Genomic DNA, 237,515 nt, shown 5'->3' on the forward strand with positions numbered 1-237,515 from the left:
ATACCCAACTTTCTCAAAAATAATAGAAAAAGGTAGCACTCTCAAGAATGTTACAACATCTGGACAGATATAATCTAATAACAAAGAACCAACATGGCTATCTCAAAGGACGATCCACCACCAACAGCTGTCACTAATCTAATTGAATATGTCATAGATAAATTAGAAGACCACAAACACGTATCAGCTGTCTATTAGACTACAGTAAGGCTTTCGATTGTCTAGATCATGATCTTATCTTGAAAAAGATTCCAGCCCTAGGTTTTGAAGGCTTGGCGAAAGATTGGGTGACTAGCTACCTGAAAGGACGCAAGCAAATAGTTGAGATTCAACAAAATGTAAATGGGAGTAAATGCGTGTATAGATCAAGACAACTCACAGTAAGTAGAGGAGTGCCTCAAGGCTCAGTTTTAGGCCCCTTTTTGTTCATACTTTTTACAAACGATTTTTCAAGTTTTATCAATGACAATTCTGTAGAAACCATTATGTACGCAGACGACACAACTCTTTTGTTTACAAATAACACAGCACAAAATCTAATTTTGGATATTTCATCAGCAACAGAAAAAATCACTCCAATACTGCCTTCAAAACGATCTGGTCATAAATCAATCCAAAACCACCCAGATAAATTTTAGCAGAAGACAAGAGCAGATTCCAAAAATACTAATATTTTAGTTGAAAAAAAAGGCAAAAACTGCTTGGCCTAACAATTAATGCTGACCTCTCCATGGGACAGATCACATACGCGATTCTGACCAAAAAACTTTCATCTGGCACTTATGTGGTAAAGCGAATGAAGTGGATAGGAGGTTTGGAGACGGCCAAAAGACAGCATACTATGCTGTAGTGGAGTCCCACCTCCAGATTATGGCTTAATTTCATGGGGAGGAACATCTGATAACCAATCTCAACAAAATCCTGATACTCCAAAAAAAAGCTGTAAGGGCACACTCTATAGCCTCAGCCCTAGGGAAAGCTGCAGAGAAGCTTTCAAATCCCTGCAGCTTCTTACTGTCATAGCACTGTACATCCATGCAGTCGTCATCTACACCAGCCAGATGGACCTTCCTAGAAATGAAAATGTCACTCATACCACACCAGACGAGCAACGGACTACATTCTCCCTGTACACCACACATCGCAAATTCAGCAAAAAACCTTCTTACATTGGACGCAAAATCATTAATGCACTACCACCAAATCTCAAGAACATGAAAGGGAACGAAACTGAAAAGACATTTTCGAGACTGGCTGATGGAACGACCTGTATATTCATTGAAGGAGTTCTTCGATCTTCTATAAATACCACATCATATTTGTAAAGCAAGAAATATTAATCTAAGTTTTTGTTATTATCTACTATTGACGCAATTGTATTTCTTAAAGAAACAACAAATAAAGAATATTGTCTATTGTCTATTATGTGAGTGGAAACTGGATTATTTAGATATTTGTCACCATATATAATAAACTTGTTTATTAATAATGTTTATGTGAGTGGAACTGGATTATTTAGATATTTGTCACCATAATATAATAAACTTGTTTATTAATAATGTTATGTGAGTGGAACTGGATTATTTAGATATTTGTCACCATAATATAATAAACTTGTTTATTAATAATGTTATGTGAGTGGAACTGGATTATTTTAGATATTTGTCACCATAATATAATTAAAACTGTTTATTAATAATGTTATGTGAGTGGAACTGGATTATTTAGATATTTGTCACGACAATGTAAAATAAAACTTCTTTCTTAAATGATGTTATGTGTGTGCGACTGGAATGTTTAGATATTTGTGACTATAATGTAATAAAACTTCTTTCTTAATTGGTGTTATATGTGAGTGCGACTGGAATGTTTAGATATTTGTGACTATAATGTAATAAAACTTCTTTCTTAATTGGTGGTTATGTGTGTGCGACTGGAATGTTTAGATATTTGTGACTATAATGTAATAAAACTTCTTTCTTAAATGATGTTATGTGAGTGCGACTGGAATGTTTAGATATTTGTGACTATAATGTAATAAAAACTTCTTTCTTAAATGATGTTATGTGAGTGCGACTGGAATGTTTTAGATATTTGTGACTATAATATAATAAACTTGTTTATTAATAATGTTATGTTGAGTGTGACTGGATTATTTAGATATTTGTCACCACAATTGTAAATAAAACTTCTTTCTTAAATGATGTTATGTGAGTGGGAGACTGGAATGTTTAGATATTTGTCACCATAATATAATAAATTTGTTTATTAAATGTTATGTGAGTGGAACTGGATTATTTAGATATTTATCACCACAATGTAATAAAACTTCTTTCTTAACTGATGTTATGTGAGTGGGACTGGAATGTTTAGATATTTGTGACTATAATGTAATAAAACTTCTTTCTTAATTGGTGTTATGTGAGTGGGGACTGGATTGTTTGGATTTTGTCACCATAATATAATAAACTTGTTTATTAAATGTTATGTGAGTGGGACTGGATTGTTTGGATTTTGTCACCATAATGTAATAAAACTTGTTTATTAAATGTTATGTGAGTGGGGACTGGATTGTTTGGATTTTGTCACCATAATGTAATAAAACTTGTTTATTAAATGTTATGTGAGTGGGGACTGGATTGTTTGGATTTTGTCACCATAATATAATAAACTTGTTTATTAAATGTTATGTGAGTGGGACTGGAATGTTTAGATATTTGTCACCATAATGTAATAAAACTTGTTTATTAAATGATGTTAGGTGAATGGAACTGGATTGTTTGGATTTTGTCACCATAATGTAATAAAACTTGTTACTTATATTATGTTATGTGAGTGGAAATGAATTTCTTAGGTATTTGTTACCATAATGTAATAAAAAATACCACTACTTTTTAAGATTTTTAAATTAATGATTCTTCTTTAGGTTTATATCAAACCCAATGCAAAGGAACACTAAACATTTGATTAAACAACATTTTGGTATGTTTTGTTCTCCTTAACATAGTTTCTGATTGTGATAAGATAATATAGATGCACTACCAAAACAACATCCCCCATGGCCTTTTTCTTTGGTTGCAGTAGACAATTAATAAAGGGCAGATTACGGATCATGATGTGTATTGATATTGTTTTTTGTTTCATGTTACATTGATAAAAGTCTAAAAACATGTTGTTTCTTTTAAAAAGTCCCCGTTATCAAAGTAAATAGTAAGGATTGTAAAATTGCTTGTAATATCAATTGTAACTGTATGAAATATGTATGGACTTAAGTGCTCAGAAAATTCAAGATGCAATATATTTGAGAATTGCACTATTTGAGATGTTTTTACATGATTCTGGTTCATTCAATTTTAATATTTTTGCAAAGTAATTTTTGATGGGTGTACCATGAAATGTGGTCATTTCTATGGGTGTTGCACTATGCAATGTAATGTCATTTTTCAATGGTTGTACCATTCATGCAGTCATTTTAAATGGGTGTATCATGTAATGTAGTAATTTTCAATGAGTGTACTATGTAATGTAGTAATATTTGATGGGTTGTACCATGTAATGTAGTAATTTTTGATGGGTTGTACCATGTAATGTGGTCATTTATATGTATGTACTATGCAATGTAATGTAATTTTTCGATGGTTGTACCATTCATTCAGTCATTTTAAATGGGTTTATCAGGTAATGTAGTCATTTTCAATGAGTTGTACCATGTTAATGTAGTAATATTTGATGGGTGTACCATGTAATGTAGTAATTGTTGATGGGTGTACCATGTAATGTGGTCATTTCTATGGATGTACATTGTGCAATTTAATGTCATTTTTCGATGGTTGTACCATTCATGCAGTCATTTTTAAATAGGTGTATCATGTAATGTAGTCATTTTAAATGGGTTGTATCATGTAATGTAGTCATTTTAAATGGGTGTATCATGTAAGTAGTCATTTTAAATGGGTTGTATCATGTAATGCAGTCATTTCAATGAGTGTACCATGTTAATGTAGTAATATTTGATGGTTTGTACCATGTAATGTAGTAATTTTTGATGGGTGGGTGTACCATGTAATGTGGTCATTTCTATGGATGTACTATGCAGTGTAATGCCATTTTTCGATGGTTGTTGTACCATTCATTCAGTCATTTTTAAATGGGTTTATCATGTAATGTAGTTATTTTCATGAGTGTACCATGCAATGTAATAATATTTGATGGGTGTACCATGTAATGTAGTAATTTTCATGAGTGTACTATGTAATGTAGTAATATTTGATGGGTGTACCATGTAATGTAGTAATTTTTGATGGGTGTGTACCATGTAATGTGGTCATTTATATGTATGTACTATGCAATGTAATGTAATTTTTCGATGGTTGTACCATTCATTCAGTCATTTTAAATGGGTTTATATCAGGTAATGTAGTCATTTTCAATGAGTGTACCATGTAATGTAATAATATTTGATGGGTGTACCATGTAATGTAGTAATTGTTGATGGGTGTACCATGTAATGTGGTCATTTCTATGGATGTACATTGTTGCAATTTAATGTCATTTTTCGATGGTTGTACCATTCATGCAGTCATTTTTAAATAGTGTATCATGTAATGTAGTCATTTTAAATGGTGTGTATCATGTAATGTAGTCATTTTAATGGGTGTATCATGTAATGTAGTCATTTTAAATGGGTGTATCATGTAATGCAGTCATTTTCAATGAGTGTACCATGTAATGTAGTAATATTTGATGTTGTACCATGTAATGTAGTAATTTTTGATGGGGTGTACCATGTAATGTGGTCATTTCTATGGATGTACTGTGCAGTGTAATGCCATTTTTCGATGGTTGTACCATTCATTCAGTCATTTTAAATGGGTTTATCATGTAATGTAGTTATTTTCAATGAGTGTACCATGCAATGTAATAATATTTGATGGGATGTACCATGTAATGTAGTAATTTTTTATGTGTGTACCATGTAATGTGGTCCATATCTATGGATGTACTATGCAATGTAATGTCATTTTCGATGGTTTGTACCATTCATGCAGTCATTTTAAATGGGTGTATCTTGTAATGTAGTCATTTTCAATTAGTGTACCATGTAATGTAGTAATTTTTAAATGGGTGTATCATGTAATGTAGTCATTTTCAATTAGTGTACTATGTAATGTAGTAATTTTTGATCGGTGTACCATGTAATGTAGTAATTTTTGATCGGTTGTACCATGTAATGTAGTATTTTTTTGATCGGTGTACCATGTAATGTCAAGTAATTTTTTTATCGGTGTACCATGTAATGTAATTTCTTTCTTTTTTTTTTTTTTCAAAGTGTACTATGTAATGTAACTCCTCCATAATGTGAATACATACATGAGTTATAGTTAGAAGTGGGTGCATATTAAAATATCAATAAATATTATTTAGCTAATTCCAAATTGTCTTTCAAACTTATACAAATTATTTTTTATAAATAACTTTATATGTGTTTTTAGTGGTGATACAAAATATCCCGTTTATTTAACACGTTATCATAGAATAGTCTAATTTCATTATTTTAGATTTGGTCAATTATCATTATCTTAAGTAAGCTAACACTTTAATGTCAAGAATTCTGTACATATTTACCTCTGTCGCTTTAAATTAATTAAATTCATGCAAGCGAGCTAAAAACATTCAAACAAACAAAAGACTCAAAGTTGTCAAGGCTATATTTTTTTCTTGTCGGCAGTCGATATGAGTGCAATGGGTGGGGCTGTTTCTGGTTATAGGCGTTGGCTACCTTATTGACATAAACCAGTTCCTGCTCCAAATACGAAACTGTATTCGAGGTTAAACAGTAACAGTTAACTACAGCCATATGTCTGAGCCCAAAAACATTTAATAGGAAAAGATGTTCTTCTTTTACCAAACAAAGACATGTATAACATGTATTGTATTGCTCATATATATGGTTTTAAAACTTTAATGTAGTGTCAACAATTTTACTCTTGCCATTGTGTTTGTCTCTTCAAGGCATTTAAAACATAATGAACCTATTAATAACTTAAATTTGTTTTTTATATATTAACATATAAATTAACATTGTTACTGGGTATATTTTCACTGCTACAATTTTTACTTAATGTAGCTGATTAAAAGAAATTGTAAAATTAAAAACTGATCATATTAAATTATTGTTAAATAGGATATAAATAAACATAAGATTCAAGGTAACAATAATTATATCTAATTAACATTGTAATAACACACAAATGTATATACAGTGTCGCTAAAAAGTTTAGGGACAGGCTTAAAAAAAAACACAAATTTCTGACAAAAGTTTGTTTTTAATGGAAACAAATATTTAAATTATACAAAATAGTAAAATGGACATGAATACATACAAATCAGTAATCAATAGGTCCTCCATTAGCTTTATAACATTCTTTGATCCGTTTTGGCATCGAATCAATGAGTGTCAGACAGTCTTCCTTCTTGATACTCCGCCATATCTGTGCCAACATGAACTTCAGTTCAGCTTTGTTCTTGGGTTTGTTCTTCGCTAGACGACTGGCCATGGTATTCCATAAATTTTCTATCGGATTAAGATCCGGGCTTCGTGGTGGCCACTTCAGAACCTCAACATCATGATTACTGAACCATTCTTGTGTGTGTCTTGATTTGTGGCACGGTGCATTGTCTTGTTGAAAGATGTAATTTTCACCAAGCAATTTATTGGCAGATGGTAACATGAATTCTTCTAGAGTTTGACAATATTTAATACTGTTCATTGTGCCTTCAACGAACTGAAGCTCCCCAGGACCCTCACTTGAAATGCAACCCCATATCATTACTGCTTCGCCACCGGCCTGAACTGCAGGCGCTACACATGCTGGTAGAAATTGTTCAGTATTGGTACGTCGTACCCTAACTCTGCGCCTTGGAAATAGTTCAAAACGGCTTTCATCAGAAAACAAAACACGCTGCCAAGCTTCTTTTGTCCACCCTAATCGAGCCTTGCACCAAACTTGGCGTGTCTTTTTGGCCTTGTCATTTAACAAAGGTTTTGCGGATAGCGTAAAATGATTTCATACCTGCATCTCTAAGTCTGGAACTCACAGTTGCTACACTCACATTGTAACGATCATCATCTTGTTTCATGCTGCTTAGTAAATCAGGTGCACTTGCATTTCGGTCCTTTTTGCTCATCACGAGTAGCTTACGATCCTGCCGAGGCGTGGTTTTACGTGGCCTACCACTCCGCGGGGCATCAATCACGGTACCGGCTAGGTTAAAACGTCGCACTGTATTTTCAACACATGTTTTAGACACATGTAACTTGGATGCAATTGTTCGGTATGAACTACCGGTTTTATACATACCGATAACTTGCCATTTAATGTCCTCGGACACAGATGAGCGGCCCATAATCACAGCTTTAACTTTCACAAAACAGCGAAATAAACAAATCACAAAGAAGATTGCAGTACAACTGTCACAATGGCAGTGTGGAATGCGCGCGCAGGCTTGTTTCACAAAACAACCGCCAGAGGAACAATGACGTGCAGACCGCATGTCTGTAAATGAAGGCGTCTACTTGTAGAAGCGAAATTAAAACTCACATTTTTTGTTATAAAATGTTCGAAAATAAAATTTTATTTGTACCCTGACCAGTTGAGTACAAAATTTATTTGTAACATGACATATTTTTTTAAATGATCATCATATTATAATAAAAGTACTGTGCAAGTTTCATTACAATATGGCAAGCCGTTAAGAAGTTATAAAAATAAAATATCTAAAAAACAAGGTTTTTTTGGCAGTTCCTTAAAATACATTAATGCATGCTTCTTCCACATTTTTGGAGATAAAATATTGAAATTTTGAATAAAAACTTGAATTGATGTCCTTAAAACAGCCAACAATCAATAGCATTGAGAAATTAGTTAGTTTAGGGCCAACTGTAACATTTCTCTTTCAGACAGGTGTCCCTAAACTTTCTAGCGACACTGTACTGTCCATTGAATTAACGCCCTATAGAAGACGTAAATAAGTTTCTTTTAGAAATTGATTGTATAAGACTCTGGTAAACAGTTACTTTATAAATAATAAGGATTACTTCCAAATAACAAGGTGTGTTACAAATAGTAGAGGCATTTTCATTTTGACTTGGATTGTTGAGATCCCAATTCTTGGAACTGTTTTCTCACAGTTTTAAATATTATAACATTGATAATTACCAATTAATTACTTGAACCTTATTGCTAGCATGGATTGGAATACTTTTAAACCCATGACTTACGGATAAACACACACAACCGTAGTTGTCTCTGAAGTATTATAAATAATACTTTCTTAGAGATTAAATGCATCTTCAGCTTAGCAATACACTTTCTTAATGGCTCAGACCTTGTTCTGGCTGTATTTGATGTAAGACAACAACAACAGATCTTTTACCAGATTGTTGTGAATCAGATAAATAACCTGTCTCCATTCCCAACACAATAAAAAGATTTACTGTACACTTTATTTGAAGTTTGTTTTTGGCAATGGAAGGATTGTGAAGGAAACAGGATTTTTCCGGAAATTTGCCATCGTTCAGTGATACAAAAAATTTAAAAAATTGAACTCATGCGTGTCACAACGCTCTGGTATGATTTGTTTATTTTAACCTTGATTGTAATTATGTGATAGGTTAGTTATTTACATGAAGAAGAGATCAGATTGCAGATCTCGAAATGTAGTGTTACTGGATTTTTGTACTTAATGAATAGTTACATTTAAAGCTTGGTATACGCAGTTTACAACTAACAAAATTAGTTTGACAGAATCACATTCCTAATTTTTAAAATAAAAAATTTAAATGATAGAAATCCAGTTTTTACGGCTTAACGGTAAAATGTTTGTTTTAAACTCATGAATAATTGAAAATATTCAATTGTGTTTTAATTTTGAATTATTTTCCTATAAGAAAAATTTTTATATCAACCAATCATCATTTTTTTATTGCCATAAACAAAGATCGTTGACAAAATCTCATTACAGGTTTCATTATAAATACAGCCAAGTCAGTTATAAATCTTATATTATCTATATCTTACGTTACGCAAACATAAACTACAATACTCAAATGCAGCCAGTGGCATTGGGGTTAAAATAAAATGTTTTTTAATCTGAAGAACTTGTCCATTGCATAAAATTGGTTATTTAACAGCCATACGTAGTATTTATTCAAAAATATTTTTTATTGTACTTTAGCACTAAGGGTGACAAATGGTTGTACCTGTATGCCCTCAGTGCAATAACAGAATGGCTTCCAAGAGTTTGCTCAATCTATTAAAATTAATAGATGCAGCATTTTAATTCCTGGTATCGTAGGAGTGTTTTATACTGCTAGGCTTTACTAATTGAGGATTTTGAAAGATATACTCCTTGTGGAATTCTTTTTATAGAATCCTTTTTCTTGTTATATCCACACCAGCGTGACTATTGTGTTATGTACCGTGCAGCTGATCCAATTAATCAGTCACAGCTCAGATGCGGAGGTGGAGGTAATGGACCATGTTGTGTAATCTCCTCGGTAATGGAAAGTAACTTTCACTGGAGTCTGGCCTCGGGTTTGGACTCTCCTGCACCCTACACTTCCTCCATTCACCAACAAAACAATCTGTTATTCTTAGTCAGTCCCCAGAAATATCCCTTCTGATATTTCCAGTTCTAATATTTTCACTTTTATAGTTCAAAAAAGCCCTAAATAATTGTCCTACAGAATAAAGTTTTAGTCACGGAAAAATATTTTCATGGCGAGATGCTATCATTAATTAACTTATTCATTTGAGAAAATATAAGTGTTAGTAGCAAATTTAATATAATATTAAAAAAATATGTCATGTCAAAACCACATTAATTTTTTGATTAAAATTATTTAAAATTACACAAATAATTACATTATAAATTACTTTTGTAATGATTTGAGGGTTTTTAGGTATTTGTCTGTGTGTCTGTATGAATATTTTAGCATTTGAATGTATATTATTTAATTTTAACTGTTTGTACATTTTTAACTTTATATATTGTTAAACTTTGTATGTTGTGATGAAGTTTTTAATTAGGTAAAGTAAATTTAATACCGATGCCATTCTTTGTATGTATGTATGTACAACTCATTAGTACAGAAAATTTCATTTCATTTCAGATCTTGACAATTACATAAATCTATACAGCATAGATTGAAAGACTGTCATAATTCAGCCTAATAAGACATCTATTTTAAATTATCTTCCTGAATAAGAATTTGAATTACATTATAAACAGAAAGATCTTGCTGTGTTCAATTGAATTTATAAAATATATTGGTTTTTATTTTTCTGGACCAGGAAAAGTCTGGACAGCTTGTATGTAATGTATTGTAAAATATCCCACAGTACATTTAGATATTGATTGTAACATATATTAAAAAAGTTTTATTTTTTTGCTTAACATGAAACATAATTGACTAAGAGAGTGTCTTTGTCTGCAGGGAAGTATTTTTGGGTTTTGTATTCGACTGCATATTTTGGCAAGTCATTTTATATTTCGTTGAAGGGTGTTAAAATTTTATAACGGTTTTAAAAGCTCTTGCAAATTGTCCTTAATTGGTTTGCAATTAGTGTTATGAGGCGTATTACATAACTAGTGTATCATTCTGAATTGAATTTAAGATCATACTTGAAATTAACACAATTGCTTTAAGTTTAAAATTGCACATTACTAATTCCCTAACTATGTTTAGATCTTGTTTATTCCATGATGTTCATATTTATTTCACATTTGATCTGTTATTTCAAAGCTATGTCGTAATATCAATCCTCATGGCCATTACTTCTTAACCTAAATGTTATTTATTTTCGTGTTGTAATTTAATAAACAGTAATATGAAGTTTTGAAGTTTGAATACAACTATAAGTTTTAATGAGTTAAAGAAATATTTCTAGAGGGCAATGACAGTTTATACTTTATTGATTTGTTTACACTGTCAGCAACGTAAATAGAAACAAACAGAGGATAAAAGAGTCAAAAGGATATCTATCTGTCTAAACAACTGTTAAATATTTGGTAGGCATTCTGCAGTTTTCTAACTTACTTAGTTGTTTTGTACGTTATTATAGTACATATACTATATTACTTTGGAGCTAATACTTTATAAATGAAAACAACTTTTCGGAAATACTTGATTTATTCCGAATTAAAGTTCACCCAAATATTTAACAAAGTTTACAAACTTTAGATTTGATTTTCTCCAAAAACTTCTCACAATCGATCAAATCTAATTAAGAGTCTGATCAAAAAATGAATTACAATTAAAATGAAACTAAAAATTTATTCATCTTAACATCCAGAATAAATAAATAATTTGTTTTTTCATTTATTCATACCTCAATTTATATTAAAAAACACACATATTAAGATGTCTTCTTCCTAGTTCAGTTCACTATGTCTGTGTTGAACTTTTTGGTACAATACAACCAAACTAATTTTATTAATCTGAAAAAAAATTGATCACTAAAAATTGAAAATTACATAAAAAAATAAAAATGTGGTTTTATTTACATGCATTAAAATTAAATTGTGGTGGCATTTCATTAATAAATATTACAATACAGGACTGAATGATCAAAATATTTCCACAGTACAATGTGACTACATAATGAAATACACATTGTGTAGGATAGGTATGTGGATGTTATCCTATACAAATCTCTTAATATGTGAGGGAAACCTGAATAACTTCAACTGCTTTGAAGAAATCCATGATTATGTTACTAGACAACCTCACAATATAATTGTATCTTCTTTTAGATTAAGAGAAACCTTAGTAAGTCGTATTTCAATAAATTACCTTAAATGTTTAGAAGCTTATATCTAAAACCAGTTGCAGCCAAGTTGTCTAGCTGGCTTATAAGTATTTTACTCCCTTGATGAATTTTTTTCTACAAATATTAACTTTGTTGATACCATTCATCACCTAAGCAGTTGTTAAATGTTTTATAGTTGAATTATTTTTTATTATTTATAGTGATGTGTTTTTTAAGGAAACAGGATTTTTCCGGACATTTGCCATCGTTCAGTGAAACAAGAAATCAGTAACACTACGTTTCGAGATCTGCAATCTGATCTCTTCTTCAGGTAAAGAACTAATCTAATACATAATTACAAACTAGGTTAAAATAAACAAATCTTACCAAAGCGTTGTGGCACGCCTAAGTCGTAGGTGGTTAGTAGGCGAGTGAAGACGTATTGTGACCTGTATTCCGTATTTTAGTTTTAATGATTAGTGTTTTGTATAGTTTTTTATTAAGTGCATGTTTATAGAGTTAGTGAAGTTGACAAACAACATGTAGGTTGTGATTCCTGACTCAGGCATGCCACAACGCTTTGGTATGATTTGTTTATTTTAACCTAGTTTGTAATTATGTATTAGGTTAGTTCTTTACCTGAAGAAGAGATCAGATTGCAGATCTCGAAACGTAGTGTTACTGATTTCTTGTTTCACTGAACGATGGCAAATGTCCGGAAAAATCCTGTTTCCTTCACAATCCTTCCATCGTCAAAAATAACCTTCAAACAAAGGATGTGTTTTTATTTATTTATTCTATTGTGTTCTTAATTTATTCTGTTATATTGTTATTCATATTGTTAAATTTTAAAACTCTTACTGGTTTATGAAAATAAAATTATTGTGTAGCAATAATAATTAAACCCATATTAAATTTTTAAAATGACAAGTGTAGGTATTATCTGTAAATGAATTGCTAAATGGTGCATGATCTTATGAAATATTAGTTTTATTGATGTTGTCTATTTAATGTACATTGATAAAAGGCAATAAAGACATTCTATACCATAACCACTTTATACATGCTAATATGAAATCTGACAAAATGTACAAAGTGTTACATTTGTGTTAACATGTATTCCGACGTTTTTCTTGGTTTTTATCAGTTTAGGAATTTATGGAAGCTCTCTAATCTATAATTAATGAACCAACAATTATGCACAAGACAGTGTTGGCCATAAATTTAGGGTAGATACTTCAAATACTGTCATGAAGCATGCAAGATCAAAGGTTCACAAAGATAGCATTGTCTGATGAGGTTGTATAGTGACTCCATATACTGCCTTAAAGTGTATAAGACACAGTGTTATTTGTTAATGCTGGAAGTTTGCTATCAAAGGCAGTATAGTGTACTTAACATACTGACATGAAGCAGGCAAGATTAAAGGTTTGCAAAGATAGCATTGTCTGATGAGGTTGTATAGTGACTGAATATACTGCCTTAAAGTGTATAAGACACGGCATGAAGCAGGCAAGATCAAAGGTTTGCAAAGATAGCATTGTCTGATGAGGTTGTATAGTGACTCCATACTGCCTTAAAGTGTATAAGACACGGCATGAAGCAGGCAAGATCAAAGGTTTGCAAAGATAGCATTGTCTGATGAGGTTGTATAGTGACTCCATACTGCCTTAAAGTGTATAACACACAGTATGAAGCAGGCAAGATCAAAGGTTTGCAAAGATAGCATTGTCTGATGAGGTTGTATAGTGACTCCATACTGCCTCGAGACAAGACTTTGATTGACAACATATTGTCATGTTTTGTTTATTATTTATGTATAATATAATATTTTATTGCAACAGTTGATAGGTGCTATGTGTACACTTACAGCAGGGTGGCATGCACTGGGAACTACTTATTTACCATTCCTGTTCTATTTCTTTTTCATTTTTCCTATTTGTAAAAGTAATTTATTGTTGAATATTGTTTATTTAATTCAGCCTTTAACCCCTTAAGTGCCAGTTTTCAGAGGTGTTAAAGGCTACTGCCGGGTTTATTTGCAGAACGCAGTTGAACGCAAAAGTGGGATCACCCATGTTAACATGAGCATGACAGTCAAGGAGATAAAATAGCTTTTTAGAAATAATTTGATAAACTACTCATAGTTTCTTATATATTAAAAAATCCAGTAACTTGTAAAATAATATTTTGTGCATAATTCAATAATATTGGACTGTTGTTGATGAAAGTTGATCTAAGTTGGTGATAAAATTGTGTCCAGAACAACACTGTGTTTCTCTATCCTGACACGTGTTGGGTGGCCCACATGGTATCATGGAAAGAAATGAGTCGTAAATAAATAAACTCATATGACTGTGAGCTTTTTCCATTAAAATTCTGAATAATGAAAACCCCAAGTACGTCACTCAAAATATCTGAAACGAGTTACATAGTTTTAAATTTTATCATTTAAAAAATCACAAATTTCTGGAAGAAAAATGAAAAGAGAAAATGGTTAAAGGTATGTTATGGTTAACGTGTTTCTTATAAGGGCAAAAGTCACGTCTCATTCCAGCAAAGCTAGCATTTATTTGTCTCATTAAAGCTTGCTTTTTAATAGATTTCTCATTAAACTTAACTGGAAAAATGAACAATAAATCAAAGAAACACAGTTCAATAATTGTGAGTTGTTACATAACAAAACAATATTTCGCCTGATTTTATAAAAGAATTAAATAAATATATGTTTGGAGCTTGCGGACAGCATATATTACTGCTTATTTTTCATAAACAATGAATTAACATCATTTATAGCGATTTGTCAGTTTCATTAATGCAAACTAATTGCTTACTGGCCTGCTTGTTAAATGTATATAAGTGTAGATAGTTTAAAAACGCTCAGCAGTTTTATAAAGTTATCAAGGTCAATAACTAAGCAGATTTGGTCAACAAAAACTCATAAATTACAATCAACTATGGTTTAACACTTTAAAATTTCATTAATATTACATTAATTTCAAATCGTTAATCTGAATTGATTAATGAATCATTCACACTTTCCTTCAGTTTACTAACGTACTAATACAATGATATAAAGGTAAAAATAACCATATTAGTGTATTAGTAATCCTGTAATAGCGCAATCATTTCTTCCAATAAGTACAGCAGAATCTAATGATTGAGAAGTACTAGTATATAACCATCATGTCACAGAAAATGATTAATTATCTATGTCCTTGACTTATTTAGAAATTTTCCGTGCATGCTCATATGCCTATCTTCCAACACAACATTGAAACATTAAGTGAAGTACAAAGAAACAGTAATGTTAGGAGAATCTCAAAACTTATGGTGAAAAGACAAATAACATAAACTTCTGTATACGTGGGTTAAATACTTATGAAATCCCAACAGTAATGGTGGATAACATTGTTGTGGTGGAAACTGATTCTAATAAATTTCTAGGAATACACCTAGATAAAGTATAACGTGGAAAGTTCACATTGAAAGTGTATGTGCTAAATTGGCATCTGAAATTAATTGTTGTCCTTTGAGTTTTATCAAAGATTTGTACCTCTGATGTTTTAATGATGGCTTACTATGGATTAATATTTCCATACCTGTTGTATAGAATTTCTCTCTGGGACAGTTGTGCCATATCAAACTTGGAAAGAGTTTTCAGACTGCAAAAAAAAGCTGTTTGAACCATCGCAGAGTAGTGTAGAAAAGTCTGCAGGGAGCTGTACTTGCTAATTTTACCCAGCTTGTGTATTTTAAAGATTTAATTTTACTGTCTATTTAAGTGTATATTAACACAGGGCAGTGATATACACAGATACAAGACAAGAGCTTGGGAGCGCTTTCGAGCTTGACACATAGAAAAGTAGGATTCGAACGACTCCCTTCTCAGGCTGGGATCGAACTCATTAACAGTCTCCCTGAAACACTAAATTTAGAAACCAATAAAAAAATTAAAACACAACCTGGTGTCCTGTGCTCTTTACTCAGTTGGCGAGTTCATGGAGCACATTTGGGATTGATATTCTCAGCAGTATTGCAATCCTGGGGGTTGATCCCATGAATTTTGTATGTTTGCATGTGCATGAATGTGTGAAACTGTATAGAAAGTCGAGAGAATGGATTACGTTTGTAAGAGAGTACTGTGAAAAATTGATATTATTTTTAACTATTGTAATACATATTATCAACGCAAGAAACTTGAGTATATTCTAGTCTAATGTTGCAGCAAACACTTTTGTGGAGTTTTAATAGACCTTGGAGTCCTCAATTTGGATATTTTACTTTTATATATGTATTACTTCTTTGACTATTTTTAAAAACCATGATGATATTGATTTTAGCTTTTAAAGGAAGATGGACTACCTCTTACAGTATTTATTTGGTAATGTGCGAGTGTTATAATAATAGCCATAAAAACCTCTGTCTTGAATATCGTTGGTTATATGTTTCCGTAATTCATTCATAAATTGCAAACAGCTCATTTATTAGACTAAGAATTATTTTTCTGAGCTGCATGTTGTTACAAAATTTAAACAATGGATTCTTATGAAGAGAGTTTTCAATTCAAGTATTGAAAGCTTTCTGAATAATAAAAAAAATATAATGTTAAAAAAATCCAAATCCAGATTTTTGACTGAGATGAATAACTAGGATTAGTCAACAGAATCGACTAGTGATGCACAATCCTGCCAATGTTGTACCCATCTCTTACCATTAAACTGATAACCAAATAAAAAGAAAAATCATAAAAGCCAAAATACTACTGATTCATGATCCATCACAGATTAACATAAATGGTCATAGGCATAGGGTGGCTTAGATCCTGGCAAACAGAATTTATTATAAATTCATACAATCTATTTTGGGTAGTACAGGAAAAACCATGTCACTTAAATCTGGGCAACCCATTAGATATCAGAAGTGTCACATCATTAACTGCAAAAAAGGAACTTCTAGTTTACAGTGAAGGAAGGATGTTGAAAGTGTAAACAAGAGGAAGTATTGTCTCCTCTGCCCACTTTGATTGGAAGAGGTTAGAACATTACTAGCCACCGAACCTTCCAAGGTGGCACCACTAAACTCCATCTATTTTACAAAAATCACTAACCTCAAATTGATGCTTTGACAACTGATCAATCTGAATAAGTGTTGTATTACATGGAAACTAATAAAAAAATATCAAACAGTAGTATTGAAACAGACAAGGTCAAATTGAAACGTCCAATCTAATCTCTCCACTTACTTTACAAAATTTCTTCATGGATGCAATTAAAATTATATAATTCCAAATAATTCAATCCTCATTTGATTCAATACAGCTTCTTCAAAATTAGGAATTGGAGTACAGTAATTTTAAGTGAAAACTAATAATATCAAAAGAGATTATGTTTATTGTGAAAAATAGGACATATTGAATTGAACATCTCTTTATTTATGCAATATCCAAGATTGTGTACAATAAATAGTGTCAAAGGGATTAACAATGATAAAGTGATGATATTATATAATTTATTATTTACTTAATTGATTATTAGGTATGTATGGACAAGTCGCAAAGTTCAAAAATTAAAATTTTTATATCACAGAAAAATACTTATCAATACTGTATAAGGCTTACCTAGTAGATATAGTTTTAAATTTTTATTACATTTATTCATATTTTGCTCTTTTGTAAATTAGGAGGTAAGTGCTTATAAAATTTCAAGCCTATTAAGTTGGGATTTTTTTATGTAATTGGAATATTGGGATATCTTTTCCTCTTGTATTATAATTATGTATTTTGGTTTGTAAACAAAATCTAAGTTATTTTTAAAACTTAGAATAGTTTTATATAGGAACACAGAGTAAACAATTAAAAATCCCAGTTCAGTAAAATGTGTCTTACAAGAACCTCTTTGTCATGTTTTAAATTATTCTAATAGCACTTATTTGCAACTTTAAAATATAATCAAATTTTGATTTTGATATGATTTTTTATATTCTCCTAGCCTAGATATTTATGGTTCTTCTAATACATTTTTGAAGACAATTATTAGTCTTTACTTATAGCCACTTACCATTGAGTAGAAAAGGGATATTCTCTTACTAAATTTAAATTAACAAAAGTTTTCCCATTTTTCAAAAATTGTGTTTCAAAAGATCTGATTAAAATCATTATTGTCCAATATCTTATTCCCACATTTGCTAAAATATTAAAATACTACATACATTTTAGTTAGATTAATAATACTTTTGAAAATGAAAAGTTGTTAAATATTCCTCAATTTGGTTTATAAGGAGAAAAAGAATTTGAGTGCTGCCTGTCTGAAATAACTATAGATAAATTTTCTTTTGTATTGGCAGTTTTATATAGATCACCCCAACACTGTCTAGTAGACAAATTTTTAAATAATTTAGATATATTGTGTAGTGTACTATGTCATAAATTCAAAAATGTGATTTTGGCTGGAGATATAAACATAAATGTATTAAAAAAAGATATAATTTACACTAAATTTAGTAATATATTAAAAGTGTATAATATGAAATATTTGGTGGACTTCCCAACTAGAGTTACAGCTGATTCTCAGACAGCCATAGATAACTTTATTACGAATATAGATTGTACAAAATTAAATATATCAGGTATCATAACTCAAATATCCGATCATGATGGTCAACTTCTAGAATTTTTAGAATTAAATTGTGTTGATTCGAGTAAAATGAATATAAAAAAACTATGCAGAAGATTTACTTTGAATAACACTGAAACATTTTTGCGAGATATAGCAAAGGAGACATGGATAGAAGTTTATCAATCACAGGTAGATATGAAATATCAACTATTTCATAGTATTTTTAGTTATATTTTCGAAATACATTTTCCTAAAATTAGTCGAACTGTTAAACATTTCTTAGGACAAAAATGGATTACAGATGATATACAAATTTTAAAAAATGAATTAGTTGAACTTGAGAAACAATTTAGAATTTCCAAAAACACAAATTTGAAGTTAGTCATAAAAGAAAAGAAAAATGTACTGAAAGAGTGCATGAATAGAAATAAACAAAAATACTTCGATGATAAAATTCTATACTCTGACAACAAACCAAAAACAACTTGGAAAATAATTAAATATGAGGTAAATAAACAATCCAATATAAATCATAATAAAAGTATTATTGCAAATGGAAAATTAATAACTAATCCTGTTACTGTAGGAAACACTTTTAATGATTTTTTTGTGACAGCCGTTGACTTGCTAGTATTACCTAATATACCTCAGCTCAACTCTATTTATACCAATAGTGAGCATCTGACCTGTGCTCGGCCATGTTTCAGATTTCAACCGGTGTCTGAGTATCAGTTAAGAACAATTGTTTTGTCATTTAAAACTAAGTTTTCTGTGGGGCACGATGATATACCAATTGATATTGTGAAAAAATCTGTTAACTTTATTATAAAACCTCTTGTCCATGTAATCAATTCTTCTTTAATTTCAGGAATATTTCCTGATATTTTAAAAGTTGCCAAAGTGATTCCTCTCTTTAAAAAAGGTAATGTGACTGATCCAGCATGCTATAGGCCAGTGTCATTGCTCCCAATTTTTTCTAAAATATTCGAAAAAGTGGTTTATGATCAGCTTTTAAAACACCTAGAGTCTAATGAACTGTTGGACAAACAACAACATGGCTTTCGTCGTGGAAAATCAACAATAACGGCCGGTATAGAATTTATCCAGTCCATTATTGACTCAGTTGATAAAAGAGAAAAAGTAATTGGGATATTTTTAGATCTTACCAGAGCATTTGATAGTGTCAGTCATGTAAAGTTAATAAGGAAATTAAACAGCTTCGGTATATATGGAAAGGAGCAAACGTGGTTTGATTCCTATTTAACAAATAGAAAACAATATGTAGAAATAGAAGAAACCATTTTTCACAATAAAAATCATTATGTAAGGGCTCATAGATCACAGCTGCAGACACTACGGCATGGTGTACCCCAGGGGTCTATCCTGGGTCCTCTATTGTTTTTATGTTATATAGGAGGTTTGCCAGGGGTGATGGAGGGGTTGGATGGTGGCGTGTGTCTGTATGCTGATGATTCAAATGTTTTGTTTTCTGGTCAGAAGCTTGAGAATATTGAAATTTCATCATATATTGGTCTAACTAGGATTAAGGATTTTTTTGACAAAAATAATCTTTTATTAAATTCAGATAAATCTAATTATATTTCTTTTTCTACAAAGCAATCCAGATCAAATTTAAACTGTGACATTTTTCTAGACAATGACAGACTTAAACAAGTAGACCACACAAAGTTTTTAGGACTTATAATAGATAAAAATTTAGCTTGGGATAAACATGTAGATCATGTTACTAAGAAGATGTCTACTGGTCTATATGCATTGCGACAAATGGCAAAAATTAGTAATTTACATACACTTAAATTAATATATTTCTCTTTGATCCATTCACATTTAGCTTACGGAATAAGCATTTATGGAGCAACAACAATAAGTAATTTAGATAGGCTTTTGGTCCTACAAAAAAAATCTTTGAGAATCATGAAAAATTTAAGATATACAGATTCTGTTAAACATATTTTTTCTGAACTTGGAATTCTGACAGTATATGGTTTATACATATTTGAATCAATAATTTATGTAAAACAATTTTTTGATCCGATACTACAAACCAATAAACATACATATAATACCCGTTTTAATAGACATGTCGATCAACACAATCTTGAATTTTACAAAAAGAAAACATATTACAGAGGTGTTAGATATCTACATAATTTACCAACAAAATTTATAATGGAAACAAATCTGTTAAAATTTAAAAAAGAAGTCAAAGATTATTTAACTAATTTGTCTCTATATTCTTTTGAGGAATATTTCAATACAACAACCAATTAATTCATTTAAAGAAGAATCGAAGATAAATTGTTGAGATGTTACGATTGTATTTTTTTACTTATATTTTAAAATTATAATAATTATAATATTTTAAAATTAATATTAGTATTTAGTTTCATTGTAGTGACGCTATTCTTTGTACCTTGTACATATTACAGAATAAAGTAGTTTGACTATTGACTATTGACTAATGTTGTTACTCTACTATAAGTGCCATCAACTAAACTGTAAACAAAGTTTTATCAGGTTTTGAAGGTAATGCTTTTGTTTGGGACACATTTTATAATCTAACTATTAAATTTTTTAGTACATTTGTCTGTATTAATGTTAAAAAGCTTAAATACTACAAAATATGTGTCAGTTAGGTAACTTATTAGAAAGTTACATTATGAAAAAAAATCTATGAGTGTGTAAGGTGACTAGTCTTTAATTACTGTCACTTGTGGTGTACATCGAGGGTCAATCCTTGGTCCTCTGCTATTTATAATATTCATTAATGACTCCCTGCTAATATCAAATCTCTTTAGTACATGGACGCATATAACACTGGTTCAATTCAACACCAGTGAGCTAAAGAATCTAGTAACATCTTCTATAAGAGAGGCTTCAGAATGGCTTAATTCAAATAATCTCTTGCTTAATAAAGAAAAGACTCAGTCAATTACTTCTACCTTTAGAAAAGTCCCTGAAAATACGATTTTAGATTCAAAATCTATTAAATATTAAGGATAGTACTATATAGTAAGCTTATTTGGACACTACATCTTGATATGGTTGCCAGAAAAATATTAATAGTTGATTTTGTTGCAAAGAATATTGCACTTTTATCACTGGAATACGTTATTTTCTAGTACATTGCCTTTTTCAGCCTGTTATAAGACATGATTTAATATTGTGTGGCCATTGAAGCAAATTTCACGAAATTAATATTTTAATTGCTTATAACATTCTGTTATTGTTCACTCGTATTATATTTTTAAATTGTCACTCAGTTTAATAAACAATGTTCATTCATACTCCAGTTAAAATTTTATTATAGTATTTTAGATTTGCAAAAATGCAACATATTCACATATTTTATAATAATTTACCAAAATTTGTATTAGCTCTTTCATTAAAACCTTCTATTACAGGTTGATTTTGAATTCTTTTAATTCTGTCTTGAGATTAAAATATTGTATTTTGTTTTAGTGTATTATAAAAACATTAAACTTATATTTTCATTGTTCTGGTTTGTCACGGATCCGACAGGGCCTTCTTAAAATGGTGTTGTTATCCACTGATCCACTTGTGCTATAAATTTGGGTAGAAAGGTTTTATAGGCTTGAAAATTATAACACAGGTTCCTCTTGATCCAAAAAAAGGTGAAAGGGTAAAATCTTCTATTTGTCTGAAAACTCTAAATAAAACGAGACTTGAAACTTGGTACATAGGTAACTCATGATCCAAGAACATTATTGAATTTAAGGTCAAAGGGCAGTCCATCTGTATGATAACTCTTGTTAGAACAGTCCTGGAGACTGAAACTTGGATCATTGTTTCCTCTTGGTCCAAGGAAGAACCCTATTGGTTTTGTGCCAATAAGACCAAAGGGCAGTATGTCTGTCCGTTCGAATGTCCATCTGTGCAATGAATCTTGTTAGAACAGTCCTGGAGACTGAAACTTGGATCATTGTTTCCTCTTGGTCCAAGGAAGAACCCTATTGGTTTTGTGCCAATAAGACCAAAGGGCAGTATGTCTGTCCGTTCGAATGTCCATCTGTGTGATAACTCTTGTTAGAACAGTCCTGGAGACTGAAACTTGGATCATTGTTTCCTCTTGGTCCAAGGAAGAACCCTATTGGTTTTGTGCCAATAAGACCAAAGGGCAGTATGTTTGTCCGTTCGAATGTCCATCTGTGTGATAACTCTTGTTAGAACAGTCCTGGAGACTGAAACTTGGATCATTGTTTCCTCTTGGTCCAAGGAAGAAGCCTATTGGTTTTGTGCCAATAAGACCAAAGGGCAGTATGTCTGTCCGTTCGAATGTCCATCTGTGTGATAACTCTTGTTAGATCAGTCCTGGAGACTGAAACTTGGATCATTGTTTCCTCTTGGTCCAAGGAAGAACCCTATTGGTTTTGTGCCAATAAGACCAAAGGGCAGTATGTCTGTCCGTTCGAATGTCCATCTGTGCAATGAATCTTGTTAGAACAGTCCTGGAGACTGAAACTTGGATCATTGTTTCCTCTTGGTCCAAGGAAGAACCCTATTGGTTTTGTGCCAATAAGACCAAAGGGCAGTATGTCTGTCCGTTCGAATGTCCATCTGTGTGATAACTCTTGTTAGAACAGTCCTGGAGACTGAAACTTGGATCATTGTTTCCTCTTGGTCCAAGGAAGAACCCTATTGGTTTTGTGCCAATAAGACCAAAGGGCAGTATGTCTGTCCGTTCGAATGTCCATCTGTGCAATGATAATCTTGTTAGAACAGTCCTGGAGACTGAAACTGGAACTTGGTCATCTGTGTTTCCTCTTGGTCCAAGAAGGAACCCTATTGGTTTTGTGCCAATAAGACCAAAGGGCAGTATGTCTGTCCGTTTGAATGTCCATCTGTGCAATGAATCTTGTCAGAAAGGTCCTGGAGACTGAAACTTGGATCACAGTTTCCTTTTGGTCCAAGGAAGAACCCTATTGGTTTTCTGCTAAAAAGACAAAATGGCAGTATGTCTGTCTGTCTGTCCGTTTGAATGTCCATCTGTGCAATGAATCTTGTCAGAATGGTCCTGGAGACTGACATTTGTATCAGTTTGTTACATGTATTATTCAGATACACATCTAAATACTGTGTACTTGATTTCTGTTTATATTTTTACATACAGAGATTCGGTTTAACATCTGTTGTTTGAAGATGTCCGTAATATTTCAAGAATGTAATTTAGTAAGCAATGTTTTGATACAGTGTGAACCGGAAAACTTGTTAGTGAAGTCAAGTAAGAACATCCACATATACTGTTTCCAGCTACACACAAGTCTAACTACTATTTTGTCACATGCCATCATGAAAGTTTTGACAGTCTATACAGACTGGAGACAAAATAATACTTCTCCTTTACCTATGAAAATAAAGCAAGAATTCTAGGACATAACAGCTTATTGAAATTTGTCTTAGAGTGATGTATTCTGAATGGTGGAAAGGAAGAAAGTTTTTTTTGTAATAACCATCAAGAAAACTATACACCAAAAACAAAAATTATGATTATTTCCTAAATTAATCATTTTTACTCATATAATAACTTTATACAAAATTTGAAAAAACTTTTAACTTTTGGAATAAAATAATTCCTCATCTTAATACTATTAAAATATAGAGAACTAGCTGTTTCCCGCGGCTTCGCACGCGTCTCTTAAGCTTTGCCCGTATATTTCTTTGCCTTCAAATAGTGTGTGGCTATTTAATATACGTAACTGTGTCGTAATTGCAGTTTATAATGTGCAGGCGCTTTGATAACTTTTATATATTGCAGTACAGCCTGGTGGTGAGTTACATCAATGGGCATTGCATATAAACCTTCTACATAGAAAAATACAAATAAATACAAATTTTCATAGTGATCGGTCCAATAGTTTCTGAGTCTATAAAGGACAAACACACAAACATTCATTTTTATATATTATAGCTGTTACCCGCGGCTTCGCACGCAATCTTTGAACCGAAGTCCTTATATTACTTAGTAAAAGCAATTATGATGTAATATGATGGGAGTCCTATACAAAATTTAAAGCGTAAGTAGGCATACATCAGGTAGATATTATTTAAGTTCGTGGTTAATAGTATCAGAGTTTAACTTAATTATTATATCATGTTTGGCATGTGTAGGAGCATTTCTGGTTCTAATTAATTTTATACATAACGTCACAGCATAATCTGCCTTGTCATCCTGATCAAGAAAACACAAATATCTGATCACACAGGAAACTTACTTCGGTCAAAAAGCGTATATTTCCAGTCCTTGTCATATATTTCAGGTCTTAGGATATTTCAAGTACCATAGTAGAGTTTGCCTTGTTGTTCTGACGAAGAAAAAAAATATATATACTTACGCAGGACCGAGATGCCTACCGCGGTTAAAAAGTGCCTACTTAAGACCATTTAAATTCACTTACCTACTATGTCACAGTTTAGCTTGCCATATTGCCTTGATCAAATTACTGTATACGTTCAATTATCTAGTTCTCGAAAATCTATTTTGGTCAAAATTGTGTTGACGTAGTTTAGTTTGCCTTGTCCCGATGAAGAAAATACACACATAAGTAGGACTGAAAAGGCTATAATGACCTAGGGGGAAGTTCTACCTACTTCTTATGTACTTTCGGTATAAGAGGAAAACCTTTATTAAGATTATGCATTCCAAAATAATCGTTATTAAAGTTTTGCGTTACACTTGTTTTTTGAACTGTGGCCAGGGAAAGAATGAATCGTTGAGGCATGTTAGTATTCGTTTGTTGTTGTCTGTTTTTCCATAAGCCAATTGTTAAAATGTAATATCATAATGTCAAGGAAGCCCACCATTTTAAAGTAACTTATGTGAAAACATTGATAATTTTGTTCATTAAGGTTAGTTTTATAACAGTATTTAATGCATTAGATGATTTTGTCACTGGCACAATCTGGAGTAAAATTTATATATTAATGTTTTATTTACTATCTGCATTACACTACCGATGAAGCACTGTTTACTTGTTATTGATAAAATTTAAATGTAAACAGATGTTTTAGAAAGTTTGTCGAACTAAAGCTGTCAACAGCTGTTTAATGCCAGTTTAATTTGAATTATGAAACGTAAAAACTACAATTTTTTATGAATTCCAAAATATTCCAGGTAACTTTTCTTAACTTTTTCTTCATAAAAACCTTCCTTGGATTTCAATGGACATTTTACAAAAAGAATTAACCGAATCCGTCCACCCGTTATCGAGTTTAGCGCTTACCAACACATTTCGACATTCATTTTTATTTATAAGATATTTATTCTGATACTTCATTTTTACAGTTTGTTTTTTTTCTTTTTCTTTTCGTTTCTTTTCTTTCCAAACTGAGAGTGGACAACTTTTTGATATAACATCTCCCAATTTTTTTTTACAATCAAAGTGTAAAATCAAACATGACTCACATCTGTTTTATCTTGGAATAAACCGACTTAGAGTATTGATTGAGTATATTGTATTACTATGCCGAAGACACAACACTACTTTTAAAGAACCAAGATTTTGAAACTTTACAGGCGATTTTGAAGTCAGCTCTTATAGTGCAGTAAATTGGTTCTTGGCCAATCGCCTTCTTTGTAATCACGAAAAAACTCATTTATAAAAAAATATAGAAATTAGATGTTCAATTTGTGAGTTGTAACTCAACCAATGTTTAAAAATTTTCACCTCACCATTTCAATCAAGTAGAGTTTTTATTGCAGTTATCAAGATGTTCGTTTTTTGGAGGAGTAAAAATGGTTAAAGACACACACACACACACATCCATTCATCAGTATGAACTTTATTCCAGTATAAAAATTACTAACTAACTTATATTACTGTATATACATGGTTTAAAACTATGAGTATTACAAATTGGTAACATTAAACACATCTTATACAGATTTTTATTTAAAGCTTAATTTTAAAAGAAATCAAACACTTATTTTACACACAAAAATCATAGTAAAACCCCATTAAAAATTTATATCTTGTACCTTATTGGAAGTTTTGTAATATAATTTGAAAAGTGAGACAACTTTAGATAATTTGCTGCAGCTAATTGTTTTGAATGCCATTTACTAATCAGTACTCAACTAAACTATTTCTATACAGTAAATTCTGTCATATTTGGTCTAATGTGGCAAGAACGGCTTAGGCTGGCTATTATTAGAGCTGGATACGTACTTGTCATATGAAGAATGTAAGCAAGTGAACTACCTGTGTCGTGGTATACTTTATTGTGGCACTATGCAGTCACGAAGACGTTCATTACTGCGCTGGAACTGTATTAGCACCATGCTGTTACTGATGTTACTGAACTGACGTTAAAGTTGCAAGTAAACTGAGTCAGGGGATATTTAGACAGTATACGAAAATTGAACTAAGTTAGTAAAATGTAATTTTAGACTATTAGACTACTTTGAAACATACTAATAATAAACCGGTTATTCAAATTGTTCACTGCACAATACAATTATTGTTTAGTATTAAAAAAACTTAATTAACTCACTACAATGTAATATTTAGATTAGTAGACTACTTTTAAATAGACTACTTATAATTAATGATAATAAACAATTGAATGATGAATAAGTTGGGTTTGTTCACATTTTTGCCGAAACAAGTCTACGTTTCTATTGTGATAAATATATTCTTTTCATTATTATTGTCAATTATTGTTAATATGTCAATCTGATATTTTATTCCTTGTCCCTCCCCTACCATCCAGTTCACTCCATTACGTTACTGGTTTATCAGTAACGTAATACCAGAAAAGTGTTACCAGAACTGGTCCGTTCCTATCCTCATTGCTTGCACGATAATAAACTCGGCTGTTACTCCGTAACGGTTACTGGGTAACCTAATACCAGAAATACGTTATGAGAACGGTAAATCATTTAGCCCACCTATTACTGAAATAACAGGGTGTTACAGGTAACACGTTATCCTGATAACAGGTCACCACTGAATAATGATGTTACCGACACTAATACGTTGTATACCGCCTAACTCTAACCTGTGTAGTTTTCCGTACTCGCAAAGCTTACATACTTATGTTTTATCGTTTTGTTTTGTCACTAGGCCAGATAAGACAGGTTTTACTGTACTGTACTTTAAAAAATGGGGAAATATGTGTAATGTTTGAACACTATGTTGTTACTCAAATACAGCGTGATGATAAGAGTAATAAAATATAAATACGAATTCAACACGATCGATCTGTATACTTTGTAAATGTGTACAAGAACAACCTTTTAGAGTTGAAATGATAAAGAACACAATTAATTTTGCACACCTAACCTTTCAAATTATTTCTGACATATTTGTTGATTTACCAAAAAATCCTTTTACTAATTTTTAATATTCAAGAACAGTTTCCTCTATTTAATTTTAGCGCTGAAATTCGAAATATGGGCTATTACAGAAGGAGTTGCAAATAACCATGTATTGGGATACTATTAATATTATTATTTGTTTAAAGTTTGTTATTGACGATGGAAGGTTTGACAGGATAACAGGAATTCGGACATTTGCCATCGTTATATGTTACAAAAGGTATAACACAACGTTTCAAGGATTGGAATTATTAATTTGATAATTAGGCCTATTTTCAAAGTATAATCGGCTTAATTGCCAAGTACATAAAGCCTTGAAATATATTGCGTCAAATCATACACGTTTTCAGAATATGTAGTTTATTACTTAATCTGCTTACTAATATTACGGTAATGGAGCTTTAATATTCATCTTCCACCAAAAGCATACTAAATATATATAAAATTATTTAATGCATTACAAAATAAAGAAAGCAGTATATACACCAGGAATAAAACATCTTACAATTTAAAGGCCCCTGAAATACAACAACAATACGCAAAAGCTAAGAGCAATATTTATAAATAATGTCAAAATTCTTACACCATATATAATATTTCCTTACCCATTTCAAACACTTATAATACTAATGAACATATACAAAAAATGACATAAAACTATAATATTCACATCACAATTTAAGACCATAGTAACTGATTAAAACTACAGTATTTAATGTTGTGCCTTAATAATTTCATATCATCAACATAATCATATTGTTACAAAATATTATGTTATTTAATTTAATCCCAAATTATCAATACAATAAGAGTAAACTGGACTCACAAATAATCAGAACACAGATTTATTAAAATCTGCAGGTTTAATTTAATATACAGGTTCAGTAAAATGGAATAAAGTAAATTAAATAAAAAAGGAAATTTTTATGAACAAACTACAGTTTAATTTTATTAACAGATATCATGTACTTATTAATTTTTTTATCACATTTCTGTAGAAAATAAATACTAAAATAAAACAAAGATATTAAAAATGACTCTCCTAAAACTATAGAGAAATTCTTTGCTAAGGAGAGATTACAAAAAAAAAACAAAGTCGTAACTGTTTAATATTCTAAGAGGTTGTATAAAGAAGAATTTTCTTCAAGGTAAATCCTGAAATAATATAACTGTCCTCCTGTATTTTAATATCTAAAATGTCTGATCCTAGTCTAGAAAGAGTGTAACAAAATGAAATAATTATACATATATTGATTTTTAAATTGATTCAACAAGAATAAACACGTTTTATAGGATTGTTTATTAATAGAACATGTTATTGATTAAAAATTAATTAATGTATTTGTACTATGATTCTTTTATTTCTCTTGTATAATAATATGATAGTATCTTCAAAGGATCTGAGTATTTTCTATATTATGCCAAATTGCTGAAAAAATAAAATAATTTATTTGCACAACTACAAAAGATCTTCTAATTAATGTAAACTTGATTCAAAGTGTAATAATCTGTATTAGACTAAAGTAATTGTGTTAACAATAAAACTTATATTGAAAACAAGTGGCAAAAATATATTTTATAATAAAACACACATGCGAGCACACCAACATTCAAAATATCACAGTTCTAAAGCACAGTAAAGTGTTACATTATAAAATAATACAGAGTGCCTCAAATTATGTAAATACAATGTGATGTTTCTCCTTCAGTTAACATTCTAGATTTCCACCAAAATCCTAACTGGATTCTGCATCTGTATCAGTTAGTGGAACTGTTCTATGGGTGTATTACATTTTTTGAGACACTATCAAAATAAATTAGGATATTTATTGCACATTGTCAACATATGTATAACATTTATGAGAACTATACAGTTTGATCAATATTGCACAAGGGTGAAAATGTAAAATAATAATATTTAGTACACAGTAGGGTATTTTAATTATGTACAACATTTAAGTTCATGTTCATGATAAAAGTGATTTTTAAACTGAAAAATGTCGTTAATTTTAAAATATAAACATGGTTACAATGAAATATTTGTATAAAAGTTTACTTATCATACAAATTATAAAACATTTAAACAATTATATTTTGAAAAGAATTAAAATGCCTACAGTTTTTCTTAAAATATATTAATTAACTATAAAAAAGACTCTTTTTTCATTCTCTCCAAAAATATTTGAAGTAAAATTTTGGAAATTTTAAACACATTGGACACAAATGTTGAGCTTTAATTTTAGATAAGTAATGATTAATCTTATGATGCCTTAGCGTAAGTTTTGAGAATTTACTTCTCTCATTTGTCAAGTAAGTACATCTTTCGTGAGATCACTAGTGATAAATAGAATTGTATGATTTCTGATCTTTTAACATATTCAATCTTATATTTCATAATTTAATGATCGATAATTATTGTGCTTTGTATATCCACTAGTATTATTTTAATTAATTATTTTATAGTGTATCTCATTATGAAAATGTCTTCATGCAGATCAACAAGTCTAAGTTTGATAGAGAAGCTGAAATTTATGTCTAACTAAAAGGGAAAATTTATTCTGTGAAAGATAAAATGGACAGAGACTGCACTCCCCATTAACTTTTATGTTTTAATTTTACTTATAAATTGCTACGTAACAGATAGTTCTTGTCTTTTTCATTGTTAAAGAAGCTAATAAATTGAATATTAAAGCATTTGTACAGAATTTACAAACAAAAAATCAATAACAACTCTATTTCTACTCACTTGATGTGAAAAAATAATGTGGAATAAGAAAAAAAATATATACAGAATTTACCTAATCCAATACTGAATTTAAACCACATTACCAGTAATATATAAATTTTCACCAAGAAACACATTACATTTTTAAATAACAAAATGTAAACATTACTAAATATTAACAAATCAAATGCACTATTTTTATTTTGTGAATGTTTCATAAGTAATACTACCTTGTATGACAAAAGATATGATCAATTTTTTATTTATCATTCTGGAACTTTCCATTTGTTTGACTTTTTATGACAAAGTTTCAATACTAAAACACTAAACTTGGGGTCTCTGTTTTAATTATGAGCATCAAGAATGAATTTTAAGGATTTTGTCTAATAACAACCATTAACAGTTAAATTAAAAAGTAAAGTGACATTGAATTTCTCAATCCTGTGCAGAAATTTTAACTAAAATTAAAAGTGAAAAGTACTTCTTGAAATATTTTAAAGTAAATTGATAACCAAGCCTTGATAATACAGCCTGTATTATGTCTTTTTGCTAAAAAAGCATTTAAAGACATCTTGGTAATGGATATAATGGCATCTTTTACAAAGTGATTTATGACAACCATATATTATATTTAGATCAAACCTATGTTTTATTTACAATCATTAAAAAAAGTAAATACAGAATCAGTGAAATTTAGTATCTATAAAGTATGAGTAAATTAATTATTAAAACCATATCCACGGTATTAATTAAGTTAGTTGTGTTATTCAACCACATGTGTTAAGCATTCAAGCATGTTAATAATATTTTCAACATTAACAAACCATAATTGAATTTTCTATTAAACTGTCTTAGTTGAATGATAACCTATCTTAAAAGTTACAAACGCTAAAGCTTTTTCTTAAAGGATAAACCTTCATACATTTTGTGAGCAATACAGTATGTGACACTTAGCCTATATTTGTTATATTATAAATTTTTGTTATGAAGCACTTGTGACATTTTTTATTATAATCAGATAGTGGACAGATGTCACTACAGATCTATTAACAAATTAAAAATACAAATACAGTATATATGTAATCAATGATGAGAAAGAAAAATATAAATTTAAAATATACTATAATCATCTCTGGCAAACATGTACATATACTGTGTTAAAAAATATTACATACATCATTCCGTATAGGAAATTATTTTAAAAATTAATCTTTAATTACATTAAATTAAAAACAAATAATTATGGTCAGCCTACTTCAAGTAGGTAATAGTTATTGTCTTTTTAAGCAATACCTATTTATTTACATTGACTCATTCAATTAAGTCTTTGAGGTGCAATAATTAGTATGACATTCGATCAAGAAATTTCAAATTATTTTAATAGGAACTATAAAAAAATAAACATTTTATGAAAAATCAAATGGTATTTTGTGGACGGCTAGAATTTTAACACTTGATAATTTTAAACTAGTTCTTGACATTAGCTGATGTTACGTGTGAATTCCATTGGAACCATTTGTAATTTCTTCTTTTGAGCTCTTCAGTAATAATGGAGATTGAAATGTTTTACCTTCCACAACTGATTTCAATCCTTCTCCAGCATACGACAGTAATGGAGATATTTCACAAACGAGTGGATTCCCTATAATTTCACCACCTGCTTGCCGAATAAACCTGGCGTGCTGTGAGAACAGATCTCTTTTCGCTGTAGACGGATTGTCTTTCTCTGAGGAGTCTGAGTTTTTCAAAGCACTGAATTCGTCTTCTCGATTTACTTCCCACACAACCAAGTTTTCAGCAAATGGAAACACATCAAAAACAAATTTCTCCATTTTTATGCCATTAGGTTTCTCAGGGACACACTGAACTCCATTCTCATTGACAAAAGGGATCTTCTTTTTTGCAACATGAATTTTGAGTTGGTTTTCATATTTACCGATTATTTTCCTTAAAAATTTTGCTGTGAAGAAGTGGTTACAAATGCTACCGGCACTAAAAGTTAGCTTGCCATCGTTGTTTCTCATTTCAGCAGTTTTCAGAGTTATTTCACTGTACTCCACAACTTGAAATTTGTCATCTACATTGCAGATAACACCCAGAGCCTCTGTAGGGAATGCTTTTGGAACAACTTTGGCACCACAGTCAGCCCCACGTTTTACACAGTAACCTACAAACACAGGATCTGCTACTCTTACTAATATGTTGTCAACACTGTGACAGTGTAGGTATTCAACTCCACGTTTCTCAATTTCATCAAGTACCTTTTTGTCACGAAGTGCTCTGTAGATACCTCCATTACCATCAGGTGACTTTGATATTTTATTGGGTCTTTCAAGAATAATTTTGCCATCAAATGTAAAACAAGGCAACTGTCCTTGTTCAAAGAAAATCACATTGGTTTTAGACAATCCAAAATAATTGTTTTCTTCAAAGTACTCTTTTGTTGGTTCCATTGTTTTTTCACTTGTCATTATGATCCATGTAATACTTCCTTGTTTACCTGTGTGACTAAAGGCTAACTGTTGTAATTTCAGTATTCGTTCTGCCTGAATTTGGTATAGGGACTTATTAGATGGTAGGCCAATATTATACATACCTTTTGGTAAAGAAGATCCTAAGCGAGTTCCTTGACCACCTGCCATTAGCAGAACTCCAACCCTTCCTTCAGAAATTTGCACATATCCCTCTGTTTGAAAAGACTGTAAATGTTCAGGTGAAGTTCTAGAGACAGCTCCATATAAATGAGAAGGAATAGGTTTCATTCTGTCATCTAGTTTTTCCTGGTTTTCATTTAAAGTATCTGCTGTTCTCTTAAAATATGAAATCACTTCTTTTAAGTTTATCTCTTTTATATCACTTAAGAGTTCATCTTTATCAGACTGACTTAACCTATCCCAAAACTGAAGAAGATGTTCTTGGTCTAACTCTGATAAGACACCCTTGATTTCATTAATATCTGACATTATAACTAATTTAAAATTTATTGAATAGAAAACACCAAACTCACGAGCCCTCTTGATGAAATAAGTCCATTCAACAGCTGCCGATACACTAAACAGAAACAATATTGTTGACGTTTCACCTGGTCTACATTTGACAGTAGACTGTCGAAGACAGAAGCAGACGATGTGGTTTCGTAGCACTATCGATATAACATGAATCGAAAGTAAATTGTCGACTGGGGATTGGTACGACTACTCTATGCTAAGTGCATACAACAGTTTTACTGAAATAATTATGTATGAAAAATAGTTAATTTTAGCAACAACAAAAGTTAGTGCAGTTTTTTCTATGTTGTTAATTCGTCAACATTTCAATTTCAAGCACTCATTTGGCTTACCCAATAAAAGAAAATAGGTTATAAAATGTAAGATAAATGAATAAACATGTTATATTGTGTAAACGCTAACAAAATTTCCTCCTACTCAATAATTACATGAAGAGTCAACCAATAAAACGTCGACAAAATTTTCGTACGGCGAAAAGTAATTCGCTGTGTTTTAATTTACTACCACTAACACAGTATCGGCAATTTTAATGGAATTAAATATTAATTGTGATTAGCCTATTAGAAACATCTAACTCCTACCATAAGTTGCTCCACCAGGATTATATATCCTTATACGACCCGATGATGTGCTTATTGACAATTACAAAGCGTACAGACTAATCGGAAGAAACACCAATTACAATAATAAAACATATTTAACATTTTAAATTTAACTCATAAAGATGAGATCATACTAGAAGGTTTATATACTAGAATCGTTTTACACTAAGTAAAATATTAGCGGGGTACTTTGATAAAAACATGTTGAGCAGTTCCTAATACTATTATAGGGGAGTGGTACAACTTATAATATAAAAAATTGTTACATACTCACATGTTTAATAGTTAAATGTCTCAATTTTGGCTAAGATCAAAGTAGTAGTAGTAGTAGTAGTATAAATTTATTTGGAAGAAAACCAAAGTCATTTCACTTTGGTATTCTTCATGTTTTACCAAAGAAATGCTTTCCTCATAGACATTTCTTGTAAGGATCTGAGACGTACCGTTACCATTCAGTTTTCAATAAATTTCTCCGGTGTTAATAAACCTACATTCTTACTTCGTTTTTATTTAAGAAAAGGCTTTATTTTGAGCTACTGATCACTCAGATTGGTTGAGACTAAGGAGACGGGCGCTGACATTAGGCCTAAATTTTGTATTTTAAAGGATTTTTTATGTCGTGAATACATTGTCAGTTGTACATTAGGCATCTCCTCAAGAGAGACTTTTTTTTCTCTCTCTTCGTTTAATTAAACAGGCTCGGGTGAATTCCCATGAATTCCAAGAGAGACTTGTTTACGTTCAGTGTCAGCTGTAAGCTTGTTAACATTCAGGTTATTTTAACATGTTCATGTAAGTTTAATGTAGCTGTTGGTCTCGGCCTCACTTTATACATTTCTTTAGTTGATTTATAAGTTTTGTGAGTATTTTTTTGCATTGAATTATGGGTCTTGGAAGGCAAAAAAGACGCTCACAGGAATAATGAAAACGGAAATTGAAGAGTGACGGAACTAATTGAATAACATGTGATCCTTTAACAACAAGAAAAAGACAAGTCCCTGATGACACCGATTTGATGACATCTGATCCTTCTTCCTCTAAAAGAAGACAACTGGTACCTCCACCCGCTAATCCTAATTTAATATCGTGTGGTTCTTTAACCATCAACAATTTTAAAGTGATTCCCATTATGGGTGGATAGTAAATATTACGGGCAATCTCTCATTGTTTATTTGGGACTTAAGATAGAAAACATGAGATCCGTTTGACTGCTATTAACCACATTCTTAAAAAGTGGCGTGCATTCAAAGTGTTATTGTTGGGGATGAAAGATACGGACGAAGTGTTAAAAATGCTATTGATTGTAAACGTGTAATGAGCGCTAATTGCCAGTTGGCAGGGCAGTAGAGTTTATCAGGAAAATGATGACAGAATTGCTAATTATGGTTCTGGAGGGACTATTCATGACTTGCTTTTCTTTGGAGACCGAGATAATGGGCATTATAGTATCCTGAAAGATAGTTCTAACACCGATGAATGTGAATTTGTTAACTTCCTGCTCGAAATTAGTAATGGTCAATACCCTACCAATGATGACGGTTTAGTGGAGTTGCCTATGCTCTTAATTTCAGATTCAGATATTCTCATTGAAATATATATGGTCAAGATTTAAATTCTCTCTTGATGCTTCCAACCTTTCAAGCCATGCAATTCTGGTACCTAAGAATGAGCACTGCTGTGAGATCAATAAAAGGGTTTTAGATCTCCTTCCAGATTCATCCAGAACTTACTTGAGTGTAAATACTATAATAACTAATGAGAGTGAACTGCTACAATTTCCTACTGAATTCTTAAACAGCCTTGAATGACTGGCTTACCGTCCCCCCATTCCGTAGTCTGGCACAGCATACATATATTTAAATTACATTTTCAAAGCTGGATGTTGCAGGATGCAGTAAAATTAAATTTATTTAATTAAACCTTGATTTTATAACGTAATTAATGACAGGCAATTAATCTTGTGTACATAAAAATAAACCAATAAAACGGAGTATCAAAGGCCCAACAAGACGTAAGGAAGTGTAATGTAGCTAGAAAACATTCTAGGGTGAATTAAACATCCGGGAGGTTAAAAAGAGCCCTACTCGCAAAATTTAGAAATGTGTTTGTTTAGAAGTGAATTCTCAAGCTAATTGTACTTTTTTTATTTTCTTAGTCACTCGAATTTGATTTTAAGCATTGATGCATGCAAACATTTAAACTTTTTAAAACATTCGAGACTTGTGTTATTAGCATAGTAGTTAATTAATGATCTTCAGGGTCTCCAAAAGAAAAACCAACCATTAAGCTATGTTTTTAATTGAATCTTTTTCATTAAAATATATTGCTGACTATAAAATTATTACATTGGAAAATGAATGGCATTATGGCAAATGTTATCTTCTAAAGCACTAGAATTTTATTCAGTAAAACATTAAGAATGCAACTGTTGTGTACTTTTGTGCCTACATTGTAATTCCTGTTTTCATGAACACATATGTTCGTGTATGGACAATAGTATAAACTCTTTCTATCCGCAGCTTGCGATCACTCCATCCAGGTGACGCATGAGGAGATCGACGTCTTGTCTTACTTTTTTTTTAATCAGGTGTTCGTATTTCGTTCAGTTGAAGACAAGTCGGAAGCTGAAGAGCTGAAGGTTGTGTTAGGTTATCTGAGGAAACCTGATTTTATTTTAGTAGGCTCAAGTTAAAACAGTTGAGAATATGGTGTCTGAAGATAAACTTAAACAATTAATTGAATTAAAAACTAAACAAAGAGCAGCATTAAAAGCTGAGTTCGTGAAACATTACACTAATCCTCACAGATATGCAACCGGAGAAGGTGGATCCATAGTAAGTGCACTTCTTTACATTGTAGTCTACTTGAATGACTGTTTCTTTAGTTTATACATTCTATGTTTAGTGTAAGGTCAGATAACGTGCACAATATCGGGTAAATGTTTAATTTAGCCATTTATATTTGTTGTTTTTCAGAAGGAAAATGCTTAAAAATCAAATGTAACAAACAAGAGAACAATTAAATTCTAGAAAGACCAAACTCTTTTTTTTAATCTTGTAAAAGGCACTAGTAGTTGATTGGGCAACAGTAATGCTTCAGCATAGGGTAGCACTGAAGGTGCTCTCATAGCCTGTGCTGATGGCCAGGAATGAAAATTATCCCTCAAGATATTACAAATTCACCTAAACATATTAAATCCATCTAAAACAATGAAACAACTTGTGTATCATCAGCTAAGAGGACAATGACCACCACATCTGTTGCACAGAGTAGAGAATTGTAAAATTCCATGTCAAACAATAAACTACACAATATCAACACTCTTAATTTTACACTATTAAAAAACGATAGAGCACCCACTATATTTATTGTAGCGGCAGTATAATAAGAGCTACCACAACAATTGAATGAGCAAACCAAATTATCGATTATACATAGCTAACTGTTGAGTACAAAACTATTCTTGTTATAGTTTTTAAAATCAATTTAATGCAAAATACCTGTGGCATATACAATGCACGCTATGGGAGCTGACGGACAGAATGCACCATAATGTTTCGGAGCTAAGAGGAAAATGGTGCTAGCCTGCATTGTAGACCATAGGAGTGCTACGACAAACTTAAAAATAATCCTGAGGAGTGCTACAATACCTATCGAGGTTAGACTGCTTATGTGGTATGAATTTGTATTTTGGTACTAGGCTGTAGACTTCACTGATGGTTAGGGGCATTTGTGATCATTACTTTTGTACGCAGTATCATCAAATGTAATTCAAGCACGAGAAAGAACCGATCATGGGTAGGGTACGATTAGCGGACCCTGTTTTTTATATCGAAGAATGTAATCATCAATAACTATATTCACATCTCAAATCCTAGACTATCAATCAATCTCAATCCACTATCCTGCCAATGGCGCAGTGTAGTGGGTACGGCGGTTATCGCAAGATAACCAGATCAAGCAACGCCGAGCGTGGCTGCTGCTTGGACAGGTGACCGCTGAGCGATCCTGTCCTTGCAAGCGGCCCGCCTGCCCGGCCATTGGTGGTGGTTCGGAAGTCACCTTTAAGCCGTTGGTCCCCAGGTTAAGTGTTAGAGAGGGCTTCTTAGCCCTAACTTCGCCTGGTAAAATAAGACATTCTTTACTTTACTTTTTACTTTACTATCAATAGATATAACAGTATCTATAGTCCTCAATAACAATCATATGTTTTAAATTTAAATATGAATTTAATATTTACAGTGATGAAACAAATTTATTATAACCAAAATTAGAAAAACTGAAGACGACCATATTTGCTCCTGTCACAGTTACAGTTTTTCTTTCCCACAAATTTCCCGTATGGGTTTTTCGGTACGAGTCCAACATGTTGAATTCACGTAAAACATGTCTTATCATCTTTCAATGCAATGTCGTGTTGGTTTTGTAAAATTGACTGCCATTTTTAATAATCAAATGTTACTTATGTAAAATTGAAATATTACCAAACCTGTATTATTTTAAAGTGTTTACAGCTGTTAATATAGATTATTTAAGTTAATTGAGTACTTTGGGATTATACCGACCACACCCAGACATGAATCGTTATTTCACATTTTGTTTCTACTGATTACTAGATTAGCGTAGAACAATATTTCGTCCATATAAAACAGGAATTGTCTTATCGCAAACCCCTCCCCATCCTCAGACAGAGGTCAAAGTCGAGCGTCTAGTAGATAACGTGATTGCAGAGTCTCGCCGCCCGTTCAGCGGTTGCATCGCTTTGTTGTACTTCCGTGTTTTACCTCTACATTTCTCCAAACACAAAAATTCAACAAAAACAAACATTTACCAAACTAAACTCGGTATCAATTTACAAAATCGTGACCATGGAAAGGTATGTTCATTTTTTTTTCCTGAAAACTACAATTTTTCCTGAAAACAATAGTGAAGAAAAAATTCGTCGGCAACGAAAATCAAAGGAGTTACGATTTTTTTAAATCCTCTGAAAACTCTGTTTTTGACAGTACCTCTGGCAATTTTACTGAAATGATGACGTTAATCCTGTCAACGATGCCTGCCCGCTGCGCAGTGCTGCGCACTGCTTGCTCTTTTAGAAAAAAAATTAACTCGAGCTTGCAAAAGTCGAATCCCAGATCACGTGATGCCCCTGATCCTTAACCCTCCAAGTGTTGTTCGACAAAATTTTGTCGGTTATTTTCCATCTTTAATGCAATAATGCCCGAAAGGCATCAATATAATACAATGATATACTTTCCCCCCAGTTTATATGCACCTGTGATAATAACACTTGGCTATAAATGCCCAACCCATGAAAAAAAGTCCATTTTTCATGGTCACGGTATTGTAAATAAATACCCTAAACTCTTTATTACAAAAACACTAAAAACTTGTTTTTATTCTTGATCACATTCCGCCACCCAAAATGCGAGTGCCTCCGGCCGAGTACCGAAGGTGCTGCCAAAGCCCGCGCTGATGTCGACGAAAGAAAAACATCCCTCGAGATAGTACCTATCAGTAAAATATCAAATTCTAGAGGGGCTAATCAGAAATATAAATTGAATTGTAATGGAAAGGCAATTATGTACCGTGCAAATCACGTGATGCCGCGCGGCCTGCCGTAATCAGGATTCTCGAGAAAGATAAGATAACAGCGACAACAATACCGATCACAATACCTGGAAATGCTTGTAAGTTTGTAATTTTGTAATTGAAGAGTTGTTTTTTCGTTCTATCATGTTTGTTTCTATAAATTTCTATTTTTGTGTTCTTCATACTAGTGTGGTTGGTATAATCCCAAAGTACTGTTAATTGTTCAGAATAATTCAGCAAAATACCAACATATGCTGTAGCAAAGCTGTTCAATCAGCTTTCAGAAGAATTGAAGACCACAACATCTAAAGAAGCTGTGGTGGTAATTTATTTAATTTTACTATTGTGGGTGTATAATGTAGAAACCAGTGATAAATACATCGTACAGGGCTAGATGCGTTACCCGTGCACGTTGTAAGGCCTTGGAGCGACCATAATCCTTAATTACTCCTATTCTCCTGCCAGCTTTGATAAATTAAATAATATTATATTAAATAAAAGAACTAAAAGAATCTAAACCCTGAATTAAATTAAACCGGACAAAATAAGATTATAAACACATACCAACCCCACGCCGCTCGCCAATCATGTTAAAACCCATCCCTACATATTTTAATTTAGAAAGCCAATTCACCCCTCATAATTTTCTGGCATGTACTAATTAAATTATTTCATAATACTGCTTATATCTAATATACAAATAATTAAGGTGACTTGCGGTATCCTTGGCCTCTGAAATGATACACCCTAGTCGATCACTCACTCGCAACTCGCCGTTCTGATCCCTCCCCCAGAACTCCTTATCAGTCCTACGAACCGGTCAGTGATCCACAATTAGGCCAGCTACCTTAGCACCTGATAAGTCTGGTCCCATCTGTGGATCAGATCCTCTGATATAAGTGGTGATTGGTCACCACAAGCAATCGACTGATTGGTTGATGAATAGACCCTACTACTCAATGAATGAATTTATGTAAGAATTAACACTGGAAGAAGACTATGTTTCTTATTTCTCACCGACTACTAATGTTTTTTACGCATTGCCAATCTCCAAGATTGTGTCTATAGTTTTTACTAATGTACATACTCTTTGTTCAGTTTGACGCTGGTATTCAAAGATGGATGGCGATGGAAGCAACCAAGTACAATTTCTTCAAACCTACTACAAAAAATGCAGTTATCGGCTTTGCCGTATACTTGCTGCCTGTTGGGATAACTATGTACTTGGTGAAGACACAAAGAGTGAGTATTTGTCTCTTAATTCCTTATGTGTACTACCATTACAGTGTGAGTAAAATCAGTCCTTCACAATCCATTAACTGTTATATAAATTTAGTTTTATCTCCGTTGTGAAGTGCAGTATACGTATGTAATAATTAGTTTAGTAGGCATTTATTTTTTCTGTGTCAATTTTCTGTTTTATCACACCATAAAATCACATAAACACTCAATCCAGTGTGAATGTTAGAAGCTTCTTCTCACTTGTTGGTTACAACTATTAGGGAGTCATTTTACTCTAAAAATAGCAAACATGTTTAAATTAGTGAATGCAAGTGATTTATAGGGCATTTACTCATAAATTCACTTCACTTCCAAGGGACTAACGTAAAGTGTTTTCCTATTGGAATTATTTATTTTAACTTGATCCTAAATTCAAATAAGAAATTATAATATTACTTATAACGGTTTGAGGTGTTACATTTTCCAGTAATATTTTCATAATTAATGACGTTTTTATTTAAAATAAAATCTAAATTATTTAATTATGTGAATTTTCTTATTACATAATGTGAAGACCTATTGAAATATTAATGTGTTGCATATGAAAACAATTGGTGATCTTAGCACTTTTATCAGTTTTATTGACTTGTACTATGTCAACTCTCTACCTTTTTCTGTTCGGTAAGATCCCCGCACAGGCCAGTGGCCAATGAGGATGGACAGAATATGGCTTGAAATAGAATCGGCCCCTCCTTTTAATGAAAATAAAATTAACCACTAGCTTATATAATAATAATAACATTTTATTGTTATAAGACTTACAAATATTAACAGTGTCAGTAGTGCTGCACAACCCCAAGTCCAGATATACTTATAACTATAAATTGTTGCAGATAAATTATTATATTTTAATATCATACTTTTTTATAATTTGATATGTGTTGAGGTATAATAAGAGTTTTCTGCTTTGTATCCTTGGTGGAAGTAAGTTGGTTTTAATGGAAAAGACATTTTTTGTATACTTCCACATAAAATGTATTAAAATAACGCTTTTGCCGGTTAAGGCATCATCAGATTGACATTGTTTACAGAAAAAAAACATGTGTAAAATATAATAAACATATGATAAAATAGAATAAAATTTAAAACTAACTGTAAAGACCAAAAACTAATAAATTATAAAAGAATTATGTAGAAAAATATGGTTTGCAATTCATAATTTTGGAATGGATTTCTTTTTTCACTAATGGTATAAAAATATCACTGAAATTTACGGAAGGTTGGGAAATACAGTTATCTTTTAAAACTGTCATACACGCACTTAACCGGCAAAAGCGCTATTTTAATAAATTTTATATGGAAGTATACAAAAAATGTCTTTTCCATTGAAATAACAAGAGTTGTCAAAACAACACTATCAATTAGTTTAAACAAGTAATTAGAATTAAATGACATTCAAAAAATGGCATTAAATAAAAATATCCAAATTCAACAATTATTAAAATATTTATAAATGAAGTAATAATAATAACAATACATAAATAGCAGCTAAAGGTTATAGACATACTAGAAATAACAAAAAAAGGCAGCTATTGAAGATTTGAGACAAAACAATTAAAGGTTAAAACAATTTTCAAAAAGCAATGTGACCAACTGTAAATCTCTTGAGGGCTGTAAAAAGGATTAACCGCTAATCAGCTATAAAGTTTCTTCCTGAAAATTAATAGTCAGGATGTTTATCAATCAATGGCATTCATTTATTGAAAACTGTTAATGAAAGTACTTGGTAACTATTCAAGTACCGTACTAGATTATTTAGATTACTGGTATTGTAGTTATGAATTTAAGATCAACAAACTTCTCAATGCTACCAGAAGACTAATCTTTTATTTATACATCCGAATCATATCCCAGCACATCATCAATTATTCGGTACAACTATATCACTATTATCTTTTAAATCACTTATATCACTTTTGTATCCATTGTAACTGAATACAGCACAACGCAAAGCAATAACATGGCAGACACCATTACTGTAGGTCTATGACAACAGTAAAAATAACTAGTTAAAAAACATTGATATATCGACTACCAAAATATTCTGATAGATTCTGTAGAGGATACAAAACACTTTAGAATTTCGTGATTACGACTCTAAACGAAACATTAGATTTGGGCAAGAATTTGCCAAGGAATTGTGTTGCAAAAAGTGCTTAGATAATTGTCACACTCGTGACGCGGAGGATGTAATTGTTACGGCCGATACTATTGTCACTGTCAAGTATCTATACTCTAGTACAAAACTACTAATTACTTACTCTGTAATTCAAGCAGACTTTTTGCATGGTAAACATGTTAAAATATCATATGAAGCAATAAGTTATTTTGCCAAAATGCCTTAAAATATCCAATATGTTTTCTTTCTACATTATTAGCTTACATTAAATGTCAGCGTAATTTTGAACACATTGTTATTTATGCTCTAAAATTGGCATGTTGTTGTTTCATTTAATTCATTTCAATTGCAAAAGCACATTCATACAATTTTTACAGTTAAAATAAGGTATATAGTGATTGTAACAAATAATATGCTAACTGATGGCAACAATAACAAAAACTATTGAGGAGCATAACTATAAATAATGGTAATTAAAATTATAATATCAATAGATAAAACAATAATGATTAATACATTCTTATAGTTAAAGTAATAACAAAAATATAAAATCATGTGTGATGTAATTTTGGAAGTGGGTATATAACAGGTGGGTGAAGATGGGGTATCTAAGACACATGATGGCTGTTGTTAGTGTAGACTCAAAGTAGTGAGACATCGCTTGAATGTGGTTGATGAGAATTTTAAGTCCAGGCTAGAATAAAGCGTTTTCTTCATTCTGTAATATTGTCAAACTTTAGTTGGCAAAATATGTAATTAAAACTGAAGGTTTGGCGAATAAAGTAATAGACCTCGTGCTGGCAGGAAGTCTTAAGTCAAAATGTTTTAAAAGTTCAGAACAATCAGACTTGGAAATTGAACAGTAGAGGAATTTTAATCCCAGTGTAGTACCAGCTAATCAAAGGAAACTCTGTGCAATCCTCTCTTGTAATTTTGGCAAGTACACCAAATGAGGGAGCAGGACTCCAGGTGAGGACAAACAAAGGAACAGGAGAAGAATTTTAATCCCAGTCTAGTACCAGCTAATCAAAGGAAACTCTGTGGAATCCTCTCAATTTCAATCTTGTAATTACGGTAAGTACACCAAATGAGGGAGCAGGACTCCAGGTGAGGACAAACAAAGGAACAGGAGAAGAATTTTAATCCCAGTCTAGTACCAGCTAATCAAAGGAAACTCTGTGGAATCCTCTCAATTTCAATCTTGTAATTACGGTAAGTACACCAAATGAGGGAGCAGGACTCCAGGTGAGGACAAACAAAAGAACAGTAGAAGAATTTTAATCCCAGTGTAGTACCAGCTAATCAAAGGAAACTGTGTGGAATCCTCTCTTGTAATTTTGGTAAGTACACCAAATGAGGGAGCAGGACTCCAGGTGAGGACAAACAAAAGAACAGTAGAAGAATTTTAATCCCAGTGTAGTACCAGCTAATCAAAGGAAACTGTGTGGAATCCTCTCTTGTAATTTTGGTAAGTACACCAAATGAGGGAGCAGGACTCCAGGTGAGGACAAACAAAAGAACAGTAGAAGAATTTTAATCCCAGTCTAGTACCAGCTAATCAAAGGAAACTCTGTGGAACCCTCTCAATTTCAATCTTGTAATTATGGCAAGTACACCAAATGAGGGAGCAGGACTCCAGGTGAGGACAAACAAAGGAACAGTAGAAGATAATTTTAATCCCAGTCTAGTACCAGCTAATCATAGGAAACTCCGTGGAATCCTCTCAATTTCAATCTTGTAATTATGGCAAGTACACCAAATGAGGGAGCAGGACTCCAGGTGAGGACAAACAAAGGAACAGTAGAAGAATTTTAATCCCAGTCTAGTACCAGCTAATCAAAGGAAACTCCGTGGAATCCTCTCAATTTCAATCTTGTAATTATGGCAAGTACACCAAATGAGGGAGCAGGACTCCAGGTGAGGACAAACAAAGGAACAGTAGAAGAAAATTTTAATCCCAGTCTAGTACCAGCTAATCAAAGGAAACTCTGTGGAATTCTCTCGATTCAATCTTGTAATTTTAATCCCAGGAATTGGAGATACTGTATATCATTAAGAGAACGTGATTGTCTGTTATTGTGACTTAAACAGCCTTATTGCATATATTGTAGACATAAATATCCCAGTTAAGAGATGAGGTCAGTAAGTCACTTCCAAATCGTTGACAGAGAACTGTCAGGGGATTATCTTTAATCACACAAGGTGGAATGAGCCAACTGATTTAAGGTAATTATGACACATTTATTCAAGTTGAGAGGTATGTTATTCTTCATCCACCACTCGTTTAATGATTTAGGTCCTCCTGAAGAGCAAGCGTGTCTCGGATATAGTTTATTGTTCTGTAGAACTTCAGGTCGCTCAGAAAAATTTAAGATCTACTATTGAATTTAGTTCAAACATTATTAATGTACAATTTGAATAGGATAGGTTCCAGATGGGAGCCCTATGGAACTCTAAAGGTGGAGAAAGATTGATGAGAAAGAGCGGAACAGAAACGCATCTGGAGTCTCTTGCCACGGAGATAGCTAAAGAACCATCTTAGGTCACCAGCCACCAGCCAGAAACACCTTAGGTCAAGTAAGGCTATGTGCTTCAAGCTTGCACACAAGAAGCTAATGGTCCATTCAGTTAAAGGCCTTCTAGAAATCCAGCTCTAAAACATCCACCTTTGACCTCTTACCAAATGAACCCATAGTGTGACTCTGGAAAACAGCAAAATTTGTTAAAGCAGATCTTCCATTATTTCAAACATTTTAATTGTATCAACTGTTGCAAATGATATTGTTGATTTTAAAATTAATCTCATTGACACCAACTTTTCAAAGATTTTGACCAGAACAGATAATAATGCTGTAGTTCCTTAATTATGTCATGTGTAAACTCCTTACCACCATCACATGATAACGATGTATTAAACAATGAGTAAGGGGTAAGAATAGGTCAGCAAAATGTTTCCCAACAGCTAATATATCTCTGAATCAGGTCCAGGATCCTTATTGATGTAAAGAGTGAATTGATGTACCATCATGCTCTCAGTCAACCATGCATTCTGCATTCGGTAATCAAAGCAAGATAAATTATATGACAATTCTTACTTATTTTGATCATATCGTAAAAATTGATAGAGTAATTTATGGATATCTTTTTTATATTGATATTAATTAATCACTTTTTGGGGTACTATAACAATTAAATTTAAAAGGGTAGTTGTCCGGTTATTTCCATGTATTTATGGTATAAATCACTGAAGTGTGTGTCAGTTAATTTAAATTTGTAAAATATTTTTAGAAAATAGTTATTCTTTTATCTATATTTTCACTTCTACCTTTTCTTAATATTACGTTGCTTTTGAACTGTTTCAGGAAGCTAAAGAGCGGAAATTCCGGTCTGGAATGGTCTCTTACAGGGACAGAGAGTACAAATTTATTTAAATCTAAACTTCTTTGTTAATTGAAAATTAGAATATCTGCTTGTATGTAATTATTATAAATAAAAGTTACTTAAAACTAGTAATATGTGTGTTTTATTTTAAATACAAAATATGTATGTTTCTTTTTAGTGAAGTTTTAGTTATGAAATGCAAACTGTTTTGATTAATCAAGTACATTATATTTGTCCAAAAATAATGTACTTTTTGGATACTAGTTTGGTCTAATACACAATGTTTTCTGCCCAATTAAGCGTTGCAAACACCGTTATGTAAAAATCTTGAGGTTTAGGGACATCTTATTCGAAATTAAAGTATTTTCACCCTTTTACAAGTGCTTAAAGAAGTGTACAAAAAGTACACGTGGATGTTATATAACATTCAATAAGTTTTTTTTATTTTTACAAAAATATTGCCTGTAATTCTTTTTGGCAAGGTTAGTTTGTAGAACAGTTCTTTTGTACGGTCAACATTCTAAATACTTGTTTTGTACACTCTTGTTTTTGTCAGAATGGTCTGTACAATAGCCACAATGATTACATTCCATACGCATATGTATGCTATCAGAATTCAACATATTTTATTAGCTAATGAGTCATAGTTGTCTTGAAGGTGCATTTGTTTGTTGTCAGAATTTACCCCCTACAGTAGTCACTCTTTAACAGTACACCTTTTATTGCTCCGTAGACGGCTCTAAAAGAGTCAGTATGAATTAGTAAAAATCTATAAGTTTTCAGCATAATTAAAAATATTTTAATGCAATTTTAAACATATGTTTGATTTATTTTGGTAATTTTTTAGTTTTTATTAATTTCTCTTTTGAAATGGAGAGAAAAGGGACATAGTATGACATCCATACTCCTGAAAGAGTTAGATGGCTCTAAAAGAGTCAGTATGAATTAGTAAAAATCTAAGTTTTCAGCATAATTAAAAATATTTTAATGCAATTTTAAACATATGTTAGATTTATTTTGGTAATTTTTTAGTTTTTATTACTTTCTCTTTTGAAATGGAGAGAAAAGGGACATAGTATGACATCCATACTATGTAATCTTGATTGCATTATTCTTTTTAGGTTTTCCAGTTTCCTTCTGGCCACCATTTCAAAGATTTTCAGAACTCTATAATGACAAATGATGTGCGTATCTTGAAAGTAATAATACACCTTTTCAAAAGTTCTTGGGAGTCCTGGTCTATGCTCTTTAATATATATATATATGCATTGGTAACCGAGATAGTTGTAGTTGTAGCAGATTTAGCTGAGCTGCTTGGTGTAATGTATATTTTTTTTGTTCTCTTAGGAAGCTTATAAATTGCGCTTAGTCCTATAAGAACCATAGTGCTGCTCTCAGAGTGACAGGATGGGTAATGTTAGGGATTAGGAGCCACCTCCTATCAAGATCCATGAGGAAGAATTAGGACACTACATCTCAAAGTCATGTTCCCCCGGAAGAAGGGAAGGCCAGCTCTGAACCAGCCTCTCCAGTCAAAGCAGGCAGGGGTGACACACCCTTGTTGAGGCTATCAAGAACCTCTGATACTTAGAGAATGAACCCCACCAACTCCAACAGTCAACTCCCGAAGTAGACTAACCTATCAAATTACCCTTGCTCCCCATTTCGACATTTGCGGTTAGTGATGTCTCTCCTGGACATCGGTAAGATTGCACAGAGACATCGGTTTTTGCTGTGCCTAGTGGTAGATTCAACTGGAATGTATAAACCAACCAGAAGTGAACCCTGCGGGATAGTCCTTGGTGTGGTATTGGATGATTGCCTAGACTGAAGAGAACAGCTGGCTAAAATTGAAGGCAAGACAGTCGAAAACAGCTTTGTCCTTTGCAACCTTTCAAAATAAAAAAAATACACTGTTTTGACATATCTACCACTGCTCACTTGAGTTGCATGTAATATACTTTATTATCCTTGGGGTAAATCAGCTGCAGATTCCAAGAAATATTCACTTGCAAAAATCCATTCAAGCTATATTATGCTGACCATCCCGTTCTCTGACAGTGAACATTTCACAGAACTGTAAATCTCTCTCTCTCTCTCTCTCTCTCTCTCTCTCTCTCTCTCTCTCTCTTCTCGTTTGTATGCTTATAGAAGAAGGATTCCATATGCCACAGATTTGCTCTGGAGGTTACAGTTCTCTGACAGGTGAACCTACACACTAGCCTAGTAATCCACATCTTTGGGCCTTTTTCACATAAGTCGTTTGTAACAACTACTTAAAATACAAGTCTTCGGCCACAAGTAATGATATTTTGGAACATATCAATGATGTCTATCGATACATCGTTTTAAACCATCTGAAGTAAAGCATGTTATTCTTAAAGAAGTAAGCCCAAGTAAAGATCCAAGTTAGAACTTGATAACAAGTAAGATTCTTGTAGAATTTTCTAGAAAAGGTACATTTTAATGACAATAACTTTTAATTCAGTTTAGAGATTGAAATACTACTCTCCCCAACAGAAAGTGGCCAATTTATTTGTAATAACAACACCTGGTAAACCAGCTCATGAAGTCATATACTGACGAACTAGTCTTCTCGTTGTGTTAACAGACAAAACACACACACAGTGTTTACAGACTAAAGGCACAAAGTACTAGATCTATCACTAATTGATTGTTCTTGAGTGATTGCTAAAGACGGTTTACGTTAGCTGGGTAATTGAATCACTGCTAATCCACGCTTTTGTAATTAACCCTCATCTTACGACGTTCACTAACACTTGTATTGAATATATTATAAATATTAAATAAAGTTATGTATTATTTTGCTCCTGTGTACTCTTATTTTAGTAGTTAGATCACTAATGTCTAAAATCATCTGTGACTGATGTGTCAAGTAGGCCTAATCCACTCGAAAAACATGGTTTGATTGAATTATAAATACTTTACTTGCTTTGTGAATCTATTGTCAAGTATTTTGTTGCAACCGTTTCCACATCTTCAAAAACAATATTCATGACAAACTAATGCTAAGTGTACTCAGAAAGTGTGTTGGCGTCAATTTTTTATCTGATGAGCATTGTTTCTATCAGGAACTGGAACAAAATCATTTGATTGTGCGGATAAAGGCTATTTCCAGAAAATGTTTTACTATAAGGTTACACCACTACACAAAATGTGTCAATGAAGAAGGTTTGTACAATACAAAATTAAGAAATCATTTATCAAAAGTGGTCTTTTTAGGACAGTTAGGTTTTAAAACTTGAAATTATGTAGTCAGTTATGGAGTATTTATGTAGGGTGAAATTATGTAGTCTATTGTACTTTTTTCACTAAATTCTTTTGATCCAACAATGTATTTAAAAAACAAGTTAATATTGTTTTTATTTTATCAAGTAGTAATAAGATAAAATTTATATGCAGTAGTAATAAAATAAAATTTCTATGGGGATTACAAATTGTTTTGTGTGCTATATATGTATTGTTAGTACCAGATTTTGTGTATAGTTTCAAATAAATACTTAACGTTGACAAATTCGTATTATTTACTTTGCTGATATTCATTTCTCATGGAAATCAAACTTTACTGTACTTTATTATTACAAAAATATACTACAAAACTTAAGAAAGCTATCTAAACCTATTCAAAACTGTCGCAACCCGGTAGGCGGCAACGACGCTTGGAGCAGCGGGATCTAGCATTTATAGAACTGTATTTTCAACCTACTGTCAAATTCAAAGTAAAAGTAATTGAGCCTATTAAAAAAATAAAATATGATCTGTAAAATTCAACTCCTTAGTTCAAACTTTCTCGCTTATACTTCTTCTCTGCCCTAAAAATAAAAATCCTCACATAACTTTTTCATGTCACAATCCTACATTTGACTGAAAACGCAAACTTTGTTTAATTATTGTTTTTACACTTTAAAATGTTTAATAATTAATAAGAGACATACTGCCATCATTCTAAACTCATCCTCTTTCATTGAGTGAGATATGAAAGCAACCGATGGGTTAAGTATTTTAAATGACATTGTAATTGAAATACGCGCACTGACATTTCAGTGTAACTTTTGAGCTGTTCGGGCTTCTTATACCGATCAAAGATGGCGGATCCGACTTCGTCTCATAATGTATGAGGGCTCTGTTTATATTATTTTCTGGTCGCTGCTTCTGACACTGACAGTGGTAGTGGCTCGTAATATTTTCTTGTTGGATTGTTATTATTGTTCCTTTCACAAAAATGGCATTTTTGGCACAAAAATGTGTATGACATCAGTAAAATTGATAGCGAAACCAGTAGTTACAAGGAAAGTTGGGAAAAATGATTACTTGATTGTTAACAATAACGGAAAACTGCAATGTTTGGTGTGCATGCAAGTTGTTTCAGTCCCTAAGGAATGTTATGTGAGAAGACATTATTTAACAATCCACACAATTAATTATGGTACATATACAGATAAAAGTTGCACTTTAGTTGCAGATTTGAAGAAGAAATTTAAACAACAAACTTGCTTGTTTAGTAATGTAATTTCCAAACTCATTCTTTGTTTGCACCTTATGTCGTATCTGTTGAGCTGGCCAGAACAAAGAAACCCTTTACAGATGGCATGTTAATTTTAAAGAATAATATTGAAATGGCAAAAGCTTCTAAGGATTCCAAAATAGTTCAAAAATTTGATTCGGTGGCACTTTCTCATTAAACCAAATTATTTTCAAATTGCTTATGGATTATCTGGAACATCTGGATTAATAAAAGTAATCTGAAGATGAATTCATAGAATTTGGAATGTACATCGTACGAAATAAAAAAAAACATATCAAAAGTGTTCAAAGGTTTATTATTGTATATAATTTCATCAAACACTTTTGGAGGCTACATCTCTAATACAAATAATGTTATACTAATTTTAGTTTTATTTATAACTTTACATAATCTCTTATCGCTGTTTTAAGGTTTGAGTATATGGCCCGCAATCAAGGTTTCATTTTTGGTCTTCGAGCCTCTGAAAGCTGGCACCCCTGATCTAAACCATTCAGCTAAAATCATCTGTAGTGTTGTTGTTTACTTCAACTTGTTGCTTCTTTCTAAATGTCACTCACTGTCAAAAATCAAAATGCAAACTCAATATTTATTTAACATCTTAGGTTCAATTTATACGTGTATGTAACTAACATATGCAATCAATTTGAAAGTAATTACATCTCTTATATTCACTACTTCGACGAGTAAATAACAATCTATTTTCGAGTTTGTTTAATTTGAATAGTGATCTGCTGAGTCCTGTTGTAGCTTATCTTCGGTTACCACATAATTAAGGAAACTAGGCATTCCAATTTAAAGTATTAGTTTTATGTTTCGGTATTAAATAGGTATTTAATAACTTTTTATTGAATGTGTTGAACACTATTTATTTCGTTCTCTGAGCTCTGTACAGTTGGTTACCTTCAACGATGATTATATTATTGTTAGTTAGTTTACTATCTTTGCTCATACTTTATCATCTTGTTGAACAACAACGCACTAGTAGAATGAGGAAAATTATTTCAAAAGTACCTGGCCCGACGAAATATCCAATTATTGGATCATCTTTGGAATTTGGAAGAAACAGTGTTGGCAAGTATAAACATTAAATAGCCTAAATTATTAGTAACTGTTTAATTATTCACCTGCTAAAATTAACTTGTTGACCTTAGAAGACATATTATGTCTGACCTACACTTAACCAACTTGTTGAATTTTTGTAAGGTTTATGACTTATGGAAGTAGTTAAAAAATTAAAGTAATAGCAGTAGATTGTGGTAGAGTACGATAAGCGGACCCGGTTTTTATATCTATATCGACAAATGATATTATTAAATTATACTTAACTATCGATATAACCAACTGATACTGAACTGGACTGATAATTAAATTGTATAAATATTTATTCATATAATAAACGTATTATTTTTTATGGACAATAACCGACAGTCGAAATCTTGTGGAGGACCGTGAAACGAAGTTTAAAAAGTGACATGTCAACTGACCTGCTTGCAGATCATCTCTGTATTTGTACAGAAAAGAGAAGTGGTTTTCTAGACAGTATGCTTTCAATAACTTCTTGAAAGAGGTTAATCATTCCTACCCAAGAGAAAACATAAAAAATAGTTAGCATCTTTAGTATTTTCTGTTATACATATTTGTTTTATTGTATCATTTTGTTATTATTTATGACTTTTTCCTATTTCCAGTTCTAATTGTTTGTTTGATCATTAAAGCTCCTTTATTACTTATGAGATTGTCACTATGTGTATTGTATTAATTATTTTAATTTCAAATAAGATTATTATCATGAATATGAACATTTTGATATGATAGATTCGTATTTGTTATACGAATATTAAGTATAATTTCCTTATATGTGTTTCCGGTATCAATTTACAATATCGTGACCATGGAAAGGTATGTTCATTTTTTTTCCTGAAAACTACAATTTTTCCTGAAAACAATAGTGAAGAAAAAATTCGTCGGCAACGAAAATCAAAGGAGTTACGATTTTTTGAAATCCTCTGAAAACTCTGTTTTTGACAGTACCTCTGGCAATTTTACTGAAATGATGACGTTAATCCTGTCAACGATGCCTGCCCGCTGCGCAGTGCTGCGCACTGCTTGCTCTTTTAGAAAAAAAATTAACTCGAGCTTGCAAAAGTCGAATCCCAGATCACGTGATGCCCCTGATCCTTAACCCTCCAAGTGTTGTTCGACAAAATTTTGTCGGTTATTTTCCATCCTTAATGCAATAATGCCCGAAAGGCATCAATATAATACAATGATATACTTTCCCCCCAGTTTATATGCACCTGTGATAATAATACTTGGATATAAATGTCCAATCCATGAAAAAAAAGTCCATTTTTCATGGTCACGGTATTGTAAATAAATACCGTGTTTCCAATTATATTTATTTATTTCAACGGGAGAAACCCAATACATAAAAAAATATACAATGAAAAATTTACAAGTGGTAGCTAACATGCATAAACTGATGAATGACTAGGAGCTATGTATTACTTACAAACAAGCTCATAATTAATTTATATCAAAACAAACATCCGTAAGTTATCAGTCAAATAAAGTTATTATAGAAACTAATAACTTTAGTTGTTTGTTTATGTTCAGTTTCGTATCGGCTAGTTAAGTTATGTTATGTATAAATGTAAAGCCTAGCGGGTTCTAATTGATAAATAAAATTTATTTTATGTTTTGGTTGCTGTTTATTATACTGCAGCATTCCTTTTAAATAATACTTACAACAGGCCTATCTTTAAAGGAAGAGGGTAGGGTACGATAAGCGGACCCGGTTTTTTATATCGAAGAATATACCTAATGTTCTATACCTAATATTCGCATATCGAATCATAGACTATCAATCGATATCGTTTTAAATTAAAATGTGAATTTAATGATGTAACAAATAATAAATGAACATAACCAAAATCAGGGAAACTCATAACTTGAACTAAATTAATCAGAACGAGAACAATCAAACAGAAAAACCATAAATAATTAAGAAATGATAACAAACATTGGGAATAGAAAATAAATTAGAACATAACAATAATTAGAATAGGAAACCTAAATTTGTCGAACTATCTACATGTCTTCGCCTGGATAGCAATTTTTTACAGCTTTTAAGAAATGGTTGAACGCGTCCTCTTCAGAAAATCGTACCTCTCTTCTATATAAATATTCACAGAGGTGATCTGCGAGTAGGTCGGCTGGGATACCACTTCTTAGACTACGTTTTACGGCTCTCCACGAACTTTCAACTGTCTGAGTGTTGGCACCAGTTGCTGGGTTTAAAAAGTTTTCACTATGGTTGACAGTAAAATGGACAAAAACCACAATCACTTAATCCAAAATATGCTTTCCACATATCTGTAACTATGTTGTTCCAGGCTGCACGTGTTTTAGTACGATAGGAATGAGTTTTAGCATCTCGTTTGTTTTCAGGACAAATCTCTATCCTATATCTACCCCCACGTTTTTGTCTTTCCGGTATAGTTTCTATTAAACCTAGAATCCAGGTTCCTTCTACCAACCTCCCTTTGTTATTTTTACGTTTTCCAATTTTACACTCATCAATTTCCACCACCACTCCAGGACCTCCAAGCTTTTCTTCCCTATTAAACTGATTAAACTATCCAAACAAAACACACTTCCCTGCAAAACGACAGCCAGTCAGATATCGTACTTCTTGATGGACTGTGTAAATCCGAACTACACTCAAGAATTAAAAATTCGTAATTTGTCTGATTTCTGGAAAAGTCACAATATTGCGCAGTCCGAACTTTGACCCTTCAAAAAAACTATTCTTCAGTGCGTTTTTACTAATTGTGTCCACCATTACCTTCTTTTTTCTGAAGACGACCATGTTAGCTCCTCTGACAGTTACATTTGTTACCTTTCCACAAATATCACATAATGGATTCTTAGGTACTAACCCAACATGTTGAAGCCATAAAAGACATGGCGGTATGGCTTCAGGCAGGGGAAGTCAACCATTGTGCCACCAAAGAAGTGGTAAGTAAATTTCAGGTGGCACAGCAGAGGAATCACTACTCCAGGTAGATAGTAGGGCCTACTGATGGCCATTTTGGACATCAAGAATGCTTTTAATTCGGCTGATGGATTGACATGCTGAAGGCCTTGGAGAAACATTTCAGGATCCTGGAGTATCTGCTCAGGATGGTGCAAAACTACCTGACAAATTTCTTTAAAGGAACTAGATGAATGACATGAGCTAATCATCCACCTGTCTTATTAAACCCACCTCAGCTGCTGGTGAATCATAATTATGGTTTGTCGAGGCAGGTATTTGAAGTTTTCTTGGTATTCAAGAAAACGTTGAATATAAACAACTAAAAACCCTAAATATAAACAAGGAAACAAAGATGAAGACAACAAACTACCGTCCCATTTCACTACTACCAACTGTATCAAAAATAATAGAGAAGATCACTCTTTCTAGACTACTCACTCACCTACAAGACAATAACCTCCTATCCAATTAATCAACATGGCTTCAGAAAAGAAAGATCTACATCAACTGCAATAATAGACCTTGTTGAATATATTACAGACAACCTGGAAGAGGGCAACACCATCTCACTAGTATCTTTTTAGACTTGAGCAAAGCTTTCGACTGTCTTGGCCATAAGCTCATCCTAGCCAAACTACAAACTCTTGGCGTCCAACAGTCCAGCCTTTAAAATGGTTTGAGGAGTTATTTGAACGAAAGATACCAAGTTGTAGAGGTTAAACAGAGAAGAATGGGAGAGACCTGTACTGTTAAATCTGAAAAAACTACCTATGACTCGAGGGGTTTCCCCAAGGCTCCGTCTTAGGACCAGTGTTATATATTTTATTCACCAATGACCTGCCAATATTCTTGGAAAACTACACAAATTCCATCATGTACGCAGACGATACTGTACTACTCTCAGCCCAGAAGGATGTTGAACAGCTAGAAATAAACTCCTATATCTCATTTAATATGGCCCAACAATATTGCAAATACAATGATCTGGTCTTAAAACAGCTTGAAAACTAAACAACTCACTCTAGGAACTAACAAAAACTATGTGTCCGAAATCCCTGGTATTCAAGAAACAGAGGACATGAATTATTTAGGAATAAAACTAAATAATACATTGACATGGACAAATCACATTTGACAACTTATGCCTGAAGCTAAATTCATCACTCTATGCTTTGCGAAGGACCCATGCAACAAGCACTCTTGAATCTACCAAAATAGCGTTACTATGCCCTATTTGAAAGTCATCTCAGGTATGGGATAGCAGCATGGGGGGGCACAACTCAATTTAACCTACTAAAAGTCCTCAAAATTCAGAAGAAAGCAATCCGGTTAATGGGGAAGCTAGGACCTAGAGAAAGCTGCAGAGCTACTTTTAAAGAATTGAATATACTGACAGTGACTTCTCTATATATTCTGGAAACGATATTGTACTGCTTATCAAAAAGACTTTCCTCGAAATAGTAATCTTCATGAACATAAACACAAGACATGGTCAAGACTTTCCACTACCTCTTCACAGAACAGCTGTATTTGAGAAAAAACCAACCTATGCCGGGAAAAAACTTTTTTAATGCTCTGCCAGAAGAAATTAAGAAAAATGGAAAAACAATCACACTAACATGAAGACTGCATTAAAGAATTGGCTCTTGCAAAGAACCATCTACACAGTGCAAGAATTTTACTTATGGAGACTGAACAACTTGACAGAGACGAACATGAACTTCTATATTTTATAACTATGTAAACTTTTTGTTAATTGACGCTACTTGTAATCTTAAAGATTATCATTAAAGAATTTCTGATACTAGTATTCAAAACTTATGAGCTGTGTTAGGTAATATAATCATACACTTGTCTTATTAAACCCACCTCAGCTGCTGGTGAATCATAATTATGGTTTGTCGAGGCAGGTATTTGAAGTTTTCTTGGTATTCAAGAAATACTAGTATTCAACTTATGAGCTGTGTTAGGTAATATAATCATACACTTGTCTTATTAAACCCACCTCAGCTGCTGGTGAATCATAATTATGATTTGTCGAGGCAGGTATTTGAGAAGTTTTCTTGGTATTCAAGAAATACATGTATTCAAGATGAATGCTAGAACTTATGAGCTGTGTGAGGTAATATAATCATACACTTGTCTTATTAAACCCACCTCAGCTGCTGGTGAATCATAATTATGATTTGTCGAGGCAGGTATTTGAAGTTTTCTTGGTATTCAAGAAATACTAGTATTCAAGATGAATACTAGAACTTATGAGCTGTGTGAGGTAATATAATCATACACTTGTCTTATTAAACCCACCTCAGCTGCTGGTGAATCATAATTATGATTTGTCGAGGCAGGTATTTGAAGTTTTCTTGATATTCAAGAAATACTAGTATTCAAGATGAATGCTAGAACTTATGAGCTGTGTGAGGTAATATAATCATACACTTGTCTTATTAAACCCACCTCAGCTGCTGGTGAATCATAATTATGATTTGTCGAGGCAGGTATTTGAAGTTTTCTTGGTATTCAAGAAATACTAGTATTCAAGATGAATGCTAGAACTTATGAGCTGTGTGAGGTAATATAATCATACACTTGTCTTATTAAACCCACCTCAGCTGCTGGTGAATCATAATTATGATTTGTCGAGGCAGGTATTTGAAGTTTTCTTGGTATTCAAGAAATACTAGTATTCAAGATGAATACTAGAACTTATGAGCTGTGTGAGGTAATATAATCATACACTTGTCTTATTAAACCCACCTCAGCTGCTGGTGAATCATAATTATGATTTGTCGAGGCAGGTATTTGAAGTTTTCTTGGTATTCAAGAAATACTAGTATTCAAGATGAATACTAGAACTTATGAGCTGTGTGAGGTAATATAATCATACACTTGTCTTATTAAACCCACCTCAGCTGAGTCAAAAGGACCAATAATTAAAGTACAAGCATCATTAAGACCTTTTTTTATAATTTTCTGTTATTTCCCTACCATTAACTAAATTAGTCTCAGCTGGTATTGTGTCTTGATGCTTTTTAACGTACTACGAGATATCATATCATTAAGTTTTTCTCTAGAACTGATGACAAACCTGCAAAGAATGGCAGCCGACTATGGACCAGTATTCAAGGTGTGGATGGGGCCTACGCTGTACGTGGTGTTGTCAGACGCAAGAGATGTAGAGGTAATTTTGTAATATTTAAAGTAAATTATATCACTTGTTGTTTGCAATAAATATACAAATTCACAAATCATTCCTTAGATAGATCAAGATTCCAGATTGTTATTAGTCCTTAACGCGTTCAGTGCGGCGGGCCCACATCAGGGCCTAGCAGATTGCGCCCAGGCTTATGATGTCATTCTGAAACGGAAACATCCCCGGAATTGCATATATATATTTGCAATTCTCGGAGGGAGAGAGAGAGTGGGAGGGGGTGAGTGTGAGTGGGAGTTCAAGTTCAAAATCACTTTATTCAGGAAAATATAATACAATTTCATACATACACGTTCATCCCCCAAGGTGCAGGACTGCCCGTGCAGGGGCGCAGTTGGCACCTAGATCCTTATTTAAAGTAACTAATCATTACTACCGTTAAATTTATAGCGAAAGAACACATATTACATTTCATGCATAATCATCCAAATTCTTAATTTTACAAATAATTATATTAACAATGCAAACTTATTAATATATTAATAACTTTGATAAATAAATATAATAACAATTCATATAAGCAAAAACATATTAACAATTTAAATAAATAAATATATTAACAATCCATATAAATAAATAAATTCATACATTTACAGAGCAAACAAACAGTACATGACACAACAATAAATCAATAAAAACAAACTATAATACAGATACAGAGCGTCAAACAGGCCAGACTCAGTGATAATATGATTGTAATAAATAACTATATAACAAATAAATATATATATATATATATATATATATATATATACATACATTACAATAAGATAACATTCACAAATATATACTGTAGAGAGGAGTTTACCCAATTTCATCTTTCGCTTTGCATTTACAAGTACGCTATGAACTTATAAGTAGTTCCTGAACTTTTTGGTGAAATATCATGTAAAAGTGGAAGTTTTTTGGTTTACACCATATTTAATGTGTTAAGACTTAGCAAGAGTCATAAATTAAATTTTTCCCATCTCTGATTTTTTTATTCTACAATTTGTAAGCCATCGTTTTTCAAATAGGGTTAGGCTGGCGGATCTCGTAAAATCTTGGAGATTGACGTGGTCTCGTAAAAGACGTGAACTTCCAATTCTGTTTGCAGTGTGAGATCTCGCAAAATACGAGAACTGTCATATTTAAAATTTTCACTATTACAACGGCCTTTATTGAAAATCAAATTATGAAAACCAGAAGTGGTAATGGGATTGAAATACCTAGCAAGACGGGCATAAATGGCCAAGATAGTGATTTGTTATGTGATAAATGCAAATTAAGTATTGATGTGAGCCTTGCTCTGTGTTGTGATGGTTTTTGCTCATCCCAATACCATCCGTCCTGTGTGGATGTAGAAAATGATCTATGTCTGAATATTAATGACATTTCCGACCATATAAAGTGGTTTTGTGTCACATGTCGTAAGAGAGTAAACATGTTTTTTAGTAAAACAGATAAAATAGACGAAGCCAGTAACTGGCCAATTATTCTAAATATTGTTTTGGACCAACTTGATCAACTTAGTTTGAGTAATGTTGCTCTTTGTGAGAGAATGGACGCACTCTTCCAGCAATATGTTAGAGTGAAAGAAGACTTGGTCGCTATTAGAGCCAAATATGATAACTTGGTTTCTTTAGGTAATACAAGCGAATGCTTAGCAGTATCGGAAATGACAGGGCCTAAGGATCGTCAGTTAAGATATGAAGATAGGCCTAGTTGTGCTAAGTCTAACCTAAGTGATAACGGACAAGAACATCCTAAGAAGAACGTGATGGAACAACAGGATGGGCCTGGTAATAATCATGTTAAATCATCTTTATCGTACTCCAGGGTGGTAATGAATAGTTCGTTGCAACTAAAAGCCAATGTAGCGGACAATACCAGGGCTAACAAAGAAAACGAAAACCCTACCCCACCTAGAGACAAAAGTGATGAAACCATCAATGATGGTTTTGTGACCCACCAAGGAAGAAGAAGTAGGCCTAAGACTCGTCAGGTGAAATCTTTATCTTATGGGAAAGAACCTAATAGTTACAAGCCAATTGTAGGGACCAAATGCAATGGTGAAACTAAGCTAAAAGTGGCTTCTAAAAGATCTTGGGTTTTCGTATCCCGATTAGATGCACTAACTACCAAAGAAGATATGGAGGTGTTCCTAACCCAATCTAAAGTAGATGATTTTATTTGTATTGAACTCAAACCCAAATACGATGGGTACAAGTCCTTTAAGATTGGTGTTTGTGAGAATCTTGAACATGTTTTACTAAGCCCGGACTTCTGGGACGAAGGAATTCTTGTAAGTAAGTTTGTTACATCTCAGAGAAAACGTCCTGTAGATTTTTTAGGTGTACAACGGGGTTAGACAGGCCTAACATTAAATCGTCACCATCTGACCCCTATAAACGTAATGGATGTGCCTCCGAAAATCCGAAAATGACTGTTAAATCTAGTATTTTGTATCTAAATGCTCAATCATTAAATGACAAAGTAGAAATGCTCGATGTTAACTTGTCTGACTCTCGCTTTATAGCTTTATGTGTTTAGAAGATACTTGTGATTTGGTTACTATTCAGAACTTTACACAAGCTAGTATGTTCTGTCGAAGGCAGCATATTAGAGGTGGCTCGGGCATACTAGTTAGAAATGGTATTAATTTTACTGAAATTGACACTAGTGACTACTGTAGTGAAATGAACATTGAAATGTCTGCCATAATTATTGTAGACCTTAAGCTGGTGTTGATCTCCATATACAGACCTCCCTCAGGGGATATAAAAATTTTTATGGAGCTGTTTGAGAAGTTTTTCGTCTATCTGATCAATCTTAATTGCCCTATAATTATGTGCGGTGACTGGAACATCGAGGTGAGGGACAGTGGGCCTATAGTTTTTGCATTGAGGGACTTATTGAGATCAGTTGATTGCAGATGGCTGGTTAATGTACCGACAAGGGCTGATGCCTGCATAGATAATGTGGTGTCTAACCTTAACGACCATTCTATCCAAGCCGAGGTGCTTGATGAATGCTTATCTGACCATAACACTATTGAAGTTACTATTTATCTGGATGATGTGGTTAAAGGGAACCTCGGTGAGAAAATTGTAGGTAGAAGCCTATCACCTACTAATGTCGAGTCTCTGATTGCATCTCTGTCTGATGTAGACTGGCCTAATTTACTGTTTTCCGATTCTCGGCCTAATGTCACAATGTTTGATATATTTCTGGAAAGATTTCTAGGTTTTTTAAATATCTGTTGTCCTGTTAAACATAAGCAGATACGAGTATCAAAATCTGCTAAGAAATGTAGGCCGAAGTGGTTCTCGGATGAATTGAACGAACTTAAAAACCTTGTTATGGCATATAACACCATGTTTAAGGATACAAAGTCAGAGGCAGCCAGAAGAGCTTATGTTTTTATGCGGAACAACTACAAAAGTGAGCTGAAAAAGGCAAAGCTTAAAACTAATGAAGATTTTATAAACACCTCCTCCAACAAATGCAAAGCGGCCTGGTCCATCATAGCGGCTCAAAGAGGTGCGACTACCCGAGATGCCCCCAGCTTATCTCCGGAAGTATTTTCGGCCCATTTCGTCAACTGTATTGATGAGGTGAGAGAGGTCATCACTCCAAGCCAGATATCTGCGGGTGATCTTCTTGCCAAGGCTCCTGGTGCTGCAACTCAATTCAAGTGGTCTCCTGTGTCATGTGAGGAGGTGCTGTGTGTGGTGAAAAAAATGAAAGCATCCAAAAGTAAAGATGCGTATGGTGTATCTAGTGAGCTCTTAAAGAAAATTATTTTTTCAATTGTGCTACCTATTACAATTTGTATAAACCAATGTTTGTTTACTGGTATATTTCCTAAGTGTTTTAAAACGGCCAAGGTTGTGCCTATTTACAAGAAGGGTCCCAGGGACCACCCTGGTTCATTTAGGCCCATCTCTTTGTTACCCATTTTTTCAAAACTCCTTGAAATTGTCATGAACAACCAAGTGACTAATTTTTTCAAATGTAACAATATTCTTTCAAATTGTCAGTTTGGCTTTCGAGCAGGTAGAAACACAGTGAATGCAGTTGAAGTCCTGGTGAAAGCTGTAATAAATAATTTTGAAGCCAAGGCCTCCACCGTGGCTACTCTTTTTGATCTAACCAAGGCTTTTGAATGCGTTCCTAGGGACCTACCGCTCTCTAAATTGTCTCACTATGGTATAATTGGTACTGAATTGGCATTATTTGAGTCATACCTAACGGGACATGAACAAAGGGTAAGTGTTGGAGGTTCTCTCTCTACTTCGCGTTGTGTTGAGTATGGGGTACCACAGGGATCGGTCCTGGGTCCCTTGATGTTCTTAGTTGTAATGAATGATCTCCCTCACAATGTTCAAGCTAATGTGATAATGTTTGCAGATGATACCACTTTTTTTAGTTCTAACTCTAATATAAATAAATAGCTTAGCCACTTTTATGGATGAAAATGTTGTGTATGCTAAAAACTGGTTTAATGCCAATCAACTTGTTTTAAATGATCTCAAAACACAAAATATTTGCTTTACACTGAAAAACATGAGTTCCCCCAGTACTTTCTCTGATAGTGTTAAGCTATTGGGCATCTATCTAGATAATAAGCTATCATGGGTAGATCATATTAACTATGTATGTGGAAGGCTTAGTAGAGTGGTTTTTTTGTTGAGGCAACTAAAGAAAAATGTTCCTAAGCAATATCTAAGGAGTGCTTATTTTGCCTTTTTCAACAGTATTTTACTGTATGGGCTCCAACTTTGGGGTAATGGTTCAGAAATACATAGAGTTCTGTTAATCCAAAAGAAAGCTGTACGAGTGCTCACTGACTCAGACCAAAGAACTAGTTGTAAGCCGTTATTCATTAGAGAGTCTATACCCACTGTTGTTTGTTTATATATTTATTTACTTGTTGTCAATGTGAAATCTAATCTAGGTGATTATGTTATAAGAGGTAGACTTCATTCCTACAATATTAGAAATAGTTATAAAATAAATAAAGATTTTGCTAGACTTAGTAAAACACAGTCAAATGCCAATGCAATGTCAATTACACTTTTTAATAAATTAGGCCATAAAGCCCATACAGTTGATATAAAGAGTTTCAAGAGAAAGCTGATGGACTGGTTAGTAAACCACCCTTTTTATTCTTTAAATGAGTTCATGGACTGTGATATTGCTGACTCTATATTTTGACTTGTTATTGTTGTTTCTTTTATTGTTATTGTTCTGACTTGCTGTTAATCACATGGCTGTTATTATTTTTGAATTTATTTTGTCTTTTTTTGTTACTGTTTATATTCATTTTAGAATTGTTAAGTTTTGCTTTTTGACGCACCTTGCTGGTTTGATGACGTAAGCTCTTGCTTTATTGTTGTGTGACAAGGCTGTTGCTATATATTTGTTATTTTTGCTATTTTTAACTTGTTTTTATTGTTGTTGTTGTTAAAATATTTTTAAACTGTTAAGTTTGTCAATTTCCAGTGCCTGGGCAAACCGTATTTTTTTTAGTTTTAAGTAAATTAAACACCTGACGATGTCTATTGCTACTATGGCCGAATGGCAAATAAATATTCTTATTCTTATTCTTATATAACAGAGACAAGACATTTCGTTACACCAATTATTTTATCAACCAAGAGGCAGGTTCTAGACATATTCCAGAGCTTTTAATTTTATCTTAGGTTTCCTTTCAAAAATAATGCTCTGCTCAAAATGCAGCAAGAAATTGTTGTATATTTTAGGACCCATATAACAAAATTGAGACTCTCAAAACATGAAAGGTAAACATTTTTTAAATGGTTTTTAAGTGGTAGAGTACATAATTAACCTTTCTCAACTTTTTGGACAGAAAGTCTATGTGATGCTTCCATCTAAGGTGTTTATCTATGTACAGCCCTAAATATTTAACATAGTCTACTACCTCAATATTACTACAAGTACAATTATAAATACACTGATGCTTATGACAAACTAAATTAAACTCATGCCTATGTTGCTCATTGGTGAGTTGATAGTCAAGAAATACTATACATTTAGACTTAGAAGAATTAATTAAAAGTCTATTAGATGACAACCATTGTGAAACCTCATGCAGATCACTTCTAATTTTTATCTGTAGTGATTGCTTATTATAGGTAGAGCACACAAGTGCAGTGTCGTCAGCATAGGCATACATGGATGAATACATTTCCAAGTCTAATAGGTCATTTATATAAACTAAAAAAATAATCGGCCCTAAAACTCCACCCTGAGCTGTGCCAAAGTACAATTCTAAGGGATCACTCATAACATTATTAATCTTAACAACCTGCTTCCTCCCTTTACAAAAAGATTTCAACCATTTGAGAGCCAAACCACCAAAACCATAGTATCTGAATTTATTTAACAAAATGTCTATGTCTAGTACATCGAATGCTTTTTGAAAATCAAGGTAAACAGCCACTGTATATTTATATTTATCTGACGCATTGACAATCGAGCTAATATTATGTCTTTCAACAGCTAAATCGATTCCTCTTCCAGGAAGGAACCCATACTGGTTACAAGAAAAAAGCGACTTTTGGCAAAAATAATCTACAATTTTGTTTTTAATTAGTCTCAAAAATTTTAGCTATCACACTAATCACAGAAACTGGCCTATATGACGATACATCTGAGGGGACGCCTGATTTAAAAATAGGGACTACTGAGGCTATCTTGAACTCGTCAGGCACCCTTCCCTGTTCTAATGATCTTTTAAACATACAGTACAAAAGGGGTGCAAATATACCTAGGTTTTGCTTGATAGGCATTATATTGATACCATCAATACCAGTGCTACGCTTGTTTTTAATTGAATTAATAACATTTACGACATCTTCATATGTACGATCAAAACATTACATTCATTAAAATTCTGCAAAAACAGATCACTTCCAAAGGCTTCAGATTTTAATTTTGAAATTACAGATGTGTAGTATTTATTAAATTCATTAGCAACTTCAAATTCATTACCACTTACATCAACCAACCCATCCTGAACTTTAATAACACTCATAGACTTGTTTTTATTTTTTACAATTCCTATTATTACACTCCAATATTTTCTCGGGTCACCCTTACAGTCATTGATAAGACAAGAATAATAATTCATTTTAACCCTCCTAATTTGTCCAGTAACTTATTTTGAAAAATTATTATATTCATCCCTTAAAACTAAATTATATTTATTCTTACAGTGTACATTTTATACAAGTTATTCTTCCTATTAATTAATCTAATTAGTTGATCTGTAACCCACACATTTCTTTTCCTATTTATACTATTTAACTTTTTTAGTTTGCAGGAGGTAAAATAACAGTCATTATAAATTTTGTAAAAATTAGATACACATAAATCGACATCATTTACATCATAAACATCATTCCAGTTAGCCATCTGTAACTGCCTCCTTAACATTCTGTAATCCAATAAGCTACAGTATTTTGGGCGCGCTGCAATGTTTACAATCTCAGACATAGAAATATTTAGTGCATAATGGTCAGTAATATGAAACACGACAACATTAGACTCAATTTTGATTTTTAAAGAATTTCTTACAAGGACATGATCTATGCAAGACTGACTGTTATTTACAACTCTAGTAGGTGTGTTAATTAAACTCTCAAACCCGAATGACGAAATTAAATTTAAATACTCTTTAGATGAATTATTATTCTTCAGCAAACACAGATTCATATCACCTACAATAATGGTAGGATTAATTGTCTTACTCAAAATATAATCAAAATCAGTCTTGAATTGGTTAAATGTAAATTTACACTGTCTATAAATACCAAACACGGATATATGGAGGTTGTGATTGGTGTGGGTGACATTGAGCACCAGTTCAATTATCTCGGCCGTGGGGACAAGGGTCAGCTGATAAGCGTACCGCAGTGTAGACTCCGCCCGCCTGTCCGTCTCGTCTCGGTTGTAGCAACATGTCATAGCCCATCAACTGATACTGTCTTCCTCACCGCTCTTAATCCAGACTTCCGTGAGAACAATTAAATTATATGTTTCTGGTAAACTCTGAAAATAAATACATAGTTCATCGAAATGTTTCCTCAAACTTCTAATATTTGACACAAATATCTTTAAATCATTGAGTTTACCGATAACAGGATTGATCGACATAAAAAAATTGAGTGTGAGTGAGAGTGTGAGTGAGTGAGAGTGTGAGTGAGAGTGTGAGTGTGAGTGAGAGTGTGAGTGAGAGTGAGAGTTTACAGTACAAAAACTAAATTATAAAAGTAAAAGCAAAAAATTATAATACAGGGCATTTTACTTAAAAATAGCATATTTATTGATAAAAATGAAAAAGATCTATTTAAAAACCTGTTTATTTCAAATAAATTTCAATTTCATTGCGAAATGTTACTATACTGAAAAGTTTAATTACACACTACTATAAAACAAAATAATCACAACACTACCACCGAGAACAATAATAACGAGATACTTTGTAGATGCGCGTGCTTGCGCGTACTTATGACAACCAAGAAAGCAGTAATTCACACCACGGATATGTTTGGTTATGGCTCTGTAGGAGATGCAGAACTGACGAGCAGACGGTCGGAGTTAGACAAAGGGTGCTCCTGTCCCCCTTCTGCTGAGTGAAGGTTGTTTATAAATACATCCTTGGCAACCGCGATAAGCACGAAGCATGCACCGGGCATTTCAAAGGCCTTTTGTGAACTAAAAAACTCTCCAAAGAGACATAATCTATAATACCAGATATAACTGGATTTGGTATTTGGGTCACAGTATGCTATTCTGATATATCCATCTAAGGCGTGGGAAGGGTTAATAATTAATTTTAAAACATTAGCATTAAAACCTACCACAATATCATAAAGGACAAACGATTTTACAGTTCGAACTCAAAGTATGTGATTGGAAGAGAGCAGTATTCTTTAAAAAGTAACAGTAGCAAATTCATGTACTGGCAACAGATTAAAACATTTTGGGAGACCATGTGTTTGAAGAGTTTGTTTTAGTTTAGTTTAGTTTAGTTATTTCATTTGTTACCATTTATTTTAAGAATATTATTTTCATTTACAAATCAATGGTACATTTCTGTTGTGTATGTTGTGATATTAGTAAGAATAGTGTATTTATGAAGTTTATCTGCACGGTTTTACTCTAATAAAACATTGTCATTAACATTGCAGTTTTGTTTAGTTTGATTGAATGTAAATATAATTTCAATTCTATAATGTTAATAAGGCATGCAACTATCCAAAAAAGTTATATAATGTCAACTAAAGAAAACTAAATAATGTCATTAACATAATTTAAATGGCTTTTTCAGGTGGTTTTAAGCAGTTCAGTGCACCTGAACAAACCTCAAGTGTACGACTTCTTAAAGAAATGGTTGGGCACTGGACTTGTTTCAGCTCCGGGTAAGTTATATATTATTTTTGGAATGATATCTAGTGTAGTTTGATAAATTAAAGAAAACTCTGAACTAATTGTATTGCTAGTAAATAAACTGTATATAGTGAAGGTTTTGCTTATTCTAGATAATTTATGTTTTAAAAAAAGAAAAACAAGAACGTTAATTTATTTTAATTAATATCTTTTCTTTTTGATTTGTAGCAGTGAGATGGAAATCCCAAAGAAGAATTTTGACTCCTGCGTTCCATTTCAAAATTTTGGAGACGTACATTGATATTTTTAATGCAAACGCCAGAATCATGATGGGCCAGTTAGAAAAAGAAGTGGGAAATGAGAAGTTTGATATCGCACCTTATGTAGATAAGTGTACCCTGGATGTAATCTGTGGTAAGTTTTGCGGTTTTGATCACTTTTTTTAGTTCTACATGAGAATTTTATTGTTGACACTATTATTGCATCACAGATTTGAATTTGGTAATTCTATGTCAGAACGGACACCATTACAATAAATATCAGGGTTGTCATATTGATTGGCACTCTATGATACTAGCAATTGTCGACTGAAATTACATCCTTATAAAATACAATAAACAGAAACTAAATGCAACTATGAAAAAGCACAAATTTTCCAACAATACTTTTACAAAGATAGATAATTGAAAAATATGTGCTTACTAACAGCTAAATTTAGTTATAGATTCTTTTCAATTGCTCTTTGCATTTCCGACAATACACTTTTTTATGATGTATAGATCACAGGAGTTTTAGTAGATCTTGAAAGCTTCTTAGATTTTTAGATAGATTTCAAAGAAAATTCAACCCATTGTGGTTTGAAAGATGACTTTCAAAAATTGCTTCTTAATTATTTCTTGACACTCAGTGTAAAACCACTAAAAATATATATATATATATATATATATATATATATATATATATATATATATATATATTTATATCTTATCACTTATTTGATAAGCTAATATATGTTGTCTCAAAAAGACATTAAAATTAAATTTAAGTGATCATGTTTTTTGTAAGCCTAAATAGAACCTTGGATAAGGTTGTCAATAAGTAAAATTATACCTAGTAGATAATGTGATAACAAAAAAAATAATAAATAAAAACTATATAAAGATAATTGAAAATTATCCTTCTAATTATTGCCCAATTGCTTTACTACCAATATTTTTAGAAATATATGAAAGAGCTATATATAGGGCTGTCTGAATACCTATAGTTTAATAATTTTTATAGCAACATGATTATAGGGTAGGTAAATATGTTATCACTTGTGGCAATTTAATTAATTACAAAATTTAAAAGTTACAGAATATTTAAATTCGAAATGTCCTTATTATTTGGACATTAGTATTTTTCAACAGTTGCAGACACGTCTGTATAACTGGACATTAGTATTTGTCTGCATTTCTTCACACATATGAATATCCGGATGTTAGTACTCAAAGAGTTCAACTATGTACTATAAATTTTGCATGAAACTTCATTCCTAATACAGATTTAGATATAGATGCCATTAAACAGCATATGTCAAGAAAAAATTTAGGTATAGACTAAATTTTGCATGAAACTTCATTCCTAATATAGATTTAGATATAGATGCCATTAAACAGCACATGTCAAGAAAAAATATAGGTATAGACTAAATTTTGCATGAAACTTCATTCCTAATACAGATTTAGATATAGATGCCATTAAACAGCATATGTCAAGAAAAAATTTAGGTATAGACTAAATTTTGCATGAAACTTCATTCCTAATATAGATTTAGATATAGATGCCATTAAACAGCATATGTCAAGAACAAATTTAGGTATAGACTAAATTTTTCATGAAACTTCATTCCTAATATAGATTTAGATATAGATACCATTAAACAGCACATGTCAAGAACAAATTTAGGTATAGACTAAATTTTGCATGAAACTTCATTCCTAATATAGATTTAGATATAGATACCATTAAACAGCACATGTCAAGAACAAATTTAGGTATAGACTAAATTTTGCATGAAACTTCATTTATACTTAGGCAAAGTGGAATTTTATAATGGTGAATGCACTTCCACAGGATTTGGATGAAAATTAGCGAAGCTTAACCATCTGCTGGATATCTCACAAATTCAGGTATAGATTTGAAATTTTGCTTGAAACGTCAGTGGAGCCAGTCTCGCAAATCATGGTGTGGGTACTTTATCTTGAATAGTGGAGTTATACTACACATTGTGTGTTTATTTGAAAGTGGATTGATTTTAATTTTGTGTGTTTTGTTTACTTTGATTATACTATGTTAGACACTAATTTGATGATTTCAGAAACTGCCATGGCTACGAGTATAGATGCCCAGTTAAATGAGGAATCCCAGTTTACTAAATCTCTTAAAGTGTAAGTTCCGTTTCAAAGGATAGTGTCTATACTAACCTACTGAGAGGAAGGGTTACTGATCACAAAAAGCATCATAACTTAAATAGCATTTATGGCTTATCCATACAATATTTTGGCACGAGCATGTAAAATTACTAATTATGTGAACTAATTGTTTGAATACGAATCTTGTTAAAGTTAAAATATACTCTGCACTTACTTCTATTATTAGATTTTAGAAAATTAATGTGACTTGAATCTGTTGAAGGCTCTTGGAGTAATTGGACAAATTTATAAAATAGTACAAAATATTATAAACAATACTTTTCCAAATGGTTTATTTTTTGGACAAGGCCTTCGAAACCAAAGGCTCCATCATCAGGCGACTCCACAAATAAAAATGGAATCGCCTGATGATGAAACCTTTGGTTTCGTAATTAGATGAATTATTAACATTTGAAATTACACTTTTGGAAATTCAGATATTATTGATAGCAAGTTTGGCAAGGTTTTCAAGGATTATGAAAGTGGCATGAGAGCTGTGACATGCACCTCTAGGATAAGTGCATACTTGGGGGATTTGTTTTACTGTTCAGGTTGGCTTGTCTTTGTAGTGTTCATATTTTTGTTGGTGTTCCAATCAGTCGGTATGGGTTCTGCTGATTCTTGGAAAGGGATTCTTGAGTGTGAGCTTCCCCTTAACCCTTTGGGATCAGCATTAAATTCATATGATTGGCCTCTGATATCGCCTGGCCACAACGGTGGCCATGGCTGTTCTTTGCCTCAGGTCGGTCAGGTCATCGATTTATGTCCCTCAGCTCTCGGTGATACATCTGCAAGTGACTCTCGCTGTTCCAGCGTTCAGCTTGCCGGGCCACTAAGTGTGGCCCACTGTAATCCACAGTTATACAATTCAATCCTTATCCAGTTGTGGATAGAAAGTGTAATCTCTTGGCCAAATAAGTAACTAAATCAATATTTCTCTATTCGCAGCACATACCATAGTAAGCATCGTTCAAAATTATTTTTTATCTGACTGTCAGTGTCACTGTAGCTGTTATAGCGTATCAGATCTACTTGTTAAAATACTAGTGTATTCGGTGGAGAAGGAGCTCAAAGTGTGGAAAGAGTTTACATTCAGTTGATACTAGGAGACCTAATTGTGACTGATTCTGTATTTATTCTGCAAATAAAAATACTTTTAAAACGGGTAAACCTATAATTTAAATTACATCTTACTTGGTTCGTTTGAAAGCAAATAGTTAATAACCAATCGATAAAGTTTCATTCAAAATTGAAGCTTAATAAACTTTGTAAATTATTTGAGAATTTAATTTAAATCCAAGTCATTTAAAGATCGGAAGGTCAAATACAGCCATTTAAATTTGAGTAAAAGTGATGTACATGATTACGCAAGTGCTGAGTGGTGACGCAGAACGCAGCTGGTTACTAAGCGTGGCCCCGCGCGCTGAGAGGACAGACGAAACCTGAACTGAGTAAGAGATAAGGTTTGGCCACATCATCGACCTCCTGATCGCAAAATAATGTTCACGCTCGAGTAACAAAAACTAGTTTGGGAAAAAATATTTTGTGGTGTAGCTAAAATGTATTTGTGTGTTAAAATGTATTTTTAATATAATATAGTTAAAGGTCTTATTTTTACCTGTAAAATATTTTGGAAAGTGAGTAATAAAATATTTTACTTGTATATAACTAACTTTATTATTGCTGAAATTATATCTTTTGAATCATTTGTATTGGATTTAAAAGGGAATTAATAAGTGTATAGTCTGTAGTTATAAAGCCCATTTGAAAGGTTTAAACTTAATATTTTATTTTAATAACTTCAATTTGTTTCAGGGTATCTAAGGCCGTGTTAGTGCGGGCTTTTAAACCATGGCTCTTCCCTGAATTTACATTTAATTTGTCTACAATAGGAAGAGAATTTTCTAAGCATCTTGAATATATAAACAGTTATGTGGATAAGGTAAGCAGAGTTAACAAGTTAAATACATTCTGGACAGCCCTAATATAGCAGTGTTTTGCAACCGATTGGATTAGAATCCTGAAATTTTGCAATGGATTGTAGTATATTACTAATTTGCATTACCATGTTAATGATAATTATTTCTTATAATCAGAAAAATGTTTCATGCCTTTTATTCGATTTCAGTAATTGGCTATGAGTTATGAGATAACAATGTACGAGGGCCATCCGGAAAGTAGTACCCGTTTGTGAAATAAAGACACAGAAGTAAATATTAACAAATATAAACATTTTTATTGAACTACTTCTCCTGCATACCTTAAACTACTTCTCCACATAATCTCCAAGCAAATTTAAGCATTTGTCATAACGTGTGACGAGTTTTTGTATTCCAGCATCATATTCCTCCGCCGCCAGCCGATTGAAATACGTAGTCACGCCTTCTTTAAGTTCTTCATCGCTGTCAAATCTTTTTCCCGCCAAAAACTCTTTAAGTTTTGTAAAGAGATGAAAATCTGAAGGGGCCAAGTCCGGGCTATACGGTGGATGGTCGAACATTTCCCAATTGAATTGCTGCAGAAGTTGTTGTGTTATCCCCGCTGCATGAGGCCTGGCATTGTCATGGAGGAGAATGACGCCATCAGACAATAGACCTCTCTGTCGATTTTGTATTGCCCGCCGTAATTTCTTTAATGTTTCACAATACGCATTAGCGTTAATAGTGTCTCCACGGGCCATAAAATCAATAAGCAGTACACCACGTCGATCCCAGAAAATGGTTGCCATAAGTTTCCTGGTGGACAGAACAGTCTTGAATATTTTTGGTTTCTTTGGTGAATGAGTATGATGCCACTCCATTGACTGTCATTTACTCTCAGGTGAAGCATAACAAACCCACGTTTCATCACCAGTAACTAAGCGATTCAAGAACGTGTCTGCTTCATCAGAATAACGTTCCAAAAATGTGAATGCAGCAGCCATACGCTTGGTTTTGTGCTCATCTGTAAGCATGCGAGGGACCCACCTTGCACAAATTTTTGAATAATGCAGATGGTCTTTGACAATTTTATGAACAATTGTTCGAGAAACATTAGGGAAATGTTCACAGATGTCATCAATTGTGACGCGCCGATCGTTCCTCACGAATTCGTCTACTGACCTCAGCAGTTGATCTGTAATGACAGATGGTCTCCCTGAACGATCATCGTCGTGTGTGTTCCCCCTCCCCAAGTTGAAATAACGACACCAGCGCCGAACAGATGACTCTTCCATCACATTGTCTCCATACACTTCCTTTAATTGGCGATGAATATCACAAGGTCGAATGTTTCTTGCGTTGAGAAATTTTATTACAGCCCTCAATTCACAACTGGCGGCATTTCAATTTTTTTAAACATTATGAACTGCCACAGAAACAACACAGGCAATGCTAGCGTCACGGAACTTGTAACAGAGAAGGCAGACAAGCCACTGAAGCGATCTGACCTTGACCGGCGGCTACTCGCGTCATCAGCGCCTCACGCTGCGGAAATGGGTACTACTTTCCGGATGGCCCTCGTACAATACGTGTAATGTTTCTTGATAAACTGTATTACTATTAGCCAGTATACAAAAATTTCTCCAATTGTTTATCTTTGCTTTAACCTTTTGGGGTGTATTTGTTCCCCACTGGGTTGACTCGTCAGGTCCAATTAATTTCAAGTGAATATGCCTATATTTCAATATTCCTTAAGTACAATTCACTGTAAACCAATAAATTGTAATAAACTCTTGTATTTTTTTCAAGGAAGAACCTCGTATCATTGTTGTAAAAAGTTTCAGTTGAAAATGAAAACTAACTTTACATTACATTATTTGTTGACAACTAGATAATCATAATAAACCTGCATCTATTTAACAAACAACTAAAACAAATGTTAACCAAACAGCAGCATACGCTGAAAATAAACACTATGTAGGTTTGCAACTACGCGTTGTATTAGTGGCGAAAGTAAAACCATAGAGGAAGATAACTTATGACTGGTAATTTAAACCCCTTTCATAAGATCTACAGAGACTTTGAAACAGATGATAGACTGAGTTTGCTAAGGGACCCCAAAAAGTTAAAAATTAAATGTCTGAAAAAGAAAAATGCCATACATTTTTGTGACACTCATTAAAATTTGTTTAAGTTGTACATTTGGCAAATATAAAATTCTATAAATTTTATATTGTCTTATGAATCATTTTAACATAATATATCCATCAAAGTATATATGAATAACATGAAAGTGATTTTCTATGTAACGTTTAACAAATTTGTACTTTAAATGGCAATGGTAATTGTCGTTAATAACTAGTCTTTAATTATTCATACAAAATTTGAAAAACTAAAATATCTGTTTTTTTTAACACCATAAATAGTTACAGAAAAAACTATAATGAGAATAGTTCCAGCTTGTTGTGAAGAATTGAACTTGGACAATTCAGTTTTGAACATTTCCTAAATTTTGGCCGGAGGCAAATGACAGTGGCCTAGATATCTAGTGTAAACAAAATTCTCTTTTGTTCTGAGGTTTTTTCCAATTTAAATTTAAGTGTATTGTTGATAAATACGAAAACTAACATGATATACAAATGGTTAACTTTTACAACAATAGTATCTATGAAGGACATTGAAGCTGTTTTGATTTCTAGAGATTTAAATTGGACTGCGTTACTATTGGATATAGAAGTTACTATATTGTTTCTCTCTATCCGTCAGCACAATATCTCGAGAAAAAAGTGATTAATATACTAGGAATTGTGCACTAGCTTCATTTCTATTTTGGCAACACTGTATTCAATAATGATGCATGCTACTCCATGGAGTTTGGGTGAGTGTTAGCCTATATTTTACAATTGGTGTGGGTAACTACAATGGTAACGACAAAATAGCAGATTAAATAAATTTGTAAACAACCTGTGTACAATCATATGAGATTTTAACATGTGGCTTATTAACATATGTAGTTTGTTTATACAATAAAAAGAAAAATAATAGAGTGGAAATTCAATGATAAAAGTTGGTCTGATTCCAGCTTGTAGTAGATTCTTGCTTTGTAGTACCTTCACTAACTCACCGGAACTTTTACTACTTAACCCTTTGAGTGCCAACGTCCGATTTTACCGGACGACAAAAGGTGTCTGAAAAGTGCCAACGTCCGATTTTACCGGACAACAAAAGTTGGCCGAAAAGTGCTGACGTCCAATTTTACCGGACGTTCGGGAAAAAGTCACTAACAATTTTAACCTTTAATATTTTTAAATAATATCATATTGAAATGTCTGTGAAGAATCGTTCTTTTCAAAATAAATTGTTATAGTACACTTCCGATCAAACTTTAAATTATGAAACTCACATATAAATATTTTTGGTTGCCATAGGTACCGGAAACAATGTGACAATAGTTTCTTAAAAGTTGTATAACTTACTCATTATTGAAGATAATAATAGAAATTTTTCAAGATTTATAGACAATTGCATACGATTTCCAGTGATAAGGGACTAAGAAAAGGATATGAATTTTTTTGGTCATAATAATTTGGTTGAAAAATGAAATTAAAAAAATTTTTTAATTTTTTGTAGGTAAGTCCATTTTTGGTATTCCTAAATTTAGTGTTATGGTAACTTTGTTATTAAGTTAATTAAACAGAGTTTTCAAATAAAAATCATGTTGATAGCTTATTAAATAATCGAACTGTGAATTTTTTACTAAAACCTTGCAAAATGCCTTCAAAAGGACTGGCACTTTTAGGTACGCCCACTAGAATAAATACCTGGCACTTTTCAGTATACCCAGTCAATAAATACTTGGCACTGAAATGGTTAAACACTGCTATGGAACATAGCCCAATGAACATAAATGTGAATGCATCATGTGCAAGATATTTTAGCTTTAACCCATTGGCCTTGTATCACGGAACGGTTCCGTGACAGCTAGTCTGGGCTCAAAATTTATATCACGGAACCGTTCTGTGACAAGTACAGCGCCATCTAAATAATTTTTTTTAAATTCCTTTTTCAACCAAATGTTAGTATAAATTAGACTAATATTGTTGTAACACATAAGAAAAACTGCAATACTACAGTTAATTTAAATTTAAATGAATAATAAGTTACTATAAGAATATTAGTGTAGTACAAGAGAAAAAAATCAACATTCTTGGAATTTTCAGAATTTAGAAAAAAACATTTATTCTGACAAACTATGCATATATATATATATATATATATATATATATATATATATATATATATATATATATATATATATATACATATTATAGTATTGCTAGGTAGAGAAATACATTTCAAATAAAATAAAAGCAACAATGTGGTATTTTATTTTATATTATTTGAGTTAAAAAAATTTTTAAAAATTCCAAAACTTTTTTAGTTTGTACAGCATTATCATTTTTAAATTATGACCAAATATATCACTAGTAGCTGTTTCCCATGGCTTCGCATGCGTCTCTTAAGCTTTGCCCGTATATTTCTTTGCCTTCAAATAGTGTTTGGCTATTTAATATACGTAACTGTGTTGTAATTGCAGTTTATAATGTGCAGGCGCTTTGATAACTTTTATATCTTGCAGTACAGCCTGGTGGTGAGTTACATCAATGGGCATAGCATACAAACCTTCTACATAGAAAAATACAAATAAATACAAATTTTCATATTGATCGGTCCAATAGTTTCTGAGTCTATAAAGGACAAACATTCATTTTTATATATTATTATTGATCATTGGTGCAATCTGAATTTAAAATTAGGTAATGACGTCTTCTATGCAACCTGCATTACACTACTGATCAAGCACTTTACAATAAAAATTGTCTAAATTTTAAATGTAAACAAATGTTTCTGCCTCTTTGATGAACTTCAGCTGAAAGTATTAACAGCTGTTAAGTATCAGTTCGCTTTGTATTATGTGTCGTAGCGCAGTCTGTCGGATCCAATATAAAACACTCTAACATCAACAACGATTTATAATTAAAAAATTAATTAAATAAACTATTTAAATTGGACCAAATTTACTCTAGTATGTATGCCTATGTTAATAAAAAAAAAAAAAAAAAAAAACAAAAATCAAAATCACTTTATTGTTGTATAAATCTCATGATCATTGACAAAGTCATAAATACAGCACATTCTGGTAGCCAAGTCCAACATAGATAGTTAAAAGTTAATAGTTTCAACACAGTTACATCAACAATATCAGCATTAATGCACTTAATGCAATTTAATAATAATTTACATTATTTGGCAATGCAAAGAATATACAGTAAATAACAATGGTACCACCGCAGTTACATCGATGGATCTGTATTGAAAACATAACATAATCTTATTAAAACAAAACAGACTTATTGGAGGAAAATTCCTCTACAGAGTAGAATGGGTTCTCCAAAAGCCATAAATAATATTTCTTTAAGAAAAGTGTTTTGTCAAACTTTGGGATTAAATGTGACAGATGGTTATATACCTTCAGGGAAAGTGTTACTTCCAGGAACGTGTAGAATCACTGTACAAAATTTCACGATGTTTCGTGCATTGGTTCGAGAGTTATAACGGAACATACAAACAAACATTCGCATTTATATATATATATATATATTTATTATTAAAGCCCATTTCATTTTAATCCAAAAAAATATAAAATATAACCAAATAACTTGAAAAATAAATTTTTTATAAACATATAACAAAACTCTTACGTTTTTAGCATTTTAATAGGATAACTCCAGTTGAGCTGATAGTAAAAATATGTATAAGCCAATGGGTTAACTGTTGCATGAAACTTCATTTATACATAGACAAGAATGAGTTCTATGGTGGTACATGTTCAACCATGGAATTCAGATGAGCATTATTAAAACCTATCGCTCAGTAGCCTGCCACAATTTCTCCTAAGTCTGCCGGCCCGATGTAAAAGTTTCTCATCTGTTTTAGAGTCTGTCTATTTGTTTGCAGGACATCTTCAGAATTAAAGGAGCTATAGACTTGAAATTTTGAATGGAACCTTAATGAAGCCCGTTACGCGACGTGTGATGTGGCGTACTCCTACCTCGTAGTAATAATTATAAATACTCTCGTCTCCAACGTTTGATCAGTATGAAGCATCGGTAGTATCAATGACACCACAGTGGTGGCGTAGCACTTCAGTGTACACATTTTCTTCAGCATGTACAACACTGATTGTGTTCAGCAGTTATAGTACTAAGTGAATACAATCACTTATTGTACCAAATGTGTTGTACCCAAGGTTATCTCTGGGTTGGGTTTGAGTGCTTAATTTAACACTGTCTAATACTCTTATCAGTTTTAGTAAACATTACAGAATTTCATGTGTAATTTTTTATTTAGGTTATTGCTCAGAAGAAGAAGTCATTGGCATCATTTCAATCAACACAGGACACAACAAAAGATGACAATTTGTATGGTAAGGAATAAAACCGTTTTAGTTTACACAATTTTAAACTGTGACCTGTAAGTGGCTAATCTATTTACTGAGGTAACAATTATTTTTGTGTTCGACAATGTTAAAATAAATGTTTTCTCTGGAAGAAATAAAATGTAATATATTTTCCAATTTTTTACACGTATCCAAACATTATATGATAAGATTTTTCAAATATTCCCCCAAAATTGACAATGTTCTGATATATGATACATTATATATTATGAGAAATCTTTACTTTGTTTGAAGGTTATTTTTGACGATGGAAGGATTGTGAAGGAAACAGGATTTTTCCGGACATTTGCCATCGTTCAGTGAAACAAGAAAACAGTAACACTACGTTTCAAGATCTGCAATCTGATCTCTTCTTCAGGTAAAGAACTAACCTAATACATAATTACAAACTAGGTTAAAATAAACAAATCTTACTAAAGCGTTGTGGCACGCCTAAGTCAGGAATCACAACCTACATGTTGTTTGTCAACTTCACTAACACTAGTTTTGTATTAAGTGCATGTCTTTAGTGTTAGTGAAGTTGACAAACAACATGTAGGTTGTGATTCCTGACTTAGGCGTGCCACAACGCTTTAGTAAGATTTGTTTATTTTAACCTAGTTTGTAATTATGTATTAGGTTAGTTCTTTACCTGAAGAAGAGATCAGATTGCAGATCTCGAAACGTAGTGTTACTGTTTTCTTGTTTCACTGAACGATGGCAAATGTCCGGAAAAATCCTGTTTCCTTCAGAAATCTGTAATTCATGTTGTTTCAAAGTAAAATAAATATTATTAGTGCTATTATTGTTTTAGTGGGCTTTTTAGTTGTGACTGAAAATAAGTTATCTTAATCACAAGCAATGAATAAGTTAAATAATAATTTATTTTCAAGTAATAAAACTTCACCATATGCTTTTGTGATCGTTACTTAGATAACCATCAGAGTGTAGCAATTAAACAGCACTACTGTGGACTTATAGTAGTTCTAATAAACACTACTAGAGACCAATGTGTATTGTCACCCAGCAGGAATCACTTCTGGCTGGTTTACCACCACCTTCCAGTTGAACCCACCTTTGGGCACAGCAAAAACCGATGTGTCACTTTAATCTGGGCAACCTTATGGATGTCCAGTAGCGGCACATCACTAACCGCAAATGTTGAGATTCTGGGGTTCATGGGCAATTCGATAGGTCTAGTCTACTGTGGAAGGTGACTGTTGGAGTTGGTGGGGTTTGTTCCCTTACCTCAGAGGTTCTTGTTAATCTCAACAAGGGTGTGCCACCCCCTGCCTACTTTGACTGGAGAGGCTGGTTCAGAGCTGGCCTCTCCTTCTTCCGGTATGACTTTGAGATGTAGTGCCCTAATTCTTCATCATGGATCTCGATAGGAGGCGGCCCCTACTGCATAACCTTACCCATCCTGAATATCCTATCACTCCGGAAGCAGCGCAAAGGTTCTTACAGGTACTAAGTGCAATTTATAAGCTTCTTGTCCTAAGAGAACAAAAAACAAAAGAAAAAAAAAAGTGTATTGTCTTACAGATTCCAGATATCGTGTAGTGAATCAGTAGTGTGGCACGTGATAACACGGGCTTGGCAATTAAATGCAAAGTGGAATCACCCGTGTTAACACAGAGAGGGTTGAAAAATGTTATTTCTATGTACGTCTGTCTGTTCGTTTGCTCAGTAAATCAAGAATAAATTTATCTATAGACTTGAAATTGTGTATCAGGCTTTGTTTCTTATGAAGAACACGGTTTGATTATAGTGCACGCCACTCCATGGGATTTGGCTGAGAGTTAGTGAATACAGTGGAGTCCCGCTAATCCAAACACGTGTAATCCGAACGTCGGTTAATCCGAACAGGTCCAGGAGGAATTATTTATAACAATAATGAACAGTTATAGGAACTAATTACTTAAAAAATTAAAATGGGTGCATCATTTCATACATAAACAAAGAAAACTTTAATTAAATAGACATACAGTATTTTATTAAGACAAATTGTGTACAGTACAGTACATAAATAATGAAGTTAAATACAGTACCAAATTAAAACTTATAGGTTAAGTATGAGTTAAATTACTGTATTAAGAAGTGAAATCAAACAAAAATTGGACGTTCAGTACTGATATTATTATTGAGTACAATATTAATTATTGTTAAAAGACATAAATCAGTTATTGTCTTCTGTCGCATTGAAGAGAGTTTATTGGATGACGCGTAGTATCACCATCGTGTCATAAACATGATATCGGCAGGTGTAGCAGTGGCCTGTTGCTCTAAGTATCGTAGTGTAAGGTTAAGCGCTGCTGCACCGTCTGCGTGTGGCACCAACTCTCCTTTATCACCCAGGTTCTCGTCGTCCCGTATCGCTTAGACCCGTACAATATCCAGTACGCTCACATTGCTTAACAATAGAACTCTCACACTAAATACGGTAAATGTGTTTAGTATTCGCAAACACGTTTATTTGTCAAGAAATACAATGCAACAGTCAGAAAACATGTTTTAATAAACAATGTTGATAATTCTATAACAAAATAGACCCATTCTCAAGTTTAAAACCGCATTTTTCTGTAATTCTGGCTAATCCGAACAATCACATAATCCGAACAGGGCTCGGTCCCAATTAGGTCGGATTAACGGGACTCTACTGTACTTGTACATTGACCTTATCGGTAGTCATGATAGCAACGAGAAAACTAAGAATAAACAAAGTTGTAAGCAAACTCTGTACTGCTACTGTACAAAGTTGTAAGCAAACTCTGTACTACTGCTGTACAAAGTTGTAAGCAAACTCTGTACTGCTGCTGTACAAAGTTGTAAGCAAACTCTGTACTGCTACTGTACAAAGTTGTAAGCAAACTCTGTACTGCTACTGTACAAAGTTGTAAGCAAACTCTGTACTGCTACTGTACAAAGCTGTAAGCAAACTCTGTACTGCTACAGTACAAAGCTGTAAGCATACTCTGTACTGCTACTGTACAAAGCTGTAAGCAAACTCTGTACTGCTACTATACAAAGCTGTAAGCAAACTCTGTACTGCTACTGTACAAAGTTGTAAGTAAACTCTGTACTGCTACTGTACAAAGTTGTAAGCAGACTCTGTACTGCTACTGTACAAAGTTGTAAGCAGACTCTGTACTGCTACTGTACAAAGTTGTAAGTAAACTCTGTAATGCTGCTGTACAAAGTTGTAAGTAAACTCTGTACTGCTACTGTACAAAGTTGTAAGTAAACTCTGTACTGCTACTGTTCAAAGTTGTAAGTAAACTCTGTACTGCTACTGTACAAAGTTGTAAGCAAACTCTGTACTGCTACTGTTCAAAGTTGTAACCAGACTCTGTACTGCTACTGTACAAACTTGTAAGCAAACTCTGTACTGCTACTGTTCAAAGTTGTAAGTAAACTCTGTACTGCTACTGTACAAAGTTGTAAGCAAACTCTGTACTGCTACTGTTCAAAGTTGTAACCAGACTCTGTACTGCTACTGTACAAAGTTGTAAGCAAACTCTGTACTGCTACTGTTCAAAGTTGTAAGTAAACTCTGTACTGCTACTGTACAAAGTTGTAAGCAAACTCTGTACTGCTACTGTTCAAAGTTGTAAGCAGACTCTGTACTGCTACTGTACAAAGTTGTAAGCAAACTCTGTACTGCTACTGTTCAAAGTTGTAAGCAGACTCTGTACTGCTACTGTACAAAGTTGTAAGTAAACTCTGTACTGCTACTGTACAAAGTTGTAAGTACTCTGTACTGCTACTGTACAAAGTTGTAAGCAGACTCTGTACTGCTACTGTACAAAGTTGTAAGTAAACTCTGTACTGCTACTGTACAAAGTTGTAAGCAAACTCTGTACTGCTACTGTTCAAAGTTGTAAGTAAACTCTGTACTGCTACTGTACAAAGTTGTAAGCAAACTCTGTACTGCTACTGTTCAAAGTTGTAAGCAGACTCTGTACTGCTACTGTACAAAGTTGTAAGCAAACTCTGTACTGCTACTGTTCAAAGTTGTAAGCAAACTCTGTACTGCTACTGTACAAAGTTGTAAGTAAACTCTGTACTGCTACTGTACAAAGTTGTAAGCAAACTCTGTACTGCTACTGTTCAAAGTTGTAAGCAGACTCTGTACTGCTACTGTACAAAGTTGTAAGCAAACTCTGTACTGCTACTGTACAAAGTTGTAAGCAGACTCTGTACTGCTACTGTACAAAGTTGTAAGTAAACTCTGTACTGCTACTGTACAAAGTTGTAAGCAAACTCTGTACTGCTACTGTACAAAGTTGTAAGCAAACTCTGTACTGCTACTGTTCAAAGTTGTAAGCAGACTCTGTACTGCTACTGTACAAAGTTGTAAGTAAACTCTGTACTGCTACTGTACAAAGTTGTAAGCAGACTCTGTACTGCTACTGTACAAAGTTGTAAGCAAACTCTGTACTGCTACTGTTCAAAGTTGTAAGCAGACTCTGTACTGCTACTGTACAAAGTTGTAAGTAAACTCTGTACTGCTACTGTTCAAAGTTGTAAGTAAACTCTGTACTGCTACTGTACAAAGTTGTAAGCAAACTCTGTACTGCTACTGTACAAAGTTGTAAGCAAACTCTGTACTGCTACTGTTCAAAGTTGTAAGCAAACTCTGTACTGCTACTGTACAAAGTTGTAAGTAAACTCTGTACTGCTACTGTTCAAAAGTTGTAAGTAAACTCTGTACTGCTACTGTACAAAGTTGTAAGTAAACTCTGTACTGCTACTGTTCAAAGTTGTAAGCAAACTCTGTACTGCTACTGTACAAAGTTGTAAGCAAACTCTGTACTGCTACTGTACAAAGTTGTAAGTAAACTCTGTACTGCTACTGTACAAAGTTGTAAGCAAACTCTGTACTGCTACTGTTCAAAGTTGTAAGCAAACTCTGTACTGCTACTGTTCAAAGTTGTAAGTAAACTCTGTACTGCTACTGTACAAAGTTGTAAGTAAACTCTGTACTGCTACTGTACAAAGTTGTAAGCAAACTCTGTACTGCTACTGTACAAAGTTGTAAGTAAACTCTGTACTGCTACTGTTCAAAGTTGTAAGTAAACTCTGTACTGCTACTGTTACAAAGTTGTAAGCAAACTCTGTACTGCTACTGTACAAAGTTGTAAGTAAACTCTGTACTGCTACTGTACAAAGTTGTAAGTAAACTCTGTACTGCTACTGTACAAAGTTGTAAGTAAACTCTGTACTGCTACTGTTCAAAGTTGTAAGTAAACTCTGTACTGCTACTGTACAAAGTTGTAAGCAAACTCTGTACTGCTACTGTACAAAGTTGTAAGCAAACTCTGTACTGCTACTGTTCAAAGTTGTAAGCAGACTCTGTACTGCTACTGTACAAAGTTGTAAGTAAACTCTGTACTGCTACTGTACAAAGTTGTAAGTAAACTCTGTACTGCTACTGTACAAAGTTGTAAGCAGACTCTGTACTGCTACTGTTCAAAGTTGTAAGCAAACTCTGTACTGCTACTGTTCAAAGTTGTAAGTAAACTCTGTACTGCTACTGTTCAAAGTTGTAAGTAAACTCTGTACTGCTACTGTTCAAAGTTGTAAGCAAACTCTGTACTGCTACTGTTCAAAGTTGTAAGCAAACTCTGTACTGCTACTGTACAAAGTTGTAAGTAAACTCTGTACTGCTACTGTACAAAGTTGTAAGCAAACTCTGTACTGCTACTGTACAAAGTTGTAAGTAAACTCTGTACTGCTACTGTACAAAGTTGTAAGCAAACTCTGTACTGCTACTGTACAAAGTTGTAAGTAAACTCTGTACTGCTACTGTACAAAGTTGTAAGTAAACTCTGTACTGCTACTGTACAAAGTTGTAAGTAAACTCTGTACTGCTACTGTTCAAAGTTGTAAGTAAACTCTGTACTGCTACTGTACAAAGTTGTAAGTAAACTCTGTACTGCTACTGTACAAAGTTGTAAGTAAACTCTGTACTGCTACTGTTCAAAGTTGTAAGTAAACTCTGTACTGCTACTGTTCAAAGTTGTAAGTAAACTCTGTACTGCTACTGTACAAAGTTGTAAGTAAACTCTGTACTGCTACTGTTCAAAGTTGTAAGCAAACTCTGTACTGCTACTGTACAAAGTTGTAAGTAAACTCTGTACTGCTACTGTTCAAAGTTGTAAGCAAACTCTGTACTGCTACTGTACAAAGTTGTAAGTAAACTCTGTACTGCTACTGTTCAAAGTTGTAAGCAAACTCTGTACTGCTACTGTACAAAGTTGTAAGCAAACTCTGTACTGCTACTGTACAAAGTTGTAAGCAAACTCTGTACTGCTACTGTACAAAGTTGTAAGTAAACTCTGTACTGCTACTGTACAAAGTTGTAAGTAAACTCTGTACTGCTACTGTTCAAAGTTGTAAGCAAACTCTGTACTGCTACTGTACAAAGTTGTAAGTAAACTCTGTACTGCTACTGTACAAAGTTGTAAGTAAACTCTGTACTGCTACTGTTCAAAGTTGTAAGTAAACTCTGTACTGCTACTGTTCAAAGTTGTAAGCAAACTCTGTACTGCTACTGTACAAAGTTGTAAGTAAACTCTGTACTGCTACTGTACAAAGTTGTAAGTAAACTCTGTACTGCTACTGTTCAAAGTTGTAAGTAAACTCTGTACTGCTACTGTTCAAAGTTGTAAGCAAACTCTGTACTGCTACTGTACAAAGTTGTAAGTAAACTCTGTACTGCTACTGTACAAAGTTGTAAGCAAACTCTGTACTGCTACTGTACAAAGTTGTAAGTAAACTCTGTACTGCTACTGTTCAAAGTTGTAAGTAAACTCTGTACTGCTACTGTACAAAGTTGTAAGTAAACTCTGTACTGCTACTGTTCAAAGTTGTAAGCAAACTCTGTACTGCTACTGTACAAAGTTGTAAGTAAACTCTGTACTGCTACTGTTCAAAGTTGTAAGTAAACTCTGTACTGCTACTGTTCAAAGTTGTAAGCAAACTCTGTACTGCTACTGTACAAAGTTGTAAGCAAACTCTGTACTGCTACTGTACAAAGTTGTAAGTAAACTCTGTACTGCTACTGTACAAAGTTGTAAGCAAACTCTGTACTGCTACTGTACAAAGTTGTAAGCAAACTCTGTACTGCTACTGTACAAAGTTGTAAGTAAACTCTGTACTGCTACTGTACAAAGTTGTAAGCAAACTCTGTACTGCTACTGTACAAAGTTGTAAGTAAACTCTGTACTGCTACTGTTCAAAGTTGTAAGCAAACTCTGTACTGCTACTGTACAAAGTTGTAAGTAAACTCTGTACTGCTACTGTTCAAAGTTGTAAGTAAACTCTGTACTGCTACTGTTCAAAGTTGTAAGTAAACTCTGTACTGCTACTGTTCAAAGTTGTAAGCAAACTCTGTACTGCTACTGTACAAAGTTGTAAGTAAACTCTGTACTGCTACTGTACAAAGTTGTAAGTAAACTCTGTACTGCTACTGTTCAAAGTTGTAAGTAAACTCTGTACTGCTACTGTTCAAAGTTGTAAGCAAACTCTGTACTGCTACTGTACAAAGTTGTAAGCAAACTCTGTACTGCTACTGTACAAAGTTGTAAGCAAACTCTGTACTGCTACTGTACAAAGTTGTAAGCAAACTCTGTACTGCTACTGTACAAAGTTGTAAGCAAACTCTGTACTGCTACTGTTCAAAGTTGTAAGCAAACTCTGTACTGCTACTGTAAAAAGTTGTAAGCAATTCTCTGTACTGCTACTGTATTTTTATTGTTTGTTGTCAGAATAAGTATTGTTTGACAAGATTTGATTTGAAAAGCGATTGTCAAAATTCCATTACACTCTTAATAACAAAGACATTTTTATTAATTGAGTTTATTAACTTAAATCAGATCTTTTTATTAAAATAAAATCATGACATTCCCCTTAAAATATATTATTTTACAAGTAGAAGAGGTGTTTGGACAAATTCAATATTTTTCAATAGAATTATGTACACAACTTGATTTTCACAATATAATCTACTTTATCTGTGAGAAAATAAAAATCTGTGAATACAAATTGAGATTTTATTGTACAGGTACAAAGCAACGTCTTGTGTTCCTTGACCTTCTTCTGATGTATGCTGCTGATCCTGCAGTGCATCTCTCGGATGACGATATTCGAGACGAAGTCAACACATTTATGTTTGCCGTTAGTATTGGACAGTTTCATTGCTGATAGAAATTCAATAAATAAATTAGAATAATTTTTAATAATAACAAATTATTTATTTTTTAAGAATAACAGTATTTACCTGGAGGGTTTACGTCTAGCTGGTGTTTTACCTTCCAATCGAACCCACACTGGGTACAGCAAAAACTGATGTGTTACTTAAATCTGGGCAACCCCATGGGTGTCCACTGGTTCATCACTAATCGCACATTTCGAGATATTGGGGTATAAGGGGTTGGTCGATAGGTATAGTTTACTGCACGAGATTAGTGTTAGTGTGGGTGGAGCTCCTATGTTTAAGGGTTTGCTTATCTAAAAGAGTACTTGAGCATAACTGAATTGTTGGAACGTGGAATGAAATGAATATTGACATTTATTGAGTACAAAATTCATCAATTGTAAACTTGTTATAACAACATTATACAAACATTTACTTGGAGTAATCCATATCAAAGTAAACGTGTAACAAAATATATGTTATTGATTGTAATACATGCATTTTTAATTTCTTAGGTCATGGATATTTCTGTCATTTGTGGATAACTCCAAATATCGGGAGTTGATGGAGTATTTTTTTAGTGTTGGTTGTTTGGCTCCCTGCAAACATGGGAAGGAGGATTATGGAGTCAGTTGAGCCATACTTAATATTGAACACGAAGAAATGACTCAGTCATGCAGACGGTGTTAGAATATCGTAACTATGGTGGGAAGGGCTGATTCAATCTGAATTAAATTTAAATTCTTTATTGCTGTTAAATAATATAAATGTTACAATAGACTTTGTCATATAAGTCATCAAAACCAGAATGCAGTAGAGAAGACAGTTAAGGATGAAGCCCACCACTATCCTCACCCAACCAGAGAGATATACAGTGTTGCCAAACGTTCCACCCGCCAAACAGACACAGAGCTTAAATTCATGGACGCCTCAATATTTAACTTTGGCGCTGAGAAAAATTTGAGTGCGGCTCTTATTTAGGTGCTATATAAATAATGAACCCAGAAACGTTTTGGTAAAAAATCAATTATCTGGGCTCAAAATTAAGGCAATTATTTGACCAGTATACTATTTTGATATAAAATGTGTACTTATTTTCTTTTGATAGCATTTCAATCCTGTATTGCTAGCCTAGAATTGTATTTAAAAAACTATAGTATAATTTTCATATTTTTTATAATTCATATTTTTGTATTACTACACCAGTGAAATCTGATATTATATAATAAGGTTTTATTGTTATTAAAAACAAAATGAATTATTCAATCTATTATTTGTTACTTTTGTTCATTGTTATTTATTATTTATTCAATACAAAGTTGATACTTTGACTAGCTATTAGGATTGTGATGTTTCGTAAGCTGCAGTATATTGGGAGTTTATATTTAAAATTGGCTAACGTTAAAATGCATTCAGAGTGAATGGGTGAAATTTATTTTCATGAGATAAATTATTAAATATTAAACTAATTTTTTTTTGTTCTCCTAGGACAAGAAGCATACTTTAGTCCTACGGACCTTTACGATGTTTCCGGAGTGACAGTTTATTCAGGATGGGTAAGGTTGGGGTTAGGGGCTGACTCCTATTGATCCTGTTGAGATCCATGAGGAAAAATTTAGATTAGTCTCAATCATGTCCCCTCGGAAGAATGAGAAAACCAGCTCTGAACCAGCCTCTCCAGTCAAAGTAGGCAGGGGCTGCCCTTAAGTCAAGGCTGGCAAGAACCTTTGACTCTTGGGGAACCCCACCAACTCCAACTAGAGAGTAGACTAGACCTATCTACTCCCCTTGCCCTTGCACCCCGGAATCTCAACATTTGCGGTTAATGATGTGCCGCTCCTGGACATCCATAAGGTAGCCCAGATTTAAGTGACACCTCGGTTTTTGCTGTGCCCAGTGTGAGTTCAACTGAAAGGTATAAACCAGTCAGAAGTGAACCCCCCTGGTTATTAAATGTTAAAGGAATAATATAAACTGAATCATGAGTGATGGAATTGTTACTGCATTACGGAAATTGTAAAATAATTCAGTCGTTGGATGAACTCTGAAATCTGCATCTTACCTCCCCTGATGAGTTCGTAATAAGATCGAAACAGCTAGAATATTCTGTATCGTTATGAAACACTTGTGTATATGACGAGGTGGTAATCCTTTACGGACCCAGGTTACTTGGCATAACTCGTTATGTAGAGGGAACCTATTATGTCATGACATCCGTTGGTTCTAGTTTTTACAACAAACACTGGTAACAGAAATTAACAATGGTGAAGAGCGATAACATAGGCGCTATCTGTTCAATGGTTCTACTCAATGAGTATGAGAACATACTCCAGGCATTTGCCAAAGTCCTCTAAACTCTAGCTGTAGACAACATGACTTTGTACGCAGTAAATAGATTGTTGAATCCTACCATAGACAAGATTGAGTGTATGGAACTGTATGAAGTAACTAACCAAATGAATCACTGTACTTTACATGAGTGGGTATCTCCAAACGAATGAGGTGTTAACCGCACATCGTGGCCACCACTCTAAGCAAGTGATATTATGAACAGGTTACAAGAAAATTCTTCCTTGTTTACGATGGCATCACATCTCTTGAATGTGACTCCATCCTTAGCTAAGGCACTGCTGTTTCTCTGCAATGATATGGCCATAGTAAAGCGCTGAAACTTGAACAATTTATAAATTTGAGGATCTAGTTCAGTGCAAGGTTCTTGACATGCGCCAGAAGACTCATACAAATGAAGCCAAAAGGAGCAAAATACTTAACCCTCTCCCGGTTGAATTACCGCGACGCGCTTTTGGCGCGACTGGGCTGAATTAAATAACCGCTCTGCCGCGAGGGGACACCTATTTGCGTTTTTACTAAGTTAAGAACTTTATTTTAATAAAACTATTATGTATTATACATCGTTACGAAGCTGATTAAATCCTCTATAATAACGTTGTATTTATAAAAAAAGTATCAACTTTATGAGGAAAATTAAAATCAAACAAAAATGATGCTATCACGCTAACACCTTGAACCTGCCATCTATGAAGTACAGAACCAAATGTAAAGACTGCGAAAAAAAACTAACGAAATGATTTCAGTAAATAAGTGGTTATAAAAAGTCCCAAATAGTTCATCAAATTACTTAAGATAGCAGCACAAGTCAGAAAGAATTGTACTACTGAACAACTAGATCACCGTCAATGAAGTAATCAATGAACCGTTTCAAATTATTAATCCTAGATAGCGTCCCTAGTCATAAAACTATGAATAAACAAAGCAACAATGACACTGCCAATAGATATTTCCAGTATTAGTTCCCCAAATAACCGTATGATAGCAGCACAAAGCAGAGAGTGTTGATAAAGCAGTTGGAGGCGTTTGGACTTTAGCCCCAGGCGCCCTGCCGAGGCGTTTCGAGGCGTTTGCCTGGGAGAGGGTTAATACTTTCTGACAGCCAGGCTGCACTGAAGGCACTTGATACCTGTTCGTTTGATTCGAAAGCAGTCTGGGAATGCAAGAATCCTCTAGTAGAACTGGCTAAGGAAAATAGAGTAACACTCGGTTGGGTGCCAGGCCATGAGGGCATTCATGGAAATAAAAAGTAGATACCCTCGCCAAAAAGGGAGTGGAGTCCTTTATGGTGGGCCCAAAGCCGGGTAGCAGGATAGCTTTCTCCTACAGCATAGCTCTTGTAAAAGATTGGGAAAAGAAGACAAGATACTTTAATTCGAGTAGGGCCTCAGGATTAATAAAAAAAAATGTTTATCTCTCCTTATGCTAAAGGGTGGGCAGCTCTCCTAGATCAGAGTAAGGAGGATATAAGAATGATAATAGGGATGCTGACAGTGCATGGCCTCCTTAGAAAACACCTCTTGAAGGTGGGCCTTAGCCAGACTGACGAACGTAGACTCTGCGGAGAAGAGGAATTAGCAGAGCATATTTGGTTAGATTGCCCTGCCATCTTAGAAACTCTGAAAAGACTACTGGGAGCATATCTCCTCAGCCCCAAGGACATCAGAGAACAGGAGCCCTCAAATCTGATCAGCTTCTGCAAAAGCCTCGGACTTTGAGGACACAAAATTAAGTAAGAGAGGCGCAAAGGTCCTTTTAGGACTAAGCACGGGGACAAACCGTCCTTTTCCCTCAGGACGAAAAAAATACAAAATATCAATGTTGTATGTTATAATTTCATTATAATATTAAAATTAATACGACCTAGATTTATACTTTTAGCCATTTTTTATTACAATTTGAAATATTTTCTATGGCACATACCGTTCGTTTTCTGGAAAATTATTGAACAATATTAGTTTCATAAATAAACGACTACTTCCTTATCTGTTTAACACATATTAAGCATTAGTATATGTAGAGATTTGGTAGTCATAATTTTAAATTCTTTAAAAATTGGTAAACAATAATCCCTATTCAAAACATTTTTAATTGCTGTTTAAATGCTACAAGAATTGCCTCATAAAGATTTATCATTCGATGGACGGAACAAGTTCTTGATATCCGATCCTACGAAAGCAGCGGGTGGCTTGGAAATTCCTCGAAAGGAATGGATTTTATTGAATCGTTTTCGAACTGGGGTTGGGAGAAGCAATCACTGGAAATTTAAGTGGGGTAATACTGACGACCAGACGTGTGATTGTGGCGCAAACTCTCAGACAATGGAGCACATTGTAAACGACTGCCCTTTGCGATTGTTTTCTGGTGGTCTGACTGGTCTGAGTGGTTTAGAGGATGGGTCTCTAAACTGGCTCTGTAATTTGGATTTAGCTTTGTGACGGGAGATCTTAATATTATTTTTAATTTATGACTCAAGAACTTTGTTCTTACGTACTTTTTAATAATTGTAATTTTTAATTTATTTATTTATGGATATATATATATATAAAGATTTATCTACCATATCTTGTATGAGAATGAAGACGCGTAGTAAACAGTTACCGGAATATCAACAGTAACACCGTTTTGTAGTTTCTAAGAGGAAAAATTACTTGAGATAATTTTTTATATTAATGTTGAATTTATCTCCATTTCAACTTCCACTTCAACAGATTCCAGTAATCGTGTCCGGACATTTAGACTCTGCATTAAGCGGAAGGTGAAATGGAGCGAAACTCAACATTCATCTTTTGAAATACATTTGGTTAAATTATATTGATAAGGAATTTTACACCTAACTGTAATGTTATTTATTTTTTAGGGCCACGATACAACAGCTTCCACAATTGGATTTGCTATTCATTTGTTGGCTTCTCACCCAGACGTGCAAGTAAGAAAATGTTATGGAACATCTACAACACGAATCTTAGCGAGTTTAAGATTGAACATGTTTATGGTTAAAGATTCATGCAGTCAGAATATGATAGAAATGCAAAACCTTAGGATTGAAGGTCGTTCCGTTGAGGAAATTTGAGTAACATACAACACATTATCAATGAAACAAGATTGGAGTAAAAGTACATTAAATATTGTTTTTCTTCTGTGTACAAAATATACACACATAGCATTGGGGTAATCCATGATGTTTTCTTGACACTTTTTGACGTGACAACGTCTTAAATTAGGTTGCGGCTCGGAGTCACTCATGAAAAAGTGTAACGCCCGGTAACGTTACGATGCCCGTCCAGTGGGTCCGCCGCACGGGATCCGCACGGGATAAAGCAGATAACTGTGGGTCCGCCGCACGGGATAAAGCAGATAACTATGTTTATTCGTGAAAATGTGGAGTGCTTAGATTCGTCATTTACAACAACTACAACAATAAAGGTAAATAATTGTACACTGATATTTCATTATCGTAAACTATGATTGATTGATTAATTGTTAGATTGACACAAAAGTTGAGAAACTGAGTTTATAGGTTATGTCATACTATTGACAAATGTTGATAGTGTTAAGTAAATTATTAGTTTAAATCACTCTGCAATCAATCGTAATTCAGTCGATTGAGAAGAAACAGCGCGTATTGCTAGTCAAACATTTAAAATAACAAATTATAACCTCTAACCTGTCATAACAGTGCGACCAAACAAACGAACTAAACCGACCAATCACCACGCGCAGAGTTAGAATTTAACTGTGTTTAGCAAGAATTTCAAATTCCAATTTTAGTAAATGTTTTTAGTAAACAAAATATATTTCTATAGTTAAAATTTGTGCAATTCTTATTTTAATTCAATTCCTTGTTCCTATTGTGCAATTTAATAATATTCATATCAATAAATATTCTACCGAGAAAAAGACGTTGTCACGTAAAATCTTCGCCCGTAAAACCGACTTTACAGGCAACCATAATTTTTTTTGAGTAGAAATTATTTTACTTGAGTTTACTTTTTTTTCTCAATACAGTGTAGACCAGTTACATTAAAGCAGTTCATAATCAACTTGATTAGTTAATTTAGACTTAAATAATGTCAACTTTTAAAGTTTATATGATCTTTAAACTAGTGTTTTTATATTATATTCCTCTTGTTTTGAATTAAGTTGCATTCCATAATGTATGCGCATGTCTTGTTAAAAGTGTATTTCGGAAATGAAATATCCCAGTAACTCATTAAGACTTGTCCGGCAGGAGAGAGCGCGCGAGGAAGTGAAGAGTGTGCTGGGCGAGACGGACAGAGATCCCACGTACCAGGATCTGCTCAACCTGAGATACCTGGAGCAAGTGATCAAGGAGACCTTGAGGCTCTACCCCGCTGTACCATATATCGGGCGAAAACTGTTCCAAGACCTCACACTTCCTTGTAAGATTTAATTATGTTACCTCATAATTAAATCTTAAGGTACAAGGTCGGAGTACACAACACCGTGTGTCACATAATAGATTTTGCTGAGTTTCAATGCAAAACTTCAAGTGTATGAGGTCATTTTATTATTAAAGGATATATTGTCCGGCAAAAAAAAGATGAGTTTGTCAGCCTATTGAGTAAACAATGCTCAGCCAAACTCCAAGGTCGGACATGAACCATCAATTCATTCTTGTTTATGCAGAAATCAGAATATCTCTTTATTAAAAAATGTAAAGTTGGAACCTCATATAGGTGAACTGTTGGAGCGCTTGAGCTCTGCAACCTTTGCAATTAGAATTTTGAAACCCTCATGTAACATAGATGTTCTCATAGACATTTACCGAGGATATTGTGAAAGTCTACTACGCTATGGTATAGCGGTTTGGGGTAATCCTTCTTCTTTAGACAGGCTGTTAAGATCCCAGAAGTCTGTTCTGAGAATAATTTTTAACCTCTGTAAATTTGACTCTTGCAAAGGATGTTTTTAAAAATTTCAATATTTTTACAGTGCATTCATTATATATATATATATATATATATATATATATATATATACAAAGTTCTCATTCTTAATTATAAAAATCTTGATGAAATTCCTAAAACAACAGACTTCCATGATTTTAATACAAGAAATAAAACTAAACTATGCTTTCCACAGCACAGAACGGCTAAGTTTGAGAAGAGTCCGTTTTAATTGTATCTTTGTGTAATGTATACTGTACTGACAAATAGACAGGTTACATATACATTATAGGTAAGTAATTTTAAATCAGCCATAGATTTCTGTTACATTGGTACAACATGCCATAGTATACATTGTTGTATATTTTCAAACACTTTAAACAATCCTTGATATGACAAGTCAATTGTAGATATGGTACTTAGGTTTTGTTCTTTTTATATTATATTTTGATAGTACAAAATATCATATTTTACAACAAATTTTAATTTGCGAAACTATGAATAAAATGTAAAATGAGTAATAAATTTAACACATTAGTTTATTATAAGGATTAAAACATGTGAAATTTCGTCATATCTCTTTGACGAAAAACTACCACTATTTCAAATAATTTTTTAAAATTTGGTATTCGGCTGTTCAATAAGTTCCCGGAACTAATAAGAGCAAAAATCTCCTTTTCTGGGTTTTAGAGATTACTGTGTAATGTCCTAAAGAGTTCAGTGCTTCATTCTCTTAATGAGTTCCTCGAGTTTAATTTTTTGACTTGTAAAGTATATAAATTTTTACTCAGAAAGTTAAGACCTCGTTCTTGCTTTTCCTTACATTGTTTATACTTTCACTCCATTATATTACTTGACAAAACACGATATTTGTGTATGTTTTGTAAAATTGTACAAATCATATGTGTGAATAAAGAATTGAATCGAATTAAGAAATTTGTCAAGAATTGTAATGGCATCAGTCATTATGAACAAAAGTGTCTTCATAATCTTGTTTTACAAAATTATTTTGGTTGTTCATAGAATTCCTCATTGTGTACCATCCAATGGGTCATCCTAGAGGCCAATTTTGAAGTCACTTTATAAAATTCTTCCCACTTTCAAATGTTGTGGCAGTCTGTTCTGTACGTTTCACCCAGTATAAGATGGCTTCTCATTGTAATTGGTAGTGTTGCATGCTGGTATAATGTATTCTGTTGCTCTCCTTGTGTTGTATGAATGTATATCCTCACCCTTTGGTGTGCCATTTGGTCTGCGTGTGTTGCGACTGACATGATATATAAGTGTATAATTGTTGTAATCTTTAGAGACTTGAAAACTTCTCTGCAGTTATCTAATGGATTTAGATATACAAGTGTTCTAATAGATTTTTTTTAGGACAACAGTTTTGTTAAAATTGTTTTTGTGTGTTCCTTCCCAAATGGCAATTCCATATCTCGACCAGCACAAAATAATCATGTTCTTGCAATCCACTTTATTCTTCTGACAAGAAATTTCCTAAACTTAATGTTTTACACAGATTATGTAGGTGAAGAGTCCAAGTAAGATCGCTGTGAACTGTTATGCCTAATAACTTTGCTTTATTCTCTCTCAGGAGAGTACCTGGAATTTCTGGTATTTAATCATGCCTCCTACTGAAGTTAATGTAAGTCGTTATCAATGGATTTATAACCTAGTCATTCTGTTGGCAGTTCTGAATAACTGTATTTGTTGAAGATGAAATTGGCGATTGCAGCTCTAGTGCACTTTAATTCCCATGAACAAGAGTAGTTTCATCTGTGTACATGATGGTCTTTACCAACGAAAATTGGGAAGTCATTTGTAAAGAATACAAATAGAAAGGAGCCCAAGACATATCCCAGTGGTAAGATTCTTCCACCAACAATGGCTTGGATCTGTTAATGGATCTCCTACCCTTTCCTGGTACTTAAACTTTAACAATCTGGCTGTCCTTAGGGATAACTCGCTACCCCTATTTGATGTGACTTTAAAACCCAGTGTTGATAGTTTGTTCAGAATTAGCTGGTACTTTAAGCAGCCAAAGGCCTTGCATTAGTCAAATAGCAATCCCGATGCATGCTATTGTTCCTCTAGCTGATTAGTTATGTATTTCACCAAGCTTGTAATAGCAGTGATAGTTGACCTACTTTTGTTCCTGTAGCTGATCAGTTATGTATTTCACCAAGCTTGTAATAGCAGTGATAATTGACCTACTTTTGTTCCTCTAGCTGATCAGTTATGTATTTCACCAAGCTTGTAATAGCAGTGATAGTTGACCTACTTTTGTTCCTCTAGCTGATCAGTTATGTATTTCACCAAGCTTGTAATAGCAGTGATAGTTTACCTACTTTTGATGAAGCTATATTGGCTATGTGTTTAGTTTTCCAGGTTTTAGAATAATTTTTTTAAGTGGAATCTTCTTTATTGTTTTTGAAAAAGTTGACATGAGTGATATGGAGCTATAGTTTACTGTTTTGATATTTGAGCCCTGTTTGTGTTGGGGGGAGCAATCGTCAACAATGAATAAAACTACACAATGCTAAAAGATTTATTAATTACTAGCGGGCCCGGCGCGCTTTGCTGCGCATTTCAATAATTTTTTGCAAAAGTTGCCCGCGGCTTCGCACGCAATTTCCCGTTGAAAACAGTACACTATATTCACTTATTCTTTTTCTATCACATTCTAAACATTGCTGAGATAATTGATAGTCGTTCCATCGTGAGCCTCTTGGGCGTATTATGAAGGTATGTACCATATTCCTGCCTCTATCTAGCTGTTACCCACGGCTTCGCACGCAAATCTTAAGAACCGAAGTCCTTATATTACTTAGTAAATTTTTTTTTTTACTATAATAAATTTTAGATTAAATTAGTTATATCTCCGATGCCACGATTGAGCTTGCTTTGTTGTCTCGATCGAGAGAATATGTACACACGGAGTTTTGAGAACCATACTTCTGTCAAAAAAAACAACTAAGGTTGATTTTATAACATTCTTTATATTTGTAGCCAACGTAAGATAGTAATTATGATATCTGCATTACTCTTCTGATCAAGCATGAGCATGGTTTATATTAAATAAATATTGCAGTTAAAGGTGAATTTTTACGTCAAATTTGAATTGTATTATCTGGATAGTAAAGTCTATGTTTAACAGTGATTGCAAAAACAGTTTTAAACAAAATTTGTCGTTTCTCTTAAGCTTACTCTATGCTTTAAAACTATAAGTGTAATATATGTTTACAAAGAACAGCTGATTAAAAATTTGAAAAGACGTTAACATATGTTTGCTGCAATGCATTTCTTATGGGTATTTCTGTAACCAGTGGGGCGGAATCCTGAATCGGGAAAGGGATGGGCATAGCTTATAAACCTTCTCCGTGGAAAAATACATATACGTACAAATTTTCATCATGATCGGTCCAATAGTTCACGATTCCATAAAGGACAAACATACAAACATTCATTTTTATATATATAGATGATAACCATAAGTGGGGCTAACAATTTTGTACAGTGCTACACTGTCTTTGAGGAAACTCTATCAATACCACAGATCTTTGATTTCAGTGATTCAATAAATTCTAGGCACCTCTTTTTCTTCAGTTGTTGTTGTTGGGTTGAGTGAGTGATTATCACACTGGTCTAGTATGTTATTTTCACAGATCGTTCCCATATTATGCAGCTGATTTTTGCTTTCTTCCAAAGTTAAATCTGCTATGGTTAAGAAATATTTTTTTTAGGTGTTTGGCAATCAGAAGCAGGTTTTCTTCTGTTTTCCCAGCCATATGACCTCGCCGTGAGATAGTGGTAAAATGGTAGAAATTATGTCAAAAAGTACTTTAAGGTTTGTTGTTGTATGGTAATAAAATCATCTATAGCAAAAGAGTTTTGTCTGTTTTCAAAATGGTGCTTTAACTTTCCGGATGCATCTTGTTTACATTTTTCAGGATTATATTGTTTCACCATTTATTTTACTCTCCATTAGATGTTAATGATCTGGTCAGTGAAAGACTTATCATGTTGCAGCTGGCTATACCATCCCATCTGGAGCTGCCCTCTCCCTGTTTTTCTATAAGATCCATAGGGACCCTGAAGTGTTTCCTGAGCCAGAGAAGTTCAATCCGGAAAACTTCCTGCCTGAGAGATTGGTTGGACGGTTCGCCTTCTCTTATACACCCTTCAGTGCTGGTCCCCGCAACTGTATAGGTTTGTTCTGAAACCAACTTTGTGTTGTTCTACATCAAGTTATTACCAGTAGAAGACAGTTTATTACGTTTGGACAAGTACATTTCGGTTGGTTCCACTGTTGCATGCTTTACTGATTAATAATACACTTGTAACCGAATACAATCAGTACGTTAAAATGAAGTACTGGTATTAAATAATACTTATTAAGTTAAGCCGATAGTAGTCCATGTGATGAACCCTTTGAGGCATTTTGACATACTAAGTATATCAAGTTTATCAGGAAAAAATACTTTGATATTTTGGTCCACTCTGTATACAAGAAACAAAATAAATTAAAACGGGTTTTTTTCAAAGGATCAATAAATAGAGAGTTAAAATGAGGTACAGCTTGATCTAACTTTAAATCTGAAAGTCTTTTAATCAAAATTATTTTCTCGAATTCTAGAGGTTTAACGTTTAAACAAAGAAGTTACGTTACTCGGTTCAGTCGCTATACATCGTGGACAGGTGGTCTGCCTCACCTGTACTCATAACACCATATACAGGGTGAATCAGAACACCTAGACCATTACATCTATCAGCCAAATGAATTGAAACAGAATCTATTCTAACTTTAACTCCACATTTTCACCCCAAAGAACTCGGGGAAAATGTGAAATGTGAAAAACCTCGAGGCCTATCCAATTTCCTGGAATTGTTGGGTTAGTGTAGCACGAACAGCCAGAGATTGGTGTAGGGCAGCACCATTTTGTTGTAGCCACATTCTTTGTTTGACTACATTGGGAAAAACCGTGAGAAAACCGGGAAGGTGATTGATTAGAAATTCATTGTGTATAATTCTATTCAGGAAGCTTAAAAAAAGTGGGTACCAACAGTTTTTATGTCCAGTTTTTAAGGTGGTGGGAGAAATACTTATTTTTTCTAAAATAAGTTAATAACTTATGAAAATATCTCTGGCCCAAAAGTATATGGCAGAGTACTGGATGCCAGACAACGTGCCTTGTTAAGTAATATGTAGTTTAAAATTACGATTGACAATCTTTTCTCATCTACATTGGAGTAGTGACTGATCCTGAACCTGGCCTGATACACCCTGAATATACATGATCAATAAGTACAGTAGAACTCCAATTCATTGTCCAAGTCATCGTCAGTCAATGAATATGCATGAATCGCGCACAGTGGTTGACCCGTCTAACTGCGAACATAGTGTAGCAATAACGAATTTTGCGTGGGAAAGGGGAGCGATGGCTCACACTGCCTCGCCACTCTGCTGCTGTCACTCATTACAGTCTATTTTCAGCCAGTGCTCCTTCAACTTGCAGTAGGGTGAAATGATATGTTGACTCTTTTATGTTCCTTAGAGTTTTGAGTATCGAGTGCAGTACTGTACTACGATGAGTTCTAGCAGGCAGGAACTTGTAGTGTTATTATTGGTTCAATTAAAATCTGGAATTTTAATTAAACTTGCGTTCCTACATGAATTCGGAAGAGATCCACCACAGAAAAATAACATAACACATTGGTTCAAACAATTCGAAGAAACTGGGACAATTAAGAAACAAAAATCACCAGACTAGGTGTACCAGACAAAACGGTTGAACCAATTAAAAAATCGGCAATTAGAAGTCTTGGGAAATCCATCCCTTGTCGAAGCGTTGAATTAGTTATTCCATAAATGACAGTTCACAAAGTTTTGCATACAAAACTGAAATAACACCCTTATAAAATCAAAATACTGCAGAAATTTAAACCCAATTATTGTGTAAACTGTTAAAAATTTTGCTGTTGAAATGTTGGACAGAATAAGTGAAAACGATCAATTTTAGATGATGTAATTTTTACAGAAAAAGCTACTTTCCATGGGAATGGATGTATTAACAGATACAATTCACAAATATGGGGCCCTGAATACCCACATGTAATTGTTGCGGAAACGACGGGGGATTCGCCTAAAGTTAATGTTTGGTGTAATGTGATGAAAAATTGTGTAATAGAGCCTTTCTTCTTTGCTGAGAAAACAATTAATGGAGTTGTGTATCTTGACATGTTAACCAATTATTGCTTTCTCAGCTAGATCACCTTGCAAATATTCATCAACTTCATTTCCAAAGAGATAGTGTTCCCCTAGTGCATTGGTCAAGGACGCTTTGAACGAAAAATTTGGATTGATGGATAGGCTGGCAGGGACCTATGCTGTGGTCTCCAAGGAGTTCAGAATCCTTGTGATTTTTTCTTGTGGCGGTACATCAAAATCATTGTTTATTCACAAAAAATTCGTGACCTGAACCATTTAAAACATAGGATTAATGAAGGAATGACAACCATAACCGAAGAAATTATAACAAATGTTTGAAGAGAAGTTGAGTATCATTTGGACATTTGTCGAGCGACTAAGTGTGCTCATATTGAAATTTATTAGTTATGAGGCGCTTTCAGAAAGTAAGTACCGTTTAAAAAAAATACAAGTAAAACAATTTTGTTCAACTTAATTTTATTTCTATATGAAGCCCAAACTTTAAACTATTTTTCGATATAGTTTCCACCGATCTTCAAATACTTGTCATAGCGGGTGATCAATTGGCTATACCCTCTTCGTATAAAGCTCCCACCAATTAATGTAGCCACAACTCCACGGCAGTTTTCACTTCATCGTCGGTTTCCAAGCGTTGGCCGCCTTGTTCGCACTTCATGTGCAGGAACAAGTGTTAGTCAGACGGTGCCAAGTCTAGGCTGTAGGGGCGGGTGATCGAACTGCTTCCAACGAAATTGTTGAACCAATGTTTGAGTGTCACCAGCGGTATGGGGCTGAGCATTGTCGTGGAGCGACAAAATTCCATTACTGAGCAAGCATTCCTCTCCATTTGTTTTGAATTTGCCGCCTTAGTTGTCTTAAGGTTTCGCAATACCGACAGTAGAATGAAACGGTAACTACTTTCTGAACACGCCTGGTATGTAAAAAAAACTGTTTGAAACGACAAATTAGATAAATAAACAACATTAACTGTAAGTAATAGGGTTTTTCTTTAAACCACGTTCAAATCCGCTCAATTCTTTTATGATAACCCTGTATTTTGAATTTTTAGAATGCATAAACATTTTAGGCTGTCACCTTAAATAGACTAAGTGGGTCAAATCATGTTTAATATTCTCAGTATCAATATATGTTTTATAGATATCATTTGATTTTAGGACAAAAATTTGCAATGCTAGAAATGAAGGCTACATTGTCTCGATTGCTCCTAACCTACAATATCACGTCTCAACCCCCAGCTCCAGTTCTGGCAGCAGAGCTGATCCTTCGGTCAGTCACTGGCATTAACGTCCGCCTGGAGAAAAGATCCTAGGAAGTGTACAACTGTATCCATTACTCAGGGAACAATGGCTTAGATTTCAGTTACTGTATCGTGGTCAAATAAAAAGTTTGATAATATCATGTGTTATTTCTTGATTCCTTATACCTAGAGCATGTATGAAGAAAATTATCTTTCACATTGAAAACTTATGGTATTTGGACATCTTTAATATAATAAAAAAACACGGTTCCAAGGACGATTAGTTAAAGAAATAATGTTGCCTCATAACTGACTTGTATTTCTTACTTATGCAATATCTAAATAATATAACTATAAAAGTTGAGTTTTTGGTCATTTATATTTTTATTATGTGCTACAAAAATGAAAAGTACTGAAAGTAGTGTCTTAAACTTCAAAGCATTATGAGGATATAACAAATTTTGCAAAATATTTTTATTTTTGTTACTTTCAATTCAGAATTTGCATTACCATACTCAGTGGCAATCTGATCTTATTAACCTCTAGGCATTTTGAGACCTTTTGAGCAAATATAAATACACTCAAAATTTATATTCAAACTATAAAACATGGAATCCCACAGGGATCTATACTTGGCCCTCTTCTATTTCTTTGCTATTTACAGGGATTCCCAGGTGTGATACAGGTGGATGGATCAGTGTGCCTCTATGCTGACGATACAAACATCACAATTTCAGGTAATAGTCAAGAGGAAATTGAGCATAAATCATTTCAAAGTCTTACAACTGTAAAAGAATTTTGATACACTAAAATTCTATTACTAAATCCAAATAAATCAAATTTTATTTAATTCTGTACAAAACAGACTAGATCAAAATTAAAGCTAAATATTTATCTAAAAAATTCAAAACTGAATCAAGTAGAAAATACAAAATTTCTTGGACTAATATTGGACCAACACTTAAGTTGGGATAAACATGTTTATTTTTGACGATGGAAGGATAGTGAAGGAAACAGGATTTTTCCGGACATTTGCCATCTTTCATGTTGACCGTGTAGTAAATAAAATGTCCTTTAGTCTTTACGCCCTACGACAAATGTCGAGGATATGTAATACTGAAACTTTAAAACCATTTACTTTGCATTGATCAATTCACACATGTCTTATGGTATAAGCATGTATGGAGCTACAACAAAAAGAAATCCAGACTGAATTCTTCACAAAAAAATTATGGTTGCCTGTAAAGTCGGTTTTACGGGCGAAGATTTTACGTGACAACGTCTTTTTCTCGGTAGAATATTTATTGATATGAATATTATTAAATTGCACAATAGGAACAAGGAATTGAATGAAAATAAGAATTGCACAAATTTTAACTATAGAAATATATTTTGTTTACTAAAACATTGTACATAATTTGAAATTAATTAAAATTTGTTATTGTAAATGGTAAAGTTGAATAAAACATTTACTAAAATTGGAATTTGAAATTCTTGCTAAACACAGTTAAATTCTAACTCCGCGCGTGGTGATTGGTCGGTTTAGTTCGTTTGTTTGGTCGCACTGTTATGACAGGTTAGAGGTTATAATTTGTTATTTTAAATGTTTGACTAGCAATACGTGCTGTTTCTTCTCAATCGACTGAATTACGATTGATTGCAGAGTGATTTAAACTAATAATTTACTTAACACTATCAACATTTGTCAATAGTATGACATAACCTATAAACTCAGTTTCTCAACTTTTGTGTCAATCTAACAATCAATCAATCAATCATAGTTTACGATAATGAAATATCGGTGTACAATTATTTACCTTTATTGTTGTAGTTGTTGTAAATGACGAATCTAAGCACTCCACATTTTCACGAATAAACATAGTTATCTGCTTTATCCCGTGCGGCGGACCCACAGTTATCTGCTTTATCCCGTGCGGCGGACCCACTGGACGGGCATCGTAACGTTACCGGGCGTTACACTTTTTCATGAGTGACTCCGAGCCGCAACCTAATTTAAGACGTTGTCACGTCAAAAGCTATTAGAATAATGTTAAATTTGGAACTCAACGAATCTATCAAACAGCATTTTTTTAATTCAGAGTTCCGCATATAATGATGTATTTAGTTTTCAAACATTATGCTTGTGGGATGAAATGAAGATAGTATACCTAAATTAGGAGCAAATCATGATTATAACACTCGCCATAGAAACTATCCATCAATACCAAAATATAACATAGAACTTTTTAATAAAACCCCACAACTGCAGGATCCAAATTCTTGTTATTTCTTTCAAAAGAGTTTCTAAAAATTTCACAAATTTGCATATTTAAAACGAAATAAAATCATTTTTATTGAAAAATCAGTATACTCATTAAAGGATATTTTGAGGTAACTTAGTTCATCTTACAATTTAGTAGTTAATATGATATATTATTATAAATAGTAGTCAAATTGTAAAATCAGTGTTGTCATTTAAATAATATTTTGAGGTAAACTTCTTTATGTAATGATTTATGTAGTCACTAAATAGACATATTGTAATATAATAGTTGACGCTATACATTTATACTATATGTGTACATTGTGTAAATCTTGAATAAAGATAATTCGAATTAAATAGGCAACATAAGAATGCATGGCTTCACCAGTAATGTGTTACCCATCTCTGCCTCAGTACATGAATGTGTAACTTGTTTGTCAGTTAGTCCTTCTACATATGAAGACAACAATGTTTAGAAATGTCTTCACAAGAAATTAAATCCCTACATCTATCCCAAATTCACTCAAATCTTATCCTGTTAATTTTCCAGCAGTCCATGAAAGTTAGTGTATGTGGACTTTCTAATACTGACAAGCAAGATAAATCTACGTGTTCATTACCAACAAAATATCGAGATGAGGTGAGTGAAAAGAGAGATTCATTCCCAGGAAGTGTCATACTGTGTTTAGACATTGAGTTATATTTAATTGGAGTAGTAGCGGCTCCATAATATTGTGAGTTAACATTTAAATTAAATACTCGTATCTATTTATTTAGTTGTAGGCCTATAATGTATTCATTAAATAACATACAGAGCATTTTCTGTATCTCAGGATCTTCTTTCAGATACATTTAATTGCAATACTTCAACTAAACTCTCGTACTCTTAGTCCTACACATATGCCAAGTTAATGAGTTCTCTAGGCAGTTTGCCGGCAACTTTCTCTTCCTTCAAGAGCTGTATTTTTATTCGATTTCTTACGCCCACATGAACGATATATTTTATAATATTTATATAAATAAAGTAAAAGTTTAAACAGATCTGATATTGAAATCTACAAAAAATCTAAAGCAAAAGTCCCATGTACTGGTAAATTCATAGCTTTTTATATTTATTCCGTTTTAGGCCTAAACTTGTATTTTATAGATTAAATTTTAAAACGAATCTTGTCTTCTTATCACATTCTATCAAACTGTTCTTAACGGACTGGCTACTTTCCTATTGACTAACAATTATTTATTTTATACTTTTTTCTAATGAGTCAACTGATTCCGTGGACGCTTGACTGTTATGTTTTTTCAGTTTGGTTTATTTTTATTTTTTCGAAGCCAAGGTAGTATGATATATGCTGAGGATTGCAAGGTCAAGGTAGTGGTTAACTGGAAATATGCGCACTGTAAATACTAGTTGACTCTCAGTTTAACATTCCTTCTCCAGACAGAGCGGAGCGCTCCTAAATGTTCAGGATCACCTGACTCTATACAAGTCTAAATATAAAAATGGATGCGAATCTGGAAGATGATCAGCAGAAGGACTTGAAGGGACAGGCTGCAAGACTTGCTCTGGGGGTCCCAAAGATGTGTAGTGCAACCAGAAAACATTGACATGACTGAAGAGACAAGAGAGTTGAGTCAGATAGATCCACTCCAGAGGGACATCTGAAGAAAAAGACAAAAACTAAAGAAGTACATTATATGGGAGTACAAAAAGGAGCATTCGGCGAGTGTCTATAAATAGCCCTACAAATAAACAACTGAGGGAATAAAGTTAAGTATACTGAATGCGTGTTTTCCAGAAAATCTTAGTTCTGAATTGATGGAAGCAATACAGAACGCAATTGTGGAGAAAAACAAGACAGTCTCAAGCCTTGGTTGGGAGGGGCCATATTTGGAGACTGAAAGACGAGGCAAACATTTCTCTCTCTCTCCTCCCCTCTCTCCACCCACCCACTCACTGCCCCTCTCTCAAATTTGTGAGTAGTACTGTTCCTCTCTCCCTCCCTCGTCTGTAGGAACACGTACATCACAAGATCAATACAAGAATGATTGCTAACACTTAACAAAGTGTCGTCAGCAAAAAAAAAAAAAAAAAGAATCAGTCCAAGGACCTATCCTTGGGGAATTCTAGAGCTTACAACAATTTCCTTTGATTCCTGATGGAATGAAGTATGAACGGTTTGTGTTCTACTTATAAGAAAAGTGGAAATCCAATGAAAGGCTTTTCCTCTAATTCCAAAATGGTCAAGCTTGTTTAAGAGCAGTGGCTGATCATATCGAAGGCCTTACTTAAATTTTAATAATATACCAAAACGTGTTTTTGATCATCCTGAACTTTTGAAAAATTCAAAATTAAATTAAACATAGCGTCCTCGGTTAAAGTGCCCCGTCGGAAAGCAAACTGCTTGACACAAAATGCACAATTTAACGTTTATAATGTACAAAGGCGATCAAATAGCTTTTTAATATTTTTTGGTTATTTTGACGCTATAGAAATAGAACGGTAATATTATTGTTAACGAGAGTACTGCCTTTTTATGCAAAGGTTTAAAATGGCCGATTTAAGAGATTTGGGAAACTCGACCTGCTCAAAAGATGCATTTACCAAATGTGATAAGGAAGACACTACAAACTCACCAACATCCTTTAGCAATTTGGTGGAAATACCGTCATGGCTAGCAGAGCTACTAACCTTAAGGCAACTTATAGTTTTTAATACTTCGACTTCACTGGTTGGATACACATACAGAGATGAGTTGACACTTTTTAAATCTAATGTGTTATTTACTGTAAGATTTTGTTAGGAATTGTTTCTTTAATTACATCCCAAACAGCTTTTTGATTGTTATTTGAGTCTTCAATGTGAGAGAGGACCTCTCTAGACAGGTTTTTTCAGGCTTTCCTAAATATCCTTTTTAGATCAAGATAAAGTTGTCTCAAGGAGCCAATATCTTTTACAAGAAAATACATATTAATTAGATCCTGACGAAACTTCGAAAGAGAATGATTGAAATTTATTTGTGTGAAGTACTTTTTCGGCGTATTGTTATATGTAAAGGCCATTTCAAAATAATGTTCAATGGTAGATATCAAATTTATTATTGATACCATCAGCAGCCAAGAAAACGTTCATCCATTGTTCATTTTTAACAATTTTTAGAGACATTAATATTCCCCTTGGCAAAAGACCTTTGAATTCTGAACTAAGGGAGCCTCATAAATGATCAAGGCCTCTCCCCCTGTGAAATGTTTGAAACCTGAGCATAATCATCGGATATGCTAAATACAACAATTTCAGTTTTAAAATTCATGGACTGATGTTACAAAATAATTTGATTTGGGCCTTTAAATTCTCTCGTATAAGCAACAGCTCTATAGCCATACATAGCCATTGATGGATAGTTTCTATGGCGAGTGTTATAATCATGATTCTCTCGTGTAACCCAAAGTATGACATTAAGTTAGACAATTTCTTTGAATTAGTATCACAAACATACATATCAATATGAATATAAAAGTCCCCATCGACAATAGTTCTCTGGTTTGGTTTCGCAAATGAGTTACGACAAGCTCTGTAGACGATAAGTAAAAAAAATATGCAATGCCTTAACCTATAACTAATAGCTGACATTTCACAAATGCCCTCTGTACAAAATGTTTCTACATCAATAGTCTAGAACACTAAGCCATCTTAAATTAAAATACATGCATCTCCTTTAGAGACAGAAGTGGTCAAAACCCAGAATCTTGTGTGAACACACGGAAACAAAACACGTTTAATTCGGCTTCAATAAGGAAACGCTCGGACAAATAGAGAATATCACGTGAGACAAGGTCAATAAATATTTTCAAGAATAAAGCTGAGTTTAACTAAGACGCCTTGAACATTCTCATATGCAATCCTCAGTGTATTACGTGTAATGTTCCTGAGGTGTCATTCAAAGTTTTCGGCACCTCGTTCTGAAGTTTGTTCCTAAAAATTACTCTGGACGTGTGTTTTATGATATCTGGTATTATTAGATGCATGTTGAAGAGGCGAACCATTGTAAGATGTGGAAATGTAAACAGTAATATGTTGTATAAGCTCGGAATCAGACGTGGGACCGGAGTCAAAGATCATATCAGCGATCTGCCTCTTCCCAGACATATTAAAGTGTAAGCCATGTCTTGTTTAGAAATATGGCTAGACTACTGATTCGAGTTTTTTTGCTTTGTATGCTTGATGGGAGCCACCAGGTTTTAATATTAAAACGCTTAAAAATAAATTAAAATTGTGGAAGAAATAAAAATGTCTTTTATATCAAAATACTGATTCCAGTGATAAGGCATTATGTTATTACATATGACAAGAAAACTATACTGCTGGTTATGATTATTATATAAGAAAAAAGGGGACTGGCGATGAGAATAGCTAATAAATAGCCATATTTTTACTTTTTTACTACTTATGGAGTAACCATATTTTTTAATTTAAAGTTCCAAATTCCTTTTATTTTAACACTTTGTTTGCGTGCTTTCACAAGGCTTGTAACAAATTTTCTGTCAAATGCAAAATTATAATTTATAAGTTAAAGATCAAATTAATAACCAACACTTTTAATTTAAATATTAAAATCAAAAGTACTAAAGGTTTGTAATATTTAGTTAAATTTATATCTTTTGAGGCAAAGGTTTTTACATTGTCATAACACCGGCAATAATTTTAAGTTGACGTGTGGCAACACTTTACCGCTGTGCTGCTCAGCTGCTGTCTCACTTCTGAATTCAACGGCTCAACCAAGAATTTGAATTGAATTGGTGCAGTTTGAAGAAAAGCTTATTTAGTCAAGAAAACCGTTAATACTTTTAATGATTTCTTATAATACCTCCAATTATAGTAAACATATGGTGTGGATATTGTGATTAATTGATATTGAGCTTAATAATTTAATTGTGTCATTAAACTTTCTGAAGTGTACAGTAGCTATCAAAAACTGTATATTTTCGAATGTGGTTTTTAATATAAAAGGTTTTCATCTGTAGATTTCTCACTACAATTGGTATGTGGCTTAGTAACAGTTTTATTAGTTTATAAATTTTAATGCATAGTTATCCAACCAGTACTTCAAGCTAACTCATTTTCAGTCAAATGTCTACACAATTAGAACAGTGTTACTATACAGGTTTCAACACACTTGTTTGAACATCTCTAACATGGAGTTGTAGTAACTTTTTGTAAGGGGATTCATAGAACTACTTAAAAAAACCAAATTCAGTATTCACTCTTGCTAATATAAAGTTATAGGCTAAGTAGGCTAGCATATTTTAACTTAGGTCATGAAGTAGCCTAGTCTATATCTTTTGTAGTGATACAAAATTCAGACCTGTTGCTACTGTAACATCTTGTAGGGGTAATTATCATATAAAAGGCAGGAGCGGCAAAATACAAGTTTTGCGTTATTAACTTATTGGAATCGTCTTGTAGAACAAAAAAAATATAAGGTTTGATAGGGTGGAAATGAGAAATAACGAAGTTCTAGAACATAAAAAATGGAACAACTGTTCACGCGCGGAGTAATATTTCCATGTTGTACATTGACGTCGAGCGTCACGTGACCTTTTGTGACCATGATTCAACCTCGTGATGACCTCATCGGATGGGTCGCCATCTTTGCAAACGTAAATGAAAAATAATACTGAAATGAGCAGAATTTTGATCAAAATGAGCAATGTTTTTCTTAATTTTGAGCAACAAATTAATTACTTGTTATCGAAATGAGACGAGTGCCTCCGGCCATTAGCGCGGGCTTCTTCGGTGCTGCCCCGCGTTGGGTCAAGTAAAGAAAAACATCCCTCGGGATAGTACCTATCAGTAAAATATAAAATTCTAGAGGGGCTGATCAGAAATATAAATTGAAATGTAATGCAAAGCAATTATGTAAAGTTAAAAAACTTAATAAATCATGAAAAACTTAAATATAAATATATAGATGGATATTAACAGAGAACACTTACCATTAGTGTGTGGGCGGATATAGCTTAGGAGCAGCAGCAACAAAAAAGTGGATTTTTGAAAATTGCACCATTTAAAACTTCTTTTCTTACTAATTTTTCTAATTTTCCTATCGCAACGAAACAACAAAGTCTCCCGGTTTAAAAACAACATGCGACCGCACGACGATCAAATACACTCATTATTAAAAATTCCATGTTCAATTAAAAAGGAAATAATTTAGTTTCAGTTAAAACGTAAACTCTTTACGTCCCCTACTAAACACTCCCGACACACACAATTCACTAGGATTGGTTGAACTAGTGGATGGTTGATTCATGATTGTAACGCACTCACTCAATCCAATCTACTGAACACGATATCTTGTGAAGCACTGACTCTGCCCCGGAGAACTCAGATAACAGATACGTTGTCAGGCTGCTATCAGTCCCGGCCGCAGATAATATTCAAGTAAACAGATTATCCAGACACAGCACACAAACTGAACATTAAAACATTAGAAACTTAACCACTTATGAATATACCCCCTAAAATCATGTTGTTTGTCATTTGCACCCCCTAGTACTATTTTTTGTTCAGGAGGGTGAGCAGAATACGTTGATAACGTCAAATTTGTGATTTGCCGCTCCGGCCTTTTATCTTATAGCTACCCTTGTAGGATATACTGGGTGATCCTACCTACTAAAAGTGTGTGTTTTTGTCAGGGTTGCAATTACAAAAAATTTGGTACTTTGGGATTATACCGACCACACCCAGACATGAATCGTTATTTCACATTTCGTTTCTACTGATTACTAGATTAGCGTAGAACAATATTTCGTCAATATAAAACAGGAATTGTCTTATCGCAAACACCTCCCCATCCTCAGACAGAGGTCAAAGTCGAGCGTCTAGTAGATAACGTGATTGCAGAGTCTCGCCGCCCGTTCAGCTGGTGCATCGCTTTGTTGTACTTCCGTGTTTTACCTCTACATTTCTCCAAACACAAAAATTCAACAAAAACAAACATTTACCAAACTAAACTCTTTATTAAAAAAACACTCAAAACTTGTTTTTATTCTTGATCACATTCCGCCACCCAAAATGCGAGTGCCTCCGGCCATCAGCGCGGGCTTCGACAGCACCTTCGGTGCTGCCCCGCGCTGATGTCGACGAAAGAAAAACATCCCTCGAGATAGTACCTATCAGTAAAATATCAAATTCTAGAGGGGCTAATCAGAAATATAAATTGAATTGAAATGGAAAGGCAATTATGTACCGTGCAAATCACGTGATGCCGCGCGGCCTGCCGTAATCAGGATTCTCGAGAAAGATAAGATAACAGCGACAACAATACCGATCACAATACCTGGAAATGCTTGTAAGTTTGTAATTTTGTAATTGAAGAGTTGTTTTTTTCGTTCTATCATGTTTGTTTCTATAAATTTCTATTTTTGTGTTCTTCATACTGGTGTGGTCGGTATAATCCCAAAGTACCAAAAATTTTCTCCCAATACTCATGGTGTTGCAAATGTTCTGTGGGTAGGGTACGATAAGCGGACCCGGTTTTTTATATCGAAATTGCAAACGATATTGCTTAAAAACAACCATCAATATAATCAATCGATACTGATTAATTATTTTGAATAGTTAATTTAAAAATCTATATCAACAGCTGTAAACACTTTCAAATAAATCACGTGCAGTAATTTCAATTTTACATAAGTAACATTTATTATTAAAAATGGCAGTCAATTTTAGAAAACTACACGACATTGCTTTGAAAGATGATAAGACATGTTTTAGTGGCTTCAACATGTTGGACTCGTACCAAATAACCCATTGTGTGAAATTTGTGGGAAAGAAACAACTGTAACTGTGAGAGGAGCAAATATGGTCATCTTCAGTTTTCCTAATTTTGATTATAATAATTTGTTTGATCACTGTAAATATTAAATTCATATTTAAATTTAAAACTTACCGTATGATTGTTATTGAGGACTATTGATACTTTTATATCGATTGATAGTCTAGGATTTGAGATGCGAATATTAGGTATCGATGACTACATTCTTCGATATAATAAACCGGGTCCGCTTATCGTACCCTACCCTGTTCTGTTTCCGAGAAAATTTAGAATTTTGTGAGAAACCTCATTGTATATACGCAACATGTAGTGTTCCCTTTGAGATTTGGCCAGAGAAATGAGAGGCTACTGAAACTAAATGTGTTTTTATTCTTAATTACAAATAAAAAAAACCTCTGCATGCATCTGTCCTCTGGCCTGCGAGGTCTCCCCATCTTACACCACTGGGCTTTTTCCTTTGGAGATTCCTAAAAGATCTGGTGTATGAGACCAGTAAATAGTGTCAAAACCCTCATCGTATGTGTTGTAGCAGAAGCAGGAGAAAAGTACCGACCATTTGAAAATGTAAAACAGTTGATGTTACAAGGAGCTCAACTGTGCATCGGTAGAAATGGGAGACATTTTTTACATTTGCTGTAATAGCCTAATAATTTTAAACAATTTTTTAACAATATGTATGTTATTATGAAGGAAATAAGGTTTTCTTTCAGCAGCTTTGTTTGCTTTTTTAGTTTAATTGGTGTAGCCTTATTAGTTCCATACAGATATTAATACTTTTTAAAAAAATACAAAGTGGTGGCTAGCGGCTTAATGAGACATTCTCAATTATGTGTATAGGGCATTTTTTTGTTTGAAATGATAAGTATTATCACCCACAGAAGTTTGTGACACTTACACACCATGTATATATATTTATATATAGATATATCAGTAACCAATTTTGCTATTTTTATGAGTTTCCTATGTTACCACCTTAAAATTATGATTACTTGTGTATTCACTGATATTACTGTTTAGAAACAAATGTAACTGAAAGGTTTAAGGAAACTTACTTTTAGATCTTTTCATGTTTTTTGAAAATAAATTTCATTTGACATAATTTCTATCAAAACCCATGTCTGATGGTAACATCTATTACTTTGGGATGGCTGCGGTTTTTATTTAATAGTTGTGTTAATGTGATGAATAATTCAAAATTACTGATTTATGTTTAGTGCATTTATTGCTATTAGATCGTATTTTAAAACGATACACAGCATAGGCTCTGGCCATTTGAGCTATAACATTTCTTAAACATTAACCATTTCATATAATTAAAACCAGTAAATAACATGAATGTATTGTTGTGCAGGTCTAATTTTCTTACTGAACTCTAGTGAAAACCCACAAGATTCAAACAAAGCATATGTGAATCTCTAAGGTGACTGTTCAGGGGAACTATGGCAGAATGTTCCAAAATCCAGGCTAAGACTCAGATGCTAAAGAGGCTTAACTACACAAAACGTAGCTATGGTGGGCAGAGTTGACTATTAAAGTGTTATATAGCCAAGCATGTATATTTTTTGCAGACCATAGCTCACTCTTGAAATGGCCCAGTTTTCCTTCTTCAATGATCTCAACAGTGCAGTCAGAATGGACGACCCTATTACCAAAGGACCTGTCCCTAGGTGGCAAAAGAAGGGCCTAGAAACCAGTTCTAGGTAAGAATTTAATGCAAAATATTGATAGTCTATTCATTAAATATTTTACGTTTTAAAATTTTGCTACATTATAATTCCTTAACTAGTCCAATGAATTTTTAAGTAACGGAGCCTACAATTTGTAGTGGTTTAGCGTTCTATTGCGGTAGAGATGATGTTGCTGTAATGCAAGCTCTAGTGTCTCAGAGTATTGCAGCATGTTATGTTTTTGTTGGTTGTTTTAAAAATTGCAACAAGTACTTTCAAGAATTGTGTAATTTTAGATATGTACTTCAGGAAACATCGCAATAGCCTAGAGCAACTATCAAATCAAAGATTTTCTGCAATATTTGTATTAAAAGTGTACAACAAAAAAAGGGTAAAGTGAGTTTAGACAGATTCAACATTTGTTCCATTTCAGATTACGTATTCCTCGCAGATCTAGAGGAAATTTATAGTTGGAGTAACTTTTTAACAATCATATAAGGACTTCTGAACCGCTTCTGGAATGACAGAATATTCACGGTAGGTAGAGATAGAGATGGAAACTGTCTTTGTTTAACGGCAACACGTTGTGACGTTATTCTGTCAACTGACAACAGGTAGCGGCAGTGTGTTATTTCAGCAACTTTTGACTGACCGTTGTGAAGCAGTCGTCCGTCTATCCACTGCACAACAATGTTTTAATGTTTTTTTTGTGTAGTTGTTGCTTATAGAATATTATTGAAATACAATAAATTACGGCCTTATTGTTTTGCTATCGGACTTTGTTAATATCATAATGTATTTAAACTTTATCATTAAAAGTGCTTAGTTTCGTTACTATAATTTAGTTTGAGACAATTAAAAGAATCGTTTGGTATAATTAAGAACAAACGTTCAATATATAATCTAACGTTATTCATAGAAATTTTTATGATCATGATAATTTTAAACACACAGTTTTATTGAACCATTAAAGCACTGCAAAAAATTATAAAACTCTTAACTTTGGTATGACCGATTAATTATTCATATAATTTTGTCATCAAGGATTAATAATACGGTTTTACAAAGTCCGTATTAGAATAATTAAACAGTTAATTAGGAAAACATCTCAGTTCTTTTAATTGTATAAGTATAAACATTGCACATATAATAACTTCACACAACTATAGAACACACAATTTATTTTGTGATTAAATATAATTTACACTAGGACTTTATAAAACTTATAAACAAGCTGCTGTTGTCGAGATGTAGATAGAATTCCGGCAATGAAATAATAATGGTCACACTACAACTCTGTTATTGTTATAACCCCATTGCTCAAATAACAGCTGAAGAGTTTCGAGTCTGCTGCTTTAGACTTTCCAGGTCAAGCTTACCGATGCTGGCAACGAAACAAATAAATTCATCGTTCTTGTCATCACGTTCCCAAAATAACAGGACTTCTCTCCCATCACGTTGTGGCGATAACTGATGCCATGTGGTAACACTGTTTTTTATCCAGTTACGTTAAATAACGCTCATCACTAGGTAGGGGTGGGGCCACCTACTACAGCAGGGATGCTACAGGTCAGGGAAAAAAAACAGGACTGGAAATCAGGGAAAAGTCAGGGAATCCGGTCTCAAGTCAGGGAAAAGTCAGGGAATTTCGACGTTGGTCAGGGAAAAATATAAAATCCCTTTACACAAATAAACTTACTGCCGCCGCGCCGAGTCCAAGCCTGCAGACGACGCGGCGCATATTTTACTTCTGTGTTGTAAAAGATCATTTAAGTCAATCTTTTTGTACGTATTAAACTGTGTTCACTTTATTTTTTGCTTTTTTATATTTGCCACCCTGTTAGCCTCAACACCGAGCCTCACACTTTTTTCCACCCATTAATTGCCAAAAACCCTGGGGATTGCGTCGAAAAAAGTCAGGGAAAAATGAAAAATTTGGTCTGGAAATCAGGGAAAAGTCAGGGAATTTCATTATTGGACTCCTGTAGCAACCCTGTACAGAGATCTCTTGGTACAGCCACCAAAAGGAGGGGTTGGGGCTCAGACTCAGATATGCCATCATGGAAGAACAGGAGGCTTCTTCAGTTTACACTTCTGTCAGTCTTAGCTCACTTAGACCTTACTTTTATCAAGTTATCTCAGTACCACATGATATTGGTAGATAGTGATTTGTCAGACTTAACAATTAAGTTGTTCTGTTATAAATGACAGAACCAGTTGTTTTAACTAATGTACAGTGTACAGTGCAGTGCACAGAAACGAGTACTGTAGTACATTTACAGCAGACAATATGTAAAGGTAGGTTCTACCACCTGCTGGTTCTGGTCTGGTTAAGACCAGTAGAACCTACCGATTGACACCAGCCAGAAGTAAACTATCCTTTGTACTATTTACTCAAAGAGAAGGTGGTGTGTTCTGTACATTTACAGCTGCAGCACTGAGCATTCAATGCCCAGAAACGTATAATATTTACAGGAGTCAATATTAAATGGTGTCGTACTATTTACTCCAAGAGAAGATGGTGTGTTCTGTACATTAACAGCTGCAGCAGTGAGCATTCAATGCACAGAAACGTAGAATATTTACAGGAGTCAATATTAAATGGTGTCGTACTATTTACTCCAAGAGAAGATGGTGTGTTCTGTACATTAACAGCTGCAGCAGTGAGCATTCAATGCACAGAAATGTAGAATATTTACAGGAGTCAATATGTAAATGGCCTTGTTGTACTTTTTACTCAAAGAGAAGATGGTGTGTTCTGTACATTAACAGCTGCAGCAGTGAGCATTCAATGCACAGAAACGTAGAATATTTACAGGAGTCAATATGTAAATGGTCTTTTTGTACTTTTTACTCAAAGAGAAGATGGTGTGTTCTGTACATTAACAGCTGCAGCAGTGAGCATTTAATGCCCAGCAACATAGAATATTTACAGCAGTCAATATATAAATGTCTTCTTTGTACTATTTACTCAAAGAGAAGATGGTGTGTTCTGTACATTAACAGCTGCAGCAGTGAGCATTCAATGCACAGAAACGTAGAATATTTACAGCAGTCAATTTGTAAATGGCCTTGTTGTACTATTTACTCAAAGAGAAGATGGTGTGTTCTGTACATTAACAGCTGCAGCAGTGAGCATTCAATGCACAGAAATGTAGAATATTTACAGGAATCAATATTAAATGGGGTCGTACTATTTACTCCAAGAGAAGATGGTGTGTTCTGTACATTAACAGCTGCAACAGTGAGCATTCAATGCACATAAACGTAGAATATTTACAGCAGTCAATATATAAATGTCCTCTTTGTACTATTTACTCAAAGTGAAGATGGTGTGTTCTGTACATTTACAGCTGCAGCAGTGAGCATTCAATGCACAGAAACGTAGAATATTTACAGCGGTCAGTATTTAAATGGCCTTGTTGTACTTTTTACTCAAAGAGAAGATGGTGTGTTCTGTACATTAACAGCTGCAGCAGTGAGCATTTAATGCCCAGAAACATAGAATATTTACAGCAGTCAATATGTAAATGGCCTTGTTGTTTTTTTTTTACTCAAAGAGGAGATGGTGTGTTCTGTACATTTACAGCTGCAGCAGTGAGCATTCAATGCACAGAAACGTAGAATATTTACAGCGGTCAATATGTAAATGGCCTTGTTGTACTTTTTACTCAAAGAGAAGATGGTGTGTTCTGTACATTAACAGCTGCAGCAGTGAGCATTTAATGCCCAGAAACATAGAATATTTACAGCAGTCAGTATGTAAATGGCTCGTTGTTTTTTTTACTCAAAGAGAAGATGGTGTGTTCTGTACATTTATAGCTGCAGCAGTGAGCATTCAATGCGCAGAAACGTAGAATATTTACAGGAGTCAATATTAAATGGTGTCATACTATTTACTCCAAGAGATGATGGTGTGTTCTGTACATTAACAGCTGCAGCAGTGAGCATTTAATGCCCAGAAACGTAGAATATTTACAGCAGTCAATATGTAAATGACCTTGTTGTACTATTTACTCAAAGAGAAGATGGTGTGTTCTGTACATTAACAGCTGCAGCAGTGAGCATTCAATGCACAGAAACGTAGAATATTTACAGCAGCTAACATATAACTGGCCTCAATATTTTGAATCTGCTAATTCCTGTAAGTAATGCAAATAAAATGACAATTTTCAGTATATAGTGTTATATCTCATGAAACTCATTTCTATATATGCAACATTGAGTTCAATGATGGTGCTCATCACTCTATAGGATTTGGCTGAGTGTTAGCGAACATTTTTACACTATATGTAAACATGATGGCATTGGTAAAATCACGGGCTAAGTAAATTTGCAAACTGAGTCATATGACATGTTAACACGACTTAGTAACACATGTAGCATAATTAAATAACATATAGACTTTGCATACAACCTCAGCAAAGCTTAGTGATGTGGCATCTTGCTTATAATGAGACAAATACTGTCTTTTGAAGGGAAAAGTCGTCTAATTTGTTTGGGTAGGGAGGGGTGATTTGTCTTCTTCTATGGGGCGGCCTACTGCCATGCACTTAAGCCTCAAGGGCCGATTGCACACCCCGGAAGCACACCATGAGGTCTACCAGTCTATGATTTCAGCAGTTCCACAAATCGCCGAAAACAACCTTTCAGGTTCTCCCGGGGAAATTCACCACCCTTGTCTATTGATGGTACAGTTATATCTGGGCGTGCAGCTAGTGAATGCTCATGTGGTGGCAGGAGGAGGGTTTTATTGCTCTTTTCTGTGAACATTGACCCTTCCCACCATAGCTTTGTTGTGAATAACCGATTGATTTTATTCAGTCTAGCTTTATTCTCTGTGACATGTGCCACACCAGACATTCAGATATAATATTCTAGAAAACATTCTGTGAATTGCTAATTCACTTTTTTAACTGTAGTGTTTACAATTTTACAGCGGCATGAATATAAGTTTAAATGCTTCAAAATCCATGTTTGGAACATCGGTCAATACCAGCACTTCAAAAACTCCAAAGAAACATGGAAGCTCAGAACTAGCACATCAGAAAAAAACACCATCCAAGACACCATCGAAAACACCAAGAAAATCACCACGTAAGTGTATATTGTGATTAAATAAAATATTGCAATGGGTTAACTAATAATAACACCGTTATACTTTATACCAAAAATAAAAAATAATTTTTTACTTAGAAAGTATTGTTCAAATCCATCATTGCTAAAAGTGTTCCAGAAATTGCTTATTAATAATCGGTAAATTAAAAAAAGTGTTCTCTCTTATAAATTTTAGAATAGTGGTGCATTTTTAAAATTGGATAAACGGTTGAAACTTTATTAGCTCCAGGATATAGAAGCTCTTCTAAGTGTATAAAGTTTTATTCAAAATACTAATTCATTAATTAGCATAGTTTTATTTATTATGTACATAAATTGCCTTGTCCGATTTTTTTTATTCCAGGCATATAGATACTGCTACAGGACACAATTTTAAGATTGTACATTTTGTAAGTGATTTTCATTAAAACATCAAGTTGCCTTCTATATCCGTAATTCTAATGTTTCTCGCATAAGAAAAGTTGTTTCAGGCAAACGGAAGTAGATAATGTCGTTCGGGAACAAGACTAAGAAGTCATTATTAAGGTAACAAAACACGCACAGAGTAGACTAACGATTCACAAACACGCTCTTTAAGGCAGCAAATAAAGGTATTGGAATCCTGGGGCAAACGGATCTACCATATAAGGAAAGAGTTGAACTATAGCCCTCCTCAGAGTTTTAAGGTTAATGTATAGTATCATTTAATTACAAAACGTTATTAAAGCATTTGGTTCCAGAAGTTGGTATGCCTGAGTGTTATCCGATTATTTCTCTTTTGTTGAAAGGTTCAACTGCTGGTACTCCTAGTGGAGGTGACAGGTTCATCCCTTTACGTTCAGCTTCCAATTTTGATATCTGTCATTTCCAGGTAAGAGATGCACATCTTCGTTTTATTTTCAAATAAAAACTTTTAGTAACCTGGCTATTGTTCAACACTCAGCCAGTGGATCTTTGAATTTCATTATCACAGTCATAGTAAGAAACTAGATCTTGACTCAAGACAAATCTAATTGATTTCTGAAAAAGGCATTTGCCTCTTCCTAGGTTGGTGCAGGGTTTGTGGTATAAGTTCATGATTGTGAACTATAATGTTTTGTAATCAACATTTACTTTCGTGCATTAGTAGCTGTATCTTTTGAGTGCACAAAGGAGTTTGATATCCTACTACTTTTTTAGGAGCCTCTTTTTACTTTCTATATCAAAAAATATATCTTGCCAAACTCTTGGTGGATTGTAACAGTTATAACTTCTAATTTTAAGAATACTCCATTTTGAATGTTGAATTTTGCTCCAGTTGCTCCTGGAATCTCCTGGTAAAAGTCAGCGACGCAGAAGCTCAACTGAACTGGAGTAAAATTCAACATTGAAATTGAATCAAACCTTTCTACCATAGCTAGATTTTGTGTAAAATACTCCATTGATTTAAAAAAATACTTTTTCTTCTTTGTGAACTAGCTAAACAAAAACACATTATTTATCTTATGTAGAACAAACACCTACAAAAACTATTTTTTAAAGTTTGTTTTAAGCAATGGAAGGATTGTGAAGGAAACAGGGTTTTTTGGATATTTACCGCAATCTGATCTTTTTCTCAGGTGACTAACGATTCTAACACATAAGTACATTCTTGGTTAAAATAAACAAATCATACCAAAACGTTGTGGCCATTTTGTGTGTCTACTCCATGCACTTCTAAAACATGCAATTAATAAAACTAAACACTAATGATTAGAACTGAACTACAGAATACAGGTCATAATAGATCTGCACTCACCGGCCAACCAAATAGAACTGGCCAGAGGCCAATAGTAAATGGCGATCGACACAGCAGAAACGAGATGGCAGCAAAATAGGGAGGGGACGGGAGTGAGTCTTTTTATTATTGGTTCATTCTAGCTGAACTTCTTAAAACCATACTGTGACTCCGCATTGGTTTATCAAATTCCTTACCTGTTAGATACTTAAGGTTTTCTTGTTAGTTAGAATTGGCAATCAAACAGCTAATTTCAACTAATGGTTTGCCAATTTAATGTATATGAAGCCTCAATTAATTTTCGTTTAAAAATTGATGTTCCCGATATATTATGTTAGCTTCATCCAAGTTCATACAGTCGTTTTTGTCATGATTGGAGGACATTTACTGTGAAAGGTTATCCCAACAGGTGGCAACACTGAGTAAATGTTGAGTTTTGTAGTTTTGAGATTTGTAGTTGGTGTTTTTTTGGCATTATTTAAAAAACTGGAGGACAAGTGTTTTATTATATTATAACATACATTGTTTGTGATATAGTATGGTTTAACACGTTCACAGTGACGGCTTCTTTCTGATCTTTTATTTACCATCAAACTTTTCAATAATAATAGCAAAAACCGTAATCGATTTTTTAAAGTCAAACGTCTAAGTATAAAGAGATAGGTACGTGCTTCACAATTTTACACAAAAACAATTATTTTGTTATGTTTTTACAATTTTTCCCATGTACCCCAAACGGTACCTAAAAAAATTAATATTTACCTTAAAAATTAAGCAATCACGATAGTCTGAGGTATTAATTTAAGCACGAGATCAAATTTAACAAACTACCAAGATAGGCAAACAATAAAAACGCAAATGAAATGCATAGCAACGTGTACCTCATTGGGTGCACATGCACTTTACGAAGGCCCTGTGTGCACCTGATCAGGTACACGACGCCAGTTGTGAAAAATCATGTACTCGGTGGGGTACACGTCGTTGTGAATGTGTTAAGCAAAAATAGTTTAAATAGGCAAGAAAGTCGAGTAATAAAAATTTTGTACTTAAGTACTGATTTAAGTATGATGGGCATATTTAACTCTTAGAAACACAGTGCAAACATTGGCTAATTTCACTTTGGCACCCATTTATTGAATAAAACCAAAGTTAATTTTTTTGAACACCTTATTTTTTATATTTTGTAACCTTTGTGAAAAGTTAGAAACGCATAAAAATTTCTTTGTAAGGTTTCTGGATTTTAACACCTATATTTTGTTTTATTAAATAACTAATGCAACTAACAAACTAAGTAACAAACTAGTGCAAACACATTAGAAATACGCCACACAAGCCAAACACTCTATGATTGGCGCCGCGTGCATATACGAGTAAGTTGCCCCCCCCTCGCCTACTGCTATAAATAGATCTAGCTGCACATAGCGACATCTGACCTGGATGTTGACCTACATTTTACAGTCTGTGAATATTCTATACGTGGACTAACACAACATAGCGCACTCCGGGTAACCTTGAAGATGCAAAAAAAATAAAGTCTATACGCATCAAAGGCGTTAAGAGCAAAAGCATGAGGTCACGTATACGCCTCAACAGTGTTTAAAAGATTGAAATGATTCCAAACGAAAATTAAGCACAAGTTTCAGACAGTGAAACCACCGTTGTAAATCAACATACGCTAAACAAAATATTTGACTTTGTTTTGTTGTTGCTTATAGCTGTTGGATACAAATTAATTTCTATACCTTTGGCTTTGTGTTTGCTGCTTATTAGACAACCTAACCCTAAATATTACACCTTCAATGATATACATAAAAATTGAATTTTATTCATTTTTACAGCACATTTTAAGAAAAAAAAGATTTCACCCTTTCTTTCAAGTGTCATTTGCACTCAGCCCCTGGTTCTTAAAAGAAACAATCATAATCCGGAATGTGTTAAATCATCTTAGTTTCTCAATTTGCAGATGATGCAGCAACAGAATGACCCAGCACTGAGTCCTACTCAGATGGAGATGCAAAAAGCAATGTCTGAAAATCTCCATGGAAGAGACATATCAAACACTAGAGTTCTGGCATTCCAGAAAAAAGCACCAGCTCCGCCTGAGGTACTACTTAAATAATAAAGGTTTTTGCTGTTAGTCTAATATTGTATTACTGGAACCTAAAGTTAATTACTGTAGAACGCCAATGTTCTGAATTAATAGGAACTATTATATCATCTGGATTTTCAAAATGAACCAACAAATGGCATTAGACTCCTTCAATCTAAAAAACTCACTAAAGTTGGCTGTAATTCACTCTGATAGTGTTATTGGAAAGTGGAATATACGATTCAAATCATTACTCTTGTCTAATTTAATGTTTTGCAATGTAAGTATTCTTTTAAAATTTTTTTGTTTTTTCTATATCAGAGTTGTCTACCTTGAATTCAAACTAAATAAAATTTAAAATATTTGGATATCTCAGATTTTAAATTTTATTATATTATTATTCTTTGTGGACTGCCACTTATGAGAAAAATCCAAAACATATATAAATTTACCGTAAACATTGAATTAAAAAAAGTACTTGCTCCACTGGGACTTGAATCCGGGTCTCTCACTATTTATTTACGTGTTTTATATATATATATATATATATATATATATATATATATATATATATATATATATACATACACACACATTATATATGCTTACCCGGCAAGTGAGAGATCCGGGTTCAAGTCCCAGCGGAGCAAGTACTGTTTGTGATTCAAGCTTTATTGAAATTAAATCAGACTATTGCCATTTGTACAAATTTAATGAATGTGAAAAGTTTTTTGATAGGTATTTGATGTTCTGACCATATATTAGTTTGGTTATTTGAATGTGACAGAAACGATCAAATACAAAATAATTGAATCGTAAAAAAGTAAGTGCTCTGTGGTGTAGTGGTAGCACGCTCACCCATCAAGTGAGAGGTCTGGGTTCGAATCGCGGCAGAGCAAGTACTTTTTGTGATTCATTAAAAGTACATTTAATAAATGTAGGATCATAATCAAAATATTTTTTTTTATTTTTTGAAGTACGCATTTAAAATCAGTACTTACAAAATTAGCCTGCTAATTTCTAAACTTTCAACTGCCGATTTAAAGGTTGTAGGACTCCATTTCCGAACCACACCGAGGTAGTAGTAGGCCTTAACAAACAGAAACTACCCAACACCAGTGTCTTAACTCCCACTTTTCCCTCACTGTTATTTTTCCCTACGTTTTTTTTTTTGTTGTTTTCCCTTGGGGCGGCCTACTGCCTTGCACTTAAGCCTCAAGGGCTTTTTGCGCACCCCGGAAACACACCATGAGGCCCACTAGTCTACAACTTCAGCAGTTCAACGAACCGCCGAAAACAACCTATCAAGTCCTCCTGGGAAAATTCACCACCCCTGTCCAAACTACCAAAGATGGCATACCGCTCTCTTGCGATTGCAGGGCAATCAAAGAGCAGGTGCTCAGCAGTCTCCTCCTGCTCATTACACCTTCCACAGAGCAGATCCTCCTGAAGGATGCCGACTCTGTGAAGATGCTTCCTCAGGTGACCATGCCCCGTAATGAGACCAATGACCTTGGAAGACATTGATCTGTTTAATGAGAGAAGGTCCGAAGCCATCCTGGAGGAAGGTGACTGTAATACCATTCTACTCACTCTCAAACCCGTTACTCTCATGGGCTCTTCTTATCCACAAGGAAGCTTTTGAACCCACATGTGCTCAAGGTTAGCCAGGTATTATCCTTGGTTTGGAATTCATTAATTCCAACACTGCAGTTCATCGGGGGTAGAATCACAGAAAAGGGACGATTTTTAATTTATATCTTTTGGATAATGTATTACTTTTGTTGAGTTGTGTACGGTTTAACAAATTTTTCTATTTGTCATTCATTAAATCTACATATAATTGAAACAATTGTTTTTCAGGGATACACAAACCCTCTTAAAGTGGTGTACAGTCAGTCGAAAACGCCTATGTCATCCAAAGGAGCCACAAGGTACATACCCCAGGCGCCTGACAGAATTCTGGATGCTCCCGAAATTGTGGATGACTACTGTAAGTCGTATTTGTTTCAAAAAGTAATTGTAGGGTTGATTTAACCCTTTTAGTGCCAACGTCCGAATTTTCGGATTCGAATTTTCGGACGTTGGATTATTGTGCGTAGTTTGCCAGCGTCCGTATTTTCGGACGTTTTGTAAAAAAAAATTACTTTAATTAGTCAAAATAAACATACTTGTAATGTTTTAGAATCGCAATACAACGATCTTTCCGATAATTACATTACCCAGTTTATAAGTCATACTAGGTAGCCATATTTTGATTTTAAAGTTGGCTATTCTGTGCATTTCGTTTCTCAGCTGTCAACAATTTTTGAAAAAATTGGAGAAAAAAAGGAAAAAAAACTGTTGTGTATGTAGTGTAGCAAGCACTAAATCAGGAGGAAAATGAAAAAAAATCATCCTATATGTGTGTTAAATGTAAGAGAGGAGTGCACACCAAGTGTTACCCTCTACACTTCTGCTGAACGTTCTCTTCAAATTTCCTATTTTGTACATTTTTATGTAAATAGTTACTTGTAATTTTAAGTGATCCCTAGAGAACAATTTTTATTTATTTCAAGAGAGTTACTAGCCTATTGATCTGTGAAATATTTTGACTCTTGTGTTAAGACCTTCAAGAAAACAAGAAGACATTTAACAGATTAGGCAAAACAGAGTGTTTTTCCAGGTTAGCACACTTTTGGATATTCTTTTTGTACTTTCACAATTTTTAATTTATCAGTTTGAAAGTTTGTAAATTTCAATAGAATAACATTAGGAAATCAGTGATGTGATCAATGTTTTTCCAATGTTCTTTTTACTGTTGTGTATCACAAGTTAAACTCAAAAAAGTAAAAAATAAAAATTTTTAAATACTAATAATTTAATTTTTTTTAAGTAATAAACACAATTTTTTGTCAAATAAAGTGCAGGATACAAAATACCACTATTTAAGTTTAAAACAAAAAAAACCATGAATTTATCTTAAAAAATAGTGTAGTTACAATTGTTTAAAGTATTACCGTACAATCTTGGTACAAACATGCATGTGTACGCTTGGCATTCCTGGTACAAATTTCGAAAATTTTGTTTGGCACTAAAAGGGTTAATTAAATTTACTAGGCTCATCTTTTAGTTTAAAAGTAGTCTTGAAACATCTGTGACAGTTATTGGAACTTAAGTTCAGCCACTGCTTTACATTTCACCTTTGTACGCTAGGTCCTAAAATTCATGTGCTAAAAAAAGGTTTCCATAGTGCATCCATATACAGAGTAAATGTAATTAACCCTCTAAGTGGCGGTAATATGTTGCTGGAATGGCGGCCTATTTTTCAGAGTCAAGGAGGACTATCTTATAATTTAAAAATAAAATGCAAATTCTAATATGAGCAATGCTTGTTATATATCAATTTTTTTGTAATAAACTACAGAATAACATAGTATAGTTATTTTTTTACATACTTTAACATTTTTTTTGTGATATCCACACAAATGTGCGAAAAACGTTTTTTTCTCCACCAAACTTTTCATTTTTACGTTCTGTAACTTTTAAAATGTCATTCCTAAGAGATTATGTTAAATGCAACCCTTATTCACAGTTTAATTCCAAACAAAAAACCTTCAATAATATTTTTTCTATTTACAACACTGAAAAAGTTATATGGGAAAAACTGAATCTAGAAAAAACACTTTTTCTAGTCAGAATCGCTAGAAGTTGCTTGCCTTTTCCTCCCTGTTGTGTAAGGCCTATAAAAGTGCTGGCATTTAGGGTAACAAAGAGGGTGAATACCGCAGTTACACCCTGGACACCAATAAATTTTTGCTCGTAACCAATTCATCTTCTGTGTGACAGCCAGTTGTCAACAGTATAACAGGTTTTCTTGTTTTTTTTGTTTGTATTTTACCAAAAGAATGTCATCCTGCCTGTAATAAATGCTCTCTTGTACCCCTAAATTAGCACTAACAATACTTTTAGCAAGTTCTTTGGAGTTTTTATTAATTGTTCCTGTTATTAAAGTGTTTTTACTTAGCAACTCACGGGCCAATGGAAGTTTTGTGTAATAATTGTCTGTAAAAATAACCGCGGGAGAAAACTTAGGATTATTTCAGTTAGTACCATTGGTTATTTCATCGTGATGTTGATGATGCTATATGAAATGTATTTGAAATTTAGTGGTGAACGCAACTGTGCGTAAAAATAATTATTGGTTGCCTAGCAATAAGCGGCAATGTGAAGCGACTTCTAAGACGTCGCTTGCCACTTAGAGAGTTAAGCTTACTTGAAATCGGTTATGGGAGTTGGGAGAAAATCCGCATCGTAGTCCCATGTATTGTTGCGCCAAAACCTCAACATAAAGAATTTTTATTGTCTTTAAACACATCGTGCAATTGACAAAAGCCAGATTTACAAATAACCATTTTCTTAATATAAATCTCTGTCTACAGGACAATTGTCAAATTCCCGGTAGTTATCTCTAAGGTAACAATGAAGTTATAATAATTAAATAAATATATAAATAATCTATACTAAAACTATGATAACAATAACACATACATACGCTTAATACACAGTCAGAAGTAAAAAAAATAAAGAAAAATATATCTCAATGTAGTTAAAAATGTATAGTGCTAGTATCACGGGCTAAAAAACTATCAACTGAACAAAATATATTTTCTTTTAACCAGCTTTCCACTACTATTTTAAATCTTTTTATAGGTACAGGCCAAGCTGTTTCCTGTAATTTGTTAAATAGCTTAATTTTCATATATATGTGGCTACTTTTAATTTTTTTAAAGTTTGACAGTAGGTAAATCTAGAATATGGTTTTTTCTGGTAAAATAGCTGTGAATTTTTGTTCTAGTTAAAAAATTACATAACAACTTTTTAACGTTCACTAAACAACAATAAACATACAGATTTGAAATTGTCATTATTTTTAGTTCCTTAAAAATTGGTACACATGTTTCTCTTTCAGGTACATTCTTAATACCTGTCAATGCCTTTTTCTGCCATTTAAAAGCTTTTTGTACACCACTACTATTACCCTACAATGTAATTCCATAACTTAACCCTTTGGACGCCAACGTCCGGTTGATCGGACCGTCGAAGTCTAATCGAAAAACGCCAACGTTCGATTGATCCGCCATTCGAGAAAAACATATTTTAAAATTTATTTTTTAACTTTAAAAATCTGTTTTAACTGTTTAGGACTATTTTAGAAGTAAATAAGACTATCTGTAATCAATTTTGTTCAGTTTAGTTATTTAGTTTAGTTGTGTGTTTAGTTTCCCTAAACACATGTTACAAGTGACGGGGACAAATGTATATATATTTGTAAATAATTATTTTGTTGACAAAGATTTTTCTTACTTTTTGAAGAATATCTATGATATAGACTTATAGTAGTGAGGAGATTCTCTTATTATAATTCTATTTAAGTATGTACAAACGTATTTTCTACTGTAAAATTAATTCTAGTTATAGTAAATGTTTTCTAATATCAACACTAATTAAAAGTATTTTTTGTGAAACTACTTTTCAACTTTCAGTTCTGAATTTTTCTGAGCAGTCTTAGATATAATATCTGTAACGAATAAAAATATTACCGATAGGTAAAAATATTTTTTTTCGTACCGATATTTTGGCCTGAAGTGAAATTTGTATGTAAACAAATGTTTTGGTTAGGCATTACAACATCATAAACAATGTAGTTCCATTCTAAATGCTATTTATAATAACACTATTCGATAGCGCATATAATTTCCTACAAATAAAAAAATAAACATTCAATTAACATAAAAACTAAGGATAATACAGAGCAAAGCGTAATAGGTTACAAAAACGTCAAAACAGGGCTGGCGGTTTTGGCTAGTGCAGTTGGTTCGGGCGCTAGCGTGATGGGTAGGGCGGCAGCCTTGGGTGTTGGCGTCCAAAGGGTTAAATGTGAGTGAAAAAAGCACAACAAGTTGAAACTAGCACGTCTAAGGTAATACATTTTCTTAATTTACGTAATAGATAGACAACTCTTGACAATTTCTTACATAATTGTTTTACTTTTTTATTTATACATTACTGGTTTTGCTAAGTTATACAACCTGTCAGCAGAGTCCAATACACAATGTAAAAAGTTATACAATCTAAATAAGTATTGATGTATTTAAATTATTGTATTGTTATTTCATTTATTGTCTCTATTTAAAGTCTATGGCACCGGATGGACTTAAAATAACAATTACAAAAGTGGCCAGTAAAGATAATTATCGCAACCAAAAAAAAGACTGACATATCGTCAACAATATAACTAACGATAAATACAAGATCTATGCAAAACAATAACAATAACTCAACAAAAACTACAACAGTGAGGACATAACAGAAACATTACAATAAATTAAATAAATATTAATAGAAATAGAGTACAAATATAGAACATTTTCATAAATGTTAAGAATTGTAATAACAATATGTTTAATTAAAAATGCAGAAAAAAATAATTAGAATAATTTTTAATCTTCATAATAGAACATCCGTTAAGGAATACTTTAAAGAAGAAAATATTATGATGGTTTATGGGATGTATGTTTTTGAAACTATTTTGTCAATTAAAAGCAAACTTGAGGAACAGGAATTGGTAGGAGATAATCGCAACCATTTCATTTTCAAGAAAACATGTACCGTTAATTAGTTAATTATATTTCATATAATGTAAATTTCACAACCTAGTCAGCCAGTATAATTTAATATTATTTTTATCCAATGTTCCGGAACTAAATTATTGGGCGAAGTAACTACCTAATTGGCACGCGTATGAATATTTTCTTCTAACCCTTGGTAGCAGCCAAACTATGTGACCGAGCAGACCTCGCGCGCTTTGTCCGCGAGTTTACGTGTCTCACGGCTCACAGGGCACATATTATTTGAGTAGATGGCTACCAATTTCTTAACTTCTACTCATCTTCTAGTAACCACCGACTAGAAGTAACCCTTCTTAGACTACAGCGCCATTGTCTCGTGCCAAGACGCCGACACCCGGGTTGTGAGTCTACATATTGCGAAGGGAAGTGAAATCTTATTGTTTTATAAAGTAAAACATCGTAGGCATAATTCCATAGAACATTGGATATTTTAGGCCCACCTACAGGGATGCTACAGGTCAGGGAAGTCAGGGAAAAGTCAGGAAAAAAAAAAACAGGACTGGAAATCAGGGAAAAGTCAGGGAATCCGGTCTCAAGTCAGGGAAAAGTCAGGGAATTTCGACGTTGGTCAGGGAAAAATATAAAATCCCTTTACACAAATAAACTTACTGCTGCCGCGCCGAGTCCAAGCCTGATCATTTAAGTCAATCTTTTTGTACGTATTAACCCATTCGTGTTCACTTTATTTTTTGCTTTTTTATATTTGCCACCCTGTTAGCCTCAACGCCGCTTTTTTCCACCCATTAATTGCCAAAAACCCTGGGGATTGCGTCGAAAAAAGTCAGGGAAAAATGAAAAATTTGGTCTGGAAATCAGGGAAAAGTCAGGGAATTTCATTATTGGACTCCTGTAGCAACCCTGACCTATAAGATACACATTTTTAGTTCTTAGGTGGTTGGAGGTATCTTTTCAATAAAATTCCCCCAAAACTTTCCTTGAAGGCGCAGTGGTGATTCTCCACAAGCGGGAAGCCTACCAAAGGGTTACCTGAGCCCAACAAGTTTCGTCACAGAAATGATTAAACACATCTGATTCAGTGCAGTTTTCTCTTAACTACCTCGAAATGATAGGATTTATTCCATCATTGCCGGTAAAACGCATTGTACTAACAGTATTTGGTCCAACACTTCACGCAAAATCACAAGGCCTAGCCGGTGGGTTATCGTCACTTTCATTATCACTGCTGTCAACGTTTGTACCATCAGACATTTAATTATTTTCATGTATCATGTCATCTTGTTCGCTGTCACATTCCTCATCACCACTTCATCTAAAACATTAACAACGTAAGTCGCAAAATCATCTGAATTTACGAACACATCATTCCGGTCGCGAGAAGCCATCTTGACTGTTTACAAACGAAAGAAAGCTGTTTTGCCAAGATGATTTGAGGCAATATCAGATGATTTTCAGCAACGAAGAAGAAGAAAAACATAGACTAGAATATTGAGAACAAAACAATGCAGCAAATGTGAATGCCTCTGCGATCTATCGGCAATATATTCAACTAACGTCGATGTAGTGTCTAGCGGACGGGCGCGGCCCGTCTTTAGCCGTTGGGCCGCGCGAAGTGAAAGACGGAAACTGCCCGTCCAATGTCTTGAATGGGTTTAAAACTGTGTTCACTTTATTTTTTGCTTTTTTATATTTGCCACCCTGTTAGCCTCAACGCCGCTTTTTTCCACCCATTAATTGCCAAAAACCCTGGGGATTGCGTCGAAAAAAGTCAGGGAAAAATGAAAAATTTGGTCTGGAAATCAGGGAAAAGTCAGGGAATTTCATTATTGGACTCCTGTAGCAACCCTGACCTATAAGATACACATTTTTTAGTTCTTATGTTCTAAATGGCAGCAACGTGGCATTACATACCTTTCCTTTACCATCTAAAAGTGGTGCTTGTAAGTTTTCATAATTAAACTGAACTTATAAGTAAACTTTGCAATTCGAGTATTTATTACTACGACCTCAGAAGTCACCACCCCCCATGTGTTATCATCATACGGTACAAACATATAATATAGCAATAAGCCCCCATACCTTACAAAGTTTTAAAAAGAAACCAAAGTATATCAGATAAAAATTTTACAACAATCTTCCTATTGAAATTAAATCAGAAGCTACATTCAATATTTTTAAAATAAAATTAAAAAAGTTCTCATCAACAAGGCTATATATTCCTTTGATGAATTCCTGTGATGATTTTGGAGGCGGAGTACTTCATTATTAATAGTTTTATGCCAAAAGCTGTTTTACCTGTTGTAACTGTCTAGATTGTGACAGTTTTAGTTTAATTTTAACTGTTTTAATTTTAATGTTAAACTGTTTTAATTGTAACCTTCTAAAAACTGTAATAATTGTATTTTAAACTTTTTCTATTTCCTGTTGATAAATCTCGTATTTTCTGTTATGTACTCATGTTTTATTCTCTCTCTAATTTGGTAAGAATATGAATTAAATCTTGACACTTTTCTTGTATACATGTGTATATGCCAAGTGAGTGAAGCTGTTTTGAATTGAATTGAATTTCTTTTTAGACAATTAGTCTGTATCATTGCCATCCGCTATTTTGGCAAACAGACCCAATACTTAGCTCCTGCAGTAATTATTACTAGGTTGTTTGTTTGATTGTGCATTGGTTGATAGTGATCTACTGTGTATTACAGACCTTAACCTCATAGACTGGAGCGCAAACAACGTGTTGGCTGTAGCTCTGGGGAGCAGTGTGTACTTGTGGAACGCCACCACCGGCAACATAGATCAGCTGATGGAGTTAGAGGGCACTGACTATGTATGCTCCCTTAGCTGGATACAAGAGGGTAACATGCTGGCCGTGGGCACTTTTCAGGGCCCAGTGCAGGTCTGTATCATTATATACTTTTACTAGAGGCGTGCCAGGCCGTTCCGGAACTGGAACCGTCCCGACCGGAACCTTCCACGAGATAGTTCCAGTTCCATGCGTTCTGTTCTGATAGTGCTTGTTTAAGTTTCTGGCCGATTTCGTTTCGGTACAATATAATACTATGTTCCAATATTTGAATTTTAAACAAAAGAGTCTATCTGCTTAAGTTATTTTCGTGCATCAAAAATAGAGAGAGAGAATTTTCTTTATTCCAAAACATACATTAAATGTAAACATCAACTGTACATGAATATCGTCAATATCTATGAAAATCTAAATCTCTATATAAGTCTTTTTTAAAGATTGGGATCACTTTTGATATTTTTAGTTTTAAGGAAAAAATGTCCTGAAATAAGAGAAGAATTAATTAAATGTGTTAAAGCTTTCTTGATGAATTTTACTGAACCTTTAATTACTGTGATTGGTATTTCAACTACACCGGCAGAGTACTTACTTTCAAAAGAGAGAACGATCTTTTCTACTTCTTTTTCAGTTACTTATTTGAAGGAAAATGTCTTCTTCATATTGTAATTGAAGTTTTGTTCGACTTGACTAATCTTTTGTGGCTTTATATTTGGTACTATCAATTTGACAACTATATTTATAAAGAAACCATTAAAAAAATCACAAATTGCTTTTTGATTACTGATTAGCAACCCATTTTTGGGCAGTGTTATAAGAATTACACAGTTCCATAAGAATTAAACTTTGTAAATGCTTATGTTCGCAAATATAAATTTAAATTCCAAATCCACTCATAACAAATCCACATATACTTTCAGTATAGGTGATCAAAGTAAACTAAATAATTTTATTAAAGACTATTTTATTCAAATACAATAAGAAATATTTCTAAAATTAATTGAAATTGAAACATAATTATATATTTAGAAGGTTACCTTGAAATAGTCAAATAAATATATACGTAAAAAAATTCCATTTTTTAAATACTAAAACTTTACTATTTAAATACCACTGTTTTTGTGTTTTTTGATCCCATATTAAAACAGTTAGTTTAAATTTAAGACATTTTTATTACTAGAGAGAGCCTTAAACTATAACTGTGCGAAAATGTAATGTGGTAAAGATCATTCGTTAAGTCTACGGATTCTAAAAGTTATACATAGTGTGTTCAAAAAGTATTGCGAATTTTGTGTATTTTCAAAAATTATTTATTTATTTGTGAATATCAATTTTATCCCCTTCAAAGTAATCCCCCTGGGATATTATACACTTGTGCCAACGTTTTTTCCAATCTTCGAAGCACTTCAAAAAATAATTTTTTTGTATCTTGTTCAGCTCCTCCTTCGATGCCGTCTCTATCTCGTCAATCGTGGCGTAGCGTCGTCCTTTCATGGGCCTCTTCAGTTTCGGGAACAAGAAAAAGTCACAGGGGGCCAGATCTGGGGAATACAGTGGCTGCGGTATCATTAGTGTGTTGTTTTTGGCTAAGAAGTCGCGTACAAGCAGGGGCGTTATCATGGTGCAAAAGCCAATTTTTGTTTTTCCACAAATTCGGGTGTTTCTGGCGGATTGCTTTGCGCAAATTGCGCATAACTTGCAGGTAATATTCCTTATTCACCGTTCTAACTTGTGGCAAGAACTCATGATGCACCACGCCCCTGCAATTGAAGAAAACTTTTACATTCGACCGAACTTGGCGTGCTTTTTTCGGTCTTGGTTCGTGCGGCAGCTTCCATTGATATGATTGAGCTTTGGTTTCCACGTCATAACCATAAACCCACGATTCGTCACCAGTTATGACCCTCTGGAGCAAATTCGGGTCGTCGCGGACAGATTCCAACATCTCATTAGCAATGTTCATGCGATGCTGTTTTTGATCGAAATTGAGCAATTTTGGTACGAATTTTGTGGTGACGCGTCTCATGCCCAAATTATCGATTAAAATCGAATGACATGAGCCAATCAATATGCCTAGGTCCTTGGCAATTTCTCTAATGGTGATTCGACGATTGCCCAATACCATTTTCTTCACTTCATCTATTTTTTCGTCTGTTGTTCTGTTGTTGAAGTGCTCGGGCGTCCGGCACGCTCTTTGTCGTTCACATCTTCTCGGCCTTCTGAAAACATTTTGTACCACCGATAAACGTTGCTTTTGTCCAAAGTAGCTTCTCCGTATGCCACAGTCAACATTCGGAATGCATCCGCACACTTAATTTTTTTTTTCACACAAAATTTGATACAGGTTCTTTGTTCCATTTTTTTGAATAGGTAAAAATCGAAGACGAACCAAAACACGTGCAAGCAAAGCATCTGTCAACAATTAACTGTACATTCAAAATGGTCGAAATTGTCAACATAAGTGAGAGACATATGTACCAACATAACGCTACAAAAAAATCGAAATTAGAATATAAGTAACCCGCGAAAATTCAAAATTCGCGATACTTTATGAACACACCTCGTATATGAATTGTTAGTTGTTAAAGTATAAATTGATTTGAATATATCAATAAAAATAATTAAGTATAGGTTTCCACATGAAAATATCGTGGTTGCCTAATCCAGAGTGGAACTGGAACATTTACCAGCCTAGTCGTTCTGCTTAACAGAGCCGGAACGCCCGGAATCATTTGGCACATCTAGTAAACCGTTCTGAAGGAACATGGAGTTCTAAAGAAATGAACTGTTCCAGGTCCGTTCTGATGGAATTGTTCCAGTAGTTCTTTTGGCACATCTCTAACTTTTACCAGATTCTGCATTTTAAATTACCCTCATTACATAATGACCGTAATTTAATTTGTTATTCCAGTCTAGCTTATCAGTCATTGGCCTAGAATAAGGAATATTGGAATAAGAGAGTTGTACAATGTTTAAAATCTTATATTGGATAAGTTTAGTGTGATATCAAATAACCTAGGCATTGACTATTATATAAGTAAATAAAATGGCACCATCGTATTTTATATATTACTAGCCATGGCTTAACCTGCAATTTCTTAGGCTTTGCACGTGTATGAAAACTTCTGGTACGAGTAAATCATATTTCCGAGGCCAATGTTGAGTTTGTCTCGTTGCCACGATGAAGAAAATATGTCAAACACAGTGTATATGTATGACCACTGTAATTTTTTGTTCCATAGTTGATTTTGTCTTGTTTCCCGATCAAGATAATATGTACATACATAGGACAGGGAAGCCTACTTCTGTCAAATGACAACTAAGATGGGTTTTATAAGACTTTAAGTTTATAGCAAAAGTTAGATAGTAACTATGTCTTTTATATCTACATTACAGTACTGGCCAAGCACCAAGTACTTAATATTTGCTAAAATATACAGTTAAAAGCATATTTTTATTAAAACATTTTAATAAAAAAAGGTTTTGATTGAAATTATTTGCTGAAAGAGTAATTTGACCTAATCTTTCTGTATTTTAAAGCATTGATATAGATACTTTATTGATCTAAATAGTTTTGGAAATGCTAATAAAAAAGTAAACTTTAAAAAAGAAATTGTTATTGTGGGTTATTATTTGAAGATAGATATATTTCAGTGTGGAATTTTTTGTAAGCATGTTTGAAATGTACAATTCCGTAGCACATTATTTTGTTACATGTCATAAGGTTTAGTCTGTATTAACAATGAAAAAAAGCACCAAAAAAAGTGAATTTTCACATTATAGAAACTTACTATCAATACTTTTTATGATTAAAATATTGATGTATCATACCTAGGAACCTGCCCTAGTTCATAACAATGCAACAGTGAAAACCATATCAAAATGAAGGAAACAGGATTTTTCCGGACATTTGCCATCGTTCAGTGAAACAATAAATCAGTAACACTACGTTTCGAGATCTGCAATCTGATCTCTTCTTCAGGTAAAGAACTAACCTAATACATAATTACAAACTAGGTTAAAATAAACAAATCGTACCAAAGCGTTGTGGCACGCCTAAGTCAGGAATCACAAACCACCATGTTGTTTGTCAACTTCACTAACTCTAAAAACATGCACTTAATAAAAAACTATACACAACACTATACAGGGTGTACATAAAGTCCTGCACTGGTATAATATTTTCTAAACGATAACAGATAAATGAACAAGATTTGGTACATCAATACTACACCTAAAAATCTACTTTTTGAAGGAACTATCAGTTTTCTGTAATATCATGGGGACGTCCCCGCAAGGAGTCGGAAGGAAATCTTAAATAGGAGCATAGGTCAATATGCACATCATTTTAAAGGGCTTATCTAGCAGAGTTTAATGCCGCAAACCGCACTCAAAAAGATTGATCCAGTACAAAAATGGGCGGCTGTTCAAAGGTTTTTACTTGGTTTACATTTCATTAGTAGCCATAACCCCGGTAAAGCAAAACTGCAAAACTGCAACCAAACGAATACTGCAGATAAAATACTACATTATGATTGTCAGTTGTACAGAAGTGAATTATGACGTAGGTTATCCTCAAGGGGTACAAATATGGTCCTAATATATTGATAACGGGGAAAAACCTGATAACAGTAACAATTAAAAAGCTCTTATCTTTGGGTCGCAGTTTGGACTTTCCAATTAGCCAGTCTATTCATAGTAGGCTATTCTAGTTTTCTTGTTTTAGTAGTGCTGTCCAACCTTTCTATCAGTGCACTTTAGTACAAAAGAGTTTGTCGTATTGCTTGTAGTTCTTCAACTACACTATGTTGCTTGACGAACGTGAACGTATAACACTTCTTATGATGGTTGGTTGGGGAAACAACGGACGATCACACGAGGAAGCATGCCATTTATTTCATGACTACTTTCACGAGAGGCAGCCAATTTCTAGAACAACTGTAGGGAGAACTGTTCAACGCTTTATGGAAACAGGAAGTGTTTCCGATCGTCATAGGACAGGAAGGGCCCGCTACTGCGACAACTGAAGGCAACTCTTTAGATGTATTGCACTCATTTATTGAGAATACGCAAGAGTCCCTACGCTCAGCAACACAAACTCATGACATCTCTGTTACGTCTGTTAAAAAGATTCTGAAAGGGTCTAATTTTAAGCCTTATAAAGTTCATTTGGTGCACGAACTCAACGAAGTTGATTTCGATCGACGTATAGAATTTTGTGAAACTATGATGGCCAAAATAGATTGCAACGAAATTGATGCAAACAATATTGTGTTTTCAGACGATTGTTCATTTATGCTGAATGGAAGTGTAAACAGGCACAATTGCCATTACGTACTAGAGTAGCAGAAAATCCTCACTGGATGCGGGAAGCACATACGCAGTATTCAATAAAGGTGAATGTCTGGCTTGGTGTGATAGGTACCCAGTTGGTAGGTCCTTTCTTTATTGAAGGAAATTTAAGTGCAATATCATATTAACGTTTGCTAGAAAATGAAATTACACCAGCAATTCGAAACATGTTTGGAGAACATTACCAGAATATCTGGTTTCAACAGGACGGAGCACCCCCACACTACGGCATTGACGTAAGAGCCTATTTAAACACTGTTACCAATATATTAGGACCAAATTTGTAACCCTTGAGGATAACCTACGTCATAATTCACTTCTGTACAACTGACAATCATAATGTAGTATTTATCTGCAGTATTCGTTTGGTTGCAGTTTTGCTTTACCGGGGTTATGGCTACTAATGAAATGTAACCAAGTAAAACCTTTGAACAGCCGCCATTTTGTACTGGATCAATCTTTTTGAGTGCGGTTTGCGGCATTAAACTCTGCTAGATAAGCCCTTTAAAATGATGTGCATATTGACCTATGCTCCTATTTAAGATTTCCTTCCGACACCTTGCGGGACGTCCCCATGATATTACAGAAAAACTGATAGTTCCTTCAAAAAGTAGATTTTTTAGGTGTAGTATTGATGTACCAAATCTTGTTCATTTATCTGTTATCGTTTAGAAAATATTATACCAGTGCAGGACTTTATGTACACCCTATATAATTATTAATAACAATAATCATTAAAACTGAACTACAGAATACAGGTCACAATACGTCTGCATTCGTCTTCTAACCACCTACGACTGACCAGAGGGCACTAGCCAATGGCAATCATCACGGCAGACAAAAACAAGATGGCGGAAATAAAAAGGAAGGGGGGCAGGAATGGGCCCTTTTGTTATTATTGGTTCATGCGAGATGAACTTCTTAAAACCATATTGTGACTCCGCATTGGTTTATTACAAATATCTGATCCGTTTGATACTTTTGGTTTTCTTTTTAGTTCATTTTGTAGAATTGACAACCAAAGCGGCCTAATCTCAACTGATGGTTGACTGATTGATTGGTCTGCCAATTTAATGTATGTTGCCTCAATTAATTTCCTTTTGAAGAAATGTGGTTCCCGAAGTATTATGTTGGCTTCATCTCAATTAATATGATGGTCTTCGGACCAACAATGGTGTGAAATTTTTTACTTTTCTGTGAGACCCTTCTTGTGTTTTCTTTGTGCTCTTTTATCCTTATGTTTAGTGGTCTTTTTGTCTCGCCTATGTATTCCCTATTGCAACTACATTTTATACTGTAAACACAGTTTTTGGAATCCTGTGTGCCATTTTTTGGTTTTGCGAACTAAAAAGAAAACCAAAAGTATCAAACGGATCAGATATTTGTAATAAACCAATGCGGAGTCACAATATGGTTTTAAGAAGTTCATCTCGCATGAACCAATAATAACAAAAGGGCCCATTCCTGCCCCCCTTCCTTTTTATTTCCGCCATCTTGTTTTTGTCTGCCGTGATGATTGCCATTGGCTAGTGCCCTCTGGTCAGTCGTAGGTGGTTAGAAGACGAATGCAGACGTATTGTGACCTGTATTCTGTAGTTCAGTTTTAATGATTATTGTTATTAATAATTATATAGTGTTGTGTATAGTTTTTTATTAAGTGCATGTTTTTAGAGTTAGTGAAGTTGACACACAACATGGTGGTTGTGATTCCTGACTTAGGCGTGCCACAACGCTTTGGTATGATTTGTTTATTTTAACCTAGTTTGTAATTATGTATTAGGTTAGTTATTACCTGAACAAGAGATTAGATTGCAGATCTCGAAACACAGTGTTACTGATTTCTTGTTTCACTGAACAATGGCAAATGTCCGGAAAAATCCTGTTTCCTTCACAATCCTTAAAATCGTCAAAAATAACCTTCAAACAAAGGGTTTCAAAATCTGTTAAGTAGTTTAGAAAATATCAATACACAAACAGACAGTACAAAAAGCGACTTTAATTTATTCTATGTATTGATGGTAAGTACTTTATTATAATAATTCATGAAACTCATGAAAAACCTATGTACATACTGTGCTAATAGTCAAAAGTTTCTTTATTCATATACAGCAAGTACAGAGCGTCCAAAGGTATGTGAAATTAATTATAATATTTCAAGAATCAAGACTTTTATTATCTTTAAACAGAATTTGTGCAATGGACAAAGTCATAATTATATTAAATAATAAAAATAGCAATAGTAATAATAATAAAACATTCAAGAATTTAGTATATAAATATAAAAAAGTCAAGAATACCAACAAGTGTGTAACAATAACAATAAGACCTATAACTAATTTAACATATAATGATGCACGCAATTAAAACAACAAAATAATATAAATACTCGTTTAAATGTATTAAAAATAAAGTGAGTAAAAAAATAATGTAGTTCAAAACACATCGCTAGTACCACAGGCCAAATATTCGTGTACAGAATAAAATACTTTTTGCTTCAACCAGTTTTCTACTACTACTTTAAACCTATGTACAGATACAGACTAAGCTTTCTCAACTTATTTAAAAGCTTAATTTGGCTGCTTTTTCTAATTTGACAGAGTATATGAAGCATTTGAATTTTGTATTGGTTATGGTGACCATTAATGTCTTGTCTGCTTGTAAAATTAGATAGTGATTCTTTAGTAATTTAAATTCAACCATTTACTTTTTCACTTGTTCTTGTTTACATTTCTATTGTAAATTTTGCCTAAATGTTACCAAAGGTTTCCTATTTTAACCTTTTTATTATAAAATACTATCCAGTTTAATAATTTGTAATTTATTTAAAATCGTCCACTGATATATGGTGTTTTGTTTTGTCTTTTATATGTGTTAGCCGCTTATACATTCAGCTCAGAATCTGAAATGAATGTTTTACAAAGCTAAAATATACTTGCATTAACACAGAAAACTGTTGTTTTAATTTTATTTTTTATTTCAAGTTACATTTGGTAATTAACACCTACTTTTTACAATAAGTATTGTTCAAAAGTTCAAAATGTAGAGATTACTTTTAGTTCAAAGCGTAGGGCATCAGTACCTCGAATTTTTGCTGTGAACAACTTTGATAGTTTGAAAATTACTCGAAAATTTCAAATTTATTTTTTTTCCCATCAGTTTTAAATTATCAAGGTACTGCTTGAATATTAATAGGTTATTTACAGTATGATGAACCATTTAGTCAAATGATTCAGGACTAGTCTTTATTTTTGTGTTAAAAGTTTTACAAATATGAATTTAAATGTTATGGACTAATGACATTTTAGGTCCAAGTCAGAATGAAATATATGGTTATGCAAATACTGAGTGGATACACCGAACCCAGCTGAGAGGACAACTATCTAAGATTTAAATTGATCTAAGCGAGAATTCAGTACGGACCTCACTCTGTAGCCTGATGAGTGCAAAGGGTTATATCAGCTGATTAGTTATAAACTGCGTCTTACCATCTAGTCTGCATCAATAAATCAGAAGTCTGGATGGATTTTAAGCAATTCTTCGTTTTTATTTATTTACTAAGGGCAAATGGAAAAACTGAGCCGATGCAGAATAAGCCTACTTCTATTTATACTTTTCCAAAGAAGAAAGATAAAAATATGTACTAAAATGAACTACTATTTCTTTTACAGTAAACTTATTCCAGTTTTATTTCAATATTTTGCACTTTTGACCATGTTCCAATATTTCAGCTATGGGACGTTACTGCATCCAAACGACTGCGGATCATGTCAGGCCACACAACGCGCGTTGGCTCGCTCTCATGGAACTCTTACATCCTTAGTAGTGGTGCGCGCAGTGGCCAGGTCATACATCACGATGTGCGTCAACGCGAACATGCCATCTCCACAATCAATGCCCACTCACAAGAGGTAATTAACCGTTTGGGAGTATATTAGTGGAGTTGTTTGAGAATTATCAGTTAGGTGGTAGCTACTAGAAGCATCCTTCTCAAATTAGTGGTAACTAACTGTTTAGGAGTTTATTAGTGGAGTTGTTTTAAATTATCAGTTAGGTGGTAGCTACTAGAAGCATCCTTCTCAAATTAGTGGTAACTAACTGTTTAGGAGTTTATTAGTGGAGTTGTTTTAAATTATCAGTTAGGTGGTAGCTACTAGAAGCATCCTTCTCAAATTAGTGGTAACTAACTGTTTAGGAGTTTATTAGTGGAGTTGTTTTAAATTATCAGTTAGGTGGTAGCTACTAGAAGCATTCTTCTCAAATTAGTGGTAACTAACTGTTTAGGAGTTTATTAGTGGAGTTGTTTTAAATTATCAGTTAGGTGGTAGCTACTAGAAGCATCCTTCTCAAATTAGTGGTAACTAACTGTTTAGGAGTTTATTAGTGGAGTTGTTTTAAATTATCAGTTAGGTGGTAGCTACTAGAAGCATCATTCCCAAATTAGTGGTAACTAACTGTTTAGGAGTTTATTAGTGGAGTTGTTTTAAATTATCAGTTAGGTGGTAGCTACTAGAAGCATTCTTCTCAAATTAGTGGTAACTAACTGTTTAAGAGTTTATTAGTGGAGTTGTTTGAAATTATCAGTTAGGTGGTAGCTACTAGAAGCATCCTTCTCAAATTAGTGGTAACTAACTGTTTAAGAGTTTATTAGTGGAGTTGTTTTAAATTATCAGTTAGGTGGTAGCTACTAGAAGCATTCTTCTCAAATTAGTGGTAACTAACTGTTTAGGAGTTTATTAGTGGAGTTGTTTGAAATTATCAATTAGGTGGTAGCTACTAGAAGCACCCTTCTCAAATTAGAGGTTATTAACTGTTTAGGAGTTTATTAGTGGAGTTGTTTTAAATTATCAGTTAGGTGGTAGCTACTAGAAGCATTCTTCTCAAATTAGTGGTAACTAACTGTTTAGGAGTTTATTAGTGGAGTTGTTTTAAATTATCAGTTAGGTGGTAGCTACTAGAAGCATCCTTCTCAAATTAGTGGTAACTAACTGTTTAGGAGTTTATTAGTGGAGTTGTTTTAAATTATCAGTTAGGTGGTAGCTACTAGAAGCATTCTTCTCAAATTAGTGGTAACTAACTGTTTAGGAGTTTATTAGTGGAGTTGTTTTAAATTATCAGTTAGGTGGTAGCTACTAGAAGCATTCTTCTCAAATTAGTGGTAACTAACTGTTTAGGAGTTTATTAGTGGAGTTGTTTGAAATTATCAATTAGGTGGTAGCTACTAGAAGCACCCTTCTCAAATTAGAGTGTATTATTAACTGTTTAGGAGTTTATTAGTGGAGTTGTTTTAAATTATCAGTTAGGTGGTAGCTACTAGAAGCATTCTTCTCAAATTCAGTGGTAACTAAACTGTTTAAGAGTTTATTAGTGGAGTTGTTTTAAATTATCAGTTAGGTGGTAGCTACTAGAAGCATCCTTCTCAAATTAGAAACTGGTAACTAACTGTTTAGGAGTTTATTAGTGGAGTTGTTTTAAATTATCAGTTAGGTGGTAGCTACTAGAAGCATCATTCCCAAATTAGTGGTAACTAACTGTTTAGGAGTTTATTAGTGGAGTTGTTTTAAATTATCAGTTAGGTGGTAGCTACTAGAAGCATTCTCTCAAATTAGTGGTAACTAACTGTTTAAGAGTTTATTAGTGGAGTTGTTTGAAATTATCAGTTAGGTGGTAGCTACTAGAAGCATCCTTCTCAAATTAGTGGTAACTAAACTGTTTAAGAGTTTATTAGTGGAGTTGTTTTAAATTATCAGTTAGGTGGTAGCTACTAGAAGCAATTCTTCTCCAAATTAGTGGTAACTAACTGTTTAGGAGTTTATTAGTGGAGTTGTTTGGAATTATCAATTAGGTGGTAGCTACTAGATGCACCCTTCTCAAATTAGAGGTTATTAACTGTTTAGGAGTTTATTAGTGGAGTTGTTTTAAATTATCAGTTAGGTGGTAGCTACTAGAAAGCATTCTTCTCAAATTAGTGGTAACTAACTGTTTAGGAGTTTATTTAGTGGAGTTGTTTTTAAAATTATCAGTTAGGTGGTAGCTACTAGAAGCATCCTTCTCAAATTAGTGGTAACTAACTGTTTAGGAGCTTTTATTAGTGGAGTTGTTTTAAAATTATCAGTTAGGTGGTAGCTACTAGAAGCATTCTTCTCAAAATTAGTGGTAACTAACTGTTTAGGAGTTTATTAGTGGAGTTGTTTTAAATTATCAGTTAGGTGGGTAGCTACTAGAAGCATCCTTCTCAAATTAGTGGTAACTAACTGTTTAGGAGTTTATTAGTGGAGTTGTTTTAAATTATCAGTTAGGTGGTAGCTACTAGAAGCATCATTCCCAAAATTAGTGGTAACTAACTGTTTAGGAGTTTATTAGTGGAGTTGTTTTAAATTATCAGTTAGGTGGTAGCTACTAGAAGCATTCTTCTCAAATTAGTGGTAACTAACTGTTTAAAGAGTTTATTAGTGGAGTTGTTTTAAATTATCAGTTAGGTGTGGTAGCTACTAGAAGCATTCTTCTCAAAATTAGTGGTAACTAACTGTTTAGGAGTTTATTAGTGGAGTTGTTTGAAATTATCAATTAGGTGGTAGCTACTAGAAAGCACCCTTCTCAAATTAGAGGTTATTAAACTGTTTAGGAGTTTATTAGTGGAGTTGTTTTAAATTATCAGTTAGGTGGTAGCTACTAGAAGCATTCTTCTCAAATTAGTGGTAACTAAACTGTTTAAGAGTTTATTAGTGGGAGTTGTTTGAAATTATCAATTAGGTGGTAGCTACTAGAAGCACCCTTTTCAAATTTAGAGGTTATTAACTGTTTAGGAGTTTATTAGTGGAGTTGTTTTAAATTATCAGTTAGGTTGGTAGCTACTAGAAGCATTCTTCTCAAATTAGTGGTAACTAACTGTTTAGGAGTTTATTAGTGGAGTTGTTTGAAATTATCAGTTAGTTTGTAGTTAATTTAAACCCTTTAAGAGGTTCATGTAAAAATTAGACCTGATCTTTGATAAAGTTACAATTTTTTAAAATTTTCCAATGTGTAAAGTTAAATTTTTTTTGGTTTTCTGTATGTCAAAAATAGAGTTTTATTTAACGGTGAATAAAATTTGTTTAGCCCTTTTTGGATTTCCTAGGCTAATTTTTAACTTTTGAGAATATCGTTGGAATAGCAGTGTAGTTGTCACCAATATTTTTTTATTTATTCAGTAAGTATGGGAATGAAACACAGTTTTATAGATAAAAATATACTATATTACAAACCAATAAAATTAGAAAAAATACAAAAGTAGGACAATTGAGTGTTTATTTGGTGGCGGGCTGTCACAACTGGCATTCCGCGCGTGTTTCCCGCAAGGCACTGTTATCGCGGTGGACTTTTGAAACCTTCTTATCGCTCCGGCAACTGTAGGACAGCCTTGCGGGGCTTGAATTATGTTTCTTGCTTTCTAATAACATCCTTATGACCGTAGTAAAATATATGAAAAAGTTTGGGGTTTGACCAGTAATTGGCTCAAATTAACGAATCTTTCAAATTCCGAATCGTCTGGATTCGACCATTCACACGAATAATGGTAAAAAAACACTAATAAATACTGGAAATCTGCTGTATATTAATACGAAATAATTTACTTTAAAAAGAAATAGGACACAACAGAAAATTAGCGATAACCAAAATACATATGCGTGTACCAGACGCTTCCCACTAACTACCTGGCTAGATGCCTTGACGGGAGGCTCCGTCAATGACTTTGTGAAAGGCGCGGGGCCACGCCCGATAGACAGTGTTTGGCCAATTAGAAGCAACTGCCACTCCCCATTGTAACAGAATTCGAGGCGGGGCAACCCGTCTGTATGTCGCATGGACTAACTAGAACCATCTAGCAGCAAAATATTCAAACTACATAGCAGTAAGAAAATAAAGAATGCAAAAACGTGGATCACACGGCAATGACGTTTTGAGGCTTGTTAGTGGCCCTCGCGGATCCGCGTCAATAACGCTGGAAAGGTTAAGCATTCTTCTCAAATTAGTGGTAACTAACTGTTCAGGAGTTTATTAGTGGAGTTGTTTGAAAATTATCAGTTAGGTGGTAGCTACTAGAAGCACCCTTCTCAAATTAGAGGTTAACTGTTTAGGAGTTTATTAGTGGAGTTGTTTGAAATTATCAGTTAGGTGGTAGCTACTAGAAGCACCCTCTCAAATTAGAGGTTAACTGTTTAGGAGTTTATTAGTGGGAGTTGTTTGAAATTATCAGTTAGGTGGTAGCTACTAGAAGCATTCTTCTCAAATTAGAGGTTAACTGTTTAGGGAGTTTATTAGTGGAGTTGTTTTGAAATTATCAGTTAGGTGGTAGCTACTAGAAGCATCCTTCTCAAATTAGAGGTTAACTGTTTAGGAGTTTATTAGTGGAGTTGTTTGAAATTATCAGTTAGGTGGTAGCTACTAGAAGCACCCTTCTCAAATTAGAGGTTAAACTGTTTAGGAGTTTTATTAGTGGAGTTGTTTGAAATTATCAGTTAGTTTGTAGTTAATTTAAGCATTCTTCTCAAATTAGTGGTAACTAACTGTTCAGGAGTTTATTAGTGGAGTTGTTAGAGAATTATCAGTTATTGTCACAGCACGTTAGTGTGATTTCTTTACTTAAGCTAGTTTTAAGTTGGTCTACATGTCTGTTTGATCTATCATGTGATTGCTTGAAAATTTCTAATTTCCTATCACCCAAATATTCAACCTTGTTATATTGATAATGAATTTGAATAATGTAAGAAAAGATGTGGATATTTATGAAACAAACTGTTATGAAACATTTTGATAAACATTTCTATTTGCAGAAAAACAAACACTTTTATCAAACTTACGAAACTAAAAAAATCCCATTGAACGTCAAAGTTATCAAACAATCTCATTATTTTCTCAAATGTTATAAATTCAGTAGAAAGTAGATACACTGGCTCCGGTTTTAACTCTCCTTCTCATAAATAGTGTAAAAGAACGTATTTTAATTTTTACGAAATTGTGTACTCTTTTTAACAATATTCATGTACTAATGTGTAATTTTGATGTATTTTCTTTTTTGTACAGTTGTAAGAAAAATTATTACAAAACATAAGTTGGTTTGCGGTTAATTTTACAAAAATCATCTTAGTGCGTACTATGGCTGCAGGAGGATTACCGTATGTGCCATAACTTGAATTGTGATGTGGTTCAAAGGAGTAGTGAGGAGAAAAACATACTTAAAATAATGGTGAATCAAACAAAGTAATTTCAGTTAAAAAGGCTTCTGTAGTGAAAACATAGGTGACTGAATGCTGCAGTATATTGCTGATTTCAGGTATGTGGTTTGAAATGGTCCCCAGACGGTAAATATTTGGCGAGCGGAGGCAATGATAATATGGTCAACGTTTGGGCTCAAGTACCCGGACAAGTGTACTCCCAACCTCAAGCACTGTACTCCTTCAGCGCTCACCAGGCCGCAGTGAAGGCAGTGGCCTGGTGTCCATGGCAGCCCAGTGTGCTGGCCTCAGGTGGAGGCACCGCAGACAGACACATCCGCTTCTGGAACTGCAGCACCGGCACATTGCTCAACTCAATCGACACCAAGTCTCAGGTCCGTCAACTATGTGGCAAGCTGCCGTATCTTTAACGTACAGCTCAAGATTAAAACTGTTACAAGTAGAAACTTTTCTCAAACCCATTAATGTTTCCGTTCAGAAACTTACATACTAATGTATTGTTGAAAATACGGTTATCTGTTATAAATAACGGTTTATAATTTATATTCAATACAGAGTTTCTTACGGGAACACCTATAATGAATATAAATGATAAACAATTCGTATTAGCATATAATCATATTTTTAACACTTCATTAGTATTGAGACACTCAAATCTTAAGTTTCTGAAGTTGAACATGTATGAATTTGAAACGAGTTTACATTTATTATGTAGTTTCAATCGTAAGCTCCATGTTATAAACAAAGCTCCAAATGCAGTTGGCTAGCTTCGCTCTTAACGTTAGAGGTAGTGGTAGGCTTTATGTAAAAGGTTAGACTGTAGAAAAAAAAACAGTGATTTTATTTGATCACTAACAGTTCATTGCAATATTTACGTATTTTGTGTTTAAATAAAAGTTTATGTTGGTTTTGTAAATATAATTCCATCCGAGAAATGGATAATTTAGACGGTTTATAACTTTTAAATTTGTAGTCATATACCTTGGTTAGATCATACAACACGGCAGAAGTTTTCTGTAATCCTTCCAATGCAAATACAATTTTATTTACCAGATTAGAAACTGCTAATATTGTTCTTCCAAAACTTCTCATCTGCAGACATTTTATATTTCCCAGAATAAAATTGATTGTAAATAATTTTTTTAAGTATTGTTGGCAGTGAGACTAGACCACCACATATTTTTTGAAACTTTTTTGTTTAGAGGCTGTACTGCAAAACTATTGTGTAGAGAGTATTCCTTCATTAAGGATGAATTTTTATATTATCACCTTCAACCGTTGGTTCTTGTTTTGATAGCTTTTTATACTTATAAATACTGAAGTATGATAAAGATTGAAAGAGTTTGTAACACCCAACCTGACTGTATTCTTAGTTATCTAATAAACAATCTTTCATTTTAATTTCAATTAATATCATTTTCAGTTCAATTCTGACATTGAATAGTGTCATAGTACTAAAAATAGATTACACATTATAAGCTTTCGTAACTTTTATATACATTTTTTTCTTTAAGACTGTTCTTTGTCTGTAGTTCAAATATTAAAAATCTATGTCAAAGGAATGCAAGGCTTTAAAATGAGATATTCCTCTTAAAGTATTGTAAGTATTTAGATATAGATGAATTTTAAATTGAACAGGTTGGATATATCTTTTAAATTGATAAGAATTTATTATCAAAATACAAATGAGAAAATTCACTTGTTGGCCTATCTACGCCGTCTGGTCTTACGTTATAATGTTATACTGTTGTCACCAGTATCAGTCAAATATGAGCCGAAATTCATTATTGCTGTCATTAGGCAATCCGTCTTTCAATGGTTGGTACCATTTAATAACTCGAGCATAGAATATTACAGTAAAACCATAATAGAATTTTAAGTACTCAAGTATAATTTGTAGTGTTGATGTAAAGAACTGTGTTGACAGGTGTGTGCTTTGCTATGGTCAACCCACTACAAAGAAATTGTCTCTGGTCATGGATATGCCAACAACCAATTAATAATATGGAAATATCCTTCCCTAACAAAGGTAAGTACCTTTTTATGATAAAAGAGGGCAAACAACCTGGTTATATATGACATCAGAGTTGATGGGAGGGATGAATCCTGTTCTTCTTAACGTAGACATTTGACGGATATTTGACGCTCAAAGTATATTGAGTCTCCGATGGTTACCTTTCCAATCCGGTAAAGGTAAACCCGTTCTTCCTATCCTAAAAAAATGAGTTTTCTTCCAATCGGGCTTACCTTTACCAGATTTTTTAAAGAAGATAATGTAGTTTTTATTATTTTTCAGATTCAAAATTAACATTATTTACTATCTTAAGTTGGTAAATAATAAAAATTTACAATGTGGTATTAACTGCACAGTCATATACATATTATTGTTTACATACATAAATATAATATGAGCATATATTTTAAGATCACGCCAAACTTTAAAAACGGGGATTGTAGGAAAGTATCAGGTTACCAACCAATTTCTCTACTTCCAGCTTTTTGAAAAATATTTGAACGTGTTGTTTACAGACAGATATTGGAATTTCTGGAAGTAAATCAATTAATAGACCAACAGCAACACAGTTTCAGGCCTGGCAAGGTTAAACTGTTTGTCAATGAACAGGATGCTGTAATGAGTGAGAGGCAAAACACCCAACATCGCTCTAATTGCTTTATTTGTTAACCCTTTTAAGGCGTCGGCCCGCAGCCAGAACTGCGCTCGTGGTTGACGGCCGTAATAGGCACCCGTCCTTTTTTCCCGTTTACTGGCTGGTTTCCTTTTCCAAATGCCACAAAACATGATATACTTGTGTAGAGGGATATATATAAATAACGGCAAACACTGCCGCTTTTGTCAATGTTTATATTTTATATCTATGCATTTAGAAGACGTAACAGACAGCTAGTTTGACGCCGGCACTCTGTGTTGTCGTAATTGTTTGGACGTCTAGTTTATGGTTATGTTTGTTGTTGTAGATGGAGCTTATAGTGGTTACTGTTGACTTAATTACATTAAAACATAAAACCAATATTTAATACTTTTGTGATGTGTCTGAAGAAGGTAGCCTTGCTATCGAAAGGCCTCACAAAAAATAAAAGTATTAAATATTGGTTTTATGTTTTAATGTAATTAAGTTATGTTTGTTGTTTATGGCTAAAAACTAAATATAATTCAATCAGTATTATATTATATTGTGAGTTAGTTAAGATGAGTAAAAGGTGCCGGGAGAGATCACCGATAAGTGAAAATGCTCTGATAAACAGCATAGCCAGTAATGGTGTTTCTTTACTTTAGACCAAAATTAACATAGGTGAATTTTATTTTATGTTCTACAACTTAATTTCACATCAAGGTAGGCATTTCAAAATTTGTAATTTTACTCATAATTAGCTGTAGTTTGAAAATATATATGTTTAAATGATTCTATAATAGTTGAATATTTTTAAAATCTCCTGAAACGTAAAAAATAAAAAATCCAAAATGTTTTTTTTGTAAGTTTTAATTTTTTTTTTATTTTTGGGGGTAAACGTTTTTTTTCTTATAAAATAATCTAATTTTAAGTAAACATATAAAATAAATATTGGTTTATGATAAAAAATAACGTTCCTATGAATATTTTTCTAAAACTATGCTCGTCTGCTGTGAAACACCCTGGCCTTGAACAGACATGTCACTATTAAACAGTTGACCTTTGACCATGGGTGCCTACTACCGCCACCGGCCTTAAAAGGGTTAAGTGAATATTTTTTTGATATTAGTCGTTGCACATCCTCAGAGGACTATCAAATGAGACTCTAGCACTAGTCCTTGTTGTTGAACGAGAGACATGGTCTCTATTATATTTGATTAGATTAGTTAAACAGGAGATAAAGGACAAGGTGTGCTGTTGAGGTCCAAGGGATTATTTCAGTTGGTTATGAAGACCAATGCTAGGGCTAAGCCTTGTAACTTTGATTGTTACCATTCAAATGTTTACTACATCTGCTACTTGAGCCTCTTGCTCCGTAGATGACAGTCGGAGTACTCACTTTTTACCTGCCTCAATTTATGTGTAACTAATACTATAAAACAACCCAGGATGGATCACTTCTGGCTGGTTTATACCTTCTAGTTGAACCTACTACTGGGCACAGCAAAAACCGATGTGTCACTTAAATCTGGGCAACACAATGGGTGTCCAGGAGCGGTACATCGCTAACCGCAAATGTCGAGATTCTGGCGTGCAAGGGTAATTTGATAGGTCTAGCCTACTGCGGGAGATGACTGTTGGAGTTGGTTCCTCAAGTGTCAAAAGTTCTTGCTAGCCTAGATATAAGGGTGCGCTTATGACTGCTTTGACTGGTTCAGAGCTGGCCTCCCCTTCTTCCAGGGAGACATGACTTTGAGATTAGTGCCCTAATTCTTCTTTATGGATCACGATAGGAGGCGGCCCCTATCTTACCCGTCCTGAATATCCTGTCACTCCGGGAGCAATGCTAAGGTTCTTACAGGAATTAGTGCAATTTATAAGCTTCTTGTCCTAAGAGAACTAAAAAAAAATACAATCAAACTATACGATACGGTGTAACGGTTTGTTGCAGACAGCTGAGCTGACAGGCCACACAGCTCGAGTTCTGCACCTGGCCATGTCACCTGATGGCACCACCGTTCTGTCCGCTGGCGCAGACGAGACCTTGCGCCTCTGGAAGTGTTTCATGACCGACCCAGCCAAGAAGAAGGAACCAGCGGAGTCTAAGTCAGTCGTCAGTATCCTCAAGAAGAGCATTCGTTAAACCTTGTATGACTTGCTATTTATTTATTGTATGACTATACTGTCTTTGATGTGATTTTTGACTACTCATATATTCATATTTTGTAACTATGGCTGATACATTTTTTAATTTTGAATAAAATACTGTATATAATACTGTGAAATACATGTGTTGAAAAATTACTTTATGTTTCTTACCCAATCTTTCTGTCACTTTTTTAAATATATTACCAAATCTATGATCAAAGAAGTACACAATTAGTTATACTGGTGGCTACCTTGATTTTAGGCTGATAATCTAATAGTTTGTTTTATAATTGATTTATTATTCAGAAACTATAACTTTTTACTTCATCCTGTATATATTTAAAAAGTATTACAATTAGAAGAAAACCTTGGAAGCGTTTGGATTTGCATTAATTATATGTCTGAAATGAGATATCTTCAAGAACTCCATAATTCTATGACCAAAAATGAGGTGTAATTTGTTTTGGGGGATTAACATTGTTCTTATGGAAAACACGGCTGTTTTACTACTCGAGGCCAACCTCAACAATAGGAAGACTGCACACTGCGGTGCAATCAGTCCAGCGTTTTTATTTTCAAAAAAATTACGGAGAAAAAAAGAATGTGCCGGTCTGATCTTAATTTACAGCCTTAGATGTAAGGGGTTATTTGCCCATAACTTTTGCTAGGAACGCCGTAAAGATGTTTTATTCATGTCGTGTTTCTATTTAATAGACCATTAAAATGATATGTCACAAGATAGAGATCACAATTTGAAAATTTAAATTTACCCCCTGTACACCCTCTTTGAAAGGGGGGGGATTTTGTATCCTTCAAAAAATCCAAAAAAGTATTTTAATAAGTATGGTATGGTGAAGGTTTATCTCAACAGGCCTGGATATCGCCCTAATCCAGGAGCCTTGGATCAACAGAGGTTGCATCAGAGGACTGACAACTCAGGTAGGTAATGTCATATATGATCGAACAATTGAAAACCCAAGAACTTGTATTCTAACTTCAAAACTAATAACAGCCTTTCCGATTACAGATCTAATAACAAGAGATCTGGTGGCGGCTACAGTGAAGGTGGCTTCACTGCAAGGGGTCAGAGAGGTTACTATAGCCTCAGCCTACTTCCCCAACCCGTCAACAAGCTGCCCACCAAAAGAAATAGAAAGACTATTGCAGAGACAGAGGTTCGGCCCACATTCTCAGTTGCAACTGCAATGCTCACCATACATATTGGGGAAGCACAAACATAAACCAAGAGAGGTGAGGAACTTCTACAGTTTATGTTCAGCAATGACCTAGTGTTAGAAAATAGAGGGTCAAGCCCAACCTTTATAACTAGAAATAGGAAAGAAGTCCTAGACATAACCCTATCTACAGGACTCAAAAACATAAACCTTGTAAGGTGGCACGTCTCTAAGGAGGCCTCACTATCGGACCACTGCCCAATTAGGTTCGACATAGAGGAGATAGGGGAAAGATACGTAACCCACAGGGTTCCTAAATCTACCAACTGGAGAGGATACCGAGAGTCCCTAGTAGAAGAATTGGAAGAAATAGGACCCTTCCAGAAAAATGAATTTGAATTAGAAAGGTCTGCACAAATAGTAGAGCAAGCTATAATAAAGGCCTACGAGAAAAACTGCCCTCCCAGGCAAAACTGGTTGAAGAAGGATGTGCCGTGGTGGACTGGAAGGTTGGAAACATTAAGAAACAAAATGAGGAAATTATTAAAATGGGCAAAAAGAACAGACGATTGGCTCCCTTATCTACAGGCCCAAAATGAATATAAAAAAGAACTTAGAATGAATAAAAGAAGAACCTGGAGAAATTTTTGTAAAAACATTAACAGTCTTCCCGAGGCATCCAGGCTTCAAAAAACTCTCCAAACTGAACATACAAATCCTATGGGGACTCTAGTAAAGGACAATGGAGACCTAACAAAGAATAGGAAGGAGACCTTAGAACTACTTCTGGAGACACACTTCCCAGGGGGTCACCTAACTCAAAATGAGGATACATATTCTCTAATCGGGGGGGATCCAGTCGGGAGGTGGCAAAAGCCAGACAGCAGTCTAACAGACTATTCACACATGAAAGAATTAAATGGGGTATAAGATCGTTTAAGCCATTTAAATCTCCTGGGGCGGATGGAGTTTTTCCAGCCCTTCTTCAAGAGGATATACTATTAAATAATCTTAGCATTCTGTTCAGAATCAGTTTCGCCTTAGGATACATACGAAAGAACTGGAGGATAGCACTAGTGGTGTTTTTGCGGAAGAACGACAGGGATCCAACAAAACCCAGTTCGTACAGACCCATAAGCCTAACCTCCTTCATGGTGAAAACTATGGAAAAATAATAAATAGACACATAAGGGACGTAATATTACGGGAACACCCACTTAGTCCCACACAACACGCCTACATAGAAGGAAAATCAACCACCACTGCTCTCCACAGTTTAGTGAGATCATGAGGAAGGTCTGCGGATCAACCCATCAAAAACAAATATAATTACCTTTACCAGAAAAAGAAAATTCCAGCTAGCACAACCTGTCCTGGAGGGAATCAGCATTAACCAAACAAAGGAAGTGAAGTACCTGGGTTTAATCCTGGATGAAAAGCTCACTTGGAACTACCATATTAGAAACAGGATATCCAAAGCCCTTGGGGCCTGTAAGAGACTTTTTGGATTTAAATGGGGACTTAAACCCAAAATGATATATTGGATTTACGAAACCACAATAAAACCAATGGTCACATGCTGCCTTAGTGTGGTGGCCGAAGGTAGAACAAACAAAAGCTGCAAAAAGGCTACAGAGTCTTCAAAGGTTAGCTTGTTTAAGCATCACGGGAGCGATGAGCTCCTGCCCAACACTAGCAATGGAAGCGGTCCTGGGGTACACTCCTCTTGGCCAGGAGGTGATGAGAACAGCTGCGATGAGCGCAATGAAGCTTCTAGGAACAAACGTAATAAAATGCTACCTCCTTAGAAGGCCATATGAAGATATTGGAAAAATTTCCTGAGGCTGAAATGCTAACCAAAGTATCAGATGCTATGGTTAAGAAATACTCCTTTGAAAAACCATATACGGTCTCTATCGAAAGTAGGGAGAAATGGATTCAAAGGGAGGCCTACCTTACAAAAGGTGTCCTGAAGTTTTTCACTGATGGTTCACTCCTAGACTCTAGGGCAGGATACGGAATACATGGACCTGGAGTCGACATGGCTGTGCCCCTAGGAAGACATGCCACGGTTTTTCAGGCGGAGGTCATGGCAATAGACTCATGTTCCAGAAGACTCACACAGTATGACAAAAGGATTATCATACCTAATACTTTCTGATAGTCAGGCTGCACTGAAGGCACTGGATACCTGTTCGATTGATTCGAAAGCGGTCTGGGAATGCAGGAATGCTCTAGCAGAGCTGGCAAAAAAATAACAGTAACATTCTGTTGGGTACCGGGTCATGAAGGTATTCATGGAAATGAAAAAGCGGACATCCTCGCCAAAAAGGGAGCAGAATCCACATTGGTGGGGCCTGAGCCAGGTTGTGGGATAGCCTTCTCCAACATTAAAGCTCTGGTCAAAGATTGGGAAAAGAGGACAAGACACAAGAATTGGAGTAGAGCCTCAGGTTTAAGACTATCCAAAATGTTTATCTCTCCTTACGCAAAAGGGTGGACAGCTCTCCTAGACCAGAATAAGGAGGATATAAGACTGATATTAGGAATGTTGACAGGACATGGCCCTCTGAGGAAGCACCATATGAAGGTAGGCCTCAGTCAGAGCAGCGAATGTAGACTCTGTGGAGAAGAGGAGGAGTCAGCGGAGCACATTTGGTTGGATTGTCCTGCCATCGTAGAGACTCGGAAAAGATACTTGGGAGCATATCTCCTCAGCCCCAAGGACATTAGAGAACAGGAGCTCTTAAATCTAATTGGTTTTTGCAAAAGCCTCGGTCTTTGAGGGCACAAATTAAAGTAAGGGAGGCGCAAAGGTCCTTTTTAGGACTAAGTGCGGGGACAAACTGTCCTCTTCCCTCAGGAAGGAAAAAAATAAAATGGTGAAGGTTGTAAATTTATATCTCATTCCGTTTGGAATATATCCAGGCATATTAGGACTTAATTTACACCCTGTATAAATAACCAATATCAGAAATAATAAATACGCAAATCAAGTTGGTAATATGGAACATATATGGTGGCAGTTAAAATATTATGGTTGGCATAGTTGCCATCAAAATGTATAGTGAGATGATGATACAGCTGACAACTATGATCGTCAACGATATTTAGCCTACTGGTTTAATATTACTCCCTTATCACTATAGGCCTGTTCTCTTATAAAAGATTATACTTTTGTTCGGATTATTTTGCAGTTCAAATGAATTTTATGAGCTTAAAAATGAGTTCTAGAGAAGAAAAAACTTTTGAGATCGTAATAAACTAACTGAGCGTGAAATAGGTAAATAAATTGCTTCCGATTTGAAATCAGAGGGTTGGTACAGTAGTAGACAACTGTCTATAGTGAATCCGATACTGCTTTAGATTATGAAAACCGAGAAACTGAGTACGTTATAACTTAGCTCTCAACAAACTGGTTTTTACTGGAACCAGGATCGGACTGCACCAACCGTCTATTTGAAGGGACTGTGTTGACAGATGAGACAGCTCAATTAATAACTGTAACACTATTTATTACAGGCTAAATTCGTAATATCGTTCATTACAATTTCAAAGAAACTGTGACTATTACTTTAAAATAATCTTACTTTTGATTTAACAATGTCAATCGTGTTTATTTACATTGTGCATTCAAGCAGAAAAGTCAATAATAGTTCCTGCGATCAAACAATAAATACCTTAATACTTGCATCTGGTCTGACCCGATGGATCATAACTGGAATATTGATACAGAAAGTGAATTCTTCAATTGAGAATAAAAATTAGATTAAAAAAGTACGTTTTTAAAGATTTTTCTCACAGTTATTATTATTTAAAAATAATTTCTTGCAGACAACTAATGGACTAATTATTATAAATGTCTAGTGTTCACTAAATTTATTAAAAGCAATGCTTAAAATGGTCCGATTAATAAGATTTTTTTCTGTACTAATATTTAGCAAAATGTATTGAATCTTACTATCATTAACAAAATAATAACATGTTGTCAATGGGGCTTTCAGAATCTGATAACCTTGGTAGTTTATCAGGTTATTAACAGTTCCGATTGAAGTCGATGAAGCTAACAGGATTTTTGGGAACGTTGAGGTTGATGGTTGTATAAGGTTAAAGTTGATCGTTGGGGCTCAAAAACAGGTTAATCAACCTCTGTACACCGGATTGATTAACCTCTGTCTATGTTCCAATATGCTGTAGGATCTCTTAAATAATAATCTTGTGTTGTCTTGTTATTACATAGATTAAGAGAGTGTGTTAGTCAAGAAATGTTGCTTAGCTAGTATTATACATTTTTTAATTCTCATTTGAGTTATGGGACTCCTTGGGGAAACAGCATGAGCTCATAAAGTGTTTTTATCTGGCAGAAAAAGTATTAATAGACATAATAAAATGTTTCAGATCGTGAATCATGTTTAAAAATTTTTTAACACCTAAATATTATGACACTTCCCAGTTTATGTATCTATTGGTGAGTCATTCTAGTAAAAGAAAACTTAGACAGCTTTACAATTAAACAGGAAATTTATTTTTTAGAACTAGAAAAGATTTGCTTGAATTACCCTCTGTTCGGTTGGAGAAAAAAAAAGTTTCTTCTATTTAAAAATAACATTTTTCAAGGAACTGCCAAAAGAAGCATGGGCTATCTCTATTCTCAGATTTAAAACTAGAGACATGGTTGAAAGCACAGGCTTTATATTCCATTAATGACTACTTGGCCTGTATTCCTTATAGTTTTGATATTTTTATTGCGCTGAGTTACTTTTATTTGTAAATATTGCTTGTTTATCTAGTTTGTCTATTTTTATTGATAAACCTGAATAAAATTTTAAACTAAATGTGACTGCCCATGATGGATTGTATATGTTCTTGTTCTGTATAATATATTAAATATTGTATGTGTTTATTTAAATAAGTACTGTTGGTATGTGGACATATTATGTACAATAATACTGGAATAGTTTGTACTGTATAAGTATTGTGACCAGCCAGAAGTACCTGCTAAAGTTACTGATATAATGACAATATTTCATTGTAATATTTGTAGTTACAACAAGCATATTGATGAGCTCATGTTAATATTAAATAGTTATAACCAGAAATTTGATATTATAGTTCTAACGGAGACTTGGATGGATGAAAGTAGCGTGTTTGAGCGAATGCATGGGTACAATATTTTAGTTAACAAAAAGCGTAGGAATCAGAATGATGGAGTGATTGTGTATGTAAGGGAAAATCTGAATGTGAGTAGACTAGTGAGGAAGTTATTTACAAAGGGCAACCAGCATTAAAATAGATGTAGTAATTGGTAGTGGCCGGCACAGTATCCTGGCTGTGTACCGCAGCCCATCACCTGACCTTGACCTTGAACTGTTTATTGATAATCTGGAGTCGTATTGTGATAGCAGGCCGTGGGACAGGACACACTGGCTGATAGGTGACGTGAACTGCTGTATTCTGCTGGATACACATAACCCAACGTCGCAACGTTACCTGGATGTGCTCTACAGCGCGGGCTATGTCTGTGGTATTAACTTACCCACTCGTGTCACCACAAATACAAGTAGCTGCATTGATAATATTTTTGTTGACTCACGTACCATGAAAGATGTAAAATGCGGTGTAACTAAAGCAGAAATGACGGATCATTATTTTACAGTTGCTGCAATTAATAACAATATTACTAATTCTAAACTTAGTAAAACATATCACAACATTTTTATAGATTTCAAAAAAGTAGCCCATCTCATTTCCCTAACTAATTGGGAGTCTGTAGTTGAAACAGACGACGTCAACACTTCTAGCGAGCTATTTGTTTGTCAGATTCAGACAATATTGAAAAACTACAGAAGATAAACACATTCCCGCGAAAGAAATGAAAATAAAACCGTGGATAACTAGAGGATTGGTTAAGTCGGTAAGACACAGAGATGAGATTAGCAAACAATTAAAAAAACAACGTTTAAATCCTATTCTTATTGCTCAGTTCAAATCCTACCGGAATGTAGTTAGTAATCTTATTAAAACGGCGAAAGAAGACTATTTTCGGAATGATATTAACGTCAAAAAGAATAACGCCAAATTTCTATGGAAAAGTATTAGCGAAATTACCGGTAATACTAAACAAAAAGAAGCTGACAAAATTGACCCATTTTTGGAAGGAAATAGGGAGTCTGACAAGAGTGACGTGATTAAGGTTGCGGACACTTTCAATGATTATTATGTCAATGTTGGGGCAGGGCTAGCCAGTGCTGTCCCTCCCGTGACTGAGCTTGTTGTTGATGATGGTGACTTCGCAGTGGACTCGGCCCTCAGGTTGGTTCCCCTCACTCAGGATGATATTTTTCGGAGTGTCACCGAACTCAGGGGGGGCTCCGCCCCGGGGATTGACAGGATTCCCGCTAAGATCGTCAAAGATAATATTACCGAACTAATAAAACCACTGTTATATATTTTTAACTGTAGTATTTTAAAAGGGATTTATCTGAACGTTTTCAAAGTGGGTAAGGTTATTCCAATTTTTAAGGGGAGTCCAAAACATGAGTGTGTAAGCTATAGACCTATTACTTTATCCAGTGTACTTGCAAAAATCTTAGAGAAATGTGTTAAGAACCAACTTGTGAATTATTTAAAAATCAACAAATTTATCAAAACCAATTTGGATTTAGGAGCGATAGGAATTTGAATGATGCTTTATATTTGTTGACTAAAGAGTTACATGATGCTGTGGGCAAAAACAGGAAGGCTCTGTTGGTATTTATTGATTTAGCTAAAGCGTTTGACACAATTAATCAGGACTTATTGATTAAGAAACTAAATTTCTTGGGGGCTCACGATACAACCTTGAACTGGTTTAAAGACTACTTCCGAGACAGAAGTCAGGTGGTCACAATTCAGGGGGAGCTGAGTTCGAGGAAGACCATACATCTTATATTATTCTTGATATATATGAACAATTTAGGTAAAATAAATATGGCAAATGGTCAAATATTTTTATACGCGGATGACACAGCTCTTTGTTTCGAGGGGTCCAGTTGGCCAGAGGTGTATAGGGTGGCTGAGCGTGGTCTGAACACTGTAAAGCACTGGTTTGACCAAAATGGACTCACCATCAACGTCAAAAAGATAAAGTGCATGGCAGTGGCACTTCGAACGGGTCATGATCCGGACAATTTACACCTTAGGCTTCACACTTGTGGCGGAGTGGCTGGCTGTATGTCATGTGAATGTGTAGAGCGTGTATCTGAATACAAGTATTTAGGAGTAATTTGTGGTAATCGGTTGAAATGGACAGCTCATATCCAGTATATAAGAAGTAAGTTAAGGAAACAAATTTTTATTTTTTAAAAAACTTTGTAATATATTAACATTTGATTTACTAAAAATGGTTTATTACGCATTTGTACAATCTATTCTGCAGTAAGGAATTATTGCTTGGGGAGGGACATTTAAGAGCTCGCTGTTACCATTAGAAATCGTCCAAAAAGCAATAATTAATGCTGCCTTGAAAAAAATCGTCTTTATCCTTCAGAATTGTTATTTGATGAATTTAAGGTTTTTAACGTTGGACATTTATATGTTAGAAACATTATAATGTACATGTTCAAAAACCATAGTCATATTTTTAACCAAGTAAGCCATAGTTACTCGACCAGATTGGCAGTGTCCTCTGGGATTATTGCCCCGAAATTAGAGAAGTCCATCAATTGCACAAATTCACAATACATTGCAAATATAATTTTTCCTAAATTACCAGATTGCCTTAAGTTACCAAGTCCGTCACTTATAAAAAGAAAGTAACCTTATGGCTACTAAACGTAGATAAGGGTGAGTTAGAATATTATATAACTTCTTTGTATGCACATTAACTTAATTGTTGAACCTATGTTTGTTCATCGGGAGCATTGACAGTGGGATGGTGTCGTGATGTTGTAACTGTGTAGGATTGAGTGTTGATAGAGTGTCTTTTGATGGTGGTAAATGCAGAGACAGGCAGGGAGGGAGGGAGGGAGGGAGGGAGGGAGGAGGAGAGAGAGGGAGGGAGAGAGAGAGAGAGAGAGAGAGAGAGAGAGAGGGAGGGAGGAGGGAGGGAGGGAGGGAGGGAGGAGAGAGAATGTTGGTTATGTATGGCGTGAGTGTATAAGTGTGTGAGAGGTTCCATGCCTCCTAATTAACCAATATAAGTTTATATTCTTGTTATCATTTATTAATCATCAATTATCACATTATCATTTTTGCGGCCGTTATCTGGTTATCATCTTATTGTCAAGCACTTGCTTTGTTGTAGCTACTCGTATGATGTTTTTATTTTTTCTTATATTACGAGCATACAAAAGTTGCATTTCATGTTTTACATGATTTACATTACTTTTTATGTTGATGAGTACATATTCATGCTGCTGATCGCGTCTCGATCTCCACACACAGGCTATGCCCATGTGGAGATCATTTCCTGTTTTTGCATGTATGTTGAGATCTATGTATCTATGAGGAAATAAATAAATAAATATTGAATATTCAATAATCTATGCACAACTTTCATTCCTTTTCTATAGCTACAAACCAAATTTTCCACCATATCGAGGTGAACTAATTAAATTGCTTGTTAAAAACAGTGTGAGAAACTGAATCCCAAGGTCTCATTTGCAAGGATTGAGCGTTATCAGTGCCCAATATTTAAAAGAAAAGCTCCGTCTAATAGTTGTCAGCCTGGAATTCATTCACAGCACTAAATTCCTCACTTATTTAAGGACATAAATTAAATTTTGATGAATGGGCGTGGTACAAACTCGGCCTGCAGGCTGTAGTATGGAGACCAATGGTCTATAGGAATGACAAATTTAGTCTATATTGTGATTTTTTTCCACAAATACTTTTAGAGGAAATGGATATTATTGTTCTCTCAGCCAGATAAAAATAAAAACATAATGTTATTTTTTTAATTTGTTTACGTACCTTCCTTAACGCATTATGTCATGAATAAGAAAATTTAATTAGACAATTGGCACCAAAATAAAAATAAAATGTATGTAGTTAGACTTTTACTGCTACGTATTTTTAGGATTTACAGGAGAAACTTCATTATGTAATGTCAGTAACCGTAAAGAGTAAATTGTTATACATTTAAGGATTCATTAAAAACAACTCATTTTCAGTTTCATACTACTTTGATTTATTCAGAAAATGTAACCTGACAGCAAACTGAGACAAAAACGTATCTCATTAAGTACAAAAATAAAATGTAAATGAACACAATAAAACTGCATCTTCAGAGAAAACTTCGAGTGTATCTGTAATAAAAAATAAAATTAACTAAGTAAGTTTTATGTATTTTTAAGGCAGGCAGTTTTGTTACAAATTAATGATAATTCTAGGTCTACTGAGTTATATTTACACACAAATGTGGAGATTGATACTTTTTATTGATACTCAAAACCTACAAAACCAAACCTTATGTATTAATATTTTACACCATTTTGTTCAGCCAAAAGTGTAGTTTGCAAATGTATGGAACATTGTACAGTAGATTATTTGATTATGCCTATGTAAAAATGTTATGCAGAAAAAATTGAAAAATTGTAGTTTTCAATAAAATTATTTTCAAAACTAAGTACTTTGAAATATACAAAATTTTTAAAATCTTATCAGTATAAATAGAAAAATAAACTTAACATTATTTCTCTAGGCAAAAAATGTTAATTTTGTAAAGTACTCTATAGGGTGAAAAAGTTTTAACTACAACCTCTCCCCCCTCATCTCCCACCGAGGGGTGTTTTGTTGTACTCTCTTTTTTCTATAGAGTAAAAAGTCATACAATCAAACAGTAGAAAAGTCTCATATATAACAAATGTGTGAATTAAACATAATAACATTATTATTAAAAAAAATAAAATCATTGAGTACAAAGTATTGAAATATATAGAACATTTACATAAATTAGTGTATGCAAATTAAAACATATTACTAAGGATTACCTTATAAAATATACAAATAACAATGCACTTTTCGCAAAATTTGTTGTAAATTATTAATTTTAATTCACCTGGAGAAATAAATAGTTTTTATCCATATAGTTTAAACGTGAGAAAAGTTTCTTAATTTATATACCTTTAAAAAATGTACACTTTAAAAAAAATACCTAAACATTTTGAAAATTAGTGTGTAAAATAAGCAACATGGACATGTTTTTCAAAGGAGAATGTCTGAATACATGCTAAAGAAATACTTCTTTACTAAACCATACATTGTCTCTAGAGAGTATTCAGATAAACGGCATACAATAGAGGCCTACCGTACTAAGGTGGTCTGAAATTTTACATTGATGGTTTATGCCTGGATTCAAGGGCTGGGTTTGGTGTATGTGGGCCAGGGCTATGGCAATTCAAAGGTTATGGCATTTCAAAGAGAAGTAATGAGAATTAAAACATTGCAAGAAGGCTTACCAAGAATAAGCCTATAGGTGTTGAATGCCTAATAATACCCAACAGTATGGTTACTTTGTAGGGTAGTAAGGAAATGAAAGAAAAGGTTTTAAATAAAAAGCGTTTTATAAAGTCAAAGAATTCCTGTATCCAATGCAGATACGTAATAGGTGTGAGTATTGGAGACTTAAGCCAAGGCTTCTGTATTGATTGACTTTACGACTCCGTGATTAACATCCTTGCCATCACTGGGGCCTTTTCCAAGTGCACCAGGCGTAGCCTATAACTACTGTCTCAAACTTGTGTCCTTGGACATTGTCCAGGATGAATACCTACTGTCTTCAGCAGGTGGGGCTTTGATCAGCCTTCGGCTGCAACAGTGGGCATTGAAAACATTACCATCCTGATTCAGGAAGATGCTCTGCACATGATCTCTGATTAGTTACCTCAAAAATTTTCCTTCAATAAATCCTTCATGTGTGTGATACCTTTTAGGGAGGCTTGGTCAGGGGAAATAACCTCTTCCACCAGCAGAACTTGTGGTTTGCTGATAGCTCTAAAACAGAAAATGGCACAGTCACTGGGATTGTGAAGTGATACCGTGCAGGGAGGGTCTAGTGATCCCTTATTCCACAGTTTTTCAGGCAGAAGTCATAGTTATTATGGATTGTGCTCATGAGAATATTCATCTGCGACAACATATATGACATATAACATATATGAGCAATAGAAATTGGAGCGCTATGCTACATTTGGTGGTCTGAACAAGGATAGTGGATTTCCCCTGGAGGATGTAATCTGCAGTTTGTAGAACTGCTGAAACTGTAAACTGGTAGGGCTCATTGTATACTTCAGGGGTGTGTAAAAGGTCCTTGAGTCTTAAGTGGGGCAAGAAGAAGAAGTATATACTGAAGTAGTTGGCTTCTAAACCAATACACGATTTCCGCACAGGCAATCATCTCACATCAGCACCAGGTAGGACTAACATCGCCAGCTTTACACTCTCGCTCCCATATATATATATTAATGTAACTGGCGGAAATACTGTATAGAGAGCTCAGCACGAGAAAATTTGTTATTGTTTAACAAATTTTTTACTCAGATAAACCTTCTTCTAAATGGCTCAAAAACTCAAATGAATAAAGAGATTTTTAATTCAATTCAAGGGAGTGCCGATGACCGAGCGCTCTAACATGTCGAACTTTGGATCTGAGTTAGAGACAGCGCAGATTCAAATCCAGTCTATGGCCGTAGAACTTTTTGTCGGTACCATCGACTTTGTACTCTTCCCCTTATTCTGTTCGATAAGGTATTCGCACTGTCAGTAACCCATGAGGACATACAGAATAAGGCCTAAAAGGGCATTAGCCTCTCCTTTTTAATTAAAAAAATTATTGCAAGAATGAAAATACATTTCCTGTAATACACAACCAGTAGAAGTGTTTCATACAAATCGCTAACATCTATCAGAAAGTGTGCAAATAGTTCATATTATTTTCTATCCACTCACCTGGTAAACTAATTGTATATGATATCGTATACTGATCGAGGCAAATGGTCGGCGACTAGAGCTTGGATTTTCTCTTGCCTGGTTACAGGAGTATATCGACCCAAGGGAAATGTTCGACTTACAGCGTCAGTCAGAGAACGCAATACCGGACTCAAATCTACCTCCTGTTGAAGATGCAAGGCAGTGAAAGTAAAATAGATAGTTCTGATGCTATAAAATTACAAATGTTTAGCTTTGGCTATTATAAGCCATAGACTATAAACTATGTCACTGAAAGCGAGGATGGACAATAAAGGCTAAGAAATAAAAGTGGATCAATATCGTTATTCTCACAAAACTACAAATAAAAAAGAATTAAAAATTATTAATTATTACTTGTTGTATTTGCTAAAAATTATTATATCATTAATTTAAAATTTACTTATGAATATACTCTACATCTTTTAAATATTTCCTAAAATTTCATTTCAATATACCAGTATAAATGGGATTTCTGAATATTTTCCAACCCATTGAAACATTTTGTAAAAAACCTGGACGTATTCAATAGTGGAAACCACTAGATCAATGGGTTAATCTGTTGGTTACATTTAACTTACTGCTTGCGTGTTGTATTCTGGCATCGTTCGGACTTTATATTCAAAATAATCTTCTCCATAATCAAACCGAACTTCTTCAGACATTTCTTTCCACATATTTTTAGCCTCTTCTAGTACAGTTTTCTCTTCAAACCAACATCCTGTAGATAAAAATAGATGATTATATCACAAAAATATATTTTGATGAATACAATTTTGTAGTATTAATTAATTACTAATGTTTTAGTGACAAAGAGCAATATGTGGTTAGTATATTAAAAATACTATGACAAAAAGGTTGTAACAGAAAGGAACGGATCCAGCTGTTTGTCGAAATCAGTTTATTTCTGTTGACAATCAAGTTTTAAAAAATTAAGCAGTAAATTAGAAATGGGGAAAATATTTATTCAGCTTTTACTTTGTTATAAAATAGAACTTTTATTATTTCTATGTGTTTAAGTAATAATACGAACCTGTTGTAACTATGCCTGGCTCAACGACCACCACATCCACACCCCAACGGCGCATTTCCAGTCTCAGGCAATCGCTGAAGGCTTCCAGTCCGAACTTGACCGAGCAGAACGGAGACTTAGCTGGTGCTGCAATGCGTCCCAGTAGACTAATGACATTCACAACTCTGCCTAACCAAGAACATAAGTGGTTGGTATTGTTATAAGATCGAGCATATGGTTCATAATAATCTTATTACTTAAGCAGAAGCGTTTGCAAACATATAAAATGGCTAACTTGTGCATGTGGGTTCTGAGTTGTGTATATGAGATCTTATTATCAAATGATAATAATTTTATTGCTTTCGAACATGTATATGTCATAGCAATTGTCAAGCAAAAATAAGATACAAGTTTGGATTCGTGGATGACATCTAGGTTACTTTCATACATACAGTTTGTTCCATCCATCCTACTGTTCATTCATTAAAATTTCCCACTTAAGCACCAGCGTTAGTCAGCCAATCCTGTGGTCACCCAAACATGTGCCATGAACTCGTCTGTATTGCAAAAAGCTTCCGAGATCAATACAGTTTTCAGACGATTTTTAATGCTTTAGGCATTGTGGAACTTTTTATCAAATTTGGAAGTTTGTTGACAAACTGAGCTCGTGCCTGATGTAACATCTTTATTTTCGGGCAAAGGATTGGGAGAAGGGAGAGATGAATATTATTCACACTGGTGTAAAAACCTGATCAACTTGTAGATTGTCTTATCAGCTGAGTAAAAGAACAATACTGCAGCTCCAGCTGGCCATACAATGTATTTGACTCAATCTGACTGTTGAACTGTACTACTGCCTGAAAGGTTATGCCTTGCATAGCTATCCCTCTTTCCTCATGAAATTGCAATGGTAGTGTAAGTTTGTCGTTCACGAGAGCTACATGAGACTGTTCCCTGCCCTACACTGCTCCCTCCTTGCTCTTTACTGGATTTTAGCTGAGGTAAGATGTTTTAATTTGCTTTTGTTGAAAACCTTTCCTAACACATGACATGAATAATTGATTTCTGTTGATTATAGAAACTTGCTTTAAATTAATTAAAACGCTAATTAAACACTTTTGACCAACCAGATGAAATGCAGTCATGTTCTATACTGTATAATGAACATGCATCATATGGAATGTAAAATAACTATTGCTTTTATGAATCTGTAAAAATTATTGGTAATATAAAATTTGAATGGTAATTAATTAACTAAATTTGCTTTTATGGATTTTTCTTAATTCTGAGATTTAATGTAAGTATTACTGTACGGGATGAATTTAATTTAACAGGCTTGTTGCTTGTTCCTGTTCAAGCAAAGTAAAACTTGTAATGCCCTATTTTATGTAAATGTTGAAAATGTTTCTCTATTAGTGAAAGTTATAAAACTATTATTTTTGAATTATGCCTTTTAAAACTGTAAAGCTTTTATTAGTATTAAATTATTTTGTTTTACAAAGGGTAATTATTAATAACTATTAAATGTATTGTAAACTATTACAACTTCACTTAAACAATAGCAGTACTCTTTTAGGACTAATTATCTTTTTATAATTATTAATTTATTTCTTTGTTAGGATAATATTTGAATCTTAAATTACTATTTGAATAATGCCCACCCAAACCATCTGTAATACAAATTAAGGATTGGAATTGAGTAACATTTTCCCTCACTTTTAAAATTTTATTTGCTAACTAATAATAGTTGTCCTCATCTATAAATGTAAATTTAATCCTAGATTAAAATACCTAGAGTGTATTGCCTGGAATGTATTCAGGGATTCATACGGGAGCTTAACCTCACGCTTACACTTGCGCTGTACCTGTATCTGCATGCTGTACATGCTGTGTGCATATGCCAGTGGACTTAACCTACCTGCTGCCTACATACCTGGATCACCTGCTTCATTGGTGCTACCTACCTACCGCTGTGCTGGTCGTACCAACAGATGAACTGTGTATCGATAAGTAGAACTTCAATTTTACCTCATAAACTGGTACCAGTAATTTATATAATTGAGGCAACACAAACCTGTCTGTGCGAAATTGTCGCTACGAACTTTATTGTACAGTGTTAGCCGTTGGTGAAGGACATATTTGTGCGTAATTGAACTTCGGCTACAAGGAGCTTATGCGCAGGCGTAGTTTTTTAATAATTAGTTAATGCAATTCAGGTTTACCTTTATATATATTACATCTGTTGTGTATGTGTAGTTATTGACTTATTTGTTATTGTGTATTGTGTAACCATTTCAATAGTTTTAGCGGCCGGCCAAGGTATTAACTATTTATATTCTATTCTTCAGATCTGGTTTAGTATTAAGAAATTTATTATCTCGCATTTGATTTGTCTTGTACTTGTTGGAACACTGAGTTTCCTGTTGGCGATAATAAATCAAGCTTGTTATATTACGTCGCCTTTCATTTAACAGCCAATGCATTTGTTCGTAATTTTACTTAAAGGTTAATAGTTTAACTTAGTATTTATGAATTGATTTTTTTTGTTTATACAGTAGAGTCCCGTTAATCCGACCTAATTGGGACCGAGCCCTGTTCGGATTACGTGATTGTTCGGATTAGCCAAAATTACAGAAAAATACGGTTTTAAACTTGAGATGGGTCTATTTTGTTATAAAATTATCAACATTGTTTATTAAAACATGTTTTCTGACTGTTGCATTGTATTTCTTGACAAATAAACGTGTTTGCGAATACTAAGCACATTTACCGTATTTAGTGTGAGAGTTCTATCGTTAAGCAATGTGAGCGTACTGGATATTGTACGGGTCCACGTGTTTCAATAGTTGTACGAAACTACGCGTCATCCAATAGACTCTCTTCAATGCGACAGAAGACAATAACTGAATTTATTTCTTTTAACAATTAATATTGTACTCAATAATAATATCAGTACTATAGGTCCAATTTTTGTTCGATTTCACTTCTTAATACAGTAATTTAACTCATACTTAACCTATAAGTTTCAATTTGGTACTGTATTTAACTTTATTGTTTATTACTGTACCGTACACAATTTGTCTTAATAAAATACTGTATGTCTATTTAATTAAAGTTTTCTTTGTTTATGTACGAAATGATGTTTTTTATGTAATTAGTTCCTATAACTGTTCATTATCGTTATAAATAATTCCTCCTGGACCTGTTCGGATTAACCGACGTTCGGATTACACGTGTTCGGATTAGCGGGACTCCACTGTAGTTGATGTTAGTAATTATTATTAATGGTTATACCTATTATCATTTTTTTTTCGTTTCATGTTGGTTGGTCTTTAACATCTCATCTCGGCAAATTCAGTAACTGGTATTTTCCTTGTTCTGGCCCTAATACCCCAAACTGAGGAAAACAAGGTGGTGCCCCTTTTCTTTTTTTTAATGAATAAAGGTTCCCCACAGATTCTGATCTGTTTGGTAAGATTTATAGACCCCGCCCTAGGCTGAGTGAATCGGGTCTGCTACAATGAGAAGGCAAACGCTTATGTACTACCGTCCTGTGTCTCCCAGTTCGGTAGTTGCCCCTGCCTTGTCTCATAAGAGTGTATATCACTAGCTCTAATGTGATCGCATTTTGATCTGAAAAACAGAGACGTCTCTAGAATGTAGAGGCAGGGTAATGTCAACAGTTTCAGATTTCTGAATGCTGGTCTGCACGGCTCCTTCCATTGTAGTTTTGAATTGTTCAAACGCTTTTTTTCTGGAGTGTAAACACTCAGAGAAATGTGTGTTAGAGCAAACTCCCCTCAAAACCACTTCATATGACAGGAGGGGGTATATCAATCCATAGTACGCCGTCATCAGTACCTGAGTTGGGCAGTATTTGGATAGCTGCCTCAAAACAATTTTGGACAAACGTTGTCTACATGACTATCCCATGTCAACCCTCGATCAAGGTGTATTCCAAGGAATTTAGTCGAGTAGACTTCTTCGATCTCAGTCTCCTCCATCATCACTATAGGACTTTGATCTTAGCATACTGTGACGCCTATTCTGTACTCTATGTCCATGAATAAAGAATGATGTATTGTATTGTATCTGAGGCAGTCAGCCATAAACGAAATTGAACAAACACGGGTTTGTTTTAAGATAGATAAGTGATAAATACATTAATCTGAATATGTCAAACTACAACCACTCTGTATTTAATGTCTGTTGAAAAGTCCAATATTGTACAGCACTTCGTAATCCCTGCAGTTTGAAAGTTGTTAAGCATTTCAATCTATTTTAATGTAGTTAGTCTTTTAAATGTTGAAGATGGAGTTTGTATTGGATACTTGTTAACTTATTTACATTTAAAGACATAAACCAATATTTAAAACTTTTATTTTTGTGATGTGTCTTACGAAGATAGCCTTGCTATCGAAAGGCCTCACAAAAATAAAAGTTTTAATTATAGGTTTATGTGTTTGAATGTAAATAAGTTAGTCTTTTAAGTTTCATGACAAATCCTATGTCATAAAATTATGATGTAATGTGATGCTTATAAATAAATAAATATATTTCATCTCCAAGGGGCACTGTTAAATTCACTAGAAGAATCAAAATAAGGAATGAAGTCACCAGATGGAGAAAAACCAACCAGTGTTACAATGGATCAAGAATGTTTGGATACATGAACAGGATGAAGGAACATAGATAACCGAGGAAATTTTATGAGAATAGAAAGGAAAGAGGAAAACCAAAAGGGACCTGCCTGTAAAAATAGATATTGAAGGGGGTGAAGGAGGGATAGAGGAAAGACAACTGGCTGATGGTACTGAAAGAAAGGAGCGAAAGGAAATTGAAGAAGATTTAAGCCAGACACATACATTAATGGTGGAAATCCAACAAGTTTCTGATATAAAAAACCTTTAGTAGAAATAGTCTATTATATGAAGCATATAATAATCAGAAAATACGTATATGTGCGTTAAAAACTCGCCTAAAACGCATTTTGGTGGCACAGTCATTTTATAATACTGATGAGTTTTTGGAATTCAATTGGTAGACCACCCAATTGGAATGACCGATTTCACTGTTTATAAAGTGGGTTACATTGGCAAGACATAGATAAAGTGTGTTTGTAATACTGTATGTCTGAATGAGAATGATGTGGTTTGAATGTGTAAAATTTTACAATACAATGAATTGACATTTGCTATGCAATTGTAAAATATTGTATTTGCACTAAAAATGATTTGATTTGAAGTTTTGTTTCAAACCGACCAGAAAATAAACTTGAAACAGAATGTGAAAGGACAGCATTTCGACTCCATGGAAGATGTCTTATTGGCTGTAAGAAAGGATTTCAACAGCATTATGGCATTGTCACTCTACCATCAGCCCATGTGTGGTTCTGCTAGACTCGTTCTCTTTCTTGCCTGAAACGGAATGTGAGAGGGCAGCATTTTGACTCCATCGAAGAAGTCTAAACGGCCGTAACAAATGCTCTCAACAGCATTATGGCATTGTCACCCTACCATCAGCCCACACGTGGTTCAGCGGGACTCATTCTCTTTCCTCGCCTGAAACGGAATGAGAGAGGGTAGCATTTCGACTCCATCGAAGACGACTAATTGGCTGTAACAAATGCTCTCAACAGCATTATGGCATTGTCACCCTACCATCAGCCCACACGTGGTTCAGCGGGACTCATTCTCTTTCCTTGCCTGAAACGGAATGTGAGAGGGCAGCATTTTTACTCCATCGAAGACGACTAATTGGCTGTAACAAATGCTCTCAACAGCATTATGGCATTGTCACCCTACCATCAGCCCACACGTGGTTCAGCGGGACTCATTCTCTTTCCTTGCCTGAAACGGAATGTGAGAGGGCAGCATTTCGACTCCATCGAAGAAGTCTAAACGGTTGTAACAAATGCTCTCAACAGCATTATGGCATTGTCACCCTACCATCAGCCCACACGTGGTTCAGCGGGACTCATTCTCTTTCCTCGCCTGAAACGGAATGTGAGAGGGCAGCATTTCGACTCCATCGAAGACGACTAATTGGCTGTAACAAATGCTCTCAACAGCATTATGGCATTGTCACCCTACCATCAGCCCACACGTGGTTCAGCGGGACTCATTCTCTTTCCTCGTCTGAAACGGAATGTAAGAGGGCAGCATTTTTACTCCATAGAAGACGACTAATTGGCTGTAACAAAGGCTCTCAACAGCATTATGGTCTATAACTCCTAGGAATGTGTTTGCAGATACATTATACTCAGTGTGTCGAAGCACCGATATGTGCAATAAATTAGTCATCGTAAAGTTAGTCCTACTATTTTGTTATCGCATTGTGTATTGATCCTCTATTAGCTCATTGATTTATACTCTTATCTGTGGCTGCAAAAGTCCTATTTCGGAGATCTGGTTACAGGTTATGGTAGTCCTCTGTAGACTCCACCATATAACGTCTACTGTATAATGAAGTTGATTTCTAAGAAGTAATAAAAGCAAAACTAGGTATAATAATGAAAAATACCTTTCGCTCTCCTAATCTGTGGTAGAAATAGTTGGGTGATTCTGACAGTGCTTATGAAGTTTGCATCAGTAGATTTTCTGAACACTTGAATAGGAACCCATTCTATCTCTCCAAATGCTGCCCAAGATACATTATTAACTAGGGCCCAAAGTCCTGTAAACAAAAATATAACAGTTTTTTATAAATGTTATAAATTGGTGTGCGACAAATTAGAATAAAGTTGAAGGAATTAATAAAAGAGAAAACTTTCAAGGTAATTTAAGCATCAATAATAGTGAGAGATTCGTTGACAAAATAATATCGTTTGAAAAATCTTAATTAGCTAATTTATAACTAATTATGTCATGCATTAAGTATACACAATACATCAATAATACACAAGAGTGAGTAAAGTCTAGAGAGGTGGTAGCAAAAACAAATGGAAACTTTTTGTATTGCAGAAAAAATGTATAAGTCCAATTTAACACTTTAATTTTAACACATCGCAAATCATTTCATAATCAAAAATTCTATACATACTTATTAAGATTAATAAGATTGATTAAGGGTTATTCATACTTGTTAAGATATGACTTACAAAAAGCCCTAAAGATAAAATGTATGAAAGTCACAAATAAAATTTAAGAAATGAAAATAACTTCTACTTATTGCAGCAATAACTAAAAACATACAAAAACTTAAATATTTTACACACGATGAAATTGAAAATAGATTCTTAAATCAGAGTATGAGAAATTAAGTGTACTGAGGCTGTCACGGCCAGAAGGATTTTGTTCTCGACTTGTTGGGTACGCTGCCATGTAGTCCTCCCCTCTGGGACAAGACCGGTTTGAGGTAAGTATGTTGATACTGTTGATGCGACAATAAGTTTCGTGAAAAATGTAAATCCATTTTCCCACCAAGTGCGAAAAACCCAGGGGTATCTGTTATTTCGTTTGGAAGGGAAAACTCTGGTTGAGGTTTATAATGAGATTAAAACTGCATATGGTGGTAAAGCTATGAATTGCACGGATGTGTTCAAGTGGTGTTGTGAGTTTAAAAACATCTTAGTCTGTGCATAATGATCAGAGGAGCAGAAAAACTTAAATCAGGACTGAAATTCTAAAATAAATTGAAAATGCATTCTGTAACGATTACAAATTAACTGTGGATGAAATTTCTGTAATATTTCTGCAAATCTCCAGATCTCTACTACAGGAAACTCTCGGATATCGGAAAATGTCTGTGAGGTGGGTCCCAAAACATTTGATAACCTAGTTGAATCGAGTGGAGGCCGGAAAAGAGTTTTTGAGATGTTACAAACTTCATGGAGATAAATTTATGCACTTAATTGATTGGAATTATGTAGTTTTTACCTCATTATAAACCTCAACCATCGACAGTTGTATTGATTGACCTTGAACCGTCTCATTGAGTGAGGAATCAGGCTACACAGCAGTCTAGCCAACATGTAGAAAAAATTCTTCCGGCCCTGAGAACACTTACTTTTTGGATTCGCCCTGTAATTGCATGATGTACATTGATTCACCTAACGCAACAGAAGTAAGAAGGAATTCTCAACCTCGAGGACTGTGTTAAAGAAAAGGTGCATGAACTGTAAGTGCTAGACCATATGTAACCGAGGATGGCGAATGATCTGTAATCTCTAACCCGGATATGTAAATCACATAATTATGATTATCTACTAGTGTATGAAACGCCATATACAAACCAGGATTGAAATCCCGAATTAGATTGATAACTTGGGAGCAGAGTGTCATGAAATTAACCATTCTACTATGGGCAGCACATATCGTTACTTAGTAGTGAAAGGGTTAAACAAATTTCAACTCTACTCAACGTAATTAAAATGTAATGAATCGTATTTATTCTACTAAAATATGTTATTCTTTGTGCTATCTAATGTTTATTTTCAAAGTATTAATTTAAAAATCTTTATGGGTTAAGTGAGAGGAAAACTTGTAAGCCCTTATATTTAAGTTACTCGTAGAGTATATTATTGTGTACCTCCTACATTTCACATCTATTTCTGACAATTGTCACACAACAGTAAAACATTACCTTGGGGTATGTGGTCTTTCACATATTGAAGAGCTTGTAATATCTGTGTTTCAGAGGTAGTGTCAAGTTGAAGTACATGAAGTCGTCCTGACGATTCTTCTTTGAGTTTACATGCCTTTTCATCATTGCCTTGAAATCCAGCCAAGACTGTGAACCCCTGAGAATAATCATTCCTTTTATTAATAAGGTCTAAACAAGAGACAATAACGTAGACTTAACTAACTCACCGGAAAAACTGTTTTCAGCATCAAGTTCCGGTGGCATATTTAGTGAAGGAGGTGAATCGTTGAAGAAAGGTAGTACTACTGACAAGGGTACACAGTTTTTTATAGTAAATTTAGTGATAAAATCAAATTGTAACAGGGATGGCTGAAGAGTAAAGTCTCCGGAGGTTATTACTATGGTGAATATAAAAACAGCAAGAAGAATCAATAATCTTCATCATAACATCATTAAAATGTAATGACATCATCACCAAAGCTTCAATAAAATATTAGCTCACAGTGTATTAAATTAAATGTTAATTCAAGTGAAAAAAAACTGACTGGCCGAATGAAACAGTAGTATCTAACGTTTAACTATAAGCATGGACAATCAACAATAAGTACATGTTAATTAAAGTAAATTAATAACTGATTTTTCAGGGAATAAATTGGTAAAAGATTCAATAATAAATAAATAAACAGCACAATAAAAGACAGTTAAACATATAGGTAGGCTACAATACAGATAGGTTAAAAATTCAAATGAAACATCGATCACAGAAAGTACCAGATATTCATCTATACCACAAAAGGTCTAGTTAACAGCCATCTATACATCACTGATTTGAATTTAGTAAGACTATTGTTATGACTGGTAAGAGGTAGTTTATCAAACAAATGGATACCGATAAAAGAATACATAGATTGTGATTTGCTTAATCTGCAGTAGGACTGACCTAAATATAAGTTGCATCTTAATCTAGTAGGATATTAATGAATGTTATTTCTAAGAGAAAAAGTCATCAAGATTCTGTTTTACTTTAATCAGACATGAATAAATATAAAGATCGATAACTGTTAGAATACCTTTCTCCACAAAAATAGGTTTACATGTAGTTAAGGAGGAGACACTAGCTAAAATTCTAACAGCCTTTTTCTGTAAATCAGTACTTTTTTGATATCATGGCTGTTACCCCATAGGGTGATTCCATACAATATGGTGCTATGAAAAAATGCATAATGTGCAGATTTAAAATAATCTTTGGAAACGAGTTTCTTTAGGTGGAGCAGACAGCTTAGGACTTAGATAAGGACAGCTTATCAGATTTAGATTCGTTCGAAAGATACAAAGGTCAGTTAGAAGCGAGCCATAGATAATTTTGATTGGTCACTTTAGCTTGACGTTCCGTTATAAAATGATAGGGGAGAGGGACAAATTTTCCATTGCACTTAAAACAAAGAGTGATCATTACGTTCTATGTCGCAGTAGAATGTCTGACCATATAAATTCATCTACATTAATGATCTATGGTTAATGACATTAAGGGTTTATGGTAACGAAACTATGAATAGTTATGTTAGAAGTACGTTTTCAAAGCTAAAAGTTGTGAACGTGAAAAATTATGGCTGCTTTTGATTCCAGCCATCCAGCGAGTGTGAAAACTAATTCCATTGGAAAAACAGATGGATACTTGAAATACCTTCTATACTTGATATCTCTGAAGAATGAGTCGGTCATATGATTTACTATTTGGGCTGCTGAAAAGTGTGTTCATGTCAGTAACGCTTATTCCTAAAATGAAAGCCAGTGTCTTGAAAGTTGCCGGACAAATCTTTGTTCTCAAAAATTTGAGGGAAATGATTTCCTACATAATTTAAACGCAGAATCTAATTCATCACTGGCTTAAGTGTATGTATGAAACTCAATGTGGATTATACTGAAAATGTACAAGTACACATCTGTTGTACTTTGTCTACACAAACTGTATAGTTATTCAATTATCAAGGCCTTCTTGAAAGCATGGCATTGTCCATGCATCTACTCTTAACAGAAAGGTCCTAGAGATTTGAAATTTAGTGCATAAGTTCCACTTGGTCTAAGAAAGAGATCTCTTCGTTTTGGTCAAAAGATCTAAGGTCTATCTGTGCAATATATCTTGCTAGACAAGTCCTAGAGACTTGAAACTTGGTACATAGGTTCATTTTGGTCCATGGAAGGAATCTGTAGATTTTGGGCTCAGAAGATAAGTCAGCTTATCAGTCCGTCTGCTTGTGTGATAACTATTTTTTTTAAGTTCTGTCAGGTCCTTCGATAAATTTGAACTCTCCTGTTATCGACTCTATATTGTAATCACAGTCATGAGATGAGGTACTGCATCAAATTTAATATATGTATAACAAGAAGATTAAGTTATGTTTTTAAATTTCATAAACTAAAACAAACCATCAAAATATTTGGAACAAAGACATGGCATGATTGGTAGAATTAGAAATGGACATAAAACATTTCAGTAGCAAACATCTATATAAAACGTAATATTAGCTTATTACATTAACATGTTATTTAATATTTGACTAATGGCTAACCTGTCATCTTTGTTAGATCCCAACTATTATTATTAACAACCAAGACAGGCAAAATCTTTTAAGCGGTAATGTAAAATATTGTATACGAGTTTATGAATATTACTTATGATATATTGTGAATTTCTGTAATTCAACATAAAAATTATAAATTGTAATTGTTGTAAAAATATTTCTTTATATAAACAATTAAAATTCAATGCTAAACTCTACAATAAATCACTAAGTTTCATGTTCAAAATCATCAAAAACCCTCATCCTTTAGAAAACTTAACTATGAATCAATCGCAGAATATTATTTTCAAATGTATAAAATTCACCCTGTTTATTTTATTTTGATTATTTTAAGTTATTTGCAAATTTCAACCTACAATATTTCGTTACTAATGTCAACTAATACGTCAAATCAAATCGACACTTATTCCTTCTAACAAATGCACACTTTAAAAAATATAAATTGAAATACAGGAATAATCCCCGCAAAGACTGTAGGTCTGTGAGCGGGAAGAGTTCAACGGAAATCAAAAAAAGTTAACTAGTATAATTATAGTCTAAAGTATATAGTAACTTTTTACTATTTAGAATAATTAGATTAACAAGTGTGGAGTATCCATTACAATATGCGATGGTGACATGTTACTAGTAATTATACTAAAAAAAACTAAAATTGTGTTAAAAATAAGGAGAACGCAACAGCCTCTCAGCAGTCTCCCAGCCAATGCGGTACAACCATCGACTCACCCTCTGTTTGTAGACAGCCACACTGTCACTTTCCATTTTTAATTCCTCTGGCAAGTTTCTAAAGATAATTTGAGCAAGATAAAAAGAGTTAATAAGTTCTGAACCATGGTTTAATCTAGGGGTAATGAATCCGTATTTAGTCTTGTGCCTTGTTGTATAGCCATGCTGTATTTCTGATAAAATTTCAATCTCAATGATTTTGATGTATAATAATACATTTTTTATATATAACTGCCTCACATTTAATACTGGAAATTCGTTAAGAAGAGTTTTAGTAGAATACCTATGATTTTTCTTAAGTACAGTTTTGATGAGAGACCTCTGTGCGATCGCGAGTGGTTCTAAGACATTGGCTGACACCTCTCCCCACACCAGGATGCTATACTGCAAGTATGTGTCTTTGAAAAAATTGTAACGTGAACACTACAACAAACTCATGCATCTGTATAAAAAGACTCAGTTTTTGGAGTGGTCTTCAGACAAACACTGCCAAATAGTTCAAATACAGAAGAGCCAAAGTCATGATGAATATCAATTGGTAACAGCTAAAAATTAAGTGAGTGTAATTTTGGATTGATTATAAGTCAGATAATGCACTGATCACAACTGTGTTTAGGAATTACTACTATTTGGGTGGGCATTGAGGAATATAAATGCTACACTTTATACAGTCAAGTTTGTAACTAACAAAATGTAAATAACTTACCAAATCATCCAACTGCCTAGCGATGGCATAACCTATGCGCGATTCACAACCTGTGATCAACACTGCTTTACCTGCTGCTGTTACCTATTAATTAAAAAAGGCAAGTTATTAGTACACCTTTTAATATTTTACGATTCCCTTTTATATACTGTCAAATTTCTAAAACTTACTGTAACCACTTTTATTTATTCTAGAATCCTATCCGATAGTAAAAAAAATTTATTTTAATGTATCATTCTGTTTAAAATTGTAACCTATACACAAATTTTATTTATTTTACTGTTTTTTTACTTCAACTTACTGCTTTTATTCCTCTGATCACCCCACTAATCGTTTATATAAAAAAATGTCTTTTACAATGTGAGACTCCAAGCATCCACATTAAACTATACTTAGATAAAATAAAAAAAAAAAATGATATGGACATATTTGATGTAAATATTATTTCAGCGTTAAACTAAGGTCATGCATTACGATTTAATAATATTATTTTTGTCAGAGAATACAAACTCAAACTTGCAAATTTATTGGCTGAGTCAATCGCTTGTGGGGCTGAAAAAATGTCATGTCTGTCTGTATGTCAACTTGATATTTCGATAACGAGCTCACTTATAGACTTGAAACTTTGCATGTAGCTCCTTTTCTATATGAAGAAGATTGAGTTCAATGATTGTGCATGTCATTCTATGGGATTTGGCTGTGAATTAAGGAACATTTTACATTGGTCTAATGAGTAACCATAAGGGCATTGGGAAAAGAAAGAATAAATAAATTTGTAAATAGGCTTGATTACGATTATGATGAATTTTTAACATGTGATATTTGCTTGATTACGATTATGATGACTTTTAACATGTGATATTTGCTTGATTACGATTATGATGACTTTTTAACATGTGATATTTGCTTGATTACGATTATGATGACTTTTTAACATGTGATATTTGCTTGATTACGATTATGATGACTTTTTAACTTGTGATATTTGCTTGATAGTTGGTAAGACTTTGGTTACATTCTATTGGGTGTGTTGACATTCCATTGTATCTGTTTCCTTGCACACTACATTCCATATTTCCTTGTTTTTCAACAGGATAGAAGCTAATACACCTTCAGAACATGGGCAGAACACTTCTAAAAGAACAAGTAACACGCTAATGATGTAATCATTCCAATATGATAATTACTAAAATAGTAAACATGGCTATATGCAAAAACTTCTGAATATAGCTGAAATATTCAAGATTCCAAGAGTGCTAGCGTGAGGACGTTACAATAAAAGTAATGTAGGACAAAGAGCTACTATATGTAGTTTTAAATGAATAACAGTATTTTAAATGAATGTTTGAAGTAACAGAAAAATATTGGTATAGATTTTAATGAAAGTTCAGTGATATAAGTAAAGATACCTGTGATATTATTAAATTAGAGTTAAATACACAATACGCACATAAGTTACTTGATTCAAAAAGCTTTCTTTAATGATTAAAGAAATTAATACATTTGAATAATTATCAGAGAAACAGTCTTGCCCTTAGTTTATTTTTACAATTTGATTATGGACCATCATACAACATTTTCTGAAGCAATTAAACCCACAAAAACTACTTCCATTTATGAGAAAAATGAAAAGTATTTCCTGTACAACTATCAACTAATATACTATAGGTATCAATATTAAGTAGTTTTTCAATTTTGCCGAAATAACAATTACTGGATTATTTTACAAAGAACACTTGTGTACAGAGCAGTCTGGTTTTTTCCAAATGTGTAAACAATAACGGTAAAAACTGTTGAATTAGTTCTTGAAACAATACTGAGAAAGTTTGAAAAATAATAAACTACAACTGCTACATTGACTGACACATTAGAGTCATTTGATTTCATTTCACATAATATGATAGTAAAGCATTTGAATGTGTTTACTAGCGTATTGCGTGAAATGAAATCAAATGCCTTTAATGTGTCAGTCAACCAGTGGGTCACACAACAAAGATTTTCTAATATTCTCCGAATATTATCTGGCATCATTTTATATATTGAAAATACCTTCACTGACGCTATCTCTTTAGAAAATGTTTATTGAAAAATGTACAGCCATTTTTTATTCTTTGCTGAAATTGTATTGTTATTTAAAAACGTAAGATAATTTCGGCTGTCACAAACATATAATATTATTTGGGAAACAGACAACTTATGTTTGTGCGGAAGTGATTTTGCAATCACCATACCCTGCCAGTCTGATTAAACACAGATGATTCCACACTGGTTAACTAAAAAAACATTGCATTGAACACCTATTTACCAACAGAAATAAAAATGGCGATAGATTGGTTCCAAGATTAGTTGTTAATAATGATTAAACTGAACATTTAATGTTTTATATTCATTGGAATAATTAAATTAGTTATTTAAAATCAGTTCAATTGGTAGGTATCTTGATATAAATTAAACCGGGAATATCATTAAGTCACCATCAGTTTACCTTATTTTGTATTGGCTGCCTTAGACCAGAAGGATGAACCACAAGGCTCAGTATTGGGTCCATTTTTGGGAGGAATTTTGTATCAGCGGTTGGCGTTAGTTAAACTCACCTATGCATGTTTGCTGAGATATAAGTATGTCTGTTTACGGGATAAGTTTAGAAAGTGTTATAATAACAATAGAGAGCTCAATATCAATAAAACCATTTAAATTATAGAAATGTATTATTAACTCTGATAAAATTGCTTATATATAATTTTCAGGTAAACAATCTATTGTAAATGTAATAGAAACTAAATCTCTATGCGAATGTACATTTCTACACTCAGCTGGACTGTACATGTTGAACAGATTTGTAACAAATGAAGTTCAGGAATATTTGCAATTATCTTGCTTCTTTGGACATAATATATTTCATATTGTATTAAGTTCATGTTGGAACAAGTTTTCAAAATTTGAATAAAATATTACATTAGCAACATTGCACTTTTAAATAAATGAGGGTGATAAAGAAGTTACTTTTCAATTGTATCAATAATTCTGTGTGTGAGTGTGTGTGTGTGTAGAAAAAGGAAAACATATTACTATTTATGTATTTTATATTTTCCATTACACTTCATCAGGTACAGTTGAACGAAACTCAACACATATAACATAACCAAAATCATAAAATACAAACAGATGTTCAAACTACGGTTGTATAATAGATGTGATCAGTGTTTAGATGATTGTTGTTACCCACAGACTTGTAAATAACAACAATAATTTTACTAATATTGTAGACACAAATACTGTTCTTTATGAATATGTAAATAATAACTTATGACTATGCCTTTTTAGAAATTACACATAAATTATTCATATAGCATGTGATTGCTAATAATACAATTTTATATCAGGTTATCAAAAGTCAAAATAAGGTTAAGGTTTAATTCTATATAAGGCCTTTCATCAAATTTCTGAGATGACAAATATGTGGGTAAACAGTTTTACAAAGCCTTCTTCGCCAGAATCAAACAAACTAAAAATCTTGCTAAATTAAAAAATAAAAAAGTATTGCACTATAGTGAGTATTTAAATAACTCTGTAATTTAAACTTTTATTAGTAACTGTATGTTAAGTTGAATTATGTATCACAGGGATTTTTAGATTTAATTGTCTCACACATCTAATAGCATCTTCTCATTTCTATTGTGACAATAAGGCATTTCATTTTATCATCATGTTGGTGAGAAAAGGAAGTTATTGGGAAATATAGTGTATCCAGGACAACCTTTAAAGGTTAACAAGAGAGAGAAAGCTATACTGGTAAACCAAATAGGGAATAGCAGAAAGTTATATTAATGAGGTAATTTTTAATGAATAAACATTATTTCCTTCTATAACATTTATTATTAAAATTTTTTATTAATGATGGCTATTAATATATTGAACTAAAGGTAAACATCTGAAATGAACAACTCACCTTCAAATTGTGGTAAAATATTGTAGACCCAACACTAATAACCAAAAATAACAAAAAAAGAGTGAACATAGACACTTGAGATATGTAAAGGGTGTTTAATACTGTGGACAAAATGACAGCAGCAGCGTGTGAAAACACGGCTGGCAAGAAGCAACGATCGACGAGATCCCACGGGAGCTCTTCAGGTTTTTTTGGAACTGGAGTTTTGGATTTTCCTTCGGACTTCATGGTGGCTTTGTCGGAGCCCAGGCTAGGACTGAGGCAAGTTGCCAGTTCCGAGCTGCGGTGGCCGGCCTGCTGCGGGCCTGTTCTATTTAAAGTGAGCACAACCCACCAGTAGTCTGAATTAGCACTTCATTGACAACATTAACTCTACTACTGCTGACTCCCTCTTAGTCATTTGGCACCTTACTTCCTAATTGTGCCAACTTGCAGTACACCAATTTCTATATAAACACTTTTTGTGTGTAATAGTAAAACGGACACAAACACTAACACAAGTAATTATTAACTTTCTAGTGATATTTTGGCTTGTTTTACTGTTAAAATAAATCAGTTATATGAATATTCAGGTGGAATCTGTTACAGATAACCGGTAAAATTGCCATTTTTTAAACCAATTATATGCTCATTTTCCATTTTACTTACATTTACATTTTTATTCCAATAATAGATTCTGACATGAAAAATAGCTTTTTAATTATAATGGTCAAACAATTTTGTGAATTGGAATTTTTTACGTAAAAAATAACACGGCAGTAGTAAGTAAAATAAGCAGGATTGATCCAAAAATAATATTACAAGTTAATAAAAATCATAATTTTTGTCATAATAATTGCAGTTTTATTTTTCAAGTCAGAAACTATATGAATATTCTTAATTAAAATTAAGGAAGTATAAAATATTAATTGTAATAAATATATCATATAGTGTAAATGTACCTTTTTAGTAACAAGTATATACAAACACACTGTAAAAAGGTTTCCTACCGAAAGAAGTGTTGACATTTTGGAAAATTACTTCCTAAATTACTGATAGCTGTATTTTTATTATATACTCATTTTATTTGTATATTGATGTTTAGTAGCCTGAGAGAAATAAAAAAAAATCAATTTACAGAAAGTAAAACATCTAGATCAAATGAAACCTTGAACTTGATTGTGAACATAGTAATACTCCAAATATGTAAAGTTATAAACAAAACAAAAATTAGTATAATATTATTTTTATTGATCCAAGTGTTTACACCATTAAGAAAAATATTTTTGGAATCAATATTTATATATCAATGAGAATCAAAATATATATTACGAGATATTATATCAGTGTGAACATTGTTGGCGAACAGCTACATCCACCAAAGAACAAATCCATCTTTATATTTCTGTGGTAACCAAACTCATGAAATGAAGTAGAGACGCATCAGAAAGCTTGCTTCTATTTTGGTTTTTTATAAAATTCTTGGACGAGAATATACTTTCACATAAATAGATACTTCCAAACATTAATGACATTTTTAGTCCAAATTCCCTAAATTTTGAAAATCTCTCTTTGAGAAGTAATTTGAGAAAAAAAATCAAGCCTTCTCATTAGAAACATGCCAGCTTACATATCCCATAATTATTCAAGTTGCAGTTCAGGTTCAGATACAGTGTACTTGAAATATGTTTTAAATTATAAGATCGCTTCCAAAAGATATACATTTCTAGTAATTTCTGATATTTTTGTCAAAAATTAAACTTTTACGATGTGTTTTCTAACCAAGCTTATGAGATTTCTACAGATAGCACAATTAATTCAAGAATATACATAACTTACTATTAGGGAGTAATTTTTCCTTAACCTGCATTTATTTTCAACAATTTCAATAAAGAATATTAATAATGTAAAAATATTAAAATGTTTGGACAGGTTTTTTCATAATTCTATATGTACATATAGGCATTAATGAGTTATATTACAGCTGATGTTGTATAGAAAACAAATATTACATTATACCTTATTTAAAAATATATGTAGTATTAATATACTATACGAGATATATTTTATAGAATAAGTAATTTTCTGTAATATATTGTCGTGTCACAGCACATAAAAATAAAAGGTTTTAATTCAGGATTAAAGTAAAATCATTATTTATATCTTTTTCAATATCTAACCGATGTCAAAATGCAATCCTAATTTTAGTAAACACTGTAGTAAAATGGATGAAAATGTTTTTTATTCATGTGACCACAATACTGATTACCACGTACTCTAGTATAGGGACATCAGAATGCCTGTACAACTCAACAACATAAACAAACATCTCTAGGTTAAAATATCGATGAAAAATATAGTTTACGATTCTTTGCCAATGATGGCCAATTTCGATTTAAAGCAAGATCAGAGTCACAGACCCAACCTGTTTTATTCCATTTTATACAATTAATACAAATAAAATTTATTTTTGATGACAATGCAGAAAAGTACAAAATATATTTGTAGATTTAAAATGTCATATAATAACATTTTATACTGATTATAATATGGAATATTACAACAAATCTATAATAACTGTCACCTCTGATATTTTTATATGTAACTGAGTTGAAATCCCAACTTCTGATACAAGCGTGGTTGATACCTGCTAGACAAATTGGCCTGTCAAAGCCACGAAGCCAAATTCCACGAGCTGTGTGATTAAGTATTAATATTAACTAATATTATTAATAGTATTAATAACTGAAATAATAGAAGTAATTTAGTTCTTATATTTTTCTTTTGAGTAATAAATCCAGTAGTGAAGTTGCATGTGCTTAACTTTTCTAGCGAAGCAGTTTTTATTTAATTAATTAATGTCTTTGTTTAAAGTTAATTAGTTTCGGGATGTTTTAGGCAGGTTCGTGGTAATCATCCATACATCGTGGTCATCAATTTTCGTGGAGCCAAAATTAATGATTCAAAACAAAGGAGAGAATTTTTATTAGGAAAATTATCAGGGGAGTTTGCAATGTAATAAGGCGTAATAATATTTTGCAAGGCTTACGACTATAGGATAATGTTTTGCTTAGTAAGTAAGTCAGTCAGCAATATTCATCTCTAAGTGTCAGCATATAATGTTAGGGTGTCAAGGGCTTTATTAGTGTAGGCCTACACTCCCTGTATCATAGAATACTTATTTTATAGTGGCAATTGAACACTTCTATTACTATAGTACAGTAATCACAGATTTTCTTTATTCCGTCACAAGTGCCAGAGGGAAAAGCCTATTTTCACTGTATTAAGTGTTTTGTGTATTCATTAATACATACAATAGAACTCCACTTATCTAGGTTAATTGGGACTGAACTCGATTCGGATTATCACAAATCCGGATAATTGGATATTTTCTAAAAAAGGCTGTGTTTAGAGAAAAACAAAAAACAATAGAGAATATTTTTGAGATTTATTATGAAAAAACAATATCAATGACAATATTTACATTATGTAATATTGATAAATAATACTAAATCACAGGAAAATATAATTTTTTTTAACATACCAGGCAGAATCAGCTTTTTTGCTGCATTAACTCGATTCCATGCCACCAAGTCTTGTATCAGTTTGATGGTAGCAGACGCAGTGCGCGGTCCTTACTTACTCATTGCTCACAGAACGATGTGCTTTTAAAAACCCGATATAAACATTTTTCTCAGTATGATACGGATAATTGGAGTTCTACTGTTAGTAGTTAACAATTACACCATACATACAGTGATCACGTCATAACCTGTTGCTCCAAGTTCTCCACCAATGTTTATACTTATTAACTATACAAATACACTTACACTGATTTCATGTAGATACCATGTAACATGAGGACTGGAAATAAAACAAGTTCTGGTAAAATATAACATTTTATTTACAAAACTTTTTTTGCAAATCATACAAAATAAATCCAAATTTCATATTCAGATTACACATTTTAAATCACACTTGTACAAAGCTCCCTTTTTTCACAGCCTTCTTAAATTTTCGCTTTTTCTTTTCATTTTTCCTTGCTTGAATATTTTCAGATCTCTTTTTTTGTCTTTCATCTTTTTCTTTTTGCACGCGATCCATTCTAGCTTGCCATTTTTTCTGACTCTGCATTTTTTTGTTCTTCTCTTTATTAATAGTTTTCCTCAACAGTTCTGGGTCATCTTTGACTTTTTCACCACTTGCTCTTTTTAAGGCTGCTGCCCACTTTTGCTTTTCTTTGAGTGAAGCTGCCTTAACTTTATCACCTTTTTCAAGCTCTGAAATCTTTTTAGAATCTTCCTTAATCTTTTGTAATATTTTCTTTGGATCTTTTACACATTTTTTCTTGGGTTTATGTTTATTTTCAGGTAGAAACACTTTGCTAAATACCATTTTGTTTTCCTTATTGAATATTGGACCTTCATTTAATGTAGATTTATTTGCTTCACCTGTCCGAATAATATTCTGTTGATTTTCTTCTTTAAGGTTGCCAGAGACATTTTTTTCAGAGCTAATTGAACTATTATTCACATTTATTTTCATACCTTCTCCACAGTTGCTACTTTTTATGTCTCCCTGATTGTCTAACTTGAAACCTTTGGGTTCTAGGCTAATTTCACTGCTTGCAACTGATTTCTTTTTATTTTCCTTTTTTGTCTTATTATCTGCAAAGTCAAACTTGTTAGATACAACATTGCCATCACTGTTGAGAACTGGTTTAACAAGTTTATTAGGACCATTCAAAACAGAATTGTAACGCTTTTTTTGAAGTTTTGCTGCTGCTTTTTGTTGTTTTATGTCTTCCTTCCTTTTCTTCTTTACTAGTCTGGACTGGAGACCTTTCTTGCGTAACTTCTGTTGATAAGTCATTGGCTTACCTGCAAAAATAGATTATATATTAAAAATATATCAACAAGAATTCTTTTATAAATTCACCTTTTATGTCAATATATATATATATATATAAGTGTTTTAAAAACAGTTTGTTTAATTGTACAGTAATTTACTAAAAATAATATGTGTGTGTGTGTGTGTGTGTGTGTGTGTGTGTGTGGTGTGTGTTGTGTGTGTGTGTGTGTGTGTGTGTGTGCGTGCGTGCGTGCGTGCGTGTGTGTGTGTGTGTGTGTGTGTGTGTGTGTGTGTGTGTGTGTGTGTGTGTAGTGACATAAAAGGGTAGATTGAAGGAGAAAAATCAGAATGCAATGTTCAATAGATTTATACTACCTTTTGCAACATTTACAATTTTAAAATACAAAACTATATAAAAAAATTCTCATTTTGGGGTTCTTGAGAGACGTTGATGGAGGGGCCGCAAAAACAAAACATTTAAATATATATTGCAATTAATTATATTTTGTGTACAAATTTTAACAAATGAATTTTTACACAAAATGTAATTATTTTAAATATATTTTTGGGAAAAGCAAACCATAATTTTAATAAACAAAATATCAGTACAAATGTTTTAACACGTTCATGACGACATGTAACCCTGGGGTACACACGAACTTTAACAACTGCCATTGTGTACTCGAACGGGTACATACTGTGCTGTCGTAAAGTGCATTGTGTGCCAGATAGGGTACACGTTGCTATGTATTTCGTTATTGCTTTTTTATTGTTTGTTGTTGTAATTTTTTAAATTTGATTCCATGCTTAAATAAATATCTGAGCGTAACGTGTATCTCGTTGGGCGCATAACTGCTTATTTTCTTAGGTATCCCTTGGGGTAAATGGAGAAACATTGGATGAACATGTTAAAATAATTTTTTGTGCACTTTTCTCGTTACATTTAGATGTTTAACATAAAAAAGATTACCTTTTTGCCATTATTATTGAAAAATTCAACGTTAAGTGAAAAAATCTGAAAATTTGCCATTGTCATGAACCTGTTATGAAACATATTGCACGCCATTCAATAGGGGTATTTTAGCCCCAAAGTGATTTGAAATTTTCAACAAAACATCTGCTGTTTTGAATGAGTACACCTTTTTTATTATGACAATGGGTATTTTAAGTTTTCTTTTAATTAGACTTAAAGAGAACATTTATATTATGTTTTCAATATTATTACATTTGAGATTTGTTACGATTTGGTTTCAACACCAAGTCCACCCAAGTGCTATGCACTACAAAGTCTTTAATCTGAAAAGATGAAAACCTAGAGTTTGTATTGTATCTCAATTATAATGTCAGCATGGACTGTATGTGCGGGAAAACATTATAAGCGGGGTTCAGGATAGCAAAATTCCAGGATGTTCATTTTTCAATATTAACTTTGTTGTTTGTGGAAGGAATAAAATCATTTATTCATCATTTATTATTCATTTTTCTCAAAATTTAATTGCTCATGTCGTTAACATTACTTGGATCAAAGTTTTGTTATTATCACATACCCTTCGGTATAGTTATGTTAAAAATAGCATCAAACCATAAAATGGAATCACATCCAAGTACTAAACATTAACAAACTATAGGGCCATCGATGTCATTCCTTCTATTGCATGGTGATATTTTCCTCCATAACATATTAACTATACACATCAAACTAATGGATTGTAAAATCATCATAATATTTTTAGGTTTATCACTTTCTTAAGAGTCAGTACATATATACTCAAACTAATAAAATGATAGGGTAAATATTTCAACATCTGTAATGTTATTTATATTTTAATGATGAAATCTATTAAAAACAACACATTTCAAAATAAAAAAATTATATGATAAGAGTTACCTTTTATTTCTTCAAGTTCCTTTTCCAAACCGTCAATTGTTTGAGGAAAACCTTTGATTTTAGTACATGTTTGTCCTTTTTTCATTCCTTGCTTTCCTAAAAAAATGCAAGTTATTAAGATTTAGCAAAAAAGGTTCTGGAGTCGTAAAAATATTTAAGCAGTGATTTAAAGGAAAGGATATTCCTTTTTAGGCAATTAGCAATGATATGCTATTGAAGCACAAGCCCGCTGCTGCTTCTCCCTGTTACTCCTTTCAAAAACTACGAGTCATGACTTTGAAAAAAACAGTTTATTCAACATATTTTAAAATGTTTATTTCAGAACAGTGTTCTAACATAAAATTTTGTATTTTGCTTTAAAAACTACCATCTGACATACTTGAGATGCTGAAAAGAGCATACGGAAAAGACATGATAGAATGGTGTGCACAAAAAGCATTTAGATAAAGTTTCATGCACGCAGATTGTGCGGTAACAATTGATATGAATGCTTCTGAACTATTATTTCAGCGATTGAGGACACCGAATTTCGATTGAGAGAGTTTTGACAGCTTTCATCGTGATAATGTGAACACACATTTTTTGTACATACTTTAGGATAATTTTATCCCATTTAAGAAAAGAACAGTTAATCATGACCATCAAACATGACTGATGTTATTGACAGTACTGCAATTAGGTCAATAATACGAGTATGCCTGACTCTGGTACAATTACAGGCAAACAAAAATTAGTTGAAACATTCTGAAAAACATTTTTTCATTACACTCTTAAAATTCCAATTATGTTGGTTCACATGTTTTAAGTAACTTTTATTGAATATTCTATGAAATATAGAGTGGTTAAAAGTTTTCGTGGTTAACCAACATGTATATGAGGAATGTTAGTGATGATTTTAAACATGTTTTATTACGAGGGTAAATTTTTTATATGGTTTGTGGGAATACCATGTAAGTATTTGGCATTCAGTGTTTGAAAATGTGTATGCATGATATTGTATTATCGATATCATTATTGGTTTTAGGATATCAACATAGTAACTATTTCTTAATGCAAGATTCAATTTAATTTTGTGTAAAGGAACTAGAGATGGTCCTGTAAAATCTAAAGAGTTATTGATACTCTTAGGAGGTTTAGTGAAACGCATTGTGATCAATGGTATTTTAATCAAACCGTGTCATTTATTTGGGTTAAAGGAAATAGTACAACACCAAGTTATTTCATCTAATTATGAACATATACAAACTGTGAAAAGATAGGTCCGTTTGTTACTAAAGGATTTTGTTATTAATCAGCATTGCGTGTTTTTTAAACAAGAAATCGACTATTACGATAGTGTGGAGCAACCTGAATATAATGCAACTTCACAGTTCTGTTACAACTCTTCATCTACTTAGGAATACGAGTTCCTTTGAAGCATTTCAGCGCCTGACCAGAAAGTTTTGTTGACAATTAACTCCTAGATTAACTTAGCCAGCAGTTTAGGCTCGGTATCATCTTATTAATAAAATAAACAAACTTCAGTCATTCAGGGCTTTCTCCTCCCATATTTAGACATTTTGCAGTGGGCACTTTGAAGACTGAAAAGATCGAAGCTTTTCAAAATCTGTGTAATTTGTTAGAGAACAATGATGAATGCCACACCTCTTTTGAGGATTAATTACATTTAGAACTGTCTGTACGCTAGTGGTCACTGTACGATGAGGAACGGGCTAGAGGAACATTTTGGAGATCATATCGTCATCCATTGCTGAGCAAGTTGCGAAATCTATAATCATTCAATAGTGAACAAAATATTAATGTCAAAGTTAATATACTTCCAAGGAAAGCATTTTTTTTCTTGAAGAAGGTACAGCTTACAGCCAATAGAACTGTGATTTGGACTTTTTTACGTCTCCCTACATATTGGTGAAATCTACAAATCAGTAAATATGAATATTCTAGAGGGTCTGATCATGAATACTTGAGCTCACATGTACGTTCCACACACAAAAATATATGTACATTATGTCTTACATATAGAACATTTTGCAGCAATTCTATACAATCCGTTGTTTTAATAATCTTAGAATCTATATTTTTAATTTTTTTCTTACATTTGTGACAGTCTATTAAATAATTATTTTCAAAGTTTCCAATTTTAAATCATCTAATATATCAGATTTTGCTTCATTTTTATAACCATAGGGTACTGTATCGATCTTATTTTCTAGAACAATTCTTTTATCATCTTTCGAGCTCAGTGCTAACTTGTTTATAGTAACTGTATACAATTCATGTTTGTAGCCTTTTATTACAGTCATTTCTCTAAATTACTCTTTATCACAATAAACATTTCTTTAAATTATCGATACTTATTGTTTTGTTTACAACACTTCTCTTAATTCCTTTACATCTAACTGGATATTTATCTAGATATTTGTATAAGTACATTTTCGATTCTCAATCCATAACATTCATTTTAATATTTCACCATTTAATTTGTCTTGAAATTTTCCTATTACTTTTTTTATTAGTAAAACATTCATGATCCTTTGGATAATTACTTGTGTCAAAACTTATCTATATTTTCTTTAATAATTTTTTATGTAAATATCTTTCGTCATTTCAATGAAATAACTGGCTGTATCCATCTAGCATAAATTCAAATCTGGATCATATTTCTTAAGTTTTAATAAAACTCGTACATTAACAATTTCGAAAGGTCAAGAACTGGAAAACCTATGTAGATTGGCTTTTTAAATTTAATTTTTTTTATTGTACATATGACTCGCAATGCAATTTTCATCTAAAAAATTGAAACATTTGAAGTTAGATTTTTGTTTGCTTATTTCACTGAAAATTCTTTATTTCCTAGTTTGATATCGCATCTATTTCGAACATTTTCCAAAGACTGAATTATTCATTAGCTTATAAAAGTCCTTATCAAAGTCACTTGCAGCTTTGGTTTGCATATTTGTGTTAAAATCGATATATTCTTTCATAAAAGACTTCTGATCAAATGTGATCACTCTATTCACATATTTCAAAACCATTCCTTGTTGCAGATAGTATTTTAAATTTCTTGAATGAACAACATATTCAGTTTTATCCAGTAAAGTTGTACAAAATTTCTTGTTAAAATATTCTGGAGCAAGGGGTAAGTCTGTGATTTTCATGTAAATTTGTTGGATATCCTAGATCAACTTCGAGAATATAAATCATAAGATTCATCACCAGCAAGTTCTAAAATTGTTTCTTTCCATTCATCTTTGCATATTTTTTAGGATCCATCCAGTTGATTTCATTATACGGCAAATTTTGCGACAGAGCCCAACCATAAAGATTATTGGCATTGACGTACAACAGATAGTTTTCTGGTTTTGCTCGATCAAAATCTTTAAGATATTTATTATTCGCTTTGACATATCTCTTGATGCATTGAGAAATTCCACCATGAATTCCTTTGTCAATCATCAAATATATATTATAATCACTGATCAGTTGCAACTCAATGGTAATTAAAAATAACTGGATCTAATAATGAGCTGGATTTAGCTTATAACAATTCAAGCAAATCTTTCTGAAATTTGTAATTATATCAGCAAGCAATAGAACATCTTGAATGTTGTATAAATCAGAGTAATTTCCTAGATTTTTCTCCTTTAATTTGTTCTGTACGATCAAGTAATGTTTATAATCTTTTTCAGATATGCTGTCATCTGTCAAAAGCAAATTAATATAAATCTTATATTTTCAATTCTTCTGAGTAATCAAGTTTTTCAATACTATCGATAAATTCATAAGGAAATATACCTTTTCCTGATATAATTTTAAAGATTTTTCTTCATCATTTGACTGTCTTTGTAGAATTTCATTCAATATTCGCCCATCTTGTATAAAATGATTTGTATATTTGAAATCTTCTTTTTGAGAATTTTTGCTAACTTTTCAATAGATGATGCCATAAATCTAAATGTATCTACAAATGAAAAATTGATGAATATTCTTGGCTTATCACCTTCAAACTCATATCCATATCCAGAATTTACTGAATAATGTATATATCTTTCATCTGTGTTAGCAATCAAATTAACATTTCCATATTGTTTAGCCTTTTATGTACAAATGAATGTCATAATTTGAAATATTGTGACAGAAAACTAAAATATTTTTAGGAAATTTAAAATTTAAATTGCAAGATGAATGAGCTGTCCTGTAAATTTTCCTGGTAAATGACAGTGATCTCTTACTTTTAACCTTTTTTTCGTCATCAAAACCTTCCGCTCCACAAATACTGCAAATGTTAGAATTTTGATACCAAATTTCTTCTTCTTCTGTCAATTTCAGTCTATAAGTCCTTCAGCATGTCCAGTGAAACATACCAGGTGCAAAAGAAGCGGAAACAAAAATAAACACACTCTCCACAACCCTAATGCTAAAAAATTGAGGCAAAGATTTCTTTTCGCTCAAAACGCTTACAACACCACTGGTAGCGAGGAACATAAAAGACACGCTGCCCATCTCAAAAAAGAATATGACTTGCAACTCCGCCACCTAAGACAACAAGACACAATAGCTAAGATAACACATGCGGATAATAAAACAAAAGCCATATGGGATGTCATAAACTTAGAAAGGCAGCCAAAAGAAAACAAAAATGCCCTCACCCAACTCGAGGTAGGTGGCCAGGTTACGTCCAACCCAGTGCGGATGGCAGACTATCTCAACAACTTTTTTGTCAACATGGCTGAAGAAACCATCATAAACAATAGGCTGAACAATAAACAACCATTTACTCCGACCGAAAATAGTTACATCCCCAACCTGATACTGAAGCCAACTAATTCAGAAGAAGCTGCCAAAATTATTAGTGGATTGAAGTCAAAGCCTCAGCAGGATACGATGACTTATCTACCATAGTCCTGAAAAAGTGCCAAGACGAACTTATAGAACCACTGGTGCACATTACTAATCTATCTTTTTCATCAGGAGTTTTCCCGTCTGCCCTGAAACTTTCAAAAGTGTACCCCAAGTTCAAACAAGGTGATGCCACAAAAGCAGGCAACTACAGGCCTATTTCACTAATCCCAACCATATCCAAAGTAATAGAAAAATTAGTGCTGATTAGACTTCTCGAACATCTTTCAAACAACAATCTCTTAACAGAATATCAGCACGGCTTCCTACCTGGTAAATCTACAACCACAGCACTGATTAATCTTGTACAGTTCCTACTACATCAGCATGAAGAGGGGAACACATCAACTGCCATTTTTCTAGACTATAGTAAAGCCTTTGATAGTCTTGACCATGAACACCTTCTGAAAAAGTTAATGACACTTGGAATTCGTGGAACCTCAAAAGCATGGTTTACCAGCTACTTAACGGAACGAACACAAATGGTTGAGATAAGATACAACAGTAATAGAGAAACGGAAAAGATCAGGTCAAGCACAAAAAAGATCACAAGAGGTGTACCCCAGGGCTCTGTGTTGGGACCCATTATGTTCATTCTCTTCACAAATGACTTCCCTAAGTATATACAGGAATACAGCAACTGCATCATGTATGCTGATGACTCAGTGCTCTTGCTCGGCAGAAGAACTCCTGATCAACTAGAAATAGATGCATACACAGCAGTGAATATGGCTATCCAATATTGTCATAACAATGACCTAGTTGTGAATGAGAAGAAGACAAAACAGCTCATTCTAGGGAGGTGTAGAAAAAAAACTCCAAGGCTACCAGAGACCGATGACACCACCTTTACCAAGTACCTTGGGGTAACAGTTGACCAAGACCTTTCTTGGACACCACACATCAACAACCTCTGCAAAAAGCTAAGCACCAGACTGTATGTAATACGACGAATAAAAAATATAGGAAACACCATGACTACGAGGATTGCATACTTCTCCCTGTTTGAATCCTATATCCGCTATGGGATAGCAGCTTGAGGAGGGACAACTTCTGGCAACCTGCAACGCATACTTTTGAAACAAAAAAAAGCCATAAGAATACTGGGTAATCTCCAACCACGAGAGTCTTGCAGGGATGCTTTCAAGCACCTCAAAATCTTAACAGTCATAGGCCTGTACATCCTGGAAACAGTAATGTATGTCCACATCAAGACTCCAGGCATAGCAGAAAGGGGTGAGCAATTCCATCACTACAACACCAGACGGGCCACTGACTACTGCCTTCCTGTGCACCGACTCCGCAGCACTGAACATAAGCTAAGTTACATCGGCGCCAAAATGTGGAACTGTTTGCCAGAGATGCTGAAAAAAGTGGATCAACAACAATTCGCTCGTCACTTGAAGACCTGGCTCCTCAATCGACCCTTCTACAGCATTGAAGAATTTATGAGCTGGAAAACTCAACCGGACTTTTGAAAAATTACTCAGAATTGTACTTGCTCCTCAGTAATATTGTATGACACTATACTTATCTTGATGATAACGTAATAAAGATATTTTTGATTTGATTTCATGGGCTTTTTGTTCTTAGAATTACATTTTTTAGCGATATCTTTAGATAAACTATTGAGCTCTTCATACAGTTTTATAGGAACATTTGGCAAATCTTCATTTTTTGCTCTATAACATATAGGTTTAAACATGCCATTGGGTACGTTCACCACGCTGGTGACGTAAGAAGGCTGGTTATGGCAGGTGATCAAATTTGTCCAAGCTGTAAGATTTTAGTTTTGGATGATAGTGCGGTTGGATGTGAAGGTTTTTGTGGTTTTTGGTATCACTGTGGATGTGTTGGTATTTCAGAGAGTGAGTATGAATTAATTAAACAGCTTGGGGATAAATCTAGATGGTTGTGTTCTCCTTGCGGACTTAGGTTAGAAAACCTGGTGAAAAACACGTGTGACTTTGATAGCATTATTAAGCTAAATTCGACTGTGTGTAAACTGGTTGAAATTGTGAAGGGTGTGGTTGACGATAATGTAATTTTGAATAATAAAATTGATGAGGTAATTGAAACTACCAATAATTTAGTTGACGTGTCTCAGCACTCTAAGAAATGTAGACCGGATGTAGACGTCTGTAGTGTGAAGAAAAAAAACAATGTTGTTGATAGTAATGTGATTTTGTCACATGCTTACTAACGTTCAACGACACAGACAGCAGAATGTAAAACTACAGAACAAGAAGACCAGGACCAGACTGTTTACTCCATGGTGGACATAGACTGTAAAAATGATTTGAGAGATTCGAATATACAATCGACTACAGAAAATCGATGTGTTCAGTTGTCGTCTGGTTTGATTAATGATACAGTGGAGGTGGATACGATTGATAGTGATGAACTAACCTGGAAAACTGTATCGTACAAAAAATCTTCATCTTTTGACCAAAGCAAATCTGGAAAGTGTGTGAAGGGAAAAGAACCTAGGCCTATTATTGGATTAGTCAATAAGAAGGGAAACCAGTATGGGAGAGTTACTAAGCCCGTAATAATTGGTTCCAATACACAGAGAGGTGGGCTTAAGTCAGTTGAAAAATTTAAGTGGGTTTTTATATCCCGTTGTGCACCAGATACTTCTGTTGATGACATTGTAGGTTATGTTACTGTTGATGGTATTGAGGTTTCCAAAAGTGAGAAACTGAAAACCAAATATAGTGACTATTCAAGTTTTAAGGTATGTATACTTGACAAACATTTTGAACGGGTGTTGTGTCCTGATTTTTGGCCGGAAGGAGTTTTTGTAAAGGAGTACGATCCACCTAGAAATACATTCAAGTCCACAAATGGGCCTGGTGTGGGTGTGAAACCCGGAAATTTTTTAGGGAAGAGGTACCGGTAAGTAATCCCTTGAGAACACAACATTTTTTACGCTTTTTCCATCAAAATGTTGAAGGAATTGGTAACAAGCTAGACTTGGTTGAACTTATTGTGGATGACGTATCTCCTCATTTTATGGTTATTACAGAGCATCAAAAGTCAAATGAGGATTTAAAACTTTTTAATTTTGAAGGTTATGCTCTTGTGTCTTCTTTTAGCAGGATCTCTCACAAAGGAGGAGGAGTTGCCTTATTTGCCAGGAAACATTTAAGTGGTTATATAGGTGATGTTTCTTGGGCTGCTGACATGAGTGTGGATGTGGATCTCGAGTTAGCGATGGCCAAGTTGAACATTCTGAACTTTGTGATTTTTATTTTATGTATATATAGATCCCCAAATGGAAATTTTTTTAACTTTTTAGAAAAGCTGGATTATGTCTTGCATAGGTTAACCTTAAGGAATAGGAATGTAAGAATTTTAATTTTAGGGGATTTGAATGTAAATACTTTGTTTTCTAATTGCCAGTCAAATGAATTTAGTGACTTGTTGTTGTCTTATGGGCTTTGTGACACTTTAGGTCATATACCAACCAGAGTTCGGGATGGGAATAGGCCTAGCTCAATTGATCATATCGTCACTAATGTGGACGATTTTGATGCTTCTGTGATAAATTGTTTTGTGTCTGACCACTTTGGTCAGATAATTGATATATATCACTGTAGTCTTTTGGGTGTTGAAGTGGCTGGGAGAGAAGAGTCTTCCAGGCCTACTCAGAAAAAGATCTCTCGAAGAGTTTTCTCTGATGTTAATGTGTTAGCGTTAAAAGCTGGTTTGGCAGGGGAAAGTTGGGATAATGTTTATGATGCGATAAATTTAGATGAGAAATGGAAATCTTTTATTGATACTTTGCTGTGGCATTTAGATGTCAATTGTCCTATAAAAAAAGTAAGTTGGGTAACGGTATGTCCCCGAGTATTGGTAAGGTTAATCTTGATGCAGATGTTTTAATACTGCGGGAAGATATGTCCATGTATTATGATTTATATAGAGAAACTGGCATTTTAGACTATAAATTAAAGTATGATAGCTGTAAAAAGGATTTTCGCAAAAGGGTTGCAGAGGCTAAATCTAAGCTTATTAATGAGAGAATTAACAACTCTAAGAATGTGTCCAAAAGTAGCTGGGCATTTGTAAATAGCATTAGAGCTCCTGTAAATAGTGTAAATAATATTGAATTAGTTGATAAGGATAACTGTACAATTTCAGAACCTGTAGTGGTAAGCAATATGTTTAATGATTTTTTTGTCAATTCATGCTACATAGATGATACAGAAGCTTCACAAGGACAAAATTCAGATTTGGACTTGGATCCGCATGATGATGATGAATTTATTTTGATATCAGATGATGAAGTGTTAAAACACATAAACAACTTGAATAATAAGACATCTTATGGTTGGGATCAGTTTTCACCAATTTTGTTGAAGAAATGTAAATACGAGCTGATTCCTATACTTCTATTTTTAATACAAAGTGTTTTTAATGATAGGATTTTTCCGCAATGTTTGAAATTGACAGTAGTTAGGCCACTTTATAAGAAGGGTCCTAAGAACCTTGTAGAAAATTACAGGCCGATTTCCCTAACATCCACTTTTGGTAAATTGATTGAGAAATTTATCTTGGTGAGACTTAAATTCTTTTTCACACAAAACAATCTTTTGTCTGGGTATCAGCATGGTTTTAGGGGAGGTCGGAGCACCATCTCCGCCGCTGCTGATTTTGTACATCAGTCTTTGGATAAGTTAAATAATGGCTTCAGAGTGGCGGGGGTGTGTTTGGATCTCTCCAAAGCCTTTGATCGGGTATATCATGGTACTCTCTTGAAAAAACTTGTTCAATATGATGTGCCGGTTTATATGGTTAAACTTATTAAATCTTATTTGGGTGATAGAATTCAGTATACTGAAGTGTTATTTGATGATGGTGAGATGCTTGGGAAATTTAAGTCTGACTCTAGAATAATTGATATAGGTGTCCCTCAGGGTTCAATTCTGGGTCCTTTCCTGTATATAGTGTATGTCAATGACTTTCCTAGAGTTGAAAATGTTTTTATGACAATGTATGCTGATGATGTAAGTGGCATGTGCTGGGCTAATAATTTAGAGAGTTTGATAGATGTTCTTGGGAATTTTGTTAATACTGCAAAGTCTTATTTTAAAGACCTTAAATTAGTTCTTAATAGTAATAAAACTGAGATGGTTTCTTTTGGTTTAACTTCGGCAGGTTTGAATGTGTCAGTCACATCAGATAACGGGGTTGAATTAACAAGTAATGATTGTGTTAAGTTTCTTGGTCTATTCATAGACAAATGTTTTTCCTGGACAAATCACATTAATCATGTAAGGTCAAAATTGCTGTCAGGAATATTTTTGTTGAGACGTCTTTCTGTTTATTTTGATATTGTAACTCTAAGGAGAGTGTACTTTGGGGTGATATATCCCTTTATCTCTTATGGTTTGTTGTTGTGGGGATGTACCTTTAATTGCCATGTTGAAAAAATCTTTGTCCTTCAAAAGAAGGCAGGCACTAAGAGTTATGTCTAAGGTAGATTCAAGGAGGACATGTAAAGACTTGTTTGTTAAGTATGACATAATGACTATTTATGCTATGTATATTTTCCAGGTAGTTGTACTTGTAAAAGAAGATGAAGTCTATACAATGTTAGGCTCTAATATACACAATCACAACACAAGGCAGAGATCTGATTTTTACAGACTGAGGCAAAATTACTCTCGAACTGAAAACAGCCCCTTTATTAAGGGAGCAATTTTTTATAACAGGCTTCCCAATCATCTGAAACAATTAACGGGGCAAAATTTTAAAACAGGACTGAAAAAGTGGCTAATAAGTAAAGCACCATATTCTTTAAATGATTTGGCCTGAACTTCAAAATTGTGTAGGTAAATTAGGCTTCATTATTAATTTATTTTAGATCCTAGCTCAATTATTTGCATGTGCTATTTTGCATCTGCATGTACGATATTGCATGTTGTATTTTATTTAATGTATTATGTTAATGATTTGCTTGTTTAGCTTGTATTGTAGGCTATTGTATGCATATGTATTTATAATTATAATTGACTGCTTGTTTGACTATGTCTATGCATGTATTATGTTTCAGACAATAAATGAAAAAAAAAAACCACTAAATATAGAGTAAAACTATAAGGAATATGCTTCTGAACCTTAGTTGTAGTTGATTTTTGTGGATTATTCTTACATATTGAAATTTTCTCTAATATGCTTTCAAAATCTATATAAATAACATAAGGGTGAGGAAATTTCTTTTGATAATTAGTAAATTTAGTTGTTTGACCTGGAAATGGCACAATTGGCCTACAAATTTCCAAATGATCAGCTAAATTTCCAGATTTGTAGAAATGGCTTAAACATCTCTTACACAGAAACTTTCTATGTCCGTGCTCGGATAATTAAGAAAAAAACAAGCTTATTTAGATCCATTATTAAAACATAATAAGACGTTTCTTCATTTTTTACTCACAATTCTTCATTTTTTACGTACAATAACTCAATATTTAACTCTGCGTCATATATTTCTGAAATTTGCATTGGAACAATATGCAGTTTTTTTATCATAAGTATAGATATTAATAGACATTTTCGGATATTTGTACTTAGAATTGTAGCTTCGTTTCTCAAATACTTATATATCTTTTAAAGACATTGGATAGTCGAATCTAGAAAATATTTTATCATTCACAAATTTTTAGTACTGCTTTGCTCTATTAACATATGAGTTTTTGGTTTTTCAATTATGCACCTGATTGAGTAAATAAAACAAAAATTATCTTTATTAATGATATTTACACAGTTTTTTTTACCTTGATCTCTTGTAGCAAATTGTTATATGATCCAGCATTTAAAACTTCATGTTGTTTTACAACTTTTTATTGTGCATCCAGAACCTCTATTTGGATGATTTGTTTGTTCTCTATGTGTTAATTTATTAAATTTCTTAGTAATAGTCATTTTCGTTAAAAATTTCATATGCTTTTATAGTAAAATACAAAGGACAATTTTGAGTTTCACCATTCACTAGGATTCGTTCATATTCATATTCTAAAGATAAATAACCTTTGATATTTTCACATTTCCTTGAAATTTTTTGATTAAACTTTTAATTTCTTCTCGCATATTGATAGATACTTGTAAATTGATATGAAATTGTCGTTTGAATTTGTTAAAATGTATTGCTTAAATAGACCATGTATAGAGGATAAAACTTCAACATTAATAAGATTTTCTATTCGTTTTTCTATGTTTGTAAGAGTTTTGTTTATTTCATTAATCATTTAAGATCTAGTTTTATTGTTAGTTTTAATAGATAATTTTTCAGCAATTGATTGAATTTTATCATCATTAAATAGATTAAGAACTTTCTTACTTTCCTTAACATTTTTCTCTAATTCCCATAATTTTTCTATATTGTACATTTTTTTGTGATCAACAATTTGATTTTCTTTAGCCTATTTCTGTAAATTATTCAAGCTGTTAGTTCTTCAAATGAATCTTTGAGTTGTAGTGTAACAACTCAAAGAAACTGGTATAAATGATATTCGAAAACTTCTTTATTGCAGTATGGACATGATATTTTTTTGCGCTCCATTTATTCCAAACAAATTGTATTTACAAAATTAAAATTGTTTAGTTTTTTGAGTAAATTTAAGGGAAATTTCTTCAATGTCTTTGCTTTTACTATTTAAATGGTAAAATTTCAACAAAAATGCCTTTGATTTACAGGTGAGTTCAAAACCAAAGATGACACTAGACTGAGTTTTGTCTTAGAAAAATAGATTTTTTTTAGTTGATTAGATTTTTATGAAATTTTACACAAATCAGCACAATTTATGGTGAAACAACGTTAGATTCTTCTATTTAATTTAGAAAAATCTTTTAACTAAGACTTTGAAAAGTAGAGATTTTTACAAAAATTTGAAAGAAATCAGCAGAATTTCTGGTGAAACGTTACATGTTTCTATTTATTATAGAAAAATCTTTTAACTAAGACTTTGAAAAAGTATAGATTTTTTACAAAATTTTACACAAATCAGCACAATTTATGGCGTATTTTGAATTAGATTCTTTTATTTATTATAGAAAAATTTGTAAACTAAGACTGAAAATTATTGAAAAAATAATATAAATATAGGAAAAAATACCATTTTTATTACTATATTATTTGCCAGAGGCAATTAAAAATCTCTATACTATTTTTTCATTAACATTTCAAAGATTTTTCATGAAACTGGGAGCAAACAGTTATAGATTCGGTTAGTATTTCATTGAATTTACTGCTTGATTTCTCAGATACGTTTATGGTTTAATAGACAGTATTTTACATTGATTTTCTGACTGTCCCAAAAGTGGTCTAGGATCAAGCATATTCATATCTACTGATGTCCCTTTACAGGATTTTACTGAGCATTAGTGAAGTCTATCACCGAGGAAGATATATCGAGAATGAAATGAAGCTATGGCCTTGAAGTTTATATGGAATTTAATTTCTACAAAGTCATGATGAAGTGTGATGATGGTATATTATGCGACACATGGTCTGGTATACTTCTACCTTGTGTTATGAAAGTAAATTAGAAAATGAAATTTCAACTACAACAGGATTACTTAAATGAACACATGAAGGGGAATGGTTATTACATGACTTACCTCGCATTTTTTTTTCTGAGACATCTGCTACTTCTAATTGTTCATTATCTTCATCAGTATGATTCCTCCTACCTAAAAATAAAAAAATACAGACTTTTAAATTATATACACATTATAATAACAAAACAAATTAAAGCAAATAATTACTGTCAATAATACAATATATTATCACTTTGTAAACCACACCTGCTGTACAGTGTACGAATGTATGTATAAACATCAAGTGTAATGTATAACATAGTGTGTTGACTATGACTAATCAAATAACCAATCTTTTGTTAAAGGAGTGCTCCATCCAGTGAAGATTTTGTTGCTGACTGACGCGCTCCATAATTCAATGAAAGCTAAAGACAGTATATTGTATAACATAGTGTGTTGACTATGGCTAATCAAATAACCAATCTTTTGTTAAAGGAGTGCTCCATCCAGTGAAGATTTTGTTGCTGACTGACGCGCTCCATAATTCAATGAAAGCTAAACACAGTATATTGTATAACATAGTGTGTTGACTATGACTAATCAAATAACCAATCTTTTGTTAAAGGAGTGCTCCATCCAGTGAAGATTTTGTTGCTGACTGACGCGCTCCATAATTCAATGAAAGCTAAACACAGTATATTGTATAACATAGTGTGTTGACTATGGCTAATCAAATAACCAATCTTTTGTTAAAGGAGTGCTCCATCCAGTGAAGATTTTGTTGCTAACTGACGCGCTCCATAATTCAATGAAAGCTAAAGACAGTATATTGTATAACGTTGAATCAAAGATAAAACGTTCGTGCAAACTATGGCTGGACAATTCAATTTCGAGTTTAGCTCCAGTTCACCTTCCTTTTATTGCAGCGTCTGATATCTTTATGCTGTCTCAGACTAGAATTCTGGAATCTGAGACAGCGTCAGATACCAGACGCTGAAATAAAAGGTAGGTGAACTGGACCTAAACTCGAAATTAAATTGCATCAACCCTTCCCACCATAGCTACATTATGTGTGACTGGACAGTTGGGAAACCTTTTGAAATTGATAAAACTACTTGCAGAAAGTTTAAATGAAGGGTTTTACAATTAAGTACAAATAATAAAAAAATAATCAAATATCCACCTACAAAACTGTATGGAAATTTGAAACTTAAGTTTGATAAATTTTCTTCTACAGACCTTTCAAATTTACATACAACCAGATGATGTAAACATCAACCCACTTTTGTAAAGTTAACATTACTTAAATTGTAACCTTTAGTGTTTACCATTTCAATAAGAATTGTAATTAAACTGCAGTCCAGGAGCCCAGAGCCAATTTTAACTGTATAGGCCCACAATCTGGTTTTCCTTGATGTCGATAGAGATTTTTTCTAAGAAAGAATTCTATTGTCAGCTACGCTAGTTTTTGTGAAGATTGAAATGGGTATTTTTCTTAGCGTGACGCAATTAAAATAATTGTCAGGATGTCAATAAATGTGAAATCAGCGTCATACAGAACCTTGAAGTGGCAACATTCAGTGTCTTTGTCCAGTTGTCAGAGAGTGATAGAACTATTATTTATGTGTCCGACGGTCAGTTTTAAGCGTATCAATGTAAGAAATGTAATTTAGAAAGTAAATTATTCGTTCCTAGCAATTTATCTGTATGGACTTCATCAACCATGGTCATACAAAATGATGGTTGCACAACAGTCAAGTTGGTATCTGGTGGAATTATTAAATACAATTCAAATCCGTAAAGATATGTTGCTTCAGCAAAGTTGAATTTTCCCTCAAACAGTCATATGCATACTTTAAGAATTTCCTGATCTGTAGCGATGAACTAATGTTGTTGGCATATAGAAAAAACAAAGTTGGGCTGAAAATGGATCACAATGGGGCTTAGTAACATGGTTTATTTCGAAAACTTGTACGATTTGAGATTTGTTACACAACAAGACTGGAACCATTGAAGTGGCAGTCTCCGAACCCGTGAGAATTCAACTTGTCATACACAATGTTTTGTGATCAACTCAGTCGAACTAAACACGTTGACCATATTATTAATAGAATGTTTTCTTGTATTTATATACTGACACAATTATGCAATAATAACAATTTATAAAGAAGCCTGTTTGTTGTAGCAAATATTTATGTAGGGAGAGAGGAAAGGTCGTGATAAGTGCTGATACAGTATTCCAGTAATAGTTATGCATAATTATACCCTCTACAAAAATTGTTATTAGATACCTTATACCTGAACGTAATTGGATAAATTCAAATATTATGAAGTGTAGTCTTTCAAACCCTCAAAGAATTGGCATAAGACAGTGGAACCTCTATATATCGAACCTGGGGAATTTAGTAAGTTAAAGTTATTTATTTTAACTCTTATTGTGTACGGTTTTTACACATCGAAGTTGGATAATATATTGAATTGTTCGACAAAAACAACGGGATAACAAGTGTAGGCCGCTTATTAAAGTCTCCCCAAATACAATATTTAGATATACCACAAGTTTCGATATATCATGTCTGTTTGGGGCTGAATTTGATATACAGAGGTTTACAATATTGTTGTTCTATTATTCATATCATATATATCAAGGTTAAATCAGCAGACTTTGATATAAATAGATCCACAAAAACTACAGTAATAATGTAGGCTTTACTATTAATACTTTATTGGGAAATGTGTACTAAGAAATTAGAACAAATATTGCAAATAAATTACTACAAAATAATACACTACATTCATGTAAGTCGGTTTAATTACAACTAAAATAGTACACACGATTGTTAATATATTCATCGAAACAAATTTAGAGTCATGTTTGTTTTGACTTTCTTGTAAGGAACACTGGGCCTATTTGATTTCCACCTATAATTCTAGTTTTCATCTCCTCACTAAAAACTGACACTTTGGATTTAAAAGAGCAAGATCGTTATCTTGTAGCCATTTTCATCACCATTGTTCTTGTTGATGTCATTACTCACTATGCAAATGATTTTATTTTGTTAGAATTAACTTAATTTTAAACAATATTGATATTTTGTAAAATAAAAGCAGTTAGCAATAAATAATCAATGTATATAGGTGAAAAGTTTTAATATTCCATAGATATTTCTAATTGATAGGCTACTTTATTCGATTGTTGTGATGATCACTTATTACACTGTACCCTAAATTGTTAAAAGTTGTTTTAGGTAACATGGTAGAGTAAATGTCCAGAAATAGGCTAGTTAAAAATTTTGATTTTCCATAAGTAATCCTACAGACTTTGCCTTAACGGGTAGACTTTAATAAGCGGCTTACACTCGTTATTCGGATGTTTTTATCGGATGGTTCGATGTTTTTATCAGAAGGAATAATTCAATACTATAATTTATTTAACTTAGCATATGATTTCAATTTATTAGTTATAGTAATTTGAAAAACAATAAACCGCAAAAAGTAACTATTTTAAGTTTTTGAAAATGGCGTTATTTGGGAATATATGTGAGGTATTTCTCACAAGTGACGAGATTTGTTTTAGTGGCTTCAACATGTGGGTTTGGCTTTTGGTAACCCATGGGGAGAAATTCTTTCCTCCATTTCACAAAAGCGGTTACTCATTGATATCAAGCTGGGCAAGTTACAATTATTGCATGGTTTCTTTGATATCTAAGTCGAGACTATACTTGGTTTGGTTATGTTAGTGTTAGATTTATGTTTTTAAAATTGTAACGTACGAAATGACCATATTTGCTCCTCTCACAGTTACAGTTGTTTCTTTCCCACAAATTTCACATAAAGCAATTCTTTCAAAGCAATGTCGTGTAGTTTTCTAAAATTGACTGCCATTTTTAATAATCAAATTAACTTATATAAAATTGAAATATTACATTACGAGTATTATTTGAAAGTGTTTACAGCTGTTAATATAGATTATTTAAGTTAATTGTTCAAAATAATTAATCAGTATTGATTGATTATATCAATGGTTATGATTAAGTAATATCAATGGTTATGATTAAGTAGTATCATTTGCCAATTTCTATATGAAAAACCAGGGCCGCTTATTGTACCCTACTCTTAAATTTATTTTTAAAACTGTAATGTACAAGATTTTTTTTGCTATGGTAATTTATTATAACTCTTATTGTGGACGAATTTTACATATCGAAGTAGGATAATATATTGATTCATTCGATAAAAACAACTGAATAAAGAGTGTAGGCTGCTTATTAAAGTCTCCCTGACATAACTACCAAAAAATACAATAAAACTGTATTTTATGTACAAACAGTAGTGTAACAGTTCAATGTTCGACACAGACTTTAAGGCTCCAGTATAAGTAATTCATAAGTATAATACAATTTAACCCTGGAAGTGTCGGTCAACCCATTTGGTGTCGATGAGGTCACTTCTAAAGTGCAATCGACACTACCGGGGTTGATTCGTAATATACCAATAAAATGCATATTACCGGTCACAGACCTTAAAATTATATATCAATCTATTGCTTATGAGTTGCTTTTAATGTTTAGGGTCTTTGATTATCTTTTGTGCTGTATCTAGGTGGCAATCAGCTTAACTTTATAAGCTGTCATTAGGCTTGTATCTGTGTAGCGGAGATTACCGGTTGTAAACAAATCATTTCTTGTTTATTCGGAAGTGCGTATACGTGATTTGTGTCCAGTTTTAATATAATTAGTTTCATTTTAAAACTAGTAATGGCTGATCCATGTGGATCTAGTGATATTTATAATATTCTCATGGAATCCGATGTACTGTACTGCCAGAAGAAGCAAGTGATTCAGAGTGATATAAAACCAAAAACCTGCTGTAAATATATTTTTTTTTTTTTTTTTTTACATTCTAAAATGTAAAAAACTGTTTTATATATTGCTCTATATCATCAAACATAAAAAAGGCAAGAAAAATATTGAATATTTGTTTGATAGTACTTATTTCATTGTGTTGCCTAGCAACTGAAAAATAGCAAATTTGTACTTTTCTGTATAAACATAATGTTTTCACTTTTTTTATTTTTTAACCAATAAAACTATATATTTTTGTGTTTATAACTAAATTTGCTACAATTGGCTGTACTACATGTTCTATTCATCTTAAATTTTAGTAAGATGAGGATAGTTTTATGTAACATAATTTTTTCACACAAAATTATAGTCATGATACATGGCATAATCTTTTAATTTGGTAAATCTTAAGATCAGCGACCACCGCTCCAACCGCCGTAATTTTTTGCATACTAACACAGGTTAACGTAATTTCACCGAAAACAATAGTCACGATTATCGCTAACATATAAAAACCAGTTTTTCGACAGTACAATGTTGGCAATACAAAATACATAAATAATACGATTTTGGACTATCAAACTAAAAACAATGGCCGACCATGGTCGTTTTGATGAGTTGAAAGTAGTCATGTGACAAACAGGAAAGTTTCCGATTGGCCGGGCGGATCACGTGACCTATAGGACAGCTTTGATTGCCCGCCAGACGTAAACAAACCCACATGGACAAGGAATAATTGGTGAAGTTATTGACATGGCGTGTGATGGTTCTTGTCACCCTAGCTTGCCTATTCAAAACTCAGATCACACGATGCTTGCCCGCTGCGCAGCGCTTTGCGCTGATTGCTCTTTTAGAAAAGAATTAACTCGAGCTTACAAAGTCCAAGCCCAGATCACGCCATGACTGCTTACACACACAAAACTCAGATAGAACTAACGCAGGTTTCATTACAGGCAGAGAAAAGCGGCGCGCGTTTATCACTGATAAGATAAGACAAGTTTATACTAGAAGTAATACCTGTACTAGGCTACTGCCCTACGGACTAATAAGACCAACAAAACGAATAAATGCACTGTCAGGTTTTTTTAAATTTTAGATTTTTCAAATTTTTTTTGTGGGGGGGGAGTAAATGGATACGGCGATAATCGGGACTATTGTTTTCAGTGAAATTACGTTAACTTGTGTGAGAATGCAAAAAATTACGGCGATCGGAGAGGTAGTCGCTAATCTTAAGATTTACCTTTAATTTTTTAAAATTTCCTATTAAAACTTATTTAGTTTTATTCTCTGTTTTATAACAAAAACATTGATGTATAACACTTTATAACCTACTTATATAAAAAAAACTTTTTTATGAATTTTACCGTGAGAGCCTTCAAATTGCATGAAAAGTACCGACATTTCAGAAATTCTGATAGACACTTCCAGAGTTAAAATACATGTAACGTAATTTGATATCTGTAGTTATATCCAGGATTCGTTACTCACGAATATTGATGATTCAATAGTTCTTGAGGCCCCTTGTTATATTGCAACCTCAGTATTAATTTACAATAACGTGACCATGGAAAGGTATGTTCATTTTTTTTTTCCTGAAAACTACAATTTTTCCTGAAAACAATAGTGAAGAAAAAATTCGTCGGCAACGAAAATCAAAGGAGTTACGATTTTTTGAAACCCTCTGAAAACTCTGTTTTTGACAGTACCTCTGGCAACACTATCCATATTTGACAGTTCGGTATTACTCCGCGGCTCTCAAATAAAGAAAGGACGCCATTTTGAACTATTTTGTTCCTCCGTGTCTATTCTTAACCTCCTAGTTCAGTAGTGGTAATGGCACACCTTTGTGTTGGATGTTCGTTATGTTATGTGGAAGCAATTCGTAAAGACGAGTATCGAGTTTTACAATTTTATGTAAACCACAGGGCTTATAACCGGACTAGGCGTTGTGGTAATAGAAAGTGTGGCAACGAACTCGTTGTAAACGAATTTGAGGACTTCCATTTTCGGTGTGGAAAGTACTATACGCCTGCACCGAAATGAAAGAAAATCAAGTTGAACATTAAGGTAAGTGATAAGTTACTGAAATGATGCTCACTAGTACGTTAATCCTGTCAACGATGCCTGCCCGCTGCGCAGTGCTTGCTCTTTTAGAAAAAAAATTAACTCGAGCTTGCAAAAGTCAAATCCCAGATCACGTGATGCCCCTGCTCCTTAACGCAATAATGCCTGAAAGGCATCAATATAATACAATAATATACTTTCCCCCCAGTTTATATACACCTGTGATAATAATACTTGGCTATAAATGCCCAACCCATAGAAAAAAGGTCCATTTTCCATGGTCATGCTATTGTAAATAAATACCAAATACCACAACCTCTATGCTACAAATTTTCAGTAGTATATGCTATTTATTTCATGCCTGATAATGGTCTATACAAAGTAATATAGTAAATACATCATGATCAAGTAGTAGCCTACAGATTGTTTAGTGTATGTGCCTAAACCAACTCACCTTGATTCAAGGAAGCTATGTCAAGAACATCAAAGAAATTTGAAATGAATTCAAATTCAGTCCTTACAATATCTGTCACTTGTTTCCTTTTAAAGGTACTTTCTTGAGATAACGTTTTAGTAACAGAATCAAAGTAATTGTCATTTGTTCTTGATTTATCCATTGTTTTAAAATTCTTTACATTCGATTTCGAACTAGGCCCAAACTTGTAAGATATTCCTTCCTTTAAATCCATCACATAACTTAAATACAATCATACAACATAAACTATAACAATAAACAGTACTTAGCACTACACACTGACGGTATTATTGCATTCACAGTAAAAATTCAGGTGAACTTTAAAAATAAGTGTGATTAACCCAAAGACATTGGTTATGTTTACCAAAAACCAGCATGGCAAAAAATCATACTGGGCTCGGCCTACTGAATTCCGAGATTCACCTATACAGGTTGCAGTGGAAAATATTATTATGTACTATGCATACAGTCATTTATGAGTTTAAATGAATTATTTTTCTTGAGTATTGAAAATAATGTAATATTTCATAATTTAACATATCTATTATTATTAGAGAACATAGCAAAAATAAATTTTAGCCCGTGTGGATTTTCTTTCTTATTTGTGTCTCAGACCGGTTTAAGAGTTAAAATAATCGTATATAGCCACCTCGTTTCCTATATTTTTCACTTGTAAATATTTCATTTCAAGGGAGATTACATTTGAACTATTCCTTGAATTTATTTGAATCTACGGTAACACTATTTATATACCTAGACTATATCTCAGAAGAATAGTTAGCATTACCAATACATTTTATTAAAAAAAAATGTTACATATGGAGTCTAGTGCATAACAACAAATAAATGTCACTTGAAAAAATGACAACATATATAATACTAGTAGTAGAAAATTAACAACAGTGTAACAATTATGGATTACAATAATACATAGTAACAAAAAATACATACTCATATTCAAATTCAGTACTGTATTATCAATATCTGTTAGATGTTTCATGAAAAGATACTAGATAGTTAGACGAATCTAGAAAAGTATTGCTCAGAGAACCTAGGTTTAACATTTAATTAGACCACAACTAGCTGAAAAATTAGGTACAGAAATTAACACCCACACTCTAATCACCCTGCTTATGAAAATCTGCTTGAAATTAAACATGGCAGTAATTCACCATCCTTACTGGAAAAACAAGAAAAAACCGTTGATTGTATAAAGTTTTAATAATATCCAAGATTATACACAAGTACTCTCATTATTCAAATTAACCAATCCTATTTTCATTAGCACGACACATTCAAGTATTTACAACTTTACATTACCCAAATATTAATAAAAAGGCCTTTAACGTAAGTATTCTGAGGGAAATGGAAACTCAAATAAAAAATACAGATATAGTAAAACAAACATATACTGATTGTACAATGTTTTCCCATATCTGTATTTATGTCATAATATACACCACTCTCACGAGTTGAGAAAATATGGCATAGAATTACATCAATCATCATCAATTGATGTAGCAGAATTATATGTTATAAATGATGCTTTAGAATCAATCAGAAGACAGAAATGCCTCTGCAGACAATGTGCAACATGCAAATGAAATAATAAGGAATGGCTTCTCGTTTTGTTAAATAAAAAATAATTACTCGTAAAAGGCCATAGCATTACAGTGACCGGACACATAAGTATCAAAGGAACTAAAGCTAACTTTAAAATTATTAATGTGGCTGTGCCGTATAAGCCAATAATCAGCTACGCGACTGTATGTAGTAGGCTGTGATTATACTCTACAATAGATTTCTTTTCCATTTAACCAATGCAAACATCTGAAGGTGTGAAGTTATTTGTCGATTGATTTACTAATAACTGAAACGTGGATTATTTAAGGTATTCAACAACATATTTATATATTCTCTAATATTGCAATTATTAATATTGTAACCCAGGCAGCATGAGCATTTCTAACTTGTTTTTAGAATATTCTTAACATCAGAAAGACCAGCAATCACTTGTATTGCTCCTGCAGAAGTTCAGCAGTTTTCACACGTTTTATATTGTTATACGAATTTAGATTTTAAATTTTATTAAAAGAAAATACGTGTTTCAGATTTGAAATCTAGCACACAATAAAGTGTCCTTGATTCAATTTTCAAATATTTCAAGTATATTTAACTTTATGAAAACAGGTTTGAAATTAAAAAAAAATACTGCTGGTATTCACTAGTATAATATATTGGGTAAACGTAGTATTAAAATATACTTAGTTGAAAGAGTGAATGTTGTTGGTTTAGAATTATTTGCTCGCGAAGTATTACTGATAGTTTATTTATGTGAATGAAGTTTTAAAGTTACAAAGTAAATATCTATTGTTATAACGTTTTAGGTATTTTTCTTAGAATAGAAAAACAAATATATTTTTAGAACGCAACTTACTCTACAGAACTTTGTTCTGAAACATGTTGTAAATGCTTTAAAATACATTATTGTATAAAGATATGTATAATTTAATTTTTTTTAAGTCTGGAATACATTATGCCCACTGATAAAGTTATTAAGATTTAGTATAAAAACAAACAATACATTTTAAACGCGATTATTGTCTAACGAACCAAATCTAAAATTATTTGGTTTATTGTCAGCTCAAAATTAATTTCCGATTTTCTTAATGTTATAATTTATATGCCTGCCTATTTCTTATTTTCTTAATTCCACTCAGTATCTTTTTTTAACAACATTTTATTTATTTACAATCTGTTCAATTTGAGAAGAACAATAAGTAAATTTAATATTGTATACAGAAACAACATTAACAATTAAATTTAAGTTATGCCTAGACGTTAACACTAACATAATTAATTCAAGAACCTAAAAGGTAGATTCAGGATAGCAGTTCGGTGGAGTCTGTACACATTTTTAGAATTATCAAGAATATTTACTGCAAGGTGGTTTGTTTATATGATCTTCTAATCTTAAAAGATAAATTCGACTGAGTTTGGTTATTTATTCTTTGACTGCTGGGATGTTAAAATCGTGATGTAACGTTTTATTGGATACATACCATGGCGATTTGCAATTTTTCTTATATAACAATTTTGATTGATACCGTTTGAAGTATCTCCAGATTTGAGTTGCTTGCTGTGCCCCATCACTACATACCATATATCCACACAGGTTTTAGAATAGTTTAATATAATAGTATCTTGTTCTTCAAACTGAGTTTTGATTTAGATCCGAGTAGCCAATTAATTTTATTTGTTTTTAATTTTATCTGTTGTCTCTTTGTCCAAATGTGGGATTTCCACGTAAGCCTTCTGTCTTAAGCGCATGCCCAGATAATTTACTTTAGTTACTTGGGGTAAATGAACGTCATTCAATGTCACTGGAGGGCAAGAATTTTGATTTAAGAAAAAAATATGATAAAATAGAGTAAAATTTAAAACTAATTGTAAAGACCAAAAACTAATAAGTTATCAAAGAATTATGTAGAAAATATGGTTTGCAATTCATAATTTTGGAATGGATTTATTCTTTTACTAATGGTATAAAAATATCACTGAAATTTACGGAAGGTTGGGAAGTACAATTATCTTTTAAAACTGTCATACATGCATTTTCAATTTTATTTCTTTTAGTCCAGAAAATCTAATTGATTTGAAGAATCAATTGAAGAAATGAATTTCTTCTTTTAGTAAAAGAAATTTACCTTTAAAATAATAGGTAAGAGGCTTATTGGTCTGTATGAGGTCAGTTGTGTGAGGGGCTTCCCTGGCTTTAGGATAATAATTATGAACTGGGCTTCATCAGGTTTTAAAATAGAGGAATGGATATCTTAGGCTGCTTAATCCTTTTAGTTACTTTCCATAACGAATTTCTGTAGCTTCGTTTGCTGAGAGAGACTGGGTATACTCTTCAAACCACTGGTTTTTAATATTAAAAATAATCTTTTCAGATGTTGAGCTGCCCTGTTGAAGTTTGCCTTATCATTTGGATTTCTACTGTTTTGCCATATTCTTCCGAATCTTCTTTTCTCAGTGATTATTTTCTTGATGTAGTTAGGGTAATATAACCCTATCTTGTCAAATTTTGAAACACGTAAGGGTGTAGCCGCTTTGGCAGAACATTGCAAACAATAAATAGTCTGTAGCATGTTCTAAATCCTCAACACTTTTCAACGAAATGTCCTAATTCAAATTTTCAATTATTGTACTCACGAATTACACCGACTTTATAGTTTTCTCTTCTGCTAGAGCTAGTTTTAGTTTTCAAGATGGGTGTGTCTCATTTACATGCTAGAAACCCGATAGAATACTTTTGACGCTAAATAAGTTTGAAAAGTTTTTAAATGCCTTGGACATCGGCGCTTGTTTAGTGTAATCTGGAAATCTGCCGATGATGTGAACGTCTGCCTGCAAGACCAAATTATTATAAACAACTGTTCTGTGTTTTTAATGTCGGTGATTGTCTGTATCTAGTTTTAGTATACTCGTAAACGAAAAATGATGCTAAGCAGAAGTTTAGACAATGCTCTCATTTGTTGGTGCTCCAACTCACATCCAGAGTGCCGGTGGCCAGCCGGCTAAGACGTTGGACCTTGAGTCTGAGTTAAAGATAGCGCAGGTTCGAATCCTGTCTGTGACCGTTGCTCTTTTTATCAGTACCATCGATCTCGTACTGTATCGACTCTCCCCCTTATTCTGTTTGATAAGATCCTCGCGCAGGCCAGTGAGCCATGAGGACGGACATAGTAAGACTTAAGGGGTGTCGGACAGGCCTATCTGTCCCATGCTATTTTGTTGATTTTTAGGAACACATTTATCTAAAACTATCTGACTTAGGATGCTGCAATCTTTTTTTATTTTAAAGTACATGTATTTAAGTGTTGTTTTAATGGAGGGTTTTTATTAAAGTATTAATTTATTTTTTTACAGATTTTAAAACTATTTTAAAAATTACGATAGAAAAAAATGATTTAAAAATTGTGCGAAAATATTAATATGAATGATTTTAATGATCTCTCTGTTTAAAATGTAAAGCTATAAAATAGAAACAAATTTAAAAAAAAAATCAAGATGATATCTTTTGTGGTTCTTGAGATATATGTTCCTAAATTAAAAAACACAAGTTTTCGGGTAATCGCATTTTAATATTTTTAAGAACTGATGTAAACAAAAAACTTACAATCAATGCATTCCAGCTCCATATGTTGGATTGTCTGGGTCCTCCATCTCTTCATAAGTGTCTTCTAGTCTCTTTTTAGCTAAGGCAAGCTGCTTACGGCACTTTTTTTCCATTTCGTGCATCGCTTTCTCTGCTTTTTTTACCCTTAGCTCATCCAGCGACTTCATTACCACAATGCATTGATTGCCTGGGAACATTCCTAGTTTCTCTAAAACTTCTAATCTAACTATGTTACCTTTATTAAAGGTGGCAATAGCTTTATATACACCAAATTGTAGGGTTTTCTTCATGACGAATGTTGTCTTTGGGATCTTTGTCCATACAACATTATTCAATGACTCGTTAGGATTTTGAGTTCCTTTGTGCAGGCATTTTCGTAGCAATTCTCGGTTTGACAAATCTATGAAAATGGGTTTAATTTCCTCCATTACTGCTAAAGGTAAGTGGGTGTGAGCAGCATGGTCATACATTGTATTTTCAGCTATCGCTCGCTGGTATTTACACCAACTTTCGTCACCGTTTGGACATAAACCGTCAAAATTGGCGCTGCATCACTCTACTAATATGCTTATAGAAAAAAAACTAATTGACAAAAATCTATAAATGTGGTATGAAAAGAAAGCTAAAATCACAAGCTTTAAAATTACATCAAAAACAAAAAAAAATATGTTTTTTGCGAAAATTCATTTCCGACCCCCCTTAAAAGGGGATAGGCTTTTCCTTAAAAAAAGAGAACACTGTTAGTGTTCTGTCAGTTGAAGCGTTGTAGCACCAACTATGGTCAGCTCAACGTGCCTCTTAGTGATCAGCACTAACATCCCTAATAGTGTAGTACCGTTATTATAGTACATACTATTTATAAAGTCTGGTTTTCTATAAATCAGAACAACCTTTCGGAAATACTTAATTTATTCCGAATTTTAAATTTCACTCAAAATTTAACAAAGTTTTACAAAATCTTGATTTGCTTTTCTTCAAAATTTCTCTAAATCGGTCAAATCTAATTTAGAGTCTGATCAAAATTAAAAAAAAGAAACTAAAAAGGTATACTTCACCAAAAAGGTTTAAATTAACAAAATAAAATACTAAGTTCTCTTCTCAAAATATCCAAAATCAAAATTACACAATGCTTGATGTAAACTTTAGGATCAAAATCTAATTTACAATACTTAAAAAGTTGAATTAATTATCAGGCTCTGTTATATGGCAAAATTTATAAAATTTTACACAACAGTATAAAACAAAAGATGTTAAACTAAACGCTGGTACGGGACTTACTACTTTGAAGAATATGGAGGCTAAAAAACTATTACGCACTAAAGGAAAAAAAAATAAAACTTGACTTAAGACACACCGTGTAAAAATTAACTCTATATCCCAAATGTATAGGAATAGAGGAAGTACTATCGCTTCTGAACTACACGTGTAGATGCTCTGCACTCGACTAGAAGACCCCCTCTCTCTTCAAACCAACCGCGACCGGCTCGGGAATCTATCACCGTTGACATCTCTAACAGCTGGATAGGTCAAACCAAGAAAATAATGTCCACGTACCACGTCTAGTTAACATAGAGCCTACTTCCTACCGCGTTTCAGTAGAATGATTATAACTACGGTACATATCTTTCCCTACCCCGAAGCTGAAATCACGATAGGAACCTAAACCATTAAAACTTTCATCCCAGTCTAAATACAATAGGTTCCCTCCACATTCACACTTTTAAATAACAATGTTTGGTACTTAGTACTACGTGGAGGCCGTGGTCCGTAGTCCAAGGGTAATGTGGTAGGGATTCCCGATGTCCAATAGGGGTCCAGATGTACGCGTTCTCCGTTGGGTAGCCATCGCGGAGGGATGTGATGGGCGAGGGGTTGAGGCGCAGCTTCCCCAATGACCAGGTGGCCGGTGAAGTCCCGCGGCCTTGGTGACCTTGTGGTTGACCGGCTCTGTTTCAATAGTACATCTACTACCTGCTCCTCCCTTCAGACGATCTAATAAAAATTTCAGCCCGCGAGGCATTCATTTTACATATAATTCCCTCCGTATAATTGTATGGCTGTCAGTCTTTCACGGTGTTCTTAATTATACGCCTGCGCCAGTGTCACGAATGTAAACCATTACCGGATTTTGTTATTTACAACACAATAAATTTATGGGGATTACAATGCCACAATTAATTATTTACACACAAAAAAATCCTCTAATAGTGATCAGAATAAATATTACCCTGACCTTCGATATTTGAAGGAACAGGGAAGAAATATCACTATAAATACATCTCATTTTATACCACAATATTACCTTGTCCTTCTCTATTTGAAGGAACAGGGAAAACAAAATATCATAATTTATCAGCGTATAAAGTTTATACACCATATATGCCATTCATTGTCCCTGAAAATTACATGGTTTATAACACTCCTATAACACACTTACACTGGCATTTTATTTCATGACTTCTCATTGATTAGCCATACAATTTTGCTGTAATAAAAACGTCGTCACATCACCCTTATTTTCCATTATTTATTTTTACTATTATAATAAAGTACTTAAGACGCTCATACTTAACTTGTTTTACGTTTTGGGCCAAATTAATACATAGATATATAATCAATACTCTTGGAGTTAATTTAGAAATAAATTATATTGTCAATTTTATTGTTATAGGCCCATCTTCTATTCCTTTTCGACAATATAATTTTTGCTGAAAATAAAACATACGGACCTGTGCGGTGGGCTAATGTGTATAAAGTTCTCATATTTCACATTTCGTATTTCAATTTTAATTGAGAAACATGCACCTTCTTCACTGACCTTTCGTCCTTTACATCCTGAACTATGAAGGTCACTTCTGTTAACTTGTATATAATTCTATAGGATACACAAAACCGGTTTGCCATATTTGCCTGAAATTTCTCCGCTTTATTACTCAGCCAGTGTGTCTTAACTAAGCTTCCAACTTTGAATGGGTGTTGACATTCCTTTCCACTATAGACTGCCCTCTTCCTGTTAGCTGAAATAGACCTTTTTAAATTTAACACTGTTCTTTGGAATCTATTCAAATTATCCGGCTTTGACTCATCACAGTCCAATAAATCATTAATGTTCCATCTATTGGTCAGTTCCACGTTAGGCCTATTTCCGAACATAATTTGATATGGTGAATTTTTAGTAGCTTCCGATGTCGCACAATTTATTGCTAATTGCAATTCAGTTAATTTGGTGTCCCACTTAGTTTTATCCGAATTAAAGTAAATTTTTAACATTTGTTTTACAGTCCTCAACTGACGTTCACTTTTGTTTCCCTGTGGTACAAATAGCGTTACAAATTGATGATTAATAACTCGGGCGAATAAATAGTTTTTTAGTTCGACACTCCTAAAACACTGTGCATTGTCCGACACTAGATTTTTGCAATATGCAAAATTTTCTAAAAACTTCACTTTCCAACACTTTTATTGTGGATTTACCTTTTGCGTCCTTTATTGCGCTTAAGGCTGCGCTCTACCACTCTGGTGAACGCTGATGCAAGGGTTTTGAATCTGCCTCATTGTAGGCTCATTTTTTGAGCGATTACAAACATATTGATGTCATTTAAGTAACTAAATATTTGCATACGTGCATTAGTTTTTGAAATTTAAATTTCGAGTCAACTTAAGCGGCACATCAGGTGGAAAGTTTAAAAAAAGGGTATTTTCAACGTTTCATAAAATAAAAACGTGAATTTTTATTAAAGAATCAAATACAGACATTCGTAGATTGGAATATAGTAAGAGTAAAACTGCAAACGGTTTATTAAAAAGTTCTGAAGTTAAGGTACAATAAGGCAGACATGAAAGGTCTGCAAGCGCTATTCAACGCTCTGTCAGGTGGCGCGCGTGGCGGCTACAGTCGGAAACTGTTGGCAACTCTCCCACCACTACCTGCTGGATATTTCCCCTCACACCCGCTTTCGCTAGGTTATAACGTGTGGCCTTTCAGTGTTGGTGTTCCTTCAATTTGTTGATTTATATTATCTATTCATACATTAATAATCAAGTTCCTATCTTGCACAAATGAAAAATTGTAGTCAATATTTTGTTTTTAAATAATAATGTAATATGAACAAGTATGTATAAAGTATGAACTACAATATTTTTATTTAACCGTCATCCGATCAGTGTGAAATTATAGGATCGCATAGGATCACAGGCGCCACTGAGCACACGGGCGGCGGTGTCAAAGGACCGCGCCGCGCCGGGTCTTTCCAACGCGCCACCGTTGCGCGCCCATGCTATGAATGATCGTGTCGTGTGGAAGCTCTCATATACATCTTCATATCACCGAAATAGTGTTGGCGAACTCTTTCCGTAACAATAAATTCGTAACGTGTAACAACTACCTCTACCTCCTGGGCACAATAAATTATTGATTAATGTCAATATTTACAAAAAATGAGTGACATATCTCATTATGAGGTATTTTGTTTAGTGCAATATTATAGTCTATAACTATAATAATAATAATAGGTTTTATTTGACTTAATGTATGATTGCTTCATTTGATTGTTAAACAAATCTCATTACATGAGCAGCTATTACCCATTACAAAATAAAGGAATTCAAATTTTAACATTTTAAATTAAAATTCCACTTTTAGCTTTTTACTACAAATGCATATTGCCAGAACTAGTTGACCCAAGATACCCTCGAGGGCTTCCTGTGAGAGACAGACTAGATGTTTTATAACTACAATTTTATGTTAGTATAATGCAATAGACGTGACAAGAGCAGCTGATAATTCACATGTATACCTATATTATCCCTCACAGTCATGGAGACTAGTGGTACGTGTTAAAAAACAAACTACACAATTAAATATGACAGATAGGTCCATATGTGTTATTAGTTTCAATGCAACAATATTTTTGCGTAATGAGGGTAATAGAAATTGTATTTTTATAACTAAAATGAGTTGTTTCCAAAATTTGAAGAAAGATGTTAGAGACATTTAATTCATTTTGCATCTAATCCAGTATACAGGGTGAGTGGCTCTTGGTGTGACAAAAGTTTTTGTGTTGTAATGCAATGTAAACGTGATACAATGGTGGTTATAAAAAAGTCTAACTCCAAAAATTAGGTCTGAAATGAATTATTTTCAGTCTTTCTAAAAAAACCCGTGTTTTTGTACGTAAATCTGATATTTCTCAGCAAAGTATGTGAGCAAACTACATCATTTTTAGATTCTCCGATAAATTTTCAGTTTGAAAAAGTTATCGGTTCAAACGGTAAGAAAAGAAAATCAAGCTTCAGATCGATTCAAATGGCAAAGTTGCTAAGTTTAAGAAAAACTGAAATATAATTAAACCCCATCTTTTCACCAAACCCTGTACACAAGAATGTGTCGAGTCATATTAAAAACTTTGCCATTTAATAGGATTTAAAATGGTATGCCATATGACCATAGTTAAGTATTCTGTTATCTACTTTTATCGGTTTGAATATTAAAAACACGCAAGCTACAAAAAGATTAAAATAATTTAATAACAACTGTACTTAATTGTTATCTTTAATAAAATGCCTCATAAAACAAGGAATTGAAGATTACAAAAAAGTAAAGCAGTTAAAAATAATTGTGTGGATGCTAGTTACGGATTAATGGTCACATCCTTTATCAATGTTTTAATTCCTTATCTTATCACTTTCACCAGTATTGTACATTCATTCCTTATCTTGTTTTGTAAGACCAGTGTCCACATGAATTACTTCTACCTCCAATAAACTATTTTTCTGCTCAATTTAGTCAAGTGTAGGCTGCCATGGAGTTCACTACTGGATAATACGCTGATATGCACTTTATTTACGGGTTTTGTGATGGAAATGCGCATTGAACTCCATGACAGATTTACGTACAAAAACACGAATTTTTTAGAAAAACTGAAAATAATTCATTTTAGACCTAATTTTTGGAGTTAGGCTTTTTTATAACCACCATTTTATCACATTTACATTGCATTATAACCCAAAAACTTTTCTCACACCAAGAGCCATTTATCCTGTATATAATCAGGTAAATTTTTATCGTATACAATTTGCTAAGTAAAAACTGTAATTGGTCTCATGTTGGTATTGTGATATTTTGCTGGATTGTAATTTTAATGTCTTGTTGTGACTTTGTTTTTGTTGCTGAGTTTTGTTATGTTACTATTGTTCAATTCTGTAAAGTTTATTGTTGTTACAAAGTTATAATTGCATTCTAATTTGGCAGACGCACAGAGAGTGACATGTAGCTGTGTGTATTAAGTCGTAAATATATGAACTAAGCTCATAAAATATGTAATTTTTTAATATACTGTTGCTGGTAGCGTGTTTAGTTAGTTTTAAAAATATTATGTGATCTGATAATTTTAAAAAAAATGAAAGAATGATTATTTTTACAAGAAAATGTGTGGGTTTACATTATGTATCAAAGAATTAATAAATTTATGTTAGTTTTATTTATAACATTTAAATTTTCTATGGTTTTCATAACAATTCCTGCCTTGCCCAGTTTTCCACGTATTCCAGATCGGTAGACACTCTGACCTGACAATATCACTAGAACGATTACGTTTCTGTTCGTTTTCAAATATTTCAGTAGACCGAATTTAAAATAACAAAAATAAAGTATATTTTACTAAAACGTTTTATTGCATGATAATAAAAGTATGTTGTACCAACGAGTAACGGTAGGAAAAGTACCGGTTACAGTTTCATACTGATTTAGCCGATCTCCACACTACGTGGCGCGAGTGCGTTGTTACGAGCCAAAAGCATTTTTTTTTTCAGGAAATAACTGAGATGCTCCGTAGTCCCGATACTGCGATCTCTGTCCTGTGGTACATCGCAGTCTTAACAAATCTAAAACATGTACTGTAATAAAAGTGAAAGTGTCATGTAATATATTCACATGTAATATTTGAAGGAACCCACTCTCAGTCTGATTGTTTCTATAATATTTTACGTATCATGTTTTGCCTAAATTATACTACAATATTTTATATATGTTTAGCGATAGTTTTCATGTGTATCTTTGTGTCCATTTACTGTCAGTATATATAGGGGCAGACTAATGTGAATAAAGCATAGTATGCTTTATTCGCATGTGGCGTGGGTAAAAGTGGCTGAAGAGTGAAAGACCTAATAGCCCATCCCTGTTAAAAACGAAGCTGTGCGCTCCCGCGCGTGTGTGAGTCGGACGTCGAGCACCTGGCTCGGGTCCCCCACTCGGCAAATGTCGGAGGCGCTCGGTAAGTTCCGATCCCTTCTACAGCAACTACTCATTGCCCTCCCTACAACCGATTTTGCCAGCGCTCCAAGCGGATTTTTGAAACATCGTACTGCGATTTCTGGCCTGTGGTAGAGCGCACCCTTAAAACTACAATTTTTGAATAGTTGTCAAGTACAATCAGGATGTTATTATTTCCATTACCAGACCTGGTTAATGGGCCAAAAATGTCTATATACAAGTTATCCATAGGCCTAGCTGATACTCCAGAAATTAGTTTGCCACGATAAACCTTACCGGTTTTCGCTAACGCACAAGCTTCACACTTTTTTACTTTGTCTTTTATCAGCCCTGCTAGATCCGCATGATAAAATAAATCGCATATCTTTCTGGTTGTTTTTAATATCCCATAGTGGCCCCGATTTCCGATTTATGATAATATTTAAACACCATATCTACTAAATGTTCTGGTAGACATATCTTTGGCTTACTAGTAGGCTTACTTTTATACATTAAACTCCCTTACACAAGAAATTTTTTTTCGAGTTAGTACCACCTTTTATACTATTATAAATATTTCGTATTACACTGTCCTGGTTTTGATGAACCTTAAAGTCCGTATAAGCTAGTGGAAAATTACCTATGCTATTTACTAATACATTATTTACATTTTCTTCCTTAATTGCTACTCTTATGCTATTGTATATTACACTATCATTTTGTATACCGTACTGGTATTCTTCAATTTCCTCCACACTTTCCATTTTATCTCTACATTCGAATTATCTAGATAAATAATCTGCCACCGCATTGTCTTTCGATTTAACATGCTTAATTTTAAACGGTATGCTCAAAATTGTAGCTGCCCACCTACCTAACTTTCCCAGTTTCCTGAAATTACCTAGTCCCCACGATAGTGCACTATTGTCCGTTATTAGCGTAAAAGGTCTTACTTCTAGGTAACTGCGGAATTTGTTTATTGCGCATACCACTGCCAGTGCTTCCTTTTGGTACACAGTCAAGTTTCTTTGTTCTGACTCATTAAATTTTTTTGAATAATAAGCCACTGGTTTATTCTCACCTTCTATTTCCTGCATTAAACAACTTCCTGCCGCCTTGTCACTCGCATCCGTACATAGGATAAATGGCTTATTATAATCTGGAATTATTAACACCGGTGGTGTACTTACACTTTCCTTTAAGCTGTTGAAGCTCTCCTGGCACTCCTGAGTCCACTCAAATTTCCTATTCTTTTTTCTTAATTCGTTCAAGCATGCTGCCTTGTCTGCATAATTTGGTATGAACTTTGAGAAATAACTCACCGCTCCAATAAATCTACTTACGCTTTGTTAGAGATGTAGCCTCGAAAAGTGTTTTATAATAAATAACATAATATGAATAAACTTTTAACACTTTTAAACTTTTATTTTTCTTATACGATGTACATGTCGGAATCATTGATTCCATCTTCAGGTACAAAATGAGGTTAAGTTAATTATAAAAATAAATAATTAAAATCAATTTGTCATGTGTTTTTTACTACCTTGGTGGCTAAATTTGTTGTATTTAATTTTATGTGAGATCATGATGGCCGAAGTTCTATCCGGGTCGACTCTTATCTGGTCCTTAGAGATTAGGTGACCTAAAAACTTAATCTCTTTACATGCAAAGCTCACCTTATTCGGGTTAACTGTAAGTCCATGTTTGGCCAGCCTCTCCACAACATCTCTAATATGTTCTATATGTTCTGGTAAACTTTTACTAAATATTATTATATCATCTACATAATTTAAAGCATACTGAAATTTTACACCCTGCACCACTTTATTTAATAATCGGCTCATTGTTCCACTTCCCACGTGTAACCCATACGGCACACGGTTGAATTCGTATGATTCGAAAGGTGTAACAAAACCAGTTAAATGCTTGCTTTTTTCCGTAAGTTTTAATTGATAAAACGAATTACTCAAATCCAAGTTTGAAAAATAAGTACATCCCTGTAGGTAGTGGTATGATTCATATACATCTCCAATTGGATGTTCCACTCTCTTCAACTTACTGTTTAATTTTGAATAATTAATTACCATCCTTGATTTATCACTTCCGGGTTTGGTTACTAAAAATGCGGGACTAGCATAATTTGACACACTTGGTCTAATTATATTCTGTGCCAACAGTTCATCCAAAATTTTTCTTAATTCTTGCAGCTTGGGGGAGGGATAGCGGATACGGCTTCAATCTTACTGGCTCGGGATCGTTGACTTCTAGGTCAATTTCGAAGTCAATAGCTTGCCCTATTTTATTGGAAAAAACTTGTGGGAATTCATTAATAATTTTTAAAATACCCTCCTTTGCCTTATTGCACCCTACAACAATACTCTGGTTCACATTATTTGTAAGGTTTGTATTATTTTGAAATAACTCAATTGTAACTTCAGGTTTAAACTTAAACCAACACAAATCCTGATTTAAATCCACAACCATACCAGTTCTTTTTATAAAATTCGAACCCAGAATTATTGGCCAAGACAAATTTTTCGTGACAAGAAATTGTACCTTCCAAGAAAAACATGTTATCTTTATTTCTAAAACACATTTACCCAGGATCGATATTTCGTTATTATCTGCCGATAAACATTTAATATCAGTATGGTCAAGGACACTGGCCAGTCCTTTCTTTACTAATGACTCATAAACAGTTTCACTTATCAGGTTCACTCCGCTTCCCGTGTCTAATAATACATTATGATATGTACCCTTACCGACAAACATTTTTACAACAGGCAGGGTTATTGCGGCTTGGGTACGACCGGCCCTTTTTACATTCATACAGTAGGTTCTCATATTTTTTCTTATCTCTTGCCCTCATTTGTTCTTGACCTCTACTATAACTATAATTATTTTTAATTTTAGTAGGACGTGTCCGGAGAGATTCCACTCTCAGACTACCTTCATGAAATTCTCCCCTATTTACAAGTTTTTTTGAGACCGCAGATTTTTCGAATCTAGGTATCTGTGCTCTCTGAATATATTTAACACAATCTCTAGCAATATGTCCCGGTTAATTACAAATGAAACATTTTACTATTGGCTTTTTTTTACCATCATTGCATTGTTTACATTCGAGTTTGCGGTTAAGTTTATATTACTGTTCTGAACAAAGTCCGATTTGCAAACTTTACGTTCCTCGCATACCTTCACTTCTTCATAGGCCACGTTCTGCTCATAAATACATAAATTGTCAAGGTCGGCAAAATTTTTGGGATTTGTACAAAATACTAGTCTGGCCCTTACTATAGGCGAGATACCTAATTTTAACAATTCAGTTAGTTTGGCCTCAGAATAATCACATAATAACAATTTCGCATTTTGTTTTTCATTTAAAATATAACTGCTCAGTTTTTCATCAGGTTTTTGTGATCTAGTGACTAAATCCCTCTTCAAGGCTTCTCTATGACCAAACGGAACAAAATAATCTAATAGCCCTTTGTGTACTTCACTAAAATTACTAGCATTTACCTTAAATTGAAGCGTTTTATTGTAGAGTGGACCAGTGACATATCCAAGACTCATATTTATGATCTCACTATCACTTAAGCTGGTTTCACCCTTAATTTTTTAACATTATTTCAATGTAACTCAATAATTTTGAAACATTTAGTCCGTCTAGTAGGTTTAAACATCTTTTTAAATCGCTCTAGGGGATTTGGCAATTTTGCAAAACTCCCTTCTACACAACATTTCCCCTGGGGAAGACTCAAACCTAAAATATCCTCATTTCTAGTCTGAACCACGGGCTTACTCATCTCTTCAACCTCCTCCTCCTCCTCCAGGCTTGTATTTAAAAGGCTACTTTCGAAATTAACTATCTCCTCCTCGCTTACGCCAAGTTTTCATAATTTTGCTTTAATTTCGTTCAAACCGTCCTTAAGTTTTGGAATTAAGGTTTAAGACGCTCCTTCCCACTTATACAGCTTACACAACACATCAACTCTCATAGTGAGATGTTTGTGCTTACATACTAGTCTCAAATACTCGCCTGTCGATTTTTCCTCGGACAAGTTCCTATCTTGACAAATAATGCCCCCAAATCAACTTTTGTTTCCTTTAATGCAATGCTAGTTTCTATACGCCCTTTCAGGTTACTAGTATTGGCCCTGATATTTAATTTCAAAAGGGACCTCATCATTTTTCTAAGATTCTGGACGGTGTCGCTTTCAGAAGCATTTCCGCCATTAAAATTTATTTCAAATATTAATTCCTTTTTGAGCAACAGATCCACATGCGCTAGCTCCATTTTTATTTTTAATAGAATTTACTTAAAATAAATTAAATATTCACAATACTGTTCTTAAGTCTTACACACTACACAAGATTATGCAGGTTTAAACACAATTTTCAAGTTTATACAAGATTATGCACACTTGCAGGTATCCGACAAGTTTATACAAGTTTAAAAGTTTTTTCCTGTAAATAACCTGTTGTACAAGTGTTTAAGCTCAAAAGAAAGAGCAGATTGGCGCAAATTATGTACCGTTATTATATTACATATTATTTATAAAGCCTGGAGCTAATTTTCTATAAATCAGAACAACCTTTCGGAAATACTTCATTTATTCTGAATTTCAAATTTCACTCAAAATTTAACAAAGTTTTATAAAATCTTGATTTGCTTTTCTTCAAAATTTCTCTAAATCGGTCAAATCTAATTTAGAGTCTGATCAAAATTAAAAAAATGAAACTAAAAAGGTATACTTCACCAAAAAGGTTTAAATTAACAAAATAAAATAAAAAGTTCTCTTCTCAAAATATTCAAAACCAAAATTACACAATGCTTGATGTAAACTTTAGTATCAAAATCTAATTTAAAATACTTAAAAAGTTGAATTGATTATCAGGCTCTGTTATATGGCAAAATTTATAAAATTTTACACAACAGTATAAAACAAAAGATGTTGAACTAAACGCTGGTACGGGACTTACTACTTTGAAGACTATGGAGGCTGAAAAACTATTACGCACTAAAGGAAAAAAAAAATTAAACTTGACTTAAGACACACCGGGTAAAAATTAACTCTATATCCCAAATGTATAGGAATAGAGGAAGTACTATCGCTTCTGAACTACACGTGTAGATGCTCTGCACTCGACTAGAAGACCCCCTCTCTCTTCAAACCAACCGCGACCGGCTCAGGAATCTATCACCGTTGACATCTCTAACAGCTGGATAGGTCAAACCAACAAAATAATATCCACGTACCGCGACTAGTTAACATAGAGCCTACTTCCTACCGCGTTTCAGTAGAATGATTATAACTACGGTACAGTGTAGTGTAGAATCTAGTTTCTGGTGCTCGTTCTTGCAGCAACAACAACAATTGATCAGGTAATTCTAGTATCTAAAATACAGAATAATAGGCTACTGTACATGAGACACGTCGAATAAAAAATTTAAATTTTTGCATTTTGGATCGAAGATCACTGGCATTTTTATATTATGAAATACCAATAGATAGCCATGATATATAATTTACTTGATACAAGTTTATACCATTGAAATTAAGCTTTTTCCCCAGATTCTAATAAGTAAATTGCAAAGTTAATTATAAGCTAAATGACATTTGTAAGTTTAGAATATAGTAGCTAGTTAGTTGAAAATCTGTCTTTATTTACAGCTTTTACTGTTGTAATTCTCGAGGCTTTCACGGTAACATGATTAAACATATATTTGTTGTAGTTGACAACCGCGTCAAAAAATCTCTGAACAATCTTGAATGTTCCGGCCTCGCTGTCCTTAGAACCATATTCAGTCAGCAAATTTAAAGTAGACTTTTGGTTAGTTATTTGTTAATTGGATGGCTCTTAACGGTGTGGTCAAAATATTTTGAGGTTTTAATTTGACTAGCAAGTTTTCTTTGAATTTCAAACTGCTGTTATTAATTGTTTATCAGAAAAGTGAATAACTATTATGTTCCAAATAACGATCAGAGAGACTCCTGTCAGAAGATGTATGTAATTTTTTCTTATCTGTAATGTTAATAATCTGACAATTTCACTCTGTGACGGGGTTGTTCATTGATAATCTGTGTCTCTAAACTTGTCCTTCGTAATCCATATTTATTCGCTTGTTACAGTTATTAACCATGCCTGGTCGGTATTCTGTAGTTAAATATCCAGGCACGCAATTTCATTTATGGTGAATGCCCCGAACCTCCCATTAGGTGTGTAGGTAGGCAATATTCCTACACAAATATGGACCCCCCAAATAGAGTTCTAGATTCACCCTTTGACTATACGGCCCCCAAACTCTAATTAAAATGTTGTGTCGCTCTTAAAGCTTCAAAGGTTGCCGACCCCTGGTTAGATGAGTTCATTGGCCAGTTTTAAGTAATAAAATGTTTTAAGGTGGCGGCCACTTTATGGTAGTTTTAAATCCTTTAATCTCCAATGCTTTCAAACTGGACTATTTCTGTATACAGACCAAAAATGACAAATGCTTTTAAAATAATAACATTAAGCGACTTTTATTCTTATATTGCAATATGTCAGATAATATCTCATAAGGTACCAAGATAGTCAGGTACCAAGATAGATTGACGATGTTGTTGAATTGGCATCAAAGTTTTATAGTGACTTGAAAAGCACCTCGGCAACATTTGGTGTAGACTCGATTGAAAGGCTTATTCCTCATGTGTCTCTTCTCTTCTCAAAACTGAATAACAGTTGCAAGGTGAATAAAGAACTCAATCAGGACAAGTGTTCTTCGGGAGCATCTCGAAAACATTGAAAACAAATTTTCAGGATTAAACAACAGTTTCAAAGAAAAGGCTGAGGAGTACGAGCTAGAAGACGAAGCCAGTGAGAAGATATCTCGCCTTACTCAACATCTGAATGAGATCAGGGAAGAAAATAGGCAAATGAAAGCATCTCACAGGGAAACTGAAAAGATGGATATCGAGCGGCTGAAGCTGGAGCATGAAGAGAATGTGACTGCTTTGCATGCTGAGGGCAGATGTCTTCGACGACCATCGAGGTGATGGAAGCTGATCTGGAGACCCTGCGACTGGAAGTCGGGAGCATGTCGGCGCGAGAGAAGCAGAGCCAGGAAGCGGCTGACATCTACACAGAGCTGTCCCTGGCCGCCCTGAATAGCGACGAGCCGCGCACTGTAGCCACCACTGCCGTGGCATCTTCCGCTTTGCTGCCAGCGTCCACCTCTGCCCCTGCTGTGGCATCTCCCACCTTGCTGCCGGTGTCTGCCCCCGCCCCTGCCACTCCTCAGACTCAGCCGGGGGGTAACTTTGATGGGGATCTGAAAAAGGTCCTGCTCATTGGTGACTCTCACCTGCGCTATGCCAACAGGCCATGTATTGAAAGAGGTGCGATCGTGGATTGTTGCCCAAAGAACTGAAAATGTTAAAAGTAGACTATTGAACTATGTTAATGTAGTGTATATCCATGTGGGTTGTAATAATCTTAGGATAGGGCACAGGGGGGTCCAGGCTACAATGGAGGGCACGGAAAGAGAGAGGCTCTTCATAGTATGGCGGGTCTGCTGTACACTGCCAGAACAATTTTTCAAAATTCAAAAATTGTGTTGAACAGCATCCCAATTCGGAGAGATATTGGCAATAGAGCACTCCGCGGCTTCAACTCCCAGTTGGATCTGATGTGCAACAACTTCGGAGTTGAATTCGTGGAGGTTAACAATTGTGTTGGTAGGAGAGACCTTGCCCGAGACGGTACCCATCTGAACCGGGGAGGTGCCTCACGGCTTGGATCACTGATATTGGACTTGGTTTCGCAGTACCTGGCTCAATTAGCGCCGACCTCTCCCCCTCAGAAAGCCACAACTGTCGCTCCGATCCCTGAAACCGGCGAGAGTTCTGGGACCGGGGCTGTCGGCGGCTGCCCGGATGACCTCGGTCATCCTGGTGTCGTGGACATGTCGCGGCTCTCGGGAAACTTGCACGTGAGGGGGGAAGCAACGAACTCAGAGTCGCGCACCTAAACATGAGATCGCTGAATACGGGGTTTTCAGAGATGGGCTCGGTTGTGTGCGGTTTTGATTTTGATGTTTTTGGAGTGACAGAAACATGGCTGCAACCAGCAACTCCATCTGTTAACTATTCACTGCCTGGTTATCAGATGTTGCGCTGTGACCGAAACTCCAATGCAAATGATGCCGATGGGGAGGAAGGAGGCGGTGGTGTAGCTATCTGCATAAAAGACGGCATTCAATTTGAACAGCACTCCTTCGTGAATCAGCCTGACCCTGGCATAGAAGCGATTTGTGTCGTTTTGAAATTGAGGGGAGAGAGGCTCGGGCTGTGTGTGGCTTATAGGCCGCCCATTGTTAGGCATACCTGTCTCGCTTCTTTGTTTCACTCTCTGTTCGTGGATCTTGCGATCGAAGTGAGGGGTGTGATATGTTTAGGAGATATGAATGTTGATCTCATGTCAAAAACAAGCAACGTATCTCGATATTACAGCCGACTCTTGAAAGAATCCAATAAATCACAGATTGTCAATGAGCCCACCAGAGTGACAACAACCTCAGCCACATTGTTAGACCACATCATTGTGGACAGGTCGGTTGAGGTCAATAGGAACGGCATCGTGGATGTCTCGAATATTAAGGATCATAGGGGTGTAAGCATTACAGATCACAAGTTAACCTATTGCATTGTTGGAGTTACAAAGAACAAAATAGAACACAAATGTATTAAATATAGAGATTTTAGCAGCTTTGACCCAGAAAAAGTTGTAAGCGAGATAGCGGCTTGTGACTGGGATGATATATTGAACGAACAAGACGTTGATATTGTGGAGGCATAGATAACAATAATAATATTAGGAAAGTACATGACAAAAATGCCCCTGTAGTATGTAAGAAAGTGTCCAAGAAAAAAGCCCCATGGCGAAACGATGAGATCCGAAAGATGACGTAGGTTAAAAATAAGTTGCAAAATAGATATTGGAAGTACAGGCATATAGATGACTGGGAGAGGTACAAAGAAATAAGAAACCGACTGAATAATATGATCAGAATGGCAAAAAAGAGATTTTTTGATAAGCTTTCCTCTTCAAAAAATCAAAAGGAGTTCTGGACATGCCTTAAGAAAAATAATATTGTAGAAACAAGGGTTTGCTCGAACATTCCACCTGAACTTAAAGCGCATGAGATCAATGAATAATTTATAAACATGGAAGCTGGCCCGAAGATTGATAAAATCGTATGGGAATTCTTTGCAACCAATGGCCGAGAGTAAATCAAAGATAAACTTAAGTTTTACGCTGTCAGTAAAAGAGACGTTATTTTGGCAATGAATGAAATTAAATCTAAAGCTGTGGACAGCGATGAAATTTCGATTGACATGATCAAGTCAGTGAGCCCGTACGCAGTCAAAGCCATTACACACCTGGTAAACGTTTCCCTGGTTGGCAGCGTGTTTCCAAAGTCATGGAAAACAAGTATTGTTCGGCCAATACCAAAAGGGCAAGCTGACAATCAGGTAGACCAGCTAAGGCCAATTTCAATACTCCCAGCCATGTCTAAGATACTGGAAAAGATTGCCATTCGACAAATAGACAGTTTTATGAAAACATCGGATATTTTGCCGAAGCTGCAATCGGGCTTCAGGCGCAATCATAGTACTCGTACATGTACAGCCCTGACAAATATTTTCAATGATATGATTGACGCCAAAGACATGGATAAATATAACTCCATGGTTATGTTGGATTATTCTAAGGCTTTTGATTCAATGGACCATGAGATGCTTTTAGCGAAGATGAGCTATTATGGCTTTGACTTGAGCGTAGTCAATTGGATAAGGTCATGCTTAGACTCCAGGCTGCAGGTGACGCGTTTAAGGAGTGAAACGTCAACTCCGCTTGTGAAGTATCGAGGCATTCCTCAAGGTAGTTGCCTAGGGCCTATTCTGTTCAATATGTACACAGCCGATATGCCAAGCTGTGTGCAAAATTGCACAGTTCATGTGTATGCTGACGACTCGCAGCCGCACTTGTCTAATGAGCCATCGCAGATGGTGTCAGCCTTTGATATGATCAGTGTCGACATTGAATAAATATTGGGGTGGTCAATGGCGAATGGGCTGAAACTAAACATAGGCAAGTGCACTGTGTTGCATACGGCGCCACACAACATTGTGCAGTCCCTCAGTGAAAGAGGAGTGATGGTGAGGCTCGATGGTCACTTCCGATGGTCAAAGTTTGGCTGAATTTGATAGGGCGAGGACTCTTGGCGTTGTGCTAGACAACGGCCTCACGTTCTCTGACCATGTCACGCATGCCTGTCAACGAGCACTCGGTAGACTGAGGGGACTCTACAGATTTAGATATCTTCTGCCTGAGTCTGCGAAACTACGTATCACGCAGTCACTAGTACTGTCCGTTTTCGCCTACTGTTTCCCAGCCTAAGGGAATAGCATTTCTGGGGAATACATGCATCGCACTCAAAAGTTGCAAAACTCTGCAATCCGTTTCATTTTTAATTTGAAACGATTTGAGCATGTCTCTCCTTACAGAGATGCCGCTGGGATGATGTCGGTAGAGACCGTCTGCAGGGCCATGACGTGCTGCATGGTCCACAAGGCTCTTGTTAATCAGGAGCCTCAGTACCTCAGTGAGAAGCTGTCATTTTGAGATGAGGTCTCTCAGCGCAGAACCCACCATGGGAATCTTCTTCACTTTCCCAAAGTTAGGCTGGAGTTGGGAAGGAGGAGCTTCTCTTATTTCGGCCCGAAGTTGTACAACAACCTCCCACCAAACGTAAAACAATGTTCAATAGCTACATTTAAGAATAAGATGAGGCAGAATTTGCTTAATGTATAGATTTTCTTTATTTATTTGTATTTTATTTTCATGTGAATGTTGTATGTGACGATAGTTGTTCTGAAAAGCAGTTGTTCTGTATGTAACTGAGAAACGCTTGATGAAAATAAAGACAACATTATTATTATAGCTACAATTTAAAGTCAGCAAAGAAATGATTATATCTCAGTTATCGTAAAGCAATACCAGAAAAGGTGTTCAGAAGTAATTTACAACAATGTTTGTTCTTGCGTGGATTGTGATATCTCTCAAGGTGTTCATATAGTGACAGTACACAATTTTGAGTAATAATGAGTAACATGTAAAAATATTGCTGAACACTATCAATGCCGCAATTTATTACCGATTAAAAAGTTAACCTGGTAAAAATGTAGTACTTATAAATTGCTAGAAACGGTAGCTTTATACAAGAATAGGTTTCATTGATCCAACAAAAGATGATTGAGATTCTAAATATTTAAGAGTGTTACGAGTAGGATCACGACAACCTTGAAAGCTACCGTCCCATCAATGTTCTGCAAACTAAGTCTCAACTAATAATGTATCTTCAGTTCGACGTTTTGAGATGCCAGGCACAATGACATCCAACTAAGCCAGAAGGGATGTTTATTTTCATTTGCTGGTTTTTTTCTTAAAAGAATACCAGAAGTTGCTTCGATCTGCGAGTTTTACTGGTTTGTGTCGGAGCGGTTAGCAGATGAGATCGTACGTAGTCTTCATGGCTAGTAAATATTGTGTTTACCGAAATTATAAAAAGAAATATATTTTTATGCTTCATTTCGTTTTGTAGAAGTGTTTTGAGAACTTTTTCCAATAACGGCGAAACACGAAAAAGTTTGAAATTGATGTATATCGTTGTCTGAAGGATTTGAAATAAGTCATTATTGGATGGATCTGAGAAAGTTGGAGACATTGATGGTGGCTGGTACTTGAAGATTTTATACTTTTCTGTGACTTTTATTTGATTCAAGTTATTGAAACTAAAAAAACTAAATGAGACTTATTTTTTTATTTTTGGATTGTTGTTAAAACTTAAAGGAAGTCGCTGAGCCGAATTTCTGTTGTACTTTGTTTCTACTGCTGTATTTTCCTGTGGAGGTTGTATTTTATCCACTTTAATTTTAAGTTTATTGTTTGCTAAAATTGTATTACTGAAGCTTTCACTTTGACGTCAGCTTGAAGCGGAATGTATTGCAATTTACAACTATTAGATTGATTTGAGTAAATATACCCGAACAGTGGAAACAGACAAGTTTAAGTTTGTTTTAAATCAAGCAATTGTAATCCAACATTTATATTTTTTATACATTAAATTATCAGTAGTTTAAATTCGGAGAACATATTTTTCTAAACTTGATTACACTAAACAAAACAACCGTCTAGTAGATAAATAGTAGTTATACAAACGCTAGACTACGAGACAAAGAGGCTGACCATAAGTTACCATTTCACTGAAAGAGTAGGTGTTATGGTGTTATTAGGGTTGGCTGAATTAGATTTAACCTTAATTTTCTTGTCTGGTGGTTGGTTTTAAGCAAATCAAGCTAATAAAAAAGTAATGAGAGTCAAAAATGTTTCTATAATATAAAGAAACCTCTTTTGATAACGTCTTACTTTTACACCCACCTAAACTATAGTAGATGACGATTGATTTATTTCCTAACGAAAATTAGTATTTATCGATCTCACGAAAAACTAGATCCTGTAACCTTTTAACTGACATTTTTTATTTGTTTCCTAACGAAAATTAGTATTTATCGATATCACGAAAACTAGATCCTGTAACCTTTTAACTGACATTTGTTATTTGTTTCAGACTTTTCAGAAGTTTAAATATCAGTGTGAACTCTTCAGTCAAGTTCACAGATACTACAACAATTTGAAATGGAAAAAAAAGTTATATATAAATGGACAGCTTTTGTCTTGTGGTGTTCATGTATTGTTGTGCTCGGAGCGTTCATAGCTCTTATGACCCCGAGGTTCTGTATGTTGAGAATCTGCACAAGAAAGGCTTATGATATCGAAAGGCGAATGGTCATTTCCGAAGACAAATGTCAAAACTTTGATAGGTTTATTTGTGGAAATTCAGAAAAATATTGGGAACTCAACACGAGCGTCAATTTTTATTCCATTTATAAACTAAAGACTCATACATACTATCAAGGAATTCTTGGATTGGAGCCGCCTTTACTGCCAGATGCACAGGCAACTGAGACAAAATACAGGTCAGAAACAAGTATTAGCTTCCTATATAAACACTGCATGAATTCCTCGATTGATCAAGAAGGTTCGTATGAGATTGGAAATGGAAAGTTGAAAATGTCTTTAAGAGTGGTACCTGGACTCATAGGTTTAAACACAGATTACAATGGTGGGTTAAAGATTGCAGAATTTGAACATATATCTAGGAACCTCGGATTTAACGGACAATCTCTCTTTGCGTTTGACGTTTCTACTCACCAAGGAAACCCAAACGAGGTTGCGATATTTGTCGGACCACCTGTGTATTCAGACTTTGAGGTTGATGATATTTTAAAAATGACAAAACACACTGACCTGTATAACAATATATATGCATTTGTATTAAAACTTAGTACTGGACTCGAGTTATTAGAGATGGAACACTTGCGTAATACATTGGTGAAATTTGAACAGAAAATAGGAGGTGCTGTAAAAAGCTTTTCTACAGAAAACGATGGTTATGAAGTGTTGAGTTTAGAAGCTTTTGAATTAATAACGCCATCAATTCAATGGAGATATTACTTTAAGAAAACGCTACTACCAGGCACAAAAATCCCGACACATGTATTTGTGTCAAGTAAGAATTACTTTTATAAACTAGAAGAGATATTGAAAAACACAGATGATTATACTGTAATGTGGTTTATGTTTCTAAAAAACTGCTTGGGTGTAGTAATTACGTCAGGTATTACAGGCAGTACAAAAGCCAATGTCTTTGCTGAATATTTAGATATGGCTAGTTCAACTTTTAACGTGGAAATAATTGCTTTTAAGAAAAGACATGAATTTTGTGACAAATTAGTTAAAAAATATTTTAAAGGAGCAATTAGTTCACTTCTGATTGATAAACTCGGTGTTGACAACGGTGGTACACAAATCCTACATACAATCGCAAGAAAAATTAAAGAAGCAGCTATTATAAGAGTTAAAAATATTTCGTGGATGGATTTATCAACAAAACAAATCACTATACAAAAATTGAAGTCACTAAAATATACCCTGTCGGTACCTGAGGTCGTCTTTGAAGAGCTTTCGAGTTCGCACCGCCGAGAAGATTATCATAAAAATTATTGTTTTGGGAGATTCAACTATCAAAAATCAATATTTAACGCCAACAGAGTATTGTTAAAGAAAAATCTTCTCTTGTTACAACAAAAACCTTCAGGATATGATGTAGACTACAAAAGTTATATGTCTGGGGTGAATTACAACAAACTTACTAACGAGCTTATTGTCCCTACTTCTATTTTGCAATATCCTCTATTTAACTATGAATTTCCTTTTAGTGTTAACTTTGCAGGAATTGGAATTGCAATAGGACGAGAGATCGTAAATGCTTTCTTCTACAATACAGAGACAATCGATGCATTTAACAGCTCGATGCACCACTGGTGGTCTAATACCACTTTAAATAATTTCAACAATAAAATGTTAGAGTGCAATCAGTATCTGAGTAATATTACAAAATTTAATCCTCTTAAACACGATACTGAACTGATAAATACGTTATATTCGGAATTAAATAGCTTGCAATTAACTTTTCAAGCCTACAAAAACTACTTGGAAGAGAGTAATATACCATACCCTGATGAAACGTTTGAAGATCTAGATTTCTCTGAAGACCAATTGTTTTTTGTCTCTTTTGCCAATTCATATTGCTACTCAACTCATAGTCGTGCTTTAAAAACAGTCAATGGCTATGTTGAAAATTTGAGTATCATTAAACTCATGATGACGCAGAAAATTTTTCGAAAAGCATTTCGTTGCAAAAACAAATCTAGTAAACAAATCAAACAGTTGATTGGCAAGTGTTTTTCTTTGTAGGTTTACTTGTTTTATTAAACATTTTATGTATTGTTTGACATTTAATAAACTCATTAAGAAATACAACATTTAAATTAAATTAAATATTTTAAGTTTTTGTAATTATTTGTTCTTTTTTGCTACTTTATTCAGTTTGTTAAAATAACAATTTTCACATCATGTGTCTAAAGATTGATTGTTATCATGTTAATGTTATCTAGTAATTTCCAAATAAAAACTTTGTAATTTTAAAATGTTATTTGCATTTTTATTTACTTTATACATGCTAGAAGCAGCCCGCACCAAAATATGCCGATAATATTTGAGGCGATGTTGCCATATCGCTGCTGACCATCAGATATTCCCTGAAGTTGATACGGTTTCCAAGACGTAAAATTTTCAAGAGTGCTGTGAGCGGGTTGTAGGGGGGGGGGAGTATTAACACGCTACAGATGTCTTCAGACTGTTTTGGTGTAGTCTGCTCTAGTAGATCGGAGCTAAAAATATACTCGTTCTTCAGTTGAAGTTGTAAATGAGTTTTTTTATATCGAAAATTCAAACTAAATTTTAAATACGTGAAATAATAAAGTTACTTAAATGTAATACAATTAAAAAAATGAACTATGTACATATTTACAAAATACAACAAATAACAAAAATTACAAATGTATTTTCAATGTGCATTAAAAGAACCTATCTGAATAACCAAAAACCTCAAGCAAGTCACATTTTGGCTTTTTCTAAAAGCCACGCTCTTAACTGATTTTGAAATAGTTTTGTTTGTAGTTTTTTATGGAATTAGAAACATGATTAACATTTTTTGGGCCTATAAATAAAAAATAACTCGGAAAATAATTTTGTTGACTTTTGGTCTAATTTAGACCTTGAGCAGATGCTCTTGTATAGTACTGAAATGGTTTATAACTATTAACTATTACTGTCTAAGTTCTAAAAGGGGTAAAGAAGATTCAAGTTTTGGTTTATATGATATT

At 33.6% G+C, this 237,515-nt stretch overlaps 7 protein-coding genes and 1 non-coding gene across 8 annotated transcripts; 5 read left to right on the top strand and 3 right to left on the bottom strand.

Moving 5' to 3' along the window:
* Positions 1–26,231: 26,231 nt before the first annotated feature.
* LOC124360842 (UDP-N-acetylhexosamine pyrophosphorylase) lies at positions 26,232–33,614 on the bottom strand. The gene has a single exon (XM_046814792.1). The coding sequence runs from the start codon at positions 33,474–33,476 to the stop codon at positions 32,004–32,006; it is 1,473 nt and encodes a 490-aa protein (XP_046670748.1). The 5' UTR covers positions 33,477–33,614; the 3' UTR covers positions 26,232–32,003.
* A 3,097-nt stretch (positions 33,615–36,711) lies between these two features.
* Positions 36,712–46,628, top strand: LOC124360843 (NADH dehydrogenase [ubiquinone] 1 beta subcomplex subunit 4). The gene is made up of 3 exons (XM_046814793.1): positions 36,712–36,957; positions 40,814–40,957; positions 46,478–46,628. Exons 1-3 carry the CDS (start codon positions 36,829–36,831, stop codon positions 46,544–46,546), a joined length of 342 nt encoding a protein of 113 aa, XP_046670749.1. The 5' UTR covers positions 36,712–36,828; the 3' UTR covers positions 46,547–46,628.
* Positions 46,629–51,550: 4,922 nt separating this feature from the next.
* LOC124360844 (cytochrome P450 4C1-like) lies at positions 51,551–101,645 on the top strand. The gene is made up of 12 exons (XM_046814794.1): positions 51,551–52,113; positions 58,156–58,262; positions 67,633–67,723; positions 67,920–68,105; positions 70,051–70,120; positions 71,960–72,086; positions 78,475–78,550; positions 86,631–86,743; positions 91,972–92,040; positions 93,343–93,514; positions 98,051–98,230; positions 101,405–101,645. The coding sequence occupies exons 1-12, from the start codon at positions 51,951–51,953 to the stop codon at positions 101,557–101,559; spliced, it is 1,509 nt and encodes a 502-aa protein (XP_046670750.1). The 5' UTR covers positions 51,551–51,950; the 3' UTR covers positions 101,560–101,645.
* Positions 101,646–108,493: 6,848 nt separating this feature from the next.
* Positions 108,494–151,105, top strand: LOC124360845 (cell division cycle protein 20 homolog). The gene is made up of 11 exons (XM_046814795.1): positions 108,494–108,786; positions 113,154–113,285; positions 118,192–118,349; positions 119,138–119,220; positions 122,069–122,209; positions 124,058–124,187; positions 131,529–131,722; positions 140,707–140,886; positions 146,289–146,564; positions 148,118–148,219; positions 150,772–151,105. The coding sequence occupies exons 2-11, from the start codon at positions 113,173–113,175 to the stop codon at positions 150,961–150,963; spliced, it is 1,569 nt and encodes a 522-aa protein (XP_046670751.1). The 5' UTR covers positions 108,494–108,786; positions 113,154–113,172; the 3' UTR covers positions 150,964–151,105.
* On the top strand, positions 123,023–123,093 carry Trnad-auc. Its single transcript has one exon. It is a non-coding gene; the product is annotated as a tRNA-Asp (tRNA).
* A 10,183-nt stretch (positions 151,106–161,288) lies between the features above and the next one.
* Positions 161,289–181,928, bottom strand: LOC124360846 (D-beta-hydroxybutyrate dehydrogenase, mitochondrial). Its single transcript, XM_046814796.1, has 8 exons — positions 181,648–181,928; positions 177,699–177,782; positions 173,685–173,841; positions 171,624–171,776; positions 165,123–165,290; positions 164,671–164,810; positions 164,072–164,235; positions 161,289–161,430 (listed from the first exon to the last, which is right to left on the bottom strand). The coding sequence occupies exons 1-7, from the start codon at positions 181,873–181,875 to the stop codon at positions 164,080–164,082; spliced, it is 1,086 nt and encodes a 361-aa protein (XP_046670752.1). The 5' UTR covers positions 181,876–181,928; the 3' UTR covers positions 161,289–161,430; positions 164,072–164,079.
* Positions 181,929–185,509: 3,581 nt separating this feature from the next.
* On the bottom strand, positions 185,510–209,576 carry LOC124360848 (surfeit locus protein 6 homolog). The gene is made up of 4 exons (XM_046814797.1): positions 209,171–209,576; positions 201,890–201,961; positions 188,366–188,461; positions 185,510–186,506 (listed from the first exon to the last, which is right to left on the bottom strand). The coding sequence occupies exons 1-4, from the start codon at positions 209,403–209,405 to the stop codon at positions 185,599–185,601; spliced, it is 1,311 nt and encodes a 436-aa protein (XP_046670753.1). The 5' UTR covers positions 209,406–209,576; the 3' UTR covers positions 185,510–185,598.
* Positions 209,577–211,012: 1,436 nt separating this feature from the next.
* On the top strand, positions 211,013–236,782 carry LOC124360849 (neprilysin-like). The gene is made up of 2 exons (XM_046814798.1): positions 211,013–211,082; positions 234,296–236,782. Exon 2 carries the CDS (start codon positions 234,364–234,366, stop codon positions 236,542–236,544), a length of 2,181 nt encoding a protein of 726 aa, XP_046670754.1. The 5' UTR covers positions 211,013–211,082; positions 234,296–234,363; the 3' UTR covers positions 236,545–236,782.
* The last annotated feature ends 733 nt before the right edge of the window (positions 236,783–237,515 follow it).

The sequence above is a fragment of the Homalodisca vitripennis genome, chromosome 4 (assembly GCF_021130785.1).
Source record: "Homalodisca vitripennis isolate AUS2020 chromosome 4, UT_GWSS_2.1, whole genome shotgun sequence".
NCBI lineage: Eukaryota > Metazoa > Arthropoda > Insecta > Hemiptera > Cicadellidae > Homalodisca > Homalodisca vitripennis.

What these genes read in the sequence shown, in the direction of transcription:
- LOC124360842 (XM_046814792.1), bottom strand. Translation starts at nt 33,476, where the DNA reads ATGTCAGATATTAATGAAATCAAGGGTGTCTTATCAGAGTTAGACCAA.
- LOC124360843 (XM_046814793.1), top strand. Translation starts at nt 36,829, where the DNA reads ATGGTGTCTGAAGATAAACTTAAACAATTAATTGAATTAAAAACTAAA. An exon ending in CCGGAGAAGGTGGATCCATA is followed by an intron (nt 36,958 to 40,813) that starts GTAAGTGCACTT and finishes CTCTTTGTTCAG; the next exon opens with TTTGACGCTGGTATTCAAAG. An exon ending in ACTTGGTGAAGACACAAAGA is followed by an intron (nt 40,958 to 46,477) that starts GTGAGTATTTGT and finishes GAACTGTTTCAG; the next exon opens with GAAGCTAAAGAGCGGAAATT.
- LOC124360844 (XM_046814794.1), top strand. Translation starts at nt 51,951, where the DNA reads ATGATTATATTATTGTTAGTTAGTTTACTATCTTTGCTCATACTTTAT. An exon ending in CAGACGCAAGAGATGTAGAG is followed by an intron (nt 58,263 to 67,632) that starts GTAATTTTGTAA and finishes TGGCTTTTTCAG; the next exon opens with GTGGTTTTAAGCAGTTCAGT. An exon ending in TCAACACATTTATGTTTGCC is followed by an intron (nt 86,744 to 91,971) that starts GTTAGTATTGGA and finishes TTTATTTTTTAG; the next exon opens with GGCCACGATACAACAGCTTC.
- LOC124360845 (XM_046814795.1), top strand. Translation starts at nt 113,173, where the DNA reads ATGGCCCAGTTTTCCTTCTTCAATGATCTCAACAGTGCAGTCAGAATG. An exon ending in AAGCACCAGCTCCGCCTGAG is followed by an intron (nt 122,210 to 124,057) that starts GTACTACTTAAA and finishes ATTGTTTTTCAG; the next exon opens with GGATACACAAACCCTCTTAA. An exon ending in CGAAATTGTGGATGACTACT is followed by an intron (nt 124,188 to 131,528) that starts GTAAGTCGTATT and finishes TGTGTATTACAG; the next exon opens with ACCTTAACCTCATAGACTGG.
- LOC124360846 (XM_046814796.1), bottom strand. Translation starts at nt 181,875, where the DNA reads ATGAAGTCCGAAGGAAAATCCAAAACTCCAGTTCCAAAAAAACCTGAA. An exon ending in TATTTTACCACAATTTGAAG is followed by an intron (nt 177,783 to 181,647) that starts GTGAGTTGTTCA and finishes TTTAATTAATAG; the next exon opens with GTAACAGCAGCAGGTAAAGC. An exon ending in GCCAGGCATAGTTACAACAG is followed by an intron (nt 164,811 to 165,122) that starts GTTCGTATTATT and finishes TTTTATCTACAG; the next exon opens with GATGTTGGTTTGAAGAGAAA.
- LOC124360848 (XM_046814797.1), bottom strand. Translation starts at nt 209,405, where the DNA reads ATGGATTTAAAGGAAGGAATATCTTACAAGTTTGGGCCTAGTTCGAAA. An exon ending in CATAGCTTCCTTGAATCAAG is followed by an intron (nt 201,962 to 209,170) that starts GTGAGTTGGTTT and finishes TTTTATTTTTAG; the next exon opens with GTAGGAGGAATCATACTGAT. An exon ending in CTCAGAAAAAAAAATGCGAG is followed by an intron (nt 188,462 to 201,889) that starts GTAAGTCATGTA and finishes GCATTTTTTTAG; the next exon opens with GAAAGCAAGGAATGAAAAAA.
- LOC124360849 (XM_046814798.1), top strand. Translation starts at nt 234,364, where the DNA reads ATGGAAAAAAAAGTTATATATAAATGGACAGCTTTTGTCTTGTGGTGT.